General features: G+C 39.8%; 1 protein-coding gene across 1 annotated transcript; it reads right to left on the bottom strand.

Moving 5' to 3' along the window:
- Nucleotides 1-55,016: 55,016 nt before the first annotated feature.
- fstl4 (follistatin-like 4) lies at nucleotides 55,017-218,865 on the bottom strand (the record flags this gene model as incomplete). Its single annotated transcript, XM_080041240.1, has 15 exons — nucleotides 55,017-55,719; nucleotides 55,862-55,971; nucleotides 61,458-61,565; nucleotides 65,913-66,062; nucleotides 68,313-68,431; nucleotides 69,904-69,930; nucleotides 70,584-70,718; nucleotides 73,905-74,066; nucleotides 76,776-76,896; nucleotides 82,579-82,745; nucleotides 113,708-113,828; nucleotides 116,484-116,674; nucleotides 164,380-164,622; nucleotides 210,516-210,549; nucleotides 218,713-218,865. The coding sequence occupies 15 exons, from the start codon at nucleotides 218,863-218,865 to the stop codon at nucleotides 55,017-55,019; spliced, it is 2,544 nt and encodes an 847-aa protein (XP_079897366.1).
- Between the last annotated feature and the right edge of the window lie 69,493 nt (nucleotides 218,866-288,358).

Raw genomic sequence — 288,358 nt, 5'->3', positions numbered from 1 at the left:
TGTGGTCAAATGACCCTTGGCAGCTATATTGAATATCCTTAAGGAATCTATTTGATATGTGCTCAGAGTCCATATCTGTTACATCATCTTGACTGCTGTAGCGAGATATTAGAAATCCATACACTCAAAATATGATGTATGACTCGGCAGTGGTGGAATTGACTGGGGCTCTGGTGTGTTGCAAAGCTTTTTTTTCTGGTAGAGGAGAAAAGGAAAGAGAGAAAAAAATCACAGGTTTTAAAATCAAGAATAATTTGCCCATTCAGTATAGTAGAAAAGGTCAGACCCATAAGGCAGCTTAAGAAAGAGGCTATTACTCTTGATGAGGGCAGATAGCATGTATTCAGGTGTCGCATGTGGCAGGTAAGTGGCTCAAACGGCTGCGAAATTGCATGGCTGGAGTCAATTTGGCCACATTTTCACCATGTACTGTATGGTTCACCATACTTCCACAGCTGGAGGGATTTCTTTTCTTCATATAGCTAACGTCGTTAAAGTATATTATCGCCATTAGAATGCATAGCTGAGGGCCATGTATGGATATTGCATGCCATGGAAAGGGTAATTAAAGTGGGAGACACTTTGGTAAAGTTTGAATGTCCATATCTTAACCTATAATAAGCTATTCAGTTTTAAGTCTGTGTAATGAAAGACAATGTATTTAGTCTTAAATGACATGGATTTCCTTTCTAAAGAAAACAAATGAAGTATTCAACATAATAATATTCAATACTCCTGATATGCATTAAAAGTGTATAAAAAATAATGTTATTCTTTCTTTCTTTCTTTTTCTCCGAGAAACTATAGTATTATGATCCTGATATCAGCTTCTGCCAAGCCTCACAATCTGGTCTCTCTATAAACGCAGATCTTCCTGTTTAAATGCTCTGGGCAACTTTAGTGTGTAGCCGTTAACACCAACTGAGCAAACTTTGTATGCTTTTCACAAATATGCGGTAAAGTAGAAGAAGAAAGAGCTTTGGATGGCAGGTGAATGTGTGGAAGTCAGATAAAGATTATTGTGTGTGGAAGTATATTTGATCTTTGAAGTGTGCTCATGCTATCTTTCTTTACATTTTGAACTAGAATCTTTTGGTAGGTCTATCTATGGGCTGCTAGAATTGCACATATGCTGAAGTATAGCGCTGGCGCCTACCCCTCTGTATATTATGATGACATACCTGAAAATGTTGTAATTCGACGCAGGCTTATGCATGCACATAACTGAAGTGGATTGTACATTTTCCTATTGTGTGCCTACATCTACCCTGCCCTGGTGTGTGTGCGTGCAGTTTGTGCAAAGTGTGTGTAAAACAGTGTATAACTGGATTACCTCACTGTTTTATTGCCCTTCCCAAGACAGACATTTGTGGAGGCTGTCCAGTAACTGCTGCATATGCCATCCTAATCTGTTTCCCCTGCTGTGCCAGGTGTGCGGGCAGCAGGCACTTCTGCAAGGACACCCAACACGATGAAAACTCTGCACTCAAGGCAGAGCTGAGCGACAGTGGCGGCATAAATCCTCTGGTAATTATGTTGTAAACAGTGATGGAACAATAAAGCTTTGCTTTGATGTGTGAGTGGGAGGCTCAATCGCTTCATACCTGGCCATTGGCGGTCTTCTCTACACTCTTGTTGTCACTGAATGTGGAAGTGATTGAGCGCTGGTAATGTTGGTTGCCAAGTGACTGATGTCGATGCTGTCTAACCATCTGGTGCATAAGAGACTGTTAGTGCTGAGATAGTAACCCATTATTTAGAGAAATGTCACCAAAAAAGCAAAAGGCAGGAACCGAATGCTGTCCTGGTCATGTTTCTAAGTATGTAAATTATTAGAATACCTATCTGCTTTTTATTGAAGACCATCAGGTAGCACATGAATGACAGCACTGCTGCACTACTCACATACGATATCCTACAGAATTCTCTTTTGGAGCAGTTTAAATGTGTTTGATAGATGAAAGTAATTCATCCCACCTTTACATTGATTATTTCCCATAATCTTTTGTGCAATGCCTTATAGTGCATTGTATAATATCCATGGGAGTGGGGTCAATCTGAAAGTGTTGAGGCAGGAAGGATTTTGGACCGAAATTTAGGCAACGTCTCTTAATTTATTGTTTCAATACTAAAGTTGAAACACTTTTCAACAAGCTTTAGCACTTTTTGTACTAGAATGCTTCATGTATGTCTAAAAAAAATCCTACCGTAGCTTTCTCTTCACATGACCCCTTGTGTGGCATTAAACTGTAGAACGACCTGTCTGAATGAAAATCCTACTTCCACCTTTGCACTTCCTTGGAAGTGGCTAGTCCATATAGAATACTTTGTCATAATTCACCTTAACACCAGACAGAACTATCTTCAGACTTTTCAGAGGGACCAATCATCTTTTCGTTCCGTCTGCTTTCAGTAGCAGTGAGGCAGAGGGGCCATCTTGTTTGAGCTTTCTCCATGCTGACTTGTTGTCATATTACACATTACACAGAGGGAGATAAAGGCGTGAAATGTCTTCGGCCCTCGTTCTTCAGATCACCACTCATGTGCCTGTATTTCTTTGAGGTTGTGAAACACTGCAGGCTCTTTTGCTGATTATCTCACTGAGATTGTGTCTTTTCATTTTGCTTTCATGCCTTCTAAAGTGGTTTACCCAGTGTTAACAGCAGAACATGAATGCAGGGACACTGCATTCTGGGTTGCTGTTGTGTTCTTCAGGTTATCCGACACATCTGTATCAAATGGCCACACTCTTCTATGAAATAATTATTCTGTTTGATCTGGTCAAGCCTGTGTCTTTGGCTGGTGTGTGTGTGTGTGTGTGTGTGTGTGGTGTTGTTCACACACAAATGTGCATACAAACATTTTGTTCCTCTGGCAAAAATGTGTCTGTATGCCTGGTTCTTCATGCGTCTAACATTTAACGTTAGCTTCAAATTCCAGTTGTACTCGGTCTGAGTTTGTAGGCAGTGAGAAATTTCGCATCCATTTGTCAAGTTGTTTTTTGCTAAATGTAATCTTGATTTTATATTGGATATTCAACAATACAGATAAACTAATTTAACGTCACTGTGGATTATTCTTGATGAGTGAAGGGGGACCTGAAGAATTCATTTTGGGTGGAGAAATCGCAGTGGTTCAAGCCAGTGTGCACCACAAATAAACTGCAGTGACCATCAGAACCACTATGTTAATACTGAAGGTTTATAATAAAAAAGGAATCAAACGACTATCAGCAGACGCTTGAGTATGTTACCGCCATTTAGGTTACCTCATATACTCACAGCTGGAGTGTTGCTTCATAGCCCACTGTAACCACAATAACTAAAACCAGCTCAGGAGTTTGCATCTTGAATGAAAATATTTATCACAGGATAAATGCTATTTTTTCAATTGCCTCTGTGTGGATACCATGTAGGTAGAATGCACCAGAGTCCGACTCCTTTTTGATGGACATGTCTGAGAGGCATAACAGGAGTGGGAGATGAGCAAGAGAAAAAGACTAGTGAGAGAAGCGAGGACATAAGAAAGGGTGAGAAAAGGGAAAGAATATGTTTTCATGCCTCTCATCCCTATTTTGGGATGACAGTTTAATTTCCCCTCCCGATGCATTTTGAATGAAGGGAGATTTCTGAGAGCAGCTGTTAATTAAATAATAATCATCAGAGGTATCGGAGACCATCTGAGGTTTCTTCATGGGACCAGTGGCAGCCAGATGCTCAATTCCAGAGCAGATTTCTATAGCAGAAAGAGGCACGGTTTGTTGCTTTAGCTATACACTGCTGAATTATCTGGGACGTCACAAAATCACCATAACAGATTCTTCCCCAAAGAGGTCAACCTGACTCAACAAGCTCAAAAAGAAACCAGAAATGAGCGTGTCCACACAAGCTTTTTCTCCCCGTCATCTCAAACGAGTCGCTCTCAGAGAGTTATGTCACTACTTTAGAGGACATTAATACAGTATTATGCATATGTAGTGAATTGAATAATTTTGCCTAGCTATTCTGTGCTACATTAGCCACATTGTGTTCCTTATCTTTCCCTTTATACTGAATTAAATATCTGTCTGTTTCCCCAGTGGGCCTATATACACTAATTCTACTACACAGTGATTCTTTGTAAGAATTTTATTTTTAACATTTGAATTTGCCATTAAGATAACATATGTGGCATTCTACTTTATTATGATTTGGTTTTAATGAAAGTCTTCGCAGTAGGTGCAGAGGAGTTACAATTTCCCTCCCTGAACATTTATTATGGGAATGTAATTTAGTTGGCATTCAGCTTCCTGCTGCATGGCCAAAAACATAGAATTAATCTCATACCCAGCAGGGTCCAAGTCGGAATCCATGTAGCTACAGTGTATGTAAAAAAAAAGACTATATGCACTTAAAATAATGCAATTAGAAGAAAATAAAGTCAACAGCATAATTGATCGCACCGGTAAAGCCTCAACAGACCTATTTCTATTTGTGTTAGCATGTGCACACTTCTGTTTAAGTTCCAAGTTATTTTATAAGGCATATGCACAGCAATTACTGTAGCAGTAATTGGCGATGAGACTCTTGAATCTCCCTCTGCTCACGTGTCCTTAAGTAAAATGCATGATATGTGTCCAATAGTGTCTGGGTTCCATGCCACTTGGAGATGTAACATGTTTCACTGAATAAATGCATAACAACAGTAGTATTGGAATGATGGAAAATATGCTGAAATGTTATAACGTAGATGTCTGTAAATTTGAGTAAGGTCTATATTAATATGATATATGCTACATATTATTTAAATAGCTCAATTGAGTATTTCCAAATTCTTTGATTTAAGCCCAAAAGCTGAGGTCCTTCACTTCCTGCCCTAAATGTGGAACCCGTGTAGATGGAAGAAACAAATCCCCTCAAATTCTCTGTATGTCATAAGGTGATTCAATGCCTTTTCTCGCCTTTTATCGAGTTAGTGGAGGGAAGCTAATGGGCCCTATGCAAATTAGAGTTGGCATTTGGTTCTTCTCAATGGACCTGAAAGGTGAGGTGAAGGGGTCAAGAGGAAGGGACAGCCATTATCATGACTCACATGAAGGCCGCATCCATTTCCATGTTCTTCACATCTTTGGCCTTGTGTTGAGAGAGCGCATAGGGGTCAAGGAGTTACCGGAGCATAAGACTTTGAGAGAAACATGCACAGAAATTGAGGCAAAGAAGGAGAAAAAGCTAGCAGGAAAACGATAGAGAGAAAGGCATAAAGACAAGATGGAGTGAAGAAGAAAGAAGGGGGAGGCGTCACTCTGTCCTTGCTATTAGTCAGTCCGTCACAGCTCCCTGGCTTTATGGAGAGTTTCCTGTCATGGTGTTGCTTTTTAATTGACATAAAAATGCACTGACCAGTGTGTGTCAGTTCTCCTTCCCCCCTCTACCTTTCTCTCTATACCCTCACTCCTCTTTGCACTTATCACTTTAACCCTCCACGCTTGACTGACGTGGGCTGTCATTTACATACAGTATGATGTGACAGAAATTGCACCCTTACCTCCCATCTCCAGCCAGCGACAGAACGGTTTGGCTTGTAAAACCTTGTTCTGTATTCTGCCTATCTGTACAAGCTCCAGCTTCTGGTGTGTCAATGTTGTATGTCATGGCCTTGTCATATGTAGAGGAAAAAAGAATTGCTCTCTTGGCTGAACGTTAAATGAAGGGTTCCCATAGGAATGCAATGCCGGCTCCCACGGGTGCGGCGGAGCTTTCAGATGTTATGAAGGAGAGGAGATGGAGACTAATGCCGTTGAGGTCAAAGGAATGCAGATCTATGAAGCAGAGAAGTGTGCACTATCAAGGCAGAGATAACACTTGGCAAAGATTATTGGAGCACAGTCCGTGTAAATAGTGCATGTGTTGGCTTATGAATACTTATGAATAGTAAATGTTTTTCTCACTGTATACTGTATAGTGATAGTTGCCACATTTTCTAGTCCTTGGCTGTTTATTTATTTATCCAATACATAAACAGAATTTCAGACCAGATCAGAATCAGACTTGAGGAAAAAACCTGCCCAAACCATACATTAATTCCCAGAAAATGAGCTGAAAGGGAGCCAGGATTAGTCAAACCCTGTCCGAATTATTCCCAAATGTGGTAGGTCCAAACAAAATCAAATGGAAAGAGAACACCAAAACTGTCAGGAGCATGACGCTCCACTAGTAAATGAGCAGCCAGCACCTTCTCCTGTGATGATTTTGACGCCTAATCAGAGCTCGGAGCGAGTTCACTTGGATCCACTCGGATATTGGAGAGGCCTGAGTTGGAACAACAATCTATATGGACCTGATGGGACTTAATATATTCACAGTAACTAGGAACAGAGTGTACCAAGACCTCTCGTATGATGTCAGCTTTCTGGGGTATTTTCTTTTTTTAGGATAGTTGAGTTTCTGTGGCGCCCTAGTCGTTCTGCGTTTGCTCATGCTACTTTCAAGGTTCCCCGGTTTAATTAAGAAAACACTTCTGCTGCTTTTTAAAATGGAAATGCATCATCCAAGCAGTGGGGGCTGTCACTCTTCTCTCAATGTTTCATCATTTGAAAGTGAGAAAATCCTAAATATTTATTCTGTAATTGATTGTTTTAACCAAAATAAATCACAGTTCCAGCTCATAAATTAAATGAAGTCCCTTCTACAACATAGTTTACGGTTAGGCCTTGTATGGGTTCAGATACATTTGAAAAACATGTTAAGTTTGAACAAGATTTTTTTTAGTTACAAGGTGATTTCTTCTTAAAAAGGGGAACATTTATCGGTTGTAACATTTTGAAGTTGGTCACTAAATGTCTTGATTATGAGCGTTAGAATATGAGTGAATGCTATCATTGCATTGTTTAAATTTCTTATTTTTAATAGTTCAAATACTACACAAGCCTCTGTATAAAATGTGGCTCAGTGGGGAACAGTTTACCCTCTGAAGCACGTTCGGTAGTTTCAACAGTTTGAGCAGAGAATAGCCTCACCTCAGCATTTTACCTTCCCCTCCTCTGTGATCCACTCAATCAATGAAATAACAGACTGCTGCGAGAGCTCTGCCTTCCTCTGCTGTAGCAGAATAAGTGATTGTAAAATGATGCATTCCCTTATGTGAGAGCATGTGTCGAGGAATGATTTGTTCTTGTGTGGTTTTAGGCGTAAAGGTGAAGTAAGCGGTTTATTTATGTTAATATAAGTGTAAAATCGCTCTTTATTCATACAGTGATCACATACATAATGTGCACGTTTCATAAAGCCGATCTCTCTGTCAGCTGCTTGCATGTAATCGGCAAATAAACTTATTGGAGTATCCCGACATTTTTATCCAATCAGAAGAGAGATCGCTACAAACCGACACTCGTCTCACTCATATATAGTATATACTGTACACTCCATGGTCTCACTGCCGGTGCACGCCAGAGCAACAGATGGGTGAATGTGTATGTGCCTACAATGGCGGAGCAGGTAAAAATCCTTCCCAATGTCTGTTTTGATGATTTTTATCATGTTTTATCACACTTATGGATCTGAGATGATGCTAGATAACTTGCTGCCTGAAGACCGCAGTGCATTAATGGGGTGAGGTAGGGACGAGCGAGGGGACTGCTAACTGCAGTAACTGACAGAAAGTTAGCTAAAAGAACAAAAAAACTAAATATTGTGTTTCTTCAAAGATGATCAATGAACGTAGAACAGCACAGCTTAGAGCAATTAGAAGGTAAATGTGTTAGGGAGTGGTGTGCAGAGGTCATTTAGTGGAGTTACTTGATGGATTTACTAATAGACGGAGGGAGCGAATGGAGGATGGATAGGGGGAGGGACAGAGAGAGAGACATATGGGCTATTAGAGGGTGATAAAAGAGGAAAGATGGATAAATATAAAGTAATAGAGGAGACATTGAGTGTTGGAGGGTTGTATTGTGCAGCAAGCGTGTCAAAGCCATTTCAAGGACACGCGCCTCCTCATGGTCCTTACCTCCCAGTGGCAGAGAGATGTTTCTGGATCCGAAGTTCAGGGGTTCACGTCCTCTAAGACTGACTGTAGCCACGCTCTGCTTCACCTGCCCTCCTTTGTCCACTGTTGATGACACGTGTGAGCCGCATCCCCGTCCCAATCCAACAACAAACAGATACACCACTAAAATAAATATTTAAGATTGGTTTTTTTTGTCATATGCACACGAATTTACAGCAGCAGTCGTTGGCAATGCAAATCTTGAGTTGCAGGTTTCCTTTCAACAATGCAATATAAAAGAAGAAAATGTATAAGAGATACACACAAAGTGAAGAGAGCAACCAGTGACCTAAATAAACACAAAAGTAGTACACATGTAACTGTAGAGGTATGGTGTGCCATATAGATATAAAGTAGAAATAAAAATGACATGTGCACACAGATGCATTCATGCAGACACAAACATTATTATTATACATAGCAGCATTTAGGCTTGTTCACTTATCATTTTCATACACAAACAGGGTTCACAAACCCACCTCCATGTAAAATAGTTTTCCCCTATTTCAAGGTCTCATGGTGCTGCTGATTCTGCTGCAGCCTTAGCCAGATTCTGCCAATTAGCTCGCCTCGCTCTTAATGGTGATGATCACGACCGTCGCTGAGCATTAATTACGTAAAACTTTCTCTGCAGCTGTGCCCTGCAATGCACACGTGAGCTGGAAATGACTGATTTATTGCTTGGACAGTGTTCAAAAAAAGGGAAAAGGCTTTTACTTGGATGGCTAATCTTAACCCTTGTTGTAGTCGTAAGGATCAGAAGACACCTGCCAGTGTCTTTAACTTTAGAGAGAAAAAACCGATCATTCTTCTTTGATGACCGCAAGATAAAAAGTGTTGTTGATGAAGTTGTACCTCAACAGAGTACAAAGATGTTCTTAAGGTCATTTGGCACTGACACACACACGCGCACACACACACACACCAACCTGGTATCACGCCGAGGCGTCACTTCCAGACGCATGGACCGGCGGCTCTATTTCACGCCTTGCCTCACCAGGGCGGCTCTATTACACACGCGCACCTCCCGCCGTCCAAATGAACGGAGGAATAGTCTAAATTAACGGAGGAATAGCACCAACAGGGGCCGACATGTTCTCCCAGGAATAGCACGTACTATCTAGCTGCAGCCCCCTCGGTGGTTAGGGTTAGGGCAAGGGGACAGGGAGAGGTTATGATATAGATAAAACATTGACGGAAAACCGCGGCCGCCATTTTGACTACGGGCGGCCGCGATAGCGGCCGCCATCTTGACTACGGAGGTGCGCGTGTAAAAGAGCCGCCCTGGTCAGGCAAATCGTAAAATAGAGCCGCCGGTCCATGCGTCTGGAAGTGACGCCTCGGCGTGAGATCGGGTTGCACACACACACACACACACACACACACACACACATACACACATACACACAAGAGATAAAAGAACGTGCGCTAACGATTGATCTCTAGAAAATATTGTGCAGGTGCAGCATCTGCCCTATATGACCCCAAACATGACTCAAGTTCACACACATAACAAAAACAAATCCAGACAAAATTAAACTTTTCATCCAAGTAATGTTTACTAATGGTTGGACTTTTAAAAGTTGTTCAGACAAAATAAGTATTTTGCCTTTTGTATAGCTGGAACCAGATTATACCGCCGATGATGTCCCAATTTTGTTAAACATTCATTTGGATAATTATCTTCAGTGCATCTATTTTGGCTTGCAGACATTTTTTGTTAAACAGTATTTATATATTGAACACAGGATACATTTGAGGTCTGTCTTGCCTTTTGAAAACCGACTCCATTATTATTATTTTTTTTTTAACCTTTATTTATAACCTCCATTAGGTTTCTCGGCCTTGGTCTGGACTTATTTCAACCACATCTACATCAGACTTTCACCTCCAATCCTGGACTTGATGTGAACTTGACAAAACTAATCTTGACTGAAGCTTGGTTAGAGTGTGAGAGTCTCTGGAGACTGGAGACTGTTTTCATAGCGCTGCAGAAGCTGTTTTTTTTGTTGATGTCAGCACATAATTGGGTTTGTGCAACAATCTGTGTCACTTGATGGCACACATGCTTGCGCACACACACACACACACACACACACACACACACACACACACACGCACACACACACGCACTCACTCACTTTGACTGCTGCATTATATTTTGAGTTTGAGCAACCACACCTTTAAATGTAATATTTGTTGTCAATGTCACATTAATGGATTCTTCATTCATTTATTTCAGTTTTTCTCGCCCTCCAGAAAGTGGTTCATTTTAGGTTTCTGGAAGCAGCGCACTCATACTGTTCTTTCACCCAATTTTCCTCCCACATATCACTTTGACAAAATACAATACGTACTTCATATTCCAGACATCTATCTAGACTTTAATAGTTATGTGTAGTGTGACTGCTGAGGTATTCGACTCAACATTTCTGTTAAGAGCAGTGAAAGGCACCCACTCAAGTGGTCAAGCCTGTGGTTTGATAGAGGATTATCTCCTCTGAACTGCTCTATCATGTGCACTGAACAGGGGGAATGCCTTGGACTGGGACTTTTCATGTTTTAACACCTCTCCTCTTCAGTCCACATATCTCTGACTTTCTTCACACCTCCACTATCTAGCTTTCCCTTCCCTGTTTCATCTATCATCTCCCTTTGCCTTTAAATGTTAAAAGTTGTTGCATAAAAGATGATGCTGTTTGTTCCTCCTCTCTCTCCCCATGGTATTGCTTGACTTGTGTTTTGTTCTACAGAGTGAGGACAATGATAAGGACTGATAAAAGGCCTTCATAATGGGCTGACAATCTGAATTTTGTTGACTAAAGCCAAGGTGACATTGGGTCTTTGTATTTTCAGTTGTGGCACTAAGAGAAAATGCAATGTTTTTTTTGTTTTGTGATATAACAATGGTATGCACCGAATCTATGAAGGTGTAGTCCACCACGCTCAGCTATCCTTCAAATGCACAAGAGATTGACAGGATTTAAGCGTGTTTCTCATTCTCACGGTTGTACAGAGCGTTATTTATTTACTGCTAATGCAGTGTGTGCAAAACATTCTTTATTAATACAAGGTTGATCGGCTCTTAAGCGGACACATCAGTTGCTCTTATTTTTCTTTCTTTCAGAGCAGCTGCTCAAGTAAAGTTACCCCTATTATCTCATCATTTTCTTCTTTTCTTTCTCCTCTCAAGCTCTCTGTTTCATGGTCAACAGATACAGCCTTAAGAGGTGTTACATGCTAATGAGTCCCGCTTGCCCCTTCCTGCTCCACACCAGCCAACATTGTTTTCAGCTAAATAACCTCTATCATTGCATGCAACCCCCACCTCCGAACCCTTTTCTCCTTCCTATTTTGATAAGTGTGTGTAGTAAATTCATGGTGGTGGGGCTGATATAGGCTGAATAATTGTATTAACGATAGCCATGTTTTATTTCTACATGATCTAGTAGACTGTCACAGAAAGTTATAATAGGTCGGTAAAAGTACTAACAAGAAATCGCAAACTGTACAATTCTGTGTAAAAACGTGTTGCCTGATGACCTTTTAAAAAATACAGAACCAGCATCGAGTTCTCGCACGGAGCAAGGATTGTTGGGTGCTAATTGGTCTCAGTGGAATAATCATATGTATTCACATTGAAGAAAAGGTGAGAATGAACGTAACAACAAAGGCTTAAGGTTGGAACTCAGTGATATTGAGCTGTATCGGTTGCTCAAATCGTATCATTTTCATATTTTGATGGAAGTAATCAATTATTTCTCTCCGAAGTTTCTGACCAAACTCGTGTGGTTTCACCGAATGTTATGAGACAGCCCAGGCGATCTAATCACATTGAAGCCACATGGGATTAATTGCTCACACAGCCATAAACCCAACGGATGTGTGCCACAAAATGATTAGACCATCAGTATTTCTCGAATAGCAACTTGTGGGAGGAAGTGGGAGGACAGAAAATATGTTCTGTGTTGCAGGAAACAAAGATACTAAAGGGCACAGCTAATTGGCAAAGCAAAGTTTAGGAGTACAATTATCAGACAATATTATTTTAAGTCGAATATGATACACATGTTGAAATCACATCTTTGTTGGCCAGCAACATGGACATTATATATAATTATTTTGTCTCCACTGTTGCAAAGTCAGTCTGACAAGGCTTGACTTACAGGGAAGTGATCCTTTTCATAACTTTGTCCGTTAAACAGTGAGCCACACTGTAGCACATTGACATTAACATCACCCTATAATGCAAAGTATATTTCGAGTGAATCCCACGAACGCTATCGTGCTGTATACTCACTGGCGGGCAAATTGTGCATAAATCCACCAATGCAAATAGTCCGTATTCAATATCATCAAGTCAAGTCAATCTATTTATGGAGCAAATGAACAAAGATAAGCTGTTGACTAAAGTTCTTCAAAGAGAAGTGAAAATACAGCTTAATAAAATTTTAAAAATCAAATAGATTCATAGAATCAGGATTTAATAATGGTGATGGACACCTTCAAGCTAGTAGAATGGGATACACTGTTATCATGGCAGAAATGAAACATTATTTGAATTTTGACAGGAAAAGTGGAGCTAAGAGGTGTAATTTTGTAAAGTATAGGTACTTTGGATATAAAGCATGCCCTATGACCAAAGTACATCTCCCTTCCAATTACAGCAGGGCTTTATCGAAGCCAATTGAGCAATTTGACCTAATGACACTCCATATTGTCTATAAATACATGTACTAATGTTGCTGAGCAGAATGGGTAGCTAGCGGCATTTCCAGCTATTTTCCTGTTTTTTTAGTTGACCATATATTCAAATTGTCTGGCCTGGTACAGTACTTTAATGTTTTTTCTCAAACATATGAAAAAAAAAAGAACATGTGACATGGAAATCAAACACTTGCATGTCCATATCCTCAGGTATCCTCAAAGCTGACTCTAAATACACTGTGTATCTTATATTTTTTAAATCAACGCTTTCAAAGGGTGTTAATCCAAGTGCTGTCTGATGGCTTGATGTTGTACTAGTTAGGCTCAAATGTGTCTCATGATATGCCTTTCGACAATGTCAGCATAAAGGATCCTGATGAGGGTGCGCAAGCACGACCACATCACCCCCATCCTGAAATCACTGCACTGGCTCCCTGTCTCACTCAGAATTGAGTACAAGGTCTCCCTCCTCACCCACCAGTGCCTTCACGGTCATGCCCCCCTTTACCTTCAGGAACTCCTCACCCCCCCGACAACCTCACGTACACTCCGTTCAGGATCCACTCACACCCTCCAAACCCGACATACAAAGCTGTGCACCATGGGTGATCGGGCCTTTTCTGCTGCAGCCCCTAGACTATGGAACGCTCTCCCTGACCAACTGAGGGCCCCACAGACTACAGCTCTTTTTAAACGGAACCTCAAAACTCATCTCTTTAAAAGAGCATTTGGCTAAACTTTCTTTGAGGTTCCCCCCTTTTTAAGCACTTTGAGATTCTTGAATATAAAGTGCATTATAAATAAAATTTATTATTATATTATTATTATTAAAAAGGGGTTAACCTAAATCCCTTGTCAGATCCTCTAAGTGAAAATGATTTGTTTTAAGGGATATTGTTAAAAAAAAAGAAATACACACACACACACACACACTTGAGTATCATTCTCTCAGAGTTCGTCCTGGAGGCACAGGCACACACTCACTCATCATGACTTTCTAACTGAGGCGGTCCCGCAGGTATTCCCTAACTGTTGATATGGGTGAGCAGTTGTGTGCTGACCAAGCAGACCCCTGCAGCCTGCAGTTAGAAAATGTTTAGTCCACTGACCTGCCATACATCACTTTACGGCCGGTATCTGAGTAAGCAAGGACGTGACTGTGTGTTTTGTGTCTGAGTGGGAGTGAGTGGGTGTAGATATCTGTGTGGTTACTGGAATGGGAATGCAGTATGAGCAGGAAAGCATATACCTGTTTGTAAGTTTATGTGTGTGTACTGCTGTTTTTGTGACGAAGCATGAGTGTGGGCAGCTTTGCAGAACAGTTATTTGTCAGGTTTAAAAGTACAAATAGGAGAAAGGTATAGGTTGGGCAAATAAGTATGGGAAAATTGTGTGCTAAAACCCTTCCGTTTTATTTTGCCTATTTACCAGTAGGCTACACCTAAATTAAATGCAATGGTTGTTCCGCTAAAATATGCTGAAATGTGGAAAATTCACCATCATTGAAATATTTCACATTACTGTTACTACAAGCAACATATTCAAAGAGGTATAGCTTTCATGTTAGGATTCAAAAGAAATTGTTCAAAAGTCTCAATAGCCCAATTTAAAGAAGAAATATGGATGTCACTGAACAATTGAATAAATGTAGAGTCAGCGAGTAAAATACAGACAACATGAAGATACCTTCATCATAGTAGCAAACCAATCAACTGCAGAGGAACCAGGAGATTAATCTTGCCAGACCGAATTTTTCGTGTCAGAAAGAAATGTATCATGAGTTTGCTGTCCCAAGATGATTCAGTTATATTATTATGTTGAGATATCAAATATAAGGATTAAGAATTTTTTCAACAAATCTAATCCTTATCCTTCTTATTCCTCTGACAGTTTTAATTAAAGTACTGACGACATCATGACTTCAATAGACTATGGAGAATCAGTGTGGCAGTCAAACTGGCTCACGAAATCACGAATAATTATGTTTAGATCAAATATTGGCCTTTAAAAAAAAGTCTTAAAAATGTCACGAGCAACTGCTTCACTGGGATGAACTGCAAGCTTCGTTTGTGTGTCGTCTCAAATATGTCAGACATACGTCAAATTAATCCACCTAAATCTGTCCAGGGAAATATGTGAATTTTTTGGGATTAGTTCTTGTAAGTACAGAGAGAAGTACCTGAAAGAAAAAATCTCAACTTTTGCCGTCCTTACATCATTTTCCCTGAGACCGTCCGTGTGAAAGTTTGATAAAAAGAAAAAAGTGCGTTGATGAAAATGTTCAACTGGACGATACATTTGAATCATTCTTTTTATTCTTCCGAGGGGTTTAAATTAATGATCAATAACTGATTTGCTTTGGGATGGAGATTTGTGTGTTTTAAACATGAGGTTCTCCAAAGGGACCATGAGGCAATGTGTGGTAACTGCTGCAGGGTGAAAGTATGACTCTGTTGTGTCTGTATGAGTGTAGAAACCCCGTTGCTTTCTATTGAACTGACCTCACACATCAACCACACACACGTTCTCATTTTACTCAGTCAGTGTGATGTGTTACTAGTTTTGAAGTAGGACACACATTTTTGTATATTTTATATTCTGACTTTAGTTTCCAGATTTCAATTAAATGTTAACGGCATATTGATATTTATACTTTTTAACACATCAGACCAGGTTGAAACACAACTTGGTTGGTGCTATTGTTGCGTTGTGACAAACCACATTGACTACTAATATTCTTTAAATTCTGCTCCATTCATTTATGCTTTTTACTCCTTAATATTATGGTATGTGCTTTACAATACATGCCTTTTAGTGTCTGCGGTCACGTCAGCTAATGCTAAATGGATGCAACCTGTGTCCATGTTTTGAATCCTTGGATATGCCGTTAGAGTTTCATACATGTGTAACACAAAGCTTGATAAGGAAGAAGAGTTCCGAAAACTTTGAATAACTGATGTTGTATGAATGTCTCCACTTATAGTAAAGTTAAGCAGTTGTGCTTATAGGTGACAGCCAGAGTCATGTTAACTTGCAGAGGAAACATCGCAATGAGTTCCATGCATCAAGGAAGAGTTATAGATATAAAGCACTGCATTCTGGATCCTCAGATAACCAGTGTCTGGGTATTAGCATATGTAATGGGGCAAATGGTAAGTCAGATCAGTGCATCCCTAGTGAACACCAAAGTTGGACTTCTTCTAGCAGACTTTGTAAGGATAAGAGGGTTAGGGTTTCACTTACAGTAAAAGGAAAAAGATAGATAATGATTGTTGCTTTCTCATAGCGCCAAGTAACTATCTCAAACCTTCCTCAGCAGGGGTTGATTGTGCGTTGGATCAATACCAATCCCTGTGTGAATGCTTGACCAACGGATGGAACAGCTGGGGGTCTGTACCAGAGACGACCATGCTTTTTCTTATTCTGACCACTTTTCAGAGGGTAATTGAGGTGATATATTGAGCCTTTTACTGGCCTGTGAGAATTTGATGTTTAAGTTACACCAGAGAGACTGGGTTAGAAGGGAAAACACATGCTAGTACCAGTCGAATATGGATTTCTTTTCAGCATATTGTTTCAGACCTTTCCATTCACTTTTACCATCCCTGCCTTCCTTCTTTGTCTCTACTCCATCCAGACTGCTATATCTCCGGCCAGGCTGGTCTTTATGAATGTTGTGGAGAGGGAGGGAAAAAAGTGCTTGAGCGCTGCGGGGTGTGAGAGCCAAGATTGCTCAATACATCATAAACCCCATCATAGGGTTTGACCCATTAAATAGGCTGTTATTAGGTTTTCTAGGTTTTGTGTTTGCAGGGGGCATGGCATCAGTGTTTGATCTATATTTTTTTCTCTATAGCCTCTGCAGACTGGGAGAGTGTTTTCAAAACTAGCTGGGTTAAATCAAACTTGACCCAAAACAGGGGGGGATGCTGCATCAGAACTCCTCACATTGTACTTTTTTGAGGGGATTTCTAAGAACTTTTTCCGAGTGAAAATGAACGGCTTATATCTATAAAGAAAACTCTAGAATCTGTCAAGGGTCCGTTTACTGCAGCCTTTTCCTGGAAGTAAAAAGAGAAAAGAGATTGGAACAGCTCTGAGCTAGTCTGCACTATAATTACACTGTGTGGCGGTGCTGTAAGCTGCAGCACGCACCACACCACACATTTTCTACGCCGTCATTAGACATGCGTGTCTGACAGATGTCACCCTGATGTCACCACTCAAACCATACACTTTCTGTCACCGACAGTAGTAACAGCTGCAGCTAGAAGTACTATCACAACCTATCATTTGTGTGTGCGTATTCATATAGGTGCGCTTGCAGTGTGTCTTTCATGTGTGTGTGACTGCAGGAACAAGCAGGTGTTTGTCTTTGAATTGCATCTGTTCTTGAATATAGGTTACATACATGTCGTTGCTAGAGTGAGTGCATACAGTATATAAGGATCTTTTCTACTGTTAGGAAAATATGTTGAATAATCAATTCACTAAATGAATACACCTTTGATAAAACAATAAATGATGGAGATTCATGCATAAACACACATCTTTATTTGTTGTAATGTTATGTTTTATCTTTTTTTCACATTTCAGTTCAAAAGACATTGGTGGACGTTTGAGGTAGTCATTTAGAGTACATGTGATTAAAGTATCCCTTTTATAGAGGCTGCCTTTGTCCGTGCACACCTGAGCTTGAATGTGTGTAGCGAAATTCTGAAGCGGGAGATTGACTTCACTCCCAGAACTGCAGAGCAAAGCATCATGGTAGATTGGCTACGGATCCTTCCCGGCCTCGGCCGTGGCTCTCTGGCCCTTTCCCCAGTTCACCCATCTCTCTTAGTTTGCGTTGCCTGGATAAACCTGAAGAAGTCTTCCCAGAATGAAAACAATGACAGAGGAGGAGAACTTAGTGCACCACATAAGAGAAATGGAGATGCAAGTCAGGAGAGGGAGAATTGATTATGCAAAATGAATGTGCCATGTATGGATGGAGGACGGGAGGAAATGTGATATTTGAGATGATGCAATGTGAGAAGAGTGAAGTTATTTTTTTCATATTGTTTTTTTTTCTTTTTTTTTTTTACTGTGTTCGATACGTCTTAAACTGTCAATGTTGAACAAATCTTCTACAGAAACAGTGAGTGTGTAATCTATTGAACTCTGAAAGGTAAAAGGTGTGTTCATCATCCTCAGTGTGTTTGTGTGTTACCTTTATCACCGTTATCCTTTTGTGTAGAGTCAGATAGCTAAGTGACTGTAACAAGCAGGGTTACAAAATAAAAGATTCTCCAATCCCCCCTGTATGCATTTACATTAAGATAACTCTGGATAATGTTTATTTCAGCATACTGTGTGAAACGTATGTGTAATCTATTAATACTTATGCATATTAACCCTAGTTGTTTTTGTTCAATATTATTTGCTTACATTTTTCTTCTTATGCCCCCACTATCTGTGTTGGTAGCTAAACACACCTCCTAATCAATTTTTACTAGAAGCCATTTGTGAAACATTATTGGACAACAAATTTAATCATGGTGATTACAATTAGAGAATTGTATGAGATTCCATAAATAGGAGTTGAAGGTGATGTATTCCTCATGGCAGGAGGAGACAAAGTAACACCAGGGAAAGAGCTGCATTAAGTTCCCATAGGAGACGGCATGGTAATTAATTGAGCAAATATACACAGAGTCCGCAAAAGTAAAAATACATAGCATCAGCAAGCGTGGTTCAGTCGCAGTCTGTGGCCCCTCCCTAACCCAGCCTATCCAGCTGTGGTAGCATACGCCATGCCAGTTTAAATACTCAAGCACCCGCTAAGTATAATTTCTACTTGTGCAGTAGCGTTAGCAAGGTCAAAAAGTGCTGGTGGAGAGACACTGTCTATATTTAGTAAAGAAAAATAGATAATCACACAACAATTTGAATAAAATAATACTTAAAGACAATGCTCCAACATGGGTTTTGGGAGAGTAGATAAAACATGCTTGTCAATATGGTTTTGGTCTTAAATCTGTTAAAAGGGGTCGCTGTTATCAGCAACTGCTTGGCCACTGTCCCAAGAGGTGTTTCTATAGCAACTGAATATAACTGCTGGTGTCAGAGTAATCATGACAATAGTTAAGTTGTCTCTAGGCAACGGTTTCTGTTTGAAACTGGTAGCAGCGCTGGGATTAGGTTAGGGTTTTGAAAGGATTGGTTCAAGGGTTTTGCCCCTTCATAAAAGCAGTAAGACCTAAATGAAGTGTTACCAGTTTGAAATGAGCTGCCATTCTCTATACTACTGGTCCCAGTCCAATTAAGTTTGTAAATCCCTCCAAACTGCAATCAGTCCATCATCTACATATAATTCCACCCCCAACCAAGCTAAAATCTCCCTCAATGTCTTTCTATCTTTCCATCTCTCTCTCCCAGCTCCCCGTCCATCCGTCTCAATTCTCCCTTCATCCACTGGATCATGGGGTTGTGCAGCCTTATGTACCCTTCAAATAATTGGTGTCACTGTCTCTTGATGTTATATGAATGAATGGCACTGTGTCTGGGGGATACAAAGCACCCTGAGAGCCTGTGAAACGGCACACAGTAATGGAGGGACAGAGGTGGGGTGGGGAGAAAAATCTAAGTACAAAGCGGGAAAAAGATAAAAAGAAAGGAGTTTGTGTGTGAGCGTGTGTGTGTGTGTGTGTGTGTGTGTGTGTGTGTGTGTGTGTGTGTGTGTGTGTGTGTGTGTGTGTGTGTGTGTGTGTGTGTGTGTGTGTGTGTGTGTGTGTGTGTGTGTGTGTGTGTGTGAGAGAGAGAGAGATACAATGAGGGGGAGTGTTCAAGATAGAGGGAGAAAGACAAGCAGAAAGTGAGTGCAATATAATAGTAGGAAGCATGTCTGAATGAGATGGGATGATTCAGTGGGAGAGAATTTGAGGACCCACACGTTGTGGTGAGAGTGAGGCAGAGATGAAGGGAATTGGTTTGCCACACCAGGCTTTAAAGTATAGCCTCTGGGGCTGCTCGAGATCTCTAGATCTTTTGTTTTGCGTTTCCGACTGGCCCTCATTGTTACCGTAGAATAAAGATGTTTAAGTTCACACTGCCAGTCGGTGACAACTTAAACCTGTTATTGACATGTTCATTCTGCCTGGTGTGTAGACAGGGAAAACAATGTAGTCAACAGATAATGTAGCTGACTGACAGATGTATTGCTCTGTACTGCTGAAAATAGTATACACAAACATGTAGAGGATAGTGTGCAGCAGAGAAGAAATAACCAGTATCACTTTTTGAAGATCAATATACTTACTTTTTCAGGTCACTGTCAGTTCCTGAAAGATATGACAGGAAGTGAATCCCCAGACCTCTATTGTTTGCACATATAAAGGATTTAGACTATATGAATACCAATTCCTCCACTGAAAAAGATAATATTTTGTCATTTGTGTAATAAGTGACAACTTAAACACGTCATGTGTTACTCATATGTTCATTCTGCCTGACATGTAGACAGTGAACAATGTAGTCAACATACAATGTAACTCCCTGACATATGTGGCTGTATTTATCTGTACTTCTGAAAAGTATGCATGTCATGTCCTTTTTTCCTCATGGATATAATATATTTTAAATGTTTTTTTATTTAAGTGAAGATCTATACAGTTTTTGTTGCGCTGTTACTTTTCTAGGGCGACCAATGATTTCAAGCTCCCATGAACTCGCTAGGACAGTAGAGCAGAATGCATGTTTATCCATCAAAATTTAACTTATTTTCATGCCTGAACCCCTATAGAATAACACATCCACAAGCACTATAACATAATTCTTTATCAGATGATATAGTGATTTCCCCTGTATTTGACTGTGACCAGCAGGAGGAGCTGTAGTCCCCTTCGCCAACCCAACCTTCCAATGCTAATGTGCAGAAAACATCACTTTGTATTAGTTCAGTATGGACTTGAAGTCAGTTTTTATATCGGTTGCCATGAGGAAAAATGTCAAGTTGAAGGAACTGAATTAAAAAAAGAACACTGACTTAATACTTGTTAAGTTACAGTTTTTTTCGATTGCTAAACCACTGTGGGCACAACTGGAGCGACATGTGCAAAACTATAACAACAGTATGCAGAGCAGCGGTTCATTCGGGCCAAACTCTAGCTCGTTTTTCATTGATTAAACACAATTTTCAAAACTCCACACACCTATCTCATGGCTTAACCACAACCTGCACAACACTGTGGATTTCCAGCACTTTCTTTCAAACGCTAACACACTACTGCCACAACTGTAAACCACACATTCAAAACAGAATGAATGCCTAGTGCATTTCAAACACTGCAGATTGCAATTTCAACTGAAACACTAAGGTGTCTTGTTTTAGACTTGTTAGTGAACATATACAGTATAAAGGGAAAGCTCAACAATATATATTTTTTTGTAAATGGACCAATGAAGACGGGTTGTTAGAGGGAGAAGAGTGGCAGTGAGAGTGTGGATGTGTGGAGGAAGACCTAGAAGACATAGAGCTGTAATGTCTGATGAAATACAGTAAGGGCTACACTGATTGACCCTGTTGTGAATCATGGTCTCTCATTGAGAGAGGCAGGGTTGAGAGTGCAACCCAATCTGCAAAAAAGTTGCATCTGTAATACGAATTTTCCAGCAAACAAACAGATTAGAGTTGCATCCTTACAGTAAATGACAACATTACAGGATAGATTTCTGTATTACAATTATAGAATATTTACACAGATAAATACTACATTTGGAAATGTTTTCAATAAAATATACAAAATGTGTATCTATTGAAGCAAACTTCTGATATTCATTTTTTTTTGTTTTCCTAAAAAAAACTGGTATGTTATAAAATAAACAATTTCATGTGAAAGAATTTCACCCTTTCATCAAAGAAAATATTACGTAATTTGTGTGAAATAACTAAAATTATTCAAACTCCTCATATTGTACTTTTTTGAGGGGATTTCTAAGAACTTTTTCCGAGTGAAAATGAACGGCTTATATCTATAAAGAAAACTCTAGAATCTGTCAAGGGTCCGTTTACTGCAGCCTTTTCCTGGAAGTAAAACGAGAAAAGAGATTGGAACAGCTCTGAGCTAGTCTGCACTATAATTACACTGTGTGGCGGTGCTGTAAGCTGCAGCACGCACCACACCACACATTTTCTACGCCGTCATTAGACATGCGTGTCTGACAGATGTCACCCTGATGTCACCATTCAAACCATACACTTTCTGTCACCGACAGTAGTAACAGCTGCAGCTAGAAGTACTATCACAACCTATCATTTGTGTGTGCGTATTCATATAGGTGCGCTTGCAGTGTGTCTTTCATGTGTGTGTGACTGCATGAACAAGTAATTTATGTATTGGGGTTTGATGCTATAGTGTTTGTACTCTGAGCATATTCTGAGTGACAGTGTGTGTTATCTCAATGAGGCTGGTTCATGGTGTTTGCTGCACTGAGCCTATTTTGCAGGTGAAGTGAACTGTTCAGCTCCAGTGACTGTTGGTAGTGCAGACTGTAGTTAGAGTTGTTCACACTGAGCTACAGTTGTGCCCACTGTGGGTTAGCGATCAAAAAACTGTAAATTATCTCTGGTTTGACGTTTCAGCAATTTACACCTTTATCCTTTGACTTGCAATTTGCTGTTAAAATGTGTTTTATTTTTTAATCTTCACAAATCTCCCCTGTGTTTTTTTTCTCACCTTGTTCCCAGCTTGTATTGATTGAATACAACAAATAAATAAACCCCATTCCTATAATCATCTCCATCACCTTGAGAATACTTTACCTGCAATGATAAAGAAGAAAAACACACACACACACACACACACACACACACACACCCGCAGCAAATCAATAGTTTCATTATGAAATGTTTATTCTGGCATGCCTGTGCCTCTCCAAGGTGCTGAGGTGAAAAGTTTTACTCGCACACGAAGCGGGAGGCCGGAAAGATGGAGGGAGGGATGGAGGGATGTATCACAGTATTCAGCAAAGGAGGGAATACTTACTTTTTTTTTTTTTTCTTCCGTCTTGATTTTCGGTGCACTCATTAAGGGCAGAAACATTAGCTGGCTGTCTTGTAGAGTTTGCAGCTTCTGATTTTAAGGTCAGTTTTCAGTTGCAACTGACAGTGTAAAATCTTGAGCCAATTGACGTATGCTGAATTCATGTTTGTCGGTGAATGCATACAGACATATTAAGTATCAGGTGCTTAAGTAGGCTACATGTGTGCTTGTTTTTATGATTGAATATATAAGGACTGTCAAAACAAATATTTCCATACTAGGTTTAGCATTAGGTCTATAACGGACACATGTTTTTTTTCAACCTATAGTCCAAAATCCAAAGCTTTTCAATTTACTTTAACTAGTAAGGTAAAGGGAAATGAGACATAGAGCATCTTCACATTTCCATAAAGCTGGAACCATCAAAAGGTTTAGCACTTTTGCTTAAAACATGTGTTATGTTTATCACCTTCATATACTTATAAAAGTATTCATTCAATATTCATTCTGATAATCTAATAATATGCTTTTCTTACTAACTTAAATATTAACTTTTTTATTTAAGAGTGTGTGCACAGCCACTTTGGCAATCCCCTCATTCAATCCCTTGTTTCCTTGACTGGCCAAAATAAAATTCCATATTGACCACATTAGGCCTTTGTTAATCCAAAATGACATTTTGACAAAACAGTTTTATTTTTTTGCTGAAAAGCTGGATTACTTTCTTATTTCTAAGATGCCTTGTAGTTCTTTCTCCCGTTGGCTGCAGCTCTGTTTTCCTTGCATTCAGAGAACACCCCCTGGACTAAACTGTGCGCTCGGGGAGAGAGCATTAACATTTATATAGAAAACATGAGGCGGTTGTTTGACAGACGATAAATGGGGTGTTTTCCTAACTCTGCTTCAAATGGAACAATGCTGGACGGAACTCTGCAAAACATTGTCCATTGGCAACACAGTAACCCCGGCTAAGAGCTACATACATCAACACAATTGCCTTTTATTAGTCTGCCTCTTACAATTCATTGTTGGGTCGTTTGTATGTGTGGGTTGGCTTGAGGGGATCTCGTTGAGGGAGGCGGGGCTCTGGGTGTTTAGTGCAGTGTTGTGTTGCGGTTGAGGGCTTGGAAGTATATGTCGAGCCTGATTAAGAGGCTCAAATGCGATGGCAGCGGCAATTTCAAAGTCACACAAGATGTCATGACCGGGAACAAACACCAAATCCCAGAGCTGGGACAATGTAATAAATCATATGAATAAATCCGCCAGCCGAACACTGGGGAGCACCAATAATCTCAACCCGACTTGCCCCCTCTGCCTCTCTCTCTGTCTCGCTCTTGCTGTTTTTCCATATCACTCCAGCTTGTCTTTTTGTTTAATCTCTGCATGAGCTCTCTGTTGCCATCTTTCCCTTATTCTCTATCTCACTCCCTACTGTTTCTGAGACGCACATACACACACACACACACACACACACACACACACACACACACACACACACACACACACACACACACACACACACACACACAATGTGTATATTGCGCCTGGCCCTGTAATGAATTAATCAGAGCTGGGGCAGCAGTGTTTTTGAACAATGCCACCCTGAAAAGTTGTCTGGGGCTTTAAGTGAGTGTGTGTGTCAGTGGGGGGAAAGCAACTAGCAGCCACTGAGGCAGTGATATTGACTTCAAGCTTGTGTGTGTTGCTGCAGAGTTACAGTTTTTTTCGCTAAAACACAGTGGGCACAACTGTAGCTCAATGTGCAAAACTCTAACTACAGTCTGCACTACCAACAGTCACTGGAGCTGAACAGTTCACTTCACCTGCAAAATAGGCTCAGTGCAGCAAACACTATGAACAGTCCTGAACAGTGTGTGTTATTGAGATAACACACACTGTCACTCAGAACATGCTCAAAGTACAAACACTAGCATCAAACCCCAATACACAAATGACAAACTTTTAATCTTTACAGTTTGAATAATTTCAGTTACTTCACATGAATTGCGTTATATTTTCTTTGATGAATGAGTGAAATTCTTTCACATGAAATTGTTTATTTTATAACAAAACATTTTTTAGATAACAAAAAATAAATTAAAATCAGAAATTGCTTCAATAGATACATATTCTGTATATTTTATTGATAACATTTCCAAATGTAGTATGTATCTGTGTAAATATTCTATAATTGTAATACAGAAATCAATTCCTGTAATGTTGTCATTTACTGTAAGGGTGCAACTCTTATGTTTTTGTTTGCTTGAAAATTCGTATTACAGATGCAACTTCAGATCTTTGCAGATTGCGTTGCACCCTCAACCCTGCCTCTCTCAATGAGAGACCATGATTCACAACAGGGTCTATCAGTGTACTTACTGTACCCTTACTGTATTTCATCAGAAAATACAGCTCAATGTCTTCTAGGTCTTCCTCCACACATCCAGTCTCACTGCTTCTCTTCTCCCTCCAACAACTTGTCTTCCTATTTTTGAGCTGTATATACAGTATGTTCACTAACAAGTCTAAAACAAGACACCTTCTTAGTGTTTCAGTTGAAATTGCAATCAGCAGTGTTTGAAATGCACTATGCTGAAATCCATTATGTTTTAAATGTGTGATTTACAGTTGTGACAGCACTGTCTTAGCATTTGAACAAAGTGCTAGAAATCCACAGTGTTGTGCAGGATGTGGTTAAGCCATGAGATAAGTGTGTAATTTTTGAAAATTGTGTTTAATCAATGAAAAATGAACTAGAGTTTGGTCCACATGAACCGATGCTGTGCATAGTGTAGTTAGAGTTTTGCATTTGTCATTCCAGTTGTGCCCACTGTGGTTTAGCAATTGAAAAAAACTGTAAATTCTGCAGTAGTTGTACGCATGCCCGTGTGTGTGTTTGGTTGTGTGTTTGGTTGTGTGTGTGTGTGTGTGTGTGTGGGTGGGCTAAACTGAAAACACATGGCAGTAAAGGCCTCCAAAACTATGTTACATATTTTCCACCTTGTTTCCATGAAAGCAAGAACTGTTGTAACACTCTTAAACACCATCCACTGGTCATCTGCAGACACAGAGTCAAACAACAAAGCTTATTCGTCCTTCACTACTCTGCTTTTTCTATATTTGTAAATTGTAAATTATTCAGAGGCTGTAAATCAGCCAAGTGAAAAATTGCAGATATATTCGCTGACATATTGCCTAAAACAATAAACTATAGAAAGGTAGGAACAGTGACATTTTACACAAAAGAGCACTGACAAGTTTATATAAAGAGCAAAATATAATTGAGTGTCTGTCAAGCTATAGCTTAGCTTCAATTTAACTGTTGATCAAACCAATTGTTAATTACCTGTATAGTTATTCAAAGTTCTGTCAAATTGGTTATTTAGTTTAGGTGCAGTTACATGTTTGAAGCAATAGTATTATTTTATAAAACCAAACACAATCTGCATTAGAAAATACAGGAGGGAACAACAACCTGATAGCCTGGCTTTGGAGTCAGGGACCATCTGTCAAGCCTCACTGGCACTGAGACATCTGCTCTGTGTGAGCTCATCAACTCCACCGATTGTGTTTGCACACAAACACTTGAAGAAGAACTTCACTGGAACCGCTGGCTACTGTTTACTCTCCTGCTTCTCTACTGTTTGCTTTCTTACACTGTCCGTTGTGTAACTGGTGTTCAGCTGCACAGTGGCACAACTGGGTGTTTTTCTTTGTCAGAAGTAAATGAATGGTGTACACTGAACTGTAGCTACTAGATAGGGGGTAGTGGGATCTGCAAAATAACAAAAACATTTCATAATCCCTTCCCCTTTTTGGTTGGTCGTGAACAGACAGGGAATGGCTATACTTGTGTTGAGCAAGCAGGTAGTAGATGTATGGTGATGATGGAGGCTATATTGGTTATTTTTCAGTTGCCTCTTGTCTCTGCCCTTCATTGACCCAAGCTTCCCAACCTGAGCGCTGTATCAGGCCCCTGCATCTGATCTTTTCCCCTTGCCGGTGTTCTCTTTGTCAATGGCACGGTCTTTCCCGCATTTTATTGAACTAAACTCCAGGCAAGTGAGACGGATTCCACAGATAAGCTATCGGGCCCTGGCATCACACAGAGAAACTATCAAGCCATGAAATATGTGTCTGGCTGTGAGTCAGGATGGCTGCGCTGCATGAGGAGTGGGGACTAGAAGACGCACACGGACACACACAAGAACGTAATCACAAAAGCACACACTTGTACACACTCACACACAAGAACGTAATCACAAAAGCACACACTTGTACACACACAAACAACATGCAAAGCACAAGTAAATGCCCATTCAAACACACATTTACATACTCTACACCCACAGTTTTAAGCAACTAGGCTCTTGCCTGTACACCATTTTGGTCCAGACTAAAATATCTCAACAACTATTCAAGTGATTGGCTCATCTCTGAAATGGCCCAGGGTAGAGCCTCACTGCTATCACTTGACTCTGCGTTACGCTCGTCATATAGCTGCCTGTGCTGCTTTTTCAAGTACTGATGTGTTGGTGTTGCCTAGTGATGTGGACACTGTTCCATCTTTCAGCACCTTAAACAAATGTGTTCTTTGGGCTCCACATGTTCCTTATTGGTGGTCATACACAGTCACATTGGGCCACTTCAGATTGGTGAGCATGACTGTCATGCAAGGACACCATGACATTTGTAAGACTGTTGACATGTCAATTGGGTGGACTTGTTGCATAAAATATATCCTAAATCACAGCCTTTGTAATTTGACTCGTAACATTGTTTGAAGAAGTGATTTTGTAAATCATTCAGCCCTACCTACTAGTAGGGGAGAACGGGGGAATCTGAGGCATCGGGTAATGTGAGCCACCCCCTTTATCTAGGCAACGGAAAACATTTTTGGTCATGTGAGATATATGTTTTCAAGCCCCTCTCATTTCCCCATGGCCCTGAAAGAGAGGACCTCATGGTGCTGTGGTAAGCATGTTTTTTTCACCAAAATAGGTATTTTGCTTGTAAAAGTAAATTTTCTTGCTGTCAACTTAATCAACTGTGCAGTGCCAAAGCAAATGTATTCACGTAGAAAAACTTCTATCATATGTGTTGATGAACTACCAACATATAAAAACCATTTGATGATATTAGCTAAAGATTAGCCTGAAATGCTAAGAGAGGTAGTTTTTTCTCAAATTTTGGTAGTGGGGGAAAGTGAGCCAAATGCTGTGGGGGAAAGTGAGGCACTGTCTCACTTTCCCCCACCATGAGGCACAAGTTAAGTTTAGTCTTAAACATATTTTAATGTAATATTTAGAGGTGGGCATAGATTAATTTTTTTAATCTAGATTAATCTAGATTAATTTTGGAATTAATCTAGATTAATCTAGATTAAAATGTCTCATTTGAATTCATTCATAATATGTGTGTGCTCCCTAAATAATGACTCAAAGTAAGTCTGTGTGCTCCTAAATAATGACTCAAAGTAAGTCTGTGTGCTCCTAAATAATGACTCAAAGTAAGTCTGTGTGCTCCTAAATAATGACTCAAAGTAAGTCTTTGTGCTCCTAAATAATGACTCAAAGTAAGTCTGTGTGCTCCTAAATAATGACTCAAAGTAAGTCTGTGTGCTCCTAAATAATGACTCAAAGTAAGTCTTTGTGCTCCTAAATAATGACTCAAAGTAAGTCTGTGTGCTCCTAAATAATGACTCAAAGTAAGTCTGTGTGCTCCCTAAATAATGACTCAAAGTAAGTCTGTGTGCTCCTAAATAATGACTCAAAGTAAATCTGTGTGCTCCTAAATAATGACTCAAAGTAAGTCTGTGTGCTCCTAAATAATGACTCAAAGTAAGTCTGTGTGCTCCTAAATAATGACTCAAAGTAAATCTGTGTGCTCCTAAATAATGACTCAAAGTAAGTCTGTGTGCTCCTAAATAATGACTCAAAGTAAGTCTGTGTGCTCCCTAAATAATGACTCAAAGTAAGTCTGTGTGCTCCTAAATAATGACTCAAAGTAAGTCTGTGTGCTCCTAAATAATGACTCAAAGTAAGTCTGTGTGCTCCTAAATAATGACTCAAAGTAAGTCTTTGTGCTCCTAAATAATGACTCAAAGTAAGTCTGTGTGCTCCTAAATAATGACTCAAAGTAAGTCTGTGTGCTCCTAAATAATGACTCAAAGTAAGTCTGTGTGCTCCTAAATAATGACTCAAAGTAAGTCTTTGTGCTCCTAAATAATGACTCAAAGTAAGTCTTTGTGCTCCTAAATAATGACTCAAAGTAAGTCTTTGTGCTCCTAAATAATGACTCAAAGTAAGTCTGTGTGCTCCTAAATAATGACTCAAAGTAAGTCTGTGTGCTCCTAAATAATGACTCAAAGTAAGTCTTTGTGCTCCTAAATAATGACTCAAAGTAAGTCTTTGTGCTCCCTAAATAATGACTCAAAGTAAGTCTTTGAGAACGTGTTTCTCAAGCCAGGTGGCACATCAGACCAGGGGCTCATCTGCTTGAGGAAGCTGTTCTACTATGATAATTGGTGATGAAAATAAATAATGTTCAACAAGATGTTACTTAGTAACGCGTTACCGGCATCGGACCTCTTTTTTCAGTAACGAGTAATCTAACGTGTTACTATCTCCAAACCAGTAATCAGATTAAAGTTACTCATCAAAGTCACTGTGCGTTACTTTTTCTGTAATTTTCCTTAGTGAAACATTTTACATAACTGCACAAATGACTGCGATTGCGATTGTATGTAAATAAATGTGCACGCATGTGTCTCTAAACGCTCCAACTGCTCCAACCGCTCCTCTCGTCTTTTTGGTAGCGCCCCTCTCTGACATGCAGCGTGTGTGTGTGCGCCTGTGTCTGTGTCTGTGTGTGTGTGTGCAGCAGCATTACGGCCGAACTGTGGCGCAAAACAAAGTTTTCCCCCCGATGAAATATAGCGTCTGCTAAGGGGATATTTAGGATTCGGGTACGGTGACGTTGAAGAGATAGAAGTGTTTAAAACTTGGAAACTTATAGTCACGTGGCGACCGGTGGCCACACACACCCATCCTGCGTTCCAATACCCGATTGTGTCGTGGGCAAGTGATGGAGAGAGAGAGCGGCGGGTGTGTGAGAGAATAAAGGCTCCTCAAGTGTCAACAACGGCCCCCGGCTATTATTATCTCCCCTGAGCCGAACAGGAGGTGGAATAAGAGATTAACGGCGATATTTTTTTTATCGCCGATAAGAGTCTAGCGTTAACGCAGCACGTTAACGCCGATAACGGCCCACCACTAGTAATATTACATAACATATGTTTTATTTTAATGTCATACACATTGTAGAAAAGCCATCATGCCATGGAAATACACCAGGAAGACTACCTGGGGCAACCACACGGAAAGAGCACCTTCTCATCTTTCCCTGTAACCTTCAGGGCTGGAATGTAGAGTAGGCCTAGTTGTAGAGTATGACAGGCTGATGTTATAATCCAGTTGGGTATTCTCCTGTGTTCTGAGTCCCAGGCTGTTCTCGCTGGTTCTGATTTTCCTATGCTTTGACCCCCCAGACACAAGCTGGCTCTAAGGGTCCTGTGTTCTGACCCCCAGACTGTGTTCTAATCTTTCATTTGAATCTTATTAAAACCTTTTGAATTATAATATGTTGTATTTGATTTTGTTCAGAGTTACTTTCAAGTGTTTAGAAAATTTGCTTTGCTTAATTGACCAAACCCCATCATCATTTTACTTGTCTGACATTAGTTCTGGAATGTGTGGCTACCTTTCAGGATTCTAACTGTTACAATATGTGTTGTTATGGTAGTTTCATAGTGGAAAAAGTAAGTGGATCAGTTTACCCCCAGCTGGTTCACTTTACCCCCTTGATTTTTCTGGTCTGTCTCAGTTTACCCCACATTTACAGCTGAGGTAAAGTGAGCCACATGACAACTTTTTTTAAAACAATCATATTTTCACTGCCCATTGTCTTGAAAAAATTCTGCTAATGCCCATTTCTAGGAAACATCCTGAATTAATGGGAAATGTGTAAATTTGAGTGATAAATCATTTTAGCTCGTTAAGAGGGGAGCAAATGTAAAAAGTGGCTCAGATTACCCCATTTAACTACTTTTTAAAGGTTTGAAAAGAACAAAAATTACTTTAAGCTGTGAAAAATCCAACTCCTTGCTCCCATTTTATGACCGTTTTGTGTTGTGTCCACTACACAACACACACACTCTTCCCTCCGTCTTCCCCTCACACCATCACTAGCTCCCCCTTTTTTTATCTGCCTCTCTTCCTCCCTTTGCAGGACATGTGTGAAACTGTTGAAAGCAGGCCCGCCAGGCCTTTAGGACTGAGAAAAACAAATAGCATAATTCAGGAGAAAGACCCACAACTCCAGGCTGTTGGACCTCACCAGGCTATTTTTTTTCTTCTTCTGTAATTTGGTTATATTTAAAAGTACAGCAGCGTGGCCATAAAAAGGACAGATGGAGGGAGAGAGAGAGAGAGAGAGAAAGAGAGAGCAAAAAAGAGGCGAAAAGACAGAAGATATGCAGGCATGAAGATGGAGAGAGTAGCAGTATAGGGGAAGGGGAGAAGGGGGGGAAACAAACACAGACATTGGTATGATTGAATGAGTTTTAGCGTGGCTGTTGGACCAACAGCACTTTCCTTTCCCTCGCTCTCTGTAATATACATTTCTCCTTCAAGGCTCCTTATGATAAATGAAAGACTGTTGAAGAAGTGCTGTTGCTTTTCTCTCTCTCTCTTTCATGCAAGGCTGTATTCAGGTCAACATAAAAGAATACAAGGGAACAGGATGCTACAGGGCTGGCTGCAGACTTGCAAAGCATTATTGGTGGTGGTGGTGGAAGAAGAAAGTAAAAGCAATAACATCTTGTTATGAAAGGAGTCTATTGAATACAATGTGCACACCTTTAAATCTGCAACTGAAGTGCAAGCAATGCCAAACAAAAAAATATTACACTTGAGAAATCAGAATATATACTCTGTATTATTGGTGTTTGACTTGAAAATGTAGGTGTTATTATTTTCATTTATTTTTTGCACAGTTCTCCCTGAATTTTTGTTTTTTTAAAGTTCTTTGCAGAATTTAATGTGAAATCATTTAACTTTTTCTTTGAGTAGTCGAAGTCCTTTCCAGAGCTACCTTGGTGACATTTTCTCGATCCTATTATAGGCTGATTTGATTCAGAATGTTTCCCACTATCATCTCCTCAGTCCAAAACCAATTCAGAGAATCAGTGGCAGACTAAATGATGGACGATGGACGGTGTTTGTGTTGTGTAGTGAACCAGCAGGGTCTCTTGTTCTGTCCTGCGTGAAGTGATGCCCCATCATCTGCTCTCGTCTTGACCTTATCTTACGTGCTCATTTGACATTTCCTCTTAAAAGGCCACAGATAGATCATGTGCAGGAGGACTCCGCTGTATAAAGAGTAATGAGCCTTGTTACTGGGAGGCAAGCTGCAGCAGAACTGTTTGTGTTCAAGTGGAGGAGCAAGCTGATTTAATGTGACGGGGCTAAATATTACCGGATGTTACTAATATTACACACATCACACAAGATAACCGTTTACAAAAACTATCATGGTAGGGAGGAAATACACAAGACATTACATTGGCATGTTTACAGTATCTCCTTCATTTATTGTGTCATCGGATCATATACTAAGAAATACTCCACATTAAAATGAATGAATTTGCAATATAGGAAGTGCTCAGAATATATTTAAAATTTCTGCTCATATACAGTCATATGAAAAAGTTTGGGAACCCCTCTCAGCCGGCATTATAATTGACTCTGCTTTCACAAAAAAAATATAAAAGTGGTATGTCTTTAATTTACCAGGAACAGCTAAGTACTGGGATGTTTTCCAAACAAAGATTTTTTGAAAAGCAGTATTTGGTTGTATGAAATAAAATAAAATGTGAAAAATTGGCTGTGCAAAAATATGGGTACCCTTGTGGTTTTGTTGATTTTAATGCCTGTAACAGCATGTAAAACTGATGATTTTAAACACAAAGTTGGTTGGATTATGTTGTTAAGCCTTGAACCTCATAGAAGTGTCTGTTTAATCATGAGAAAATCTATTTTAGGTGCCTAAATGCAAGTTGCACTTCTCTTTGACTCTCTGCTGAAGTGAGACAGAATGGGATCATCAAAACAGCTCCCAAAAGATCTTAAAAACAAAGACTATTCATTGTCATGGTTTAGGGGAAGGCTACAAGAAGCTTTCCCAAAGGTTTCAATTGTCAATTTCTACTGTAAGGAACGTTGTCAGGGAATGGAAGGACACAGGCACAGTTGCAGTTAAACCCAGGTCTAGCAGACCAAGAAAAGTACAAGAGCGGCATATGCGGCGGATTGTGAGAATGGTTGCACACAACCCAAAGATCACCTCTAAAGACCTGCAAGAACATCTGGCTGCAGATTGTGTATCTGTACATGGTTCTACAATTCAGTGCAATTTGCACCAAAACATCTGTATGGCCGGGTGATGAGAAGGAAGCCCTTTCTGCGCCCACGCCACAGATACAGTTGCATGGAGTATGCAAAAGTTCATTTAGACAAGCCAGCTTCATATTGGAAGAAAATGCTTTGGACTGATGAGACAAAAATTAAGTTATTTGGTCTTTATAAAAATCAGATGTTTTGGTGCAAATTGCGCTGCATTGTTGAATGATGTACAGATGCACCATCTGCAGCCAGATGTTCTTGCAGGTCTTTGGAGGTGATCTGTGGGTTGTGTGCAACCATTCTCACAATCCTCCACCTATGCCGCTCCTGTTTTTTTCTTGGTCTGCCATGCCTGGGTTTAACTGCCACTATGCCTGTGTCCTTCCATTTCCTGACAATGTTCCCTACTGTCGAAATTGACAATTGAAACCTTTGGGAAAGCTTCTTGTAGCCTTCCCCTAAACCATGACAATGAACAATCTTTGTTTTTCAGATCTTTTGGGAGCTGTTTTGATGATCCCATTCTGTCTCACTTCAGCAGAGAGTCAAAGAGAAGTGCAACTTGCATTTAGGCACCTAAAATACATTTTCTCATGATTAAACAGACAATTATATGAGGTTCAAGGCTTAACAACATAATCCAACCAACTTTGTGTTTAAAGTCATCAGTTTTACATGCTGTTACAGGCATTAAAATCAACAAAACCACAAGGGTACCCATATTTTTGCACAGCCAGTTTTTCACATTTTATTTTATTTCATACAACCAAATACTGCTTTTCAAAAAATCTTTGTTTGGAAAACATCCCAGTACTTAACTGTTCCTGGTAAATTAAAGACATACCACTTTTATATTTTTTTTGTGAAAGCAGAGTCAATTATAATGCCGGCTGAGAGGGGTTCCCAAACTTTTTCATATGACTGTATATCGAGACCTTATTTTTGTTCGCGTTAAACAGAACATTATTTTCAGCCTTTGTGTTAGAGTAATTTTAGGATCTGATAGATAACATTTCTATTACAGAATTAAAAAATAATTGATTTCTTCAAAACACTTTGCAGTAATTAACATCAGCAGTGGTTAATGATTGCCTTCTGAAGATAACCTGCACCACTCTGGGAAAAACACTGATTTTCCATGATATCGGAAGTCTTTTCAAGCACAGTCGGGAAGATATGTAAATGTAAAAACCCCACAGAGATTGCATTCAATTTTCCCAATTCTTTCAGCTCTTATCTCAGAGACGGCAGTTTCTTCTACGGGCCCCCAAATATGAAACAGCAAGACAGAACTCTGTGCAAGATCAAAGCAAAGATAAACCACTGCAGATTTGTTGATTTTCATAGCAGTAACCTCAAATCTCCTCCTGTGTACGGATGTGTTTTTCAAATCACCCACCGATGCAGATCTGTGAGTGTGTGTATGTTGACCTTGGCTCCTCTGGAGCTTGTTTGTACTCGTGGATTGGAGTGAGAGAGAGAGTAGAGTGGAGTGGAGGAGTAATGAGGGAGAAAGAGCAACTGTAAGAGAGTGGTGAAGCACAGTGTAACATGCAGGATGTAAGGCCAAATCGCCTCGTTTGCAAACAAAAAATCAATCCAGTGTTACTGTTTGTTTGGTTATTCATCTTTTAATCTACTTACTCTGCGTCCTGATCAAATAATCAACTGGGAATAGGTCAACTGAGCTACGCCAGCACCTAACTGGAACTAAATAACATACCATTGTGTTTTAAGTAGGGCTGTCAAATTAACGCGTTAATTTCGATTAATTAATCACAGAAAAATTAATGCGATTAAAAAAATTAACGCAGATTAATCGCACTTCTATAATGCCCTTTGACCCGGTGCAAAAGTGGTGCGCAGCTGCACCTGTAGCTTGCATACACAGCCCGCACGGGTGAAAGGGAGAAAAGTAAAGAGAGAAGCAGGGGAACGGGCGGGGCCGCGTGCTCTATGGACGTTTTATTGGATGCTTCGGGCAAATAAGCATGAAGGTAGACATCTTACTTTATTCTCCGCAGTGTCTGAGCATTATTGATTTAGTGGGTGCAATAATGTAATAATGTAATTAATTTAGATTAATTAATCACAGAGCCTGTAATTAATTTGATTAATTTTTTAAATCGCTGGACAGCCCTAGTTTTAAGTAAACAGGGCCCGTCCTTAATGATGGTTGAGAAACCTTTCTTGTGTCCCACAAACCTTTATCCAATCAGGAGAGAGAACTCCACAAAGGGGGCGTGTTGGACAGCTGAATGTTTACCCGGCTACAATAGAAGAGCAGGTAAAAATCATTCCTGATGGTGGTTTTATGGTTTTTATCATGTTGTATCGTACTTACGGATCTGAGGTGATGCTATATAACACGCTGCTCGAAGACCACTGTGCATTGATATATATATAGCCAACCAGGCCTTGACTGTGTAGCATGCTGTCTGTGAGTTGAGATCAGTCCCCTCCCTTTTTCATCCTCTCCAGATCGTTGCTCTCTTGGCCACACAGGTTTGCCACCTTTGGAGAAAGAGCGATAGAGTGGGAAAGACGAGCCTTAAGAAAAGTGAAAGATAGCTAACGCGTGAGACCGAGAGAGATCACACAAAGGGTCGAAAACAAAGAGAAGATGAATAAGGGAAAGATAGAGAAAGAGAGGGGTTGATGGAGTGAGTCAAAGTGACAGAGGGAAACCTGTCAGCTTCTGTGGCTTGATTTGAGGGGATGAGGGATTTTTTGTTTTGGGGGAAGTGCAGGGGAATGGAGACGTACAGATCTCTCAATCATCATGCTGCTGACAGATTTCGACTGACGCCTCTATTTAGAAGATGAACCGACCCAGAAAAATGTGCTTGGATTAGATTTTTTTGCCTGCTCACGATGCATACTTAAAATGCATGGTGGAAGGAGCTCTGTGCCTCACATACCTCAAGAGACCTGTGACTGGATTCATATCTAAATTTATACAGTGAAAATTCTGTCTGTCAGAGCGGCATGCCAATTATGGTTGAGTTTGGGAGAATGCCAGTGATAACAATCAGGAAGATAAGGTTATTTATTATAATTCAAGTCATTTTGTGCCGTTAAAGCTAGCATTATGTATGTCTCCCTTGTAACATAAATACAGCATTTTTGCCACATTTTGGTAAATGATATCCAACTTAATCTGTTCTGGTGAACTTACTTGAATTCAATTGGCACAGTTACATTCGTCCCTGTCTATGTTTGATAGAGTTTTCCACAATATTGACGACTTCCTCTCTGACGTGTGGTGAATTGCTTCTTCCCCACTGTATTTTTCTTTTGGTGACTACATTGCCTTCTCTTTACTTTGTAATTCTCACTTGCAAAGTACACATATTGACAAGATGCAATATGAACCCCTACTGGTATATTTACTTAAATTCTGTATTTTCAAGAAAATCTTTTAAACACAACACCTACCTTTTGTTACCATTGTTGGAAGATTATCGCCTTACTGTGTTGCTCTTATGGCAGCAACTCTCTTAAGTTTCACCTCAAAATAATAAATGCAGTGTTCAATTATGTAGCTTCCACCCTGAGATGAACATCTTGATTACTTAAATGGTGGGAAACATTCTTCACGTGTTCTATTGTCAACAGACAGTTCTGTGAATTATTTACCATAAATTTGTTGAGTTTGATAATAATGTGCTGACTTTTTTTTCCCAACTGAGTGCTAACTGCACAGCCGTTACAGCGGTTCCCTGTAATGTCTGTAATTTTGCCTAATTCTAATCTAATTCTACTGCTGCGCTCCATGTTAGTTGTTCTGTGGTAAATGTAAATTGTAAATGTATTCGTCGTTATGTCCTGGCACATGGAACTGCAGTGAAAACCTCAGAAGATCCTAATGGTGAACACTTCTGCAGAGCATCAGGCTAATCAATGAAAGTGATATCTTAGTGGATGTGGGATACTGACAAGCATGCCACAAAAAAGGTGATCATTCACATATAAAACAAACAGTAAGATGAACGTCAAAATATAAAGCACTGCCCCCAGTTATGAAGACGGGTAACATTTTATTCTATAATGTGTTTCAGTTTGGTGGGTTTTGCTCCATTAGAATTTGATTTCATAGTGCTGTCGCTCCATAAAGGAAGCTATTGCCCATGTCTGCCCTGTAGTCTCCTTCACCGTGTTTTTCACTCGTCATGTTGGACAAGGAAGCTTACTTAAGGAAGGTTTAGCTATTTCTGCAAAAGGATATGGAGCAGGGAAGGTTTTAATCAACTGAAAGTTTCCCCTCAGCGTTCAAATCACTTTGGATCAAGTCAAGAAGACCAAGAATTTAAATTGAGCTGCATTTTGCTGTGGCAGTTTACTATTTTTTTAATTTATTTTTTAAAATCCAGTCTTCAAGGGCTAACATGCAAACTTTTTCTGCCTGTGGTTTAGAATGACCATGATATGTCATTGTTTGATATTCGGGAATGTTCGCTAATGTTTTAATTATTTCCCTCATTAGGTATTTAAAGGCATGCTCAGCAATTGTAATCCAGAACACTTTTTGTTAAAATCAGCTAATATCTACTCACCATCACTACCTGTCCATTGTGTGTGCACGCTGGAAAAAAGCTGAGTGTTTATACACAGCCCATTGTCCGTTGACGGCGATCAGAGCAAGCAGCCGACCAGTTCAAACGTAACAAATGTTCTCTTGATATCGCTTACCCCGACTTTAAACAATTACCAAGAACATTTATGTGATCCTTAATGTTGTTCCCACCATACAAGCCCACACATACAGGGTGCATAGCAGGGTGCATAGCATTGTCTTTGAAAATGTGGTTGGGGGATATGTGATCTTGATTAAAACATCCATAAATGGCATATTGAAAAGGTGGCAAAGTAGGTGTGATAGTGTGAAGAAAGAGTGAAGAATTTTTGTCACATATTTTCTTCACACAACACATTTAACCTGCGCTTTGTGTTTTATATTTATTTTTTGAATTATTTAAGTTGTAGCTACTGAACTATAGTGAGATTCTATAGACACACATTTGACAGTGTTTGGATTAGCTCTGTAAAATCCTTTGTGGTTTGTGTCAAACATTTGCAGAATTTGGAGATTTCAAATTTAACCAAGGTCTGTATGTCTATATATTTTTTATTGTGTGTATGAGTGTGTGTGTGTGTGTTAGGTTATAATTGGATTAAGGTGTGTGTCACTGTGAGCAGATGTGCAGCCATTGTCCTGTTCACAGATGACTGCCTGTTTGTAGTTGTGTTCTGATGAGTTATTGACTGCTGCATTTAAACCCATATAAGCTGACACATCCTCTCTCTGGGAAGCTTTCAGGATCATAAGCCCCTGTAATTACAAGGCAGGCTACATGGATTGTCTTCGCTCTAATTAAATTACAGAGGTCAAATCTGAAGAAAAGGTGCCGTAAACATGGCCGACAGTCCTTTGTGGTCAACTCGATGCATTTATATCCGAGTGCTCTTGTTCGGTTGAGGTACACTGTCTTTTTTCTTTGTTTCATGGAGCATTTTGGCTGTCTGGCGGCCTCACATCAATAAACCAATAAGAGCAAATTGGGGTTTTCTTCTTCAACTTAGCTCTCCCATTTTCTCTCTGGGCATGGAACAGAGGTGACAGATGGGCTGATTGTTCTAAACACGCAGGGCTAGATTACTGTAGGTAATACAGGCTTCATGGTCAAGTTTGCATTTACAAATGTGATTTTGTTTGTTTGTCTGTTGTTTCAAACACTTCTGCATTCCTGGGAGAGAGTGTCAAAGCCTCTTGCCTTTTTAATTACCTGAAATAGGAATTGTTTTTCACTGCTAAAACTTTACGGTAAAACAAAATCGAAATAACTGTCTGACGACATGTTATGAAGTCATATCAGGCAGATAGTGAGCTGTCTCTCAGCTGAGGATAAAACCTGCATTGAAAGGCAAATTTGAATACAAACTTCTTGGCATATCTGTTTTATAATATATAACAGTACCTGTAAATAGATCACACTTTAAGTTACAAACACAATTCCCCTTCTTCAAACCATATGTCCCAACTTATATACTGTCAGTGGCACTGAATAGACAAAATGAGTGTCTAATTAATGAATATCAGCTGGCAGTGATATGCTGGACAAACCCATCATCCCTGTGCAATGTGAAAATGTGGCAGTCAATTTTAGAACGGTTATGCTTCCAATTTTGGTTCCTTTCATAATTTTTGCAAACATGAAACACCTGCCCATCTTCTGATACTAACACTACCCTTTTCAGCAACCTAGAAAAAGGATGTGTTTTCTATCCGTCAATCAGTTCCTCTTTTCAGCAAACTGTTAAGCCGTATATTATTAGATTTTTGCATTATAACAAATGCAATCTGTCGTAATTGTGAACAGGGTGATTCTCTCTGAGCAACTTTCAAACCTTTGAAAAGCTGCCAGAGCTGTTTGCGAGTAAGTGAGGGCAGATGAAGAGGTGTCCACTAAAGACAAAAAATTGTAAATTACAATCTATGTGCCTTGCCCACATATCTGTTTGTGTTCTATTGAAGAGTGTTAGATTCATTAGACTGAATAAAGATGAACCCAGTAACCCATCTGCGTCTTGTTATACTGATGCCTCCATACTATAGCTTTCACACCTTTGTTGTAAAAAGGAACAAATCAAGTGTAAGCAGTCGCCTCATTTGACATTTTTTTATTCTTTAAGCCTTACAGAACTATTAAGCCAGTGCTGAAAGTCATACTTTTCCACTTTCTTTTCCTAGCTCGCAAGTTCAAAGACTCAGAGGTGTTATTGCGGCAGGATTCACTTTGAAGATTACAATTGCTTATGTTGAGTTGTCTGAATAGAAACACGTGGATGACATGATTTTGACAAGGAGACGCTCCAAATCCTTTGGATCCCTTGGCTGCTACACAACTATCAACTAACAAGTGCAATTCTGCTGGGGAGATGGAACACGTTTTTTCTTTGTGGCAGATTTGAGTGCTTTTATTAGAGAGCGTCTGTCAAAATCGCAGGTGCTTAAGTGCCACTTTATCCTCACTTTCTTTAAAGACTTTTTAGTTGTTCCAGCTGCTGGGGATAGTTCATTTCTAGAGATGACATCATCATCAATTATCTACAGTGTTTCTTTTAGTCTAACTCTTTGAGAACTCCGCATATCTCTTTGAGAAGAAGTGCAAGGAAGGTCATTTTACACTTTATTATTTTCATTTCACCCAAGTAGCGGTTGAAATGTTATCTGAAAGTTGACCGTCATCTGCTCAGCATATTCCTTTGAGCATCTTTGTATTGATTGGGGCAGCACATAAGATGGTTTAGAATTGTTTGGGAGAAAAAAATTAAAGTGTCTCCAATTACTAAAAAGATACACCTCTTTACCTTCCATGCAACTTCAATAAATCCCTACATCCGGTCTGATATCCCTGATGCCTTGTGGAAAACCTCAAATTATCTTGCCTTATCCGAGAGCATGAGTAGGTAAAGTGTTTTTGTGCAGACCTTCTGAGCTGTCATGTATCATCCTGCTCAAGCCAAGCTCTTTGTGGATATTTAAGTGTTAAACCAGAGACGGGCCAAAATGCAATTATTTTCATAAAATACATACGAGGACACCACTCTCCCTTGCCTCCCCCTCCTGAGCTATCCAATCTTTTGCTTTTGTGCCTTGTTCCTCCATCAGAACTGTTGGGATTAGATTTGAACATGCCTTTTCTGATCCCCCCCTGACTGGGTGTCTTGCTATGTAGTAGAAGCAAAGGATTTGAGTGTTGATTGAAAACTTGCGTGACAATGATTAGTTCTGACATGTTTTCCTTATTTCTACATGCCCCTTATTCGGCTTCTTACACTGCATATCACATCTCGTTCCTTATCGTTCTGCCTCTGCCGTTTCTACATCTTCAACAGATCTTTTTCTATTTTAAATTGTATCACCACTTTAGTTCCTTCATTACCCGCCAGCACTTAAACCTATTTCATTATAGAGGCTTGTGTATCACCCAGTAACCATTTCTGTGCGATCACAAACATCAGTCTAATAGAGAGCTGGCTGTGTCCAAGGCTAAATACAGTGTATAACGAAAGCAGCAAAACGAAAAAAGACTGTTGGAATGAAATTATAGGTCAGATCATTCATCTAATATAAAGTCTGATGAAAACCTTAAGGGTATATACTGGTGGTCCCTTTGCTTACATGTCTAAGATCCAACAAACAACACATTTGTACTGACAGTCCTTCACACAGCTCTGTGAGGCTGTGGAATGGTCCATGAAATGAATGTACAAAATGTCATGGCAGTCCAACCAAGAGTTGTTGAGCTAAAGTGGTAGACCGATTGACTGACGTTTTGACTCCTCGAGCAGTTTTGACAGATCTAACCTTTGAGGGAAGGCTATAGCTTTCCCCTTTTCCCAAATTCGCTAGCCAACCACATTGGTTGCAACTGTACAACCCTGAGATAGTCCCTTCATCACCAAGCTTTTGAGCACCACTTATTTCATGAAGATGCACTTTTCTTTGTTGAAGAAACATTTAACACTACAAAAATCTTAAGGGAGGAGGTTGGCGTGAACTGTTGGGCTTGCAAAGCATCTGACTTTGCCTTCCAACAGTCAATGTTGGAGCCTTTGTTTTAACTACTAACACAAACTTTCTGTAACTTTTTTCGTTTTAGAATTAATTGCATAAACCGAATATTCTCTCCCTGTTAAAACAAAGGCTATTTTTGTGCAATATATATATATTCCCTGATCGGCCCACGTCTTCAGATCCTGCCCCCTTCTGTTTTCTCTTTCACTTATCCCACGAGGCGTAGTCAGAGGTACAGCTGGGAGAATACGATGCTGTCAGCACATCAGTGCAAACATCACTTTCATTAGGTCCCATTATATCAGCACAGACGTCCTTGTTAAAATGCAATTTGCTAATTCTTTTCAATACTCATTTCCGCCCCAGCAGTCCCAGCAGGATTTACACGTCGTAAATTGGGATGTGGAAGAAAATAAGATCCTAGTTGATTGGCAAAAGTAAACAGAGAATGAGAAATGGAAGGATTGATTTAGAGAGAGAAGTAGTAAGAGGAAGGTACAGTTTGTCCAATTATTACATATCCATGGAAGCCATATGTAGTTGAACTGTCAATACAGGAGATGTTAAAAATGCCATTCCCTCTGTTTAAAGTGTTTTTATTGGCATGTTTATGGTCACTGAATAACCATTTAGTTTTTCTACAACACTACGCATTGATTAAATCACTGTTCTACAGAAAACTAATCGTTGCACATATTAAAGTAATTCAAGGTTTATGTGTTAGATAAGATGAGCTTGTCAGACATATTTAACATTCCTCCTGGTCGACAAAAGTTGTGTTGTGCTTGGTAGGTAGATAAGTTGTGCTCGGTTCTGATAAACATGTGGTACCCGCTAGGAGCGTTGTAAGCCAAAAGTGTTTCTTCCACCAACTTAAGAGTGCTGGAAGTGCCAGGAAAAACAAACCACAACATTGCATTTTAAAATGCTTGATTTTCTGCTCTAAAAATATTGTTTTCCAAAAAGTTCACATCCCACTGCATCTTAAAGAACAGACGGAGACATTCTCAGAAATGATGCTGCTAGCAGTTCAATGAGGGAGTATCAAGGACCAGTTGTGCCAGCATGGCAACATGCTTTCAATGACAATGCTGATATTTAGCAGTTATCGTGCTAGCCATGTTAGTGTGCTGATAACGTTTTCCTATAATAGGTGACCTATTCGACCTAGTCGTCAGGCTCTTTTTTCTTTTCTTCTAATGCTACCTTTTCAGTCGTTTGTAATAAAAAACCTTCTCTGATATCAGTCTGTGCACTGCTAAAAAAATAAGAAAAAATTACTCATTGTGATTGGTTGGATAACTGATAAGCTACTATTCACCGGAAGTGGAATTGCCCTCATATTGTTGCTTTTATAGCAAAGAAGAGTTACAGGAGAACTTTTGAAATGTTTTAGACTCCTAGCTGCTTCAACAGAGTGCTGTTTTGAAACGCTGCACCCCAAAACCTGGGAAATCCGCATTTGTATGAAGAATAATTTATGATACATAAATCCTCAAAATTCAAATCATCACCTCTGTGAATTCCTTCCTTAAAATGATAGCGAACTAGATTTGTCTATTCTGGGTTTTTGCGTCAAACAGTTCTTCAAGTTGCTCTGTGTGTATTGATAAAACCCCAAGTTTCTGCTCTCTCCTGCCTACAAAGTACACAGTAGACTGCTGTGTATAAAGAAGCTCTCTTTCTGGATGGCTGCCTATTGAAGTGGGATAAGCCAGAAGACTCAGTAGTTCCAAAAAAGGTTGGAGCCAGCACCGCAGCAAAGCACATTTTCGTGTTACTGCTATTTCTGATTTTTACCTCAAACCGAAGGTTTTTCTTTCTATGGGACTGTGCAAAAATGAGACATCATAAGACTTTTTCCCAATAAGAAAATTACATCAAGACATTCCAATTGAAATGGCTAAAGAGCATTCGGCATTTTACTTATCAGCTTAGAAAAGTGCTGAGCTACATAGTCAGCGACTTGAATTTGAATCAGCAAAGGGATTTGTGATTTCCACCTCCAGTCTACCATAACAAAGCACCATAATGTTCATAATAAAACCTCATAATGTTTCAATTAAAACAGGGAGCACAATTCTGAGCGGTTGTGAACCTAATACTCTAGTACTGCTGTTATAGGAAACCAACCATAATGCTGATAATAATGATTGATTTATAATGTGTGCATGTATCCATGCCCCCTTCATCTAATTGTGAAGCGCAGTTTACTATTATATACCCAAACATTAAGCAAATGGGCAATAGTGTAATGCCTGTACTATACTTAAATTGTATCACTTAGATATTGTCTCACCACCTGTTGATATAATGGGAATGATTTCTCTGACCTGTAAGGCTGTGAGGGATAATGAGATACATTTAGTTTGCAGTTTCTGTAAATGGTTCTTGACAAGGAAAGTATGTAAATTCCTAAAAAGTAAAAGTAATGTTTTCATCATAACCCAACATCAGCTCCAAGTATTGAGATGTGCAATTTAATGGCCAGTGCCATTGTGAAACAGAGTCAAGGTACTGGATTTCACAAACAACCCCCTCCACCTCTACTACTAAAAGTAAATACAAGCTTGCTGTTTTCCTGTGATTTAACAGCCATTACTCATCCTTGCCTCCGAAGACACACTTAAACATAAACGTAACACTGCAATCACTAGTCCATAAAAACTGGTGTGATCATGTAGTCAAGAGAGATTGTTGAATACATTGTTGAACAGGTTTATTGGTGCAGATTGTATCCATATTCCCTTTAGTTGGTTGGGGTTGACTCCTCCCTGCTGCTGCTGAGGAGGTTACAACTTTCAAAAAATCAAAAAAACTGTATTTGGTCCAATATGTGTGTAGGTATGCACTAAGGGGGTTCATATGTGTCACTACTTTTCTAGGACATACAGGCTTTTTACCAGCTAGAGAGGCAACATTGTTAGCCTTTGTTTTTTTCTGTATCATATCCCTGAGTAAATTATGAAGTGCAGGGGTAACAAGACTTCTTGTTGCTGTGATTTTTTTACAAAAGCACCCCCTCTAAAAATCGATTTCTCTTCATCCGAGAATCAAATCCTTTGGTGGGTATATTTGCATGACTGATGTTAATAAGTGGAGTTAGTTTCATGAGCGTCAGGAAACTTACTCCACTTATTTACATCAGGCCATTTTTGTTTTGGGCCATTTGCATTGAATTCCATTCATTTTCTGTAGGGTTAGGGTTGGGCTAGGGTTGCTTGCTATCTCCTACAAGGAAAGTCTGACTCCCCTGAAACTTACTCCACTTACATCAGTCATACAAATTTAAACACCAAAGGATTTGATTCTCGGATGCAGAGAATTCAATTTTGAGAGGTGATCTTTTCACATCAAGCTAGTCCATTTTTGGGCTATTTAAATTGAATTCCATTCATTTTCTGTAGGATTAGGGTTGGGCTAGGGTTGCTATCAACCACAAGGAGCGTTAGACGTCTAACACTCAGGGGAGTCAGACTTTCCTTGTGGGAGAAAGCAACCCTAGCCCAATCCTAATCCTACAGAAAATTAATGGAATTCAATGTAAATGCTGTGAAAAGCACCCCCTCTCAAAATTGATTTTTCTTTATCCGAGAATCAAATCCTTTGGTGGGTATATTTTCATGACTGATGTTAATAAGTAGAGTAAGTTTCATGAGTCAGACTTTACTTGTGGGAGATAGCAACCCTAGCCCAACCCTAACCCTACAGAAAATGATGAATGGACAATACAGTAGAGTAAATATTTGAAAGCAATACAGAATGCCTGAGAGCCTTACTGCTTTATATTCCATTTTATTTAAATCACAGGGAGCCTGTTGTCTTGTCCTTAACAGAAATTAAGTCATGTCCACCATAAATAAATAAATACAGAAGGCATAAATTAGTTCATAACAATTCACCAGAATGCACAAAATGGTATGTTTGAAACATGTCCTAAATGTCCAATGTTGTAAACAGAATTGGCAACAATTAATTTCAAAGAAGCTTAAGCCTGCTTTTATGGTCACTGTTACTGTGACATCTGTGTTTCCTAAACTGTAAAGGCAGCAACATTTTAATTTGATTTGATTTGATAATAATAATGAAAAATTCAATTATAGATTCACACAAAAATAATCCCTCACAATGATCACATCTGCCCCACTAAAATGTGTGGTGGTTTGTTTACCATCAGCAACCAACAGAAACTGAATCTACAATTCTGATGTGCTGGAAGCTATTTATCCCCAACTACAATGAACACTACTGTATGGTCATCACAGACTCCAGAGCGAATATGAAAATGTTTGATTCCGTCTTGAGTTTGGCCCCAGAATACTGACTGAGTCTGTTATTGCTAAACCGTGCCCTGACAAGCCACTGTCAGCTTGGTCGCTTGTTCAAACAGATTAAAGAGACATAGAGTACAGTATGTTTTTGTTTACTTTCTGTAGCAAAGCATGTTCAAAAGTGGCTCCATGATTGCTGACTGTGTCTAATTTTAAAAAGTCACACTTCATGGAAAAATGGAGTATGCATTGCTGTTGTTTTGTCACATTTGTGACCTGGGTTTCCAATTAATTTATGGCAGGCTTTGAATTGAAGATACAGTACCTGAGAATTTGACAGGACAACCATTTGCAGAAGTGGATTCTAAGATATCATTCAATATGTCTGTTTATACTCCTCACTGGTTGTTTATTTTTGTAGATGCAATGCATGATGCGTTGATGACAAATCGTTGGCAGCACATACCAGGATTTCTGATAATTTGCTTTGTGAGAAGCACCGCTAATGATGAGAACATTGCTGTTGAGTTCCCTTCTGAACGTCTCCAATGTGTCCACATAACACAGCACCACTTACTTACTTACTTACTTACTTACTTACTTACTTACTTACTTACTTACTTACTTACTTACTTACTCCTCTTCGTCCCCTATGTGACATAAGGCTTCAATGAGCACTCTCCATTGCATTCGGTCCCTGGCAGCATGTTGGGCCTCTCCCCATGACAGGTTCATCTGTTCCAGCTCTTGTGTCACAGTTCTGCGCCAGGTGGTGTTTGGCCTCCCAGGTTTTCTTTTGCCTGGTGGTGTCCATCTTAAGGCGACTTTTGTGATGCGGTCCTGCTCCATCCTCAACACATGTCCTAGCCATCTCAGGCGTCTGTGCATTATCTCCTTGGTGATGCTCCGGCTTCCCGTTTTTGTGAAGGTCATTGTTGGAGATCTTATTAGGCCAAAAGATCTGGCATATACGTCGGAGGCATCAATTATGGAACACTTCCATTCTCCTCATGTCTGTTTTGACAACTCGCCAGCTCTCTGCACCATACAGAAGAACAGACTTTACATTGCCGTTGTATATGAGCATCTTTGTGTTAACACAGCACCAATGTACATAAATCGGACTGAAAAACAGCTCCAAATGTTTTTTTCAGTATGGCTGTAGAGCACACGCTCTCTGACTTTAACACACAACCAGTGGGTCTGCAGGCCGTTCACTATCAGACTGTGTGTGTGAATGCCTGGTGTTGTGTTAACTTTATATATCAGTAATTCTTGAGAACCGGGACAAAAGGCCGTCTTCCATATGTAACTGCTGTTATGTTTAAAAAAAATAAAAAATAAAAATGTTAGGGATTAAGAATAGAATGTCTGGAGCACAATTATCCCCTTCAATTAAATTTTATCATTATTATGTCAAATATATGACACTTGATATCTTCTCACGACGTCCAAAACTGTGTGTCCTCAGAGAAGGGTTCAATCTTTCATATGCAATTAAACCTATTAAAAATGTGTTTTAATGATTAAAAATAGATTTTTTCATCAATAGCAACACTAAATAATCTTTCATAACAACAAAAACAGTTTTTCTACAACACATTCATGTTTTATAAGGATTCTAAGTGGTGGTACCACTTTACTGTAAGTCAACACTGTCAGACATTTCATTATGTAAAATGTAATAAAATCAGGCAAAATAAGGGGCAGCTGTCACTTTGATGGACCTCTTGTCAAATTCTACCTCTGCAGAGTACATTAGAGTCAGACAGGCTCTGATAAGTGTTGTAGTTTTAGAATATTTTACATTCCGAATCTTGAAAGTCCTGTGTCACAACCATGATATGTCAACACCAACTTACAATTTCTGAAGAAGTTATTTGAAATTTTTTGATCATTTTATTTTCCTGAAGTAGTTCATACTAGCAACTAACATCAATAGAAAAACCAAATGGCTACTAGATAAATTACATTTGTTATGTTAAAGAAATGTTAAATATGTCAACAGCGTCAGACAGGAAATCTGACGGAGTTGACATCTGACGGTGGTGATAGGCCAATGACGGTAAAAAAATAAAAAGCTGGGAGGTTGTGTGAAAGCTATATGTTGGAGGTTGTGTGAAAGCTATATGTTGGATACATACATGTAATTTAATTGGCTGAAACATAGGGTTTGTATTTTGTCAACATTGCACCCTGTTTTGTCCCACTTCTCAAGAATCACTGATATATGTTAATTTAAACCTGACCTATGTCGTTTTGAAATGGAATAAACGCACAGTAGACTTTTAATCTGGTTCTGTAATGACAATTGTAAAGGGACATTTAGTCCTTTAGTCTATTTGCATATTCAGACTGAGAAAATCTTCTACGGTCTTGATAAAATCTAAACACTTATGTTTCTGTGCAGTGACAGAGTGATTCTCCCTCGCAAGTTGTGCTCTGGGCTAAAATAAGCATCTTTAAGCTTTTTTATTTAACCAAGACCAAATCCTTTCCATATAAATTGCCGAACGCTAATCCTAACATTAATCCTGTTTAAACCAAAACATTTATTTTGCCTAAACTTCTCTGAAATGTAATCTTTTAATGTGCCAAACAAGTGACACTGTGCAAGTCCAGTTATCACATTTCAACATGAAATGTAATAATCACTTAAACCACAACACATTTGATTTAATGTCTTTTGTGACAGTTGTGGTAACACTTTATAATACAGCCTGGAATTTACATCTTAATTTGGTTGTATGAATCATGTCCCCATAATGACTTACAGTTCCTGCTGGTACATTGGAAGAAAATTACGCCGTAGTAACAACAACAAACTAATAAACCATTTTTCCTTTCTCTAAAATTCCCTATTGTTAATACATTGTTTCCCATAGTCTCCCAATGTACTCTTAAGTACCCGTTGGCAGTGGTGAAAAGTATCCAAGTACATTTACTCTCAAGTATTTTGCTATTTATTTTGAAGCACTTCTATTTTACTTGAGCATTTCCATTTCCTGATACTTTATACTACTTTTCCACCACTAGTCGGAGGCACATATTGTACGTTTCACATGACTTCAATTATTTTTTTTTTTTTCTGATTCAGATTAATAATACAAAATGTTATCAAAAAATATATTATAATGTTTACCACAAGCTACCCATAGTAACATATTTACCAGCTGCAATATTAAAGTGGCACTTGCACTTTGCTTAAATAATTATCCTAATTCAGAAGGCTAATACAGTACAGTACAATATACAGTATAACATTCTGAAATTGACTGTACAACTTAATGAATTTGAATGTATGACTTTTACGTGTAGCAGAGTATTTCTAGATAAAGAAGATCTGACTATGATTACTTGTTTTTTGGTACCATAGGTACCTGTAAATCCAGACCTGCCGCTAGGTGCTGGCAAATTAAACTTGCGCCTGTTGGTCTGGACACTCTCCATTGAAGCTCATTCAATACGTCCAAAAATCCTGAGCTACCAATCAAATCGTTCTTTCAAATATGGGCGGGCCAGAGCCCTATGTATGGTGCTCTGGGGCCGACGTAACCGGATGACGACAGTGCATCATGCACCGCCGAAGCCGTGATAGTAAACAGAGATGGCTGTGGATATGTTGTTCGAGTTTGAGACGGCTTTTGCCTCGACACTTAGCGATTTGGAAGACGGCACTCAAATCTTCATTAGCAAGTAAGAGGAATGTTCTGTTTTGCCGACCGACCACGCCAAAAGTTTAATTTTACAGTTAACCCGCTGTTCGCTAAACGAATGGGGCTTAATATGTCACCTTGTTATAGTGCTATCCAATTGTGTGCAGTGGCATCTGAAATGCGCGCATAGGTGCCGCCCTTTGAGTTGGAAAGGTCTATTGATCGTGGCTGGACCCTATATCGTTAGATATGGGCCTGGATTTATGGCTATAACTTTTAAAATTACCGTTTAATTTATGGTCTGTATTATAAAGCTATAAAGCCTTCAGTATAAAATGAAAACATCATTGGTGTGTCTGTTTTAACTGGGCGGCCTTAGCTGCAGTCATGCTTCCACATAGATCTGGTTCATTAGAGGCTTATAGCAGCAAATACACAGCAGTATTCCAGCATGAAAGTTGACTTAGCTTTTTTGTGGGTGTCTGTTACCCTGATCTTTGTCTAATTTCCCTTTAGACCAGATCGTGAGTATCTTGATATTTCAGTGTTTTAACATTGAGTGTTTGATTGATTATGTCAGCTCATCCAAACTGAATATTCTAACATTTATTGGCTTTCTTTGACTTTTTAACAGTTGCTGTCAGAAAGAAAATTATGTTATCCCACCCTGGAGTAAGAAGAAAACAACAACAAAACACATTTGCAAGTAATATTTGACTCTGCTTTCCCTTGGGTTTTGCGCCTCGTTTTTCAGAATGAGATTAACCCGAAACGAGCCTGCCGAGACAATTTAAGCCTCACTGGCTGTCATATGCTGGTGAGGGCACACTTCGCGTTCACACGGAAGTCAAGCAGTCTTCCTCACTTGATTTTAATTCTCTTTTGGTTAAAGTATCAGCAAGGGGGAATTTCTTTTGGTGTCATGGCAATAATAAAAAAAATAAATCAGTATGGGGTTGGCAGGGTTGATACCACTTTAGCACGACATGTTAAAAAAAGGATTTCCCTCAGAGTTTAAGCGGAGTTGTTGAAAAGAAAAGCCGTGACAACTTGTCTTGTATTTATGGAGGTATGTTTTGATTTAGCTACAACTCATAAGAAGTAGATAATATCATGTGTGACGGTCTCAGTTAAATGCTGTCGTCTTCCTCTCTTCACTGAATCCTAGGAAATGGAAGCAGGTTGTGTGAACAGGATGTTAACTGTCTGTGTGATATATATTCTCCTAACCTCGCTGATGTCTGGCTCCTGGAAGTCACCCCTTCTTGTCACCATGACACTGATGGAGGGAGTATCGACGGTGTCCCTTGGTAGGGCCGTGTTGTAAGTAATAGTCATGGATTGTCGGGAGCGTGTTAATCAGAGAGACAATAGATCACATGAACTTCTTACACAGGAGTGAAGGCCAGCTCGATGCCAGCTCATCACTGGACTGAGACTATAAATGACAATGACTTGGACATGGGCAGGGCACAGGGTGGGGTGAGATTGCAGGTCTTGTTTGGAGAACATGATTCATTTGCCATGAACTCTAGCTTAGGGAACATTTCAAGTCAGCTTACAAAGTAATGATTTTCGCCTCGACTAATCTACTGGTCGTTTGGTCTACTGTCAGGGGAAAAAACAAATCATAGAATCAACTAGGAGTTTTAATTGTAATGTCAGAAAATGGTGAAAAATTACTAACTTTTACAATTCTTCAAACATTTGTCCAAATCCCATTCAGTGTACTGTTTTGTAAGATATAGTATAACAGCAAATCCTCCCAATTAGGCAGCTAGATCTGCTGAATACAAGGTTTTTTTTTTTTTTTTTTTTTAAGATTATTTTTTGGCATTTTCAAGCTCCATTAGACAGCACAGAGTTGAAATGGGGAGACAGAGAGAGAGGGGGGATGACCTGCAGTAAAGGTCCACGGGTCGGATTCGAACCCGCGACCACTGCAACGAAGGCCGGAGCCAATATGGTACGCGCTCTATCCACTACACCACCGGAGCGCCCCGACAAGGTATTTATTTTTTAAATATTGACTTTGATTAACTGATAGTCAGAACTGTTGCAGATTAGTTTTCTGAACATCTGCAAATTCGAATAATTTGGATTTGCGCCTGTTGGTCGCAATGAAATGAACAACCATGAAGACAATTCTGGACTCAGAATTGTGCAAATGAATGAATCGTCTCAGCATACATTTCACTCATATCAGAAATAATTTAATGTAAGTAATGCTGACATGATTAAGTGAAGGAATTGGTTAAATAAATCAGCCAATTCTTTTGTAAACAATGTATCGTGAGTTTTAGTTTTTTAAATCAAATATGCCAAGTATTCTCTACTTTGCTTTTTTGACATTTGAATTCCAAACTAGTAAGTCATTTGCAGACTTTTCAATATTGAAACAAGTTTCAGAGACTGAAAACAAACTGCAAAACAACTGATTTTTACAATATATTTAATTCGATTTTTTCTTACAAAACAATTCCCTCATAAACCAGAACACACAAAATGCATAAAGAAAACTGTACAGTCAGTTTTGTCATGTCCGAACGTGTTCTAAACATGAACAAGGTTATCTACAACAGTGGTTGCTATCAATGTCTATCACACCTAGCGGTTCAGCTCTGCAGGCCCTTACTTTGAAGGGTTAAAGGAGAGGTACGGAGATAGTCATATGACACTGTAGGTAGATCCAAACAAACAACATGAGCTAGCCAATAACGTCGTTACATCGTCAAGCACAGGTGTGGCCTAGTTCTTGCTTTCCTTGGCTTTAGCGATGTCATTTTGCTGAATTGACCTTTAAGAGATAAGCTGAGAGACGTAACAATGACAGGGAAGAAAAGTGACTTTTTCACAAGCAACTGAAAACCGAATGTGACTGTGAGAGATCAATGATAATCATGTTGAAGATCTATTTTCTTTACATGCATGTCTCGGGTAGATTTACTCATTGAGAGCCATTTAAGGAGTGAATTTGGGTGGGATAGTGACTTTTAAGAAGCATCAGAGGCTGGATGTGTTTGACAATAGCATTTCTTCATCTTTCATTGAAACAGTGAGAAAGCTGGGCAACCAATTCAACATAGTTCCATCGAATAATCATAAATATATGTCAGGTATTATATTTGTCTCCTCAGTGCAACAGTGGTCTAGGAAACATTCTCATTGAGTCAGCGCCTTCAAAGAGTTCCTCAAAACAGGCTTCCTTGCCAGGATGGGTTTTCAGGGCAGATTAGCAGCAAATACCTATATCACAAACAAGAACGACAAATCTTCTTCACTCCTGTGTTTACTTTTTTTCTTTCCTTACACAGCTTAGTTTCTAGCCTACACATTGCATCGCATTGGGGGAGCTACAGGCACGACTACATATTAGGAGAGGGTGATGAATATTTTATTCGGGCTGCTGTTTGTTTCTGAGGGGGGTAAAGCATGTTTGATATCCCCACTACTGAAAAAAAAATGGTCAACAACTGCAAAATCCTAAAGGCTGTGAGTATTTGTGCAGCGATAATGTCCAAACATGGGAACTTGCCAAGATCATTTCCTTTTTCCATGCAGGGTTTTTAACTAGTGTTACTGGTTCTGTAGTCCACACTTTAGTTTCTTTAATATAACAGCAATTTCTTGAGTTATGTCTTGGCACACTTTTTCGCTGGCTTGAAAGGCTCAATAATAAATAGTTTTTCATTAATTTTCTTTAGCTGTAGTTTGAGGCTGGGAGACACAGAGCAAAGCTATGCAGCATTAAGAGAAGAAAAGGAAAGAAAGAAAAAGATATTGCCCCCAAACTAGTGCCAACTCTAGCCCAATATCCACGAGCCATCCAGTGTGATAAAGGGACAATATGCTATTATCTGCAGAGAAGCAGAATCGCTGTCTTACTGCTAATGGATCATCATTACGATGACCGTTAGTGCAACTGGTAAAATAAAATGACGCAGAAGATGAGTCGACCACAGAGAGAAGATATCCGCACTGGACAAAGGAGTTGCTGGTGTGTATTTGGTTACTGCCTCATGAGATAATCCTGTTTTGTTTTTCAAAAGTAGGTATACAGTTTTGTTTTAACGACAAACCAACATGTGTTTTTATTTTAGTTATTTAATAATCCACAATTAATCCTGGAATTGGATTTTCACTTTTTTAAACGGTAGTTAATGCTAAAAACTGCAAAAACTGTATCCCTACTTTTGAAACAGGCTGAGATACAGCTCTGTGTATGTGGCTGTATTCATACGTGATCGATTTTGTGTTGATTAGACAGAAACAGATTTTTTGTTGTTGTAAAAGATACTGTCCTATAAGTAAAGCTGAAATAATAGCCACATGTCCCTGGAGTGATCTTGATGTACAAATGCTCACAGCCCGTCAGATAGTTGAGTTGATGTCACTTTGGCACTGCCTCAGCATGTGGGTCAGCGTAAAGCGGAGTCATTACCCTGAGGGATTTGGCTAAGTGGCATTTTTCAGGCTCTGCAGTACAGGATTTTGCTGCAGGTGTAGAATAAGTGTGAGGGACAAGCGGGGGACAGGTTATACCACAGCAAGAGACCACAAAGATGCACTGCTCATTTCTGGTTAGGCTTCCCCTGTGAGCGAAACATCCATTCCACGGCAAATGGACCAATCGGGCTCTTTGGATAGACAATGTAAATAGAGGGTAAAACACATGTGCATAAAGACAACCTCTGCCAGCGTACGGAGAATGAAAGCTTTATGAGGGAGGATACAGTACTATACCATGACAAAGGCGAATAAACAGATGGGTCGGTAGCTTTTTCAAAAGACTCAGAACACACAGACACTAAAGGCCGACAGACAGTTTGTGGTGATTATATGCAGCACTGGTGAGAACGACAAACGTTTTTGAGATAAACAAAATCGGAAAGCTTTTTACTCTAAAAAAAGTGAGCATTGTGCATAGTTCGTAGTTCGTTAATTACCCCTCTTCAGGTGCCTATTTGCTGTGATAACATGGAAGGAAGTGCAATAATGTACAATTCTGAATAGTTAAGTGCACATAGATCACTGTTGCACTGAACGGCATTGACACTTTCTCCCAATAGAAATATCACAACAGGGTTTCTTAATGTTTTCTCATTTTACTCTATTTTTAAGTGTAGTTTTGTTACAATAAACCCAGACGTGTGTCCCTCTTGCTCAGTCCCAGGGTTGAGTCCACAACTTATGTTCACATAAATCTTTATTTTCGGTAATTTGGCCTGATCTTTCCTTTATTTTTCAATTACGTCGGCCTAGACCTACATCTTTTTTTCTTCTTCCTTTACTCATACCTCGCCGACCCAGACCACTGTGTTCCCTCTCTTGATGTCTGACACCTCGCAGTGTGGCGTTCTCTGTTTGCCGTTGAGGACAAAGAGGGACTCGGCTGACGGAGTCACCAGGTATTGTCCGAACAAGCCGCTGGATACCACCACTCTGTTGGGGCCTCCCCAGGGCCAGGCTTGGGGGGCCAGGGGCTCCTTTAGGCTCTGGAGAACCTCAGTGTGGCCCGAGAGCAAATCGGCGAATAGCAGGTCCGTGCCTGAGCCTGAGGTGGCCACAACCACATGCTGGTTGGACTCTATGAAGGAAGGCTGGAAAGCCAAATCGGAAACATGTACCGGCTCGTCTAATTCCTGGTTCAGAAGCAGCTCCCCCTGGAACGACACTGTCTGTACTACCAGCCTGGAGCTCTGAGGGTCGGGTGTCACGATGTAGCGGCCGTCCGGCGACACAAATGGCTTCCCTGTGACGTTAAGGTTTGGGCCAATCACTGTGTCCGTCACGCTGTCGATGAGCAGCTGGGGCGGGGCTTGCAGGCGGCTCTTGCTCTGGCATTGGACGAAGTAGAAGCCACTCAGATGGGTGTAGGCCATGCTGACGGGGACGCAGCTGTAGTTCTTCAGGCTGATGGTCTTGACGCGATGAAAGGTCTCCAGGTCAATCTTGTGTATCGCCGGTTCGTTTCTCAGGAAGACAAAGGCAAACCTGAATGGAAACAGTTCAAAGGAAAGGTTAATAGCCTTTCTAGATTTTTGAGGAGGAAGTGATTAACACACATTGGGATTCTCATTAGAATTCTGATTTGCTCTTTCCTGCTTCACTTTAGAATGTGTGTGCGTCTCTTTACCTGACGTGAGTGATGATGAGGTTGGTTGGAGGAATGAAGAAGTCATTGACCCTCTGGAAAGTTGTGCGGATGGCGTGATGAACTTCTCCCACACTGGCTTGAGGAATTACCTGTAGACACAGAACAGCAGGGACATCAAATATTAACAAAAATATATGAAAAGATTGGAAACATTACGTAGACAGTTATATTGGTTGGCAGCAGCAAAAAAACAAGATGACACTGCTCAAAATATATGGAAAATAAATAAATACTTTTAAGAATCCAATCGCTGTCCAATATATGTCTTTGGCTTAATGTTATCCTTCCACTGCCATAAAGGCCATTACAAATACATCTGAGATATTCAAGCTAACAGGAACCCACACATCTGTATTCAATAGGAACATACAAAGTATTGTTCTGCCCTTTAGCTGCACTGAATGAAGTGCCTCTTATTATTGGTAACAAGACATAATACGTAGATTGGATTAATTGGGATATAGTGATTTTGGACCAAAAATATTAATTGTCAGAGTGCTACGGAACCCTGTCCTTCATTCTAAAATCGTTACTTGGTAGGTAAACTACATTTACATAAACTAATGGTACAATCAATACAATTTTATCCTCATTTCAGTGCAACATAAGAACCACTTCTACATAAAGATTTAGGTCTTTAGTGTAGAACTAGACCAATTAGTCGTCCTGGCTGACATTCCCAGATGAATCTGTATTGGTGAATATGCCAATAAGTAACAAGTAATTGCACTGCAGATTTTTATTTTTTTACAGAGCACTGACCAGCTAATGTTTCAACTGCAATAATTTCTATACTAATTATTAAAGGCGTCTTTATTAAAAAAATATTGTTAATGTAGACTGTTGTGAGCGTTAAACCTTTTAGTTTCTTCACAATGCTTGGTATAAATGAAATAAAGGCTCATATCTCAGGTCTTTACAGCCAGAGCTTGTAAAGTTGACATGCCCATATATCCTGGGACGGATAAACATCTACAGTATATGACTTGAACTGATTAAACGTGGCACCACCTCAGTTCTCTGATAAAGCATCGCATTCAGTGATTGTTGTCTTACCCACCACAATAAAAGCCCCATCTCTCATGTCATACTGAATCAGCATGTTTTTAAAGTGGATTCACTTTGTATTGGCTACCAGTGCTCCGCCTTTATCCATGACACATGCTTCATCATGGGTGCCTTCACGCTAAGGTCAAGTGATTGGATGAGCGGTTAACTAAACTTCTTCACTGTAGATTTCTGCTACTAGAGTAAAAACAGCTCCTCATCCACCCCGATTTTGAACAGACTCCACTTTATATTCTAGGAGAATCTTGGCCCATTGAAGAATTTCTAGCTTTAGACACCAAATGTTTCTGTGTAGAGTGCAGAGAGCGAATAGGATATTATTTTAAAAGGAAATAACTAAGTGTGAAACCTATTTTGATGTGAACACCTACGCCACTGAAGCTGAACGATCCACCTGATGCCCGATGGGGGGGCACACTCCTTCAGAACTATCAGATGTATAAGGAAATAAAAATAGCAGTAAAAGTTGCCAAGTTGTAACTTCTGCTAGGCGGCTGCAGTTAACCTCCAAAGCTTGCTCTCATACTCGATTCTCCTCACCATCTCATCCATTTTTAACAAAACAGATTTGCCAGATTCCTCACTGCTTGCGAGACATAAAAAGAATTCTCATTAAAAAAAAGTCATTACAACAGTTGCACAATACAATGACAGGAGTTAATGAGGTTCAATGTAGTGTTGCTCATGTATTATTAGGCGGCTCCTGTGGTCTCGGGGGCTGCAGGTGCACTCAACTTAATGCCACTGGCTTCCCTTTGTCATCGCTCATCCTTTGATTTCATATCCACACACACTCAGCAACAAGGCCCAATTGAGTTTTCCTCTGCCTGTGCCTCGCTAGCTGCCCTAATACCTGAGGGAGATTTGGTTCTGACTGAGTAGTTTTTGCCTTTCAACAAGATTCGCTCTCCAGAAGCCTTGAGTAGCTCTTTTTATGTACTTCCCCATAATACTGCACATCCAAATGAGATGGAGTTCCTCTTATGCTCCATTGTATTTGTGTCATTTAGGGAATTCAATAAATCTTACAGATACTTTAACACAGCCCTTTTCCTGAACGTGGTTACAGAAATTGTGCCTTTTTACATGCACTGTAAGGATGCTCCTGGGGAGCAATAAAGCACATTATGGATTCCTGGGAAGACTAAGAGGATTGTTGCTTAAGATCAATGCTCAATGCGGAATTTTAAAACTTAACTTCCTACTTTGTATTTACTCACTGAGGCATATGTCTCATAAGATCTATACATGCATGCGTACGAGAGAAAGAAAGGAGGAGACAGATGTTTGCTGGTATATGTATCAGATATTCAAGTCAAAGACTTGTAAGAACATGGCATCCAATGTCCTCAGAGTCCTCTAAACTTGTTCTTTCATTATATATTTATCGATTAAAGTCGTCTTTTAAAATATTATTTTATGTATTTTGTCTTTATTGGCCAACAGATGCTCCAGATTTAAATAATAAATTAGCAATTATCAGACAATTTTATTTAGGTAAAGTCTTGTAGAGCTGGGTGTAGAATACACTTTTGAAAACTTTGGCTTCTTTGTTTTGAAGAAAAACATGTTTGTTTTTACCCAATGTTTATAAAATGAAGAGCTTGGGTATCAGTGTCAACTCAAGTCAAAACATTTGAATGATACACAGCTCTGCTTGGAAAGACTGAGATTTTGGGTTGACAAACTTTTCTGTAAATAGTAATGTATCTTTAACCGGCACTTCAAACACAAACAAAAATGTCTTTCACACTTAAGAGAGATAAGACTTATGACGTAACATGACAATAAAATAGAAAATACTAACAAAACACAAGGATAAATTAAACCGATTAATAATTTTTAGGGTTTGGTTGCATATTGACATTAAGTGACTTAAAAGATGCCTTTCTTAACAGAACATACTGTATGTTTCCATATAGAATTTTTTTTTCTAAATAATAATTTAATTTATAATATCAATCAGTTTAAAACATATATTTGGCAAACCTCACAAAGACACAAATAGGGAGAAAATGGGAAATACTGTGTGTGTGCACAGAGTAAAGAAAAAGTGACTATACGAGTTAAACGTTTTCTTGGCACGTAGCCTTGAAACTGGACTGACAGTCTGAAAGGCCATGTCTCTCTCTGCCCGCCACAGATTCCTCCATTTGTCTTCTCTAATGAATTGACAATCACACCCCGTTTGATGTTTACACAGAGGTATTGAACCATCCTGAAACTTGGCTGTTTAAAAATACCACACGTATTGAGCTGAACGCACACTTCCACACCACTAGCACAGGAACACAGCCTCATACACATGTATGATCCACTGAAGCAAGGCGCTGCCTCCGGTAGTGACAGGCTGCTGCCGAACAGGTCAATTACTTTCAGTCCGAATGATAATGACATTATCAGACCATTTATTTGCGGTGTGATCTGCGTGAACTCCAATCTATTATGCAGTTTCCCCGCAATTGCATTTTTAAGTGATTCACGCTCTGCTCTCTAATTATTCATTACTCCTGAACGACTGCAGGGAGAGGAGAAATGCATAAAAAGAAAAATGCAAAAATGGTTTTATTGCAGTTCAGGAAGTACTCACAAAATGGAGAAATAACATGCAAAGCTGCTTTGTTAAATCTGATTGTTTCTTATTACACAAGGAGAAAATAATTTTCTCAGCGACAAAGAGCCTTATAGAATTTTCAGCTTAATTTAAGTATATACACTCTTGTCTTATTAGAGTATCTGATATAACACCTCCATCATAACACACCATGAGTATGTTCCCCTTAGACAACTGCGCGGAAAATAATGAAACGGTGCAACACTCCAAAAGAACTGGAAAATGTATTCACACACAAATACAGTCCCCATGGCTGTGGAGTTGTAAATCAGTAGAACTGAAACCCACACACACAGGTGGTTGTCTTTACATTACTTTTTGTTGCCTGTTCATAGGCATTAATGAAAAGTTTTAATTAAAAAAATCCGGTAAAACAAAACAAATGGAAACATTAAATCTCCTGAAGGAACGTTATTTGTAGGGCCATTTCACAAACTGGTGCCGGCTGGTTCAGAACCTCGACTGTGCTGCTTGCTTGCATCTTTTTTGATCAGTTTTTCACAGTTCTCTACAGAACCACTGATCCAAACAACTTCACACCCGGCACTGACCTCAACCTCAGACACACCCGGCAAGTGTGGAGGTAATGGGATACACAGATTTTTCGAATGAGTGACAGACACACTCCCATTAATTAAATTTTTTTTTCGACCACTAGCGTTCAAAACCCACAGTGTAAAGGCATAAAAAATAGGGATTTCTTTCAGAAAATTAAAGGAGCCATATCATTCTAAAGATCCTCTGAAGAATCATACATTTGAGAGTGTATCATCCCTGTGCCATCCCCATAATGAATAGACACAGCACCTCCCTAAACAGTAAAGACCAAACACAACACCTCACATGGATATAATGGGATCTCTCCCACCAAGGGGACCAAACCAGAACAATAAACATGTTTGTGTCTATTACAGAGATTACAATGGGATCCCTCGGTGGCTTTACTCGTGGCAGTGTCCTCCACCGCTGCACACACACACGCACACGCAAACGCACACGCAAACGCACACGCACACACACACACACACACACACACACACACACTGGACCCATAAAAAACAGCATCAAACCTCTCCCACCGGTAGCAGCTCCGTTCCCCTTCCCCTCCTCGACCCTGCATCCTCCACTCCTTTCCCTCTCCTCACCCAATCCCCCGAGGTGGATTAAATACAACCACACCTGTGATCATTTCTCATTTGTGAAGCCTGCAACACCAGTGGTCCGAAGGGACGCCAAAGCAGCAGCCAACAGAACCGCAGCTGTGAGTTGCTGTTTTGCTGGCTTAGTAAATGCTCTAAAACATACATAGATTAGATGTTGTCACGCATTACTAAAACCCATAAACAGGGACGGCGGGTACACATCGCAGATCAATTAGTCATGATGCGCCGCTTTCCTCGCTTCGTGAACTTTCCACAGTTTATACGGATTATATACTTCAAGGAAAATAATCGCTCATCGGAGGTCACAAATACAAACACAGCCGGAGAAGGGTGGCGTAGAAATGAGACAAAAATAGAGAGAGGCCATTTTGTACTTTTATAACTGCACTGGGCTGGTTTTTATGCGTACAATCACAGCAGTACGGATTCATTTTCTGTTCTTTAATAAAAAAGATTCATTACAACTTCCAAAATTGGATTCTAATGTCCGATACGTACAATAACAAAGTTTTACGTACAGAATGTACGTAATGAATGAAAAAAAACTAAAGACCATTAATACGGGCAAATAACAAGTCCAGTATCATGAAAGCCCTACACATCCAATATCCATTTATATCTTGTTGCTGTTTATTTATCTGTTTGCTATTTGACTTTGGCTGCATGGCTAAACTGCTATTACTCAAGTCTTTTTATAGCATGACGCACACATAGTCACAAACACACTTACCTGAAGTGTTGGATGTGTCCTGTCCATATCCCCCCATGTAAGCACCCACACTTGGTCATGTGACTTGTCATAGAGCATCTTCACTGGAAAAGCATCTGTTGCAACTGCCTAGAAAAGAAACAGAGAGGAGAAAAGATTGAATGAATTGTGTCCTTGAGGTAGTTAAAGCTCTGTCCGTGGTGCTGAAAAGTCACAAAACCCCAACCCCGTATTCATAAAAACTAAAGAAACGTGCTCATTACCTGCACACATGACACTGAACGGTCCTTAAAATGTTGAAGGAAGGTTGTCAAGAATTAATAAATTCAACGTTGATTTATCATCCATTTTTTTAAACCATGCTGGCCTCAAAAATAATGCTCATGGCTGGATTTTAATGTAGTTCTTGTTTTGTTTAGTGAAATCCATCAAAAGTATGAGGAAATGATCGGATATGGAAAGTCTCAGTTTTGCCTGTTGCAGATTTGGTGAAACATACTACCCAACCATGAAACACCAACAAGATTAAACTGTTATCACATATTGTACTCAGTAGTTGTAAATGCCTGAAAGAGAAGGAAAAAGAGTGTACGGCACTTTTCCAGTGTAACTGCTGTAGAGGTTTTGGTGAGGATATCTGACATCAGAGGGAATAACTAAAGAATAGAGCTTTAGTTGCAGAGATGGTGAGAGGGGGAAAAATAAAGAGAAAAAGGGAGGGCGAGAGATGTGGGAGCGGGGTGTACTCAACCCAAAGGTCTGCTGCAATGCCGACAACAAACAATAACACAATCCATTACCCTGCTTCTGGCTGGGTGGACAGGGAGCTGCTGACACCCTCACCAGTGGAGCACGACCACAGGCTTCTGTGTACAGTAATGTGAGGTCCAGCCCTGTGCTATGCGCCGGGCAGGCTCAAGAGCCAAGTCAGCATGCGTGGTTTGACAGCATGTGTACATGTGTGAAGATGCCTTTGCATGTCTTTAGCTTACATGATGCAAGCAGAGGTAAAGTTGAGGTCAGGCCACAACAATGGGAGGAAATTGACTTGATTTTTGTTTTGGAATGATTTTGTTTGTACAAAGTGAGGGTTAGTGATGTAAGACAATATGAGCAAACCTTTAGGTTCATGAAAGACTCAATATGTGCTGTTTCAGGAAGATTGGTCTTTACGTTGATGGAGTAAAAACAAGAAGAATTGAGCAATAAACACAGAACAGAATGAAGTTGTGATGGCTGGTTTCATTATTAGATGCATTTCCTGTTTGGAAAAATACCCATATTTGTTAAGCTCTGACGCAAATTAATTGGTTATCAAACTTGTTTTTCCATCGCTCTGTCTTATTATCCAAGACCAAGACGGAAAAAAACATTTAGGCAGCAGCTTCCTTGTTTTTAGCCGTCTGTCACTTTCACACATTAAAATGACTAGCTTCTCTTTGCAAGGTTAGTTCATCAGTTTGTCTGTGCTCAACCAAAGACCATTTGTGAAGGAAAAATAAACGTCTTTCCATAACACCTCTTTATGACCATGACTGGACAGTGTGTCTATGTCTCTTTTGGGCAGAGTGACTCAATAATTTGCCAATAAAATTATTGGCAGTAAAAAAATTCTCCCCTTAGAACTCAAAATTACAAATTTGGCATACATGTTATTCTTCTGACTTGCCAACTTGCAAATAAATATAGACTGAAAAACAAGCTCCAAGTTCAAAGTCCAAAAAAAAAAAAACATTCTAACTACTAAAGACAGGAAAAGCTGAGCAAATGTTGAAAGCTACATTAAATTCGATTTGCTATCAAAACCTCAACCACCATAGCTAAACTGATAGAGAAGCTCCAGCTGCAGAAACTGTACAGGAAAAAAACAAGGCATCTAAAGCCCAGTTCAGACCAAAGATTTGCCTTGCAACTGCTTGCGACGAGACGGTTTTAGAACGTCGCGGGGGATAAATCGCAGCAGTGTGAACTGCTCGTTGCAAGTCGTTGCAAGGCGTCGTAGAAGATTCAACATGTCAAATCGCAAGGTCCAGTTTTAGAATGTTTCGGCGGTCTCGTCGCAAGGAGTTGCAGTTGCAAGCAGTTGCAAGGCGAATCTTTGGTCTGAACTGGGCTTAAGTCAACAGATTACCAATTAATTACCGTTATTGTATTCCTTCAAAGAACATTAAGGATTTCTAAAATCAACAAGATGCTCTTGAGGACTCGAAGAAAAGAAAAAAAGAAAACAGAAACCTAGATGACAATTTCATGCCGTCTCTTACAGATTTCTGCAACACAAACTAGCACTATGCATTAAAATGACTATACATGAACAGAGGACTTTGCCATCTGGCTTACTTTTTAATTATCCTACGTGCCGTTTGTTTTCATACCCAGTGGGAGACTTATAGTCGTCATTGGACTAACACATCAGACTCAAGGTTAGATCCCTTTGTAGAGAAAAATAACAAAGATTCCCTCTTTGCAACAGCTTGAACAACTATAAAAGTCTTGATTGGTGCAGCTTTTCCACATTTCTACGACATTCATCTCTAATGTCTTCTGGAAGCCAAGGTTGCACGCGACAAATTAGGGTTTATTGCATTTTTAAAAAGGTAGCACAATACAACGTCTCACTTTATCGAGCAAATGCATGCGTTGATAAAGACCTTGAGAATATTAACAGATCAAAATTCTGGGATCTTAATTTCAGGTTTAACATTCTGTAAATTTCATCTTATTTTCTCCAGATGGAGCTACCACTTAGGAGACAAGAAAGGTTGCTGCTGTCTTGTCTGTCTCTTCTTTGAATATGAGAATCTGTGAAGATAATACCTGAAGCATTCAGACTTTACCATTAAAAAGAAATTGAATTAAGTGTTTGATCATGCAATCCCTTGGTTGGTGGATACAGAGCATCCATTGCAGTCTGAAATCTTTCTTGTTTTAAAGGCCATTCTTGAAGGGAAACTACAAGTGTGTTTTTTCTTAAATAAATAAAAAAGAGCTTGGAGATAACAAAGGAAAAAGAAAAAAAGAGAATAGGGAGGATCCATTAACCTCCTTCACCCAGAGGCCAGGCACTGGTCCTTAGAGGGTGAGGAAGGGAAGGAAAGCAGTTGTTACTGTGTTGGAGAAAAAGTGCCAGCGGAAGAGCCGCAATACACCTAGAGTCATGACCTGAACTTTACATTTTGTGGGAACATCATATGTGCCAGAAACACACCTCGGGTTCTCCTTTCATTGGATCACTTCTTTATTTTCTTTTTCTCCTGATTATATTTTTGACTGGCAAACGTACATTAGAACAATCAACGATCATTTTTTAAGCAGAACTTGAAGAAAGTGTTTAAATATCAAACTTTTTGTTGCGTTTTTCTTGAAACTGATAATAAGTTCAAGTTACAGGTTTATAATGACATTTTTGCTCGTCTACCCGCCCAGTTTCTTTCACTCTCCCTACACAGATGTTCACTTATCTCCCCTCTCCCGCCTCCTCTCCTTGAATTAGGCCTATTTCCTCTCATCTTGTGCCTTCAGTATAAATGATGTTGACCCTGGGAAGAACCCCTGAGGGATTTAGTCTCTAAACAGCCTTTACAGGCAAGATGAATGGATAGGCAGCCTGCACCAACCTGGGCACCATATTGTTTTGAACGCTTGAGGTGTATTTGATTTATTCTACCTTGCATGTGGTCTTCTTACATCAGTTTCAGTTCAATAGCATGGCGAGTTGAATATAATGCACCTCATGTTGGTGATGCTGTTTGACATGTTGCCAAATGTTGACTGCATGGATTTCTATAGTTTAAATGTAACACCCCCCTGCCCCCCCCACCAGACTTGAGCTCACATTTAGCTTTACCTAAATGAGTAAAAAGTAAGGCTTCATGAGATAATATGGGGTTTATCATCCTAAATCATGAAGTGGAACTGCAACAAATTAGATTTCAATGTAGATAGAGAGTGTTGCTGGGCTTGCAAGAGAATACACTTCCCAAAAATCCAATAAAGAGCATAAAGAGACACTAATGTTGCCCTAAACTGTGATTAAGTGGCATCCAGGAACATCGTCCACACAATGAGGGAATACAGTGAATGTGCCAAGTATAAGCCTTTTTTTTTGTTTCCCATACTTTAATAAAAAATAAAACTATGCAGTTAGTTAATGGTCCACTCCAGTTTTCTTTTGCCCATAAACCCAATCCAAGTCACTTTTTTGATTGTCTTCATTTAAGTGGGTATGGATTTATTATATAATAAAAAGATCGGCTTTGGAAATGTCTATAGAAAATTGAAATAGAAGTCTACTTCACAGCAGTAGATGTGCAGAGCAACCAGGACTTTCTCATTTTCTGAGTGTGTCATGTTCACATCACCATTTTGCAAAAGTTTACAACATAAGCTTTATTTAACTTTTAGATAAACCCTTTTTTAGATGTTCTGACGGTGTGCGACTGAACTCTTGATAGGTCTAATATCTGCTCCACTCACCTGCACCACCTTCTGCGTCTGAACGTCCACCAGCAGCAGTCTGTTGAGGAGGGGCTGGGTCACATAGATGTACTTGTCCCTGACGTTGACTGCAGAGGACCACACGCAGTGCTGAGGAGACACCCCTTCACCTTTGGGGCACATCTCCTCCTGGGAAGAACCAACAGAGAACAGAGAGGATCATGGGAGGAGGACGTAGGCAGTGTTTGCTGGTGCAGCATCATACAGTAGCTCAGCATTATTATGATGCATTCTGTTCATCCCTCTAAATTCGGAGCCATCTACTTTCACAGCAGTCGTATGGTGATATGATCAATTTACAAAAAAAACGTAGTTCAATGTATAATCCGAAGCAAACTAATTAAAAACAATGAAAGATGAGTTATTCACTTGTGGTCGTGCTCCACTGGTGAGGGTGTCAGAGAGAGAGAGACAGACAAGTCTCAGACAGACAAGTGCAACAAAGGTCCCTGTGCACTTTTCGAGTAGAGGAGTTTGAGGTTTGCAAATATGCGCCCCAAGACCGTTTTGACATCAGGTTTGATGTATTAATAAGCAGTGGAAGCATTGAACAGTAAGTTGATCATGTATGTGCCATATTGTAGTTTGAACAACTGCCAAGAAATTATTTAGCCCATACATTCCCCATTCCCAATAATGAAAAGTGCCAGGATTCGACAGCCAGAGGTAGCATGTTTAAATGAGTCCAAAAGCCAATAGAAACATATAATCTACAAATGCTTTGAGGACCTTTTTACCACTAGGTTATTTGACTTTTCACATGAGACAAATGTGCAGCATCAAAACTCTATTCCTGAGATCCTCAGAGATTTGTTTCCCTTTTAGCATGGCTGACCTGTATGGGTTCACTTTGGTGAGCCTAAACTGACCTGTTTTTATCTGTTTTATCTAGTGCCGCCAAATTTCTTCCCTAAAGATCTCTCATTACATTGGTCCATTTCATGACTCAATTTGGCCAAACTGATTGTGTTTACTTGCTCGATTTAAGCAATGCAGCTCAGGGTGCACAAACTTTTGCACATACAACAATTGTCAAATAATTTGTTTTTTCTGTTTTAACAATTGATTTCTGGAAAAGAAAAATGTTGAATTGATAAACAAACATCTGTTATTTCATATAAAAAATACTGGTATTGATAAAAATAAGATAGAAGCACAGGTGTTTCCACCTGCAAGACATTTCTGCCTGCTGAAAAAAAAAACGGTGATTCCATATTTCATAAAAAAAAATGTATACTACTACTGACCGAAGTATACATATCACCTCTGCAGGACCTGCTGTCTTTGCTGACAAGACATTCCTGCGCACGCTCCCAAGCACACTTTTTTGGAATTTGATCAGTTATACACATACACACACACACACACACACACACACACACACACACACACACACACACACACACACACACACACACACACACACACACACACACACACACACACACACACACACACACACACACACACACACACACACACACACACACACACACACAGGTTGTGCTTCAAGAGTTTCCACATCACTAAAGTGGAGAAACTGCCATTTACAGCAGGATCTGGCTAACACATGCTTATTGAGTTTGTATTGATCTCTAATACGATTACAGGCTCCTATAAAACCCAAATCCCTCACAGAAACAAGCAACTCTTACCATCCAAAGCCTATTGCTCTGGGAGAGGGATGTTCTCCACTGGATTAAAAGCCTTAGGGTGTGTAGTATAGACTCCATACCGTATACTCATGTGAGCTGTTGACTAATTGACACAAGTAATCCCATTACATTTAGTGAGGTGAGGACCCCACTCTGGCAACTGGACGGGAAGAAGAAGGAAGGATGGCCTTTAGTTTGGCAGCATTTTGCTTCCACACAGAAACTCTGTAGCTTAGAATGAGATCAATAGATTGACATTGAAGATTAAGATTCATTCCCTGTGTTAACAATGTGTATGTGAGCAGAGCTGGGATTTTGGGCACAAAAACTTAAGATTCTAAAAAGTATATTTTTGTCCCCCTGTTCAAGGACACCTTGTGCCTTGCATGTGCTGGTGTAGCAATGGTATAGCAATCTAATTAAGACCTAATACTGACTAGGAGTAAAATGCTCTTAGCGCAGTAGCTGATGCATTAGGCTTGTGGGAGTGCATGCTTTTTTAATCACAAGTAAATGTAAAGTGACATCTCTCCGCTTTGCACATGATTCGATTTCTTAAAGCATCAGGTCAGCAGTTAAAAATGCCACCGTAATGAAATCTATTTAGTGAAATATGGAGATAAGTACTCATTACCTGACATGGCCATTTTGTGATTGTACTTTGATATATTGCCTCTACTTTAACACTATGTAGTAATAGTAGAAAAAAAAGACATGCACTTACATATGTAGCAACAATCCTCTCAGTCCGCTTCATGTGTCTGCGTATCTCACATTCACTGGGCTGAAGAACAGTGATGCCCTCATCAGAAAACACATAGAACATGTTCCCCACACTCAAGCCTGGAAGAGAAGACAAGAAAGACATGTTGACAAAAGGGGCCTTTCAAAAGAAGCAACAAACACCAATTGAAGCCTGGAGTGCTGAAAACCTGCTGCTCCCATCTTATCTGACATTTGTGATGGGCATTTCAATTTCCCCTGCTGGAGAGAGGAGACACAGCAAGACCCCTGTTAGCATGCTCTCGTGTTAGGGGGAATGGGCAGTGCAGTGGTTTGTCTGCCAGCCATTCTGACAATGCCTACAAAGGGGCCCTGACAGCAGCATGTCCAAAACACACGGTTGTAGCAAGAGGCATCAAAATAAAGCCGCGGGTTCTAAGAGGAAAGATTTCCCTCCTCGCCCGCACTGTGTAAAAACAGCTGCTGATGAGTTAGCAAGGATCACAGTGAGATGTTGAGGCTTGTGGTTGAGCTATGGGCTATTACTGCTGTCAGGTACACATCACATGAGCAGAGATGATAGGCATAAGGCAGCACATGTGCACCCTTGGGCCATGCACCAAACATTTAGAAGTAGCATGTGTAGACTAAAACTATGATGATCTGTCAGGCTGTGGAGACATTCTTTTTTACACTAGAACGCTTTGAGAAACTGCACTAGAGAATGAGCACGCTTCGACAGTCCGAAACACTGTCAGAAAAATGCTAAATAAATGTACATGCATGCATTCCCTATGTATGAATACGGACACATAAAAATAACTTTCTCACACACAAGACACACACAAACGCACTCATACACGGACGCCAGACCCACACACACAGACACACACACTGTGGTAATGAGTTGAAATCAACTCTTAGTGCTGATGATCCCGAACATAAATCTTCCACTGTATTCAAAACCACACTGCTTACTTTTGGTTCTGTGGTTCACCTGATGCTGGGACAGTATATATATATATATATATATATATATATATATATATATATATATATATATATATATATATATATATATATATATATATATATATATATATATATATATATATACACACACACAGTATATATATAAACAGATTGTGTTTGTATTGCTCTATAAACCACAGTGGGCTTTCCAGTGCAGTAGTAAAGCTGTACTCGTGGGCATGCTGATGTGATATAAATATAAATAGTAACAGGATAAGATGGATTTGTATACAGTATGCTGGAAACCACAAAGTTGTTTTTATTGTAGCCTTTACACTGTGTCCGTAGCATAGTTTGTAAAATGGACAAAATGTATGCTTCAGCATAAATGTTTGCTACCCCTAGGTGATTTCAAAACCAGATCATAACGCACAATGCAAAATGGATGAAATATTTTGGACATGCAGAAAATAGCATTGTGATTCTTCTGGAAAGTTTTGCAAACACCTTGGGAAATGTAGATATTAAGTCGCAGGTGCCGCGGGGCCACAAAACATGCCCGCCATTTTTTTTCTTGTTGACAGAAATACAACAGCAATTTGAGAACCGTAATGTATTACCTTCTTCTCTCCACAGAATGTTTGCGACTGCAGAGTCAGGCGCCGAGCAGGACGGGAGAAATAAAAGACAGGAAAAATATTTAATCACCGTAAGAAAAATAGAGACAGATCTGGTGAGACACGGAGGAGGAGATTTCTCTCATGCCGAGACAAAACCAATTAGACAGCTGCTGAAAAATGTTCCTCACTGCCGGTGACAGGACCATATTTTTCTCCCCTGAATCAAGAGATCACTCAAGTCATTGAATATTCTGTTTAATTTCAACAAGCTCAATCTCTTCTCTTATGGTGCTGTTTGTTAACTCAATCTAATGAAAGACCACGTCAAAGAAATTTGAAAAAAAAAGCTATGTTTAATTAAGCTATCAAGATTTACGCCAGCATTCATATGACCTCCATTTCTGCAACAAAAAAAAAATTGACAGATTAAATTTTATATATTTTTTTTTAAAGATTTTTTTTGGTATTTTCAAGCTTTATTTGATAGTACAGAGAGAGAGAGGTGGGATGACCTGCAGTAAAGGTCCACGGGTCGGATTCGAATCCGCGACCACTGCAACGAAGGCCGGAGCCAATATGGTACACGCTCTATCCACTACGCCACCGGAGCGCCCCCATTAAATGTTATTTATTTATTTCCTTTTATAGAACAAGCTGACTTTTGATATTGTGTGACTCACGTGTCTTTTTAGCCGAATCTTCAACGAACAGAGATGAGATATCCTCGTCCACTCCCACCTCGTTCTTGGCGATGCAGGTGTAGGCTCCGGTGTCCTCGTACCGAACACTGCCTATGAGGAGCTCACTAGAATTTGCTATAAGAAGAGAATGAACAAAAGAAAAACAAACAAGTGTAACTAACACTTTGGTGTTTCTGCAGCATATTACACTTGCATTTGAAACCTTTAACTCGCATTCCTAAGTGATGATAAAAAAACTGTCTATATATCAAACAACTGTCCTTCTGAAATGTGACAAAAGCAAATGCATACCTTGTACACGTGCTATTGACAACTCAGCAGCAGTTAACAGTAATGCAAACCCATAACCAACTGTAAAAGGGCTGTTCTGTGTGGTTGATTAATGTGTTCTTCTAAGACTAAGCGTGTTTAAAAAAAAAAAAAAAAAGGTAATCTTGATATGTTTTCGACTTTCAGTAACTTCACTTCAATACACTGATATAACTCTGCTTTTGTTTCAATATGAAAAATGTATGCTTTACAATCGACTTCAATAGACCGCTTTGTCTTTCAGAACATGAGTGAAGTCTAGTCTAGATTCACATTTATTCTCTTTTACCCCTACATACTGTACAAAGCTGCAAAGACAGACTCTGATGGCTGGAGCTCTGTGATGTACAGCTGCACTCTGAACATCCCTGTATTGTATGCTACACTACATTGAATACAACACCACCACCACACAGTTTTCAGCATAGAGGGCAGTGGATGATGTGTCACAGTCAAAGTTGTACAAGAACATAACATAAGGCTTCGACTCCCATCCCTTTCTGCACCTTGTATTGAATCAATATTAAACATATACACTTCTATCTGTCATTGCCTTCACCCCTTCCTTTTCAGATGTATTTCTACCAGTTTAAACTTTAAGCTAGAGTGCACTGTATGTGTTTTGTCTTCCTAACGAACCAAATATTTGCACTATATTTTCCGAAAATTATATATTTTTCTTACATTGAGAAATGATCTCCACCTTCTCATTTATTCCTACTGCGTCGTAAGATAACGAGGCATTACTAAAGTTGACGCAAAGCTTTTCACATGAGTGAAATGTCTTATGGACTCTTGATGATAATTCTCTTTTATGAGGGGGAAAAAACGTGTTACGCTTTGAAGTGAAATCTGCCTTGAAGTGGGCCTTCATAGAACGAGACATCACTTTAAGTGCCTCTAATTCATAATTATGTTCTGATCAATTCTTATTGAATCAACCTCTCATTAATTCAGCCGTTCCATCGTTATTTTGCAAGCTTGTAGCAGTTGGTGATAGCAGGGATTTTGGAGGGGTTGTGTCTTAAAGTAAGACTCTCAAACTTCTTTAATACCTGAGGGTGTTATCTGGGTAGATGGGGCATGTGCAAGGGAACTGGGAGTTGAGGCAGCCCTTGCCTTTAAGTGACTATTATCAATAGGTTTATATTAACACATGATTAGTGTTTGTGTTCACTTTCTCTGTTGTCAAAATGCATGTTTTTCATCGAAAGCGAGCAGCTATTTTCAGCAAAAAAGCACAATGTACTTAAATTGCTCAGCCCCAAATGGCAGAGAGATGAATTTAGCGACTAGCTAGCTGGGGAACAAAGTGGAGCATTTAGCGGCTACAATACAGAGCAAGATATTTCCCAAAGGAGGTAAGCAGGAGGCAAATAAGAGATAAAAGGAAGGCCATTATTGGATGTACATTCATCAGGTGGACAGAACAAGACTCCAAAAGAATGTAAATCTCCCTCTGTATCCACTGGATGTCTATAACTTGGTTACTGTTGGGTAACAAGTTTGCAATGTCATCTTAAAAGGTGTTATCAGCTCACTCTGCCCCCAAAATGCAAAAAATATAAATAAAAGCTGTATATGAAGGTTTGAGGATTTTTCTCTTAAGGATCAAAAAGTGATTTCACTGTTATGCCTCTCTTCCTCTACCAAAAACCTCAACATTTATAAAGCCTTAAATATTAGATGGTGTGTGTGTAATGAACATTTGCTATTGTGCACCTAATTCCTATAGGCTTGGAGAGACTGCAGATGTGATTAGAGTACTATGAAAATAGTGTGTGTGGCCTTCTACCCCTAATGCACTTGGGTAAAAATATGTATAATGTCACACTCCATGGTATACCCTTTAGCTGTGTTAAGAGGTTGACTCTATAACAAAGTAAATCACAGTGTGTATATCAGGCAGAGAGCTACAGCAGGCTCGAGTGGTTTCAGCACTGTGGAACACGGTTGCATTCACTCGACAACACAAAGCAACTTCTCTCTTCACTGTACTGCTGTGGCTCCCAATCAATACGCCTCACTCTCAGCTGTCAGTGTGCGGTTCAGAATGTACACAGGCCGAATATGAGACTAGACAAATATGTTGACAGTTTTCCCGTTACACTCCGGATATTATGTGCTATATGTGGAAGTTAAATTGCAAATCACACCTCCTCTGTGCTTTGATCTCTTTCTAAATATGCCATTCCACAGTACTTTTACACCCTGTTCTTTTTGCTTCTTAATGATAAAAGCAAATAGTATTACTGTAAGTAAGAGTATGCCCCCTGCCATTACCCACACTAGTTGTCGAATCTGAAAGCGTAAAGCCACTGCGATGTTTATGTGTTGGTGAACCTTGCAGAACCTCCCTTGTTTGAGTATCTGAGGGTTGATAACAGGCTATTACCACAGGTAATGACCCACACATAGCCAATAAACTCTCCCATAATGAGAGCAAGGCTGTAAAAAGGAAAACAAGTCTTGCTCCATTCTGCTCCTTCTCTGTAATATTGAGAATGTGTCTTTGAAGGCAGGGAGACTTCTAACCTGGATAAGTACCATCTACCATCTCCTGACACACACTGTTACATTTTATTGTCTCTCTCTGTTAAATCGCCTTTTTCATTTGTTTAAAAAAAACCAAAGGTATGTTCCTTTGTTTTTAAAGAGCTGTAAAATGTAGACGGTTAAAGAGGTTGACCACAAGCTTTGTTTCATCACCTTGGTATGGAATGGAAATAATTGGAAAAAGAACACAATCAATATTACTGCTCCTGACAAGTGGCACCGCTGAGTTTTGTAATAAAAAAGGAGTTAGTTTGACAGAGCGCCATATTGATTCTCAAGCTTTGTTTTCACTGTGCACGCGTGCATTGTCTTGGTTATACCATGTTCTACTTACTGGAAATACATTTGGTATATCACTGCATCACCAAGGAGATGTGACGAACAGTATGTGCTGTTTGAGATTATTCTGAGCAATCGAAACCTCCTCCTCCTCACCTATGAGAGCGAGCTGTTTGGAGGATCTGGGCTGCAGTTCCATGCCATTCTTCAGCCACAGCAGCTTGGGGTTTGGGATGCCGTCAGCGTGGCAGTGCAGGCTGGCAGACACACCGGGCTCCTGGGCCTGAGTCTCTGGGTAGACCAGGATCACTGGAGGGACTGCACGCACAAAACAAACAAGAGAGGAGTGGAGCGAGTGAAAACACAATTACACCCAGTTTCATGGTAGACCGTAACTCCTGAGGGAACATAACACACACACACACACACACACACACACACACACACACACAGCCACCCACACATGCAGTGGGCAGAGAGGAATTGGTCTCACCACAGCATGGAATATATTCACACATAACAAGGATCCAACAGAGCTCTGGAGGCTGCTTTATTACAGCTCGACTCGTGCATGAAATAGATGTTGGGGCGTATCTACCACTTACCACCTCCTCCGGGGAGAAGATCACAATATGAATGTGGGGGAATTGAGGAGGGAAATGAAATGTGAGTTAATAGTTTACATGAACAGGTAAGATGTAGTTTTCCTGAGTGATGCTGGGCCCCATCATATCCTTAGGGCTGCTGCCATATCACCTCTCCAATACCACTTCAGAGCTTGCCCCCACACCCTAGTGCAATATTTATATCGCATCTGTTGCTTGCTGCTACTTCGTGGTGTTTGGAAGTTGTTATTTGTTTTTCTTTTCTTTCTTATTCTCTCTCTCTTGAGAATATGTATGCATCTACCGCCATATATACAGTACCGGTATATTGTGAATCTATTGGCTATGGTTTGCTTAACTGCTGAACTACATATAAGGTCAAACTAATGATTCATCCTCCACAGGCTACAACAGTAAAATGCTGCTGCCGAATCATTGCAATAGTATTATCATTCTAAGTATATCCTTCTTTTTGTCAATTTACAGATTGTATATATCTACATTTAGGCCTACCTCACATTAAGATATAAAATAACCATCTCCACACACCAAGGTTAATTCAAACACCTGCTTTAACAACATATTCAAGGACTCTTCACACTCAATTTCCTCAAATTCAAGGACCCAACACGGCACAGTCTGTGACATGGATCAAGGTCCATGTTACAACATGGATCATTTGTATAGTGAGAACTAGCAGGCTTAACGGAAGCTAAGGGACAACATCATTCAGCTTCAAAATGCTGCACGTGAGTGTTGCACTTCCTCATGGTGTGTCAGGTGGCGCGTGAAAATGGAGAGACAAGTGCAGATAGCAAAACATAGCCGTTTACTAACTAAAAAAAAACCTTTTCAAAACAACCCTATCCCTTTTCTATACTTGCACAATATATTTAAATTCATGCACTTTCAACGACCCATTGTCTAGTTTAAAAATGAACTTGTATTGAATTCAAGGGGATCCATTGTAACTCTGACACAAAGAAGAACTACGCCTACACAAGTGCATGTTCTTCTGCTTCACTTTCAGCCTGCATTGTTATCTGTGTCTGGGTCTAGCCTCGCTGTAACCCTTTTTCTGTTGTTCTATGAAAACAGTGCTCTGCAACAGAAACTCTTCCTATTTTTCCATTCTGGAAATACTGCATACCCATACTTGACATTGCAAACACTCTTCAGCAGCATTTGTTACTGTACTTGACGGTACTATAAACCCATAGGAAGAGTACTAGACTGTGACTATGAGTCCTTCACCGATATTGACACTGCGGAATTGTCGGTCCTCTCCTTCTCTCAGTGAAAAAGAGAAGTGTGGGGGCGTTATTGCTTCAATACAAACTGTCCACTTAGTTTAATGTGGAACTTGGCTCTGTTCCATTCTGCTCCTTATCTCACCTCATACTATCTCGCTTGAAAAATACCTTGAATCCCCCAAACAAACATTTGGTAATTTGCCTTCTCCCGATAAGTCACTCTACTCCAGTTAACCAGTTGGTTTCCATGACTTCCACTTCCCACCACACCCTCTCCCTCTTCAGTTCAAGGTCTAAAATGCAGCTGTGCTTCTTTTCAATTAGCATAGAAGAAAAAAACTAAAACTAAATCACACCCATTGTCTTTCTTAATTGAAAGAGATTTAATTTCCCTCCTTCAAACCCTGAGACAAAAGCACAGGAACAACCAGGGAACTGTATCGTTCATTTGTTGTGTTACAGGAGGGGGAGGGGGGGGGGCAATTAACAACTCTTCCTCCCTGGATTTTCTTTGGAGAGATGCCTAGTAATAACTCACCAGTATAAAAGGAAGGCAAGGGGGAGATAAATACCCTGATGAAGATGATTCATATGAGCTTGGGTATATTCAGCCTGCCAAAATCAGCGGGAGTGCACTGTGTCTGCAGGTTTTCTGTATTTTAACTAAAGTATAGCTTTATAGAATCAAGTGAATATGCTGCATGTACACTATACAGCCCCATGTAGTGTATACAGTGGTTTCCTTAATAAAGGCAGGGGATGTGATAGTGTGAGCTGTGTGTGTGGACAATGCAGTTTAATGGATACAAATATTTTTGAAAATGTGGCTCTGGGGAGAAATATGGATGTTTTCCTTTTTGTTTATTTTATTTTGTAGACAATGGTTTACATGCTAAACTTACGATTGTTTGTTTACTGCTTTTTGAACAAGCCTGGAAACCATTGTGTCGATAATGCTGCATTCCACGTATCTATGGTACCCTTTGTTTCCAGACATTTCAATCAGAGGCCCGTTAGTTTAATTACCTTTGAGACTATTGTAAACTGTTCTTCACTGTGAGAAGGGAAAGGCATAAGAACGTTTAGAAAGAAAGGACAGCACTAACAAAGTAAAGCATTTGGTCCCACACTTCCTCCATCATTATAAGTAAGAAATGAGCGCTACTGACCATTCACCTGCAGCACATGTGTCTGGTAGAGGTCTTCATAGCCGTAGGCATGGCAACTGTAGTTCCCCATGTGGATGGTTGTCACCTTGGTGATGTACAGGGAGCCGTCGTCCCCAAAGTCCTGGAAAGAGATGGAAGAGGAGAATAAAGTAAAGAAAGAGGAGGCGGGGGTGGTGGTGCTGAAAGCCAACAGAAACTGTGCCGTGTCAAAACAAACTGTGCTGCTTAATGGAATAGGCTTAATAGGTGCATCTCAGCTCACTTTTGACAGTGGATATAAAAACAAATGCATGCCTAGCCGCACCGATAAGTGGAAACAAGGCTTTTGAGATGGCTTGGTACAACAATGAAAGGGTGACAAAAATAGGTGTGGCTAGGCTCGCTTATTTTGGTACCTATTTGTTGCTTAACCACACTGTACCAAACTGCACTGCTCAGCATAAACGAGGCAAAAGAGAGGGGAGGAAGGAAGATGAGGAAAGAAGGGAATGGAAGAACAGTAGGATAGGGAATAGTGTTGAAGAATGGGGGCCAGGAAGGAGCCACAGGGAGATAGGGAGAAATGGAAGTAGAACTTGATAGGATACATGAGGATGCTCTTGAGCGCATAGAGAGGGGAGAGGAGGACCACAACAGCAGGGAGTGATGGGAAAAGACAAGAGAGGGAAAAGAGTGATGTGAAAAGGAAGAGGGACCATGAATCAAGCCTTTCCCCCGTTGAGCTGAAGCAGACGTTGGGGAATGTGATCCTCCTCTCTCCCCATCACCACGCTGCCTCCGCCTGATAAATGGCAAGGGTTAAAAATATAAAGCCCATTAGCTTGATGAATGGAGCGGGTTGTTGTTGGTGCAGCATGCAGCAGTCGCCAGGGGGTTCCAGCCACAGCTTAGGGCGGATTAAAGGCATTAAATAGTTTGCCGTCCCACCAAGTGGCTGCCTAGCAGATGTCGTGATGACGTTCCGTCGCAACTATGGAGACCACAAATGGGCTGTGTTTAAGAGGCTCCAGAAAATGAACTTGAACTGATTTAAATATATATATACTTTTCTATACCGTTTGGTTTCGTCATTCTTTTTTTCATTATTTAGAATTCATTTATTGCAAATATTACTTATCTTATTTCATCCCTCTGTAGTTATTGCACAGTGGGTCGGAGAGAAGCACATTTTTGATTCCTCTGTATGTCTGGAAGATATTGCAGAACTTGACATTAAACTTGACTCGACTTGACTTGAAAGATGGGGGAGTTAACCTCCCTTTAACATTTGAAATTATATATAATATTACAGTTAAGGTGAAATGTACAACTTCACCAGCGAAGGCAATTAAAACAGGCTGAAAAGTATCACTGTAGTATATCTGTCAGCTTATGTCAAATACATTTTACAGTAGTTTAAAATCTTACTGGTTAATTTTTTTTAAAGTGGGTTTGAGTATAGGGCAATCTCCTGGACTTCAATTATTCAAATGATCAATCAGGATTATTCTAACCTAATACTGTCAGTCACATCATTACAGGAAAAGGAAGATACTTTCTTCTGACAGATAGATGCAAACTTTAACTGATCACTGAGCCTTCATTGTGTCTGGATGGCCGCTGTCATTAGTGACTAAGAAGACATGCATATAAATGAGAGATTCTGGCCTGCCAAAAGGGAATAGCTGCTCATGAAATGCAGAAAAAGTTTTTAAAAAAAGAGGAAATTATAGGCTTTTATTTTCCTTCAAGTTAAATGATGCTTTTATAATGGAAATAGTGGCGCAAGGATTACACACGTAGGTGGCCAGTGGCCACATTAGAGTCACTGATTGAAGTTTGCTTTTGAGATGCAAAACTACATCAATGTCTCCCTTGACGTGTTCTCCAATTTATATCATAATTGCTTGTTCATAACACACAGAATAGTACTGGTCAAATAAACATCAGCATACATAATAAGCATACAATAAAGAGCCAAATCAATTTACCATGTAAGAGCTGGCAATGTGTACTAATTGTTTTAAATGTATGAAATATACATAAACCTGATCAAACAGGTCTTATCTCTCCAATATGCTAAGTGAAGTAACTTCTTGGAAAATGCCGATCCACTCAAAATGTAAAATACCCAGTTTTTGATAGACAGTGAAAGACAGTGAGAAAAGAAACAAAGTGAAAACAGTAGAGTAGAGAAGAAGGCGGGCAGAGGGAGAAAAAAGAGAGAGAAAGAGAGACGACAAATGAGATTGATTGTAATAGAGGCTCTCAGGTGGAGAGGCCAGATATGCCATGAGAGATATCAATCAGTAGTGAATGAAACTCCTGAAAACAAGCCTGTGTCCACCACAGTCCAACGGAGGAAAAGGGAAAGGATTTGACAGGAAAGTAAGGTCCTGTGATTGACAAGTGACTTTTATAGGGTGTGAGTCGCCTCTCGCCAAATGTCAGCAAGGACACACACACACACACACAAAAAAATAATGTTTTTCAAAGAACGTTGTTCGGGTCCTTCAAAGATTAGGAGCCTATTTTTTATTTTTTTTTGGAAATCGATTAAAATACAAATGATTTTGTTCAAGAGAAAGCTGTCCCAAATCGCTAAATTGACCAACTGGCCAATTCATTCCTATGTTTCTTTAACTACGCTGTAGTGTATACACAGAAATTGTTCGAAATTATAAAGAATTTCCAAACACAACAAAGTACTGAGGTTTTTTCTTCCATATAAATTAGGGATTTTTTATTTCATATTTAAATTTGACTGATAAAGGGAGTTAAACACAGACTGGGCTCCTCTCTCTCTCTCCTCCATATGGAATCACATGCTCTGTGAAAATGCATTATGCTCGGTCAACAACCGGAGTGGCCTCTGTTGCCATCACCTCTCGTCCAGGCTCCACCTTAACACTTGACATTGTTCACCGTCTCATCACCATCACAGCAGACCAACACGGCCGCTCATTAACATGCAATTAGTGAAAAGTGATGGGGCGGTGTGCAAAGCAAGGCCAGTGCCATGCTGTCACCTCAGCAGATGTGTCTAAACAGGAGCATGGCCACATAGTTCATTGAGCACTGAGAAAGCTAAGGTTCTGCTGTGTCACGGAGGGGCCTGGGGAGTGAAACTTTTATTTTTTGTTTTTATCTATTTTTTCATTGAAACTGTTTTATGGTCATCCTTTCTTTCTCATGTTCTCTCTGGTTTAAAAGTGGAGTCAGCGATTCTGGAGATTCACAAAATCACCTCATGATCCGCTCACTGTCCATACTGTGTGCGCGCTACGAACGAAAAAACAGTATTAATACATGGCCTAGACTCTGTAAACTGGCATGTAAACAAAGGGTATGTCAACAGAGGGGGCCCAACGTAGCTAGCAACATGACCATTTACAAAGCCTAGGCTGTGTATTACCGGTAACACTGGATTTGTGTTCACGGCACACACAGTACGGACAGGTAGCTAAGGGATATATTCACGGATTTTGACTAAGACAGGCTTTGACAACAAGCATTCTTAAAGCAGTTCGGATGGATTTGAGTTTGAGCATTTCAGCACAATCATAATATCCCGCCTTCCTCCAATGCAGCCCCACCCCCTCATTCCTATCCCTGTTTTTTTTGTTTTGTTTTTGAAGAAACTTAATTTAGGCTACACAAGCAGACTTACTTGCTTAATACTGTCTCCGTGCACAAAGTGAGTTATATTGTGGCTGAAGAAACTGGTGGCTGTAGTAGGCTACCGGTACCGCGCTGATCTGCTTGTATCACTGGTTTCACTTCAGATATGTCGGCCAGAACACCACTTATGCTTATAATGAGACTAGGAGAGGAGGAGTAGGGTTTTATCCGCTCTTTATTTTCCTTCTTTCACAGGCACAGCCGCATATAGATCGCGGAAAAAGAACAAAGGCTTAAACTCCGCTCGTGAGGAGACGTTTGAACAGCTGTTGCGACTCGCGAATCGCAGCCGCTAATAACATGCACAAACTATAACTTATAACAGCGATCGGGACTACATGTACATACTCACACACGGGTGATTCACATTTACACTCAGATAAACACGAATGATGGCTTACTGTGGCAACTTGCTCACACACATCTCACCGAGGGAGAAGCGAAAGGAAACTTACTGAACTGGCTCTCTGGCCGACTGACGTCACGGCCCAACACTAAAACACAGCTTAACACACTGTAAAAAATAACAAGAAATAACAACACTGTAACCTTTTCTACAATGGTCGCTACTCGCTAGGCTACTGTCTGCCGTGGAATCAAAACAAACCCTTTCGTTGAGGACGCGCGTGCACGAATGCGCGGTACACAAGCAGACGGCAAACAGACAGGTCTGTCGGCCAATTAAATCGTTCGGTCCGAACGATTTGATTGGTTGTAGTTTTCACCTAATATTATGAGACTGAAATAATTGTTTCTTTTTATTCCTGGTGGGTCTACCATGCATTTTAGAGTGTAAAAACCTTATTTATACCATTTTAAAGTCATTTAAAATAAGTGTAAAAACTCTACAAAGGTAAGAATAGCTTTAAGGCCAAATTATGGTTTTGACCAGGGTCCACATTACATACGGTACATTGTGTCATATGCTGAAGTCTGCAAAGGTGTCCCTGTGCAAGGTGTGTTATCAGAATGCATGAAGTAAAAGTTTTTGAAAGTTTTTATCACGGAAATAGGATGTTCAACAAAGCTCCCAATCTCTCTAATCTCAACAGAATTGTATTAGTTCTGAAGTGGAATAAAATACAATAAAAATGTGTTTGATGATAATAAATAAACTGAAAAGCTCTCAGACCACCTAAAAACTTTTAACCCAAACTGCTGTCCATTGCTGCTGAGGTTAAAACATATTAAATCAAGGTGTCCAATTGAATTTCTTTAAAAAACGAATTCTCACACCTTAGGACGCAAGTGTGCACACGGTCTCCTTCATTTGTCATGGGTTCACACATTTTTTTAAAAATAAAGTAATTCCCTAATAAATAGGTTTATAAATAATAGTAATAATAAATAGTATGAGTGTTGTACGGGGTCACTCATAGCAACACACTAGTTTCTTTTAGCTCACTGTTTTGCGATTCAGAAAATGTACTTTACGGCTCAGTCAGCCACATCGCTCTCATCATCCTCTGTTCAAGCAGCAGCAGCAGCCAGCTGTTTTCAGTAAAACAAGCTCTGAGAAGAAATCTAGCAACATCTAGATTTACATTCATCTGGTGAACACAAACACAATCCTGATGGGAATAAACGTTGCTGCTCTCTGTCTACTGATGTGTAAATGGGTAATTGTTTTCCACTTCTGCTATGAAGGATACATATTTCATGGTTTTGTGTCTGACAAGTTGTTTTGGAGTTATTCCGCTGCCCCTTGTGACGAAAAACATATAAATAGCGATTCATTAGTATTCATAATGCTCTGACTAGATGGTGCAAAGGCATGTATTCATAGCCTGAAGGATAAAGTCTAACACCATTTACATGTGTAATTCCATCGATATGAACAATTATTTATTTATTTATTTTTTATTTTTTTTTGTATTCTAATGCTTTATTAGACAGGTTGGAGGGACAGAAAAGGGAATGACATGCAGAGAACAACCACGGGCCGGATTTGAACCCGTGATCTGCTGCTTCTGACCACTGAGCCTCTATGTGCGGACGCACTAAAAACTACACCACGAGCGCCCCGGGGATGTTTTTAAACCAAGGAATATGGGTTATTCCTTGTAGGCATTGCACCTTTTTTTTTTTTTTTTTTACAAAATAAGGCACACACATGATGAAGTAAACAACAACATGCTCTCACATTGATATCCTCCAGGTCCAAGAAGTTAAGTATGATTCCATTTCTCTTCCAGATGATTGGCGGGCGCAGCGTTCCCTGGATAGCACAGGTAAGGACAGCACTGAGGCCCACCGTTACCGTGGAGACGCTGATCCGCTGCTCCTCCGACAGGCTCAACTGCACAACCTCTGTTAGAAGGGAAATGATTGGTGTCGGAGAGAAAGAATGGAGGCCAGAGAGAAGAGGTAGAGAGGAGAGGAAAAAGATTTAGAAAAATGAAAAGAGAGAGAGAGAGAGCAAAAAGGGAGGGGGAGAAGCAGGAGAAATCACAAATCAGAATGAGTGTGCTGATATAGTGGAACGGTAGCCAAGCTTAATACATTCCTAAGCATCCATCTCATTACTGGTGGACCGGCGAGGATAAACAGCTGTCTCGGGGAGTGAAGGATATCCCAGTATGGAAAAAAGGACCACAGTGTATCAAGAGGACACACTGCTTTAGCTAAATATCATTATTCTCATTAAAGGGAAATTTATGGTCATTGAAATGGCCATCCAATTCAATTCACCTTTACGGCAAATTTAAGAATTACTTCTTGGCACCATAAATAGTGTCTGTCGCCAAGTTGTGTGGCCAGGCAGGGAATCTACAGTCACAGTTACAGTCTGGAAACTTTGTCAGTTTTAAACTTACATTGAGTCCAATGTTTTAACTAGACATAAAATATTGTCTTTGCAGCAAAATTGGCTATGTAAGATTTCTTACGGTATGGGCCAAGTTTTCTCACTATGAAATCTACCTCATGAACTTGCATTAAATCATTACACTAGATCACTATTAGTCTTTTTTAGGCCCTTTTCTTTACGTTTTCTCTACACATACTCCATGCTGATGAAATGTTTTCATTGTGTATTTTTATAAAACATAAATGGGTATATCATTGGAAGAGCAGCATAAGTATGATGTGTGCATGTGGAGTTCAGGCCCGCCGGCACATGATATATGACAGTGTGTGTGACCCTGGGTCAATATTGACTGGGGACCGGATATAGTTGGTTCAATAAATAAAGGGACACGGACACCTGATGGAAATCTAACTGGAGCCACCCATGTGTTACACTGATGCAAATCACACCCACATATACACACAGGGCCATTAATCGACCGATACCACCATGCTTTATGACTTTTCAGTACTGGAATATTTATAAGAAATGATACACCGTTATTGATCTAATAAAAGAAAAAGTTTGAAATTGAGATTAAAAACAATATATCCATACAAATACAAATGCTGTGACTTACAATATGTATGTCTGTATGTATGAAGAAAAAAAACATTCAACAGAAAAAGAACTAGCCAAACAAAAGAGTAATGGAAACTGATTATTTCAGGTTTGTGAACAGGTCCCTGAGAAACATGAATGAAAAGAAACTCACATCTCGAATGGAGTTGCAAATCTGTTTTCAGAGTATGACAAACAGTATATATATATGTAACGTACATCAATCCACCATTGTTTACCATGTTTCTGCGCATTCCTGACTTTAGGCTTGTACTCCCTCTCTAGGCGCTACAACCTTATCAAATCTATCACAACCTCATAGTGGAACACAAATCTATTTGAAAAAAAGACCCAAAAATAAACATTGGCTTTTAAGATATGAGGTTGATGACTGAACCGACAGTGATGAGGTCAGTATCACTCACAAACGTTTTTTTTTCTCCCATTTCAACACCACTTGGGACAATATTTCAGTGTCAAAACCCCGACTTGGAGTAGACGGCTAACAGACAGACTATGAAATGTTTATGGAGAGAACTTCCAGTCCGGATCGTGGCTTTGACAAACACTGTAGTAAAAGAACCTCTGGATATTTAGCTGTCTGTTTCACGAGGCTCTCCAGGTGATGGATATATCTGGGCTGACAGCTCCGTCCGTCAGTGGTATTCCAGAATGCCTTGGGTACAGTACGCTGCCAGATCCAACAAAGTTATAATTCAGAGGAGCAGTGATTTTGGGTGGCAGAACAGGCTTTGGAGTGCCATGTGAACAGATGAGGGATGAAGTGCATTGATCTGACATGGCTGGGAGGGCTAGGTCTCAGGGTGCTACTGTGAATGTCAACCAGACCAAGGCTCACATTAAATCTAATCCAGTGCACGGGGAAGCTAAAGTTTTATGGTCTGCTGCAGTGTCTTGCAGTTGACTATTCGGATGCACATCTCTGCTGTTACTTAATATTGATTCTTTTAAGGTATAGGGACGAGATATACGGCTTCAAAAAATCTGCACAAAAAGGATTGTGTCTTTAAAAGTTCGGAGAAGAACAGAAGAAGGAACTGCAATTAATGGGCTATGGCAGATAAAACACTGGCTACTGTGAATGATTGCTTTCCTTATTAACAGCTACAGTGTAAGTGCTGGCTCAATGAAGTAGGGATGCTTAGCTTTAGTCATTGATTGCACACTTGCAAGAGAAGCAACTGGAGGTCTATCATTTGAAATTCTGTCAAATAAATGAAAACCTAGAAAGAGATTGCTAGTAAGGTTATATGTCATGTTGACATGTGTGTGTGCTTTATGGTTGTGCATTTGAGAACTGACTGGCCTATGGTTTTGAAATATTGACTGATGACTTTCATATATCACTGTACTTTTCTGGTTTGGGTATGAATCCCTTCAATTTACTCTGTTGAGAAGCAGCACTGTCAGCGGCAAAAAGATAACCTTCAGCTCAAAGCCCCCTCCACATGAAGGGGCGGTAACACAGCTGTCTACATAGCAAATCAAATTGGATATGTCCAATCAATTAAAAATGGGAAGTTCTGTTTAAATATTTACAGCAACTATCTGACAACATTTCATATCAGTTCATTTCAAAACTTTCCTAAACTTTTCTGTATTAGTCATCACTTCTAATCACGGATAAGCCCACAGCAAGAAAAAAAAGAAGAACATCTATCTTTGTGAAAAACTGACCCGTAGTGAAATTAATCCTGACACCATTGAATTAATCCTGATGCCATCCAAACTCACCCCACTGATATTACAGTTATCAGACCAAAGAAAAATGTCCTGCCATTTTTATGTGATGGAAAAAAGCAGTGAGATATTAGTTAGATGATTGCCGTTGATGGCACTTTTCGAGGCAAACTGGGTATACCAGAGATCTACCTGTTGTACAATTAAAATAATCAAATAATACTTAATGCTACAGACACATTTTTGGTGGTTGTCAAAAGGTAAAGGCATTTGATCCCAGCCCTAACATCTACACCATCATTTCACTCAACCAACAGCATGACTCACACTTTAAGAGCCACTCAATACAATTATTAATAAATATCCTCCCGTGGATTCTCTCCCACTCTCCGATGACCAAGACAAATTGTATACCCATAAAGCAGCACCTGTTCTGCCCTGGCGTGTAGAGGAAGGTTGCCATGGCATTATATAGCTAATGATGTCTAAAGCCCCCTGCACCCCCACCTTTCCAAAAATAGCTCCAATGTGTAAGTTGGTAATTGACTGATGGATCAGCCCTCGGAGCGAGCTGACAGGGTCAACAGGGAAGTTTCTGTTTCCAACTCTGGAGAGATATACAGTACAGTACAGTGAGAATACAGATAGGTAGGAAAACAGAAAGGAGGGAGAGCAAAGCTAAATATTGGAAGAAAGTGAAGGAAGAAGAGGAGTAGAGGACTCAAACAACCCAAAATTAATGGCAGATAAAACAATTGAAAGTCAGCTTAATTCACGAGAAAAAACAATTGTTGTAGAGGATGAGCAAACGAAAGAAAGAGAGACGACGAAGGGGCCCCATGAGAATGATTGAAAATGTGTGTACGTGTGAGACAGGAGGAGAGACAAATCTGATGCAGAGCACGTAGTACATCTCCCAGGGATAACTAATAGCCAGCTCAAGACTGCAGCTCAGAGAGTTGTCCGTTTCCAATTGTATTAGACCAGCTCCTAGTGAGCAGGAGCAAGACATCAAAACCACATGGCAGAGGAGCAGAAAGCCATGATTATTTAGGGTAAGACTGGAGACTACAGAGGTGGAGAGGGGCAGAGAGCAACACAGAGATAAGGACAACAGAAGGCAGGAGGAGGGTTAAAGGTGAAGTGAGTGGAATGTGAGGATGTGAGGAGTCAAGTTAGCGAGGCCAGAAATCAAGAAAGAACCCAGCAAACAACTTTGTTGATTTGTGGGTCAATAAATCATATATCTAGAGTCAAAATGGGCAAGATTTAGGTGAGAAGTGAAATTGTTAGCTGTTAGGTAAAGGTTTGAAAGTAACTGCATTTCAATGGGTAGACAGTTGATGAAATTTGTATCAAACTAAAGGATCTATAGAATTTCCGGTTTTTAATCCAATATCACCCAGTTTTAAACAGATGTCTTCATCGCCTGCTACTTAATCCACATTAAATGACTGTATGTCAATTGATTATTATGCCTTTAGATAATATTAAGTATGAGAATATATCCAAGAAATTTAAATATAAAAATACACCTGAATGTCAACAATGTTCTTCTACAGTGATTTATTGGGTGAGTTTTTCCAGAGCAGAGAATAAACAAGCTCAGTTCACTTCAATCAATTCTAGTCCAATATAAAAAAAGTTTTCAAGTTTCGATAGTTCCATTATTATTTTTTTCACACCCAAGGGTAGCTGAGAATCACCGTCTAGCTGTTGCGGAGGAAGGCGGATGTAACATTTCTTGGGCTGTATTTGTGTTGCTTGTTATATCTATACATAGGTGGGGACACAATCAGGCATTATGACAAGTTGGGAGAGAAAATCTGACAAAATGTCCCAAATCTACCTCAAAAAAAGAAAGCAGCAGTAGTGATGATACAGTACTAGAAATATGTGTTTGCGTTAAGCTGCAAATCTGCAGATTTCACATTGTTACAACTCAGATACGCCTTGAAAATATAGATTGGAACGATTTAAGAAAATGATTAGCTCAGCATAAATAGGTTGGAATGTCTCCATTTAATAATTCACAAAAATAATTGTAGCCTTTCTGTATTTAAGCTTAATATTGTATAGTTTTAGATCAGTATCTGAAGTGCATACAAATGTGCTACGTTTTCAACTAGCCCCCTTTCTAAGTATAGCAAATTCTCCTTTAGCAGTAAACTCTGTAGAGATCTATCAGGGTAAAATAACACTTTGCATGTTAAACTGCCTGTCCTCAGCTCTTCTCAGATATCCCTCTCTCTAGACTTATCCACTAGCTGATGTATGTGTTGTGCTCTCTAGTGACAGTACCATTACTGTGATGGCATGACTGTACTGAAGTCAGTTTGACTGACAGTGGGGAAAGTTCAAGTTTGGATTGATTACGATGGGCAGTTTTCCCTTCTGACAGATGACGGTATAGTCATAGTTAATAAAAATCTGAAACATACAATTGTAAAAGACTCATTAAACCTATGTAGGATATTGTTTCAGACACATAGTCAGGATACCATGGATCATAAATACAGTATATCTCCTTTTGAATCTCTGCAAAGCCTAAAGAACCTCTACGTAGCATAGCTCTTTTAAGGAATAGATCAACAACACAGTGAGTGCGTGGGTGAGCAATAGAGAAAGCAGCAGAAAAGTGCCGGTGAATGGAGCGGAACAGGGGGAAAGGTTAGTAATAAGTTGTCAATCGGGCAGTAAATGTACATCAAAGGCTACAGTGTGTCGGCAAATAAACTCAGCAGCTTCTAAAGACCAAGAGAAGTGGGTGGTGTGTGTCACTCGCTCGACAAGTACACCGTCCTCCCTTCATGTGTTATGGAAGCAAATAGATGCACAGCACACACTGGATTATTCATATTTGACCCTGATTTAAAAGATAGCGTCACTCAAGAGTCATTTAGTAGATTAAGATTTGGGTTTGAATCATTACTAAGGGAAAAGCAGCTGCTACAGTAAGTGGGCTGGATTTTTCTTTCCTCTGCATTTCCTACATGTTTCTGCAACACTGTCAAACTACTGATCAATGGAGACTTGTAGGATTCAAAGAGATCACATGCTTGAAGTGAGTCACAGTTGCACTTGGGTTAGCCCTCAACTAAATCCTTGTTTTTTTTACCAAGCAACAAAATGGATTTTGTATTTGATTGTTGCTATGGAACCATCAAAAAAGTCAAGAAAACTGGCAGACTTAGTCTACAGGGCAATGCAACAATATAACAACAACAACAACAACAACCCACGATATTGCTGTGTGTCAGACTGTGGTTAAATACAGCTTCATGCCCACTGGGTGCACCTTCAAAAGGGACACATGCGAATGAGTTGTCACCTGTCATCACCTTGTATTGTGTTGCACATTGGGGAAAAACTAAGAAGCCATGAGAAAAAAGATGTATGTGCTCACTGATATGGATAAGACCTGTGATTAATGGAGGACCATTCCTACGTCTTTGACAAGCCTGCCATACTCTATCAAGGTATACAAACACCGGTATGTGATAATATATTAAGAGATCATTATATGCACCAGAACATACAGTCTGAGCTGGTTGAAGTCTTGAAATCTCACATATTTATTGTAATTTTCCCAGGCTGGCATTGAATAACAACACACCATTCTTTATTAATACAACTGATTTATACTGAGAATATAAGATCTCTTTGAAAGCGTGGAATTGCATGAACTACTAGATGATTGCATGTGATCATCAGTGGTGGCCATGACACTGGCATGGTTTGAACATGTAAAGCTGACAGGACTTCCACTGGGAGCATACAGTGTCTACACATGATCTAACAGTGCGCCACTGTGCATTCACTATGAGGGCCGCTCTCTAAAGGTGAGCTGCAGCCATTACTAAATATTTAATTCATGTTACAAGCACACATAATTACTGTAATATTATACTGGACATGCTCATCCATTTTCTCAGCCAATCAATAGGTATGCACTCTCAGACAGTTCATTATTATGCACACACGGTATATCACATCACTCTCACATATTACACATGCATACTGTTCATTGACTCTCCCTCTCATACTGTTATCTCTTATGTACACACAAGCCCTTTTTTTCTCTTTCTCTTCACACACACACACACACACACACACACACACACACACACACACACACACACACACACACACACACACACACACACACACACACACACACACACACACACACACACAGACACACACACACACACACACACACACACACACACACACACACACACACACACACACACACACAGAGAGAACACACACGCAAGCTCTCAGTGAGAGTGCTGTGGTGGTGGTGATTATTCATAGGAGGGAGATGAGGATGAGCAATCAGTGGCCAGCTCATTCATCACTCTGGATGCAGAACCCTTAATCTCCTCCACAGGTACAGAGGAATCCTCCGCTGCCACATTTCGTAACTTCACTTTGCTCCTTCCCTCACTCTGCCTCTTTCTATCTTCCAGCTACTGCCTCATTTCCTCTCTGATTCTTTATTTTTTGCGGTTCCTGCCTGTACTTCTCTTTTTCCACACCTATAGTTTGTTTTCGTTTGATCTTAAAAGAGAGACCAATTTTTTACTATGTGTCACAATGCTTGGAGTTTGGTTGGTGTTCACTTGGCAGCGTTCACAAGCGTAACCAAAATGTATAATGCGCAAGGAAACCGCTTTCTAATTGGTCAGAATGTTTCTCATGCAAGAAAGCCCCCGAAAGTAAACAAAGAGTAAAAAGAGATCAGACTCCTCTCCTGTCTTGTAAATTGCCCCTCGCCAATCTCACAAAGTAAGGACAACTACGTGGGTTTATCTTGGGCCTGGTCAATTTAATCATATATTTTTTTGCATTTATCACTTTAAGCAAATAATAAAGCTTAGAAAATTATGCCCGCTGAGAAAATATTATGTTATAGAAGGCGCATCAAGACAGTTCAGGAGGAGGTGTGCATAAATCAGCTGGTTTGCGGGAGCTGGTTTAATGAAATAAAAAATAAGGTGCAATGCTTCCGGCAGTTGGTTTGGTTGAAGATCTGATGCTCTCACCACAAACAAACTGTACCATTCATTTCTAACCAGACAGAGACCACCTCTTAAACAACATACCGGTGGGGTTGTTTCGGTCCAAACCCCAGTGTGATTGCTGTGTTCACACCAGACCCAAACGAAACGCACCAAGGAGGTTAAAACTCCAGGATTTGATTGATCTGAACTTAACAAGGCAGGTCTTAAAACGCCAAACCTCTTGATATCTGGTGAAAGCCACAGTATTGCTTATTTTCCAGGGCCCCTTAATAACTGGATAATGAACAAGCCTTGTGAGAATCTGAAAGAGAAGACAGGGATCAAGTAAGTGTGTAGGTATGTGTGTTTGTTTGTGGGGGGGGGGGGGTGTGGGTGTGTGTGTGTGTGTGTGTGTGTGTGTGTGTGTGTGTGTGTGTGTGTGTGTGTGTGTGTGTGTGTGTGTGTGTGTGTGTGCGTGTGCGTGTGTGTGTGTGTGAAGGTAAGAGTATCTTCAAACAATCTGTTCCCTGCTTTTTTATCAAACCATGAAAAGCAATTTGGCAGGAGATCTGCTACTGCTGTCTGTCCTTCTACTGCTGCTTACAAAACTCATGTTGAGAACACCTCACAGCAGCTGGATCCTTACTTTTGAACTCCTGGGTGTTTTGTGTTGATTAGAAGTTGATGAAGAGTTGTGATGGTCTGCCACTACATTAATATCAAATAATAAGAAACTAGCTCATGGTGGGCGAATTAAACTTTGACAAATTGCTACCTTTGTAGCATTTCCACAGAGCGGAACACAGTGTTGTACGACAGACATTACAATTGCATTCCTGTCTTTCATAAAAACTACAGGTTTGAAAAGCCAAGAAAAATATAGCGCTTGAAATAACAAGGTACTCCTACACTGCACTAACTGATGTAAGTAGCACTCACACTGCTGTTGTCAACAATGTGTGTGACTCAACCCGGAACAGCAGCCTTCCCATTTAGATGGAACAACTGTCTCCCACACATTACTTAATGACCAATTTCGCAGGAGCAGGCTGCTAACAACAGAGCCCATTCCTGAGGTAGGTGTCACTGCTAAGCACCACAGTGCATTGCAAGGCGACAGTGGATTTACAGAGGACTAGGCTCAAAAATAAACCAGCATCAGTTGGCTAATGACAAGGCAGGATACCGTGTCATTTAATCCCTAAGGACATGAGTAAGCTGTTAAGGAAAATTATTAAATGAATTGCCTGCCTTGGAGGGTTTACAGACATGTTTACTTTATCAAACTCCACAGGTTCTCACTTTTATCTATTTGCTATACGTTCGGTTTGTAGCTTATAGGGTCCGTTGAATTTGAATCAGAATCCTTTGCTGCAGAGCCCCTTTCATGCCAAGCTTGTAAATTGCTGCGTGCTTATACAGTTAAAAGGAACGTTACGGCGTTTAAGCTCTTACACCTCAAGTCGTTTCTGCAAAGCTTTTCCGATATTTCTCGTTATGACTCGTGCAGGTCAAAAATACTGCGTCACCCCCTGCCATTATCAAATTACATTGACTGAGATGAAAGAGAGTTTGTGGGATGTCACACTTCGTGACATTATGAGTTATTATATAATAGTGTGTGTGTGTGTGGGGGGGGGGGGGGATATTATTTGAAACTATATTAGCTTGTAGCAACAAGGTTGAAACTATCTGAATAATCGATCTGACTGTGAGCTATTTGGGAATTTGGTGTTAAAGCTGTATGTACATGGGTCGAAGTAATACATATTGTTGTACGAGCAATTTAATGTACCCAGACTGTTTTCTAAAAGACTAAACATTATTAATTAAGCAATGGTAATCTATTTATATTTGCTTGATGGCAAAAAAGTGTCTTGTTCAATTTCAATGTTTGTTTCACGATTACATTTAGAAGTATACAGTCTTGAAAATGGCAAAGGAATACGAGTACATTTGCAGCATTTAGATTTTCTTTTTGCAGATGCAGCTTGTACATTTTCTTTTTTATCTTCACACCCTATGGTTTGATAAAGCTGACATTTTAAGTCTTAGGCCAAAAAAGTAATCCTACTCCGAGGGGCTTACTGGAAACAAGCTGACAGTCTCAAGCTAATCTCCCATACTTCATTTGGCCGGATGAGAACCAATTCATTAAAGTGATACTCTCATCCGATAGCAACATAAGATCTCTGGCAATCTGGATAATCTTTCATCTTTATGGAAACAAAGACAGAGACCCCTAACCCTAAACCTACCCCCCACTCTCTCTCTCTCTATCTCTCTCTCTCTCTCTCTCTCTCTCTCTCTCTGTCTCCCCACCCATGCCTCCAATGGTAAACTGTGAAGGCATCTTCTGACAGCGTTGGCTAAGTGCTCTCTCTGGTTGTAAAGGCCTTTCAGCCTTGGGGAGGAGAAGGGTAAGAGAGATTAGTGGCCTGCAGCAGAACTCTGCACTGCAGGAGACACAGCTTGACCTGACCTGAGGGTCTGCCTCGATAGAGACAGAATACACAATGAGATGCACTGAGAATTGTATGTGTGTGTCTTTGGATGGCTGCGTATATGTGTTTTTAAAAGTACAAGCATGCATCTTGACTTACGTACAAGAAGGAATAAAATATATGCAGAGTTTTTGGACAAATGCTGAAAAGCTACACAGAAGGCCCTGTATGTGTGTGTTTTTCCAAAAGCATAACACTCCAAGGTTAAGGATGTACACTATATAGACTCTTGAGTTCAGACTGCTAAAAAGGTGAGAGTACTCGGGACTGTTATTTGAATTTGAAGTTGACAATTGAGAGAGGTCATGTTTAAAACAGACGCTAATAGGAATACATCTGCATAGAAAGAAGGAAACAGAGCAATGCTTCTCTTTCTTTTAGTCTTCAATGAAGTGCCGGAATGAAAGTTATATGCTCTGTTTTTCACTTTGACAAAACACACTATTATTCTGGCAGAACTAATGAGTGAGGTTTTACAGTGTAGTAAATTGAAAACACTTGTGTAGCGTTACGCTTCTACTAGATTCATTTAAATCGCTAAGTAGCTTTTCTATAAAGTAGATGAGCTGGACCTTCAATGTGTTTAAGCAATCCATTGTCTACACAAGTATCCTGACGGTTCTTATTAAAGCAGAGGCCATGTAAAAATGCTGCTCATCCATCCTGCTTGGGTGCTGAAGGGGGGGGGGGGGGGGTGTCACTGATGAACAAAGTACAGGAGGGTATAAGTGCACTGATTAATATCACCACTTTTGTTATTAGTTAAATACATTGTAAGCGGGTTAATAATTTGCAGTGGAATTAGTTAACAACACCTCTGGGGTTTCTCACCACTTTCAAAAAAATTATAAATGAACTATAGCTCCAGCACAGTGCACAAAGTAGGACAGCCTTAGACCCAGTTCAGCATCAGTTCTCAGACATCACACAAAATGGATCATTACTCGAGTCGTAGAACTGAAATTCACTAGAAGCACACAGATAGTACTAGAAGTGCTCAGGTAACAATGAACAAAATCAATGCAGATGTCGGCTTAACTGAAGAAAAGAGACCTTAAATATATACAAAGGTGTTGGGTTGTTCCTGTGAGAGTAAAAACATGCATCAAGTGTGAGAAGTGGCAAGGTCGGGCTAGGTAGCTGTATTGATTAAAGTAAAATCAGATAGAGGAAAGATGAAAAAATGCATCTGCAACACATCTTTTGTTAAGAGCCTGTTAGGAGAAAAAGGGTTGAGGCAGTGTGAGGGCTGATATGATGACTGTACTTCAGGGGGGGAAAAATCCTATTTGAGAAAAAGTTTTAAGTGAAGAACAGGCTGTATATTCCTGCTCTTGCTCCAGTGGCAAAAAAGGACTTGTTAAACTCTATCTGAGAATAACCTGTAATGTCAGGATGATGATGTTCTCCTTTTAATCAGCTAAAAATAAAGTAACGTTGTGATGTATAAAAGTATGAAATACCACAATTAAAAGCGCCGTAAATGTATTTTAATAGATTTTTTATTTTATTTTTTTAAATAAGAGAATGCCCTTCACAGTGTGTCTCTGATAGAAATAATAATGGGAGATTTCTTGGCTCAGAGCAGAGGAGTCTTTATCATGTTATGACAAGGGCGACACTTTGTAGAATTATGAATGGACATGTGTAGATTAATATGGTTGAGTGTAGGTTGATTTATCTCCATCAAGACAATTCCGGCGAATTCCTTTGAGTTCCAGGAATAAAGTCTAATTTTACTTTACAGCAGTTACTTAGTTAGTTAGGAAATGGAAATGGATTATTAATTGTATCGTTAGAACCGATTACAGTCAGTACGCTGACTACATAATATGTATGTCTGATGTGAAGTTCATGTCCTTTCTTTTAAATGCCAGCCCACATAGGTTGATAAACTTTCTTTCTGTAAACAACTGTCTCAGATTTAATAACACAGATGCCATCACAACAGACACCTTCAATAATACATCTAAGGACAATTTTATTTGATCAATATCAGTCTGTTGAAACAATTTGATTTTGAACAACACATATTATTTTGGTCGAGAAGAAGGAGTCCATACTTTCAAAATAAACATTTAACTAGTTTAAAACTTTTTTCTCTCTTTTACACCTCGGTAAAATGTGTGTTGATAAATTAGAAGCGAAGTAAGCAGGCATTGTAATATGGCAACGTTATAACCACTAATAGGGTTTTTAAAAAGCTGCTGATGAGTTGATGAAGTGGATTAATTGCTCTATATTTTCTCCTCGAGTACTCTCTCTCTCATTCTCCTCTGTAATGTGTAATGGGAAAATACAGCTTGTCTGCACCATGCATGCACCACACTACCAAATGATTAGGAGTCCTTGAAGCTTGACACAAGTTTTGAAAATAATAATTAAAGTTGTGGGCTAAATTCCTGCATGCATTATGATTAATGATTGCGTGTGGGCAGCATGGGGGGTAGAATGGTTGCCTCACAGTAAAAAGGACGCTGTTGTGATCCCCAACTTGACCCTTTCCATACAGTTCTGAGCCTATGTAACAAGTGATCTGAGTGTTTACAGAAAAGAATATGTGCAATGTTTGTCTCACACTAACATGCAGGTGTGAGCAATCTGACCAAAGGTGTATTCTATACCCAACAACTCATCATGCTGCAATAAGGGGACACTATAGGAAATAAAAGTTCCACATAGGAGGTTTCAAGTGACTTGTTAGTCACATATATTGAAATTTGGATGGAAAAAACCCAGACTGTTTCAATTTCAGAGTCAAAAAGAGGAATCAAATTCAAAAGCTTTAGGATTTCTTCTGTGTAAGGCAAGGCAAGGCAAGGCAATTTTATTTATAGAGCACATTTCAGGCACAGGGCCACTCAAGGTGCTTCACAGGGTTAAAATCAAATAAAGAATACAAATACAAAAAAAAAAAAAAAAAAAAATGAACAAATTTAAAACATGGATAAAAATACAACATTTAAATAAAAGAATTAAAACATTTTACCAAAAAAAAAAAAAAAAAAAAAAAAAAAAAATTACAGGTTAAAAGGGAAACAAGAACGTTTTGAGACCCGATTTAAAAGAGCTGAGAGTCTCAGCGGACCTCAGACTCTCTGGCAGTCCGTTCCAGACATTGGGCGCATAAACGCTGAATGCCGCCTCTCCCTGTTTAGTCCTAGCTCTGGGGACTTTTAAAAGACCTGTCCCAGACGACCTAAGGGCTCTGGGCGGCTCATAACGTATCAGCAGATCAGTAATGTATTTTGGCCCTAAACCATTTAAGGCTTTGTAGACCATCATCGATATTTTAAAATCAATTCTTTGAGTGACAGGAAGCCAGTGTAAAGACCTAAGAACTGGGGTAATGTGATCTACTTTTTTGGTCCTAGTGAGGACTCGAGCAGCAGCATTCTGAATTAGCTGAAGCTGTCTGATTGATTTTTTAGGAAGGCCTGCAAAGACACTATTACAGTAGTCAAGTCTACTAAAAATAAATGCATGGACAAGTTTTTCTAAGTCCTGCTGAGATATTAGCCCTTTAATTCTCGATATATTTTTAAGGTGGTAGTAGGCTGACTTAGTAATTGATTTAATGTGTTTTTTGAAATTCAAGTCGGAATCTATCACTACTCCAAGATTTCTAGCTTGGTGTGTGCTTTCTAACATAACAGATTTAAGCTGTGCGCTGACTTTTGATTGTTCATCCCTGGCACCAAAGACAATTACTTCAGTTTTGTCGCTGTTTAATTGAAGAAAGTTTTGGCACATCCAGTCATTGATTTGTTCAATGCATTTACTTAGTGCTTGAATCGGACCATAGTCTCCTGGTGATATGGTTATGTAAATTTGTGTGTCGTCTGCATAATTATGGTAGCATAATTTGTTTTTGTTCATAATCTGAGCTAGCGGTAGCATGTATATGTTAAACAGAAGAGGCCCAAGAATGGAACCTTGGGGGACCCCGCATGTAATATTTGTTCGCTCGGATGTGAAATTGCCTATTGACACATAGTAGTCTCTTTCCTTTAAGTATGATTCAAACCAGTTTAGCACAGTTCCAGAAAGTCCAACCCAGTTTGCAAGTCGATCTAGCAATATGCTGTGGTCAACTGTGTCGAACGCAGCACTGAGATCCAATAAAACTAATACAGAGCTTTTGCCACTGTCTGTGTTTAAGTGGATGTCATTGAGGACCTTAACCAGAGCAGTCTCAGTGCTGTGGTGTTGTCGAAAACCTGACTGAAAGACATCAAAGCAGTTATTCATTGCTAAGTAGTTATTTAGCTGATGATGAACAGCTTTTTCAATGATCTTGCTTAAAAATGGTAGGTTGGATATCGGCCTATAATTGTTCATGAGTGATGTATCTAGATTTTTCTTTTTTAGGAGTGGCTTGATGACAGCTGTTTTCAGGGCCTGTGGGAATACACCAGTGCGAAGGGACATATTGACAATTTCTAGGACATCTGAGGCCATACAGCTAAAAACAGTTTTAAAGAAGCCTGTGGGCAGAATGTCAAGGCAACAGGAGGAGGAGTTCAGGTGTTGTATAATGTCATCCAGGTTTTTCTTGATTATCAGAAAAAACTCTGTCATGGCATCTGAATTTGTTTTAAATGGGTACAGAGATAAAACATATCTTGAACCTGGTATTGATGCAGTGACAGCTTGTCTTATTTTATGAATTTTCTCAGTAAAGAAGGAGGCAAATTCATTGCAGGCCCTCGTGGAAAGATGCTCAGACGCTACTGACACAGGAGGGTTTGTTAGCCTGTCAACAGCAGCAAACAGGGCATGTGCATTGTTGCTGTTTTTGGTGATGATGTCAGAGAAGAAAGACTGTCTTGCATTTCTTAGTTCTAGATTAAACGTGCGTAGTTTCTCTTTGAAGATGTTATAGTGAACATTTAGATTTGTTTTTCGCCACCTGCGTTCTGCTTTACGGCACTCTCTTTTTTCAATTCTGACCTGAGGGGTATTTCTCCAGGGGGACCTTTTTTTACCAGAGATGATTTTCACCTTGGTGGGTGCAATAGCATCGATAACATTTGTAATTTTTGAGTTGAAGTTACATACAAGCTCATTAACTGAGATACAGGGGAGGAGCGGGGACAGAGAAAATGCCTGGATAAATTGTTCACTCGTGTTTTCAGTAAAACACGAGCGGAAGTAGTTTTCGTGTAGTACAACATCACATCAAGGAGTTCCACATGTGTGTAGTTTGTAACTAGGATTAAGCCCAGCCAGTCCCCCACCAAAAAACAAACAAACAAACAAACAAACAAACAAACAAACAAACAAACACTGCATCATCTTAGTACAACAATAGCCTCTGAGCTTTAACCCTCAAGCCAGTTCAGTGCATGTCGTTTTAGAAGACGGGATTGAATAGGAGCTTGAGAGTTACTCAGAACTAACAATCTGCTGGGAGCCTGAAACATTAAACTGACAATACAGCGTGTGGGAGACTGGAGTTTTGGGATTACCGGCTCCTCTATCATCACCTTTTTTCCCCTCTCTCTCTCTATTCTTCTCATACACACTACACATTATATGATGATTTCAGCCTTCCGAAGCCGGCAAAGCTGCACTTTCAAGGTCTGCTGGACAAAAAAACTTTGAAAGACACTAAATGATAATGGCTTCTAGTGTGAGTGCTCATACAGGAGTGATGTAATCTACAAGATCAGGAAGGCTTAGGATCACTGTATGAAGAGACTCAATCTAAACCTCTCCCTACAATCATAATCTGATCCCTCAGGTATTATTTTAGTTTGGTTTTTCAATAAATCACCTCAACTGCAGACATCACACAGACACAGACACACAGACACACACAGACACACAGACACACACACACACACACACACACACACACACACACACACACACACACACACACACGCGCGCACACACACAGCCCTCCACTGATCTTGACTTTCATTATTGCAATTCTGATGCATTTGGTGTTGTTTGTACATGTTTGTGCTATTGCAAACAAAGCAAAATGAATATGGAAATAAGGTTGCAATCAACTACAGTTGCTGTCACTGTCATTACTGTAATAACACTGTTATTTCACTGCGTTCTGATGGAATACTGCATGACAAACAAAGACATGTTTTGCAACTGCACAAAGCCTGACACTGCCAAACTCTTCTACTTTTTCAAGTGTTGCCGAGGTACAATCTGACACTCCTTTCCTCAGGAAGTGTAGAGAGAGTATGACTCATTCCACTTCTTCACTCTTCCCTCGAAGGTGTGCAAAGACTGTAAGAAGGTGTGTATCTCATCGTCTGTCCACCCTATACCTTTCTTCCTTACCCTCTCAGCTCTTCATCTGCACATCTACCTTCCTCTATTCACCCTTTCACTTCATTTTACTTGTCCTTTCTAATGTCTCATATCCTCAACTTCCCCCATAGTCTTTATGGCCCCAGGCTCCTTTAAACATTATAATTGTGTATTATACACACTTTTTTCTTCTCTCGTTTTGCTCCATCCCTCTTTTCCACGAGGTCAGTTATTCCTCCTCACCCTCTCCCGGATCTTCTTGACTTATTTTTTTAACAAACATGTGTAAACTTGAAATGATGCACCACACACTCTTTTTAAATGCTTCCTCTTCCTCTATCCATCTCCTTTCTCTACACAAGTGGCATCCTCCTAAATCCCAATTCTCTCCTTCCACATTGGTACACAAATGCTCTCTGCAATTCTAAGTCATTTTACTCTGATCAAAACACAGTCTGATCCCTTTGAATGTGAAAACCAAAATGAATAGAGCCTCAGGTATTCATCCTGGTTTTGGATCTGTGCAATTTGGCGACATACAGTATGTTTTTCAGCTGGAAAGCCACAACATCTTGTCACTATTATACGCTCGTTCTTTCCCTCTCCGATGGCCCATTCCGCTCTCTCTTTCATCCCTTTATAAAGATCTGGGTGTTATAGTTGTCTTGTTTTTTCGAGCACGGCTTGATGACGTCATCGCTGGCCTCTGTTCATTTCCACCGTACTAACAGAGGAGAAAAACAACTCTTACCAAAACATAACCTTATCACTGCAACCGAGCCATCTGGACCAGCGTGCCGACGAACAGATGTTGGCACAAAGAAAAAACAACACTCTCCCTCCTGTGTGAATCCGTGGGAAATATTTCTTACATTTTCACACAGAAATATTGTAGCAGCAGAGAACCTACAAGCTGAGGTTATCCCGATAATACTGATAGTAAGGATGTAGTCAAATTCAAATTCTTTACTTTAAAAGGGGACAGTGTACATTAAGTAACCTTCTTTAGAGAAAAACAAAAAAATGCACCCGAGTTAGCTTAAAAGCTAGTTTACATAGGCAGTCCCTTTGCCTTTTGCTAATAGACATTATTGTCTTATAAAAGCACATTACAGTCTTATGTACTCTAACCATGTTGGGTTGTTTTGTTTTCTATGAATATGCTAATCATTTTTTCTCTTTCTATCTCCCTATCTCTGTAAAAATACACTTTTTTTCTTTTTTCTTTCCCCCTTTTCAGCGGTGTTTATCTCCTTTGTATTGCGAGAACAATTTCAAAGCTGATGAAGGTTAATGCTGGAGGGGATTTCGTTGAAGAGATTAGTCGGGGGAGAAATAGGGAGGAAGAGTACCGCTCTAGTGTTAGCACACACAAACGTAGAGGCCAACACTCACCCATTTGGACACACACTTGTTTGAAATTGCAGGGGTGGGTTTTACAATAAGAAGAAAACAATGGGGGGAAAGGGGGGGATTGTTCCACCAAAAATGCAAGAGAAAGAGAAAAAAATCACTAAAGGCATGATAATGAATTATTTCCTTCGCCAGACAGGGAGTTAAAGAAGAGAGATAAAAGCAGACCACATGCTGCGCCGCTAACAGCCAGGGGACTTGCTGCCTGTGAATTATGGCGGCTTGGAACGCACTAGACGCCCTGGGGACCTTTTGGTTGCAGAGGAAAAGAGAAAGAGAAAGGAGGAAGAGAAGGAATAAGAAATCCACTAAGAGATGGGGCGGGGGGACCCAAGGAAAGAAATGTCGGGAAGGGTAATAGGTCAAAGCAAAGCCCCCCGGAGTCCCTGCAAAGCATGGATTTACATCTCCATTGCTAATTAGAGACATAAGGATGAAATTTAAGCGTTGGAAATGAAAGAAGGATAGATAGAAGGGCGGAAATGAAGATAAAGGGATGGAGGGAGGGGTGGGGGGGTGGGTTGTTAGCAGTGTTGGATGCGATTATTCTGCATGTGTAATTATGAGAGATATTAGATGGGTGGTAGAACAGGGAGAGTGTCACCAATGATAAGTCATGTCTTAAGGATCTACATGATGTTCCAGAGCGTGAGAAGTCTGTTACAACATGATCTGCCCACTAGTCAGCCACTGTGAGTGAGCCATAGAGTTGAATGAATTGCAAGTGCAATTTGTACTTCATTGCACCATGTTTAGCATAACTGAGGCAGACTGTCTTCCTCCTCTTTGTTCTTTCAACAAAGAAATCCTGCTGAGAGTTTCCCCAATGTAAGGGGTTTGATTTGGATTAAGCCTTTACCACAACTAAAATGACTTGAGGAAAGTGTTTCAAAAATATTCATGACATACCCAAATATCCCATTGGTGATTACATAATGATTCAAATATGAATCATATTTTGCAGTCAGTACAATAGTTACCTCAACTAAACGTATGATTTAATTGATGGGGCGGGGCTTGTTCGTAACTCTTTCAGTGTTATACATCATCCATCTGCGATGCTAAATACTTTTTGCTCTACTCACTGCTCTAATTAAGATTTTGGGAATACTGACTTTCCTTCAACTTGCCTCATCTACTCCATTTATTAATGCACTATATTTCCAAAAATATGTTTCAATATCCCTCGGAGAACACGTCTGAATTTGATAAATCCAGGTGGAGAGAGCAAACGCAATGGTGTAGAGCAGGGGTGTCAAACTTATTTTCACAAAGGGCCAGTCTACGATATGATAATCACACTAAGGGCTAGACTGACATACCTTCCTTTTAATCGAAAAATAAAAAGAACATATCTAAGTAAGTATATAAACGGCATACAATGGCTAGTTTTCGCTTCAACATTTTCGGGGGACAAATTATAGGTGGGGGGTATGGGGGTGCTCCCCCCGAAATTTTTGAATGTCAAACACTTAATTTCCTGTATTCTGGTGGAATTTTATCCACCGATCTGTGCCTTTTCGGCATCAATTTATGGTGGAAATGTCTTAATTTGTGTAAAGGAAAAGACAACATTCAGGTTCCTGGTGAAACAATTATAAAGGACTATAATGCAGTAAGGCTCTCAGGCATTCTGGATTGAGCCACAATATTTATTCTCCTGGATTTTTCAAAACTTTCTGCACATTCAAAACATATCACATGTTTTGTTTTTTTAGGAATCATGACGCAGCACCATTGTTAGCTATTTATGACACTTTACATTGGTAATGAAATGCCAAGCCACCATTGGAAACGAAAGGGGTGGGCTATCAGCAGCTAGCTAACGTTAACTAGTTGGCTAAATTGTAACTTAAAGCAAAAGTTAGAAACCAGATAATTTTGGCATTAATCCTTAGACACTTGACACAATCAATCATCAATATTAGCATGCTATTTAGCCACATACACTCAACAAAAATATAAACGCAACACTTTTGTTTTTGCTCCCATTTTTCATGAGATGGACTTAAAGATCTAAAATTCATTACAGATACACAATTGTACCATTTCTCTCAAACATTGTTCACAAATCTGTCTAAATGTGTGATAGTGAGCACTTCTGCTTTGCTGAGATAATCCAAGATGCTGATCTGACATCATGATTAGTGCACAGGTGTGCCTTAGACTGTCCACAATAAAAGGCCACTCTGAAATGTGCATTTTTTTGCTTTATTGGGGGTCTGGGGACTCAGAACCAGTCAGTATCTGGTGTGACCACCATTTGCCTCATGCAGTGCAACACATCTTCTTCACATAGAGTTTATCAGATTGTCAATTGTGGCCTGTGGAATGTTGGTCCACTCCTCTTCAATGGCTGTGCGAAGTTGCTGGAGACGGCTTATGGTGGAGAAATGAACATTCAATGCACGAGCAACAGATCTGGTTGACATTCCTGCTGTCAGCATGCCAATTGCACGCTCCCTCAATGCTTGTGGCATCTGTGGCATTTTGCTGTGAGACAAAACTGCACATTTCAGGGTGGCCTTTTATTGTGGACAGTCTAAGGTACACCTGTGCACTAATCATGATGTCAGATCAGCATCTTGATGTGGCACACCTGTGAGGTGGGATGGATTATCTCAGCAAAGCAGAAGGGCTCACTATCACACATTTAGACAGATTTGTGAACAATGTTTGAGAGAAATGGTACAATTGTGTATCTGGAATGAATTTTAGATCTGTAAGTCCATCTCATGAAAAATGGGAGCAAAAACAAAAGTGTTGCATTTATATTTTTGTTGAGTGTATATTAGTCTATTTACAGCCCTGAGAAAACTGACAGCTCTTCTTAGATGCAACTTCATCAATTCATGGCTTAAAATCCTGAGCTGTGGAACTTTCAGCAGATTCCTAGCTGTAAGCCACGTACATTTCCTAACAGTTTTTATTTTTTTTCAGAATTGATTCAAATCGGCCGAATTGATTCGCGGGCCAGATCAAAACGTGTCGCGGGCCTTGAGTTTGACACATGTGGTGTAGAGCAACAGAGCGAGTTTTGTCAGTCGCTAATTACCAAACTGCTTGCAAACATAAAACATTTAAACTGACTAAGAACGCATCAGCTAAATAGTGTAACATAAATGCAAAGGTATCTAGGGACAAATGCAAGAATGTTAATTCCTTCTGGTTTTGAATGCATCATTACTGCAACAAAAAAAAATACAGTAACGTATCAGTGTAATACTCTTTACTGACATGCAGTAAAGGGTATAACTAATACAGAGGTCAGTCTCCTTTCAAAATTAATATTATTAGGTGTATTGTCCAAGTAAGAATTGAAGCGGTGCTGCCATAGAAGATGTCTTCTTTCTACACACAAGGGGTTTAAATACCGCCTCTTATTGACGGTGACCTCCGGTTTGATGTTGATGACCTAACCGTTCTAGATTTCTCGGAACTTAATAATAATAAGAAAAGTGTCAGTGAAGGTTAAAGGAAAATTAATGAAGCAATACCATTTTCTAAAATCTGTTTATTTACTTTCTTGAGGGATTTGGATGAGAAGATTGATATCACTGGGAAATACGAGAAGGAGCAGGCGGGGATCAGATCAAATCTGGAGTGTCTGGTGGTTGCCGTGCTCTGCCTAGCTGCTGTTCACCCAAAAGAAAATGACAGCACGTATAACTTCCCCCTTGCTTCCACTTTTTAGTGGCTAAACTAAGCTAATTGCCTTCTGGCTCCGGCTCCATACGGAACTCCCAGACATGAGATTGGTATTGATCGACTCCTCCAAATCTCAGAAAGTAAGCGAATAAACCTATTTCCCAAAATGTCAAACTATTTGTTTTTAAGTATGCATTGGGGGCATTTTAGCTTTATTTTGATAGCAGGCAAAGGTGACAGGAAATGAGACAGGAAACCAAAAGGTCCCCAGCTAGACATTGTAATTACATGGAAAAGCCCACCGTCTCTAGATATCCTTTGTGCATCTGAATGAAAAAAGTAAGTGCTGCCCAGACAGTTAATTGTTGTTGCTGTATGTATGACTGGCCGTAACAGACACTGCCTGAATGTTGTCTTTTATTTCTAATTTAATAAAATATTACACATTTAAAGAGACAGACAATGTTGCCATGACAACTCGGTAGGCATCTTCTCACTATTTTACTTTTGTGGAAACAGACTGATTGATGACAACTCACAAGTTATGTGAGTATTTTGCGTGACTGTATACCGTATGAATGTATACGCATGTGTACATAACGTACATGAGTATGCTCACGAATGCTGCTAATATATTCGATGCTTTCAACAGACCATCTCAGCAAGGGTTTGCCTAATCACTTTAACTAATGTTGTGTAGTGTTGATATGCAATGTGTACATGTGTGGAATGTAGACTAATTAAAAACAATGAAAACAATGCTGCCCCTCTGACCCAATGAAATAAAACTGCCTTCTTCTCCATAACTGGTACACCATTGGTTTACACTTTGCTTTATGTGCCATCAATATACTGTATCTAATTTCCACAGGAAAAAAATACATCTCATTAAAGACGCAGGGTGTCGTTAAAAGGTTGTTTCATTAGCACTGGGTTGTGCAACCAAATTTAATTTAAATTAACATTAACGACCATCTTATTCCAGAAGCAAACCAACCATCGATAAAATACAACATGGATCACTATATTAAACAAGAAAAAAACAGATAGACAACATTTGAAAGAAAATCAATCAATCTCTCTCTGTCTCTCTCTCTCTCTCTTTCTGTGCAGCCCTGGAAGAAGAGCCACCAAGAGCCTCAACAGTCCCTCACCTGTTACTGCAGCAGCGCTACCTGACACTGGGGTAATTACCCTAGAATAGAGACGGCACTTGGAAGGTGCAAGAAAGCCCCTTATACACACTGGCAATTAGCTGTGAGGGTCCATTGAGCGGTAATGAGGCAGCAGAGACTAGCTAGGGGAGAGTGGGCAAAGGAAGAAAGGAAAGGAAGAGAGAGAGAAGCAAAAGGAACAGTTAAAAGGGAGATAAGTGCAAAGTGGTATGATAAAAAATAGAGAAAGAGAGGTGGGGATGGAGAGAATGTTATTGTGTGGGCGCATGAGGAAACTTCCAAGATCTCCATCATTTCAAAGTCACTTTGTTGTTACGAGCCTAGCTGGAGGTCTCTCACCCACTTGGCTGTCAGAGAACAACAGGCCCCCGCTGTAAAAAAGTGATATCTGATCTCAGGAAGATCATTTGTGCTGACTAAGGGCAAACTTGAGAAACATAAAAGAGCAAACCTCGACGGTAGCTGCTGCCAGGCATTATCTTACTTTCTGTGAGCTTCATCGGAGACATACGGCGTAGGTGTAAAATCAACAATTACAACACTTAATGCTGTTATTTTATGTTTTAATTGAATTAAAACATTTTCTACAAAGTATTCGCATTTGTCATCCATTACTTACTCATTGCAAGGACAGTTCTATTAGACTTCGTCAAGCTCACATTAAGGCACTTAAAACACTTGGTTATGGTTAAGGAGATGTCCTGCCTAGGTTAAATGCAGGAAAAGTCTATAGTTAATAAACAAACCAGATAAGATATGTTTAATTAGTTAACATTGAAATGAAAACCAGTCTTTACCTAAACTTAACCAAAGTGCCATTAAGAGAAACATACAGTTCAGTACTCATGCGCACACACACACACACACACACACACACACACACACACACACGTAAATGAAGACACCTTGCCCAAATATAGACAAACACTTTCAGATCGATACATACACAATCACATTAACCAATACAAATAAACACACTCTCATGCTTCAACACACAGCGAAGACACAGAGACAGAGACACAGACAGACACAGAGATAGACACACACACACACACACACACACACACACACACACACACACACAGTATACATCCCTTTTTCCAACCTACAGCAGTATACATCCCTTTTTCCAACCTACAGCCGTGCTGACCTTTCTTTCTTTCCCTGGCTGCTCTTTTTCAAATTTTTCCACTCCTTTTTTGCTGCCGGCGATTCCCCTCCAGAGAGAGAGAAAGAGAGAAAGAGAGAGGCTATTCTTCTACCACCACCAGCTCTTATCTCCCCCCCCCCCCTCAGCCCTTCACTGAATCTCCACATGATATTCTCCTCTTCCTCCATTCCATTCCCTCTGTTCCTCCTCTTCATAGCATTCACTCGCCTTCCCATCTCAATCTTTACTACTTCACTCTCCTGATTAATTAGCCGAGTGGCCCTGGCACTGCCGCACAGCATCTCCATATCATTTGACTATTAACAGCAGCCATGGAAAACAAATGGTCTCACAATGGAGGAAGAATGTTGAGAGAAACGAAGACGACAAGCTTGCAGGGGACACACTCCATGTGGGAGAAACATGGAGGAACAATAATATGGTCATAATTAGATATCCCTCGCTGTGTGAAACAGGACCACTGGATCATTCCACTGCTACTAATGGTTCTCTTAACAAACACTTACAAGGTCCACAACGTTATTGTTGCACACTCTAGTAAATCTCTATTATTCCAATTTACTTTAGAGGAAATTGGGAAACAAAAAGCTAAGTTGTATTAAAAATGCCATTGGATTGCTGTTCAAATATCAATAACTACAAGGAAGAAAATAAAGGTAAGAAACACATTTTTAAGTATTGTTTATTCAAATCTTTAAAAAATAAATAAGAATTGTGGTGGATTAAATAGCTATTGATAACGAAATGAATCAAAGAGAGGACTGAAAGTTAAGAATATTAATTAATGTAAAGTTATTGTTTCTTCTTCACGTTTCTCCTCACCTTTCTTTTAAACTTCCCACCATCTTCCTGCTGCCCCGCTGCTGTACTGAAGCTTAAAGAATTATTGTTTAACTTTGCTCTGCTGTTTTTATGCTGTTCTCCGCAGGTGTTGGTGGCTCCAGACATGTATGCATGAGTGAAAACGTTTAAGTTTTACACTGTAATCACAAACTGAGTAAAAAGGGTAAATTGAAGGGTAACAGCCACTAATGCTGTAGCGGTATGTACCTGGCGTGGGTGTGTAATGAATCCTACTTACAGCGTTCAGCATTGACTAATGTTGACTAAAAGTCGCACCTGTGTTGCTCACCAAGCAAACTATTCTCTCCTCCATTCATCTGCATACCACCCAAAATCTACCAGTTCCTATATGACACTATATATCACAAACAAACTTTTGAGTAGCTACAGTCTGTAACACCATGCTGTAAGTCCATGTGGGCCGGGCATATTGGTGTGTAACACATTAATTATAGTCAACAAAAGCATTAATTCAATTCTCAATTACAGTTAACCTTTACATAACACCTTCAATAAGAGACTATTCTACCTTGAAATCTCAGACTTGGAAAAATTTGAGTAAAAAAAGATTAATTTAGTAAACTGATAGGAATATATTTACGCAATACAATACCACTGAGAGTCGATGAATAAAACTGAAGTATTACCATACTCTATGTTCAACTGAGTTGCTTTCCAGTGGAACCTGGATCATCTACCTTGCAGCTACAAGGACAAATGGTTTAACAGTTTATTCAGTGAATATATATATATAAATATATAATGTATAAGCTGTGCTGAACTCCACAAACGGTGTGAAAGCCAATAATATGAAGTCTAGCACAGCATATCTCTGACGGCACGTTTACAAAAAGGTTAGTTACCATACATAATGCACATGCAGTCTATGTATCACCGCGGAGCAGCTTTATATACTACACGTGTATCCACAAAGGAGCGCTGACCTTGTGTAACCATATATATTACATCTGCAGGCTGCTGATATCTCTCAACAAGCCTGCTCACCTATCAGCTCCAGCGCCAAAGCACTGTTGTAATATACCGAACAGTTAATGTTAAATTATCTCGGCTCCGGTGCCAACGTCTGCGAGGCAAATTCCAGCACATTTATTATGATTTAATTACAGTGGTTCAAATCCCGATACAAAGGTCACTTGTACAGGCCACTCCTGCACAGCATTGACACTATTATAAATGTTAGGAAATCTCTGAAACCATACACCATAAGGCATCTACAGAGCTGATTTAGAGCCATTGTGTATATATCTCTTATGATCTATTATGGCAAAGGCAGTGTTGATTACTCATTCCTGCTGTAATAGAAGAAAAAGCTCTTTATTTGTATGTAATCGATTTAAACCTCAGAATGAATGGGGTCCAATGTGGTGAGAGAAACAATGATTTGTAATATGGGCAACAGTATAGAAATTAGAGTTTGGGAGTGTGTTTTAGAAGATGTCAAGACGTGACTGATTAAAATGCATTGTGATTGGCTGAAATACATGCTGGGAAGGTGAAATGCATTCTGCTTTTTTTAAAGGTTTTTCATAATATGTCCACTTTAAAACTTTTAGAAGTGCAGTTTTTTTTTATTGTGAATTCAAAAAATCAAACTGAAACTTTTCAAAGTGAGTAGACATGCATAAGGGATATTAACTGAGAATATATACCACTTTCTCCAGTACGATATTTAATATAGTAAAAGATTATAAGGAAACGTCAAGATCAGATATATTTTCAGTAGGGGGTGAACAACAGCAGATTTAATAATGTAAGTAATGACTCCTGGAGAGAAAAACTTGTGAAGAACAGCTTAAATATTTTCGAAAGATAAAAAGGCAGAAACCTCTATTAAAACTTGAGGGTGAAACAGCTAAAGGAGAGGAGGAGGATTTCATTTAAATCTCTGTAGAGCTGACTGGAATACCCAATGAAGGTAATTAACAGTCTGATACAACTCACTGTGTGGTAAAATAAACAGAGACTGTTCGACAAAAAAAAGACGAAAATACCTCACACCTATCAATAGAAGGGCGTTCATTTTATCGGGATGGGACTGGCTAAGGTTGGTGTATCTATATGTACACTAGTTTATAGATTCTACGAGGCTGTCTGAGTGAGAAAGTCAACAGGAATTAGTTTGGATTCTTTCTGCAACAGGCAGCATTGATTCCAAGATGTCCCATTTGGGTTCTGGGACTATGTGATGGGAATTGACCACATATTTTCTAAAAATCAATAATAGATTAAATATTAAACTTATCAATGATTGAAAAATCATTGGTTAGGTTTGATTTTCAAATTGTAGGTTTATATTCTGTCAATACAAATGGGCAATCCCTCAAGACCTCTGATAAGCAGTGTGAATAAGAACATTTTGAAATCAATAAATAAGCCTGATAGAAATGTGTCCCAAAATGGCCTCCAGACCTGATCTGACAGTGCTAATATTTATTGAATTAAAATGGGACAGTGTGGATGAAATGAGTGGCGTTATTCCCCAACAGTACTCTTTATCATACATACTGTTGGTTCCTTATACAACTGATCATTTAGGATTTAAGGATCATTCCATGTCTATACTGATTAGAATGAAAAACCTTCTGTCGGAGTCACAAATGCTGTCTGCCTGTCTCCCAGTAAGTTATGTTTGTGTAATATTAAGTTAGCAATATACTTTGATTGTAATTATAAATCCATACTCTTGGAGAAAGGAATAGGTGTTTACGTAGAATCTATTTTTTTTATTTTTTTTTTAAATCTTTATTTAAAAGGGACAATGTACAGTTAGAACATAAATGTTGCCATTTGATGCACTATACCAGATTATAGCTTTAAGCTAATTTGCATCTGTAGTCCCTTGGCAGGTCACAAAAATACAACACAGTAACAAGACAGATTATTAGTATACAGGGATAAAACACCACAACAACATGGCTACACACGTCTGCGTGCAACTCCCCCCACCTTCCTCATCCCACCCACGCCCACACACAAAAAAACAAGTCTAAGGACCAAATTAGTGGTTGCAGAGCTGAGCAGCTTTTAACAGATTTTTTAGGTTAGATTTGAAGACTCTGAGAGAGCTACTGCCCCTTACGGCGTCAGGTAAGGTATTCCACTGGTTTGTGGCTCTTACAGAAAAAGCAGATTGCCCCGCTACAGTGCGGCGTAATGGTATGGTACAATCTCGTATGGAGGATATTCTAGTGGATCTGATGGAATTTGACGAGCGAGCGTGGACAAAAACACATAATGACTGTGGGGCCAAACCATTTAAAATTGTATAGACCATACACAAATTGACGAATAACCTAAAATTCTCAAAGCTCAATAACTCATGTTTCTCAAGTATCCTACAATGATGATAACGAATTGGCTTTTTGTCCAGTGTTTTTAAGGTTTGTTTGTATAAAGACTCCAGAGGTCTCAAAGTAGATTCACCAGCCTGCCCCCAGCAGGTGATACAATATGACATGCGGGACAAAATCATGGCGTGCATAAATATCTTGGCTGCATCCAGAGAGAGACAATTTCTGATGTGTTTAAAATTAACTAAATTGTATTTTATGGTTTTAACCATTTTTTTGACATGTTTCTTAAATTTTAAATTTGGATCCAGAAACAGGCCAAGATATTTAAATTCAGTAACTATATCAATTTGTTCACCTTTAATGAGAATCTCAACATCAGGGATTTGTACCATGGTTTTAGAAAAAAACATACATTTTGTTTTGTTTACATTTAAACTCAAACATGATTGATCAAGCCAAAGAGTGATTCTCTCCAGTGCAGTTGTTAACTTAGCAGCTGCTAAGTCAGCTGTTTTAGCATGTACATGAACAACAGTGTCATCTGCATACATCTGCAGATCGACGTCAGCACACTGTTCAGCAAGATCATTAATATAAAGACTAAATAATAAAGGACCTAATACCGAGCCTTGTGGGACTCCCATAGTACATGTCCTGTAACTGGACTGTGCATCACAGACTTTAACACATTGCCTCCTGTTTGATAAATATGACGACATCCAAGCCAGAGCTCTAGGCGAAAAATTAAATTTAGAAAGTTTTGATATTAAGACACTGTGGTTAACTGTATCAAATGCTTTACGCAGGTCTAAACATACAGCACCAACTACTCCGCCTTTATCGAGCCGTGATTTAATTTGCTCTATTAAATGTAAGGAGGCAGTCTCGGTTGAATGGTTCGCTCTAAAACCAAATTGCATACAATGTAGACCAAAATTGCTGGTGTTAAGAAATGAGGTCAGTTGTTCAATGACAACCTTTTCAGCAATTTTTGAAAATACTGGCAGTATGCTTATAGGTCGATAGTTACTAGCTTCAAGGCGGTCTCCAGATTTAAAAACAGGTGTGACAATGGCACATTTCCAGTCATCAGGAAAAAGACTACGTTTAAAAGAGAGATTAATTAGGTGAGTGACAGGACAGGATAAAATATCCTTATGTGACTTAACAAACTTGTTTATGTACGTGCCGAGGAGGGCAGTGGAGAAAAGTAAAATTAAGTACATACTGTAAAAACAACCGGCCCGACTTGTAAAAGGTAGAATAACGGTGAAAATCAATAAAAATTAAATCATCTCCGGAGTATTCTCTAAGCTTTTTCTCCTCTATGCAATTTGTGGTGAAACAAATAATGATAAAAACAGGTTTGGAAGGCAACAGAACTGGTCTTTGTGGATTGTGTACTTGTCAAGATTTATACAGTAAATAAAGCAAAGGCAACACAGGGGCCAAGACTACACAATTAGAGTTCGGTAACACCTAAAGTTCAATGACTGGGAGAGCAACAATGAAGCTGGAGTTCTCTTTCTGGGAAAAGGCCACAAGGGTTTGATTCTAACATCAAAGTTGAAGTCAGAAGGTATCAACTGAGGAGAGCCATGGAAACTAAAGATATATTGCTGGGTACATATAGCCCTTTGCTTTGAGCTATAGGGTCTCCCAAACATGAATAAACCTTGTGTTTCAAATGTTTTGCCTGAGATCAAACCACTGAGTTGACCATGGAATACCAAACAGGGCAAAATGTATTTTCACATCATTTAGGTCAGAAATTGCTAATCTACTGTCCAAGTGTGTGACCATATTGAAAATTTCCACCCAGCTAAACACACCTGTGATTCCTGGCTGCTCTGCCTCCCAAACCACTCACTGGGCAGAGCACTGACTGCATCCCAGGAAATTGCACACACATCCACACTTACATTAAAACTTGCAAATTTCAACACAATCAACATTATCTAGATAAAAGACCAGATGCGCCCCTTCAAACTAATGACTCCCCATTGGATTTGCCTTTCAGTGGCCAAACAGTTAACCTTGAGCTTCATCTAATCAATGGCTTGTTTCATTGGTCCCACACCATTCCTTCATCTGCTTGTCAAACATAAAATGCATTGACAAACACGGTCTGGAATCCTATACAGGCAGGCCTGTAGGTGTATAGTACAAATGCCATGTCTACCCACTTCCCATCTGGAAGGTAAGGGGGGGGTATAACAGAATGATGGCAAGATGGTGTCCACTAAAATCAGTCATTAAGATAGTAAATTAGTGGTGAGGTTTAATGGACCTACACAAGCTGAAGGTAGAGCCTTAGAAATGGCCACCTGCCACTAGCTAACTGCTGGATTCATCACCTTTATCGGCCATGTTGGATGCCGATTTTGCAACTTGAAGTAAAATAGGGAAGAGTAAAAGACAAAAAAGGACATTGGAAAGTTGGAAAGTTGGAAAATGTGAGTTTCAGCAGGTTGCTATGGCATCCGGCAATTTTTATGCTGATGCTTGGAAGCATTGGTGGTGGAATTATGATTGTTGGTCCTAATAAGGTGGAACCTGGCTCTCAGCTGCCGCTCAGCCTAGAGCCCAAAGGCTATTATGGCTGCTGCAGATGCTATAATCAGTGCTGGGTCTGGGCACATGGGCTAGTGCGCAATTATCAATTTATCTGTGGCTGGAACACTTTCACCATGATGGCCACTGTGAAGAGAGGCTGACAGGATGGGAGGAGTACGAACTAAGTGAAGTGCTAGCAACAAATGCACAGCAGAAAAAACAGCAACATTTTGACGGACTAAAGACTCACGGAAAGCTGTGTAGAACTCGTGGAGGCTCAGGTGTCCATCGTTGTTGTAGTCGTCATAGCGCAGCAGGTCCTGCATGGTGCACTCCAGTAGGCTGTCCTCCAGGTGCTCCTTCATAGAGATCTAACCCACACAAAGACACATGGCATTTTTTATTATATTGCAGAAAAAGAAAACCTTCATGGTAAAATTGTAGAAAGGCAGGTGATGAAGGAAACTATCATTCACAGCTAAAAAATGCTGACACCTTATCATAACCTTTACTATGGTTTCTCTCTGGCTTTTATATTTTGTATTCAACGCTATCTGCTGTTATATAGAACCACATTATACACATTCAGTTATATACATGTGAACATGACATTTCTAAGGTGAGATACCACTCACATTTACCATTTCAGTATTCCTCTAATAGGGTAGCCTTGGTGACATTTTTTCATATGACCAGCTGCTCTTAAAGTACTGAAGTGTAGAATTGTAAAATTCTTCATGTCATTAGAACTGTACATTTGCCTATTCTGTTTGCACGTTTGAATGAATGTTTATTGTGTGACATTTACAGCTCTCACTTATAAAAAGGATACAACATAATAGTGATTGAATCCAAAGTGCAGCGTTCTCATGAAAGCTTTTTAAATGTTGCTGTTCCAAGTGCTTCAAGAATGAGTCATTGCCAAACCGGAATATAGTTTGCCATTTTTATTCCACCAATAATAACAATAATATTTCTGCCACAAGGAAAACGCCTATATGTACATATACGCCTGAATCATAGAAACCAAGTCATTCGGAGAGTACTTTCATTCTGTTTCAATGGGATAAACATGTCATCCGTCATGTATTTGATGTTTCCTGTATGCTTGCCATTTTAGGAATCTGTCTGCTTTACTTGCACGCTGCACCTAGGTTCCGTCAAAGATGTTCCACCTCGAAAAGATGCACCACTCTCCCCAACTGTGTTTGTCATTCATGAGCCCTCCCTTCCACGTTAGCAGTGTGTATTTTCCAAGGGAACTACCTTTGAATAGGTGAAGTTTAAGGGAGATGAACAGAAGAATCACCTCATCGTTATTATAACCTAAGAAAGTAACAACTGGGAAGCTACCTTCTATGTCCACTGAATTTCGCACTACAAAGCTGCTATTATTTCTTTATTACAGTTACACAATTTGAAGACAATTTGATTGTTTTCATTTAAGTTTTTTTGCCGCTACTATTATGAGCTACTGTAGGTCCCAAGCTTAATTCCATCAACTATGAATTCCAAGTGTAAAAATATAGACCCCAGGCTTGTTCATTGCCTTTGATTTCTATATGGAGCTGCTTAAGTGACATGGCGGATTAAGGGATGTGACAAACTTTTTACCCCCTTGTTGCTGCCTTCGTCGGACTGCAACCATGTGTGTCCACTGACTCAGACTGATCTGGCCTGGGGCGTTTAAATAGAATATTTTCAAGCCCAAAGTACACTACTTAAGCCTCTAAGAACATCTGTGACAATAGATATATGGAGAGAGAGAGAGAGAGAGAAAGAGAGAGAGAGATAGAGAGAGAGAGAGAGAGAGAGAGAGAGTTTGGATGGAGGACTGGAATTCATCTTTGAATTCTTTTGATCCCTAAAAGCATTATCTCTGTGAAACTGGATTTATGAATTCCTAAAGGATTATAATGTCTTATCTAATGATTTCCTGGCCAACATGGCAGCATTGGTAATTGCCAGCTGTGATTGATCAAAATCTTATGCCGGATCTTTTTGAGTGCAGCTCTGCCAGAAAGAGCTTTTTTCATTATTCCCGTCTGCTGCTAGAATTAGGCCAAAAATCACTTTGTCTTTTTTTGATTTGAAAAGGGGACAAAGCATGTTTTTTTATGTACAAATGCAGTGCGACGACAAAAGATGAATTAGCAGGATTTCCGAGACTATATTCAATTGCCCATATTCATTTTCAAATTCAATTAAATGTGTTTTTCTTTTGCATCATACAGCCATTCCATATCCATATCACCATTTAATTGTTCATTGTTGCAGCCTGGATTCAGCAGTGACTCAAAGCATGGCGGACTGCATTCTGGCAGAAGTCACAGAGATCATTGGAATGGTTGGGAGGAGGAGTCTAATTAACATCCCTCTTCAATGGCCATTTCGTGATACCAGATGATGCCTGCGATAATTTCATTTCCTTCCTGTTACAAATGTCAATGCCAATCCTCTCTATTGTTTCCCCCCACCGTTCCCCCATTAGAACCTGTGGGGAAAATAACCTCTGTAAACATTTTTTATTGTTAAACAACAACAATAAATCCTCCAGCCACATGTCACTTACTCAGTAATTATACCTGTGGGGAGACACACAATGAAGACATTTTTTTTTCGAATGTTTCCCAATGTGAGCCCATTCCATAAAATATTCAATACAATAAAAATTATATTGGAAACATTTTTTTTTTAAATATTGTCCCCAATTGTATTGCCATCATTTCCCCCAAAAATGCGTTCAAATCATATTATTTTCCCCTTGAACTGAAAATGTCTTGGATGAGCTTCTAAATCTATGATTTTGTGGATTTCACATTCTCACATACTCTAACCATGTTTAAAAGTGCTCTTCAAGTTCAGGAAAACAGCTCCAAAACATGGACGGTACTCAGATAACGCATCCAACAACCCTTCCAAGACCTTTGCAAGGAGGTGTATGTTTCCTCAAATCAACCCATACCTTTTGTCCGACCAACCACACAGCTATCTTATTACTCAGCCTATCTCCTCTTGATACCCACCTTTTCCAACTCATCGCTGACCAGCCGGCCGTCCATATCCACGTCCAGGTATTTAAACATGGCGTCCACCAGCGCTCTCTTCTTCTCCATGTCTCTCTGCTGGCTCTGCTCTCCAGTCTTCAGCACTTTGGGTTGCATATCCAGCAGCATGCTCTTCAGCTTGTTGTACTCTGACATGGTGCACGCATTGCCTACGAGAGCAAAACACACAAGATATGGAAGAAAATTACATTTCAATTAACCTCATTTATATTGTATAAGCCAAGGCCTTAGGAGTGTGGCTGCAAATTGGATTATATGTCTTTGTACGTTCTATAGAGTGACGAGAGGAGAAAGAGCAAGCAGGATAGATAGTGTGTGCATGTGTGTATGGATGTGTGTGTCCTTGGGTGTTTACATTTAAAACAAAATTACGTTGTTTTTTTCCTTTGCATAATTTGTCTGACAGCTTTTCGTCGCAGGGGCCTAATTAATTACAAGTAATCCTTGCAAACAACATGAAAACAAAAAGGTAAACATCCTCATTTAGACCCTTGCTAGCCTCTTCTCTCTCCTGCTTTGCTAGTGGATCAGGGCTCATGATTCAAACCAAACTGGGTCTCTCTCTCTAGCTCCCCATTCTCTATCTGCCGAGACAAGGATGTGCAGAGGAAATGAGACAGACCACAAATTAATCACGGGCAGCACAGTTTTTTTCTTCTTCTTCTTTGCACTCAAAATCAATAATTATGCAAGACACGTCTGTCCCAGCATGCTGTGAGGGACTTTATTCCAAATGGAGAGCACAGGCAAATAGGTGCCAGATACAGAGAGGGAGAAAAAAGACAAAGTTTTCCTTTGAACTTTTTCTCTTGCATTTCTGCCTATGTTTCACCTGAGCCTGATGACAGCATATGGGGTGATGGGAGGGCGGGAGGGAGGAGGGGGCTAAGTACAAGGCCGTGGCATGGTTATTATAGAACAAAATATTTGAAGAAAAGACCTCTCTGATATGAATAAATCATTAGCTGAACGTCCTCCTGTCTGATCACTGCAGTGCCCCCCTCTGAGAGTACATGAGAATGGATCTCAATGCCTGAGCTCCTCAGACAACTAGAAAACTATTAAAAGCTAATTCATTCACAATCAGTAGACATGATGGACCTAAAAAAAAAAGACTCAATAAAATGTGCTCCCATTTTTGGTTACAAACTTGTAGCAGTGGGGGAAGTACTGCAACAGCAGATATCTACAGTTGTTAGGACAACTGACAAAGACAATATCCCCTGCAGTGATACTCGATGTTTAAGTCCAGATTAAAGATGCACATATTTTCATCCTTATGCTTATGTACACACAAATAAACAAACAAAGGGTTTCCCGGTGTGCAATATGTTTCCACATGTCAAATACAAGCTCAAGGTGACCCATGATTAGGTCCTCAATGAAAGTAATATACACTGACTCTTCCCAAGTGCTTGACCAGACACTGAAGGAGTTACATTGGTATTTAATGACTTTGATAGGCACTATTTAGAGCTGTGGATTAATACATGGGAGGTTATTTGATTTACAAGTTGTGAATTTCTTCAGGATGGAAGAATAGACAATTTCATTGCTGTTGGAAAAACTATTTTGGGGTCGTCATCACTTGCTTTGATGAATTGCGTACAGGAGTGAGAGAGAGCATGCACAAACCTATGTAGCTCATTGGGTTTAGGTTCGGAGGACCTCTACTTTATAGAACTCAGATTCTGTAATCAAATACATAGTGGTGAACAGTCTTTCTTTCACTGTGTAGGTCAACACAGAAAATACAAAGTTATTGAAGGACGTCGTCAATCCAATAAATCCCTTGTTCATTTCAGGGAGGATTGCAATGCAGTATGTCTGACCCCTTCTACTTATTATAACATGAAGACCTACACACCCACACAACATAGACAATGTGTTTCTACACTACAGGCCGGCAGTTAAGTCAAGGTCTTGTCTAAATCCCTGTTCAAAGTTATTCCTGCGAGCGGAATGAAGCGTGAGATGGATCAGACATGAGGGATCATCACCTATAGCAGTCACTCTGTCCCCTGCCTCCAGAAGGACAGAAACAAATTAACACTCCCACGCGGATTTACATCTTGTCATATATACGGAGGGAACAATCCTCTCTTTGCCACTCCACAATGTATCTATACAGAGGTAAGAAATACTATGGAAAAAATATTTAATAAGATAAGATAAGATGGTACCATCACTTCCTGATATATATTAAAGGTTGCATTAAAGATGTGTTTGAGGAAAATAAATATATCAATGACAAGAGGTACTGTTTTAAGTGTACATTTTTTTGACTGTCTTTGTTACAGAGGTTAAGTTGTTGTTGGTTTTATTTGAATTTAATCTAATATTTTTTTCCTTTTTTATTATTATTATTATTATCATTATTATTTGTAATTATTTAATTTGGTGTGTATGGCTGTTTCTGGATGTAATTTTTATTTTATTGTGAAAAAAGGATACTTAGTGAAGACATTTGATTGAATGTGTGTTAAAATAAATTGATAAAAACTTAACTGAGATAAAAAAGAGGAACGGCTACCGTTTTAAATGTAAATTAGATATCTTGAAGGCACTTGAAAGACTTCCGGAATGTTCAGGCCAATCTTGCTACACTAACAAAGGTTGTATTGAGGTCATGACTTTACTATAATGCCCCTATGACCTCCTTCCTTTCCTCTCCAGACACAACACCTGTCCTCTGGCCATGGTGGAAAGTGAATGTTACACCTGGTGTTTCTTTTGAATCAAAGTGTCTTTTCTCTACTGGAGTAAATGTCCTTTGAATCAATCTCTCTCTCTCATTCTGCTGAGCACATCAGCTACAGCGGTGGCAGAGAAATATCTGTCTGTATTACAGTGCATCCACCCCTGACTCTAGCTCTGTTTTATTGTCCTAGAGGGACCGGGACTCCCCTATTATTGGCGGTTTGAAATGTTAGCTGCCTAAGTGAGTGATCCCAAAGCTGCTCGCACCATGAACGCCCAATGTCCCAAAGACGGAGCCCCCACCCCCGAGCTCACACACTAGAAATGTCAGGCAGGGAAAAAACAAAAACAGAGAGAAAGAACTAGAGAAGAAAGTCCCTGTCACGCTAAAGAGAATGGGCCAAAGTGTCTCCAGTGCTGACAGGAAATGCTGCAATGCTGGTGAACAACAGCTAACATGTCTGTGCCTGTGAAAAACCCTCCTAGAAATCTGTGTAGAAGTCTTATTATAAAATCTAAATAAATACAAAATTATTTATTTAGTACTTTTCAAGGATGTTTCTTTCCAGAGTTAAGAACAGAAATTTGACTTTTTATCATTACTATTATTATTATTATTATTATTATTATTATTATTATTATTATTATTATTATTATTATTCTTATTATTATTATTATTATTATTTTGACAACTATTAATTACGAAATTACTAGTAATTAATACTAGTAATTAAGCGCCGCACCTCCACTCTCTTCGGCTATTCCCAACAGCAGTCCCGTGATTAAGCACTCCCTTCGAATTTGGACCCAATTTAGGAAGAATTTTGGAATGCAGAATTTTTCACTTTTCAGCCCAATTGCAGCTAATCATTTGTTTACTCCCTCGACAGTGGATGGTGCATTCAAGATCTGGCATAAAAAAGGCTTAAAATGCATCGGTGATTTATTTATTAATGATCTATTTGCTAGTTTTTCTCAATTGACAAAACATTTTGGTATCGAAAAGACTAATTTTTTCCGATTTCTGCAAATCAGGCATTTTACGCAGAAGTTAATTCCCCAATTCCCTCACAAACCACCAGCCAATCATGTCGATTTGTTTCTTTCGGTAAACCCCACATTAAAAGGCTCAATGTCTGTGTTTTTCAATCTTATTTCGAAGTTGCCTAGCCCCTCATTAGCAGCTATAAGAACCCTGTGGGACCAGGACCTAGGTTCTGCCTTCACAGATCACATGTGGGATTTAGTCCTGGATCGGATACACTCTACCTCCATGTGCGCCCGACATGCTCTTGTGCAATTTAAAGTAGTACATCGTATCCACATGTCTAAAACTAAATTAGCTCGTATGTTCCCCGATGTAGACCCGAAGTTGGCCTTCACCTCATTACTTGCTCGTAGGGCTATCTTACTCAAGTGGAAAGATCCTGCTCCTTCCCACTCACATTGGATTAGAGACATTATGTCATGTATGAATTTAGAGAAAATACGTTATACTACCCAGGGATCCGAGAATACATTTGACAGAATTTGGCACCCCTTCCTAAATTATTTAAAAAAACCAACAACAACAATACAAGAGTAGCTACCCCCTCCCCTCTCTTATCTGATTTAATTTTTTAATTATTTTTTTTTCATATCGATTGTTTATTTGTTTCTTGTAGCGTGTATTTCGTTTATGTAATTTTTTAACATTGTATATTGTTTTTTTTTTTTTTTTATGCAGGATTGTTTGTGGTTGGGTGGGGGGGGGGGTGGGATATGGGCGGGGTGTGTTCGGGGGGCTTCGCAAATCTTTTGATGAATAAAAAAACCTTTGAAAGAAGAAATTACTAGTAGCTCATTTACATTTCGACCACATTTTTCTCTGAACTTTCCGGTACGCAAAGCAAGTTCGTACCTGTGCAATACACTGCATCACACACTGTAAAAAAAAAAAAAAAAAGCAAAAACAATGATCCTTGAAAACTTAAAGAATAGTCTGGGAAGTGCATGCAGTTTATTTTCAATGCATACAGAATTTAAACATGAGGTGAATCATTTTTCCATACAGGAAATAATCCAGGTCTGACTCAAAAAGTTATTTGTTACACGCCAGAACAATTTGTTCAGAAATCCAGAAGAGGATTTTCAAAAGATAGAAAAACAGTCCTATGAAACGGCTGTAATTCAGACGTGTATGAATCAGAAAAAGCTCAAACTTTCTTCTGTACTTATTGGATGAGTTCTTTGCTATAGCTTAAAGACGGAGGGACGGAAGGGAAATCCCAGGAATCAATCCTCAGATGATGGAACCTACAAAGGCCTCCAGGGTGTAAAAGTGTTCTGTGTTAGATTTATGTCTACCTGACCTCCCCTGGCTGAAATGACGGGATTATTTACTGCCATGCTGTCTGTGTGCTGCTAATACGCAATGGTGATGGAACTCCCTTCATGATAATTAGGAATATGATGGACAGGCTTTGCTCCTGAGGGCAGCAAGGTCTAAAAGAGCTTAGACAATTTAGAGGCACAAGTCACAGGAGGACCCCCTATCGCATTACCACTGCTGGCAGCTGTTTGAATGGGCTAACTGTGAGGTTGATAGTCAATCCAGCATTTTTTATTTTTATGAGATTGCTTTAGCTGCAAACACGTAACCCTGTAACTTTCTCCATTTAAAATACAGGTACTCTAGGGCTGCCCAATTATTCCAATTTCAATTTCAATTATAATTTTTGCTTTCAACGTCGACAAAAACAACATAATCGAGACGAAACGATTGTTTTGCTTCGTTCCGCCAACACAACGCTTCTATAATTTAAATGAAATTACACATTGAACTGCAAATACATACATACATAAATTTATTCTGAACCTATTGTATAGTGCATCTTTAGTTGCATCCTACAATTCGTGAGAGATGTAGAAGAATGCACAAGCATTTATTACAACAGATTATGTTCAACAAACATGATTCTGCTCTTCAGGGTGCTCCGAAGAAGAATCTAACCATCATGTGACACATGCTGCGGGCAATAAAAAGCCCCATAGACATGTTTTCCATAAATATGAAACCATGGCACAAAAAAAACAGACATTATTCATAACCAGCTTGCACAGCATCCATCTACAAAGAGCAGGAGGAGATTGGGGGAAGGTGGGGGGAATTAGCAGCAAACCTAGGTCAACAGCAGCAGCAGCATCAAAAATGATCACTAGAGAATGAGCTGTCAAGTTATAAAGAGCTCACTGGCTGATTGCATGTGATTGGATGTTGGAGGAGTCAGGATGTGTGCTGTCTAGGCTAGACATTGATAACATACTATAGTGAGTGACGGATTGAACAACAATCTTACTTTCTTTGTTACAATCTAAATTAATTTTGCCCGTGACGTGAGACTGTTCTTGGGAACTTGTTATTGATAGTGTGAGCAAATATCCCATATGAAAAGCAGGGGAGGAAAAAGTGATGATTCATAGTTTAAAGTGACTTGCACATTTCTGGGCTAATACATAACTCCCAGTGATATGAAATGACGCCTCTACATTTCCTGAGTACAGGCAAAGCTGTCTGCCAGCTTGCCTCATTCAGCAGAGTGGATCAGTTTGAGCTCGAGCAAGTCTTATCAGAGTCTGTGCAGCTTGGCACTGACTAAATGAGAACGCCATTGCAACACATTATTGGCAAAGCAGTGAAGGAGTAGAGCACAGTCGCATTCACTTCCCCGCTGGTCTGTGTGTCTGTCTGTCTGCAAGTCTATCAGCTAGATCTGGTTTCTCAAACTGCACATCCGCACTATACACATAATCTTGCTCAGTCTCTCTCACAGAGGCACACTCAGTCTGAGGAAGAGTATAACTGCCCAGTTGCCTCGTATGAACAAGCTTCCCTATCTGAAACCAGTAACAACTTTAACTTTACTACTACAAAAATGACAGGTAACACTGTTATTGTTGTCACTGCTGCTGATGTTACTTTGATGAGCACCACTCTCACAAAGAATGACATAGTCCACAGTAGGGCTGCAACTAACGATTATTTTGATAATCGATTAATCTGTCGATTATTTTTTCTATTAATCGATTAGTGTTTTGGCCCGTAAAATGTCAGAAAATGGTGAAAAATGTTGATCAATTTTCCAAAGCCCATGTTGACGTCCTCAAATGTATTTTTATGTCCAAAACACACTGATATTTCAGTTTACTGTCATAATAGGATAAAAGAAACCAGAAAATATTCACATTTGAGAAGCTGAAATCAGAGAATTGAGATTTTTTATTAAAAAATTACTCAAAACGATTAATCGATTATCAAAATAGTTGGCAATTATTTTAATAATCGATTAATAATCGATTCGTCGATTAATCGTTGCAGCTCTAGTCCACAGTATCAATTCTGTTAACAACTTGCCACAGGTACAAGTTGGTCTTAGTCAGTTCTGAGTAACCACCGAATGACCTGAAAGTGCACTTGTGTGTTTCTTTTATGTGTTAAATGAGCTGTGGCTAGGATTGGGTATCGTTCACATTACGATACTATTATTGGTACTATTACCTGGAATTCCATACCAGTGTCTCGGTTCTTTTCTCTTTCACATAACAGAACTGTAATTTGAGAATAGAAGTGAATCCACACTTGGGATTGCTTTGCGGTTCGCCATTGCCCTGACTGTTAAATTGAACAAACTGCAGGGCTGATGTACTCTCGCTATCGCATTCTCTCTCTTACTACTCTCTCACCCAGATGTTATATTGGATACTGAAATTTGACACCAATTGATTTTTACAACGTATGATTTTATGTCCAAATGGTTTCCTTAAAAGTAACCAACACTGTTGAAGCTGATATTCTGTAAAGAATTTCAGTTATCAATGTGACTGTTCCTGCCCACACCATAGACATACTTTATTACTGGTTTTCTAGCCGTTGCATTAGATATCTTGGAGCTCATAAATAAGGCTTCACAATGGGTATTTCACATTGTTCACAGTGACAGCTGCATCTAAAAGGAGGCTGCAGAGGCAGAGGCAGAAAGAGCTGAGAGAGTGGCGTTCAAAGCAGCAGGCAACTAACAGCTGAATCATTAGGATTAAAACATAAGCAAAACACTTTCTCTTCAGGAACTATTTTAGTCTCCTCACATCGGGTGGTTCTTCTCTATTAGGCTGAATAAACAGCTTGGTGGGTGTTCCAACGGTGGATGCATTTTGTACTGTATGGGTGTGTGTGTGTGTGTGTGTGTGTCTTTTTCTTTTTAATGAGCCAGTGCCTGTCAAAAAAGTTGGCTGTCTGAAACTGGTCACGTAAAACCATTATGAGAAACATCTGAGATTGGCGTTCGAAATCAAAGGTGTACTGTACAGTATATCTGAAACAACTTTATTGATATCATTGTACAAAGTGATGTTACCTGGACTCACAAGTTTGGTGTACTTAACAAATTGGTGTTATACCCTATGATGAGATAAGAGATTTTGGTGATGTGCATGTGGGGAAGTCGCTATAATGTGAGACAGGAAGTAAAACGTGAAGAGTTTGAACAAACCCCAAATAATTACTTGCACCATGGTGTTAAATCATTTCCACACTGACTTCCTCGTCCACTTTCCCTATCACACTCACAGTAGTTGTGTGCACCTTTAATAATATGAATACACAGCAGTTTTGTGTAGTTGGTATCAATCAAACAAACTGATAATTTGACAACTTATAATGCATAAAAATGTGATAACTAAATAATAAATGCACCTTAAGTCAAGTGAGGTCAAGTCAATTTCATTTATGTAGCCCAGTATCATAAATCACCCTCTTGGGGCTTCACAATCTTGACAATACAAGACCCTCCTTTTATATATAAAAAAATTAAAAGAAAAATCAAAGTAATAATAATAAAAATAATAATGGATAGGATTTATATAGCGCTTTATTCCCTAAGGACTCAAAGTGCTTACAGGGTTCCAGGTTCCATTCATTCACACACAGTCATACCGGTGGTGGTAAACTACAATAGTAGCCACAGCTGCCCTGGGGCAAACAACAAAGATAATTCCCCTATTTTCCACCATGCTTTTTTATATCATTACTTGAGAACAAAGAACATATTGAGTCCAATCCAACAGCCTCCATTACTTTGATTCTCCAGAGAACTTGTGCGAGCTATTTCCTTCCGAAATGTACTTTACCATAATCACAGTCATTGCAATGTATTGTTTTCATCTCTACATTGCTCAATAACACAATATGTGGTTTCTCAGAAATTGCAGTCCAGTCCAAATCGCCTCCCGTCTGCGTGCCGTTCTGACTGTAATAGCAGCAGAGTTTCGGACTAATGGAGACTAAAGTGGCTTTCATAGTCATGAACTGTCAGACCTCAAAGTTGGACCCATAAAGCGAAATACAACAGAGGTCGTTCAATACGGGGTCAACAACAACAACAACACACCACCACAAAAAGGAATGATCCAATTCTAAATGCCACAGACAGAATATAAATACAGTTGGAATTGCCCACTCAGCCCTGGGTGAAAGCGGATTTAGTGAGAGAAAAATAATTACCAAGCCCTTGCTCCCGCTAATAGATTGTGAGTTGGAACAAGCTCAGGTGTTGATTACATTTTTAGCCTCCATTCTCCTCTCTCCGGTTCACCTGCAGTGTAAGTTACAGTAATCTCAAAGAACTTTCACAAGCCTTTGCTGAGGCCTGCAAGCTGCTAGCCCCAGTGATCCCACGAGAATACACTTTTAAATTGCCTGGGTGTTGGGGACTGGGGGAGACAGCCTGCCTTGGGCTGTATGAGGCCCTCACTGAATGCTCACTGACAAACAGAGAACCCTGGAGCAGCATCCAGCATTAGCCTGCCCAAATACCTCAGTCACCTTGGGAGGAATGTTTCAAGAGACACAGAAAGAATGAATGATTACAAGTACCTTAAAGTGGAAGGTTTGCCCTCTAACAAAATGTTTGTTTAGTACACCTGCTGCAACCACACCCAACAGATGACACGCTTTTCAGAGGGGTCGTAAGTTTCACTCTTTAAGGTGTCATTCACTTCTTCTGTTTTTTTGCCGAGATTGCCAACTGGCACCCAAGGGCAGTTGAATACTCATCCCCAGTTGGTAATCCATCCATTGGAATATATACTGAAGTGACTGAATGGTATGCTAATCAACAATAACACAAAGTATAAGGACTAGACAATGGCTTATTCGTTATAGTCAGCTCCAATCTTTATATCATTCCTACAACCCAGCCAAACCATCAAGCATTTGCAAATGAGACCAATTTAACACAAGTCACGGCAAGCATGTGATATAGCAAGCAAGTCAAATTTGCAAAGCTACTAACAATGACGACTAGGACATTGATACCAATTGAAGTCATTACAACATGGAGTCATCACAATTAAAAGAGCTGAAAACTTTCCCCTGGCAATTCATCAAGTGACAAATTTGATATTAGATAAAACAAGAGGTTGGAATAAAGTACAGTAAGCGGTGAATGCAAGTGAAACTGCAAGAAACTTTACTTTTTAACTGACAACCAGAGAGTTGCAGCGATTTTAAAGTCGAAAATTGCTTCACTGATCAGGATCATTTAGTTGGCAGGTGTGAATATTTTCCCCCACATATGTACAGTATGTGCACATCAATGCTGCAGAATGCCAAAAGAACAAGAGGGAGACAGGGATGTACGCAGAGAACGCAGCTTTCATTTATTCTTCTTCGTCAAAGAGAAAAAAAAGTTCTTCCCTTTTATCTGAGAGTTTTCTCTTTCATCTAAATCCTGTCTGCACACGTCGTGTGCCTTAAGAAGACTCTTCATCTTTTATTCTTTAAGTTTTTTTTCATCATAGGTCACAACTTTGCTTCAGTGGCAAAGGCTGAAGTATTTTATGTAGGAGTCTCTTTTGACAGAGTTTCTTCTTTTTGTGAGCGTCAACACCTAGATACAAATGATGTAACCTTTTCTTTTGTCAAAAACAAGGAAAACTTCACAGTCAAAATCATTATTTAAATATTCATTTGATTTGAAAACAAAAATTAAAGAACAAATGCAAAGTGAGGAATGATGACACAAATAACAAAAAAAGAATAATAGTAATATTAATAGTTAATTCACCTTTTCTATCTGAATCATGGGTAGGAGAGATAGTATATGTTCACCGTTCTGTGTAAAATGGGACTTTTGTAATACTAATACTACATTTATTCAAATATATAAAGCTGATAATTTGCTGCATACAGGAAGTGTGTGACTTGATTTAATTTTAAATCACATTCCCATTGAATTGGCAATCATTTGGTTATTAACCCCACTGCATTAAAGCAACATTTATTTAGTCATCGGTTTTTTTCCCCAGGAGGCAAGATGACTGGGTCAGCAATATTTGAGTATCAACAATCATGCAATAGCCATGGTGTTTAAATTACTATCAGCTGAAGCAAACATAGAGAGCTAATTTCAAATGTGATGAAAGCCCACAATTATAATGAGTATGTGTTACCCGGCCTCAGCTAACAGGGGACAATGCAATCAGGTCATAATGTGGTCATTTATTTCCTTCCCAATCATTACAGCTCAGTCATTTGCTTGTTGGTACATAAAGGGTTAAGATAGTTTTTCTTTTTTAATTCTTAGAATGCATTACCAGGTCATTGGGGAGAGCTGATTTCACCTCAAATTGAGAAAGAAATGTTGTTGTTGGTTAGTCATTGTACTGTCATCTGTTCCGTCAGTGTCAGAAAATATAAGCTATATAATGCTTGTGTTTATACACATAGTCAAATGAAATGAAGTATGATGGTCTGGTTGGACCAGGCTAGGATCTTGGTTGCCAGTGAATGTAATCCAGACATTCACATTCCCTTGAAAAGATATTTGACTAAGTACATGTGTTGCATGGAAACAACATTTGTATGAGATATTGATTTGCGGAAAGAAATAACGCAAAAGGAAACAGTGTTTTAGAAGTGAATCAAACATTTTATTATTGTGTTTGGGATGTGTGAAAGAGAAATAAAAAAAGGTATAGAGAAGATGCAGATTCCTTTGTGAGGATTGTATGGCTTCCTATACAAAACCTAAAGGTAATTGCGGCAATTGGAGCTGCATTGCATACACATAGATTGTTGTCCCCCACAGTGTTTTCCTTATTTCAAAACTATCAATGGCATTTACTATACCAACACTACCTGCAATTGTTGAGATATGTAATTCAAATTTTCAAAATCATGATGCATTACTGTTCTGAGCAGATTTCGTTCCATGTCCTATGTGTGGGGGCTGAAGAAGAGAAGCAATAAATCAAACAATAAATCAATCTATAAGAAGTCATAGTGCATTTTGACAGGGGTGCGTACCAAATTGTTTCCCCAAGGTGCACTGGCCACAGTGGACTGATATTGACTCATTAGAGGGTTACAACCGGAGTCTCTGTCAACAGCTACAAATAGCAGCGGAGCAGGCCATTAACCGGAAAAACAGAACTAATGAAGGGGGAAATTAACAAAACACAAACAAAATAACACATGTATTTCTGAATTCCCATGCCTGGCTTCTGTTGATATGGCTTTTCCTGTTGCACGCAGCCACCTCCTCAGTTCATTATGAGAAGCTATCTGGGTCACACACATCTGACTGCCACCGTCGGGGGAAGTCGTCAAACCAAATGGGGGGAAAAAAAAAAATGTGTGTGTACAATAAATGTGTTTTGTCAAAGTTGTGGTTTACCATTAATAATGAGGTGACCTGGATGGACTATGAGTTATTCAGACCTCTCCGCCTACCAGACTATTTATAAAAATGACCACAGTGTATAAACCTAGAACATGTGCATTTATCATTGGGGTTGGGTAGTTAAAAAAAAAAAAACATGCACCCCATTTCAACGTTGTGCCACCTTGGAGAATTGCTTGAAAAAAAAATAGATATGTGACTTTTAGCGTGGTTGAGATATCAATTTTTTCCCCCCATTGAACGCTGACAGAACAGTGCCCTTCGAGAATTCATACACTATCTCTATCAGGGAAGAAGATTTTTTTTTTTTTTATATTACAATTTCATAACAATGGGAGCAGGGGTGTTTCTGTCTTCAGCTTGTCAGCCGGAATGCCATGTTTTAAAGCCTCCGATCTACAGCTATTTAAATACCCATTGGCTTCCTGGCCCCTCAGGATCCGGGGCCAAGCATCAACAACGCTGCGCTCATGCCAACATCTGTCACTCAACACAAGGAAATCGAAAGACAAACCCGTCTCTGAGCTCCGATGCCTTGATTTATTATATGGCATGTCATTCAGTCCTTCAATACATTAATACCCTAGTCCAGTGTATTTTGGTTTGAGATAGAGAAAATTATAGACAGAAAGTAAGTATGTGTTTAGCCTTTGACTTCACTGCTACTGCCAATGTTATTCTAATATCAGACTGAAATAATAACACCGATTAGGAAATAAACAGATTTTTCTGATGACATTTTCAATGCCACCAGGGGAGTTCATTGGTTTAGTAATGGGTGAATAACATGCTCTCAATGGCCACTATACAACAGAAGATTAAACCTGTATTGTGGGAACTGACTGAATGAATATGTTCATGTTTATGCATGAGTGACTTATTTTCAGAATCCGTGCGTGTGAATTGAATTATTGTGTTCAGGTACATTTTGAACAAAGGCTAGAGAGACTGAAAGAGAAAAGGGGGCAGGGGGGTGAACTGGCAGACTATATTAATATTTGGAGAGGCAGTGGAACAGATTTAGGCCAATCGGTCACATGTACAGTGTAACACAGTGTATACCCTGGAGTATTACTGCTGCTGCTTGTAGCGGTGAGAGTCATTTGAGAGCATTAGGGAAACACGGTTCATCACTGTACATTCTTTAATTAACAGAGCGGCTTTGTGCGATGACTTATGCTGGGTAAGCTCAGCCTCTCTGGAATAATGTCAGTGCAAAGCCAATGTTGAAGAGACACGTAATAATTCAGTGTTAGTCAGTCACATATGTTGAGGAATTACTTGAGAGACATCGTAGAGAGGTGAGGGCACAGTAAAGCGGGAGTAAAGGAGCAATATATTTTTTTCTATCATTCACAAACAACTACATTCTAGACAGCTACATTTTCTAAGATCAGACATTTTTGTAAGCACAATCACTGTTTTGAGTTAGATAGCCTGTATGAAATAAGAAGCTACCGTCATTTTGGGTTTTAGTATGACCGAACAAAACATTTGAAGACTTTTGAAACTCTGAACAATTGGGGATAAAAATACAACAGACTTTTTTAAACAACTTCAAAGTGATTGAAACAGATATTGATTAATTGATTTATAATGAAAAAATAATATTAGCTGCATTCTTGGTTTACTTTTTTTATCCTGTTCTTTACTTTAACTTTTCTAAAAAAGCATTACAATACTACCAATTCATATTTTTACTTTGGTTCATTTTGTACATTTCGCTCATAACTCTAACATTTTACATTTGCTAGATTAAAACTCTGCTTGCAGGGACATTTCGTGCATCATTTTTCCAACACTGTATTTATCCTTAACCCTCCTGTTATGTTCCGGGTCAAATTGACCCGTTTCAAAGTTTGAAGATCTAGGAAAAATAGTTAAAATAATTTTTTCAGTATGAAACTTCTTCTGCTTGCCTTAATTAGGGTAATCAACATATAATATGAAAATATTTCATCTCACACATTTGCAACCACCCCCTGCATGTTTATATCACATAGATACTGTTCGGGTCAATTTGACCCGGCAGTAAAACTGGAGGTAAAAGGGTGTCAGAAATGTAAGACTATTTCTTTCTTTACACCTGTGAGACATATTTCACCCAAATCTCACACAAGCACACACATACGCACGCCCACACACGCACACACACACACCCACACACACACAAACACACACACACACCCACACACACACACACAGTTGCAAGTGTTATGACTTTTGACAGGAACCATTTATGTTCCCTTTGGAAAACTCCACCCACATTCAGTGGACACTCAACAGGGGAGGGGCAAAACATATGAAATATTCTCTGCATGGGAGTCCTACCAACATTACACTCTGTCAGGCAGACCTTTACAAAATGAGTAGCAGAAACAAAAGGATGACAGTCCAGGAGGCTCTGGAAGTCATCATTGATCATGACAGTGAAATAGAGGAGGATGTATCTTGAGCTAAATTCTGATTCTAATGATTCTGAATTTGAACCAGATGAGGGAATTGCTATTCCTATTCCTCCAAGCAAGACATTCATGTCAACAAATTGTGAAATTCATCCCCAAATATGCGTCTGCAGAAAACATACAGGTGTAACTCATATAATTAGAATATCATTGAAAATGAATTGGAATTAAGGCAAAAAGTCATGCAGAATGGACCCAAACCAAGTACTGAGTACACATGCATGATTATACTTTATAGAGGGCTGATATTTCTGTATTAAAAATCCCTTTTTTTATTGATTTCATGTAATAATCAAATGTTCTGAGATTTTAAATTTGGGGTTTTCATAAGCTGTGTAAACCATAATAATCTAAATTATAACACATAAAGGCTTTAAATATCTCACCTTTCATGTAATGGGTCTATTTACTATATTAGTTTCACCTTTTGAGTCAAATTACTGAAATAAATGAACTTTTGCATATTCTAATTTTTCGAGTTTCACCTTAAAGACAGTGCCAGGGCCCACTAGGATGGCACTGACTCGTGTGACTGACATCAAGTCAGCTTTTGAGCTGGTCATGCCAGATTCAATACAGAAAATCATTCTGGAAATGACTAATCTAGAAGGGAGGTGTGTTTTTGGGGAAAAGTGGAAGGAGCTGGAGAAAACACATTTAGATGCGTATTTGGGGCTCCTCATCCTGGGTGGGGTCAAAGGGTGAATCAACAGCCAGTCTGTGGGATGCAGAGACAGGCAGGGCTATATTTCAAGCCACAATGTCTCTGGAGACTTTTCACATTGTCTCCAGTGTTCCAAAAGTAATAAAGTGGTGAAACATTACAAAAAAAGTTTGAACATGTATTATCTTAATGAAAAACGAGTGAATTATCCTTATTGAACCATTACCTGTTAGAGGTAAGGAACACCACATTGCACTAAATATTGATAGAATAGTTAGTAATGGAGTTGGTAATGACATGTGCACACTGCTTGTTAGGATTATTTTTGGTTTAGGATATCTTTTGGAGATTTAAACATGCACCGGGTCAAATTGACCCGGGAACACCATTGCTGTTCCTGACAAATGAACATAACAGGAGGGTTAAGCACAGGATCTGACTAAGTCCCCACACCACTGTGTGCAGGATTTCAGGGAAACAGTTATTTCAGCGTTTATTTTTGCAATACTATACCACCAGACACACTAATAGTAATTATATCATAAATTCAACTCTCCATGAACCTACAGTGAGACTACAGGCACAGAGAGAGAGAAAGACTATGAAAAGAGGTCTCATTAGAATGGTTAGTGGCATCCTGGCACTTACACTGCAGCAGGGAGCTGTCTTTGTTTAGGGAGCTGCTTTGGTGTCCATATACACAGGCTTGAAGTGCGTTTTACAGACAAACAGTGTATACAGTGGTCTCTGGAGCTACTTTTTTTTTACCGCCTGGGATAATTAATCGACGGGGAGCAATTAGTGAATAATGAAGCAAAGAAAATCAGAGCAATTATTATCCCAAACATCGGATTAACTATATCATCTCAAGGGGAGGAGGACGGAGGCACATATCAATAGTTATCTGTTCATAAGCCTCATTAAGAAATAGTATTATCTGAAATTAGAAAGCTTTGCACTTTTGGAAAGGATTGCTACAAAATTTCAAGTGAAATGTACAGGTTTATTTATTCATCTACCGTATCACATCCATGGTGAAAACAGTCTAAAAACATGGCAGCATGAACAAGTACATTAGAATAAAAACACTTGTGAAACAGTACACGTTGCTACATTTAATTTTCCTTCAAATCCTTGTCAGCTTTCTTTCCTCTGAGGCATCCATCTTCTAATTAAGTAGCTAAAATTGCATTATAAAGCGCCGCTCTAAATTTGATCTAGTTTTCCAATGTTTCCTGCACAGACAAGATATTTATGGATTATGTTAATGTGACACTCACTGCCGATACTTTGGTGTTCTTCTCGGCAACTTTAATGAATTTAGTCTTAATCAGACAAGTGTCCGTGGCAGATGTAAATAAAAATTAAAAGTCTACTTACCTTATCTTTGTATTGATGATATTCTCGCGCAGATGAAATGGTATTCATTTATACATGCACTCAATTAAATGAACAGATTAACTTAATGATAGCTTGAAGACGTAATGTATTTGTTCTACCCTGTTTGATTATGTTAACGCTGTGTAAGGTATTATAAAACCCTACACTTTCTTTCTCACATCTAACATGCCTTAGCAACTGAGTGTCAGGTATTCTACCGTGCTACGTAAACCAATGAAGGGACGTTCACAGTTGGACAGATTTAATATTTTAAGATTCGGAGTAAAAGATGAAGAACAAGATGATGTTAGATGAGGCAAAGGAAGTCAGAAGTTGTTCAATTCAACAAAGTGAGAAAATCTGATTTCCCGAGATCACAGGAAATCTTGCTAACACTAGTTAAGACCTAATTGGCAGCGCTATGCCTCTTGAACCACATTTTACATGAGATGTGAAGTCAAATGTGTAATTTTGCTGCATATCAATTAAGCTTCCCTGCTGAGAGGCTCTTCATGATGGAAAGCATAGTTACAACAAATATACAAGATGTACTGTAGTTCTAACCTCATTAGAATTGAAAGACACCGCCTTATAACACGCACGCACGCACACACGCACACACACACACACACACACACACAGCGTTAGTGATGCATTGGATTGCGTTCTCTGCAGCATTTTCTTTGGAATAAAAAACAAGAACCGGTTGCTAGCAGAAGCAAAGAGAGACATCATGTATACAAGACACTTGAGAGTGGTGAGCTCCATAACAAGGAGAGAAAAAAACGCCTCATAATAATGCATGAGCAACATATTAAAGAAGTAATGTGGACTGTTGAGAGCAACAATGTAGTGGTAACTCTGGGTTATTCAGTACTGCTCCCCATCTCTACTGAGGCTTGAGTGTAAACGGTATTAGTAACATATGAAGATAAACAATGACAGAATCAGGTTATGTATGCAAATCTAAAGTTGAAGATTGACCTTCTGCATCTTTTGAATTGATAAAAGGACCCTACCTTGTTTTAGATAAAGTGGTCTGACAAAAGCTCCTTAGAAAACAGATGGGACAGACCGTGACCAGATCAAATGGATTTCATTATAAAAACACACGTCACTTATTTTCTATAATTCCCATACTGTGCCCTCAATCTGGTTTTATCAAGCCTTAGAGAACTCTCTGTTTTTGTGCCCATGTAGCACATTAACTCTTATTATGTTTTAAGGCATTCCATTAGTTTATATGATTGATTTCCTACTTACAAGGCAGCTGTTATTTCATTTTGTGACGGTAGAGTACAATACCGTCATTTGGTTTTGATTTTTCCCCCAAAGTTACATCATTATTGTCTAGTAATGCTGCTGCATGCGGGGACTGTTGGAAAACTCACACAATGACTGCATTTAAGGAAACAGAGAAACCGACACATGAAACATCAAACAGAAAAGACAAACTTTCAGGGACCGGAATGTTAAACACCAGCTCCCTGTCGGTGATGAAGTAAAGGGGCCATATGATGCATTGAAGTGATGGAAAGTGACATAAGCGGAGTGGAGTAAATCAGCCTGAAATTCACCTTGGTTTTTATAAATAAAAAACTTAAACATCACGGACAAAGTAACAGGGGCATTAAGGTTATAGAAATAAGGCTGCTGGTGCTCTGGGGCAGGACAATGAAGGAAAAAAACAAGATGTGATGTAAAGAGAAGTTGTTGTTTTTTTTCCACTTCAAATTCCCTGGACGGAGCAGGGAAAGATTGGTTGGTTTACAGGACATAATGAGTAATACTCCCCCCTTTTTCTTCACCCATGTGCTGTCAAGGTGTCCTTGCGCAAGGTGTTTACCCACCCACCTGTTCCTCTGACGAAGTTCAGGTGGAATGGACTGAGATTGCACAGAGCATTTCCCCAGGGGGAGTGTAATGATAAATAAAGGTTAAAAATAAAAAAATAAATGACGTGTTCAAGGGGCCACAACGTCCAGAGATGTGAGCTGTTAGAGGAGCATACATCACATTAGCAGTGCATCCTCCCTATTCTCTGACACTATTATTCCTCAGAATATAGTTTTGAACGACTAAAAACCGCCAGATAAAAAGGTGTCCTTCAATGAAATCAACGGAGGACGAAATACACAAAACAGAACAGAATATTAATAAACGTGTAGTCAAATTAGATATGTACAATAGTGTTTTCAGGCTTCGCGATGCGTATGAGATGAGATGGATGATGGATCACCGTTCGTTTGTTTGCTTTTGATGGAGAGCCACTTTAACAGATGAGAGTCAGTGAAGATGGTAAAAATCAAACCTACCCGCACGCACGCACGCACGCACGCACGCACGCACGCACGCACGCACGCACGCACGCACGCACGCACGCACGCACGCACGCACGCACGCACGCACGCACGCACGCACGCACGCACGCACGCACGCACGCACGCACGCACGCACGCACACACACACACACACACACACACACACACACACACACACACACACACACACACACACACACACACACACACACACACACACCACAGCATCCCCTTATTTATCTGTCTCCCTCCCACCTCTAATTTCCATTGCCAAGGCGTGTGTGATTTCTTTTCCCTCAGAGTGCTGCAGTGCCTATCCATGATTGGGCATATGCCTGTGACTGCCGCTGTTGCAGCCACTTCATAATTTAATCAGGATGAGACAAGCTCTGACACTTTCATTGTTTATTTGTGCGGTCCTCTCGAGCTGCTTTCCCTCCCTCCTTCATTCCTTTCCATCGACCCCTTTACTTTGCTATTTCTAAGTCATGTCGCCCCTTCCCCAAATTCCATCTGTGTGCGTCAGTAACAAGGCTGCTGGCAGAGCGGTTCACAGTGGCTTCTTGTAAATAATGCAAGTCACTCACATATGCTCTAACCCTTGAGGGAACACAGATGTCTAAGCACCTGGTGATCCATTGTAAATGCTGCCAGTTGTCATGCCCAGGGTCTAATTTACAGCCCAGGTAAACAGTTTCAATCCAACTTTGTTAGGCAAACTGACATCAATCCTGGGTTAATTGTTTGCATTTAGCGACATGTTTAGTGACCGTACGTGCAGGGCCGCTGCTAAGCTTTTGGGTGCCCTAAGCTGAAATTGTCAGTGATGCCCCCGCCCCCCCCCCCCCCCCCCACCCCCCCAAAAAAAAAAAAACATGACGAAGCTCGCGTCCGTAGGGCGCGAGCGTACATTTTTTGCCCTTGCAAGATCTCTGCGACTGCTTTTTGGCACATTTGCCAGCATTTACTAACAGAAAGAACAGCTTAACTTGTGGAAAAACTGCCTTTGCAAAGGAATTGAGTGATAGGATCATAGACTGATTATGAGATAATGGGCCCCTGGGCTTACACTCTTAAAGGGCCCCCCACTTGTCCCTATCCAGTCAGGTACACTGAATTTTCTACACGGATACATACAATTAATGGCAAAAACATATTAAGGAAGTCAGTGTTTCCCACAGGATTTTGGGGTATTGTTGGAGGGACCCTGTACCTTGTTGGGGGGTCCGGGGGTATGCCCCCCCGGAATTTTTTTTACCTTTTTAAAGTAAAATGCATCAATCTGGTGCACTTTGTGAGGAAATTTTAGAGACTAGAGAGATATCAAATCCTGAGATGCAGAAGGAACATTATTATTTTTCAGACTTTTCTTAAACAGGTAGCACTCTTTACTCTGCAACTGTAAAAACAGTAGATTGGTCGGAAGACCCATGTTCTATGATGGAGGGGCCCATTTCAACAGATAAAGGGTGGATATGAACAATTTAGAATTCACACATATAAAGCTTATTTGTGTATGTGTGAGGGGGCCTTCAACCCCCTTAGACAGAGCTACTAATGCTGTTGTTTTTAACTTGCTTTTGTATTTCTCCCCTACCAGTTGAGGGGACCATGATGATTTCTATCTTGTTACATTTTAATGAGTACTTATATTTAGGCTATTCCTTTTTGGACCCTGTTATTGACATCAGTGTCTGAGCTCTTTGACTATGCAACATGAAAAGTTACTATCAGTATCTCTGGCTAAGGGCCCCCCTGAGCCCTTGGCCCCTGGGCCTGTGCCCGGTGTGCCTGTGCAGTAATCCACCCCTGGATAGGTTACACAATTAAGAAAAAACAACGATGGGCCTGTTCATAACTAATTTATATATTTTTTGTAATGTAATGATTATCATGAACTTTTAAAAAAAATAAACTATTTTTGGGGGCCCCCGGACCATCTCTTTTTCCTTTTTAATTAAAAAAAATAAATAAAAAAAAATAAAACAAATATAAAAAAAAATGTTTTGGGGTGCCCCCCCCCCAGGAACTTGGTGCCCTACGCAGTCGGCGTATGCTGCGTATAGGGAGCGGCGGCCCTGCGTACGTGTGACCATTGTTGAGTGCTCGTACAGAAAATTCTATCTCTGTTTTTCTCAAAATGATTTGAACTTGTCCATGCAAAGTTTTTAGCAGGTGATGTGAAATGTATGTTGTTATCTTGTTCTTCTTCATTTACCTCGTCAAAGTAGTAAGGAAATGGGTGATAGAAATTGCATGCGTCGTCAGCAATCATCCTACAGCTTTCAAAGCTGCAACAACAGATATACTTGAGAAATGGTTGGCATTAGAGGATTGATATACATGTTCATGTTACAAGCTATCCATCACTGATTTCTGCTGCTGTGTGTCTCTTTTCTCTATGGGATTCAATGTGTCGTCTCTGAGAGGGTGGGGGGAGACGGAGAGGAGTGAGTACCTGCGATGTATCTATGATATATGTGATTTAAAGATTGTGATTACACCTTGAGAACGACAATAAAAAAGTATAAAGAAAATTCAAATAATAAACAATAAAAGAAAAGAGGTAAGGAAAAACAAACAGTAAAAGTGGTGAGATGGAGTCATAAACAGTATATCTGTCTTTAGCCGAGCTAACTCTTGCCAGTCTTATAGTTCAATCCATGCTGGTGTTGTGTAATGCACTTTGGAAGTAGGCCATCTGCATAACATGTTCTTCTACAGTGCGAGAATCTGAATTTTAAGAGCAGCATTGTGATTGATGAGCAGTATTCATGAGTGTCAGGCTTCCCTCTTAAATCAGCATATAATTGGCATTAATATATGCAGATTGATCTGTCCGAGAATCGCAGATCTGACATCTTCCAAGGAAACATTAATACTAAATGTCATCAAATGGTGCTTTCAAGCTCTTTTTCCATGCGCAATTCAGGCTCAAGACAGTCAGCTATTAAAGTAAAGGGGTACGTCTTGGCTCAGGGAGGAACAGAACTATGAAAAGGAGGCAGTGATAATAAGAGGGTCCCGACTCCCACATTAAGATTTTTCAATAATTAATTCCTTTTCTGTAAAGATAATCGATGCCAGCATGTGGTCACAGTCCTAATGTATTCTGCAAAAGTATTTTCTAGAAACCAAGAGAGCATTTTCAGGGTTCAGAGTTCACAATGTGTGGTTATTTTGCATTGCCTTAATATGGATTTCATTGCTTTGATCTTATTTTTCCAGTTTTTCAAATATTTATGTTTTACATTTTGGGCAACAATCTGAGCAATAGTAAATTCAGCTAACTCTTTCGGCCACACAATTTCTAATTAATAAAACAGAAAAAAGTGATAGATTTGAAGCAATACAGAAATCCGATGGAAAAAGGTAATGTATCTCATGGTTGGTGATGGTGATATGAGCGTTTTTTGGAAAACTTTTCACTAACAGTGGTGGGTGGGGTTTGAGTGAATCAGTTAATCATAGGGGCCAGTGTGGCATTACAATGGGCCTCTATACTGATGGCTGGGCTGAGCTGTCCGCGGTGGCACAGCTATTATTAGACAGATGGCAACACATTACCAAAAACTATTAACAAACTAGGCTACTTACATGTACAGACTAACTTAAAGGGATCATTTTATGGTCCAATTTGAACTGGTTCATTTAAGCAAGTGAAAGCGACCACTTTCAAATTTGCACAACAGCAAATGATTATTGAGTCGACAAAAGATTTTCTCTTGTTCAAAGCATAGTCAAATTATCCCAGGATGATAGTTCATCATGCTGGGCTTAAATTACAGGTGTGTCTTGTCAATGGTAAAGTTTGCTCATATTTCTTTCACTGCAACAGGGACCAAGAATGATACAGTATTTTGAGAAGGACAAAGTGAATTAGACTGGTCACAGCTGCCATCCTTCTTTGATTTCAGCCAGCACTCGATGAGTAAGGACACATTTGCCAAAGTACCTCCAAATCACACTCCAGAATAAATATGACTCTAAGGGCCGGTTTCGCAGACATGGATTAAGCCTAGTTCTGGACTAAATTGTACTTTCAATGGACATCCCCCATTCAAAATTCCATTTAGTCCAGGACTAGGCTTAATCCATGTCTGTGAAACTGGCCCTAAAAGTAACATTAAATAAATACAAATACTGTGCCCTGTCACTGCATAATGACCTTCCTCAAACAGTAATTATAATGGAAGTCTTTCAAATGTCACATTGGCTCCACTCTGGGAATCAACACTTCAGACAGTCGGGCTGGTAAGAAGATAGATGCTTACTCAACTTGAAAAGAAATGATCTCTGATATAAAAGTTAGTCATTTTCTAAAGAGAAAGCAACAACATGATCAGATGAAAAAGGAACATATTTAAATTAGGGCTGTCAAATTAACGCGTTAATTTCGATTAATTAATCACAGAAAAATTAACGCGATTAAAAAAATTAACGCAGATTAATCGCACTTCTAGATTGCCCTTTGACCCGGTGCAAAAGAGGTGTGACGATAGCGGAGCTGCATCTGTAGCTTGCTGACACGGCCCGCACGGGATTAAAGAGTAAAGAAAGAAGCAGGGGAAAGAGGCCAAGGGCTTTATGGATGTGTTATGGCTGCTCGGGGCAAATACGCATGAAGGTAGGAATACGTCTTTTGTTATTCTCCGCAGTGTCTGTGCATTATTGATTTAGTGGGTGCCTAATTAACAATGTAGGTTCAAAACAGTATCTCTCAATCTTCCTCCGTGTCTCTGTTCGCTAGCTGCGATCGTCTCCCACAAATGGACACCCGCCCCCTCTCACTCTTCCTAGCTGGCATATGCCTGTCTTTTTTCCTCCTTTGTGTGTGTGTGTGTGTGTGTGTGTGTGTGTGTGTGTGTGTGTGTGTGTGTGTGTGTGTCTCAATATTTTTGGCTATGAGTAGGACGGTGAATGAGGGCGCACTCACACTAGTGCCGTTTGCCTGTTCCGTGCTCAGCACGATTCAGCACGATTCCCCCCCCTCCCCACTCCCCCCGCAGGCCCGTGCTCACACTGCTCGTGGCCTGGGCACACTTGCACCTTGCCTACATCACCGTGCGCGTTTAGGATTTGGAGCGTAGTCTACTTGTAGGCTATACGACTGTTTGTGAATATTTTCATCCGGCCAAATTTGCATCAAATATTCCACTTCCACATTAGAGCAACGAGAATCCTTAAGCTATTGTTTTTTTTTAAATGTAGCCTTGACGTAATAGGTCGCGGTGGACAGTCTCATATTTGTGCAGCACGCTGTTTATTATTAATATAACGGCCCGTCATCAGACCATATGTATCCGGATGGTTTTGTACACATCGATCGCTCCATCAAATCCAAGTCAGAACTTTTTGTATGGGCAGAGATCGTTTTTTTTAAGTGTCTTTATAAAGTTTCTTGTTAAACCTTAGTGTAGGCTACTGTTTCCTTATCACCGGGCCGCGGTGTGTTGTTTTGGGTGCGTCTCCACCGCCATGCGTAAATGCAGTTATGACAGCTGACGGGAGGAAAAAGAAAAAAAATCATCTGACGAACGTGAGTAAACACAAAAACCTTTTTTCTGTGCTTTCTGAGCCGACCTAATTAGCTCTCTCCCTCTTTTATTAGCCCACACCTAGGCTTACACACACGTTAATTCGCACACATTATAGCTACAAGTCCAAGTGGTGGGCAATTCTGGTGCCGACTAGGCAGCGGACGTTAACGGACAATGCATCCTTAATAAATTCACGTCAGGAACGCCGCCTGTGCGCTTGCTTGTGCGCGTGTCATCTCATTAGCATCTGTACTTTGGCTATGGCACACCTCTCCCAGGTGTGCCGTGGCCAAGGGGCTGTTCCGTGCTGGAATACGGATGGCGTGGTCACACTAGCCAAACGTTCTAGACTTTAGTATGCTAATGAGCTTTGGCACGGGGCCGCGGCCCTAGTGTGAGTGGCCCCTGAGTCGGCATAGGCTATGCGCACCGCACCTGTGGCAGTGCAGCGCTGTCTGTTGTGTGGAAGATAGACAGTCGTCATTTAGCAAGAAGCAGAAGTTACGAGAGACGGGGGGAGAGAAGAGAGAGAGAGAGAGAGAGAGAGAGAGAGTAGCCTATACAGTTGTTTATAAACAGGCATACAAGTGTCATATAAGTATGAGATTAATTTAGATTGATTAATCACAGAGCCTGTAATTAATTAGATTATTTTTTTTAATCGCTTGACAGCCCTAATTTAAATACCTAGTGAATGCACAAACACTCAAAAGGCTTACAACATCAAAGACAAGTCTATGTGTTCATCATGTGCAGAAAGGCTGCTATCGTATTATCACCACCACTGTTCTTTTTTATTGAGAACATAGTGTTGACATAGAGAAGAAACTGGCAGGAATATTAATATGGCAGTATCTTTCAGAACATATCCATCAGAACAGGTTATTTTTGATGCAATGTCCAGAAAGAAGTGAATGTGTTAGAGCCCTTTCCTTAAAAAGAAATATATATTGTTTCCCTGCTGACCAATGATGTAATCCTCCCACAGTTTTGTGTTGTTGCGTATTCTCTACTGTCTGAATAAATAATAGCAATGAAAAAAAAAATGACCAATAAAGCAAAATAACAACTAATATAAAAATGTATTGTGTTTTGATGCTATCATTTCTGCTGGCAAAATGTTTATATATATTCATAAAAAACTGAGAAGTGTAGAGCCATTGTCATGAATCAGGTTATACTGTAACTACAGCTACAACGTTTCCACTGAGCATGAGCTATCAACCAAAGTCCAGCATAAACACACACACACACACACACAGCCAAGGAGCAGCCCTTTGGAAAACAGGCGCACACAAACAAGCACTCTCTCTATCTCTCTTTTGCACACACACTCACACAAAGCACAAACTAACCAGAATAATGCTTTCCAAATATTGTTGCAGTGCTCTATCAGCTTGCCAGCAGGTGTATCATGATGAACAGTGTTTGCCTAGTTGGAGGCGATCAGCAGCCACCAGGGGAAGTGTTCAGAACAGAGAGGCTGTGTCCTGGAGTCCCACCTGCTCTTTGGGAAGGAACATCCTCAGGCGGACACACCACCACCGACTCCTCTTCTAACCATGCGGAAATCTATTCATCAGCTGCTGTAATGAGCTCACAGTGCTGCCCTGCCTACTGCACATGTGGAGTGGACCAGAGAGTACACGCATGCACGCGCCCGCACACACACACACACAAACACACACACACACACACACACACACACACACACACACACACACACACACACACACACACACACACACACACACACACACACACACACACACACACACACACACACACACACACACACACACACACACACACACACACACACACACACACACACACACACACACACACACACACACACACACACACACACACAGAGGCCGCACAGAGGCTGCACAGTATAGGACATGGCTAACACAATATTATATACACTGTTCGGCTGCATTCAATTGAAATAATGCACAACAGAACGAATAGGGAACTTTTCTTTTCCACACTGGATGGACAATCAACATTACGCACAGTAAGATCAGCCATATATGAGCTTTTTGCGGTTAGCAGCCGTGCTTCCTGGTTTCTTTAAAACGTTTGTCTTGTGGAAAATGACATGAGAAACTTCCCGTGCCTAAAGCAGCATGGCTGATTTGAGGTATAGGATATGTGTGATGAAAAAGCTATATTTCTAATCAGTGTGAAAATCTTTTATTTAGAATTCAAAATTGAGTATGACAGTATTTTGAGTATGAATTGGATTATCCAAATGGTTGGACTTCATTCATCCTTTTTGGGGTTAATTCTAGTTGCATACAAGGGACATGCATGTCACACGTCCTTAAGTATGCTTTAAGCTCTGTTGTGTGTATGTGTGTCAAAACAGAACTTTCATATTTGAGTAAGGGGATTTTCTTAAATTTGATGTGACAAAATATGTGACATTTAGCTTCAGTCTTACACTTTTCAGCCTGTATAGCATTCCGTTCTACAATAAACAACACTATACATGAATAATATTAATAATGAATAGACCTACAACTCTTCTTGGATGATGAAAATATCAACCAGAATAATGGCAATCCGTCCAGTAGCTCAAAGTGGTGGTTGGAGAGCTGATGGACCCACTGACAGACCCTGTCATGCATATACATCCATTAAGAGCTCCTGATGCACGATCAAGTATTTCATATTTCCCTTTTCCAAAACCAATTTAGAGCCAAAGGAGAGGAAAAAAAGATGTAGTGAAGTGAAGAAGACACTTTATTTTTTCAATAAATGAAAAAAGACTAGAAATGCAAGATCAAAGGAATGTCAAGGGAAGTGTTTTCATGACCGGGGCTGTCTCATTGGACTCTTGTTAACCTATAGTACAACTCCCTTACAGAGGTTTGTAGAGCTGAAGACTAAAGACAGGGCCGTTTATTTTGCAACAGAAACCTACATTTTTCACAATGTTTTAATGATGATGGTCTGGGAGTACAGAATGAGAAAGGCAGGCATCAAAAGCCTTCTTAACAGACACATACATAAAGAATCAAGGGATGGTCAGGTTTAAGGAAAGAAAAACTGAAAATATGAGTAAACTCAGGGAGATAAATACTGCCAAAGGAGTTTCAAAAAAGGCCGACCAGGAAAGGACCTCATGAGAAAGTCATAGAGAAGATAAGTATCTTCCAGGAACTTCACATTCAGTCTGGACATTGGTCTTCAAAGAGTGTCCCTCCATGCTATGAAACCTCAGGTCACCATTCTTTCATATGTTTGCTTGTGTCTTGCCTGAGTCCACATGTGGTGCTCTGGGGTTTTGTGCAGTAGGTCATACCCCTCTCTTTTATGAGACTACCTCAGTCAGATAGGGGACAGTGAGACATTAGCCCGGAAAGGCTAATGGAAAGACGTTGTTCTTTTTATGAGGCAGTAACCTCAGGGCACTAACATTTTGAGAGACATTTTGTTGTCAATAGCCTCAAATTTTAAATGTTGAGTGTGTTGTTGTTGTTGTTCCTATTTTTTCTTTGTATCTTCTCTGAAATGGACTCAATCTTTAAAAAGTTTTCCGATAGATAAAGATTTTAGAAAATTAAGGATTATAGAAAGTAATGGGTGGTATCTAAGATTTCTGTTTATTTATTTGGCACTCATTGTAAACCCTACACAGGGGTCTTGTATGGCAGGCTGCAAATAGGCTGAATGAACAGATAAACCCCAAATCTCAGGACTCCTGTAGAGATGTATTGAACAAGAGAATGCTGATGCCATATTTGAAAAAGTCTTGGCCCAAAGTCAACCCAGGACGTTGACAAAAAACTAAGAACTGCAAAGTGCATCTGTGATAAATGCTCAATTTCTCTTTCACCCACCAGACTTTTTTTTTCTATTCTTAATTTCAAGTACCTCTAGAAATGTCCTACGTTGCAGAGCTTGAATGAAATCTATTTGATGTACGGCGCAGCAATGGGTTGGAGCTTTTTGACAAGTCTTAAATTTGCAGCACACTTACTCTGCTCCCGTCTTCCTCTTCCTCCAGTGGCCTTGATAAATCAGCATTTTAAATGCAATGTTTCATACAATAATTTGCCATTTCAAGGGGGAAATTAACATTCCTTACGTAATGACAAGCTTGCCCTTTTGCACTAATTGAGGCTTAAGGGAGGGTAATGGAGAAATAAAGTAATGTAAGGAAGTCTCCGTAGACGTTCAGCAAGAACATTGGAAAAATGTAAATATATATTATTCCACAACATTATTAGAAGGTTATATACTGCACATCAGAGTATCCTAGAACTGGAAATGACCGACTAGTATTTACATCGTGAAATACAGTATACTATACCTTTAGAACAGGTAAAAACTGTTCTCATATTCAAGGTTAAGTATAGCGTCCTTTCATGATGTCATGATGGTGACTATAAGAAAATATGCGATATTAACAAGCTTTTTTTTGGAGAGATGTCTATTTTTGCAAATGAAAAGGTAATTTGCAACAATCTTTTTGAAAGTGTTTTTTCTTATAAAAAATGTTTTGCATTCAGTAAACGCTGATATTTCCGCATGCTTTTCAGGCAGTTGAAGTCGACGTCACTTATTTATAATTTAAGCCTACTTGTTGGCCCCCCAAAACAATAGTAGAGGAGAACACTGAAGTACTTAAGTGAACATGGATGTAATTGATGCAATTTTCATGAACAGATAACTTATTTGTAAAGTGCTTCAAGGAAAATTAAAAGTATTCTTTCCTTTTATTGCATCTGTTTCCATGGTAACAAACGAGTGGCAAAGGAGCATGTTAGCTGTTAGATACAGTATCTTCCCAGCAGGGAACCATTTTACCATTGCTTTTAAACTCTGTGTCTACATAAAACAGAAATATTAATTCTACACAATTACTGTCATGACCCCTCTGACTTAAGGTTAATGGGCAGTGAAGTACTATGCAGTTTTGTCTTCTTCTCAACCATATCTTCCAGCTCTTTCTAGGGGAATCTGATGTATTTCAAGACCATATAGGATATGTAAGTACGCCATGTAGAATGCACCCTGATCAAAGAACTGCACCACCTCAATTGGCTGCTTTCACTGCAGTGAACTGAAGTTATATAGCCCTGAGGGTGAGCCCTGACATGCAGTGAGGGAAACTCATTTGGCAGCTTGTATCCACAATCCCATCCTTTAGGTACTACCTAGAGCTCACGGCCAGTAGTGATTGACAGAACTTATATCAACTAGTAAAGCACGCCTTCAGGCTCAGTTCCTATGGCAGTCCATAGTGCAATACCTGTAAGAGTCTTGTTCAATACCACACACTATACTCTATTCTGACTTAACCCTTTCTCAATACGAAGACCCAGTCAATGCTCCAGTCAATGCTCTCACTCGCGCCATCACTTGCCCATTAAAAAGGGAAACGTTTGCTGTCTTAGTATATACAAAGTATGTATATAGAAAAGGAACAACAATGGAAAAGCAACATAAGGCTGCATGCTTTATTTGCAATAACTCATAATTATTATCACATTGTGTTATAATAACAGGTAACGGTATTTGTGGGTATGGAGTCATTTTTTCTGCTACGGAAAAAATGCATTGTTTTGCATTCCTTGTTAAATGGTTGTCACAGAGCTGTCAGTGAGCTGAACTCAGGTTCTCATTACTATCCACTTTTATCTCATGAGGTGAGGGACCTGGTTCTTCCAGCCAAACTGATCTACAGTTCACACCAGCGGGGGAGCCACACCCTGAGGCAAGGCCTCTCCGGAAGGGGGTCTAACGGCAGTCAGAGGCGGGGCTTTAGGATGCTTGACTTGGCTTAGCCAATCAAAGATGTGGAGCCAAAGGGGCTCTACAGGCCCTCCACAGGGGCTTTTGATGGGTTAGGAGGAGATTGCATTTTTACGGAGGCTTCAAGGATTTCATTTGTGAAGAAAATCTGCAGGGAAATGTCTATCTCAGGAAATTTCTGTTTGAACACTCAAGAGATATTTTAATTTGGTTTGTCAAAATACCATAATTTCAATAATTTAAAAGATCATTTGGAAAAAGATCAGGGGAGGATTTTGAAACGTGTATAGTTTTCAGTTTACTCGTCTTATTCTTCTTTCAAACTGCGTATGTACTGTATAGTTTGTTCAACTCATTAACTTGTTATTATTTTTAATATGCTAATATTTCATATTACAAACCATACTAACATGTGCATATGGACTATAGTGGAATCATACAAAAACCCAAGAGAGCACATAAGTTGAATTATGACAACAGAAGTTGCATAGGAACAACATAGGAATCTACTGCTTTGAGGTATGAGTTATACAAGATTAACTTTATCTAATGAGCCAAGTGCTGTCCCACAGTGTATCACATTGGCTAGTTACAGATATGGAACCTGGAGAGTGCTTGGCTTTACTTTTATTAGTTGTTTATCCTTATACTGACTGGACGCTGTCAGGCAGAGCTGCACTACCAACACACACACGGGGATAGGCTTACCAGGATTTTGTATATCTCGGTTAGATTTCATAAAGGAAAAAGGTTGTTCAATGTTTGCTTCTGTATTTTATCTCCTTCCAGAGTAATTGGTTCAGAAAATGAGTTTGTCCACAGCCCGGGTTTAATTGGAATTAAACACAAATATATGAAACGGTGCGCCGCTCTCGCTGTTAGATTAACTGGGTCTATTAATGTCCGGCGAGGTAATCGCATTACGAACATTTGTGTGGAAGCAGTGATGTGTAGATGTGTGTGTTTATGCTGTGCTGTGGGTTCCCATGTGTGCACAAACAGTATGTTAAAGCGGCTACGAGTAACATTTAAATATCTTTTAAACAGCCTCATGTTTCCTCTGATAATCATAAATTACCTTTAACAGCAAACGAGACCATCAGTGCAAAGAAATACGTTTTTAAATAGTTTTTATTACTGCTTTTGGTCTGGTCGCACACCCAGTCCGATTTTCGGTTCGCTCGTGCAGGCTCTATGGTCACATATCCGTATTGGTCGCAGATTTCAGTGTGGCGCAGAAACGCGATTTGAGAAGCCTATCCCTCCAGGTGAGGGAAGGGGAACGGGAGCCTTGTTTGACTGATAACGGGGCTGAACCATCAAAGAAAAAAAAGAGAATGCAATGAAGAAAAGCTAAAAGGGAGAGTGATATAGGCTACGGGCGGGACGAGGACGTTGCCAAGCAACGTGTATACAATTTCACAAGAGCGAAACTAGACTGCAGTGTTTACTCCTAAATTAATGAGCGGTTGGTACTAACACAAAGTTTGCTTTGCTTCACCATCATCAGAACCATTATCTGAAATAGTCATTATTTACATCAACAACACAAACACATTACCGCATCGTGATCCATACTAACTGCCGTCTCTCGTTCATTCGCTTTCTGTGAGGACACGTAATCTTTCAGCTCCGTGAGAGAGAGTAGTTAGGTGACACTGCTGCATCAACTCATTGCAATCAGGTGTGTGTAGCACTGACTGGCATTAGTTGATGCAGTGTCAAAACCACTCTCACGGAGCCGAAAAGAGTCCTCACACTTTCAACACACAGACATAGACTATATTGCGCCCTTCTCAGTTCACACTCGCACGCCTGGCACGAGCTAGAAAACAGCTTTGCGACAGCAGGCGTCGTAAAAATACTACCGCTTTTGTCCAAAGGGGACGCCAACGTGCCATGTTACTCGTAGTGGCTTTAAGGTTAACCCATTCCGTGCAAGGTCAGTGCAAGCATGTAATTAGCTTTAGGACAGGGAACATCCACACCTCATTTTTCTTGGTACCTGCTAATGTCTAGTCATGACCATCATGTGTGTAATCTCTCAAGAGAGCCATGAAATATATTACCTGTTAATGAGATATGAATAGCTCATTTAGACCTCGTACCAGGACGTGAGTTAGAGCGGATGGAGTCCGCCTGATAAATGAATCACACCAGATGCTCGCATTCATTTTTCTGATGCCCCTACATTCCTGTGAATCTCTAATTAACACTGTTGATCCTTGTGTGTGTTGCTAAATTAAATCAGAGAAGATCTAAGGGATGAATCCCAGCCTGTTATTGACAATGGACTTCAATTAGTTGAGTGCTCCTGAAGCGTCTATCCATGCCACAGTGGCAAGCACCTGTTTGTATACACAATATGCTCAATTACTCAGTCAGTAGCTCCCCTTATACACTCTATGGAACTCTAGAAAATGCACAATACAGCTTTAATTTAAATACTATGGTTTAACTTTTCACATATTAACATAGGAAACAGAAACAACAGTAGGATATATGCAACATTTCAAAACCACAGATCCAATCCAAATTTGGTGTGCATTTTTTGGGGTTGGTGGAAGCTATCTGCCCCTCTCTTGCGAGCTAGCTACGTTATTCATTGACATGCCTATCTGAGCAATCATACTTTTAAAACCAAAATTGGCACACTGAAAAATAAAGACTGTGAACCTGCCATGTGCAATAGCTGAGGCACTGGTACACTCAAAGTTAAATCACCAAAAGGAACAATCAACCCCCCAGAGGTTTAGTAACCTTTCCAGAAAACCACTGAATACAAAATAATTCTACTATTCAAAGTGTTTGATGCTTTTGAGTTTTAGACACCATTATGCAGGCACACAGGCATATTCACATCGAGTATAATAACTTTGTAAAATTACTTTTCAAAGATGTATTTTTGAGGTTAATGTCAATTATCTGCAGCTGTGAACCATTTGGGGAGGCAAAGCAGTGGCCTGAATCACTGTTACAAAGCTCTGGAGACGGAGAGTGTCTCTTTGTGTTAGGCAGGTTCACTGTGGGTTGACTAGAGGACGCATTGGGATGTAACAGAGGGACTGTCATAATGAGTTGGGTTGGAACGCAGGGGATATGAAGGACTATGCAGGGTTCGCCTTCCGGGTATCAGAAAAAAAAAGAAAAAAAAGGGGAAGTAAAATAACTACCTCAGTTAAGAGAAAAAAGGTTGAGGCCTATGGAAGAGAGTGGATGCAAAACTGGAAACGGAAAATCAAATGCAGAAATATTTCTCGAGGCAGATTAAATTTTTTTGAGAAATACAAACATCTCTCGGAGACAGAGGTGCTCTGAACGCAGAAAGAATCTCAAAGGGTGCAACGATATATATTTTTTTTATATTAATAATGTAAGACTGCACCTGATTAAGTTTCAAGGTGTTGCCATTTGCCCATAGTTCCTACTATACCATTTAAGTCGGACTGTTAGCTAACTTGTTATCCAAGAGACCGGCAAGCAAGGTACAGCTCTGCCTAATAAAACAGAAACTAAGGGACTACGTATTGAGATCGGGAGGCTATAATTAAAGAGGAGGAGAGAAGAAGACACACCAAAAAAGTTGAACATGGACATGCTGGATGGGGCCTTAAGGGTGTGGGGAGTGAAGTGGATGAGTGAATAACTAGTGAGGACAGAAGGAGGGAGTGGGAGAGAGGGGGACCAGAGTTGGAATAAAAGAAAAGAGCAGAGGGGAAAAAGGAGAGGAATGAGTGGAGGGCTCGGAGAGCTAGGTTGGGGCTCTGGGGAGACATGAGTGAAGAGAGGCTGAGAGAGAGACACAAGTGTAGCTGCAGGGATGGTTGCTCCATTGCTCCGTTTGTGCTAGAAAAGAAGGCAGAGATGGAAGTCACTGCGAGCTCAGGGGCGTATACACTCCAGTGTGTGTGTGTGTGTGAGTGTGGTTTCAGTGTGTGTGATTGTGTGTGTGTGTCAGTCAGTCAGTCAGGGGAGGAAAGTATATTTGCCCTGTCATTGAAGCTCCCAGGCCAACCACTAGTGCAGCGTTCCATAGCAAATGACCCTGCGGGAAAGAGCTGCGTTTGGGATTTTATTTTTTTGTCCATGTGTGTTTTGTGCGTGTGCAAGCGCTTTTGCATTTTATTTTTGTATTTGCATCTTTTTTTTTTACAGGATATACTGTCGTAGCCGCTCTCCAAAAGCAATTACCGAAGCTAAAGTATATGCAGTGTTTGTTTACTATGAAAGTGACCTGCCACTCAGGATTTCAATTATCATCCTCTCTGCCTGTGAACCCAGCGCTTACACACGGAACGCAAGAAAGACACAGAGAGGAATAACACCCTGCGTCCCCGCACTGATAACGTATAGCAAACATCGGCTCAAGCCAAAGCAGATATGACTTAATCCAACTGGATGACAGGACCATTAGGACATGTTGAAGTGTTCATGTAGAGTTGCCGTTGTTATCATCTGTCAGGGGAGATGTCATTGTTGTCTGAAGTAAAAACAAGCAGTGGAAAAAAAGTGGATTGGATGACATTTTTAAATGCAGTGCTCAACGTTCTGTGTGGTTCTTATCTAAGTGTATGCCAGACAGAACAGTGACCAATTTCTATAATTATAACTTTTATCATAATAGAAAAGATAAGTGCGTTGCTAAGTGCATACCAGTCACATTTTGCCAGACATCTTTGAAACCTAAAATCAGTTGTTGCACTATGAGTTTTTATTTATCAATATTGTGATTCTGTTTATTTTTATAATGTAATTCTACTGCCAGTCCTGTCACATAGGATGTGGCACGTACTGAATGTCAGTCTTTCCTGGAGGAGAGGCCCTGTCTTTGTTGATTTTAATGACATTTATAGCGTTTTTATTTTATTTTTTCTTTATTCTGAATTTTTTTAAATCAAAAACAAGGATCTTAGCATAGAGTTTCTCCACTTAGAGATCATCCCTGAGACACAGAGAGATATACCTTTTAATGTGATTTAATTATAAAGTGTGTATTTCAGATTTAGTCTACTACATATTCCAAAATTAAAAGTAATTTTCCTTGACATGGTTTGTGAATACCAGCATTCTTCATTATTACCAGGGACTGAACGACTTCTTGCACTAGAAGTAGGCCACGTTTTCAATATATGTTAATGATGCCAATAAGCAGTTTAGCTATTAATTAAACGCATGCCTGCACGCGCACACACACACACACACACACACACACACACACACACACACACACACACACACACACACACTTGTTTTATGTCACTGACTAAGGGTCTGCTGCAAACAGATTGTTTTTCGGTGAGTTGTGTGGAACAGCAGAATTCATTTAGTGTTTAGTCATTTGTCACAGTGGGGTCACGGGTTTGACCACTTGAGCGTACAAATGTTCAATAAAGTAAGCGATTAGTGAGAAACAAAGCCTCTCATCACTCGGACAGACAAATGCTTAAAATGGATCAAATGATCGCAGATGGGTAAGCAGCCAAGCAAACACAATGCAGCATTAGTATCATGACTTATAAACATCCCTCACCTTCCACCCGGCTGTAAGTAATTCACTTGAAGTGCAGTGAGTAATTCATATGAAATCCACTAGTATCCATCACTGAATGGATCTCAGATTGCGATCCAGCACACTTGAATAATGCAATGTATAGCATTGTAACGAGCGAGGCCAGGGATCACACTGGCATCCCAGCAACACGGAATATATAATGTTGCATAAAGAATGTACAATATTCACACTGTACGGCCAGAAAGAGCGAGTGTTGTTTTTATTTTTCCATCACTGCAAGACACTAGAAATATAAAAGCACCAATGAAATACTGTATTTAACAGCCTTAGACAATAAAACGCAGCCCTCAGGTACAAACACTCAATCTAATTAGAGAGTGAATGATACATTGCAGTTTACTGAATTGCCAGCATTGTTGTGTATCACGCCAGCAGGCATAGGAACAGCGGAGGGACCGTGACCAGATGGATTGTCATCTCAAGAGGAAGCCATTGGTCCCTGCTAGCGTCAGTGACACCTGTAACTTAGGCGCTGAAACAAAAAGGTCAGCAGCATTCATCCATACTGCTCCTGCTCTCTGTGGAAACCATGTGGGATGAGCTTGAAAACAATAACACGGACTGATAACTTCCCCGAGGCAGATTTTGGGGTTGTCACTCCCTTTGGGTCTTAGAATTACAGCATTCTCTATAGTCAGTGACTGACATGCTGCGCTGGCTAATATTGAGCATCAAGGGCACAGTGTCAGCCTGTTTATATAGTTTAGTTAAAGATGGTATGAAATGACCGTAATGTCTTCATGTAAAGTCATTCTGCTTTTCTTAAAAATATGTATATATTTTTTTTACCATAGCTGTAAAACTCAGCTCTGTTGCTCATATACACAAGTGACGTGTCAGCAATTCATAACTGCCGTTTATTGGGCACAGCAGAAAGCCACATAAAGACTGACTCATTACAGATGGCCTCTAATATTGCTCTCAGGCGTCATGTTCTATTAAATCAACCATTTGCATCAGGTCACGGACCTTTGTCAAATACAAAGATTTGGTGCCCACATTTTTTAACTTCATTCTTTGGTGAACATAGTGTTGGGTGTAGGTAGCTCAACTGCCTTGGTCAAATAAAAGGCTATGTGAGCAGCTGGGCAGCCCACTGTAGTGATCATTCAGGCAGCTGGAGTTGGCAAATCAGCTGCTACAGCACATTGAGCCGGGCTAGTTGTCAATCTGTGCTGGTTTCTCTGCCCTCTGGTCAAACCGTTCAGCTAGCAGAGTGGAAATATAGAATCTGACAGCTCACATTACACAGGACAGAGGAGGGACCGTACAGCTTTACCATTAAGGGGAGAATGAGAGGCAGGGGGAAACAGAGGGAGAAAAGTGACTGTGTGAGCCCAGCAGTGCACCATTTAACTTGACTCCCCACTGTGATAACCTACGAAGGCATGAGAGCAAATAACACACGCTTTGCAATAAAATGTGCAAACTCTGATTTCCGATCTGTATTATTAAGAAATGATTAGTAAGTGGATAACTATAGTTGAAAGTCTAATCTTTGGGATAGTTTTGATTTGTTTAATGCTTTGTGTTATAATCATTTTCATATGGCTCTTGTTAGGAAAATATTTCATGTTCTTTTAACCAGAGTTGAAGAAGGAAAAACAAATAGAAGATTTATTTCAAAGCTTAAAGGTTTATTATCTAAATTGAGTGAGCGGAAACATGTAGGCCTACATGGAGCTTACTGGTTCTCAAAAAGCGTCCTCAGTAAGACTGAAGATAAAATGGTGGGACAAAGTGTTATATGGATTTCTGATTGGCTGACTATGTGTTAGAGGCTGGCCGATGACGTCTTCTTGCTGGTCTTCATAAGATACATTTCCTGTTTTACACTACCCTGCTCATAAGAGAGGTGAAGGGAGGGTGCGGGGTCGTTGCTAGTCCGGTTGTCATGTGCAGGCACATCCCACACAAATAGTTCTCCCCTGACCTTGGGCAAGGGCAAAGTATGTACTGAAACTGCCTGCCTCTGTATATACAGTGTGTGTTGTTATGTGCACTTAAAAATGGTGAATGAATGTGAAGTTACTAAACATACAAAAGTGTTTAAGTTTAAAAAGCACAAGAGTACAAAATTAATCTTTGCATCCAGTGGTTCTGTAAAAAAAAAATCAAACGAGAATAGAAGTTATTTTGGCAGTCTACTTTGGATCTGTTGTGTTTACTTGTCAATTACATTCAAATAGTTTTTTTTTCTTTTTGTGAAATTTTTCATTATGAACATACTTTGAATGCGATAAAAACAATCTGAACCCCATTTTATTACTTACTTCAGATGTTACTGTATTTAAATTAGAATAGGAGCATCATTGTACGGCAATATATATATAGTTAGACTGAGCTTTCTTAGTTGGGACCCCATGTGTAGTTCCCAACCTTGCCCAATGTTTTACTCAGCCCATGTGATTTGTGTCATTCCTGTTTCCACTCTCACTGTGTACATGTATTATGTTCATACCGCAGTGCACCAATGTCAAAATCCAAGTTGTCTTATGAATAGGTTTGTCTATGCACCAGTTGGAAAGGAAATACTGCATAACACAATGCCGAAAAACTATTGTTGAAATGAAAAGGTGCATCACCTTCACATACTTTAATGTGAAAGAAAAAATCTCTAAAGACGCCGCATAGGATTAGTAGTGAAGACAGCCACTGACTGTTTAGACTCTGAGCCGTGTGTGTGTGTGTGTGTGTGTGTGTGTGAGAGAGAGTGTAAGTGTGTGTGTGAGAGAGAGAGTGTAAGTGAGTGTGTGAGAGAGAGAGTGTAAGTGAGTGTGTGAGAGAGAAAGTTTGTCCCTGTCGAATGCAGATGTGTTTTCATACCCAGGGTCACTTTGCCTTGGAGGTGATGCTTGTATATATATTTTTTTTCAGGCTCACATTCTACTTAAGCTCTGAAGCAATTTAACACAGAGCGGGGAATGTAGAGAGAAGCTTGACAGAGTCACTCAAATCCCCGTCTGCACCATATCGGGCGCACAGTGAGGGAAGCATGAGGGCAAAAGATATTGCGAAAGGAAAGTGCTCTATAAGGGGGGAGTGAAAATGGGGAAAGAAATAGATCTGCAATGCGTTTCCATCTTGTATAAAACACAGTTAACTACTGACCAAGAGTTGTCTGGAAAACAGCAAATGCATTACTTGATCGCTGTCCAAATGCTATTGCACAGAAAGAGGATAATTATAAAATGTTTTAGTACTTGGATCCCAACTTTGAAAACATTTAAAAATAATAAAACATCTGATAAGTAAAGTTGTGTCCAGATGCACTGGCAGACATATGTATTTCCATTTTATTTGCCTATTAATACTAATTGATAAGATTTATATACAGCTATTCAGGACACGGAGAAACGCTTAAACTGATGAAAGAATTGTGAAATAAAGGGAGTGGGCCAACTTTACTCATTTGTTACTTTCTAATCACTCAGTTGTTCAGATGTGTTTGCCAGCAGCATTAATAAAGTAGCTTTATGAATGGTAATAAAAGCAGACCATGTAGACGAAGTGCTTCTAAAATGTTGCAGTGCCACCTGTTAATTCAACAAGAGACAAGACAGAATGCCAAAATGGCTTCCCCCAAACAAAATAAACATAAGGGATCTGTTAATTACTGCTACGGAAACAAAGAGGGCCTGTGTTGGTGAGTGTTTGTTTGTTTGAGAAATACAGAGAGAAATAATGAAACATCTTTTTAAATAATAGGGTCATTTCAATACATTCACTCATGTCTAACTTTTTCAATTTCAACATGAATCAACAGCCAAAGCTATGCAGTTGATCCTAGGGGTCCATTGAGGTTCTGCAGCGTACAGCTCACAACTGGAGTGGCAAAGTGACAGGCAATGCCATTGTTGTGTCAAGCATGTCAAAATCTCATAGGCATGAATAAACATTCCCTTTCAAAAGAGATTATTTTGTTTTTGTCAAGACAGATGTGTGCATTCATTGCTCTGCGAGTATGTCTCTATGTGCAATTGGCTGTTTGTGTTGGCGTGTTTGTTGTGTGTGTGTGTGTGTGTATGTCTGTGTGTGTCTGCGTGCGTACGTGCGTGTGTGTGTGTGCATGGACCAAAAAAAGGATGAGTAGGCAGTGGGTGTTAGAGGTGAAGAATAATAGAACAAAAAGCGGGCTGTGCAGTAAGAGAAGAAAGCTTCTGGGATGAGAATGAGGATTGAGAAAAAAAACTTAAAGCTTCTGCAGTTTCAATTATATGAATCATAAAAGATGCAGCTCATAAAATGTGAAAAGGTCTTTAAAAAGACAGGGCGTTTTAAAGTCATCTTCAAGTGCTCTGTAACTATAGAAACTCAGAGAATTGGCTGTATTGATCAGAGAAGACTATACACTAATACATTAGTTTGCTAGTCTACAAGAGTAATCAGTTAATTGACTTTGTTTGCTGACCAAAGGATAAAGGATTGCGGCGAGAAAGATTTGATTCTGATGTCTTCAGTAGTCATTTCGGTTCATCCTTTTTTTGTGTGAAAGCCTGAGGGGAACCAGACAAAATTATACTTGTATTCATCGGTGACAATATGTTTTTACTGTGAAGATTAATTAATCAGTGGAAAGAAGATTGTTGCTTTTTGTTTGTAAGCTTTTCATACAATTATTGGTTATCATAAAAATGTTCAGGCGTCTCTATTCTAAATCCAAAAAAGACATCCGTCTGAAAAAGTGACACTATATAAGGTCATTAAACTACTCTCTCTCTCTCTCTCACACGGACTCTTGCACACCAGGGTACGACTATAGGACCAACAATGCCAGACACACTTAAAAATCTTGTGTAAATTTACTATTAGACTAAGTATTACTCTCTGAGCTTGAATAAAGTGTGTCCCTCCAGTATTGATTGAGTGAAGAGATGTCCCTATAGCCCAACAAATATTGGTGCTGTTGTGTGTGCAAGAACTATATATTTCTTCCCCTCATCAACAAGGCCCACAACCCCCACTGTGTCTGACTCTGATCCCCATTATCTCTGCACATTTGATTCGATCTCTATACTTCCTACTGTGAACCTTGCATATTCGTTGGCCAATATTCTGCACACTATCTTGATCTATCTTATTGTGAGTTGGGTTCTTTTGGTGCAGTATCCTTGAAGATTCCACACAACCACAACAGTAGGGGAGGACATATGTGGCCGAAGAGAGCTTTGCATTTCCATAGGGGGATACTGATGCTTATGAGGCAGGGGACCAGAGCCGGACCAGGGGACATCTCTATCTGGGACAGGGCATCCATTTTATACAGCTAATACTTCTGCCGTAATGACTCTACGGGGAGGAAATGGACTTAATGAGTTAAGACCATGTTATTGTTGGGAAGGTGTTGGGAATGGGAGGGGATTGGAAAGAAAGATGGGGATAGTTGGTGTGCTCGTTAATAAGCCGACTGTAACAAATACAGGCCTGTCAGGGGAGCTGGGTGTGTTTGTGTGTGAGTGCCACACCTGGTAAAGCCAGTCCGGATTTAGTCCTTGTTAACCCAACAGAGAGTTGGAAGACGACTTCTGATCCAATGCTGCGTTATGTGAGCTACACAACTTTAAACCCCTGCTAAAACAGTTAAGTTTAATTGTGAGCAACTATACAACATGTCATTGGGATGTAGCGCTTAAATTAGGTCACATAACTGGACTAAAAAATAAACAAAGGTCATTTTACAGGAATTGGAGAGTCTGTTCAACTCAAGCTGATCATGCTTTAATCATATAGTCCAAGCATGTTATGTGAACCAATCCAAATCAGTTCATTATACACCAAAGATACTGTTAAGAGGTTTAACAAAAGGCGACTGTAGAGTTCAACTCATTGTGAAAAGATGATTCACTGGTCAGGTTGTATGTGTAATCAACTTGTTTCAAGAATGTTCTAGTAGTGTCTTTAAGACAGGAGCTAGACCTCTGCACCAGAATCAGGCAAATGTACTATCATTTCTAAAAAAGTTCAGTTTATCTGTTGAGTTTAAAGTGTACCGCAATGTTGATTTAAGTTTTCTGGCTTCTTTAAATAACAGCACACACACTTTTTTGCACAACATTTAAAACAGTGTACTTTATAGCAGATCTTGCATCAGAGTTAGGAGAAATTCAGATTTGAAAAAAGACCAAAAACCAGCAGAGCATGAAACCAAAAAAGTGGATCATGAGCATCCTGCAAGCGAACACACCCGGTTGGTAAAAGCATTTCGCTGTGACCCTATCTAGCCCTATGTAATCACAACCCAAGCTGCCGGGCTGGAGCTCACTGCAAAGTTGATCGTCCCTGTGAGGGCTGTGTGTTTGTGTGACCGAATTAATGGCCTCAGTCACAGGACGGGGCGGGGGGTTAGTGAGCAATAAGATGGACGGCTGAGGCAGAACACTGCCACGGGCTGCAGAGAGAGAGAGAGAGAGAGAGAGAGAGAGAGAGGAAGACTAGTGGGGGGCAGCTTTGATGGCTAATGCAATGAGCACAGCTGCTGTCAAATGAGGTGGGATGATACAGAGGAATCAGAAAAGTGACAGTGAAACACACGGCCAACATGGATAGATGATGGAACATTTTCTTAGATCTCAAGGAGACAATGATGACATCATTCAACCTGGACCCCGATTGGCTTGTTAATTTACTGGGGCTTAGTTATAATCTGGAAATTATTTGATCAACAAAACAATTAATCAATGAATCATTTTGTTGATAAAAAGTCAGAGAATATTGACAAAAATGTCCTCTAGTAGTCAAGAGTCCAAGATGACATCATGAAAATCTGTATTATCCAGTTAAAAAAAACTGAATTACTATTTTATGATTGCCTGTGATTTTTTATTATTCAAAAAACCACAACAAACAAAAACAAACAGTGATGTGGAAGCGGAACCAATATTTTTTTCAAGGAGGGACAAGGCAAAATGGATGGATTGATGAATGGATCAATGCCCTATCCCAAGCCAAACATTACTCACTGTGACCCTCGGGAGACTTGTGTCTAATTCCGGTCTGGCAGATGGCAACACGTTACCCATCTGATCTGAAAGTCAACTGCATCACGGCCTAGTATCAGCAGTACAATACTCCCCGAATTAAGTGGGCATTGCGGGTTACATTAAAGGGCCCCCTGCTGGGTGCCTTACCCCGACCTAGTAGATCTCTTTGGTATGCTTTTTTTCTGGAACTTCCTACTCATCAGGAAGATGAAAGCGAATAATCCGCTGTGGTAGTACTTTTTCAAATGATTTCAGAAGGATGGGGTTACTATCAAAGCCAGGGCCAGAAGGGGGGCGAAAACCCAGAGAAAAGCCTCAGCTTTTGATGCTAGATTCATAAATTAGCAGAGTGCTTGGCTGTGGACTTAACTGATTGTCTATGACTTGCTAATAAGTCGACTGGTTGCACACTGCCATGACACAATATGTGTGTGTTTGCATTGTAGATTAATTTACAGTACTCAGTTTCAGGGTCTGAATCAACAGAAATGTATAGTTTTAGCAACTAAAATTACTTTAATAAAATCACAAAAAGACGGCTGTCCAAATGGAAGGCTACACAGTGATGGGTGGTAAACAAGTGATGAAACGTAGGCATTCAGTGTTAAGATAACGCAGGTTATCCAACACCTCAATCTTCAAATACTGTTTTTTACAATGTTTTGACAAAAGCCTAATACTGTAAAAAACTTGGTCTCTGTGATACACACATTTTTATGCTTGGTTTACTCTGAAATAAATTCAAGTGGTGGCATTGCCTCTCAATGAAAATATATAATTGTATGGCATGAATTATTAGGCACCATTTTTCACCTGGTAAAAAATAAAATAGACATCCTCAAGGAAAATCCTTCTTTATGACTTTGCCAATTACAATCTGAATGGGTTATTAGGTTCGAGTGCAGCCGGCATATCACTCTTCTTTATTGATAATGTGCCCTTTCTCAAGCAATTTAGGGTTGAATAACTTTATACCTTCCGAGCTCTTTATCAAACTTCCATCCAGGAGAAGACGTGATGACTTTCACCTGTGTGGGCTAGCCATTTGTAGCCTGGCACCGCCCGCCTACTACTTCCGCTCAATTTTAATTTCCCTTCAGTAGTCAGTCTGGGTGCGCGGTATATTCTTATGTTTTCTCCGGACAGATTTCTGCCGGTCCAATCAGCGAACAGAAGGAGTGGCTCAGAAGCCGGCGCATGACATGGTTGGTTGGCAGATCCAGAGTGGGACTGGGCAGATCCAATAGTTTTAAACTTCAACAGACACCCGCCTTCAAGTGAGTTAACGTTTGTCAATTGAGCGATTCCAGACCTTCTGTACAAATGAAATGAAGTACGATGGTCTGGTAGAACCAGGCTAAGCCATTTGTAGTTTATGCCTATTCTTTAGGTCTTCAGAAAGTGGAAAGCTTAAGCCTGCTCACAGTAATCTTATATGTGCAGAATTCTGCTTATTGAAAAATTGCTAAAAATTAAAATCCCTTTCTTCTGTTTGGTTTCCTATGTACCAGTGAATATGGCATTGTATAAGACTTTTTCACTTTTTTCATTGTTATTCTAATGTAATTCTTCTCTTGTGCAGTCATGGTTGAGTCAATATGGATTGGAGCTAAACAGACTGTGTGCAAATATAAAAGAGTCAGAGACAGGGCAGAACAAAGAGCCCCATGCAGAGGTTCAGAGTCATCCTCTCCCTCCCTGTATGCAATCACCTCTCCTGCCTGTCAAATACATCAAATCCACAAACACTTATTGTACACTTGAGTGACACAGACTCTTCCAAGCTGCATTTAATAGAATATTTGCATACCTACATACCTATTTGCTTCACCCTGTTCCCACCGACCAAGACACAAATGAAAGAAAACTCTTTCCTGTGAGTGGTACATTTGTCCAACCAGGTGTTTGTTAAAAGTTCATGTTGCCAAAGCCAGTCATCCCTTGTGCGTTCTACTTGAAGGGATACTTGTCTCCATGAAAAGTCTGCAGAAGTACTCGCAATGTTCAAGACTGCAACTTTGACTGTAGCCCTGAGCTGAAGGGAATTGGCTTTCACACCAAAGCTTTTAGGTTTATCAAATTCGAAAGCAAGATTACAGGGGAAAATAGAAGGAAAAAGAGCCTCAAAGATGTTTGCATGTGGCAAAATGCATAACTGCAGGCGCCAAAGACATCAATTTTCCCCTGTGAGGGTCTTGTTCTCAGACTACAGAGTAAGATTTTTTTTTTTTTTCATCTAGCCTTTAATGAGCTCCAGGCTTTCAAAAATGGGATCCACAACATATAATCAAAACAAACAAACAAATAAAAGAAATACAGGGGAAAAAATACCGATGTTCGAAAGGTAGGACACAATGCCATTCCATCTAATCTCAACAATACAACACTTGGTGAGTCACACAGGTGTCTGTACAAAACTGTTCTGATGTTCCAGTGCAATTATTGAGGCGGATAGATTTTCTAATTTCTTTATGCAGATGTTTTTTATACCTATATGCCTGACAACTAAAGCAAATGTTAAGCAGCACAAGCTCCATCCATGGGGCAACGAGGTAAAGGCGTCACGATGGCACATACACAAACACACACACAAAAACAATAATTGTGAACAATGACTATCAGAGCACTCTGAGACATAATTTAAAAAGATGCCTTTGTACGTCAGGTGCAATAATTACTTCCCAATTACACACGCACACACACGCACACACACACACACACACACACACACACACACACACACACACACACACACACACACACACACACACACACACACACACACACACACACACACACACACACACACACACACACACACACACACACACACACACACACACACACACACACACACACCACGATTCCCGTGACGTCTGAATGATTTCCAACATTTTTCATATCCTGCTGGTTTGCATTCAGACATCCGGAGTTTAAGCCTAATGTGCCGACTGAACATCCCTAATGTGGATTAGCTATGCATGGTGCTGTCTGCCAGGAATCCTCCCCTCCCTAATGTGAAATGACTGAAAGTGCTTCCATGTTTGTGTGTGCCAGTGTGTTTTTGCACTGCCTTGACATGATGCCCTGCACACTAAATAACCACAGCCTTACTTACTATTTTAACATTCGCACCCGGAGGGATTATACAGATATATTTAATACTGGTCTGACCTGGAAAACTACATTTAAAGAGGAGTCAACAGGTGTACTGTACTTACGCGTGCATGCACATGCCAGCAGTAAATGCCAGCAGTAAATGCCACCCACTCCCAGACAGTTCTCATATACGCTGAAAAAATTATTTTGCGTTTGTAAAAATTAGTAGAAGTCCCATCCGGCTCTTTCACCTTCAAAATCGAAGTCATGATCAAGCGACTTGGCACTTTGTTGAAGTGATAATGCTTAATGTTGGTGCTGAGCGTGCACTTGTGCTAATGAGTGAAAGTCAAGAAGTGAAGATTCTAACGATTTGCAATTGAGAACAGGTGATCCACATTAAATCTAGCGGTGATTTGTGAGTGCTAAGGTATTGATGCGATACAGTTTGTAGACGGGAGGAGACTATGTGTTAGGCATTTTTGTGGACACACCATATGGATTTATATGCACAAATGTTTCCCTGAGCACTGACTAAAGATCTGGTTTATGACATAAATTTAGTTTTTTTGAATTATTTAATTAGAATTACCCTTAAATACCTGTGTATGACATAAATACACTGCTCTAACATTGTTCACCTTCTGAATGAAAACTCCCCATTGAAAGTCCACAGTTAGATTAAACATTAAATCAACTTTAAAGGGATCTTCTGTTAATGATTAAATATTTTTGATCAGGGCCAAGTGCCAAATAAATATGCTGACTTGAATTGTAACTACAGCGGCAGGGCACACAATAGAGATAAATAAAGCACCTGATGAAAAACGCTAACTTTCTGAGTGCCAGTGTCAGCGCTATCGTTTCCCTGGAAAAAAAATAAAAAGACTTGACCCTGAGCCACAGCCTTCAGCTCCCAAACTACAAATGATTTCCTTCTTTCATCTTGATTGAATAGGTGTCTGACAGCAAACAGCGTGGTTGCAAAAAGTGACTGATACTGGTGACAAGGCTTTGACGGCGGCATCGCGTAACAAAACAATCGTTTTGTTTGTCTGTACGTCTCTGTTTCGGTTTAAATGTTTAAACATCGAACTGAAGTCAAAGCCCCCGCTGCAGCCTTCAAGTTGCTCAGAAGTCTGCCTCACACAGGTTTAAAATTCTCACTTACAAAAAGCATCAAATGTGTTCACATGTGCCACGCGTAGTGAGGCACACCATAGACAAACAGCCTCTGCAAATCACTGTGTTCTTTTTGTATGGTAACAAATATACTAGCCTAAATGATGTGTGCGAACGCTTATCGTCTTATGTCTGGAGATTAAACAAGTTCCTGAGATTTAAAATCAACTATTTTTCCTAGATCATTTAATCAATCATCAAATGCATTAGATTTTTTGTTAGAATATTTTTGTAGCAAAAAAATGCATAAATATGAACTAATTAATCGAAAGTCCACTTTTGAATAAAAATTATGTAACACAAGATTAAAACTGCTATATGCAACACTTCAATCAATAAGCCCCTCACATTCATTTTGAGATAACAGCATAACTAAAAATAAATTAACAATGCAATGATGGAATTGAATGTTGAGAGACATATTTTGAAGAGAACTGTTCAATGGCACAGTCAAGGGGGTTACCTTTGAAGAAGCAGTCCTTGCTGTGCACCACGTAGATGCGCCTCCGCTCCAGGCAGGCGGTGCGGTAAACCTCGCAGTGGTTCTCGTAGAACCGGCCGTCGGAGCCGCACACCGGCACGAAGGAGGGCCGGCATTTCTCCTGACACACGCACTCTGCCCGGCCCGTCTCTGCCATCAGCACACACTGTCTGCCCCGGCCACAGTAGGTCCTCCGACAGGGGTCTCCATCTGGGTCAGAGAGGGCTGGGGGAGAGAACACAAAGAGGTTTATTCAAGGAGGCAAGAAATGAAATGGAAGAAAGAAAAAGAAAATTTATTTCTCCACAGTTTTACTTTTGTGCTAAGAATGTATCTCTCTCTCTCTCTCTCTCTCTCTCTCTCTCTCTCTCTTTCTCTCTCTCTCTCTCTCTCTCTCTCTTCATGAGCCAGGTAGGAGATAGACATCAGCGGCATTTGCATAATGCATGAATACATTTCCACTGTCTGTATTGCATCATTGTTGATTTATATCAAGCATATTTCCCCTATTTGATACCTGCAGTATATTTTTACATTCACTGTACCCGATTAAAACAAATACTGGATGACATATGCGAGTACAATAAAGCAAAAGCAAAGAGTTCTTATCTGTCTGTCTGGGACTGTCAGTCTATCCATCTAATTAAAACCCTGTATACAACACCAGGTGTGCAGGATGCTTCAGGAATAGAAAAAGTGTAAACCTCCAGACGAACACCTTCAATCCAACAATAACAATGAGTTATAAGACGGTGCTAACAAGGAGACACTTTTTTTTTTCAAAAACAATATGAAGTCATATAAATCAAACAGCCAGGTGTCCTAATTAACTCAGCACCCATTCTCACAAACATGTCAACCCAAACATGTCAACCCAAATATATGCATAGCTGAGCGTGAAGGTACACTCAAAGCACACAGAAGTAGAGCTACTTTTTCTTTGGACTGTACTCTAGCCCTGGACAACGCACATGTGCGCGCACACACACACACACACACACACATACAGCAAACACAGCAAACACACAGGCACTAATGCACACGCAGGCATTCCCATCATCACCACTCGCTGCATAGGACACTCTGCTGGCTAATCTATTTGCACTTTAAGCAAGTCAAAAAGCTGCTGATCCAGCCAGACGCTCCACCTTGGATTGATCTTTCCTGACTCGCTGAGCTTGACCAGGGACCCCCGTCTCTTGTTGTGATCTGAGGGCTGGATTTATAGGCCCAAGTGCCTCGGGGGGTTATCACACTAAAAGCTATGCTCAAGCAGGTACAAGCAGGCAATTTGGTTCCTCTCGAGCCCGTCTGGCAAATGCCAACGGTAATAACCTAGACATAAAAAATTGAAATGAAAACCTTTGTGGAGTTTACAGCATCGTATAAAAGTTAAATAAATATGAGCAAACAGGAAAAACTTGTACATGGGGTGAATTCATTGTCAGAGTGGCAGCTCCAGTTCAGACTGTATTTGATTATGATTTAAGGTAGCATGCACATTAAAACATTTAATTTTCTTTAGACCTTTCATTAGACCCATACATTCACCCATTAAAGTCCTTATCCTTCTTAACCCCCTGAGCTCCCTAACAATGTGTATGCTGTTACAGAATACGTCATTTGTATAATAAAAATAAAAATAATAAAACATTGTATTACACTTTGAGGACTACAGCAATCAAAGGACATTAGCTTGGTGTTTATTCTTCATAATGTACAGTTCTGATATCAAACAAAAATAACTTACAGTTTTGTTATTAAAGCGAGCTTGGCCGCTGACTGACCCAGTAGAGTTTTAGCACAGTTTCTTCTTTTTTTAAATGTTGTTACCTTTGATGTTTACAGGCTCACTTATTTACCACAGAAACCAGAGTGAATAAAGAGGGTTAGACTGATGGCTGCAGCAATGTGAGAAACAAATTGCTCTATGTGAATAAACTTGATTTCAAGGTAGAGGCAACATGACACTATTGATGGTGAAAATTAAATCATTGTTCAGCAAACTGCTAAACTAAGGAAGTAAGCACATACAACAGCCTCCTAAGTTACTGGACACTGTAAAGGCCATTTCACCAGTACAAGGGAATGAGTACCCATCCCAACGGGACTTTTAAGCCATTGTGTTGATGCTGTTTTATGGCTGAGTCAGGTTAAGATGCTGAGAAGGGGTCAGTTCCATTATCCCTCTTTGGGATAACAGCTAAAACCGCATTGGCTTAACTTAAAATAGCCCAGTACAGGCACTTATAATCAAACTGTTGAAAACAGAAATTTAATTTTCCTCGAGTATAATCATATCTCTACTCTCAGCATATTGAATAATAGAGGTAATGCGCTGTTATCGGAATACAAAAGTCCCTTAATTACATCAAGGAGTTTTCAGGGCGATTAGAAGACACACATACACACACACACACACACACACACACACACACACACACACACACACACACACACACACACACACACACACACACACACACACACACACACACACACACACACACACACACACACACACACACACACACACACACACACACACACACACACTATATACTGGCACCCTCCTACTCACTTTGAGGTGTCAGTATGCAGGCAAGCATACACTCTTGTGATCAGTCACTGTCTAATACACAACATTTGTGCTTGCGAACATGTGCACATTGTCAAAAACAACTGCAGACAGTGCTTACAGAATGACCACCTATCAACTGGCCGATCAATGATTGACTGACAACCATATTACAAGTGTTTAAGTCATTTATCAAGCAAAAAAGCCAAACAGTTTCTGGATCAGGCTTCAGAAGCTACATTTCTGTCGTTAAAGTGTCATATCGTTGTAAAATGGATATCTTTGGGTTTTTGAACTGTTAGTCGGACAAGACAAGACTTTTGAAGACAAATGAGCACTATTCACTATTAAAAAGATTTTACAGAAAAAAGTTTAATGCATTCAAAGAAAATAAATCAAGAGACTAGTCAATCAATAGTTGCAGCCATACACTTGGGGGGAAAAAACACACAGCACAGGTATGCGTTGTCTAACTTGACTTGATAGCACTGTCTTCCACTTTATCATTATTACGTATCAGGACTCTGCTAGAGGAGGAGGTGTGTGCCAGGTGCCTATACCACGAGGGGGAGAGGAGGGGCGGGGAGAAGAAGTAAAGTGAAGACGGACTCAATTCCTTTTTAGTTTACTAATTGTTCTACATGTCTCGGCCAAACATCGGTGGGAAATGCAAAGTAGGCCCGGCTCCCCCGCGACCTTGCTGCTCATGTCAAGGTCAGGGGACGATTACAAGATGGTTTGTATTCTCTCAGCGTCGGAGATTAAACGCTTAGCATCAACCGTCCGACAGCCGTTATACCCGCTGGTGGTTGTTTCTCTTGTTTTTTCTCTCTCTCCCTCCCTCCCTGCCCTCTCTCCTTTCACTCCATCAGCCCTACTCGCCCTCTCACCATTCTGCTCAGAGAAAAGAGTACATGAACGGCTGGGCGCTCAAACAACGGAAAACAATAGCAGCGTGAAAGTTGCGTCGACAATGCGAAAACTAGTCTGACATTTAGCTAAGTCCTAGCGCTCGCTGTAAGCCCTTTGTCCGGCGTTCTCTTGGACCATGTTAGCTTCAGTTGTGGCATGGCTAAGAGGCTAAAAGTGTCATTTGATAATCCGGGCCCGTCTAAACTGCGGGCGCAGTGCTTAGAAAACGCCTCTTACAAGATCAGACGCTCAGCTGTGCCAACACAATGCCACGCTGGCCATCCGGTTTCCAGGCTATTCCTTTTATTCTTCATTGCATCCTCTGTTTTTTTCTCTCTTTTCTTTTTGCTGGACATGTGTAGACTCTACTCCGTCTTTGGTTGCTAAGCTCTGCTGGGCAACCAAAGGGAATTAACTGGGCATTGTCCACTGTAATAATCAGATTTTGCAGGACATTTTTTGCCAGGAACACTGTTGACAATTGCACAGGGAAACATGAGGGGATTGTGTTTGTACCATTTCGCCTTTATCTTGCTGACACTTTTCGACACACAAAGATAACAATACCCCCCCCTTTCATTTCCTTTCTATGCAAGTGTGAGTGGATGAAAGCATACTGTCTGCCTGCTCTTCATTTGACGGGAGACGCTGCAATCTTGTCAGTCTAAAGCCCTCACTGTATCATTGTGTTGAGGCCATTGGTAATAGGAATTGAGAGGGAGGCATACAATCTGTTTGCAAGCTATCGGATATGCATTGTACACCACCGATCGCATAAAGGACTCTGCGCGCGCGCGCACACACACACACACACACACACACACACACACACGCACACACGCACACACGCACACACAGGCAGACAGGAAAAGAGAGTCAATATGTGTCACTTCACTTTGGCAGCAAAGCACTAATGTCTAAACCCTCTCTCTATTGAGCAACTAACATAGGCCGTAATATATTAATACCTGAGGCTAGACTCTCAAGCTCTTTAAATCCCTTTAACATTTAAAAGCCGATCGCAACAAACTTTTATTTATTTTGTGTTTAATCCAGCTCATCAGAGGGGGAGCTTGTTGTTTTTAATACATTCTCCTCAGAGAGAGAGAGAGACAGAAGGACACTGCCGAGCCTCTTACTAATTAGACTGGAAGAACATTTGCACTGCTGATGTGGGACTCTCTGCCTACAGCCCAACCATATTATAAACCGTCCTGATCCACCAAGAGCACAGAAAGCTCTAGTCCCAAACCCTTCAGGATAAAAGTGTATGACATTTACAGAAACAAAGAGTGGCCATTCTTTGCCAGAAGACAGCTTTTTGTAAGATGTAAGTTCAGCCCCCAAAAGTGCCTTTGTGTCAACTTTTAATTTCGCTCGTGGGATAATAGTTATATAGTGTCCATGTGTATGAAGTACATGGGCTTATGTATATGTGTTTTTTTTCCCAGCGCAGGAAACAGCTTTTGTCACATCTGCTGAGCCTACAGATCCTTCTATTTGCTCTGAAGCAGCTGTAGATAATTAAATTCAGAGACGCGCCGTCAAACACTGTCTCCCCTGTGCCGCGCAGTCGGACAAAGCGCTTCTGACATGCACGCTGAGCCGGAATATCAATGGACAACAGCAGCCCTTGGTGGTAGGTGAAATATGCTGTGGCATACACAAAGATAAGGACAAACTCTGTCCATTTTGCTGCATTGTACCCAAACTGATTTTGAGCAAATCAAAATTGTAATACAAATAACCAAAGATAGAATGTATTGCAGATATATATTGTGAGCCGCATGTTTTGAGCTCTATTTTTGTATGACAAGAATTGACGATAGATCCAATCGAACAAAAAAATCCATCAAAGTCAACTGTCTGCAAGTTTTTCTTAGGGCAAAAACTATAAGGCGATGTCACGTTCACCCACCACCACAAGAAAACAAATATAATAATATAAAATGAAATAGATAAATTGATTGAAATATCTTTCGTTTTGGGGTTTTTAGTTTTTGTCATGAACCAAAACAACAAGGTGAAATGTTCACCTGAGGATGGCACTAGAGAAACAGTGATGTGATCGTGGAAGTTATTATCTCTAAATGTGTTGCAATCAAACCAACTGTTGTCAAGACATTCCCCCCAAAACTATCTACAGTACCTGATGGTGGCACTGGCGCTAGAAGAAGACTCAGTGTAGCACCACATTATTTAGGATTCATCATCTGACATTTGAGATATTTTGGTCCAGAGTAAAAGTAGGACCCAACACCAAATGAGCCAACCAGACACTAGACCGGACTTTGAAACATTCTGTCTCTTTCTGACTCACCCTGGACACGGAAGACAACTACAGCGACACCACTACATTAGATAACTTTGGAAGATAATTACATTTTATATAAAGTAAGAGCCATTTTTCTCCATTAAGTGCCGCAAATTACCAATTAGCCCCATGACCTCTTTATTAATGGCAGGTTAGCCAGTACCTTGGTGTTCACTGCATTGAGTGGATGAGCTCTGAAGCCATTTCAGTCAGCCAACTCGCGTAGGTCTTTAAATGATAAATGCATGGTGATAATGTACTGTAATGACTACCATAAAGGCTCTGACCTACTCAGTCCCAACAGCAAAAATAAGCCTTTACGCATACAGACATGTACACACAAGATGATTGCTTACAACTTAACTGTGCTAGCCGTGATGACACACACACCATTTGAACTTTTCCAGTCAACAGTATACAGCCCAATATCACCTTAATTAACTTGCTTCAAATTACTGTCACATAGAAGTAGTAGCTCAAAGTTATCTAGGAGTTTTACTGATCATGCCAAATCCATTGATTTTTGATCTATTATTTTCGCACAGTAAGGGACTAACACACGTGAAAATGATTGATGATCACTGACCTTCACTCATTTCTGAAGCGACACAGATAATGATCAAAGGAAGCAGTCATAGCTGATTAGATACACCTGTCAGGTCCCTTATTAACACATGGGGACTCTGTTTTCCTTCTCGTGTCTTGATATTTCTCTTGCCCTTGCCCCGCCCCTCCCAGATTATTGATTAAGAAGGATGCAAATGGTGGAAGCAATCAAGCAAAATGAAGTGCTGGTCCCGGCTGCCATTTATGAGGTCCTACTGTGTGTTTGAACACATGTAATGTGGTTACTTCCTCGATAATGAGGAGAGTGGAGGGAAGGAATTTACTTTGCATCGACATTGCTCCTGCATGACAAGGCACCCCGCTGGCAGACGCTCGGTAATTTATTTCTTCAGCAGTGTACAACTCATTTGCTCATGTGTGCCTGTTTAATTTAAAGACACCGCTGAGTTAAGATTTAGAAAGTAGCTAGATACATCTGTTTAAGTGAAGTATAGGCTGGTCAGCTAGAATATAAAGGAAAACAATGATGTGAGTGTTATAAGGCACCAAGAAAATGGGAAGTAAATTAAAGGCGGAGTCAGCGATTCTGAAGGAAGCTTGCTGTCAAAGTCACGTTTTGTCAAACTCAGTAAATATCTCCTCATGACCGGCCACCTGTCCGTATTGTGTGTGCCATGAAAAAAATCAGGTTTTAATACACAGCCTGGGCTATGGGTATGTTGCAAGCTACGGTGGGCCCCTTTTGTTTATGTACCCCTTAAAACGATGCTGTGGATTAACACCACAAACATTCAGTGCACACACAGTACAGATAGGTACAGGTACAAGACCGTCAAAAGTGATTTTGGCAACAAGCGTTCTCCAGAACTGCTGACTCCACCTTTACTTGAGGAAAAAGGCAAAGATAATAAACAGAGAGGGACCAAAGCAGGATTGAGAGAGGTGAAAGACAGAAAAATAAAAACCAAAAAATGTGTGAACAGAAATCCCATTTGCACTTAATATGGAATTTCTTCGAGAGATGGACCAAGATTCCCTTCGAGACACGATGTAATGGTGCAAGGCAAAGAGAAAGGCTGACTGGGCCTCCACAGAGCGGGGATATTGGGCCTGGGCCTCACACTAAATGTCAGTGGGCCCATCTGGGCTGGTGCAGCTGATAGGCCTGTATTGATCTTCTGATCCCTGAGTATCTGTGAGGCTCAGCTCTCTTGAAAGGGAGACCTGGGAGAGCCAGCCTGCTGCTGTTATCTGGGGGCTCCCACATGATCCACCACAAACCAGATATATGGGGATTTCTTTAGGGGGTTTATGGGTAATTTTTCTGTTTGTGATTGGCAAGAAGCTAAGTCACAATGCAGGGTAGGCTCAGAAGAGAAAACATGTGCTTCTGCAATGATTCATGCTGGCCATGAAATATTTTATACACATTTTCACTCATTTGTTTCTATCCACCAAAAAGTTTTCAGGTTCGGCAAAAAACACTTAAATCCAAGAACTTGCTGAAAAGAATGTAGAAAAAAATAGTTTTTGTGAACTACAAGACTAGCACAGACAGATCAACTATTTTCATGAAATTAAGGAGGGGGAATTTTTTGGATGTTGTTATGATGCACAATGTTTGCTTTTGGGCAACTTGAGAGCATGACAGGGTACGAAAATTAAACTGAAAGCAGCAATCAAACTTAATTTAAGGACGCATAAAGGCTAAAAGAGCTGGTGAATCATCTGGGAATACAACACTTTGACAACGAGGGGAAACTACTGTGAGACCAGAGTGATCTGGCATTAGCACTAGGCAGCAGTCAGTCACATGGTCACATTGGTTCAGGTATCCGTTTCACACTGTGGGGTGCCCTACCCATGGGGACTCAACATGATCCTGAAAGGGGTGGCAGGGCTTGCAGTCAATGGGCCTTTCCCTACTAATTAAGTATAAGAATACAAGCTGGAAACAATTATTGTTTGGTATAACAATATGAAAGCCCAGCTAAGCCTAAATCAAGGGTGCCCGCAAGATTGGCATTTGATCAATTACAATTATTTTAATTGTGACATCGGACCACATGGCCTACGACGTGGTCGGCATTCTACAGATTAGGTTATACATTTTTCAATATTAAAGTGACTTTAAAAACGTACATTTTACCTACTCACTAATTTCACTGACTGCTTATTTCATCCCATCATAACTTTTTGTATACGTTTTAATTGTATTCAGGACTTAACTAACTACATGCTATGCTAGTAGTATGATGCATGTTAGATTATGTTTTTGCATCCATATTCATAGATCCAAACATTTGTACAACAGTCACCCACACTCACACTGAATACAAACTAACCAGAGTGTCATGCTTTGTTCATTAAAACAACTGACAAGTATACACAAGTGTTAGTTGCACACCATCTGCTCCAATTCCAGAGGGATCAAAGTTCTAGTTTACTTTTCAGTGCCTTAAGTGGCTTTGTGTCGGTGTGCATGCTAGGGTGTATGCTACGTGTTTACATGAAGTGCACTTAATAAAAAGGCACCTATAGCAGCCTGCCATTTATTTCTCAGACTCAGAGAAGCAGGTCCACATCGTCTGCTGTGTTATTTGTTGCAGTTTCACTGCTGCTGCAGCAGCTACAACTAAGGCTACAGCAATGTAGGGCCTGAGAATCCGTCCTATTCAGCTGCCACACTCATATTTTCACATTAATGCCAGCAGGGCCGAGGACGAAATAAGCTCTCAAATGTATTTTTTGGCTGTAGATTTCAGCAAAGCGTGTGTGTGTGTGTGTGTGTGTGTGTGTGTTTGTTTGTGTGTGTGTGTTTGAGAGAGTGTGGGGAAAGGGGAATATAATCTCTCCTGGGGAAAAAAATACAATCCCTTCAATCTGCAGCATACAAATAGAAACTGTTTCAAACAGGGGGGGGATCCCTCCTGTGTCCTATACACAAGTCTTTGGAGCTATATGATATTCAAGACATTAGTTAAATTTTCATCCAAGTTGTTTGTCTGCAAAAGTATTTATGGGTTTGGGACAAAGGAAATAAGCTGTGCTCCAGTCCGTGCAATTTTCTTTTGTTTTCTACTATAAAAAAACCCATTTCTTTTCAATACTGTAGCTGTAAAACCTTCCCATGTTATCGTCCCTCTGAGCTTGTCCCTATTTACACGACATCTAAATCCCTTGGATTTATCCTCAGCCTCATCTTGCTCTCACCTCGCACTATTTTCCTCTCTATTTATACACCTCTCCACAGTATAGAGTGTGTTTCTGCTGACACCAAACCTGCACCTCCCCTCACTGCAGGGCTGTGGGAGAACACAGACCAAGCGCCCCCGATGGCCTTGCTCCCACAGCCAGGATGACTAATGGCCCCCGCAGGGTGAGAGGCCACTGAGGTGAGGAGCGAAGGTGAGAGAGAGAGAGAGAAGATCAAGAAGCAACATCTCGCCTTGTATAAAAGCTACCTCCTCTATTAGGGGAAGGCTTCCGCTGTTAATGCTCTGTTGTTCACACAGAAATGCTGTTGCGAATTAAATCCTCTGAGTTCATTTAGAGCGGCAAGATATTGAGATAAGATAACATAAACCTGTATTGATCCCCAGTGGAGGAAGTTGCAGCAGCACAAGGACGCACATAAGAGCAAATAAGTGAAAGAGGAAGTTAAATAAAGGAATAACGTGGGGTGTATTTATTTATTTATTTATTTATTTATTTATTTATTTATTTATTTATTTATTTATTTATTTATTTATTTATTTATTTATTTATTATTATTTCGGACAATTCCACCAATACACAATGTTCTCTTTCATATCTTCATACATCTTACTTTGTGTTGTCCGAAGGGTGATGGAAGAAGCCAAAGGCTTATCAGGTCCCGCCCCCATTTTCATCAGATTCGGATTTAGATACACAGTTATTGTTTCAGAAAATTATAAAAATAAAAAATAAAACAAACAATAAAAAAAAGAAGAAAAAAACAAACAAACAGACGTGTGTTGAAAACACGCGGTCAATGGCATTTAGAGACCAACTTAGCAGTTCTCAGCTCAGTTCAGTTTGTCTGTGTCAATGCAAAGTGTGAAGTGGCCTTGTATGTGGCCTGTTCAATTTCTTATCTGGTAGTCTAAACACATCTGCAAAAGTATTCAAAAACATACAAGTCTGTCTGCTGGCCTCTATTATTCGTTACAATATTGTTATGATAGTGACATTCATTCGTATGAGAATAGAATAAAGGATAGAAGAATATAAACTTCACAAGACAGTGGTTTGTTTAACAGCAGCAGAGTCAACAAGTCTACGTTACTGTAACAGTGCACATCAGACATTATAAGACATGATAGAATTTGGTACTTTACTATGATGTCAAATATGGTGCAAAAAATAATATTGTTTAATATGGTAAATTAAGAAAGATAGTATGGAGCATGATATAGCTTAAGGTGTGACAAGTAGTCATTTAGTAAAGCAATAGACATCAGTTAAAAAAATAGGAAATAGAATATGCAAACATGTAGGTAGCAAAGGTTTAATATCAGTCTCACAGTGAGTGGATGGAGAGGAAGAGTAGGCTAGTCTATTAGTTTAGACTAGAGTGTACCAGACACTGTGGAGAATGGAATGGGGGTGTGTGTGTGTGTGTGTGTGTGTGTGTGTGTGTGTGTGTGTGTGCGTGTGTTACTAGCCACAACAGGATTCTCATCAATGGAGCTCTTTAGCACAGCTGTAAGCTATTTCAGGCTTTTATCTAATAGTTCTGCAATATCCGCACATCACAGCAACAGAATGGTTCAGTTACAAAACTACAACTACGTGGTTCGGGTTCGAGATGGATCATTGTGGTTTAATAATTTCAAAGCAATCAATTTTTAGTCAGACACGGCCTTCATAGTAGAACACATTACACGCTCCACCACCCAGATGTCCACACTTTTAAAAAGCCTTCGTTTCAAATCATGTCTTGCCAAGTTTGATGTCTCCCCACAGTGACTGTCCAATAGAAGGCTCACAATGATCTTAAAGATCTCCTATTATACTACTTTTCTGGTCTTAATTTCTTGTTAAAAACTGCTATAGAGCAACCTGACACAAATCACACCACAAAAAACCATGTAGATTTTCGGGAAACTCTTCCTCTCATCTGAGCGCGCACTGCAGTCTCTCTCAACACTCAGCTTTTGCTTCTCCGCTCCCTCCCCCCCCCCCTGCAAACCCCACTCCGTTGTGATTGGTTACCTTCCTTCCGGAACACTTTCAGTGGTGCGAGGCGCGATGGAAACATCCGCTTTTCGTGATGACAAGAATATCAGGAAATTCTGAAACGATTTGATCACGTGACTTCTCGACCGGCTGCCCTAGTGTTTAGTGCTCTGCAAAGACACCCCAGACGGTCAGCAGGGAATACGTCTTAATGCATGTACGTCATTATTTGATACGCAAGTATGGTTAAACATGACTATAAATCATTATAACAACGTTTATAGGTCATCAAATTCAAAAACTATAATAGGTACTCTTTAAACAGGGCTGTGGCATATCCTGGCAGTGCAGCACACCAACATGCAATGACACACTTGCCATCACTGCCAAAGTGCAGGCTTGAACAGGAAACACTAACGTCAGCTGTTTTGATGCACACCGTATGCCATAGATACTTTTACCCTTTATTTTATATCATCTGCATATATATCATTCTGCATCGGCTTGATCATTGGTACAGGACATCAAGAACCTCAGGATTTCCTGGGGACATGGGTCTGGGAGTTTTCACTGAAGGCATTCTCAAAGCTTCTATGGCAGAATAAAGTATACTCTAGATACATTTCACATCTATATTATGAAATAGATAGGAATCTGTGGTTAAAAAATACATCATGTTTGAGACCAAACCATTTGCATAAGATTAGTATAGTCAACGGGACTTCCATCTTGGAAGACACGGGAGATTTACACAAGATCCAAAAATGAGACGATCCGTGTTTTTATTTCAAAATCACTGGTCGTCCACCAGGTAATATTAGTCACATTTCTTTTCACTTCACCTCATCTCAAGCTTTGCACTCCGATAGGCTGTTTAAGGAGTGGAGGATATACTGTATGCACGCTGAATTACTTTGTGCGAGATGAGTGAAGATATAGATAGCAGTGCATCCCCTATTGATTTTTGCCTTTGTGCTCGCAAGAGTGAACTATGAATATTATTTTAACTACACCTGCCAACTGCTTGCCACAATCGTATTAATTTATTCAAACATTTATCAATTTTTCTGCCAATATGTTTGCAGATCAAACTGAGCCTACCCTATTCAGGCGGTAATGGTATTGGATTGAAGTCCATATATACTTGACGTTATATAAACAAGAAGTAGTATTGCACTTACCTTGCTAGTGTTTTGTTACAAATATATACTCCTTGATGTGACACAGAACACTAAATTCCCTGCAGCTTTACACACTTAAGACTGAAGGACCCTTAAGCAGAAACAGCTTTTTTAGCCTAATACAAATCTCTATCCGCACTAAAAATGCCGTAACCTTCGATTTTGCAATCACACAATGTTTAAGCCCAAACACATTATAAAGAGCGTGGATCGTAAGGATTGTGTCGTACATACACCAATACGCCTTGGTATATTTAACCGACTTTGCTTAAGTTACACAGATTGTTCTACATCTGTCTGCTCCGTATGCCTGTTTTAATGTTGAAGGAGGAGAAGAAGAAAAAAATCCAATTACATGAACGATGAGTCAGCCCCAATACCACAAGGGGAGTTAATCAGACTAATCCCATTAAGCAGGGAGGAATTTTGCTCTCTTTAAACTGAGGTGAGGATGTTGCAGTGATGCAAAGAGAAAACAATGACTAATTTAAGAGGGAAGAAGTATAGGTAAAAAGTAACTTTCCATTGCCTTTTCACAAAGCCAACTATGGTGTGAGGATTTTATGAAATTCAGTGGGGTTATGAAAGAGCTCACAGAGAGAGTGTTCCCTCGAAAATAAATAAAGAGATGTGAGATGTGTATTGAGGTTGTGAGATTCCAGAGTTGGTACACAGACTATTTCCATTGAGATAAATAAGAAAAAGAAAAAATAATGCATTGCCGACCGAGATGGAGAGATAGAGAGGGAGAAAGATGATGACAACTACAGGATGAAGCAGAGAGTGAGGTTTCGACTCGAAAAAATGAAAAATCCTTTTAAAAGATTGCGGAAGGATGGAGAAAGATCTGGAGGGCTGCAGGTCTTTATGGACCACCACTAAGAAATATAAGATAAGGTTAAAAAAATACAGGGCAGCCCACAGTGCTAAAAGCTAAAAGCCACACAGCTCTCTGTTTTAAGAAGCAGTGTTCGCCGAGCCTTTCAACACAGTGACCCGAGCGAGGGCACTATAGCACTGGCTCCTGCTAACATGTAGTTTGTTCTGGAACGACATCATCGCGATATGCAACCAAGAGTGTTCCCAGACTGTTAAACTGAGCCCAAATTATTAAGATGGAGGAATAACAGAAAAACAATTAGGAAATGGCAAATTCCTGAACATATCGTACTTTAAGTCAGTATCTAAATAGCTTGGACTGAGACCACATTTCTCTTTTTTTAACTCTACTACTACAACACATAGTATACTACAGCGGTAGCATTACATGCTTAAACACAGTGGCGTTTCTATATTGGTGTATCTCAGCACAAATAACATAATAAAAAAAAAATTAAAGTTTTCTGACCCATTTTTCTTTTTTTTTGGCATTTTCAAGATTTATTAGACAGTACAGAGTTGAAATGGGGAGACAGAGAGAGAGGGGGGATGCCCTGCAGTAAAGGTCCACGGGTCGGATTCAAACCCGCGACCACTGCAACGAAGGCCGGAGCTGATATGGTACGCACTCTATCCACTATGCCACCGGAGCACCTTTTCTGAACCATTATTAATGCTATTTAAGGTAAAGTCAATTTCACATGTTGTGCACTCATCTATCTATCTAGTTATAGTTATGTTTATTTTTTTTAAGATGGTGGCCTTTTGACTGATTCAGGAGCAGCAGAAACCCCAGCAGACACCTGATAGAGACAATGCTGAGCCAGACAGGTAAAGACGGAGCCATAAAAGGAACAGCCCAGAATTAGAAATACTGAATAATACATTCCCCCCCTTTCGCTCTCTTATACAACTGACAGGTCTTATGTTTAAATGATGATTTGCCTAAAAGTACCCAAGAAAAATCAAACAGTGAGATAGATCTTTTTCTTCTTCTTGGATTTAAATATTCAGAAAAATACAAAAACAAGAAAGAGTCAGGCACGCACCCATTAAAAAACACACCAGACACATAACGTGGACCAAAAGAAGGAGGCTAATGAATAAATGAAACAGAACAACTGCCATCTGAAATAGCTCTGACCGCGCTCTGCCCTGAGAGAGACACTCGGTGAGTGATCTCATCAGTGCCGCTGTCCACTCCGCTCAGAGCTCACCAGAGCCGGTTGCGGTGTTGACAGCCGGCTGTCATTTCTCCAGGAGTCAGGGACAACAGATGGACAGGAGGTAGAAAGAGAGAGAGTAAAAGGAAAGAAAGTAAGGAGGTGAAGAGGAGATGGACAAGATAGAGGGCCAGGGGAAGAAGCAGGGAAGAAAAAGAAGAATAAAAAGAGGTAGAATAGGAGCGAAAGTGACCTCTTGATCTTGGGTTAGAGGTGGACTTGTGTGCCAGCAGTCGAATTTCATGGCGCTTGACAAGGGTTGTGTTTTTATTTTGTCTGTGTAGCTTTTCATTCCTCATTTTGTTTCTCTGCAAGTAAATTTGTTTTCATTAACACTGCTCCAGAATTTATTTTTACAAATCTGATCGTCTATAATTGTCACTGATCCCTGTGTGTATTTGCATGTAGATCTTAATTGAGATGCAGAATAAGTTATATAATGACATGTTTTGACATTATAATAATATGCATAGAGGATTGTGGATCCTTTCCGGAGGTATACTCTCGAGTGTGTTCTAGTTAGCACCTTTTTATGTGCAATTTGTTGCATTTCATTTACACAGTTTTTCCTAACACCTTTACAGTACCTGTTTCAATCGCACACAAACTTATACAGTACATATGCAAATCGATTTTACTTGTAAATTACGTGCGATAAAGTGCTTCCTTTGAGGCACTTTAGATTTATTATATATTATATATTATACTTAACTTTTTCTTCTGAAGAAAACACCATGTTGAACTTGCAATGTTACAGAAAAAGAAGAAGAAAATAGAGTGCAAAGAGATGAAGATGACAGACAGGAACATGGGAGGCATGAGAGATGAGAGAGGAGGATGAAGGATGAAAAGAAGATGGAGCAAGGGAAATCAGACAGAGATAGATGGACACCAATCATCTGAGGGACCACCACTGAGCGGGCAGTGCGTGCATTTGCGTGGGTGTTTCGACCACTTTTCTTTCCGTGAACACGAGGCATAATGTGCTGACAGAAAGTTAAAGTGAGTGGGGACAAGAGAGTTTGAGAGCGGGAGAGAGGGAGAGGAAAGAGAAAAGTTTGAAAAGATAGAGAGAGGTGAGGAGAGAGAGAGAGAGACAGGAGAGAGGTGGATCTGGCCCAATGTGTTGAGGATTAGGGATTTAGGGGGCTTGTTGGAACAGCCAGTGTGTTTATATGTGGCCAGAAAATATGCTTCTCTTGCCTGGAGATGCAGGCATTCTCTGAATCCAAGTTGGATTTAGATATAGTTGTTAAATGGGGAGTGAGGCTATACAGTTAACATAAGCAGCAAAAATTCAGATGACTTGTAGTTGGTGGAAATGCCGATGGCATAGCTTTTGCTGACTTTAAACTCTGCACACCAGAGTGCGACCACCATAAAATGAAGCATTCAATAATTGTTTTGACAATTTCTTTTGCCTTTCTTACGTTTCCCCATATTCAGCAAAGGAGGCACTATGTCAAAAACAACACAGGAGGCACTAAACAATTTCAGAATTTTAAAAAGAAAGTATAAGACACCATAGTCTTCACCAGTGCTTTGTTTTGCTTTGGACACAGAAATGAGGCTGAATCCGGTTCCTTTCAAAAACTTGGTGCTCGTGTGTGGTGAGTTCACAGAGGGGGCATGATGGGACCACTCAGCTTCAATCAGATCACAATCCATAATATATGTCTGTGTAAATATCTTATGAGGGAGAGCCATGGAGAAAATGACTCTTACTCTGGGTAACACACACACATACACACAAAGAACCCACAAATGCAGAGAGCAGAACCACAAAGAGCAGATGTCCCTCTCTGTCTTTCAAGGGGGAAAATAGTGTAATACAGTGTTTGTATCTAATATTCATGCACTATCCTAATGGAGCTTTTGTATGAATGCTTTCTTGTTTTTGATGTTGTCTATGCAAAGTCAGAAAAGGAAAAAGAAAAAAAAACAAGAATGCTTGTAAAAGACCTAAGGTAGCTTCTAAATGTGATTTTCATGTCAAAATGAAAAAATAACATAAATAACAAATGTTCCATGGATCTTACTTATATACAAGTGCTGGTATTAAAAAGTAAATATAGTTGCAACAAAGAAATAAAACATACTCGTGTGAACTCAGCAAACTGTGTAACACTTTTGATGGATGCTGGAAATGGGAGAAGACATGCATGTATGCTCACACAAAGGAACTGCATGAATACTTGAGGTTTGCTAGTATTCTTAAGGTGCCATCAATAATACTGTATCTGCTGTTTGGAAGTTTGCATTAAAAACTTATTTTGTTGGAAAACCTGGGGAAATATTAGAAAAACCTTTCCTTGTGAAAATGATTAACTCAAATTGCTATAAACCCATCAGATAGTTTTGAAATGATGATGTACCTTTAGCATCCAGCCTTAAGAGCAATTTAATATATTTTTGACACATTTTCAATTGATTTTTTTCTAATCTGCTTCAGTGTGATTTCATAATTTACTAGTTTTAACCGTTAACAGCCACAATGTTTTGAAGATTGTGCTTTTTCCCATAAAACACATTCATTTTATAAGAAAAAACAAAATAATAAAGTTCAGTTAAATATGAATTAGTCAAAACACCAATTACTATAAAATTAGTATTTAAAAAAAACTAGGAAACGTTAAGGTATGAATTCCCAATGAAATGCAACCATATAAACCCAAGAGGCCCAAACCCTGATAATTTGTCTTGTTGGAATAATGAAATAGTCAAAAGAGCAACTTTATTTTCCAGGAATTAGTGGATATAAAAGGGCAGGGGAAGGATTTCGTTGAGAGTTGATGGTCACAGTCATAAAGAACAGTTTCAACCTTTTGCACAACTTTGACAGACATATAGTTCCTGTCATGCTCATGTGGTTCTAAGGGCAGAATCATTAATAAAGTTCCATATTCAAGTTGAAATTGAGGCACACTCAATCATAAAGAGTGTTATCAATAGTGAAGGACATTAGTTAACTTTGGACCTGAACAAACCACTGGCCTGCTGTGGTAGGAAATATATATTTTTAGCATGGACATGGTGGAAGTCAATACCTAGAAGGATTGTTAAAAAGTTTTTGAACTGGAAATTGCATGCAGAATTTATCTCTTTGCCAATTAGACACAGCTGTCTAAATAAACTAATTGCCTCTCAACAGTAGTCAACACGATTTTAATTTGTTGTTCATATGCATAATTGAAAAGGGTACGGTTGGCACGGATTGTCAGGTGTGAGCAGTCTTCACTTCAATTACAAAATTAACTGATTGGCTTGACTTCATGCTTGCACATTTTATTCATCCATTATTTCCCCCTGCTCTGTTTGTTGTTCCCGTCTTCTCATTAAAGTCGTTTGTGCATTTTTCTGGAGCAAGCTCTCACTAAAATAAATATGTAAAAATGGCGACTAGAGAGACACGGGCGCACCCTCGCACTATGTCCACCTATTCACTTACAAGCCCATTACTTCAAAACATGGAAGTTTGGCTGCTCTGAGAGTCCATTCTGTGCCGTCTGGGTGGTGATGATATTATGAATGCAGATGTAGCTTAAAGCCCTGCAAAAGCCCCACATGGGAGCACTAAAAGCAAACCCTGACCCTGTTGATCATCAATAATTCAGTATATATCGGGGTTAGCGTAAGTGCAGAACCGAGCGACACATTTTTACAGCATGCCAAAGAGACGGCGGTCTCCACCCTCATAAAGTTTGCATAAGGCCCAAGCCGCACTGTTAGCTGTCCACAAGGTTGAACATTAGCTCCATTACGTTTTGAAAAGAAGGGAGGCTGACGGGGGGACAATGGTGGGGGAAGCGGTGGTGAGTCATCCACCATTTTGGGTGTTTTCTGAGCACCGCCTGGCAGGGAGAAAAGTGGAGCTGGACGCCACCATTGTGGGAATATGAGGCCATCAGTGGCTGAGTGGCCAGCTGGACTGCTGGTAACACAGTCAGCCATGTCACCATGGAGCCAAACTGAAGACCCAGGAATAGAGGGAGGGTGTTAGGGACGGATGTGGCTAAGAATGATGGACAGATGAAAAGGCAAAAAAAAGGACAAGGATGGGAGAAAACTAAATACCCAACGGAGAAGCCATTAACCCACACACACACTGACAGCAGTGGGATAATACGCACATGCCCGGTGCTTGACAATCATTTGGGGCAATATGTGGTTCAACAAGGGTTTGTTGACATGTCGGCAGGAGAAATAAACATAACATTATAGATCAAATATCACATTGTTATACCATGTTCAAAGACTGGTAGAATTCCACATACTTATTATAACTCCAATATATACAGTATCAAGTAGGATTATAAAACCATATGGCTGTAGTGCTCCTTCAAGTATTATGATCATGCTTACAGAGCTTGTTAGCATGTTAATGAGCACTTCAACTGGGGACACATGCAATGGTTAGCTGAATATGATAAGAAAATGCTTTATGTAACATATCATTAAATATGTTCAGCCACTGTCTGTCTGCATTTTTCATCTATGCAAACATGAATGACATTTATTTTAACAAAGCAAATTATATGAGCAAAATGGAGAAAAAAAAGTTGCCGATAGCGGGTGAGAAAGTTTAAATTAAACTGGATTTAAGTTGACCTCTGCGATATTTGCATTAAGCAGGTGACTGAGATTTGCATTTTTATGGAGTTCCCATGGCCTTCTTTTGCCCTTAATTCTCTTTGAACAGGCAAGGCAGGAGATAGGGATGTTAATTATAGTCCACAATGGGAATGATCTCAATGGCTTCATTGCGCTATCCCAGAATGGTTTTAATTGAATTATGGACATGATGGAGGGAACCACTGTGGAGGGAAATGCTAACACATGGCTCCCATATTATAACAACCAAATTACACCAATCAATTACACTAACAAAGTTAAAGGAAAAAAATTCCGAGCAATGCTATCATTTCGGATTTCATGTAATGAATAAAATGTTATTATGGCAGGAGAAATATAATGAGGTCTCCATTCAAGGTCATGGGTGTTTTTGCGTCATAATACAGAGACTGGAGGTAGGTAAATGGAAAATGATTCAAGCAAAGTAAACTGCCCCAAATAATGCAGCTTTAACGGCATGGAAATGGTGAACAAATAATGATTAAAGATAATGAGTGTTTTTAGGAGCCAATCATTCAGCTTCTGACATCAGACTAGTAATAAAGGAAACAACTTTATCTACAAAAAATCTATTTCTCAATGTATTTAATCTTGTTTTTGTCTATCAATAAACAACCAATTTACATTCATTGAAAGTGTTATACAAGTAACAGTTTACTTTTACTGCCAACTGCTGAGTGCTTTGAAAAGTAAATTGAAAAAATATGTAACACTTCGATCATATTAAAGTGATATACAGCGTCAAAACGTCTTAAGTTAAAATTCTATTTTCTGACATATGCAATCCGATAACTGTTATTAATATTCATGAATGCAACTTTGTAGCCAGCAGGGCTTCAAAACTGACAGCAGTGCACAGATCCACTTCCATGCTTCAATTTTATTCCATACTTCAGATGATGTCCGTGTCTATATTCTGCTTTAACTCAAATTTTAAAAAAGACCGAAGGGAGTATAGAAAAAACTATTTCCCCATCACTTTACTGTGTACGTACTGTATATAAAGCATATAGGGAAGATATGCACATACCCACACACCATTATACATTTATGTATGTAAACAAGCATACAGTAAACAAAGCAAAACAGACATGCAGGAAAACAATGACACATATTAAGGCTAGAAAACAAGACAGTTGCACACCATAGCTGTAGACACACACACACACATTAACTTATAGAACATGCAGAAACACTGGGCCTCTGGCAGAGAGAGAGAGACAGGGGTCCCAGAGGACACCAGTGGGAGGAATACAGGGGTAAACAACACGATCATATGACACTTTTAATAATGTCCTTTTTGCTCTCCCCACCTCCGCCTACATATTTTTCTACTCATTCTCAATACAGACTATATGCCCCTTCGCTTCTAGGGCTTTTTTCTCTGTCTTTCAGCCTTTTTCATTGGCCCTTACTGAAAAAGACACCCCATCCTTACCACAGGAATACAGTGAGAAATACTCACGTGTGCATAAACATTAATTAATCGTTTCCACTTTCTTAATCGTTAGTTGACAACACAAACAGCATGAGAGAGAGAGATAGCTCACGGAGTTGGAAAATGACTCAGAGCTTTTCAACGAAGTCAAAATGACAAGACACTCAATTGGAGTCGGGGGGGGGGGGTAAAATAATGATGGCTGTTAATTGATGTCGACAGTTTTATTCACTCTCTTGCAGGGAGTGAAACGAATGAAAACATTGTGGCACCTCAGGAATCGAATCAAAACTACCTTCCAGTCCCTACCCATCCACTTACCTTCCATCATATTTTATATTCCCTTTTTGGCTTTTTCCTCACGTGCCTGCATAACAATAAGACACTAAAGTCCTTGATCACACTTCGGTACGGATACAGATGCAGACTTGCCTATTGGGAGTGGACACGTTTCTATACATAGTACAATCTGGAATCTGCATACACATACAAATTCCACACATGTGCTCTAGAAAAAAAGAAAAAAAAACTACTGCAATATCTTTGTTCAGCAAGATAGTATTTCATTACCAGGAATGTACCTTGGGCAAATCACTGACAAGATGTATTATCCCTTCAGCACCGAGGGTGTCTGGCATGTTTGAGATTAAACATTCGACCTCTAGTTATAGATCTTATAGTTGCATTGTATCTGCTTATAACAGAATTTTGAAGGTTAGCTGAATGTATTAAATATCATATAAATCTTATATTTAGCACATTGCAAGATTTTTTTAGACAACAAAGGGGCTGTCCAAGATTACAGCAGTGTATTGATGCCACTAGAGAAATAAAGAAAATCAGTATCAAAACGCATTAACACACATGTGCTAGAAACTGATATAGTTTTGTCAAAATGAGAAATGTGAAGAGATGAATATCTGTGTTGTTTGCCATGTTCTTTCCTGTTTCCTTGCGAAACGCCAAGTGCAACTCCGTTTAAGACTTTTGAAGTGAGGGCCAACAGGCAGCTAGCTGTCACTCAAGAGACCGCGCCCCTAATTTTTCATACATTTTAACCTCCAATAGAATAAAAACTAGTCTGCTAGAAAAAAATCACCCCCCTTCAGTGTTGTCATGAAGGGACACAATCCATAACCTTTCAGTTATGATGGCAATCACTGCATTAGGCCAACCTGCCATGGCTTTCATCAAAAGGGCCTACATATAGGAAGACAGACATATATGAGCCGGCCCCTAAGACTACAGACACACCCGCCATTTAAAATATCGATGAATGAGTGTGAGAAGTAAATTGTACTTTACAGCAATTCACATATCCACAGACTCACAGGCAAATCCATTGAGCATCTGCTCGCTCTCTCGGAATATATATCTGTCTACTCAGCAAAGCTGCACACATATACGGTATGATGTACATCATTTGAATACAGAACTCATTTACACCATTGCGGAAAATTCATAAATTCATAGACGCTCAACATGCAAAACTTTCTTATCTCTTCAACATTATGAAAGCGTAGGTGAAGACACAATTTCATTACCTATAACTGCATCAGGACACCTACACATAAATCTTTCTCTGCAGTTTTATATTAACCTGCAAAGATGCACACACACAGGAACGTATTATTTGAATGTTCAATTACAAAATATGCGGTACACACACACACACACACACACACACACACACACACACACACACACACACACACACACACACACACACACACACACACACACACACACACACACACACACACACACACACACACACACACACACACACACACACACACACACACACTTGTATTTTGTGATACAATGGCCCAGAGATCCATGACGAATAATTAAGTGACTCCCAGCACTTTTGCTCCTCATAATGACTAATCTAAAGACCATTAGCAACAGTGTACGCTTGACTTGTGTTATCTATTATGCCGTATTCTGTTTCCTATTAAAAATTCCGGCTGTATTGTGATTGATGCGGAGGTGCCTCCATGCATGTACTGTATGTGTCCATGCAGGTTTGGTGTTAACAGGCGACGTGTTTGATTTCCGCCAGTCAAGGATCTCTCTCACAGAGGAAATTGCTTTGAAGTTGTGGTTAGCTCTCATCATTGGCACATTATGAAACCTCAAGGTTTGAGTTCCAGCCATAGGGAGGAAAACAATGACTCTTCTCGCAGCAGGGAAACATTTATCTAGAGTAATTTTTTTTTGGTTTATAATATTATCTGATATATTGTTGTTCTAGCTCAATTTTGCTCCTCAGTCTAAATTATAAATTCATATCTTCAAAGCATCACTGACTTCTTATAAAGCTGTCCCATCTCTTTCAGTGACGCCTTTTAAATTCAGCTGGATTGTGTGTCAAAGAGTTTTGAGTGCCAGAAAAGTGGTATACAGTGAGTGCAGCGTTGGTCTAGTCATTTCTCCGCGGAAGATGCTATCAGACAAAAGCAGTTTCCAAAGAAAATTATGAGGTGCGAGGTCTCCCATCACAAGAAATAAAAAAAAAGTACATTTGCTAAAGTAGTGCCAAATTGGCTACTATTTCAAAAAAGAAGCTCACGCAAACTCTCTTTTTGACACAGCTCTTTGGTGCAAAGTTTTATTCCCCACTATCACAAAAAATGTCTCTGTAGAAAGCTTCACCTTTGCTTTTTAAGCAATTTCATTGGAGAAGAGGTGGCATGGCAGGAGAATAAAAAAAGTGTACGATAACAGCAGCAATTCTCAATAAGGTAAGTGGCCAACCAAATCCCACATGAGATGACGTGCCGATACTCTTTTCCCTGATCCACAGAGCCACATGCTGCATGAAAGCCAATGGAGATGGATGAGGCTTGTCAGGTCCCTGAACAACATAGGATGCAGTCAACCACACATCTAGTGATAAAAGCCAACGTTATCACCATCCAGTCTTGTCCCCATGGGGTGGTGCTTCACAGTGCTGCTGACTTCCCTTACGCGGACAACTTCAATCCGCTTTAAATACACCTCCCCCCTAAGAATCCACCACTCTTTACCAGCAATTTGGTCTTGAACGATGAAGATATGGGTAAAATGTCAGACTAAGGTCAGTTTGTCACTTTCAAAATGTCACATGCACTTTTCACTCTAACTATATCCAGAAAAGAATTATGCCGCAAATATGTCTCACATCATTTGACCTAATGCTATACTGTTTATGCAGTTAAAAACTATCTATAGTATGTAACACATTGTTAAGCATACAGCCCTTGAAAATCTGACCTTTATTATTTCATATGAAGAATGGCCCATAACATTTTTTTCTGTTCATCTATTGCAAGTTATTTACCTTTTTCCGTATGCAAAATGAATGTCACCTTGAAAATGAAGAGAATATTGCACCATTCAGTGAATGGTGCTCTATTCTCTAAAATTGTAATACAGTTGGGGAACAAAGCATACTGTATGTGGATCTGCAAATGAGAGGACATTGTTGGTGTTGTATGTGAGATGAACTCTCAGGATTCAATGTGTTTATCAGAATACAGATGAGATAACAGGAAAAGTAGAGGATAAAGCTCTGCTAAAAAGTATATTGTGCATACACAGTCTAATTAGGTTTTGGGAGATATATGTGATTTCCACACCTTTCCATAAACACATGTTACCGGAGTTGTTAAAGAACTGAAGGCATGCAGTAGCAGTACGCCTTAGGCTGGTACGCCTATGTGATGCTCAAGGACACCTTTATAAGTGTTGACAACTAGCTTCTGCATAGTCTTTTTCACATTTAGTCAACATTTGAACCTATCTTTTCTTTCATATAATGATGTGAATCATATAAACTCAACCAAGATGGTTTATTCTGTTTTTGTTACTTTTTTTTCCAGTAAAGGAAGTGACACCAGGTTTAAAAATAACATATCTGTAAAAAATAGAACAATAATCTGTCAGATGAAAGGAAAGCACAGAGTACCAAACATAATCTTTCTCTGGGCCTGAATAATAATATTTGGGTCAGTTATAGAGTGTTTTCTTTTTTCCTTTTGTGTGTTGTTAAACTATTTAACACTAGACAAGGGGCAGACAAGGTCAAGCAATAAACACTGGCTGCTTACATACCGGCAGTATTGCCATTGGTAGGAACATCATTATGCACATGAATGCTTTTGTTGTAGGAAGATGCAGTGTCTAAATAGCTCTATAGTTTTGATAATAATAATATAATAATATTCACTATTATAAAATGGAAAAACTATATTGTAACTTGTTTAGCAGCAATCCTATTAAGGGCAACAGAGCTAATGTCTCTGGAGCACTGACTTCAAATGCCAAGGCTGGCTTGGGGCCCTCGGGTAAAATCTTTCACAGCACATCTCTCAGTACAGTATCTACTAACATAACCAATTAAAATGCACAGTGGGGAGTTGTGCTGTATCAAGCTGTAACCCTCACAGGCCTAACCAATAACTTTTAACTGTGGGTATTGGTTAATAAAACATCTCAATGTGTTATACAATTGCAGCAGTACTCTGGATGATCGTTTGTCTAAAGTGTGTGAAAAGTGAAAGGTCATCCAGTTGATCATCAGGTATCACACATCTGAGTCCAACATTTAAGTAAAGGAATACCACGTGCTGTGTAATTCATTCATTTTTTTTTCTTTCACTCTTGCCCTGCTATACCATTTAGAACAAATGCATTCATAAATCATCTTAAATATGTATTTTTCTGATTTAAATGTTCCTTTTTCTCAGCAAGTATACCAACCGGAAAAAAAAATCAATGCTCAGTGAGGCTGGGGGCATACTTTGCAAGTAGAATTGGAGTGTGTCAAGTGTTCATTCCAAGTGTTTGTTTAAGCCAAGCCTTCTCCTCTCATTCTCCTGCCATGGTTAGCTGCGCACCTGATAATGAAACCCAGCAATAAGTAATGCTGTGTAAGCAGATAGAGAAGAGCTGGAAATACAAATAGGATCAGCAGTGGGATTGATTACGAATGGGAAGCGGGCCACTCACAGGCGCCAGTGAAGCCAAACATTGCCAACATTATTAGGGTAAATTATTGACCGAGTTAGAGACTGAGATGGAAAAAAAAAACCTTGATAGTGTGGGACACGGGACAAAAAAAGTTAGAATAGAAAATTATGCTTAAATGAAGGCGCACAGCAACGACTTAGACACTGTTAAACTACTACTACTGCTGCTACTTAAAATGTACAATATCAATCATTAGTTCAAAATCTACAAATTGCTTATTGAAAATGTTACAATCTGGTCAATTTTGATTTAAGTAAGAATTATGTATATATTTCTAAAGAAAACGAGACCATGTAGACCAGCAGCATACATGGTTTAAAATGGTGGTTCTTTCATTTTTGAATAAAAAAAATATAAATGTTTCACTCTTATATAGATACCTTAATAACAAGACCTAATAAATCACATGTAGTTCACACAATCTACTTCACATTTTTTCTTTTGACCCAAGCAGTTGGCGCCGCTCTAAAATACAGTTCTCTTTGAAAAACACCCAATTTCTTCGGCTTCTAGGTCAATTGGCTGCACTGATACAAGTAAAAACAGCTCTAGCCGATTGTTTCCTCCAGGCATTTCAGGTGATCAAAGGTGAGCCAACAGAGCTGCATCACCACGGGAACACAGGCCATCACCATTATAAGACCCTCTATCATCAGGGTCTGACCGTCATCACAGGTGATCTATTATCTTCAATCAAGTCTCATGATTGCTGCTGATTAGGGGTGAAGCCGACCAATCAATTGTTCTCCCAAATCAAGGTAGCTAGATGGATTTGGCCTCCCTTGACCTTAAACATGTCCACCATCTTAACTCCAATAGAGGATACCACACACATATATATTTAAAGAAAAAAAAAAGTTCTTCTAATCTTTTTCCCAGATAGGATGTTACAGAGAAACACGATAACAGCAGTCATATTTGTCCTTCAAGCCAGAATTGAGGAGAGCAGTTAGTCGTATGAGAGAGAGAGAGATAGTGGCATAATGAGTGAGGGAGAGAGACAGCGACGACTACAGCAATTAATGAAAACAAAGCCCCAATCCCCAGATGCCTTTGAATTGTCCACTCTCCTGATATGCACCTGCCTTGCTATGCCGTGCATACTCTCCCCAGCTGCCATCACGGCTATAAATATCACTTATCGCACTAACTAAGAGAGAGAGAGAGAGAGAGAGAGAGAGAGAGAGAGAGAGAGAGAAAGAGAAAATAGAGGGGACCAAAAAATACTGGCCTAGGTATGATTGCTTGCCAAGACAAATGGCATCCATCAACTTTAGCTGAGCTCCATATTCATCTGTGATTGGAAACCAGCCATGCATAAACAGGGAGGGAGGGAGGGAGAGAGAAGATAGCAGGTCAGGCGTGGTCATTTCTACTCCGCAAGCTCCCAACCACTTTCTCTGATTCCATAGAAAAAAAAAAGTTTTCCACCATTAGTAAGTGTTGATTTTAATATCACAATCACTTATGGCTGAGTCGAGTGCTAAGGCAACTTTCCACTCAACTCATGGAGCTCATACGGTTGACGTTTTTCTTAAACACGTCAAAAAGCATTTAAATAGCTGTGACAGATGTGGAATGATATAAACCCTGGCAGGGTGTTGATTCTAACACTCTCAGAAGTTAAATTAACATTGATTACTTTTGGTGTGTAGTAGAGCACTTGCTGTTCTGATCAATGCAAGTGATGAGAGCCAGAGGCATGGTGAGTGTGTGTGTGAGTGCATGTGCGCGAATGTGTGGGTGCATAGGCATATTTTGCACATGTTAATGTGGGCGAGTGAAGCTTTGGCCTTCAACACACACACACACACGGAGGCAGCATGAGTTTGCTAGCACAAACGCACAGCACGGGTTGTGAAGGTTTTTTTTCTTTTTCATTCAGTGCTGTGTGTGTCACTGTTCATTAACTGTAGCTATAGAGCAGTGCCTGGTCTATGGCTCATCTCCCAGTGTGAACAAAGTCTGTCCGCACACAGACACCCTTCCTGGCCTACCCAGCATGCCTCAATATGGCACAGCAGGACCTGGCAACGCTGCTGCACCCTGAAGGTAAGCACATGCCTCTGCACACGGCCACTGCTAAGACCAGTACATCTAGCTTCAGCATCAGAGTCTCAGGGGGCCATCAGTGGGTGTATTGAGATCCACTCATCATAGTCCTTCCCAAGTTATATAGCGGTTCACCCACCCTTTGTACCACGGCAATATTCAAGACTGCTATTCAGTCGTGTTCTGTAGCTTCACTGCACTCTACTCTGTTTGTATATGGCTACAGTCAGACAGCAAGATGAAAGGTAAATAATAAATATACGTGTATGCAAAGCTACCTCCCCGCCGCCTTGTCAATTAACTTTGTTCTCGACAAAGTCAGCGGAGGAAGCGGGGAATGAAAATACTGGCTTTGTTTAGTTCACAGCAGGGGGTCATGAATGGTACAACGAAACACCAAGGAACATATGCAGCTAAAGATGAAACAGCATTGACAAATAATCCTGCAACGTTACTGCAAATGGTAAATCAGGACTGCACACTCAAATACTACCGCCTGTCTGATCCATATGGAAAGCAATGCTGACAACAATATGTTCATATTTTACTTAAAGTAAAGTGGTTATGGTGTTAAGATCCCTCATGTGATTGTTAAACAGTTAAGACAAAGATATTGGACTTACATTTTGTATGAGTTAATGTATTCAAAATCAAATCAATAGTCTTCACCTAAGACAGTTGCTTGTGGTATGATTGGTTTATTTTTGTCTAAGTCACTGACATTACTGTAAGGATTGCTCTTTCTCTAACTTTGAAAATGACATCAAGCCCAGTATCTCTGCTTTCTAAGGGTTGTATTACTTCTAAACTCTACATTGAAGAAGTCTCAGGAATACCAATGGAAAAATAGTAGTAGTATCGTACTGCCGCACTTTGGAAGTACTGCACTGGGATTTAGCTTGGCTGAAGCTACCTTTGGGCAATGAACGACTGAATGACCCATACCTCATTCATTCTCCCTGCCTGACAGAGTCACTATGAACTTCAGAGAGTCTTTCAAAGGTGCCTTTGGGGGTTAACCTCAGAGTTGGGTGAGAGTATGTTGTGGACTAAATCCAATAGAGATCGATACAGCTTGGCAATGGGGCTGAAGCAAGCAGTGAGTTGCTGCACTTTTCTCATCTGTGGTCCGGCCACCACAATCATCACTGGATCCAGGGAGCATTCTTCAAGTGGAGGCACTTAAGCAATCATAGTCAAGGGGCGAAAAAAAAAAACCTGACCTCAACCTCACTCTGTGCCTTTGAGAGGAAGTGACTGATCACAGGCCGTCATCAAGACTGTTTTACCCAGCATCAATGCCCAACCTCACTGATCCGGTTGTATCACAGAGAATTATTGCACCAAGTTTTCAACAATGGTGTAGAAGTCCTACCTGAAGGCTGTCATAGCAGAATTTACTAAATGTTTAACAAGATGTGAGATGTTAAGGTATCTTCATTGCTTTGTGCCACATTAGCTTTAGTGGTAGCTCCTCGGTTAGTACAATAATAAAATATAGAAATACTTATGGAAGTTCCTGATCCACATACATTAACAAGAGTGCAGACAGAGCAGAAAACAAACATCAAAGTGGCTGGGGGAAAACCTGCATGACAGGTAAGCGGCGTAATCCAGTTTCAATGCTCCTCTTCTATTGATCCCCGGGCAGCAATGAAAAGCTTTCTTCTAAATATTTTTGCAAGGGAGGTGTTCCAATAGTCTTTTTGTTGTTTTCTCCTGAGCCTCTTTGGAAGCACACACTTCCACTCCATTTGATGAGTATAATACAGAAAATGAAACATGTTGGTATACATAGTTTACGCTTCGCCAAATGAAACATACATTTTTTTAATGAGTGGTACGCTATAGTTTTGAATATGACTCATGCTCTGTATGAAAATAGATCTTCTGTTTGGCCCCATATACCAGCAGGGTTTCTTATTAATAATCCAACTCAGATATTTCTCAAAAATTATCCATCTTAAAAAATGTGAGGAGCACAGAGAGACAATTAAAAAGCATATTTTAAAAAGTGCTTCTTCATTGGCATTCCAAAGAGAAAACTAATGAAAAGCCATAATGGAGACAGCAGACATGTTTTAGGCAGACTTTATTCCAAACTAACGATTGCCGGGTACTTCTTGCGCAGTGATTTGCAAATCTATGAAAAACAGAAATTGGCCAAAATCCTTATGAATACTAAGTATGAGGACAGCATACAGTAGATCTGAATACAGACCTATCCCATAATCCTCGATACAAATGGCTCTGCTAGAATAATACAACGCCTTCTCTTCCTCTTAAATGCAAAAAAGGGGAAATGACAAATGTTATTACATTGTCTCCACAGCTTATGACATCACCGCGTTCCTCCTCTCGGGAAATAATTTAAATTAGGTATAACTTTATTGAAAGATTATGTGACTGAGTCATGCACAATCTTTGAGCGAGACACACTGTGGGGCACAAGTCCATAATTCTCTCTTACCCATCTAAATAACACAAAGATATGCTATTAATGATACATGGATATAATTACATTTCTTAGAGCCTTTTGCCTAACGTGCCAAATGAGTGGGGAAGGAGACTGATGAGAACACAGCAGGAGTTAATTAGTCTCATCCATGCGCATAAGAGCTACTATTTTGCAGCGACGCAATGTTATTGCTTCAAGTTGATACGAGTTCAGACTGGTGCAAATAAATTACTTCAAATGCATGTTGGCTCCCTGATTTAATAGAGGTCAGGATTTGAACGTTTCTTTCCAATGCGGGGAAAAGGGGGAAGATTCATTAAGTAATTTAACTCCCTGTCACACTGTTTGATTGGAGAGTAGCCTGCAGAAACTAGTGCTTCTTTTGAACTGAAGGGTTTTTTCTCATGAGTCTGTAATGACTGCAGGTTTTTCAGATTCAACAATCACCTCATGCGATGTACAAGGCTGTTCATTTGTCCCAGGAGGGATTACTGTTACAAAGGCAAGGACAGAAGCCAAAAAATCCAGACGTCTGTGAGTACACCATCATTGCCAAAAGGATGGAGGAACACACTGTAACTCAAACTGCCACTGTGATGGCTACCAACTGCTCTGATGAGGTAAATACCTGCGATGGCTATCTTGCTATTAAAGTCAGCGCTCTGTTTCCTCTATAATAATTAATAAAAACACAATGACCAGTGAAGTGGAACTTCATTTTCCAAATTTCAAACATTCTAAATGAATGGGCATAGTTAATCTAATGGGCTTTATGGAATGACATTGAATAACTGCAACAGTGCTTTAATATTAATTGTCAAGGGTTTTCTTCGTGTCTGCACCTGGAACCCTCTGCTGCACAAGTCTCCAATCTCCAACTAATCCAGTCCACAGATTTCAAAGCAAAGGGCTGATACAAAACTATCAGACACAACCCTGCAGATAGAATTGAGATGTTCTTCCAGTAAGTTCTTAATCAATCATTTTAAGAGCAAGATAATTAAGATTAGGCTTTGGCTATCTTCTCGGAAAAATTACGACACAGTGATAATCGCAGCATGGTCAATGCATAGTAAAGCAGAAGGTAGTTTCTACGTAAAAAAAAAATTGCCCAGCAGTGGACAATACCCTCACTGCTGCATAATTGTACCAGAGAAATTCCGCATTATCTATAAAACTGTGCAGCTACATTTTATATTATTTAAGCATATAGTGTGATTGTTTTGGTTAGTCGATTCTCTTCACGCATCTATTGCATGCCTGTCCATCCTGTAAGAAGGATTCCTCATCTGCTGCTCTTCCTGATGTTTCTTCCATGTTGTTTTGGTTGAGTTGTTCCTTATTCAAACCAAGAGATTAGGGACAGAAGGTGTTTCATGCTGTATATATTGATAAGCCTCCTGAGCGAAATTGTGATTTAGTGATATTGTTCTATACAAATACAATTGACTTGACTATGTACCAAGCACTGTGCATTGGTAGTTCACTCTTTTGCTCATGCTAAAGTTGTGTGCTCCACATCGCTAATGTCTCTGGACAACAAAGTGTGGATAACAAATCAATCTTTTTTTCTTTCCCCACCCATTTTTTCCCCTAAAAATCTATTGATAATACTATGCATGACCTTGGAAAGTTAGGGGACTAGCCAACTAGCTTATAAACAAAGCTATAAACCTTTTAAAATAGTGACAAATATACCTTGAATCTTTTTAGTCACTAGCAATAGAAAATGGCTTCTGATGGCTATGTCGACATTTGTGCCATCCTCTCTTTGCCCTTTGTCTTTTCCAGACGTCTTATGTCACATAGTCAAAAAAACTGCTTCTTAGGCTCCATTCACTGATTTCAGATCTAAAGATGACAATCATGTTTGGCCCCACAGATGAAAATGAAATACAGTAGTGCAAGCTTTAAATGGGGGCGTTTACATAAATGCACCTTAAGGAAAAAGAGGGAAAAAAAACTAAGTGCGGTATCATATAATATGTATCAGATACTATTGGGTCACAGTTTTCCATCCTAATCTTTCATTCATCACTTGAAATCATTCTTGATACAGTCGGTCATATCTCAGGGGAGGACTTAAAGAGAGATTCATATATTTTTCAACAGTTTCGACTGCGCGTCTTCTTACTAGAACACACTAAGGAACACATGACACAATAAAGCTTAATTTCCATGCATGAATAATCATACCTTACACAAAAGGCAGACATTACAAGATTGCAAACCCTAAACCTATTCAGTCTGAACTAACTGAACTGAACCAAGCACCGCGCCCCAGATTAAAGATATATCACAGCAGCCCAAACAGCAGCTTCGCCTTAGCCAAGAGACCATTAAATCAGGGTGGAAAGGCTTCACATTACCAGGAATGAGATGGACATGAGTTGTGTGATGTGACCCTGCAAGCCATTCTCCATACACACTGCATCACTATCGGTGGATATTAAACGCTGGGCGCTTTGGGCATCTGTTAAACTCAGCACATTTTAAAGCATTCATTGCCATGCACACTTTCATCAGCATTTATTTTTAAAGGGGGGAAAAAAATCACTTTTTCTGACAGGACAATTGTTATCCAAATAAAAAAATAGAAAACATTCAGCTTCTGCACTGGCGAAACAAGCTTGAGTGTAAATCCGCCTGGGTTCAAATAAGTGCACACACACAAAACTAGTTGAGAGTTAGAAATACAAAGAGAAACAGACAAAGAAATATAGAAGGTAGTTGTAAAAAGGCAACTAAGGCACACTAGGAGGGTGGATAAAACAACAATACATTGTCTGCAGTTGCTGGTGCTACTATAAATGCATATGCTATCATCAAAGCCATCTGAAAATGATGGCAAACTGTGATTAAGGTCAGGACTCTGGAACACCTACTCTGAATAATAAACACCTGTGTGTAATATGGGTTTTTTTCTCCACTGTACAGGCGAAGTGGGTTGTCTTGTGTGGGTACACACCTTTAGTATATGACCTCCATTCCTACAACTGGTCCTTATGCTCTCCATTTATAATACATGCTAATTACATTGTCTGCCTGTACCAAAGTCTTGGAGGCAAAGTATGGATGTAACATGCAGCAGATGAGAAAGATGAACATTTTAAAAGAACCATTTAATCAAGTGCATAACAAGTATTTTGTTTACTTAACTTTAATGCGCTAATGAGCTTTCCAAGGTATTGAGTGCCAAATAAAAAAAATTGAAGAAAATCTAGATCAATAAAATAATTAAGATAGCTAGAGCAAAATCCTGGCATAGCTTGAAAGAAATAATATGTCAGGCGAGGCTTGCATATCTCAATGCATTGACATTTTTAAAAAATGTAGTATTAAAAATAGAATGTTAAAAGTTTGCGTCAGTCTATTATTTTTAAAACACTTGCAATTTGCTCACAAATGCTAGCATTTTGTCTTGGTAGTTTTAGAAGGGTAATTTAAAGCCTAAAATAAGGCTCTATTTTTCTTCCTTTAAAATGTGATTCCTTTCCAGGCCGACGACAGAATTTTAATTAGACAGAGGTGCTTTGAGGAACAACAAAACATGTAAAGAGGTGGCCTGCAGGTGTGAGTCTGACGTTAATTATTCTTTAATTAGTCTTATCAGAAAATGAGGTTGGATTGATTGCTCTGATCCCTGCGCCCTTTTTTAACCTTCTGAGGAATGTGGTATTTATCTGGTCCCCGTCAGGATGACAGCTGAATTATCACTGAGCTCACCGAGAGACAGCTCATTCCAGCACGTCAAAATAACTGTGCTAGCCACCGCCAGCTCGATCTGATTTCACACTTTACTTGCTGCTCCTGCTTAGTATGGCAAGTAGCAATTTCATTACAGATCTCTCTCACACAGTCTCCCTCTCTTTTTCCCCTTCAATTTTGTCCTTAACCAATGACACCCTAACTCATTCACTGCCCTATTTCTATGTGCTTGGGGCATTCGTTGCTGATGCATTTAGGGTGAAGAGCCTCTGTCCTCCAGGGCCACGGCTGTCGGGCACACACCTGGGAGTGCGGCCCTACTATTACGCATGCTATTTGCACAAATTGCTCCATTTGTGTTTGAATATGAAATGCATTTCCAGAATATGAATGGAGAGCTCATCTCTCCCCTAAGAGAGCAGCTGAGAAGTGGGGGGATATTTTACTCTGAGGTGATATTGGCCCTTCATCTCCTCTCTGTCATTAACTGTGAGGGAAGTTTTTTGAGGAATTTCACACGTGAAATTGCATGGAACAATCCAAATCCATTTGCAGAACCCAAATTGCTATCATTCGATGGATGAGAATTGGTACTGTGCAAGTGAAAGGGAAAAAGTAAATCCCTAAACACTATGAAAGAGCACACAGAGCATTTCATTTAATGAGATGACTGGAGTACTAAAAAACTGTTCATTTTTGGGCGCATTAAATTTGAGCCATTGAGGTCAGATTATAAATATTTATTTTGCTGAATCTATTTGTATCAGCTATGATGTTCTAGAGCACATTGCCAACATGCTCAACCCATCAGTGAAATGAAACATTTTGACTGTGGCTATTAGTTTGAAACATTACTAATATGATAAGCTCTGTACAGTTCTTTGAGCCCATGGGCAATCATCCCAAAACATAAACTTTATCATATCCTCTTCTACAGATATCCCAACTGCACCCAAGTCAGTAAACACTCTGTTTACGTGTATCACTTTGCGCATAAAACCAAACCACCTTATGCATAAAACGGAGCGTAGCGCTGGCACAGCATCAGAGCGCATTGCCGTATAGCCTAGAGCTGTTATTTTCTCTACAATTTGGCGGCCAGTAGTGACTTTAACCATTAATAGATTGTGATTAACTTGTGATTTCATGTGTTTTTAAGTTCTTTCTTGCTACATAAATGGTTCCTTTTGAGCCTCCAGCCGTTGCTCCAAAACACACCTGGGTTAACGTGACTGCATAACCAAGTCATGCACTCTTGTGGAGTGTATTGTCCGTAAGATCCGATACAAACAATACAAATACAGTTATGATGACATTTGATTCTGCTGGGTTTTAACTTTATTTCAACTCATAGGATTGTACTGTTTATAATTATAACTTGGTCATGAATTAAACTGTAAACTTCTAATTAACCATATGAGAAATTAGAAAATAAGTATTTCCGGGCAAAAGCAAATCAATGCACAGCCTGACCTGAAGGCCTCAGACGTTCCTTGTAAACTTAAAGTCCAAACAGCATAACCTTGTCATCAGGGGCAAACACCTGGTCTGGAGACTCTTAATTATCTGCTTAATAATGTATCTGCCCAACAGCACTTATCTGCAAAGCAGGAGAACTCAAGCTATAGACCTTTGAGAAGAAATACGACCTCTCCAGCCGGGTGGGACTTTTAATTATGAGGAAAAAAACTTGATAACGCGAGGTGATTGCAATTTAGACAATTTGACACCATAATTAATCTTGTGATACTGATCATATACCATAAATGACCTACCAAATTTAACCTGTCTTCCATTTCATCAGATCCCCATGACCTTATCACATTACATATTCATCATTCTAGTCACCTTTCTGGACACTGCAGCAATCCTTTGCTCACTATGAGAATAGAAAAATGCCCAAGAAAAAAAAAACAGCTAACCGCTATATTTGCTAGAATTGCAGCTGCTGTACTGGTCCCTGGCCCGTTAGCTAGCTGCCAGGGCCATTTTATATTTACATTTGTTGGATGATAAATTATTCAGTGATTTAATTCCAAAGAAAAGGGGCAAATATTTCTAAGAACAAGCAACGCACTTGCCTAGCCATGGGTGCCATTCCTTCACTGGCTTGTTTTTTAAAATAACATCCACCGTAGGATTCTCATTAATCTTCATGTATTTCAAAAGGCTTCAGGGATCATAACACATTTTTAAAATAGATTTCCGTATATACGCTATGACAGCAATCACACAGTCCTGCATGTCTACGAGGCTATTTCTAGAGACTAATCCGTGGGATACTGGTATACAGAAATTTGTCAAGATCAAAATGCCTTGTCACAGGAACTACAGCTCTTTTATGTGCTGTCTTGTCGCTGGAAAGAAGAGGAGTGAATATGGACAAAGAGCTTGTGAAAAAATCGCAAATTGCATATTGAATTCTAAAAGCAAACCCTCAAAGGCAGGATGCTGGCAGGGCCCGCTCGCTCATCATGCCAAAAAAACGCACAATGGTAATTGCTTGTCATATTTAGGAAGATTATGTAGGAAATACAAATGCCATATGAAAACCTTTTTTTTTTTTTTAAACCACACTCAAAACCCATTTGATACAATTTCATCTCACTGTCCTGGCGAGGGGCATAGTGATCACCATCTGGGTTCTTTATGGACTCACTGTTTTTAATATTGTCTCATTTACTTCTTCTAAACCCTAATCCCTGAGTATGGCAAATTACATTTTTGTAATTTTCTTTGAATTTGACGGTTTATCAATTTCAAAACACCAATACCTACTCATACAAACTGCTCAAAAGCACAATATAAAATGGATTATTTTCCCCCCCCAATGGCTATACACAGTAATCCGAAGTATAAACAGATCTTGATGATGAGGCTGCACACCAGTACATAATATGATCTCCATATCAGGGAGAATAAAGTTGACCATAACCGGGTTAATTAAATACATATAGATTTAATACAAATATACAGGTTTGAAATACAGTACTATGTTTAAACATAAAACAACTACAAAGTAATGCATGTGTAGTTGTAGTTACTGTTGCCATTTAGTTGCCCAATCAATCTCTCATTTACTTTCTGCCTGGTAGCAAAGTTCTCCTCAGATGACCCAAATGCAAATTATTTTAGTCCACTGCATGGTTGCCACATCGGCATGCAGTGCATATTTACTGTTAGCTGACTCTGATTCAATTTGAGTTTCTAGGACAGAGGGCGAACTACTATGCTGGTCTAAGTTGCTGGCATTAACACCCCTTTTGCTAAAATTGCAAACCATCTCAGCCAGTCTGCAGCAATAAAATATCATAAATAAAATAATAAAATAACTATATTAGGGAATAAATCAGGAATACCTGACAAATGAGCAGCATTCTCTTATATACATGTATGTTGTGATTGATAAAATCATGTAAACCTAAGGGAGGCGTTGATTACATCTGAGGTGTATGAAATAGGAATGTGACCTGACACCGGCTTTTTAAGATTTCCACTTCCCTGGGGGTAAACAAATACACCTTGTCCTCTGCAAAGTGCTACCAAAGACATTGCTGCTTGAGATCCAAATCACAATAACTCATCCCCAAACTTCTGCATGTGTGTTTATGTTTGTGTGTGTGTGTGTGTGTGTGTGTGTGTGTGTGTGTGTGTGTGTGTGTGTGTGTGTGTGTGTGTGTGTGTGTGTGTGTGTGTGTGTTTGTGTCTGTGTGTGTATGCGTATCTGTGTCAGTGTGTTCGTATATATGAACCCGTGCTTTTGCATGCATGTGTGTGTTGGAGGTGGGAAAGAGGTCGACAAGGAAAAGACAGACCTGAGTGCAGATGCATATAATCTGAATTCAAAAGCAATCATTTTTCTTCTCAGCTCATAAAGTTGTCTGCTGATGATGGGTTAGGCTGTAAAAATCAAGGCAGGGAAGGTAAAGAATTGATCTGAAGGTTTGCAGTGATGTTTGCACTGACACAGCAGATGCTGGTAACATCCAGAAGTTGACCTCCAGTGAGTTCAGCATAAAGCATAATGTGTAGGACTCAAAATACAAGTTGATTAATATAAAATGAAATGAAAAAAAATGAATCAGTTGGACAGAACAAGCAATAGATTATGTTACCTTGGGCTGTCGGAACTGGAAAAAAAACTGCCCTCACATTTTAGAGACCTAAGAAATAATCACTTAATAATAAAAAAAAAAAATTATGAAGTGTTTATGAAAATAATTGTCAGTTAAAGCCCTAAAACTGGCCCTATAATAATAATAATAATAATAATAATAATAATAATAATAATAATAATAATAATAATAATAATAATAATAATAATAATAATAATAATAATAATAATAATAATAATAATAATAATAATAATAATAATAATAATAATAATATATTGTATATTAAATAGCGTTTTTTTTTAAAGTCGCTTCAGCAAATGCTAGGGGCTCCATGGTTCTAAATGGGCAGACAACAACTAAGTGAGAAACAGCACTATTCTTTTTCAGGGCACCATGCGTCAAACACCTGAAAGGCTTGAAAAATATCCCTGCAGGTTAAAGATAGAAAAGTCTAAGTGGGTCAAAATATTTAAAATCAACCTGTGGAACAACATGTGCTATCTTTTGTGTTCTCTCTCTTTGGAGGTATGCAAATAGCTGTCACATCAGCTGTGTTTTTCTGTGCCAAATAGGAAGGCATGATAATGCAGTGATATATAACAAGCTCATTAAAGATTCAAAGGAGCTATATGAGGGTGCTCTCATCCATCCAAATAGATGTCTACCTTTGACTGCTGATGCTTATGGTATGGCAATCTCCACACAACCTCTGTCTGATGTCATTCCAGTCTGTGCGTGTGTGTGTGTGTGCGCGTGTATGTGTGCGTATGCGTGTGTGTGTGTGCTTCTGTGCATGTGTGAGTGTGTGTGTGTCCATCCAAGAGGCCCACTGGTGCAGCTTGCCCCAGTCAGTGTAAAGTGTTATTCCGAGTGCTATACTGGCAGTCCCTCTTAAGTCCCTGGAGAAGGCTGTGTGTCCTCCTTAAGCCCTTCAGCGGTGTCTGCAGGCACGCTCAACACGGAGCTTACACTGCCGTTACAAACCCCTTTCGTCTTTGACTTTCAGTTTTTTGGCAAAAAAATGATCATAATTATCACAGCGTGAAACGTTGGCTCCATGCACGTGAATTAAATAAGAAAATAAATGAGCCATAACTCCCTGGCCCCCGATGACATTAAAGTTCATGACGTGATGTTAAATATTGTGAGATTTATGGAGCGAATCTTCACTTTTTACTAGAGGATATTCTAATGTTGTCACCACGTCTATATAAAAGGCGGGTCTGATTTGAGCACAGCCGGTTTGGTTTTACTATTTTGATTAAGTCCTCAGTGAACTTTTCGCTCGCTGATCATTATTGCGCCACAGCTCAATGGCACCGTCACATTGCACAGATTTACGGCGCGACTGAGATTGTGACCTACAACTTTTAGCTGTGAAAATGTATTCTGTTTTGCACGTTCTAAATTAGGCAGGATTACTATGGGAGATTCATGTAAAACAGTACTGTATGTCAGACATGAGAGTTCCTTAAAACGGTTGTTAACCAAGACCTTGTATGTATGAAGTGTGAACATATCCAGCAGGGAACAGTGTTCTTTGATATACACCATGCATTACTGATGGAAGACTAAGAGAAATAAATGAAGAGATTAAAGTTAATATTTAGACCTACACCGTACAGTAGAATAATTAACATTCTAGCGTTTTAATTTGCGTTGCTTGTGGAAGTGAGAGATCCGTGACTGAGAAAATGTAGATGTGGGAGTATTTTGTTTCTCCCACCCAGCGATTTAATGATTTCCCTTCTCAACCTTGAATACAGTTATAGGTGAAAGCGTTCCACCTCCCCCATGCATCGAACACTATCATCCCTCACAACTCCTTCCCTTCTCCAACTACACACATCTGTTCTACAATCTTGTTTCCTCATCAGATCTTCCCCCTACGCTTTCTGAAAACCTGCAAACCTTCTAAAAAATGATAAAGTGCTACCTTGAGAGGCACAAGACCCCCTTTTCAGCTCATTTATACAGCATGGGCAAAAGAAAAAAAAACCTGGGGTATACAATGCATTTTGGATCTGTAATGTATTCACTCATAAATGATGCCAAAAGTTTGACTTAAATAAATGAATTTATGCATTACCAAAAAGGTTTCATAAATTCCTTTAAAAAATGTCAGTAGAAAGTCAAAAAGACTTTGAGTTCAAGTTGTCTTTAGTTTGAACAACTCCTAGCGCCGCTGTTTAAGACCATCTGGATACTTGCCAACTCAGCAAGAACACCATTAAATGTTCTCAAAAGCAACTAAAGAAAACTGTTTCAGTCCAAAGGGAACACTATTAGTACATTTCTCTCTCAGTATTTGGCTATAAATGAGTTCATCTGATTCAAAGGCCACAATTGAACTTCACTGTATTGGATACGATGTATTTTCTTCAATCATGGACAACAGGTCAAAGCGGGGTTTCTTCCTTGACTGTGCGAGCCATTAACTTGTTTTTAATGAATGTGTGTTTTGTGTGGTGAGGTCATAAGGCGTACATTTATGGATAGATTTTTTTAATCCATAAAATATTTTGTGGAGTTTTCTTTCCTCCAAGGTTTTTTTCTATACAGAATAAATATAGGATACAGCATTCTCATAGTTTTTTGGACAACATGAAATACAGTATATCTAAGCTTCTGTTTTTACCTTCTATTTTATTTTAGCCTTTACCTATTTATTTCCGTATCATCTTTTCTTTCTTTGGTATCTTCTATGCATGCATTTTTATTTCTTACATCAGCCCTATGGATTTCCTTGTTTTGGAAAGTGTCTACTATGCAAACAGCTCTTCATATATTTCTTACTGAGACTGCCTGGCTGGTTGTAACACATGTAACTCCAGTTCCATTAGCTTAACACAACTAAATGCACTACAATCACATTTACATCAGGAGCTGTAATAGAAAAACACCTGCCGTACACTGTTGAACACATTAGCAGTTCTCTTTTATTAGTGACTGGCCGACAGCCATCTTTTCCTCACGCAAGCTTCACCAGCTGTCTTCATCACACCTGTGCTTTCTCTCTCTCTTTGTTTTAATCCAAACCTAACAGTTGTCTGCTGCTATCCCCCTGTTCCCTCTCTCCCTCCCTGTCTGTCTTCTATGATATGTCAGGTTGGCTATCAGGCTTGACTGTTGAGGCATCAGCAATTTCTGGGCAGGATGTTATAAGTTAGCGTGCGCACACAGTTGAAGCAACTCTTTGTGACTGGTCAAGGACAATACAGATGCTGTATAGGTGGGGGAAAATCCAACTACAATTGCTCCAGGTCATAACACCTTCAAATAATTGTCCCTAAGGCAATCGTGTGAGTCTTAAGTTGGGTATCTTGAACCTCCGAATATTAAAACAAATGAACATGGGGGCTAAAGCTAAATGTTACTTATCCTTCCTTCCCATGTTTTCCATTGGACCCTGTTTTTTTCTTGTTTTCTTTTTATCATCTAGTCCTGTTCTCTCTTCCTCATGTCTACTTATTTGTTCATGTGTGAAGTGGTTCCCTTCTGATTACCCTTGCCAATGTCTGTCCAAATGGTAATTTTTTTAATTTTTGCGATAGAATAAAATACATAGGCCTATATGCCATGACCACGTTTTGATTTCAGTTAGCATTACAGAGCTAAACACAGTCTCAAAGCATTATGTGTCTGAAGTGACGACAGGCACAATATGTAAAAGTCAAGATGGTAATAGGTCCTAGCACGATACAAAAAAATACAATTAAAAGACTTGAGTCATTAAGCCAGGAGATGACTTTCAGGCTAACACGTTTCCCTGCCCCCTCCCCCCCCCCCCCCCTTTTCCTGCTTCTTTGAGCTTCCTCCACTATCTTCTGGCCTCATCTTTTCCTCCTCGCGGCTTCCTCCCCAGTCATTTGCTGCTTATTAGAAAGTCTCTCTCTGTCAACCTTGTCCCATTTAATTCTCAGCCAATTACAATCTAAATGAACCACAAGACTGCTTAACTTTGCTTTGCCTCTTCCCATTGTTCAATTTGTGACGGTAACAAACCCCCGATTAGGTCTCCGCAAAGGTTCGTAAATTAAACACCCCAGGTCAAATTAATCGCCAATCCCAGGGAAGATAAATTGTTAATATAACATTTTTAACGTATGGATCCCACCGACAACAATAGCATGCTGTAAACATTTTTTTTAAAAGAACCCTTTATGACAATGACTGCATATTTTGACCAAGGATCGTTGTTCATCATCAGGCAGTAAAATGTCACCTATAGAGATGTTCTATCTCAGCTAGCATACAACCTTCATTGTATGCACTTAAGCAGTTTCCACAAGTAGCATCTAGGTTCCAAAGGTAAGACGAGTGGGCAGATTTGATTAAAGGAGAAGTTACATTTTTTGGTAAATATATGTAATTGGATTGTAGACACCACAATAAAATGTAAGCCAAAGAGTCAAGAGAAAAATAAGAGGAAAAAATGGAAAGCGATTGACTTGAGAACGAGCAAAAGATAAACACATAACGTAGACATAAAGAAAAAAAAGGGGAGACTAGAGAATATGCAAACATCAAAAAATTGGGAGAAGAAACCAGTCGATGGTGGTGAAAACAAACAGACCCTAAAGAAATACACTGATCCTCATCCAAAGAAAATGGAGAGCACAACAAGAAATGGTTGGCTGACAGGGGATCTAGTTTAGCATACAAACTCAGGCAGCAGATAATTAGTCTCAAGAGGTAAATTAGCACACACTTAGCAGGGGGGGGGGGGGAACTCACATTATTATTAAAGCAGCTGTCCTCAGATGATAGAGTAGACATATCAAAGGCCTAACTGTCAGCTTGTTAGAGAGTTTTACCCTTCTCTCACTTTACTACTAAATCACTTTATCTCCGCTCATTAAATATAATTTTTTTAAAATAAATATATAATGAAATCATTCAAGTAGCTTACATCATTTTGTTGATACCAATAAGAGTCTAGGCTTATTTGATCCTGTAGCAGTATAGCTGTGCAATAGACTACTGACTAATGGGAGGTGGTGCCATGTGTCTCGTTGACTGTATGTTCTTATATCTTTTACCCGAGAACTGGGAGGCCTCCAGCTCCAAAATATATCAAACTATATAGCTATGCATTAAGAGAGAGAGAGCAATAGTGCATATACATATATAGTCACTATAAAGGTACATTTGACAGTGCTGCAGAACCTTCCACTAGGCAATGCATCTCGTCTAGGTACCTGTGCTGTCTTCCAGGCACAGATATATGCAGACATGCAGAGAATAAAATGATATGCCAAACAAGCACGACAAATCCTACATATTCATAGATACTGTCACATGCTATATACTGTACTGTTCATTCTTATAACAATGTAAACCAGGGCCTAGAAAGCAACAGTAGACAGTTTAGACAGTATACATTGCAGCAATATAAATGTTTTTGTATTGTGATTGATTATTTTTGGGACCAAGCAAAGTAAGATAATGTCTTTAGATGTTTTGACATATTTTATTGGCCTATTGATCTTTATATGTAGTAAGAGACTGTGATCCCACTGGCATCCAAAAGTGGTCGTGGTTGATATCAATAACATAACGTTATCTTCTAAACCTGACAAAGGCTCCTGTATACTAGTATACATGCCTTATAGCTTAGAATATTACAGCCTAGTCAATTAGTCTGCAAGTGTTTCCAAATTCAATAATAAGAATAACACCTTTGCCATTTCTAGCAGATCTCAAAGTCACAGTATGGCAAAAAAAAGCCTTAGTTGCCTTTTCAATGCAGATGCCTCTAACACATTCACCATATGTGTAACCAATACAGTAGAACGGTGCTGATGTAAAGCCAGCCACAATAATGCCATGTTATCACTTTATCTTTTTTTGAAATGTAAAGCCCACTGAGACAAATGTATTTGTGATTTTGGGCTATACAAATAAAACTGATTTGATTTTGATTTGATTATCCATTGTTATCACTTCCTGCTCTCTAATGTGAGTTACTTAGTTCTCAGTGAGTGAATAGTGAATTTTCTCTGGCCTGGGTTCTTAACAATCAGGGGGCTCTCAAAGAATGGTACCTGATTAGTATTGTTCAATGGGTATTAGATGAAATATGCATTGCATTGCCCACATATGGACACAGCTTCATATCCACAGAACAGAAGAAAGATCCCTTACACACAAAAGCACAGAAAAACGGCAGTAGACTGCAGGGCGTTGCAACTGTAAATTCAGGACAAACTTACTTTGTCACTTGGACCTTAAGCCCCAGAGACAAATATTAAAATGTCCTGTGCCCAGACAGTGTATGTAAATCCCAATCCATGACCTTCAATCCATTGTTTTCCTCTTCTAGTGTTCCCACTAATTTACCCCGTGACTGCATACTAAATACTTTTTTCTGCTAAACATTTTTGTGTGCTACCGTACAACAAAAGAGTGTGCGCCTTTACTGAGCAACTGAATTTTTTTTGCAGCTCACGTGTTGGCTATTATTCTGATTCATTTTATCTTTTCTTGTCTTTTTGTACTTTGCAACTGGATACCAAGTTTTCTGTTAGCTTGTATCCATTTTCTTTTCCTATACTACATATACAGTATAGTAGAGTACAATGTAGACACGTGTCTCAAGAAAGACCTTACAGTGTTTCTCTCGTCATCAGTATGTGTGTTACTGCAGCAGAACTGTAAGAGGCAGGTGCAGGAAACACACACACATACACACACAAACAGTTATAGAAAAAGCAATTATGATTTAGATACATTGCCTGCGCATAACACAGTCGTAAAAGAAATCAACTAACAAACGAACAGAGGTAGAACTAATAAAAGAAACATATGCTGCACTTGACGTCGAATAATAAACCCGAAAGATATAATGTCCTCTGGGTCATGTTTAGGTTTAACAGAAGCAGACACAAAGAAAAACCTCTCCACTGCAAACAAATAAACAGTGTGTTACTGTGGAGATGTAGACAATGCATCATAATGGGCCTAATGCTCACAGAGGAAGTCACTTGTCAGAAAGCAGTCAGCCCTGGAGATATTGCTGTTGCAGTAACTTACACACAAAATGCTGCAGCTCACAAAACAGCAAGCTTAGCAGAAGGGAACGTATGTGAACGCCCAGGCTATAAACAGCATAGTGTAAAATAAAAAGAAAAGAAAAAAGAATCTCATATACATGCCAATGCAGATATATAACTTTAGTTTTAATATAACAACTCAGCCAGCCACTCAAAACTGATGTTTAACAATGCCAAATGCCAAATGAAAAAGCCACCAGGAGAGAATAACCCAAGGCAATTACACAAACATCGCCGGTTGCCAGTAATGAAGTGTAACACTCAAGATTGTCTTCTCTGATGCAACGTGCACCTGTAGCAACCAAGGACTAGATCTCTCTACTGACGTTTGATTGCATTGACAACAGTAGTTTTATGCTTGGTTAAAGATTGCATTTAGACATGAACTGAAAGTCTGCATCATGACTGCCTGTAGTGAGCATAAGATGAGAGACATTATTGTCGTTGCACAAATTGTGTCAGAAATGTTACATCTGAATGCTTTGGAGCACTTCCCCTGAGCATAGCAGAGAAACAGAGCAATCCGATGCAGTAACAAGTAGGATTTTTTCGGCTTGTCAGTTATATCACCATCAGAGGTCTATTCCATAACTGGCTGCATGGTTTGGTTTTATGGGAGCCGTTTAGATTGGAATTACTTCCCCGCAGCATTTTTTCCGAGCAATCAGGAAAGCAACGTCTATGCCAGAATAATAGCACAAGAAACAAAACAGACTTTTTCATGGGGCAACAACGTGGCATATTTTGAAAAATGCAGTTTGGTTTTGAACACCGTAAAGTGTACTCACATTGATCGATGTTCCCGTCTGCTTTCCCCTTCTCCTGCAAACACAGAGCACACACACACAAAAGTGGTTATTACAGGCTCGGAGGAGGGAGGCAAAAAAACAGCCCTTTCCGCAGCTTTTTCGCACACAACATTCGTTACTGTGCGGTTTTTCTCTTTCCCAGGTTGAGAGAAAGGCGATGACAGGAACACAAAGGTGAAAAGACGGAAACAGAATGACAAAGAAAAGAAAAGAGAGTGACAGAGAGAAAGAGAAAGAGAGACAGAGAGAGATAGGCAGACAGGGAGTGACAGAGAATATATATTGTGAATGACAGCACAGGAACGAGACCTTTACAAAGGCAGAATCAATGCAATTACTCCAATTGGAAATACACTTGCGAACAGGCTGCGAGATGGCAGGTGTCACCATATCATATAGTGGAATGTGTATGAGGATGTCAAACAATTGATACCGCAAGGATAACAAATGGCGCAATTGTCACTCGTCACTGTGAGCGCGATGTCGATTTGCAGTTTGAATTTGTCAAAATAAATGTCACTTTCAGTCATGGCTTCTCCAAATGTCACATAGTGATCGGATGAACAAATAGAGGACAGCCATGTCCAACTGTATTAAAAAAGGTGCAGTACAGAAACTTGTCAGACTTTTATGCAGCCAAAAATAATAATAAGGAATATATCATCATTGCCCAATAATTGGTTTCATTACTAAAAAAAAGTCCACTCTTAACCAACCACTGGTTTGTTTTACACATCAGATGTCATCAATACAAAATTGATAATTGTAAACAGTAGATTCAAAAGCTTTAGAAAAACTTTACTAATAGTACCTAACATTATATTAAAGGTTTTGTGGCCAATATACACTTGCAAGGTTAGAAAAGAGAGGCACAATTGTAGCCCTGCATCGAATAAAAAATATATATAGATAGATCCTCATGTGATAAACAACAGGAGCCTGGATATAAATAAGTCGCTATTTATATCTTTTTGAAAGCAGAAGGTGAATGTCTGGCAGTATAAATCTATAATGCAAGTGGAAAAAATGTTGGTTTGTGAAAGCTTGTAATGGTTGGAGCCAACAGCTGTGTAGTGCAATCCACTGCAACTCAAATGTTATATTTGTTGTTATGCCGGAGTCCAGCTAACCTGTGTGTGTGTGTGTGTGTGTGTGTGTGTGTGTGTGTGTGTGTGTGTGTGTGTGTGTGTGTGTGTGTGTGTGTGTGTGTGTGTGTGTGTGTGTGCGTGTGAGTGTGTGCGCGCGTGCGTGCGTGCTCGCAAATTGTCAGCATTTTGGTGTGCATTGTGTGCTTGTTAGCTTCTGATCATTTGCGCTTGTTAGAGCACCAGGAAAGTCGCTTTGCATAAACTTTATCTGAACTTGAGATGCAATTTAACGAACACTGGCAAAACAAAGGATCGACATGCCGTTTAAAAATAGAACACAAGCAGGTGTTCCAACGCAGCGCCGCTTGTGAAGAAGCCAATATGTGGCAGCTATTGAAGTGTTGTGACAATTTGCATTGTTGTCCCTCAGTGTAGATGTCAACGGTAATGAGGCTCCAGTGATAAAAAGTGTGTTTGTTTCTGCGAAGGCCCCGCAAAGACGCCCCAGGAGACTCTGAGCCTCATACAAAAACCCCAGCAGTTTTAGTGCCTCTTGTCAGTGCCTCCTTCTTTTGTCTCTACATCGCTATCCTTCTCTTTCTGCCATCTGTCCATCTTAATTGTAGACGTGCTTCCTCATGACGGCAGGATAGAATTTGGTGTGCTCATCAGCACAGCCTTCCATCATCTCGAGTGGCGCTGTTTGATCAGTTGATTAGAGAATCAAACCAAGCAGAGAGGTGAAAGAAAGGCTATGTGCTTCTTAACTAAATATACTGTCCTTTCTTTCCATACTCCTATCTGTCATTTTCCCTTAAAGATCCAGCCTTAGGGGATTTTCATGGCGGAAAATAATAGTTTAGTAATATTTGAAGGCTACAACAGCCGTCAGTGCAATGTCACATGATACGGTCATAAAACAGTTGATGAGGAGGCAGTAGCTGTAACTGCCCAGTGCAGTTAGGATTATGAAGCTTTTTTGAATGACGTACAACTCCATGTTATAAATGTTCAACTCATTTTGACATCACGAAAAGTATTTTTTAAAGGTAATTTACCAACCACAGGAATACAAGACAGGCGGTGCTAAAATTTAAATCTGTTTTTCGATGTTTTGTTTGGATTAACTCCAAATTAGAACTGTATCAAGTAATCGCGCCGCAGTACTGTTACTATGGTAACCTGCTGCAGATTTACATTGTGTAATAAAAATGTGTTACAGTTATTGAGTTGAATTGTGTCCTGCTACACAATTCTAACATTAGAGATTAATCATTTCTGTGGCGGCAGAATAGCGTGGAAAGCTATAAATATGTGCCCTTAACTACAGCTCAACAAACTAAATAAGCTGTCATGATCACTGTGAGCTGAATCAAAATAAAAACACCCTCTAAATGTTATTGTGGTGAAGTGTTATTGATGTCAAAGTCTGTTCCATGTTTGCCTACTTTATTGGGTTTTGTGGTGGCAACAGGAATTAAGTGTACATCTCAATGGGATTGTTATAGCCTCTCAAAACAAAAAAGTGCAATCAAATCTCTGAGTGCTCCATGCCTCCATCTTGGATGCCATTTTAAACACTCACACATAACAAGAATCTGACATAGCCGCCGCTCAGGCTTACATATAGGAATGCAATTTGAACGGAAGGGCAATTCAAGCCAAGCTGGTTTTCCGTTACGTAGTCTGCTGCTTGAATATGTCTTTTCGTTGCACCCTTAAATGTGTTGCTATAAAGGCACTCTTCATTCAAGGACCCATATGTATAGTGTGTGCCCACTTACTCACTCTTTCCATCTCTATATACGACTCTTTAATTCCAGTCAACTCTCTGCTTGAATTGACTGCCACTGCCGACACAGCGTTGCAGCAGAAGTTATTGTCTGGTATGTGGAGCGTATATTGATACTTTGACCTTTCTGAGATACTGCCTGATAAGGACAAACAGACAGCCAGCCAGAAGAGGAGAGAGGAGAAGCCAAGCTAAATCTATGCGCTTGTGTTTTTACAAGAGTTCATCTATCTACATTCAATACAGTTGTTCCCTGATGTCTGTTGCTTAGAGAGAAGAGACCTGTCTTATCTAACAGTAATTCATCATTGCACCAACAAGCTACCTAATGAGCTACATGAAAAGGAGACAAAAAAATAAAAATAAAAAAATGGGCATGGAAATACCTTTGCAGGTGCAAATTTGATGTATCTTAAAATAGGGCTAAAGCCTGACAAATTTCAGCTTTTTAGGAACTGCATAATTAGCTGGAGTGATGTATCTGTCCTCTGCGTTTTTAATTTATTCAAATTAGTCATAGCTTCTAGAGACAAAGTCATTGTCAACACAACAGTGTAACTTCAACACTCTTTATACCCTGCCAGATAGCACTTGGTCATTTGCTGATCACCTCGCCTGCATTAAAAGTGTTGAGTTGTCATAGAGATGGTTCAGTAACAAGAGACGTAGGAACGCATTGTAATATCAAGGACGCCAATGACCTACACACACTGAACTTCAAGAGCAAATAATACACTGCTATATCCAGGCCTGTGTGCACAAAGCTAGGGGGGGGGGGAATCCACTTTTATTCAGCAGGCTTGCTCTCCTCAAACAAAGTCCAGACAACATGATAATCACAGTAGGCGTCTAGGGGGGTGGAGGGGTTGCCGCTGCCTTAATGTTGACACGTCACCTTTATTCATCAGCATCCCTCTCATCTTTTCTTTTCCCTCACTGCCATTGCCCAATTTCACAATGTTTTCTTTCTCAATAAAGTCCCCGTTAGTATGACTCATTTCATTGCGACTACTCTACCTACTCCTAGTATTTTCTCAGTTTTTCTTCCCTAAAATATCTGTTGGGAAAAAAACAAGATCAAATAAGGTGACTATATTTGAACACTATGGTTGTTTTATTTATGAATTAAGGATTTTACAACAGCATATGATCATATACAAGCATCTGACAGTGTACTTGTTCTACAAATATGCAAATAACTAATTCAGCAAACATTACTTCCCACCTTTATTAAGTTAGACAACACTCCTGGCCCCAATGACTGATGTTCCTTGTGTATCCCATTGCATAGCTCAGTACACAAAACAGGTGCTGAAAAACATACCTGGGGGTTGTACTGTGCACAGAGAAGAATCACCTTCCACTATAATTGTAGTAGAGAAGAGTATTATTGCCTCACATAATGGCAAACATTGCACTTGTTCTGGCTGCCTGAAAGGCTTTCTTCTGCTTTGAGTACAAATTCACCCAAGACAGGCAAAGAAAACTGTGAACTCCCTCTGGGACTGCACACAAAATGAAAACTCAACCTTTATGGGTTCCAAGTCATAATCAAAATGTTAATGTAGTGCGGGATAGCCCCGCCAGTGAAAGTTCAAAAACACAACAAAGAAACCCGCTCTCACAGAGGAAAGGCTGTTTTCTTTTATTATTTCCCATTGTCCCCACATTACCCTCTTATTCAATGCACAATCCTTTTACTGCTGAATTTTTCATCCAATAAGCACAATTTCCTTTTTCTCTGTAGTTACTGGAAAATCATTCTCCTCCATTATTTAGCCTATTCATAGAGGCCACTCACAAACAGAATTACAACATCACACTATATTAAAAACCCTACACACTGTGTAGTGTTATCAAAACTCTGTTTATTGCAACACTTCTCAAAGCCAAGACAATAATCCAGGACCAAGACCACTGCATCATCCACACTACATCATCCCAGCTACTCCTTCAACATCGCACAGTTAAATGTTAAGATATTTTTTCAGCATTCATCTCTATAGAAAAATGTGGGACTGCATATAGTATAAAAGGCCTCTTATATGCATATTTTGATTCGCAATAATTTAATTTGATTCAATTGTATATATATATATATTGTTTTGCATGTCCAATGAAATGTTCTGTATATTTTGACAAGCCTTGGAACACTTTATTAAACATAACATCTATATCTACAACTGTGTACGAATACGTGCTTAAGGTTTATTCTCGTATCAGTCGACTAAATGCGTTATGGACTAAGTATCTTCCGGTGGAAGAAATAAACTGCACTTCAGCACGGATGCTGGAAAAAAAATCCTAGGGGAAACACTGATATCATATCAATAATTTAAGGTTATCAGCTCAATAGTTCTGAATTGGGAAAGCTAAGGCAGGTCCAAGTCAGTTGGCTGCATTTTTTGTTTTGGTGTGCCAGATGAATATTTAATCAACACTATACTGCATGTCCTCTGTCCCCTGCTACTATGAACATTTATTTTACTATGTATAAAAAGCATCTTTGGCCCAAATATGTCTTCTACCTTATTTGTATGTTCAGTTTGAAGCTGTGAACATTAATTAAACTGCAAGCCAAAACTGTTTCTGTCCTCCCAGCCTACAGATTTCAGCTGGATCTAATGAGTTGCAGTTGTTTACTTTAGTTTCTTCAAAAGTTGACTGCCGAATCCAAATGAAATCAACGAAGGATTCAAATGGTGAATTAAAACGGTAGCTCTGTAGGTAGTCATGGGGAAGACAAAATTAAAAATGTTTTCTTTTTGGACTTTTTAACTCCATTTCTTTCACCGCTCCTAAGAGATATACGTGGCATATGTGGCAGTGTTTACACATTTTGCATTGTTTTGACGGGATCTTAGTCATCAAGAAAAAAACTTGCAGTGCATCTGCATTCCCGAAAGGCTTGGAGAATGCATCCTGCATAATCATTAGAATCCACTGATCCACATGATTTCACCCCCAGGGTCGACTTTAAATTGTGGCACCAGTTTGACAGTTATTTTAAGTTCCAGTTCTGGCCAGATAGACAGAGTGGGGGGGAAATGCCTGGGAGTTTGTTTTTGTTTTTTAGTCAAGAGATTTCAAAAGGGAAGGAACCACCGGGCAAAATTATATTTCACAGCCGGCTGCCAACTTGGCAAAGCCCAAAGTGAGTTTGAGTTAGAACAGTCCAGGGGGTTTATATATGCTTCATATCACACAAAAATGAAGATGACTGCAGGGCTGTGTGGTATGTGTCTGTATTTTCTTTAAGGAAACTGGTAGGGCTGTATGTATTTTGTTATGCACAGAGTGTTTGTTAAAGAAGGGTTCATTCTCACTGGCATGGCCCCCTTGGCTCACAGGGTCTAGTCTTTTTATTCGCCTTTCTTTAGCCAGCGAACCCGTTATGTGCCATCATGATAGACAGAGCCACTGGAAACTTGAGCTTTTAAGCAATTACTGGTCTGCTATTGTAAATCAATGAACAAACAAAAGCTGGGTTTGAAAATAAAGTAACCACAGTTACGGTAATAGAATGCAGAAGCAAGGTCATTCAAATGTTGTTAGCTGTAACCATTAAAAAAGTGCAATAAAAAAAACAAATTAAATAGAGAAGAGCTAGGTGTAGGATGTTAATTATTTCCACAGCACACATAGCAGGGAGTGAAAACACAGAATTCAATTCTGCACTTTTAACTTTCCAGAATTTTGGCTCTTGACGATGTTTGGAAGACCTTTAGATCTAAGTTAATGTAGCCAGGCACATTAATGTCGACAAACTTTTTACAGACACCAGCAGAAAGATGACTGCTATAGCAGTAGTTGACAATAACTTCTGCTGTCACCCACCATGCACACCACTCTCACAATGCCTTTCTAGTGGAGACAGAGCTAAACAGTGATGGCTAAGGGTTTCTTCCTGACTAAAAGCACTGTAGGCTCAGAGGTAATGATCCACACTTGCAGAGTGCATACTGTCAGTCAGTGTCCCTCATATCACCACACCCCTCCTCACAAGGTCATTCTTCATAGCCACGAGGCACACCCTCACAAAGGGCTTATTCCCCATGAAAACCCCAATGCCCTATTAGATCTATTATAAGTGATGTAGGGATAACACGTAGAGTGTATAAATGTAGGCTATGTAGGCCAATGCCTGCCTTTGATTTGTTTGAAATTGTTTGGTTAAGGTTAAATAAACAGTATTCAGACTTTGATTTGACCTGCTACTTAATGTTCAACTTTCCTTTCCTCTGTTATTGCTCTTCCCAGTTATTACACTTTTACACTCAAAACTATTTTAAGTGTTCAGCTTGAAAGTCAGATTTGTATAAATACAATGGAGATCACTTGAGTTCAATGTTTCAATGTGTATGACTTAAGCTAGAAATCACACAATAAACAAGAAAACAGCAACAAATCTGTTTCAACACAAGTAGCTCTGTCAATTACCGCCTAACCCATTACCTGCCTTCTTTTTAATTTGACAATCTCTGGTTACCATAGGTACGAGAAACAACAAACACACTTAATAGCAGCCTGTTGTAAAGAGCAAAGCTTTAATGTCCCAAACGGGCACTTTGGAATAAACAAACAAACACAAGAGCAAATGTTAAAACGTAATTGTCAGAAAAAGAAATCAGTTGAAGCAGCCACGAATAAAAAGCCAGAAATAAGTGGGCACAACATCACATCCACAGCTAGTAACAGGCCCCAAAAAGTGTGGGGACACAGACAGAGACTATTAAATTCCATGTCCCATTAGTTTCTCTCTTTAGAATGACCTAACAGTGTTGTCGGGATTTTCACGGAGTAATGTAGTCCTTTCATCCTCACTGTCTGTCCATTTGTTCTGTTAATGTCTTCTTCTCTTCCAGGGTGAGCAGACAGACAGACAGACAGACAGACAGACAGACAGACAGACAGACAGACAGACAGACAGACAGACACACAGACATGAAGTGATAAGGAATACTGATTTCTGTTTCACACAATAAGGTAACTAAGCAACCCAGTGTCCCTATTATTCTCTCAATTTATTCACTTTGTTTTTCTTTCCAAGCCTCTATGATTGATTTGTACCACGGTAAGTGTTTCTCTTGCTTGACAGTGAAGGTGCTGGCCTCGATGGGTCACAGGGCAATGTGTGTGTGTGTGTGTGTGTGTGTGTGTGTGTGTGTGTGTGTGTGTGTGTGTGTGTGTGTGTGTGTGTGTGTGTGTGTGTGTGTGTGTGTGTGTGTGTGTGTGTGTGTGTGTGTGTGTGTGTGTGTGTGTGTGTGTGCGTGTCTGAGTTGTACAGAATATTTACCATGGAGTGATGTGGTTCCTGCGAGGAGGTACGTGAGACGCTGGCTGTGTCCACTCTTTCTCTCCTGCTGCTCTTGAGCCCGTCAGCCAGCCAGCACCCTGAGGTGCCCAGCAGAGCCGCCACGGCCACAGCCCAAACACCAAGGCTGCCCATCACTCTCTACCTGTGTGGAAAAGGTAAAAAAAACAACGATAAAAACAAATTCCTTAGACTCACTTTGTTGTTCACAAAAAACATGTCGCACAATTTCTCATTATCATTTGGGCCAAATGGTAACACAATGATTAAATGGACGATGTCAGAGGTGTGTTGCGGTGTATTATTATTACAACACTTTAAGTGTAAATCCTTATGCTCCCGTAATCCTATTTGTATGCAAATTGATTGCGGGTCTAAGAGTTCAGTCATTTCCAATCAAGCATGATGACAAAACACTGTGTTCATCGGTGGCCCCTCAACGCAATGCAACTTAAGTAAATGCAAATGCAAATAGAGAAAATGTAACCACATACAGAAATGCTGCAAGTAGCAACGACAAAACAGTTTCCAGGGAACACTTGGTTACATAGTGTTGAGCTCTTGGGGCCACTGTGGTGTGAAGAAGATAAAGACGGAAAAGAGCTGGAATAACACTAAAGAAAACGTGTAATGTGTTCAGAGGGGCATACAATTGTTGACATTGTAATGTACAGAATTGGTTTCAAAACATATGCCGCATAATTAAGACAGAGGAGAGTACATTTTGACAGTGTCCAGAGAACCTTTTGTCAGTTAAGACAGGATATGCTTTGGAAGAAGAAAGTAAGCAAATACGTATAGGCTAAAAATGATATCAATAACTTAAAAACTGCACAATGAATGTGTTTATAGCAATCTGAACGGGCACTATGTCATTTTCCAACAATTGTAATTAGGCAACAATAACAACAAATCCTATATTGTTAATGAAGATGTGATGTGAAAGGACGACAACGGAACACATACTGTACACTCCCTTGCATTCATTGGGCGCACATATGCACACAAACACACAGCATAATACGGTTATGTAAACATCAAAGGGCACACTGATGGGGATAATTATCTGTATTACAAAGGACACTGAAAATCTTTTGATGTCAACAAAGAGACAACCCTCTGTAGTCGCAAATGGCGGAGGGCTGGCATGGAGGCTTAAAATAAAAACTCGGAAGATTAATTTCACCGTTGTGACACATTCATTCACACACGCGGATACACAACACACACTGGAACACAAAAAAACATATATAAGCTTTCCAACCACTCACGCATCGCATTTACAATAGCAGAGGACAACACTCAACTGCCACGTTACCATTATGCCCCTTTTGGATGCAGGTACAGGTCCCTGTTATGCAGGAGGGCTCGCTATGGCGAAAGCCTGGTGCCTGCAGCCATAGCAGCACTTAACAAAAGGCCAAGATTAAACACCCCAGTCCCACTCTGTGTATATATTCTGTCTGCATGTTATTTTGTTGTGTTTGTTGTCTGTATATTGTCTGTCGGCGTGCGGCCCATAAATGTACTTATGATGTGAAGAAGAATTTCCCCTTAGGGACAATAATGTCTAAAGTCTTAAGTCTGTTGTGTTGTTGTTTCTGTTATTGTGTCCACCCCCTGTTGTGTCTAATTCCCTTTCAGGAGAACAGCATTTTGCACTGATAAGAAGTATTTATTGGTCTTCATCAAAGCACTGACATCTATCCTGGTCTCTTCAGCTGATGCGGGTCTTTATGGTTGTACTGCGTGACATGGCACTTTGTTATTGTGCTTTCAGGTAATGTGTTTATTGTTTATACTGCCAGTCTTATACTTTATTATGTGACTTTATATTGTGTGTTTTACTGCCGAACCACTCTGAAAACAAATTTCCCTCAGGGGGCCATAAAGTTCCCAATTGAACTGAAACAAGGGCACGAACGGCACATGATGCATTTCAATCAGTGCACGCGTTTACGGTGTTAAATGTCTGTCTGCCGCAGCGCTTCACCGGAATATTGAGTATCGAGTATTACAAAGCTGCCGTGAATCACCTTGACCTGTAATTCTCTGCTGCTCCTGCTAGCTGAAAATGTATTCTCCGCTTTGCATACATATTTTTTGCAATAAACAAATCTTTATTCTTACTTTGACTTTTAAAACCAATAGGATTCAGATCCTTGTCTTAAGAAAAAGTAGCAACACTGCCTGCAATTTTAAAAAAACACTCCTGCAGTGACAATTTCTCTGTTTCAAAATAATTGATAATAATGTCATAATGAATTGATGTTTTTATGGGGCAGTGGTACAGGCTCAGCAACACATCATCATATAGAGGGTTAGGGTTATAATATGATATGTGAACAATATAGCTTAGCAAAAGTGCTTGCAGTAAGAGTTGCCCTTGTCAATGTTGCTCTAGTGAGTTGGGATTATTTACAGTAGTCCTCTGTGCCTAGAGATGCTCAACATAGGTTTTAAAAAATCATGATCTTCAATGAAAACTAAAGTCAATAGTAGAGGTATGTAATGTAATGTGTTAAAAAGTACAACATTTGCCTCTGACTTATATTGTATAATAAAGCATAACATTGAAATACTCAAGCAACCCAGAAATGTACATCATCATTGTATTCCCTGTGAATTTGCTTTCCACTGCAAACCACTGACAGAACCACAGAAGAACCTGCCATTGTAAACATCAGTCGACAAGGTAGCGCCGGCATCACTCAGTTGGCTAGCCCGAGGCTAATGGGCCCTCACAGATAGTCCGCAGTGTAGTGAAATTAAACACCAAATGAGATCTGCCAGTCACTGTCTTAATGTGCTGCCTGGCCCCCTGGCATTGGCCCACACACAGCTACACACATGTATAGTTGAGTGAATGTGCACACTCACACACAGAGAGAGAGAGAGAGAGAGAGAGAGAGAGAGAGAGAGAGAGAGAGAGAGAGAGAGAGAGAGAGAGAGAGAGAGAGAGAGAGAGAGAGAGAGAGCCCTGTTGGTGTGGAATGAATGGTCCATTTTGAAATTCATCAGGAGGTAAGAAAATCTATGAGGGAGCCATTATTTGACCAGCATATTAAAAAGCTTAAAGAGACAGACTCTTCATAACCAATGCACCTATTTGGGCGGTATGCTTCGGATCAGACTAGTTCAGCGAGGGAGCTGCATTATAAACAGCCTCAATGCGGCGAAAGGTAAATACTATCTATCTATACCAAGCTCTGTGACCAAAAAAGTCTTAATAAGGTCCCAAAGCGCAATGTACAGGCCCCCATGCAGCAGGCGTGTTTTGTTTTTTCAGACACTTACTTTCTGGAAGGATATTTCCTACTCATTCTTTATTCCTTTAAAGTAAAATATTGGAGCCATGGCTTTTTAAATTATAAACACAAGTAGCCAGTTATTAGTTGAATCCTGAGCTTGTAATAAAAGCTAGAGAAAGGAGAAACATAAAACGTTTTGAGAATATGAGACAAGAGGAAATTAACTACTCGTATTACACAGCACGGAATTATACAGCCAAGGAATCTTTGTTCTTGCACTGGAGGTTTGTTTGAAAGGGAATCATGGACGTTAAGATCAATTACAACAACCAAATAAATGTATCAATATGTTTTTTTTTTCTTGTGAAATAAAAAAAGGAAAAAAAGATTTTGTGTTCCATTACTTTCTTGGCATGTTGCCACTGCAGGGAACAGAAGAAGCCCATTTGGATAGTCAGTCAGCTACTGTATATGTCTATAAAGGGCAGTACTGCGCCACAGTTACAAGGCATCTGCTAGCCATTTTAAAATAACACATTCAGCGGAATGTCACGTTACATGTGCCTTTGAGACACATCAGCTTCGTTCAGACAGGAGCTCCTTTTTTGTCGAGGCTTTGGTGAATATCGTTATTATTATTGAAGACAAGTTAACGTTTGGCATAAAGTTCATCGTGATAGAGTAGGTCCCTTCAATAGTGTTTGTTTCAGATTAAATGTTGTGTCTCAGTGGGAGAAATAGAGATGCAAATAGCTCAAAGGCACCTTGTTATGTGATAATAATATACACCAAGGAAAGCTTAATGTTTGACTTTATATTGCTATTGTTTTAAATGACTTATTTTGACTCCAAACTCATGCGGTAGTGACCCCCTGGACTGCTTCATCCTGCCTAGAAAACCATCCTAAAAAAGAAACTGCATCCAGCATTTTCTTAGAATGAAAAACTCAGAAGCAAAATTGGTGTTTCAATTATAGGCTGACAGATTAATTTAACTAGACTTTATATCTTAAATCTGCAGCTTGGGGAAAATAAGATATGATTACAGACATGGAAAACAAGACATCAAAAAACCAATTTAGACAAAATTAGACGCAATTTGGACCCGGGGCCAGGGAGAGTTAGTCTGTTTTTCGGTACAAAATGAAAATTGGACGATTATGTGTCTAATTCTGATTCTTCATTTCATTTCATTTATTGTTTATTTAGCAGGGACAGTGCACAATATACAATTGAGCCAGATTATAGCCACATGGCTAATTTTCGTCTGTAGTCCCTGGACAGGACTACAGACTTCTAAGCATTCAAGTCAAAGCCACTCTCTTACTCAGTGGGAAAAACTACAAAACATCTGTCTCAGCTCTGAAGCGCAGAAAGAAGCTGTCAGGCTGTCGCTAATGGTGATCTGTGTCAGCAATATCATGTATAGATCCAAGAGAGCATACGGCCGAAATGTAGACTAATGTGTCTTGCTCTTTTTGTGGCAAGCATTTTTTCATTTACAATGTTCAGTGTTTTCCTAGTGTGTAGATCCAATTATCTATTGATTAAACTGATGCTAGTGTCAGGGCTCCTCTCAGCCAGACACTATAAGAACAGGTGCCATGGTATAGGCTTAGAACACACTTTTCATATTGAAAAGCCTCTCCTTTCTAAGGTATACACTTTATACTCAAACAATGGTTAAAATAGCATTTTAAAATGACATAATTGCATTGCCTTGGAGGACAATCGTCCATTACCAACACATCATGCAAATATACTATGCAGACCATATAGCATAGCATACCATGCATACCAGTCTTTGAGTATACTAACTAGTCAAAGGATTAGTATGTAGTACGATAGTAGCACACAGTAAATGTTTCTAATAACTTTGGTAAAGCCTTTTTTTTATCTCTGCATGTCTGAAATTTGAACTAAGGTCTGTGGAGAGAAAAAAATAATGACAGCATTCCAAGCCAAGTTTTTAAATTGAGGAATATTTCCATACATAGAAGTTTAAATACAGACATATGCCAATAAATGGTCAAATTTAGTGTTTGTTGTTTACATGTAGTAATGTGGGACCTGTCATCCCAAGAATGAAAAAATCTGCCATTTTGTCAAGTGACCCAAATTCAAGTTTGATTGACAGCCAAACTAATTATGACCAGTTGAAAGCAGGAAGTAAGGTGATGTTAAAGTTCCAGTGGAGAGGTCTGGGTGGAGAGAGAGGTCAACAAAACATTGGACTTCAACACTGTCTGTTTCCTGTTCAAAATAAACATGTGCACAAATTCCACAACCATAAACAAGTGTTCTTCATTGTAACCCTGCGGATTGTGCTCCCCTCATACTAACAAAGTATTTCACCCAAACTAGGGTCTTTCCTGAACCTGACCAAGCCTTAACCATAGTCATGAAACTGATTCACACCATTGATTCAATATAACTAAATAAGCCTGACAACAAAGCCTTTATTTTTGCTGTCACTAAACCAAGTCTACACCTTAAAGCTGGCATGTAAATGAACCCTGCATGCAGTCCTACAGTCTCTCTGTGTCTCTCTCTGTAATGGCAGCAGAGGGACGGCCTCTGGCTGAGCTCTGAGACTCCCTGATGAGGCTGAGCTCTCCGTGGTCCCAGCTCTGCGCTCCAGGTAGGTTTGCTGTCACATTTACAAATGACACATTCGTCAGCAGCCCGACAATCAGTCCCCACTCAGCAGGCTTCCCCCCTGCAAGTTGCTGAGTGTTTAAAAAGATTAGAAAGAGGGGAAAAAAATAACATCTGTGAACACCAACCCCCCGTGCTGAATCTGTAAGGATTGTGGTTCACCATCTTAAAAGGTGAATTCCCTATACTATGTATGGAGCTACTTCTGCTACCACGCTGCATACATATTTAATTCTGAAATCTACGTATTTGTACGTGTTGTAAAAATAAATCTCAATTGATAAAACAGAGTTTCGCATTTCGCCATTGGTTACCCCGCTTCCCTTTAAAAGTAGCAAGTCTGGATTTCTAGGCAGTCAATCATTTTGTAACAAGGTGTCACTTTCTTTCCCCCAAATGGTGCATGCCCCATTTTGGAACAAACATCTCTACATGCTGTTACTCTTGAGTGCTGCCTTAAAACCATTGCTCCTCTTCAGTAAAATCGCTGCTGCCATCCTGTTCGCCTGCACTCAGGTTTCAAACAGGCCCCTTCCTCACTCACATGTCTATGTAGCAAGAAATGGAGCCACTGAGGGGGATTGCCTTGGCCCGAAAGGTTTTTGTTCACAATTCTTGCATGCGGCAGTGTCTACATTCTAGTTCCTGTGTGGTTGGGGGGGGGGGGAAGACACTGAAGAGACCAGGGGTGTCAATCTGTCTGTCATACAAGCACTAGGATCACACAGTCTAACCCTAGCTATCTCCCAGGCACTCCAGGTGACTGGGATACATATCTTTCCAGGGGGTTTTCTTCCCTTTTATTTATTTATTTTTTATGACAAAATGTGATAAATCTCAGGACACCCTGGAGTGGTGTTTTTCCAGAGAGGATTTATAGAGCGCGGTAGCCCAGAAAGATAAGGTTATGAACTGTCATTCACTTTAATGTTAAAGGCTCATAAACGTTTGCCCCTTTGGAAAGGAGACAGGGTGTTGACAGCAGTTGAAAGCTGACGGGTCTTATCAGCTCAGGATCCACACAGCTCACACTCATGAAGAATTTATTCACAAGTTGGAACCAATTAAGAAAGACAATATGTAATTAATAATGACTTTCACACCTGGAACTAGAAAATCAATGTCCAGATGCATGTGACATAACCTTAAACCTGTGTTTCTGTCACAAGCCCGTTGTGTTGGCCGAACAGCTCAGATGAAAAAACAATGCAACTAGCCAAATAAAAAACAACATTCCATTGATTTATCTAATGCAATTCTTAAAAGGGCCATACTTCAAAGCTCCTCAAAGCTGCACCACTCAATTCAACTTTGACTGTTGTAGAGAGGGACCCACTGTAAGTTTTGCCCCAATCACAGATGGCAGTTTTTCAGGAGTTGGCATAGTAAATATTGGATTAATAAGCCATGTCAATAGAAATGCAACTCCAAACGCGATGCTAATGTGTTTCCATATCTGCACAATGCATTGCATAGATAAATGTTTTCCTCACTCAATAAAATGATAATATGAAGTGCTATGTTTTTAACTTGTTCAGGTGGCTCAATCGGTCACATGCAGCACTATGTGTGTGAATCATTGTATTTGAATTGTTGCCAAACATCTCTCCCCCATTGTTCCAAGCTGCCACTGGTTTCCATTCATTACTCATACGACAATCAGATAACAGGCTCTTGTAATCTCTCCAATGTCAAAAAGTATGTATTTAATATGTTTTGGACAACAATCAAGCATTAACTTATGGCACAGAGGAATAAGCTATATCAGCTAGCCAACATCATGCAAAATAACATATAAATTCTAACCATTTTTACAGTTAAACAGACTAAATAAAGCTCTAGTAGCAGGCATAAGCCAGACAGACACACACAAAGACAAGGGAACGGGGGAACAACAGAGCAAATAATGTGAGCAACAACAAAGACGCCATTAAAGCAATTAAAGCGTGTGAGCAAAAACATATGGCAGCATTGATAGAAAAGTTCATGTATTCATTCCGCGGAGAAACGACTGCACATGTGCCTTTTTCAGATTGTGGTATAATTGTACCCTTAGAGCCAATAAGTGTGGGGCTCCTATAAAAAGCATAGGGGCCTACGAAAGGACATACTGTTGGTTGTGGTGCCTTAGTAAGTACAAAGATACTTATTGTCTTATCTTCTTCTGCGTTGCCTCGGAATGAACTATCGCCTGACATTCTCTCTTTGCCACTCTCCATCTCCATGGAAGATAAAGAGCGTCTAGCTGTTAGGTCGCAATAAGACCCTATCTACAGGCTGGAGAAAAGAACGAGAACAGATACAATTATTGTCAATTGAACTGTCTGTTGACTGACTTTGTGAGCTACTGGATAACTCAATTTCCCCAAAGGGATAAATAAAGTATCTATCTATCTATCTATCTATCTATCTATCTATCTATCTATCTATCTATCTATCTATCTAAGCTTTTTTATTTTGGTGTAATACTCTCTTCTCTTCCTCTCCCTGTTTACCTTTCTAACTCATCAACACTGATATTGACTTTTGGCTTTTGCAAGTTTCCGCGACCGGATCGGCAGCCCTTTGGGTGTTAAAGCCTGTATCCTGCTTGTCAGGTGTATAGCTGGAAGACACACAAACAGCAAGTGACTTGTTAAATCCAGAAAATCCCCACGCAGGCCATATGACACGGCTTCGAGAGCAAAGAGGAGAATACCGCAGTGCCAAAAACAGGGTGGTCTGTCCCTCTTGGGCTGCTAATTACAGAGCGGGTGACAAAGTGTGGCTATACAAGATGAGCGAGGTGTGCTTCAGTCACTAAGAGAAAAACTATTTTTTTAAAGCGCTCTTTACGGGGCTCTTTAGAGGCACTTTGTGGAGAATGATTTGGTTTGTATATATAATCATCACCGTCTGAAGAACCACTACAACACGTAAACAGTTGTGTGTTGACGTTTGAAGCATCATTCATGACAGCCGCAGCCAGAAATCAATGCGTGTGCCAAGGCAAACGATTCATCCGTAGTATCACATTGTGAAATATCAATAATTCTCAACAAAACATTGTCACATGTGTCCTCTAAATGATCACTGGATAAACAGGAAAAACTCAGACGGTTGCTATTATGATATTAATGATTTAACAAAGGGTTCTTGCTGTGTTTGTCTGGCTGACAGGCTGACTCATTCTCAGCCCTGGATATTAACAAGTCTGTTCTACTCCAAAACCATCACGTTGATTGAAAGCAGTGATGAGGTCTGCAAAGGGGAAGACCCCAATAAGTTCAGCAAAAAAAATGAATATTTCAAAGCCTGCTTTAAAAATGCTATACTTGTTACATCATTGGTCAAAACTATTGACAACTTTGCTATGACAGAACAGTTGTTTTTCTGTCTCTCACCAAACAATCAACAGAGTGGCAAAGAGTTCAAATGCAGCCCGGAAAAACAGCATTGGTTTACTGACAAATAAATGCAGTATTGATCGTTTACATCGCCAACGCATTTGATCATTGGGGTCAGAATAAGCCCTGAAGGTCATGTGATCAAGACGCCTTAATTAAATATTGCTTAAAATACCAACTCAGACGTGAGCATGGAAGTTCATTATTGGCCCTGGGAAAAGTATGTGTGACAAAATAATCTTAACTCACTAGCATTTTCAGAGTATTCAACCACTTCACACTTACTTTACAGTCCAGGTAGTGAGAGGTCTTTATATAATGTTGTTTATTCCTCTATATTCACTGCCTTTCATTGACAACTTACTTCTCATTTAGCCTTAGCAGCAACAAGCGATTTTCATCACAAGTCGATCACTAATGGCCGGTACTTAACTTCAGACTTTTTCCACTCAACATATTGAATACTTTGGGTGAAATGGAGAAATTAGACAATGGCTTATGGACTAAAATGTGTTAAGTAACATGTCGAGACAACCTTGAATCACAGCACCTTTTTAAAATGTGACATGACAAAACAACTCTCAGCAAAAGAACCAGCAGAGGAGCGAGGTATTGACTGCTTAAAATGGACAGGCAGATGGATGCTAAAATTCACTGCAGAACAAACAGATATGCCAGATGACCTTTCCGCGACCCCTTTACGAATTCATCCCTCTCTCTCTCTCTGCTGACTCTTTCTGCAGTTCCTTCATTCAGTCAGAGTAGACAGCGATCACTATTTACCCAGAGATGGGCTTCTGGTGCTCTGAGCTCAGCCCGCTGTGTTCATATGGGACGCAGCGGTAAAGGTCATTTCTGGAAGTTCAATATAAGTGATCAGAATTTTAAGTTTCCAAACCGCGTCGCCCACATCTTGTGTGTGCCCTACACTCTACAGGGGAATACAAAGGACCTATCAGGAGACAGCAGTGCGTCTCTGAAATGAGAAGGATACGGAATTAAACGGAGCAAGTAACTGGTCCTCCCCACTTTCTGTGTCATTCATATTAAGTGCTCCCCATTGTCATAAGCCTCGTGTTAATCATGTTAAATTTCTCTGGGTATGAGTGTGTGCGTGTGTCAGTGCGCCCCGGCTAAACCCATGAAAAAGAGTTTCATCAGTTTCAATTTAAAACCAATCTTGTCCGCCCCATCAGAATGGGAGTGTGCGGTGAAAGAGCCGACCCATAAGAGCGTGACTCGCCATTGGTAATGCATTTTTACCTATGTTTTGGAGAATATGCCAGATTATATTTCATCGCAAAATTTTAAAAGCCAAACAAATCAAAGTCACCGGGCGTAAGGAAAACAAAATTGCAAAAAGAAAGGGGAGGAAGGGGGTTTGGTTTACCCGAGGGGATAGCTTTGTTGTGTGGAAATAAATCCTGCTCATGATTAGACAAGCTCTGCATGGGGTTCAGAAGATGGGATGCCAAGGATTTAAACTGTGCATGAGTGGGGCATTATAATTGATATGAAAAATGTAATTTATTCTACTTAAACGTTACATGGGATTGTCATCCAGGGCACTTTACGCTTCGATTATTCAGAGCCTGACGCGCCACCTTGAATTCAAGATTTTAAAGGATTGGGTCATGTCTGCTCTGGGAATAGGAGGAAGGGAAAGAAAGCATACATATATTCACACATATTTGACTATTTCCATGTGTATTCTCCACCTGAAAGTCCCAAGAATACCACACTAATAATAATGCATGTCTTCTGGAAGTTTTAAGTACACCTTGTTCTAACCACTCTTGAATTAAAGATTTTCAGTTTTAACAAGCACTTTTTGGTTTGACATCTGACCTGTGTTTGCAAAACACAAGAAGATTCACTTGAAACCGGCAGAAGAAACTGTTTGTCCAGACACTACTCGCTATGAAGCATCAGCGCCTGCAGTTGGAACCATCCAAATAATCTCTCTCTCTCTCTCCCCCTCTCGCTCTCCTCTGTTTCTCTCCTCTCTCTCTCTCTCCCCCTCTCGCTCTCCTCTCTGTTTCTCTCCTCTCTCTCTCAGCCTATTTACTCTCTAATAGGCCTTAATTAACATACTGTAAAACACATCTTTAATCTTCTTAATATACCTGCTGTGCCTGTGTTAGCAAGCTACAGGAATGCCTTTGAACAAATACTACAGCAGTAATGCAGAAAGAGGAGAGTGATGGGCAGTAAACCTCTCTGAATCTTTCTGCACACCGCACATGCTTCCTCCTCTTTTTCAGTATTAAGCATCTGTGAACAGCAGGGAAGTCAAGTGGGTTGGGATTTTACCAAACGAGCTGCTTTGAGCACCCTGTGCCAGCAAACACTCACTCAGCTGAAATGCTTTGGAGCAAGACCCTTAACTAAGTCTGACCTTTGAACTTACAAAAGTTATGTCCGGAGAAGTTCTCTACTAAGAGCATTCAAGTCTCACATTCATCACATTAATACAATATTCACGCTTACTTTGAATGTGCAATGCATACGTTATTATCTGCACTTTGGTTACTTCATGTACAAAGTATTTCAGTCCAAGAGTAAGCATCAATACTGTAAGCATATCCAACAGAAACGACTAGAAGCTTAAAAATCCAATCCCTTTTGAACTGAACCACAAAATGACAGCATGCAGCATGGGCTCTGTGTAACTGAGTATCGGAGAGGGAAAGCTGATGACAGATTTTATTTTTCTGGTTTTAAGTCAAAAAGTCAAGTACATGTTTATGTTGAACGTGATGTGTCTAAACCCTGTCTGGAGACATGGTTGAATAAGCCTGTACACTAAGAATAGCTTAACATTGAAGACCTGTAGAAGCGTGTGAAAACTCTTCCTCAGCCTGGCTACACAACAGAGGATTAGACCTTTATTGTCATCTTTGAAATGTTAGCTCTATCCAACTAACATGCATGACATACTGCACACATGCATTAATGCACAAATGCTGATTCTAGCTCATTCTGACTGCTGCGGGGTTTAAGAAGCTCAGCAGGGAGATAGCACTCCAGATGCCTTTCTCAACTCTAATGACGGGATTTTTACAGTAAGGAATTTTAGTGTGTGTGTGTGTGTGTGTGTGTGTGTGTGTGTGTGTGTGTGTGTGTGTGTGTGCATATATGTGTGCGTGCATATATGTGTGCGTGCATATTTGTGTGCGTGCATATCTGTGTGTGTGTGTGTGTGTGTGTGTGTGTGTGTGTGTGTGTGTGTGTGTGTGTGTGTGTGTGTGTGTGTGTGTGTGTGTGTGTGTGTGCAATGTGCATACACATATGAGCCTGTATACTAGTGTGTCTTCAATGTCTGTCTGTCTGTGAATGTGTGAGTCATCCCGCTATTAGGCTGTCTGCAAGGCACAACAAGCAGCCATAATCTGCTGGACAGCCGCGCTGTAATGGCTCTGCGCGAGACAGCTAATAAGTTACACACCAGATTGCCAACTGCAATAAGCTCAACTGAGTCACTACATCATTATTTTTCTAGGCGCATTGACTGTGACCCCGGGGTGCACTGCAGAACTGCTCTGACATGATCTGGTGCCCGAAAAAAAATAAACACTGCAAGAGTCATTTGGCAAAGCCTAAAAACTGACGCTTTGTTTTGTATCAGACCCCTTAATAGATTTGTTGTGCTGTGCTAATGAAATGCTTTATCCTTTGTTTAACCATAATTGTAATCAAGTTAACTCGGTGGGGACTAAATGTAGCCTCAACCTTTGTTCTCTTGCCACAATTATTCCAACTATTGAACCCAAGAAATCAATGGACACAAAATGTCAGAGGTCCACATTAGGTCAACATGCTTTCTTGTGTCCCCCCTGCAAAGAAAAACTGATGTCTGACGGTTGTATGTTACTATAACTTGCCTGAGAGCAAACAGATCCAGCTGCGAACCGCTGCCATTTATATTCTCATTCAGGGGCTGAGGGCAAGATATCGATCCAGCAGGCTCTGCATGTGTGCCTGCCTGGCCTGCGAGATGTGTGTTTGCATGTGAGACTACTACGTGCCAGAGTTGAGAGTTGGAGGGGCTGTTGGCTTTGTATGGAGCTGAATGGCTGGGATTTACTACCAGTTTGTCCACAGATAGCAGTAGTGATGAATGGCCATAATTCTGTTACTGGATGTTGGCCTCCCGTATCTGGTTCCAGGTAGAGAGGAAATCCAACAAAACCCCATTAGAAAGAGGCTAGAGTGAGAGGGGAAAGCAAGAGGCTGGAGCGTTTCCAGCACCATGGAGAGCTCCGGCGCAGGCTAGGCTGTATCACAGCTGTGTGCGCGCCGACCAACGCTCATTTCCCCCTCCGCTGGCAGTCACGGAGGCTTTGCTGCCGCTGCGCCGGCTCTCTCTCTCTCTGGTGACACTGATAGAATTCTCCCATGAGAGAGTGGACTGAGGCAGCTCATTTAACACAATCACACAAGAAAATCTTGCTTTGTTTAGGAGTGCCCCACATCACCACCTCCCGCATTCATTCTTGTGAGTTTTTGCCTGCTGGTAAGTATAATTAAGGCTGTACGTGTTTGATTAGGACACTGGTCGTTAAAAGATGAAGTCTTTCAAGCGTCCGGACAAATAATTGGAGAAGCGGTGGTAAGTGGGCACGTGCATCCAATGTCACAGAGCGCGGAGAGGGATGTGCGTGTCTCACTATGTTTTCTTATCAGTCCCTCTGCTTCTCAAGCAAAACCTGGCGCATCCGGGCAGAGGAGTCCTATGGTGAAGCCATTTATCAAACACTGCCCTGTTGTTTTCGTGCAGGTATAGAGCCGTTGAAACGCTTGTTTACGCACTCACAAAAATTGGCATCTAGTCGTATTGAATGATTAATCGCAACCCATGTGACGCCAGACAATAGGCGACATACCAGGCAGTGTAGTTAAAGACTGTCAGAGATTGTCATTGACATCGCCCCATGTGCTATAAGGCTGCACCTCACACATATCCTCCTGAAGCTCTCCTCCTTCTCTCTCTCTCTCTCTCTCTATTATTGATGCATTTCTCCTCAGCTACTCACAAACTAATTTAAAATTAAAGCACGCCACTGGCATCCTCAACACAGTTTTCATTCACTCACACACACTCTTGATGCAAATAGTGATGGATGAAGCAGCGTCATGCATGCACCCAAAACAACCAAACTTGTTCAAAGAAACCAGACCCAAATATACGCCTTCAAGCAACATTGGAGCCCCTTATCCCCGCGTTAGTAAAAACAGCGTCTATCTTACCTGTGTTATTTGGAGGCAGGAAATAACGGAAATTTTAGCAAATATGCCGTATGCGTCCAAACTGCGCTCTTTTAGTTCCAGTCCTCTCCGGCCGCACTACAGGGCTTAAAGGGTTCAGATGAACTGCGGGCGGCTGTATCAGAAGCAGTAGCGTAAGTAGCGACGTGTAGCTCGTCCCAAACACTCAGCAGCAGCTTCCCATCCTCCGGCTCGTGTTCCTCTCAGCACTGCGCTCCTGCTCTGCCCTATTTCAACTCCTCTCACTCCGCTCTCCTCCTGACGTCAGCCGCTGCACGCCGAATGCGGTGGGGAGGCTGCACCTACAGATTGGAAAGCGACACCTGTGTGTGTGTGTGTGTGTGTGTGTGTGTGTGTGTGTGTGTGTGTGTGTGTGTGTGTGTGTGTGTGTGTGTGTGTGTGTGTGTGTGTGTGTGTGTGTGTGTGCGTGCGTGCGTGTGTGTGTGTGTGTCTAACTGTGTGCGTGTGGACATTCGAATTGTGGAGAAACACCAACTGCAGTGTTTAGAAGTGCCTTTAGTTTTTTTCAGGATGATAATTTTTAGGACAAAAAAGGATTTGTTTAAAAAATGTTTTAGAGACTAGATTTAGGTTAAGGTTTTGTATGAATTCTAGACAGTTTTTAAGAAAAAAGTACAAGTGTAGTAGATTTAATATCTGTGTAATATAATAAGTAGCTATAATATATGCAACCATGTCTCATCATCATTGGAAGCACAGTAATCATCTGAATGAAATCCTGTGACACAATGACAAATGGTGCATGCTCACATGTTACATCCTTCTTTTTATTTGAAAAAATAAATTCAAAATAAAGATGAAAATTCAGTGATGATGTGCATGGACTGGAGGCATAGCCATGTGAAGGACAGGCAGGTATAATGTCCCTATCATTAGTTTACAGTGAAACACCTGGTTGTGTTAGTGCTGCACATGTACAAAACCATTACAATAGAGCCATGCCGCAGCAACAGTGTATTTATAGGAAATATACACATATGCTTGTAACTCCAACTTCTTACTCCTGACCAGAAATGGTCTTCCAAACTAATCTTTCTCTCTTTCTATATATAGCCTTCTCTTTACCCCTCACTATCAACGAGGGAAGATGTATAACTCTGCATACACACCGTCTTAAAAAGACACAAGAATGGTGGCGGCGTCCCCATCAAACTTGCATGTGGCACTAAAACATTTATGCTCAATGTAACATTTAGAGAAAGGAGAAGAGAAAAAAGTAAAGTAAGGAACTTTAGTCATGAAGTTGCAATACTTGATTCCCTACAATGCTCCAGGCTGCAATAAGAAAGCATATAAATGTTAATGTTTTTTTTTTTGTTGCTTTATTTTAATTTCTGCCTTTAATTTAAATGATGAAGCATGTGTATCGAAGACAGCCCTATACAACAAAATGTTTTAATACTGTAGGTACGAAACGACTATCAAATCCGCCATGCAAATGTATGTGTCTTATTGGTATATTGTGAAAGGGTGAATGTGTTGTTTATTCTGTAGGTGTTATGATTCTGGGGCATTGATAGGTAATTACAAGGGTGTGTTTGGTGTTGTTGCTATAGGGCATTTACTAGTACGTTGTAAATCAAGTTTGATAGATTGATTGATTGATGTTGCTCATTTTCACAATGCTTCTTTCTTTATTTACAGCTGTCAGCTCCTCACATTAGACTGTAAGGTGAGCATAAAGTGATCAGTCATAAAGGTCGACCAAATGCTCTATTAAAATCCCACTACTGGACCACTGAGGAAAAAGTCAAATTTGATCTAATGATTTTTTTCCTTCCTTATTTGAAACACAACATTTGTATTTTCTTTTAGAACATACCCTTAATGTTTCTTTAGAACACCATGCAAATTTGATCCCACCCCAAATTCTCTTTAGAGCACCTGAAACATGAAGACGACAATAACTCAAAAACACGTGAGCCAACTATTTTTCAATCTTTGTTGTGACATACTGTACTACTGTATATTGAAACGGCATGTAGCTGTTGATCTCATAAACAATTTCTCCTCCTTCCTGAAGTCTACTTACCAGATGAACACAAACAATAATCTTATGTGAGCTGAAGGACAACTTAACAATATACTTATTTAATACATATTAACACACTTTTCACAAGAACACCTCATTACACCTTCTTACTTTTGCACAAGGACAACATATGAACGCACACACACACATACACGGTTCTCACCATCACACACGCCTTAAACCGTCTCTGGGCCACCACAGTGGAAAAGCTCAGATCCACACTATTGACATATGCATATCAAATCTATTCACAAAACCAACAGCTCCCTGGGCAATGCAGAGACGATCTCAGACTGCCGTAGGCGTACCCTGAGCGGTAAATCAATCACACCTAAATGGCGCAGATATGAATCGACCCTCGAGGGGCTCATGTAGACGACACACCGTGTATTGCATCGCAAGAGGAACATCACGTGCATTTCACCCACAGCTACACCCGTGGCTGTGAAGAAAAAAAACAGTTTCAGAATAGAGCAGCTACGGCATTGTTCATTATCCTCTCTGTCATTTGCTCAGGAGTGTTTGTGTACAAGGAGTCATACGTCGGAAACAAAACGTCTTCTCCTCCTCAACCTTAAAAGGCACTCGGGCATGTGTCGGCACTAAAAGGTCTGTTACGTAGCTGCCCCCTCCGCGACAGAAGCACCAGGAGATAGAGCCATAACTCTTCTTTATGTCCTATTCCTCCAACTCACTCACCACTGCAAGTACTGCTGTGATTCACACACACACACGTTCATCATTTACAGTACACGGGAGTCCCGTGATACTGGACTAATCTAAACTAAATATAAACATTGTGTTTATGTTCATTGTGTATAAAAAGTAATGCAGATATATTTTTAAAGCTATGGAGCGTACATTTCTCTTATGAATGAATGTGCATTCAATTCAAGCCATTGCCAATGAGTTGACAGACAGTTGATTAAGGCTAGCAGGTGCACAACACACTCAGTATCTCAATGTTTACAAACTGTTGTAGTGGGGCGACATTGGCTCAGCAGCTCAGGCGGACAGGAAGTGATGTGTTTGACATCACCTATGAGAAAGGACAACAGCAGTGTTTATCTTTGGAGATGAAGAAGTCTGTGCCCGATCGCATAATGCTTACGTCATGTAGATATGCAGACAGTGTTGTTGTTATTACTCAGAATTCCTCAAGGGGGCAACAGAAGTTACGCACTATGACTTTAATGTTTATGAAAGATATCCAAGATGGGTCTCAATTAACAAAGCACTCTAACTGAACTAGTGCCAGACCAGAATGTTGATTATGCATGTTTCTGTTAAACCTCAGATTATGTTCAACGGCCTTTATACAATTCTTGTTTTCTACAATACTAGCGCATCACAACTACAACGTGGTTGAGGTTGGGGAATGGTCGTGGTTATGATAAAAACAAAACTATGGCTAAGGTATGGTTATGGGGATTGGAACAACATCTAAACATTTATTTTGTTACCTCTTATTTTGCTTAAGATTTCTTTAATTGCTATAACCACCAGTGGGGATTCAAAGACGCACAAAATGTTCTTTTCCAGCATTCCTCTCCACATAAGAATTGTATCTCCCATAGCGTCAGCCTGCCCGCCCAGGCGTGAATCCCCATTGGACGTCCATGTGAAGATCAGCGTATTACGGGTCAAAGGTCAGTTTAGCTGAGCTTGCTGTTATGGATCATGCTGCAGAAGCCTCAACTTATGGGGGTTTCTCACCCTACACCGCTTCATTAACTGAAAACTGTATTTAGCATTTCTTTTTATTTCTAAGTTTATTTTCAATGTCACACAAACACTAACAAGCAGCCACACAATTTAAGACCACTTTGTGCACCCACATACTACAGTATATTCTGCCACCGTTGACCAACACTGCTGTTACTAAGTGGCACACATTCACAAGCATGCACTTACATCCTGCACTTTATTGAATAGAGCTGTCAGAGAAGTCGGTACTGTATCAGTTGCAGTAGTGTTGTTCAATGAAACAACCTGCCAACAGAAGGGGAGAGAGAGGCAGTGCAGACAAAGTGTAGTGCTAGCTTTTCTTTGTAGCCTCCAGCCACAAGGTTTCTCATGGACAAACCAGGGCTTTTGATTTGCTATGCAGCCTCCCTCCTCTCTCTCCCTTTATTTCTCTCTCTCGCATTTCTCTTAACTCGCTAACATTATTTGTGAAGATGAAACTATATGATGATAGTATCTAATGTTTTTGTATGTGAGCACACACACACACACACACACACACACACACACACACCAATGCGTGCCTGCCCTGCACCCACATACGAACAGAAGTTCATTTCTCACTCTTAGTCCCACGCCTACACATCACACACCTTATTTAATGGTCTTTGTTTCCTCCTCCTGCCCAGCTCAAAATGTGATGGCAGAGCGGGCCGACCGGGTTCCCCAGATGACCATTGAGATAGAGCAAACAGATGAAAGCAGCAGTAAGACGCTGGCGGTAATGGCGCTACAGCTCCGGCTTACAGCCCATATTTCTCCCTGATGACTCCGCTGCCCTGCCTCACTCTGACACCTGCAGGAGTTGTTAGTATTATAGACGCAGGGATACTTATAGAAGAAACCAGAGCTGGACACACATACACACAAGCTTTTTGAGACATTAAAAAAAGGTTTATAGGTCGGTGCCCTTTCGGTTTAGTATGCAGTTTCACATTTTCATTATCTGTGCAATGAAGCAAACACACAGCTGTGCATGTACTATTATATAGGATATGTGGCCTTGAAAGGAATATGTAAATGATGCTAATGACATACCATTTACAATCTCAGTGAAGCTGTGGAACATGGATTTATTAGTGATTGCTAACATAATCTCATCAGTGATAATCATGCAATTTGTCACTAAACCTGAAGTGGCTCTCAAATAATAAAAGATTTGAGTGCCTTCTTTTCTTAATTCTTTAAAGAAGAAGCAGAGTCCAAATCGTTAAGTGTCCAGGCCAAAGCCGTTTCAAACGACGTATCCGCAGCCATCTTTGTTGTTTACTGTCACGACTTTGAAAACGCAGCACTGTTGTGATCACATTATGCTCGCCCATTTCAGATAGTACGATTTGATTGGTGACTTGGAATGTTCTGACATAGTTAATGAGCTCCAATTGTTTGTGCCCAGAGCAAATTGAAATGTGCTTGCGGCAAGTCTGGATTTCCAGGGTAGAGACAAAGCTCTCTGGTGGGCAAAGGAATTCTGACTTCTGCAACAAGCAGTTCTGTGCAAGACAGGAAGATATATTAGCAATAAAAGTCCACAGAAAAGGGTAATCATGGGGTGAATGGATGAGTCAAATAAAGCCTTTGACACTGAAGAATGCTGTCTGATTCTCATTTTCTACTGTCAGTCAATGTTGGCTTCTTTCATCATTGATCAATGACTTCATCTTAAAGGCGATTACAAACAATGTATTTTAGTGTTATATTTCACATTGGTGAGCAGTTAATCATTGACTGCATGTGACTCAATTGTGATTTTAACAATGCAATCTGAGCCTTTAGGAGATCTTGGTTAAAGAACTGAATTTGTAATAAACAGCATACATTTGGCACTGCTTATTTCACCTCTAGTTTGTTATATGAGGGCTATGTGAACATTATCGACCCATTAATACATTTTGGTTAAAAAAGAAGGCCAACATTTTAAATTCTTTATATGCTTTCAGTTATTAATGGACCAATGATTTCAACTAAATTATGTTCCCTTCCCCCTTCCAAAAAAGAAAGAAACTGAATAATGCTTGGAGGGCTGTTGTACTTTTAAAAAGAAAAACATACGTTTCTGCCTCCAAAGGCATGCCGATTACAATCAGTGCCTAAAGCAGGTTAATATGCTTCAGCTTGCAGAGTACTGTGAGCTTGCAAGCTTGAATGTGCAACCCAGACACATTTATGGATCATTTAGACAGCCTTGCAGTAACAAATCTCAAACACTGAGGTTAGTTATGATGTAACTGTCACAATTCATCAGTACTGTATGTGCCACTTTTATTTCCAATAATTTCCATCTCTTACCAACTATTTCTGGGAATTCCTTACAGTATTTCCTCCTTTTTCTGATGTATGACAGAGATTGAACTTGTGTTTTTGCTCCTTTCACTTTGCCGTTGATGAAATCGAATGTAAGCGGAAACTAGATGATATCACATCACTCAAAAAATATTTGAAACATGTTGTAATATCAGGCGTTAACTACGATCCCTTACATGGAACTAGAATCAGCCTTAATTCATTGGTTGGTCTGAGAGAGTGTGTGTGTGTGTGTGTGTGTGTGTGTGTGTGTGTGTGTGTGTGTGTGTGTGTGTGTGTGTGTGTGTGTGTGTGTGTGTGTGTGTGTGTGTGTGTGTGTGTGTGCTCACATACAAAAACATTAGATACTATCCTCATATAGTTTCATCTTCACAAATAATGTTAGCGAGTTAAGTATCAGGACGGCAGCCCATTTCTCCTTTCATCGGACAGCTGGCACACTCTTCCCATCACCACCATTCCCCACACATTATCCTGTATTTTGGTGTGCACAGCCCCCATTAACCTAGAAAGGCAGTAAATCCTCTTGTTTAACAGTTGTTTTGGGGTTGGTTCCTCTCTGAACACAAATCACCCCCAGTGGTTGTTCATAAAATTTGATTTTCGTTAAGATTTCACATTTTGGTGCAATGCATTAGCACTATTTAACACTCAAGTAATATAATGAAAATCGGGCATGTTTTGTTCAGTTTCATCTGCTTTACCTTGAAGGGTTGAAAAACACACAGCCATGGGGCCAACGGGCCTAAATTGTGCACAATATGACCATCACTTTTCTGTAATAGAAATTCATTGCAATGTACTTTGCTTCTTCATTGCACCTCAGAATTGCCACTTGTCTTTTTGCTAAAACCAGAACAATCAGTTGCCTGACTTTTATGCCTAGTCATCATCAGGGGAATACAATTGGACTCAAAATTCATTCTATTTTGATTTCCTTCATTACTTACTTACTTAGGCCTTTAAGTTCCCTTAAATTTCCTTCATGGTTATTGTTAAATTGACTACTACTATACTGGAATAAGATTATAATGACAGAACCTATGACTCATCGCACAATTTCTTTAAGCAGAAAAAAGTTTTAGAATGCTCTAATAAATTACCACCCCAAACTGAGTAAATAAAATGGATTTTCCAGTAAATATATACATATCAAAACATAGCACACACAGCTGCAATAACATCGTCACTATGATTATAATGTGGCCCAGGGGTGTCTGACTGCATCCCCGTCACTTAGCAACATTATTCCCATAAAAGGGATGGGCTGTCTGAGGGGATTTGGCCCGTTAAAAAAAGTTAGAGCATAATCCCAGACAGTGAGGGCAGAGCATGGCAGGGGATGAAAACATAATAATGGACAGAGGGGGAGGAGGGAGGGAGATGGGGAGGAAGTATCGGGGAGATCAATGTGCAGTGTCACTGTGGGGGTTTGGAAGAATAAGCTTTGTTTAAAGCTGGATGTTTACTAAATATTTAAAAAGGTGTATCTAAAAACGTTTCATTCCGGAAGCACATACTGTACACTGCAGTGTTTATGTGTGAAAGCTCTTTGTGTTGTGTTTTTTGAAAAGCTGTATGGCCTTACAGAGAATGTATCACAAAGAGCACGGACCTCTACATATTTATCATGATGGCATTTTGTTGGATATTCAAATATCATACATCAATAACATACACATCTGGGTACATGTATTTTCCATATTTTCCACATGAAATATAAGACATTACATGTGAAAACTTTGAAGTCTTCTGTCATCAGCACCCGCACCACAGAATTGTTAAAGCAAGTGCCACAAAACAACACAATTTAACGTTCAAGTGACAGAGCAGCCCCGTAGCCATAGTAACTCTGATGGGAACAAAGCTTGAGGTCAGGGGAAGCTATTAAAGTGATGAAGTTTGAATAAGGAGGAGATGGGGGTGGACAGGGTCACCAAAACATCTGACAAAAGCATTTAATGTTACTGTAACCATGACAACGAAGCTCTCAAAGAGTTGACAAAGTAAGGGATTTAACCCAAACCACAATCTTTTCCCTTTACCCAACAGAGCCTAAAACTAACCAAACCTTAACCATAGCATTTGTCAATTCATAAAAACTGATTGAATTTGAGTTGTAGTCATTTTAGCACCGACAGACGCTGTCATCCTGCCAATGTGGGCTTCAGAAAATACATCTATGTGTCATTCTAGAGGGCAAACACTCTGTAAATTGTTGTTTAATTTGTGTAATATGATTGAAAGCTCCACAACAGAAACTAAATAGACCTTGAAGTGTCCTCAATTGCCGTTTCGGAGGTAAAAAATAAATATTAAACCTTACTTACATATGTTGTTCGAATGGTAACTTCATTGTAACTGTGTATGCATCTGTGTTATATTCTCAAATATGTTTAAATGTCAGCTACTATGTGTTTGTGAATCTTGTGGCCTCGTCTTATATACAGTCATATGAAAAAGTTTGGGAACCCCTCTCAGCCGGCAACATTGCAATGATTTGTTGAACCATGTACAGATACACAATCTGCAGCCAGATGTTCTTGCAGGTCTTTGGAGGTGATCTTTGGGTTGTGTGCAACCATTCTCACAATCCGCCGCATATGCCGCTCTTGTACTTTTCTTGGTCTGCTAGACCTGGGTTTAACTGCAACTGTGCCTGTGTCCTTCCATTCCCTGACAACGTTCCTTACAGTAGAAATTGACAATTGAAACCTTTGGGAAAGCTTCTTGTAGCCTTCCCCTAAACCATGATAATGAATAATCTTTGTTTTTAAGATATTTTGGGAGCAGTTTTGATGGTCCCATTCTGTCTCACTTCAGCAGAGAGTCAAAGAGAAGTGCAACTTGCATTTAGGCACCTAAAATACATTTTCTCATGATTAAACAGACATTTCTATGAGGTTCAAGGCTTAACAACATAATCCAACCAACTTTGTGTTTAAAGTCATCAGTTTTACATGCTGTTACAGGCATTAAAATCAACAAAACCACAAGGGTACCCATATTTTTGCACAGCCAGTTTTTCACATTTTATTTTATTTCACACAACCAAATACTGCTTTTCAAAAAATCTTTGTTTGGAAAACATCCCAGTAGTTAGCTGTTCCTGGTAAATTAAAGACATACCACTTTTATCTTTTTTTTGTGAAAGCAGAGTCAATTATAATGCCGGCTGAGAGGGGTTCCCAAACTTTTTCATATGACTGTATCATTTCACCCAATGCATCAGTTGCATGGTGTCACTGTCGTTATTGGAAGGCTTACTATAAAAAAAAGTGGGTCAACCGGGACATCTCATCTCTATCTGTTTCAAAAATGTTCCCTACTCTAAAATGATAAAATTCTACTATATAAATATTTGAATCCTGCTATTTTAATGTACATTTTGGATTCCAATTCAGTATTCAAAATACACCAGGATGTGCTTCTAATTTGAAGTGGGAATTAGTAGCAATTCCATATCAAAATATACATTTTTATTGTTTCTCATTGATGTGAGTCCACAAATCACTGGGTACAACCACTTCTGTTCAGTGAAGCCACATGACATTTAAACTTCAAACCAGAATGGAATGCTTCTTGATCTCTGAAGCAGCGGATGAAAAAAACTGTCCCGAGTGGCCTCACTGTCTGTCACCCGTCTGACTTCACTGGGTTTGTGTCAGATCAAGATCAGTTCTAATTAGATCTGACCGGAACACACACAGACACACAGACACACACAGACACACACAGACACACACACACACACACACACAGACACACACACACACACACACACACACACACACACACACACACACACACACACACACACACACACACACACACACACACACACACACACACACACACACACACACACACACACACACACACACACACACGTGTTAGATATGATCTATTAATAATTTCACTTATCATATCTTCGGCATTTATAATGGGAAGCCTGTATTGAAGGTCAGGAAAGGGGGTTTAACTCATAAGATAACTCATTGGTGCTTTGGAATTTCAGTAGTCAGCAGTGAAAATGAAAAGGGACTAATGATCAATGCGATAAAAGAGTTATGAAAGAGTAAAATAATAATCCCCGCCACAGGCAAAGAAAACAAAGAATAAAGAGCCGGCAGTACAACAAGGATTACAATGAGGGAAAGGCCAAGAGTCAAAAAGACCAAGTAGGCTCATGAGGGAACAAAAGTTCAGACAGATAACTGGAGGCCAGCCCATGCAAGAGCTGTAGGAAATCAATACAATGCTAAAACCCATTCTCAAACTGACAGTGAAGCAGTTTTGCATGCTCTGCTGCCTCTTCTCGTTTCACTCCCAAAGGAGAAGTTTATTTTTTTTCAAATGACGATTTTTATTTGATTTTTATATGACGTTAAAGGTGGAGTCAGCGATTCTGGAGAGAACGCTCCTCGTCAAAATCAGTGAATATCTCCTCCTGTACCTGTTCACATTGTGTGTGTGCAGCAAGAAAATCCATTGTTAATACACAGCCAAGGCTCTGTAAACAGGCATGGTGGTAGTTATGATGGGCCCCTTTGTGTACATACCAGATTACAGAGCCTTGGCCTTGTATTCACACCTAAACAAAATCAGCGCGCACAAAGTAAGTACAGGTAGAGGATCACGAGGAGTTATTCACTGATTTTCCCAAAAAGTGATTTTGACCACGAGTGTTGTCCAGAATCACTGACTACACCTTTAATGTAATACCTTATTGACGTTCTGCAGCAACTGGAAGTTGAGGCTTAGCTTAAAGCCAAAACTTTCTTGCCAACACCCATCCTAAAGCCAGGTGCTCCAGCTGCATCACACACACAGGTGTCGACATAAGCTTTTGAGAACTGAAACAAAACCCAACTCATGATACTCCCTTAGAAGTAGCAAATATTTACACATTAAATCCCCTTAACTTTCCCTTTGAAGGCTAGGAATAAAGAGTCAACTGCTACCTCATCTGCATTAGCAGATTGCAGGAACAGCTGTGGTTTAATCTTTTATAACTTATTTGGCATGAAACAAAAGTACAAAAGTTCTGTTAAGAATGTACTCTTTATAATTCAGCTCTTGGAAGAACACTGCAAGACATAGTTTTTTCCGCCTAGTTTTTTGTTATACTCCTCTACTTTACATCATTTTTAATAGATAATGTAGCTGAGGCTTTTATACAGAGCACATTTACAATATGAGCAAACAGCACAACAAATTCAAATGCTAATATTTTCATCTAAGGCAGAAAACTGGTAATTAAGCACAATCTTTAATACAACAGAGATGGGTGAGTGTTCTAAACACTGTGATCTATGCCGATGCAGTGGCCAGTGCGAGAGTAGTATTATTGGTATTTTGGTAAAACATAAAATTCCCCCATTGTATCACATTAAACAACAGAATAATAAAAGAGAAAAGAAGAAGTGGGTGATTTGTTCTTCCACAAGTACACATTACTGTAAGTAGACTTGTTTTTTTTTACTCTTCTATATTCCCTTCCTGATCCTTTGAATAATGTAACAGTTCTATTTCATCTTTTCTTTGCAATGAATATGCAAATAAATGCGTATTAACTGCAGTCACAATGGCATACTGTTCACAGTATAACTATACAACCCTGTTTAGTTTTTTGTTCTTCATCTTGGAGTGCCCCGGAGCAGCGGAGGCAAGGGATTATAAACGACTTGTGGCCCTGCCAAAGCCGGAGCCCGATCAATACTGTAGATGTGAATCTTAGTCATTATGGTTGACCGATAGCCGGCTTTGCACAGAGGGATTGGGTTTAGTCTCTCCCTCGGTGTAATTAATATGCTTAAACGAAAAGCAACTGCTACCGCTCACTTGTCATTTTAATATCCAAATTACCAAATTACATCAGATTGCTGTGATGTTGTGGCGCACTCAAACACCTCCGTCATGCATCAGTGGTGTGTTCTACTGAAGTCACATCGATGAGATGGATTTGACACTTGTCGCTTATGGATCAGAGCTCATAACCATCAGAGGGTCTTGTTTTTTTTAGGTTAAGATAGGTGATGAAAAGTGTAAAGTGGATACAATATAATATGTTCATATCACAAGTTTGATGTCACTCTTCTGCATGGATCTCCTGGCTGTCGAGCTATAGGAAGCTATCTATTTGCTATCAGCTACTCAAAGCGAGTCTGTGCTTTTCACAGGCTATCTGTGGTTCAGGGAGCTGCGCTGCTGATAAAATTCAAGTCACGGCAAGGTCACAGTCTACAAGTGTCCATTTCCATGACTGGAGGCTGTGCCTTCGGTGCAGTTTTGATTTGGAGGGTAAGCCTTTTTCATTGGAGAAATTTTTGACATGTCACAGTGGGAAAATCCCAGGTTTAAATAATAAAATGAATGATAAAGTTATAAAACCTGAGCATTTCCTGCTAGAAGTCAAAATGTTTGCATAGAACAAAACCTATTAGACGTCTCTAAGTTTCTACAGGGTAAGTTGTAAGACAGTGTTCCAAATAGAACAAGATTACTTTGAGTCTCAAACTAGTTTTATTTTATGCTAGGAAGAAAAATTGTGAGATCTTTATCCACTGCTGAACAATTGTACCCATTCAAATTAACTTGTAAATGTCATATCACAGCTGCATAATTTTGAAAAATATCAAATGAAAAATGCACATTTAAGACAAGATAATGAGGCTTGACACATCCTTTACAGTTTACGACTTTCATGATGTGCAAGTACTTTTCTTTGTTTATAAAATCCGGAATAATGAATAATGTTGTTGTGCGTTTTTGCTGTTTGTAAGACAAAAAAAAAAAGACACAAACAACTATTTTGGAAAAGCACCTTAACAGATATTTACTTCTATCTGTGAAATGTTGTGCAGGTAGAAGAAAAAAAAATGTCATCATCTCTGTCAGTTTCTCAGATTATGGATTGGCGTCACAACGTCTATTTTCTGTCGCTATTTGAGGAAAATATACAGACTGACAGACCTCAGGGAGAGAGGTAGAGGAGGAGAGAGTGTGACGTAGAAAATGAAAGCCAGAAAGACAGAGATAGTGAGTGCATATGTGCGTCAGGCTCTTGTGTCCCCGATCGCACATGTATATGTTTGCATTTGTATGCGTTGTGAATTTTTGAACAAGGTTATGCAGTGGTCACTGCTCTGCTACGCTTGCACGCACGAGCCTCGAAAAAAGGCCTTCAGCACTTTCAACCGTCAAATTCGGATATAATGTCACAAGAGCTGTCCCCTCTCATCTATCATGCTTGCAGCTTCGCCTTGAAACATTCTTAGCAACCGCCGAAAAACTGCCATACACCCTCAAAAACCGTTCGCAAAGATCATTTCACTCTTTTGACTTTTGACAAGCAATGATATCAGGATTCAGGAAGTTTTGAAGAATGTGTTCTGCAAGATTGATGAGCATTTAAAGATCCCCTGCCATTAACGTCATGTTGACACGTTCAGCCCCTGCAGCAATCAGTAAATCTAACGTTACATATCATGTCAAAAGTGTCCTTGAGTTTCTGAGCCTCAAACTAAATGCAAAAAAACTTGAGAATTCCTTTAATAGTAAGAATCAGAACCACACCATCGTATAAAAAAAATCAATTTCCGTCGTCTCGGTCAAAAAGTCCCCTCTTTAATAGCGTCGTCCTACGCTTCATTTCTACCCCTCCCTTCATTAACGAAGCACATTTAATAGGTTAATTTAATAAAGGCTCAGCACTTTCACTCATATTGAAATGGTCAGTCTATTATGGGGCCGCAGCGTGTGTGCAGTCAGTGTGTTATTCACTGTGCTGTAAAATGAAGGATTTCATCCAACAGTCGCGGTTGATCGTTCTCTGAAAATGACCCTTCCTCTGTCCATGGTTGGTCACACGTCTGTATGTATTTGGGTTTTTATTTCTCAAGAACTATTACTAGTTTTTGTTAGATGAAAAATATGAATTCTCCCATAAATACATCAATAGAAGCCGAGAACGGCAGCGCTTGCAATCTTTTTTTTATTGCCATTATCAAGTGATGACCAGGTAATATTCTCGTGATCTCAAGAGATCAAGGAATGTTTCTATTTTATGATAAAACAATGAACGTATTTAAAATAAAAAATGCCATTATCTCGAGATCACACGTTATCTTGTTATCTTATGAAAACGACAATAACCCGTCATCACAAAAGGTCATACCCTCTTAAATTACTTTATCTTTTATTACCTCTTGATCTCGAGAAAAACAAGCTTGTTTGGTCATGGCAACGAGTTAGTTATCTCCTGGCATTTTAAAAAATTGCAAGCATGGCTGTTCTAGGCTTCCGTAGACATTCTATATTATTACTATAGTCTTAACATTATTGTCATTAATGGCTCATACAGTTTACACAGCCTCTACGTGGTTTACCGGTAGTTGTTGACAAACTTGTATCTGCTTATTGTACTGCTACACTTCAGTATCCTATCATTGATTTAGTGTATATATATTTAATGCTAAAAAGGTTGTCCAATACTTCATTAGTTTAAATGTTGTGAAATTAGATACAACTTTGCTCCATTCCCATGCTTAGGTATTGATTAAAAAAACAAAGCTAGCATGCATACCTACACAGAGACCTCCCCATCCCACAACTTCCTTACCACACAAGCACACACAGACACACACTGCTGTTGCACTGCCCAGCAAAAACAGACTGGAGTTTAATCACAGTGGTGAGGCAGATGTGAAGCCATCCATTGCGTGTTGTCCCCCTACATCATTGAAAGTGTACAATCCCATCAAGAGTTGGATGGGTGGGGGGGCTAGGGTAGGGTGGTGGCAGAGTCAGCAGCAGTGCCTGTATTTCAGCTTCATGTCTCACTTCTTTCCCTGTATCTGGGGAGTAAAGGAGAGCAGAGGGCAACGGAAGGCAAGGCAGCTCTTTAAATCTAACACTGGATATTCCGGCTTTAATGGAGATTGGACAAAGGCCTGTGTGAGAGGATTTTCGATCACCTGTCCTGCCCTTGCCTCAGCCCCGTGTTTAAGGATTATACCATATGTGCAGCAGAATGCTAGGTCTGTCTCATATAAAAGGCGCAGGCATGAGAGTGTTATAAAATGCAGGTGCTGATGAGGACATGGTCTTTTGTAACTAGGACAGATAATTCTAGAACTTTTTGAGGGGGCAGTGATATAAGTATGTATTATTACTCTCACAAAGATACAGGGAAAGAAAATGAGAGGGAACATTTCTTTCAGAAAAAGCAGAACGCACACATGCACCGGATTTCTAACAAGGTACATTGCACCATCAGGGGAGACAGACTACCTGGATTGCCCTTTCCTCAACATTTCACTACAATGAGATGCATAATTAAGTAACAATTCCTCATATTCTTCTATTAAGGCTCATCTGGGATCACACAAAAGATTTGCAAAGTCATGGTTAGGATTTTACAACAAACTTAACTAATTAAATTGAACCTCTGCAGCTTCATTTTCGTCATGATAGTTTGTCATAACAAAAACACACACAGTCACACTTCTCTTTGATTGACTTAAAGCTGTACTGATACATTTGTTGGGGCTTAAACATAGCTAAATAATTACATACGTGAAGATAGGGTTGAAAGCTCCATCTAAAACTCTAGCAAAAACTAGTAAGTGGACATTATGATTTTTTGGGACAAAGTTCTGTTTACATTTTTAAGGATGAACTTGCAAATGCCTAAGACATATTAGTCAAGACATTTTAATTGGTGAAGATATAAAGTGCTTGTGCATAACAGTTATTAGAACTTTATGAAGCTGTCCCTTCCAAACTAATAAAAACACATATGGCTGTGTTCTTTGTTAACACGTGGAGATGCATTCTTTACAATTCAATACAGATAATCGATTTAATTGCTTTTTGTTCAAAGTAAAATAAAATTAAAATTAAAAAGCCAACTCATACCAATCTCTCTCTTTAAGACGGTCATGAATCATGATTGCTTTATACAAAATGATATGACAGCAATCAATGTCACTGTGCTGATGGATAGGCTGAGTGAAAGAGGAAACTCTCATCTCCAGAAGGCAATAACATTAAAACTAAAGTCGTTACGTTGTGATAAATGACAGGACAGCGTAGAGCTCGGGGGAAGGAGCTCACGTGCTGCCAGCTCTCGGGGCGTCTCACACACTGATTCCCCCCCCCCCAGTAGTTTGGGGGTTTATTTGCGTGAGTAAAGCAGCCAGCTGGCTCTCTCAATACCGCTCTAAACCTGTGTCAGCTGCAGAGTCCGACATAAATCTCTACGGCCACACTTTGAGGTAATGGGAGAGCGCAGACAAGTCCAACAGGTGAAGCATTACCAGTGAGAGACTGGTCAATAGGGAGTTGTTTTTCAGCCGGCAGTAAACATTGACACACCGGGGATGAGAGGAGGAGAGGAGAAGATAACAAACCCCCTTCATGACCCTCAGGTATAGAGTGAAGATGAGGAGGGATGGGTGGAGATAAAGGACACAATTGTGTTAGTGTGAAAGTAGAGACTGAAAAGCTGAAAGTGACAAAAAAAGAAGGAAGGCAGGGGCAAAAAGACAGAGAATAGAGTTTGAGTTGTATCCATTTTCAAAGAAAAGTTAAAGAAGAGGAAAAAGTTAAAGAGAGAGTTACAGAGGTAGACCTTGAGAGAACAGGTGGCGCGTGTGGTTTCTCGAAGAGACATGGAAAATGACAGATAAGAGTGCAAGGAGAGAAAACTAAGATATTCAGGATAAAAACTCTGAAATATACACAACGTGCAGTAAATTGAGCCTTACACTGCCACAAACCATTTTATGAAACCCTGCCAATTAATTAACTTTACGCTACAACTTCAGCCCCAGTCTATGTTTGTTTTTCATCTTCTATATACTCTGGCAAATTGGCATCATTTAAAGTGTGAATAATAAGCTATTAGCAGTTGAAAACTAGTGTTGGATTTAGTTTAAGGTGATGGAAAACTTCCAAAGGTGGTTCATCCATTATCGACAACAGAGATAATAATATACATGAATGTGTGAATCACACTGAATCTAAAAATATATATGCATCATATCTTTGTGTTCAGGGGTTGGGTTGTTCAGGCCTCAAAATGGAATTATACACCTACACTTTTTGGTTACATTTAGGAGAAATAAAGTCACCACACAAGAGGCTCGTTGTTGCTACTGATCGCACATACATTCCTTGTGAAAAAACTATTTCTTCCATGGTCTCCTAAATTGAATAACCAAAAAGTGGGAGCAAAAAGGAAAGTAAAATACAGACACAAATACCTGCCGTCACTGTAGACATTTCAAAGCACTGATGTAGCTACAAAGATAAAGAGAAGTGAAGTGCATAATAGCCCTTCTGATAGATGTCATCCTATAAAAGGTAAATATAGATGAGACGTAAAGAGGGCAGATAGGACTTCTAGGCAGGTTTACTGAAACCCTGACACTTCACAGCTCACATTAAAATGAATCTCCGGTGTGCGCACGGAAATCTGAAATCCCATTCCCTCGACCATCACGCACATTACCGTCTCATAATATTTACATCCTTCAGAATTGACAGTTAACATCTCGTCTCGCTTGTTCCCCATCCGCCAGCACTCTGTTAATACAGACAGCGTGCAGCCTGTTTGAGGTGTGAGCTCACTGTTAGAGGGAAGAAAAAAAAACTCCATGTTTACGTTGCTCCTATATGTCGATTGGACATACAGAACGCTTTATACTTTGTTGTTGAATAGGCAAAATGCATCAGTGAACACCTCAAGAGCATCAGTAAACACCTCAATAGATTACATACATAATAGGATCTTCACTGTGTCAGTGGTTCATTTAAGTTGTTGAGTGACCATGCATCTGTACCGAATCTTACTGGCAATCCATTCAATAGTTGTGTTTCAGTCTGAACATAAGTTTTGGACCGCCCGCTAGCGAGAGAAAATACATTTAATTGGTTTACAGCAAGTATAGGACAATTTTTATTTATTTTTGCAAACGAGGGAGGCAAAAAGGGAAAAGAAGTTCCCACTCATATAACATCTAACTTCATTAGTCACTGGCCTGAGACTGTGTTTGTGTGTGTAGAAGAGCATTAATAAGTTTTCTAGGGAATCTTCAGCCCACAGTGAGACTCAGCTGCTGGTTTTAGGGCTACTGACTTGTCGGGGGTGAATTCTGATTAAGTGACAATCCCGTATTGATTAGTTGAAGGAGACATGTAACAAAAGGGAATGAGTGGGATTAAGGAATGTCTGAGGTATGTAAAAAAACATACTATGATAAATGAACAGCTGTGTACAGTATCTTCTGGACTGGTAATAAAAAACAGGAGCCGAGTTCAGCTAGAAAGTCATTTACCTAGAGAGTAATTTAACATTGCAATGAGTGATTTTTTCCAGCATCCAAACGTATCACCCCAGATGACTTCCTTCAACCACAAAATGATGGAATTATTGCCCGAGATTGCCACCGCTTGGCCCTGAAATCAACCCAGGTGAATGCAGCAGGGTATTTCTGATGCAGGAAACTGTTTGTGGGAATCACTGTAGCATGGGATGACCTTGGGATGGGAAGTATCGCATCATTTCCTCTGCACCGATGAGATTGAGATGGTGCCCACCTAAGCTCAGCTGGTGTCCTCAAGCACCCCCTACGCTACCATAAGAAACTCCCCCCCTAAAACCACTTGATATTTGGTGGTCCAAACTCCAAAGTGACCTTACAGCCATCTTTTTCACAGCACAATATCGTTGCGGCACCAAAAACAATCAGTGAGTTCTTTCAGGCTCCAGCTGCTACAATAAAAAACTCCCTTCACCTGAATATTTATGTGCTGGTAGTTAGAGCACTTCATGTTTACACAGCCACAGGGGTCAGGCCAAAGTGACCTATGTTAGTGTGTTGAAGAAGAAGACGCACCAATTTCTTAACCTTGTGTTTTTGATCCATTTTCTTAAAATGTCTGGAGCGATTTGGGCGAATTCAGCAGAATTATTATGCTTTGATAAGACTAGATCAGGCCGTAAATAGTCTTGTAATAAGAAGTACCGGACATCAAAATAAATAAGTCAAATAAATACACAGCAAATGTTCTGATGGACTGATTTACAAGCACAAACAGTATGTGTATCACTAACTGCAGCTTGTATTTACTGCATCAGATGAATAGATGGGAGATCAGAAAAGGAATGACAAGTGCTTTAAAATCAATCTGAAATCACATTTAATCATCCCTTTTTTTGTAGTAAAAAATAATGTCACATGGTCTTTGAATATGACCTTTTTAAATTAGATTCAAAATTGTAATAGTTTATTATTATAATAAAAGGGTCAATTTTTGCATAAACATCAGAGATGCTCTTTTTGCCTCAGCTTATTAGACAGGCATGTCAGTGTTTAATTAACAGCAAATGGCTGACAGCCACAGCGCTGAACGACAGTCAAAGTGAATGAACTGCTTGTGTCAGACAGAGCAAGTTGCATGCATTACTTCAGCCAAAAAACTAGACCCTTTGCAGCTACGTTCACTTTATGAAAGTTATGCACATGCATCTGCAGATTGTGGAATACAGTGCAGATAGCACGGTCTAATGCACATTGATCGTGTGCAGCCCTCAGGCAGCACTGCATGTGTTTTGAATCTTTTTTCAATTTTCGAGAGCCCACTTCCATCAATTGCAGTCCAGGGGTTTGGATAATATTAAATAACTCTCTGGCTGACTCTCTAATGCAGAACTTTGAACAAAACAGCTACACTTGTAGCTCCCTCCGACAAAGGATCAATATTTGAATCAGATGAAGAATCTCTCTACACACAGAGTGCAGGGAAGCTTGATGGATTTGTCTTCATAGGAACGAGCGCGGGGAGATAAATACGCATCGACAAGCAAGATATGAGGGGGCATGCTCATATTAAGAGCAAAAGTAGCAAAACATTGACATATAGGCAATTGGGAATGTAGAGCTATATGAAAATATATGTTCCATTCAGTATTTCCACATGCATTCAAGTCAGTAGCGGAAGAAGCTGAAGTGGTTAATTGCTCTTCAGAAAAATTAAGTAGACCCAAAGTCCCGAGCAAAAAAACAACGGTGTTACAGAGCTTGAAAGATGTCTTGAAAGATGTCAAGATGAATGAAGCCTGAGGTCACACAGACCTGCACAGCCGCTGAGAGTGGGACTCTTCCCTGTGCAGTGAGCCTTTCCTATTACTTCAGTCTGGTCTCAGGGCCACTTAGCTCTAATTACTGCACCCTAACGGCAGGGCCAATCACTAGCAGGTTAATTGCTTGATCTCTGCCATATGTACAGCCTGCCGTCATGTTAATCCACCTCTCTCCACACATCCACCGGCCAACCATGGAGCATCCCCACACGCCTCGGCTGGATCAACACAAATAAAGAGCAGGGAATTGTGCCAAGGTGAAATTTGACCCAAGTTTCAAAGTATCAAACAGTAAAGAAATGAGTCTCTTGCAGGGGGGAAAATTGTGGCAGCTGGATTTTTTCCAAAGGGGTGTAAAATGTGTCAACCGCCGTTGGTTAGAAAAAGTATGGTACTGGGATGTTGTGTTGCCTACCGAGTGCAATCAGAGGGAATTAGTTTAATTTACAGAAAATAATCAGCTTCTTGTTTTTAGACTTTACCAGTTAGTTACCAGTGTAGCCATGTTCAAAAATGAAGCTCCATTGTATTGGTGTTGTAATCCAGTGCATTCAGAACACCTTTTTAAGTGGAATGATTATACATTATTATCACAGGTATTATATATAACAGTACTGTGTTGTACACTCTACTGGTATGACAGCTCCATCGCCTTTGTACCGAGGCTAAAATTAGCTTCCAACCCATGCCCCCTTCCCTTCCATTTCAATCTGCCACACATTACAGTTTACACAAATCTAATACTTGAACACAGAATCACAGTTTTCACTGTTGTGTCTTACAAGGTATTACAAAAAAGCACATGAATAAATCCACCAACCAATCGTGGCCTTCCACAGTGTTCACTTGAACTGTTGCCACATGTCGACAAAAACAATTCAAATGTATTCAAGCCTGTGAGGATTTTGCTCTGTGCCAAGCAAAGAGATTATGTCCTTGTGTCCCTGCCTGTGTCCCAAGATGGCGTTCTTGTTTGAAGGGGTCATTCATATCATTTGAAACACACACACACACACACACACACACACACACACACACACACACACACACACACACACACACACACACACACACACACACACACACACACACACACACACACACACACACACACTTCCAAATAGCCTTGCTTTGATGGAAAACAGCACATCCGGGGGGGAAAGGACAGATATTACACGGATCATTAGCCTCAAATATAAAAGGGAGCATCACAGCGGCCTAATGACGCTTTGATAAGCTCTGTTCTGGAAGTAAACATAATCTGTTGACTTTCAATTCTTTTGTCACACCACCAATGACAGTTGAAGCAGAATGAAGCATTGTGCTGTGAATGGGCTGCTGTCGTGCGAAGCAAGGCAATACGGGAGCCTTTTGCAGAAAATAAGAGCTGGTGGGGAGGACAGGTTCCGACATGTAAATACTTTTTTTAAGTAACCTTTTCTAGATGACGAGCCGAGCATACAGCTGCTTCTCATCTCGCGTGACATAAGTGCCTGCTGTCTCCCAGCCTTTCCATTACTGCTGATCACTGAGTCATTGTGACTCATAACACCGTCTGGCAGGACCAACAGTGTTTACCACTCGCAATATACAGACACCTGCGAATTAATGCCGCATTACACAGATGCCGGTAGAAATGGCATCTTAATGGGCCTTTCTGTTTTTGATGAAAGATGGCAAGCCCAAGACAGTGCCTGCATGATGCAGTTATCTGAGGACATGTCAGTAGAAAAACACCACCAAGCTATACTATGTTTACATCTTAATAGCGACCATATATCCTACGTTTGCTTTACACTTCCATAAATAAAAACAACAGAAACCATGGCCTCAGGGCCAATCACATTGAGAGAGTAAAGACTAGAGTACAGAGAGTAAAATATTTAATAAAACACTGTACAATTTACAACTTTGTGGACTGTTGTAGTGGACTGTTGTTAGCCCACTAGCCATGCTAGCTCCTGTAGGCTATGTATACAATCCCTCCATGCTTCTTTACAGACCAAAAAGTATATTTTGACTGGTATACTTATAATTATTGTCTGATTGCAGCTTCAGCAGGACAAAAACAAGGTTTTTCTCTGATTGGCAAGTAGCCAGGTTAGCAAGGGCAAGTAAGTAAAACGCACAAAGGCAGCCAGGCATACTGGAAATGCCATGGGTATGAGGCTCAATAATATGCACAAAAACAAAGCTGTTGGGCAGTTATATGTGATCTGGGAGTAAGTGGGTAATGTGGAGCAGGTGGAGGGTCAGGTGAATGTCAAGGACAATTAGTGGACAAAAGAGGAATGACAGGTCTGAAAAGACAAGCCATTTATTAAAAAAAAAAAAAAAAAAAGATTAAACTCAAGGCCCAGAATGAAAACTTACTTCAAGGTTCTAAGGACACACATGCACAAGCACATGAACGGCGTGACACACAGTCTTATACTATTGAACTCTCCAACAGGTGTCTGCAGCACTGTGGGACATACTGCAATGTGCCAACAAAAGCATGGAAGAAGAAGTCTGCAGGTTGGTAGACAGGGATGTAAACAATGCTGGATTGTAAATACTTGGTGAAATATTGGTGATGTTGTGTTGGATACTGTACACACGACAGCCATTGCATGTCTTATCAAACTGTGGCCTCCCAAAACAAACATCCACCTGAATAGAAGTCACACTATTTCTACCAAAAGTAATAGTCTACAGTCTGCTAGAGGCCTTTGTCACTGACGCAAACATATGTCATTTTTTAGCCTTTTCTGAAACAACAAGTCATGCTCTTGTTGTTTTCCTTGGGAGGACAGTCTCCAGGTTAAATACACTTTGGTTTGTCCCTGGTGCCGAAGGCATTTCAGATGAGGTGCCATTGAGCAAGACATATACCCAGCTGATACTTAGTGACCGGCAGTAAAACATAGCAGCTACAATGCCCGTTCCTGCTCCATACCTTTAGGACTGTGCAACAGAGTGTTGCCTGCAGGAGCATAATGCTTAGTCAATCTACCCTGAATAAATAAATGGGGACGTTATTGGAAAATAAGTAGTTTGTTTACGGAGAATTGAGGTCATAATGCACTCGCCACAGTACTTGTAGGACAGATGGTTATAATAATTTGTTCCTCTCTGCAATCATTATATGAGTCATAAAATGTAAAACTTTTGCAGACGTTCGCCTCAGGAAGCTGGGCATTCTTTGTTGTGCCTCTCCATCATGTCACATATTACTGGATCCAGCCTAAGTCTCATTACTCAAAATGCAAATCATCATCCTCAGAATAATTTGAAATTCATCAGGGAAACTGCCTCATGGCTGAGAGGATGCTTTCAATAGGAGAGGGTCAACTAAGGCCCTGGTTAATCTCCGCTTCCTTTATATTCATTTTCGTTATAAAAGCTCCAATCCTTAACAGCATTTAGAAAGCAATCCTAGCCCAGAGCACTGTTTACTTTGCACACAATCCGGTAAGTGTGGCGAGCAGGCACAAGCATACTGACGGCCCTGCTTCATATTCACTCCCCTCGCCTGCCTTTGGTGGGGCCCTGTGAATCCTAATATACCAGTAAAAGGTCTATGCACATGGAGAGTGGGGTCAGTAAGGGGTCTGTATTGATTAACGCAACAGCTAATAAAGTCTACATGGTGTTATAAGCTCTCATTGGTTGAGAAGTGCATAATTTAAGGTAATTAAATACTGCTGAGAATCACCTACAGAAATGTGTTAGGTGGTGAGCCATGCTCCACATGCCTATGATTCATCGATGGGTTTGGTCCTGGTCAAATTCAGATGTTTCCTTTATAATCTACTCTGAATTGCTTGTCTTGGGTTCTTTATGGATTGGATACCTTTAAGTAAAAAGAGTTTGACCTGGGGCCTGTTTTACCAAATTTGTAATACCCTAGTAGTTTCCTCTTGGGTTAATATGACACATTCCAGTAATTAATAAATGCCATAGACGCAAACCATGCACAAAGCCCAATGCAAAAATGTACCTGCAATTTGCAACTGACAACTATTTGTTAAAAGCCATGGCGGCACTATTTTTTTGATCTGCAAATTAAATGGGCCCCCATGGACATTGTGTCTGGAAACAAAGTCCTTTTGTGGCTATATTTTAGTTTTTATTTATTCAAAACGCTTTTAGCACTTTCACTGAAATCCCATTCCCCTCTACTTTATTACATGGAGGCATTAATCTCAGAGAGAAACACACAAGATAAAGCTAAATTAAAACTATCTGCATAGATACAACTTAACTGAAGTCAGAAAATGTGTGATTTTATATTACGAACTGACCCTTTAGAACATGACTGCCATCAATAATAGATAATAAAGTATTTGTATTACTATTTGTGCATTTTTAGTACGCGCTGTCATGCAAAGTAGGACACCTTTCATTCCCTGTGTCTCTGTCCAAAGTCAAAGCAGTAGCTCATTGCCGCCTTGCTGCTCAGTGTACGCCTCAGTTAACCTGCACTGTGTTCAACACGCCCTGAGGCATGCTGTCAAAAAACCTCGCCTGACGACAACCTGACAACTCCATCCATCTTATTTACCCGCTGGACAGCGCAGATCTGCCGTGGCAATCAATAACGCTCACAATTAGTTTCCCTCCTGGGTGTGGAGGCAGGGGGGGCGGGGGGGGAGTTGGCCAGCAGTCCCTAACACAGCTGGACCGAGTGTTTGTGTGGCCCGGGTCCATGCCAGCCACATGTCCTGACATTAGCGAACATCTCTTGGGAGGCACTGACATTTCCATATGTCCACTAGAAAGGAGGGAGAGAGTGTGTGGTACGGTTAGTTCACAGGCATGGATGTATGTTGGCGTGTATATGAGAGTGTGTTTTTCTCCGTCATGTGTGAGCACTCATGTGCATTGTTTTGTTTTTCACCTTGGCTCGATGACCTGGAAAATCTCCTCCAAAAGGGCAGCGAGATGCCTTGGAGGACCCTCCAGAGGAAGCTGATGGATTTATATCAAGCCGTAAAAATAGATAACTGTCATTCATCATCGGGGCGTCCTGGAAGTTAACCCTGAACAACAAGACTTAGCCACACAGGGCATACAAGTCCCAGCATGCTTTGGTGTCATCTGGATGTCCTTAGCCACCTGGCATGACTGCAGACAGGTGATTGATACCAGGTTTCCTCTTTGCAGTTATCATTTTATGCGGTAAAATAGATTAGATCAGGAACAATATAAGGAGAAAAAAATTCTGATAAGGAAGACATATTGCCTGAATTCAAGTGATTTATTTATCTAGACAGGTGATATAAAATACTTATGCTAAATATGCCCTGCTGTTATTCAGGAATGACTGAAATGAGATGACTGAAACATTATATTTTTGTCTTTCCTATACCCTTATGGATAATGGTTTAGCACTGCTACAAAGAAAAATAATTTAAATACATTTTAAAAATTGTTAAATACATGAAATGTGTGACTTTATCTCAAATTTGCTACAATGTTTGGAACTAAAATGAGCATCCGGATCATTTGGATGATATAGAGTTGTCATCTGATAGCTCTGATTGAAATACATGGCCTATATCCGTATTTGACGTACAACAAGTATTCAGGTGAAAGCTAGATCGCAAAACTTTTATAGAAAGAGATTTTGTGAAATGTTTTTTTGAAATAGGAACCTTTGCTGATTGGCATTCAAATAAGAACTTTGCCTGTGAATAAAGTACAAACACCTTGGCTCGGCTCAGTTTTCAGTATCACAAACTTGGCTCAGGTTGCCGTCGTGATGTCTCCACTGAAAATCAATTACCTTACTACAACCTTTTCCAGTGAGCACTCACACTTCTTAACTCATCCAAATGCTTATCCGGCAGAATAACGACACATCAAAAAAGCCACATTTCCTCTTTTATGTTTTTAGAAATTATTAATGTTGCTAAACCCTTTACAAATCCTAAGAGAATGGCATATACATATTCCATTTCCCTAGAGGGCAGCGAAAAAAAAGTCTGCATAAGCGAGTGAGAAAATGTATTAACTCAGCATTACAAAAACGCTAAACAAATAAGAGACGTACCCTTCTTTAATAAATGAGGCTTTAGCAATGAAAAACCTGAGGAAAATGTCACGGGCAGTACTTCAGGCAGGAGCAAAAATGTGCTGTTTAGTAGTATTTAAGAAAAAAGAAGACTAATTTAATCATGTATAAAAAATCTGTTAACCGTTATTAAGAACGCATTTCCTTTCCACTGCCCCACTAACGAAGAATAAAGAAAAAGTACAAAGACCCATGACAATAGCTGAAGGACATAATCTAAGAAACTGTGTCAGTTTACCTGAAGAACTTGTATACCTCATCAACCTGGAGGTCCTTGAAGGTTAAAGACAGGGCTCTCAGCAGCCTGTGGCGCCATTAAATCACTGTGTGTCAGCGTTAAACTTTGATCATGACAAATAATGGTGTTTTCATGAGAGCCCACGCATCGGACATCAATAAAGCCTAATGGCGTGTCAGCCCTATTAATGGATTACTGCACAAAGCTCATAAAAACACAATATCCCATCAAGTCTAAAGGCCCTAATGATCCCACAGTGTCTTAAAAGTCACAGTAGGTCCCATCTCCTGATGGATATCGGCTCTTAGTCCATTTTATCTCACTGCTTTTTAAGAGAACGGGGAATGGAAAGGGGAGGACGAGCCCATACTACCAGAGCTATATTACCTGCAGTGGTATGCAAGATAGGAGGCTCCCAATGTAGTCTTAAAGGTGGTTAGAAAATGGACTGAATATTAAGCAGGTAGTAAAGGTGAAGAAAAATGTGTTGGTTAATGCCATGTGAAGGAAAAGTTAAGGTTTTAATGCCACAATATATTCCCATCATACCTATAGTTTTATTTTTTATTTTTAAGTTAAATATGTTTGCAAATACGCTTATTCGCTGTCTTGCTGGTGGTTATATTGGAGGATTAACACCACTGTCAAGTCATGTTAAATAAATACGAAGCTACAGCCGGCAGGCAAAATGTTTAGCTGAGATTTAGGGGGTAAACGTGGAGAAAAAGCTAACCTGGCTCAGTCTAAAGCTTACAGTTATTTCGATTTTAACTGAAGACAAACACATATAGAGATGAAAACCTGTGGTTGTATAGGGAGTCATGGGCTATAACTATGGAGTAGAATGTTTGCAGAAGTCTTTGTTGAATGGTGTACCATGTAAAATAAGCAGATAAATGAGTATTTCTTCAACATGCTTAGCCTTGTCTTGACTGTCCACTGTTTCAACAAAGAGCGGAAACTGATAGTAAGCACAAGCAGCCTAGGCTTAGTACGTCATAAGCAGTTCCCTCATACCTCTGTAGCCAGTATGGACGAGTAGTTGCATATTTTGAGTATGCGTATACAGTTACTACAAATCCACCTATTCAACCTTTATTTAAAGTCAAGGCAACAGTGAAGTTGGCAGGGAGAAAATGAAAGAAAGAAAATCTACTTGGTGCCAGTATTTAGGTTTTTAGATGCGTAGACTCATATGCAGTGTCTCTATGTGTGTGTGTGTGTGTGTGTGTGTGTGTGTGTGTGTGTGTGTGTGTGTGTGTGTGTGTGTGTGTGTGTGTGTGTGTGTTTGTGTTCAGACATTTATCCTGACAGTAGCATAAGTGCGCTGTTCAAACCATCTTAAGCTGTGCTGGGGGAGCTCGATGCTCTTAGAAGTCTGATCAGAAATTAACTGACTTATCCATGAGGACAGGGACATCTCTATTTTGGGAAAATGTTGTATGCCCTCTGTCCAAAGCTTTATTTGTGTGTGTGTGTGTGTGTGTGTGTGTGTGTGTGTGTGTGTGTGTGTGTGTGTGTGTGTGTGTGTGTGTGTGTGTGTGTGTGTGTGTGTGTGTGTGTGTGTGTGTGTGTGTGTGTGTGGCATAGTGTGCGACTGTGCGTCACCTTTTTAAAGTAAGAGAGTGTGAAAAATCCCCGGGTAAACCTCGTTAGTACATCCAACAGATTAATTTCACGCTCCCCAGTGGATCTTTGCAGCCCAGAAATGAATGATGATTACTGTTCAAATATCTGTTCCAGGTGTGATTAACGCTCACCTTGTTGCATGTATTTCCATTATAGGTGAGAGCTTATTTGATTATGGTTGCTCTGCCATCCCCCATAGTGTTCCACGTTCAACTTTCCTGTTTTATATTTTGAATTGTATGCTCCTTTAAAACATGGGTCATGCTTTGACATTCAACTTCTACTTGAATCCCACTCTCACTGTAAAAACGGCAGGTTACCGGCATCTATGGGTGCTGAGGGGGCTGCAGAACCTACTCAAATAAGACATAATAATGAATATCATCACTTCATAAAAGAGTTCAAACTTATTTATTTCCCTATTAACTATAGGGAATAAACTAAGTGTAGTAATAAAAGTCACACAGGGTGTGTCGGTATCCACGTATGAGCATGTCTCTTGGCTGTATCTGCAATACTAAGCATTATTAAAATATTGTATTATAAACAAATCATGGCCTCTCTCATGCACATCAGCTTTCTTAGGAAGAATCACCACTTTGAACTAACCAACCGAAACTCACTCACAGAGACAATAATCCCCTAGAATGTTTCCCCTTTACACATGGTATCAAATAACAGGCAAACATAATATTAATATCAACTACGCCAGGCTGGTAATTGGCGAGGGTTCACCTGAGAAAAACTGAAACAGCAATGCACAGCGTAGCTCAGCAACAACACACTCATTCCAAGTCCCTGTCCTGGGCTCATCTGCCTCCCCAGCTAGGGTGCAGAGTAACTGTGCTCCAGGTGGCTACCACACCTGACAGCACACAGCTTATTATCCAGCAGGAGCTATGAAAGGAAAACATTCTCATGCTTCTATGAATAAACATAATGTCCATATTATGCTCTGTTCGACCACACGGCATCGATGTGCATTCATTACACACACACACACAAAATATAGTATTTCCTTTATGTTCAGGGCATGCAAACTATCTTAAGACAAGACATCAATACTGGGGCAACTGTGGCTCAGGTGTTAGAGCGGGTCGGCCAATGATCAAAGGGTTGGCGGTTCGATCCCTGTCCTGCCACTTGTGTCATAGTTGTTGTGTCCCTGGGCAAGACACTTCAGCCATCTTGCCTCGTGTGAATGTGTATGACTGCTGTATGTTTGAGGTGGTGGTCGGAGGGGCCGTTGGCGCTGAATGGCAGCCACGATTCCGTCAGTCTGCCCCAGGGCAGCTGTGGCTACTACTGTAGTTTACCACCACTGGTATGACTGTGTGTGAATGAATGGAACCTGGAACCCTGTAAAGCGCTTTGAGTGTGATTAAAAGCACTATATAAATCAGATCCATTATTATACTGGCTCTCTTTGATAGATGTAAGATATGGAAGGGCACACAATTTATGGAAATGTTTTCAGTTTTCTTTTTCTTTACAACCTAAAAATACAGGTGGAATTATGTTCTTTTAACAATGGAAACTTTAAAAAACGCTTGTTTTCCAGATGTTAACAGTGTTTAGATGAAATTTCAAATTAACCATCACTACACCTGGAACTTTTTTAATGATTATTAATAAAACAGATTCTTGACAAGTTCTACAAGATTGAGAAAAATGTTTTGAATTGGTGAGGACAAAGATATGAACTCAAAATAGCAGAAAATGTCTATTCCCCCCCCCCCCCTTCCCACCTCGGTTTACCAACTCGATTGGTGGAATTCAGCATGCATAGCTTCACCTTCCAGATACCATCAAATCATTTCATCACTGATTACAGACTCATTTGATCATAATAAATGTATCCAGAAACACCTCACCTCACCGCCCCTCCCCTCATGGTCCTTCCACTCTCACTGCACTACTGTTACTGCCGTAACCCTGTCATCGTGTCTGACAGTATAGAGATCCCTACCAGGTATTTCAACTGATGTTGCTAAATGTTAGCCTAAATGACAATTAGCATCTGTCCCAATGGCATCTGTAGTCTCCATACACATAGCCAGAGTGGTAAACATGTGTTATGGCATCTTCTCCTTGTGCGTGTTTCTCAAGGCTGGCGCAGAGGAGGCTGCTTCACTTAGCCACTACTGTCAGCTAATTATTTCTGGCCCCCTGTTGTTCAACACACTCAGTCTCTCCCAGATACACCCCCCCCCCCCCCACACACACACACACACACACACACACACACATCCTGTGGTGTTGCACTCCTAGTTTTCCTTGACTCATTCTCATTAGAAAGGGTGGTTACTCTCTCCATAGTGTGTATCTTTTTATCTCTCTCTCTCGCTCCCGTTCTTCCTTTATATTTCTCTGTTTGTTTCTGTCTCTGCATTCTTAGAGTGCCTCTCCAAACACTTAAGTAAAGATTCCACTCAAGGCAGAATAAACCCCCCAAAATTCAATCAGAGACGTACATACACAAGCCCTGACTAATGCCTGCACCACCACACAGTCCACACGCACACAATATGTTTGCAAAACCCATGCAGGTACACACACTTAAGCAGGCCCTCATTAAAGCGCACACAAATGCAAACACACTTGTGGAAAAGGTTGGGATGCCACATGAGTGATTCTGGTTGTATTTCACAGTGTGTGTTGTATTTCACAAGCATACTCCCCACAGCGGCGTAATGAAAGATAGAACATGTTAACAATGTTTTTGTTTCACTAAATAATCCAGTGATTCTTCTTGTTTTAACATCAATAACGCTAATTAAAAAAGCTCATTTCCGTTTTGGTTTTAAGGTGAAGTACTGTCTATCATTTCCCTTCTCACAACTCATCAATCAAAAAATATAAATGTATTTAATTCATTAATGAAGATTTCAAATGACCAAGCAATTCATACTACAATTTTTTTTAAATAACTTTTGGCGATGTCAGAATTCTTTGCAATAATGAAATTATAATTGGACTATTTAATAAATATTGAAATGCTGCCTACGGCTGATTACCTGGACCCCTGCCTGGTTTGATAAGAGACACAAACCTGTGCTAAGTGATCATACCTGGCAAAATCTGCTGTATGTCTGTTCAAGTAGACTAGAGATATAAGGTGGTTTAAATTAAAGAGCTTTAGAGTTGTGTTGTTTAACTGAGGACTGAGCCAAGCTAGCTGTTAGCCTCCACTTCATGCTAAGCTATGCTTAACTCTTCATGAAACACAAAGATATAATCAATAAAAACAAAGCAAATAAGCATATTTCTGACAATGTTCTCATGAATGTGAATATCTGAAATGCAAATGGGACATTCTAATTATGAAACATGCAAGGTCAAGAGAGCAGCAGAATGTGCTTATAATAGAGTGTAAGCAGAAAGTGGGATGGTGTGAGAGGCAGATGACTCATTCAGAAGCCACAGAGACTTCTTTGAACTCAGTAAAAGTCACTGGCTGTGGAAACTCCTGCAGACTTTTCCATGGAGACGAACAGAGAACATAAAAGCTTTTGTTTTCTTCTCACTTGAAGCTCCGGGGACAGTCAGAAGAAGAATATACTGTATGTATTATAAGACTTTAAATCAGGGGTGTCAAACATACGGCCCGCGGGCCGGATCCGGCCCGCGAGATGATTTGATCAGGCCCGCGACCTGTAGAGCATACATTTCTGAGTATGTCAAAAAAAAAAGTAAGTCTCTAGCCCATTCCTGTGAGGAGTTATGAATTTTTAAAGAAATAACCGAAATGCTCACTCCTGCCGCTAGGGGGCAGCCTAAATAAAAAAAGCACATTTTAGCAACGTGGGAAATGGTAAATGGCAATCCTGCTTCACCTCTATTAATGTTTCCTACAGTGCTTTATGGCAAAGTAAAAACCAAAAAAAAAAAAAAAAAATTATTTTTAGTACATTTATTTTATTACTTTTTTATAAAAATAAAACTATTTTTATTTTTAGTGCTGAACAATTAATGTACTAGCAAGCGTGGTGTGTCTGCGGCTCTGTGTGCGCAAAACGAGCAGGAGCATGCTAGTGTAGGCCTACAAGATTTATTTCCTAATTTTCAATGCTGCTTTATTTTTATGTTTTAAATTGGGAAAAACGAATTCCAAAACAACCAATAACCTCTGTATTTAAAAATAAATCAAAACAGTAGAAGTTGCACTTTTATTTAATTGTATTTTGTACAGTCTGCATGTTTGCACAAAATGTGTCCCTGTACATATAGTAAACAAAATTGGACAACTGTAAGGTCAGTGCCTGTTGTATTTGTGTATTCAAATAAACAGTTGTTTATTTCATTAGTGCACATTGGCATCTTTGAGCAAAATACCCCCAAAATTTTTGCTGCGGCGCTACGCGCCGCACCTCCTATTCCCATGGCCGGCAGCAACCTTTACTAAGACATCTCCTGGGGGGTACAGAGATCCCTTGTGATCTGTGATAATGTAGGTTACAAATGTAGGCTGAGTGATAAAGCATATTACTGAAAAACAAAGTTAGGGATTTGGAGTTATTTTGCCATTATTTTACTAGTCCGGCCCACCTGAGATCAGAGAGGCTGTATGTGGCCCTCGAACCAAAATGAGTTTGACACCCCTGCTTTAAATGGTTTGTCTTCATTTGTGTTGTTCGGTCGTATCTAAAACAAACAGTTGTTTTAAACTGCTCAGGGCGTAATATTTTCTTTTTCTTAAAACATTTTATAACATTAAAATACACTTTTTTAATACGTTTTTTTTTTTGTCAAACGTATAAGTGTTATCATATTTTTTAAGTATTTTCATATTTTACATTGAGTTGAAGATTACAATGTGGACCATAACCTTTTGATGGAAATGCTACATGTCAGTCTTTGTCTGTTTCCAAGGGGATGGTAAATGTAAGGAAGGAGTGAGGGATGATAACAAGAAGGAAAATGTCAGCTGTCAGACGCCATGCTAACTAAAAAATGTTTGCATTCCATGCAGCTAGCTCGCTCTCGACACCCAGTGTGACATATATACAACCTCTGGCATTATAAATTCTCAACGTTAGCTTTGAACAGGCTGTATAATTCATAAACATCTACGATGTCTATGAAAGAGTCTCTAGAATGGATAATATTGCATTTCCAGAATATCAGGTTCCGCTTCACACCAAGGAATAAGTAGATATGAAGATAGGTTTAATATCTTTAATCTTTTTTTGTAATAATGCACCTACAATATCTACTTCAGCAAGTAGGGGAGAGTGGCCTAAGTTGTGTGGTTTGGGAAGTGTGCCATCCCTTGTTTCTAGAAAACCATAGAAGAAATTGGAAATGTGACCACATATTTAAGAAGAGCCATCCATTTGACTCATCCTGTAAAGAAGGGAGAAACATGGAAAAAGATATAAGCACATTTAAGCTCAAAAAACTGTTTTTTGCCTTTCAAAGTAAAATTTCCATGATCATGGTTTTTTGATTATTGTGTCTGAACAATTATAGACACGTTTGAAAACATTTGACACATGTTTTAGTGCTTTAGTATGCTACACTTTGTGTCTATATAGTTAGCACGATGTCAGCCCTAAACTGCTGCATCATGCCTATTATCCAAAATTCTGGGGTTGGGGTGATTTGTACCAAAGGGCCTATGAGAGTTATAAGTAAGTAAGTAAGAAAAATATATTTATAAAAGCACATTTATGACGGTTTGCACTGTCCAAAGTGCTGTACATAGTGCATTCAGTAGATAAACAATTAAGGTAAAATAACAATAACAAAAATAAAAGAAAGCCCATACATCCACAAATATAAACAAACATAGTAGTGCAGAGGTAAGGTAGTTAATGGGGAGGAAAAACCAGGGTGTAAAGATGGGTTTTGAGCCTTGATTTAAAGGCAGAAATGGAGGGGGGATCACATTTGTCACAAGCACGGAGCAACTAGTGCGAAGTACATTTCTGAGAGTTGTGCTGGTCACCAAAAAGAAAGTGATTGTCTACAGTAGCTCAGAAGAGACTGACCTCTCCATTCCACTTAACGACACCACTGATGAGAGTTCAGATGGCCAGAAAGATGATGATGGTGACTTTGTCATTGTGAGCTTTGCAGGCAAAACCACCTAGATCTGCTAGGCCTTGTTTAAGAAAATTGACCTTCAATCTTTGTAAAATATTTACTTTATTTACTTTAAATACACCTTAAATAAGTAATTGTCTTATGGATTTGTCTTGCATTACAGTTTATGAGATATATATATCAATGGCACAATTTACCCCATGGTATTCTCTCTTGTGGCACAACTTACACCACACCGGGGGCAAGTTGTGCCACAAGACAACTTTTTTTCCGAAAGCTATATTTCTCAAACAGTTTATTCCAGATCCAAAGTTTTTATTGCCAGGGATGCACAACATCCTGAAATATATGTACATATTTGAGTTGGAGACATAACTGTCAAGGCCTCACTTTAAAAACACTTTGAGTAAAAAGTTGCACAACTTAGGCCACTCTCCCCTAACTTACAGCTGGACAGGTGTATTTTATCACAGAGATGATGCAGCTCTTCAACCAAACACACTTTATTATTTTCATACGATTTTTAAAAGAAGGTCAAACTTTCGATGGACAGGCGTCCAAGAGTTGCTTAACTTTTAGGCCAATGCGATGATTGATACAATGCCCCATATTTATTCTTAAGTCGTTTTTAATTAATATTATATATACAATTAATTACCTAATGTTTTTAAAATAAAAACAATATGTCAGTTGTCCACTTTGTATCTGTCCCAATAGCCCAATTGTATTCTTACTGCATGCAAACTTATTCTTTTTATGGCACATATCCAGTATGTAGAAAACATAATAGGAAATAGTATGCCATGTGAATTGCAGGTATGGTTGTGATTGAAAGAAGCAGATTTCTCTGATGGCACTCACAGGCCATCTGGGACATGTAGTCTCTTCAACATGTCCTGGTCACCTTCCAGCCGCTCATGCTTGAGTAGCTGTCTTAGTTGGGAGGTATACAAGGTTCACCACACTGAACCCTGTTTTCTTCTTAATACAGAGTACTGGCCACCCTGCAGAGAAAGCTCATTTCTGCCACTTGTATCCCCAAAGTCATTCTTTAATTCATTACCAGGAGCTCACGGCCTTACTAGTGATGAGGAAGGGGCAGGACTATGATTGACCTGCTCTGTATGAGCTGTGTGTGTGTGTGTGTGTGTGTGTGTGTGTGTGTGTGTGTGTGTGTGTGTGTGTGTGTGTGTGTGTGTGTGTGTGTGTGTGTGTGTGTGTGTGTGTGTGTGTGTGTGTGTGTGTGTGTGTGTGTGTGTGTGTGTGTGTGTGTGTGTGTGTGTGTGTGTGTGTGTGTGTGTGTGTGTGTGTGTGTGATCTCATGAAGGTGAGGCTGCAGGCACCCAGAGGTTTGCTCTGATTAGCTGCTTTTTGTTCATAGAGATTGCTTCAGGTATACACCACCTGTGATTCACATTCACACACACAAACGGTCTCTCTCTCCATGTTATGAGAGCCATAGGGGTCTGTGCCATAATTCATGTGAATAAATGTAATGTTTAAACGGGGCGATATTTGATTTAGTGTAGATGGAGGTTTCTGCAGCACAGATAAAGCCGTCTGCAGGCACACACCGGCTCTCATCATTCATCATTACATGGCTGTTATCTTGAAAACGTTCTCTATAGGTAAAGATTCAGATTTTCATCTGTGGGAAATGAAATGCCTGTATTCGCCAATTTTGTTTACGGCTTCCGCACCTCGAAACAGCAGACAGACAGATATGATATGATAATATGGTGTTTTAACACAGACAATAAAGGGTTATGACAATATATGAAATCAATTTCTTCTTTGAAGAATAATCAAGCTGGTGTGAATAACTTATTTAACAGATAATAGATTTTAAGCCACAACATCTCAAATTTAGAAAGATTTTTCAGGATGACTTGTCACTAGTACTTCCTGTTCAAGAGTAACTGAGTTGTTCACAAATGATAAATCATGAGCAAGATAAAAAGAAAAAAAACACGTTAACATATGATTGATACTATGATGTTGATCTCATATAGGTAAAGCTAATCAACGGGCCTGTTTTATAGATTGTAAATGCTAAGAAATGGCTTCCAACGTAAAATGACTCACCTTACTGTAGTTGTAATTAAGTCACTGGTTACATCAAATGGTTACATTATGTTGTTACCACTTTTATCTTTTGTTATTATGTACTCATGCAACATATGCTGTTAAATGTATGTGCATTGATGAGGACTCGGAGCCACATTAACTTAGTCATAATGAGCTTCCATTATACTTTACTACCATCACAAGAGAAGGCAACTTTGCTGCCTTATGTGCGCCATGAATCACAGGTTGAGTTAGCATGCAACCTGGTGTTTCCTTCTACATAGAGGTCGATGCAAACAGATGAAATTAACCAGTCACATGCACATACACACATGGAGGCACAATTTGTGATAAAATGAAAATACAGTCTGAAATATTGTGTATCCCCCAATAACTTTTGCTAGGAAAGTGTGAGGCCGATATACTGTATAAGAATGGTTTGTCAATGTGTTCGAAAAGAGTGCTATGATTAGGAACATGTTCACAATGTGCATCCATGTGCTCGCGATGGAAGCATTCCTGTTATGAAAATCTTAATTGTGTAATTATTGTCTTATTGTGAATACAACAATTCTAATAACTTCCCCTTGGGGTAGTTAAACATTACACGGCAAAGGAAATCATGATGTAAATCAGAAAGATATGAGGCACTTCAGTAGGTTCTAATGCTTTGTAGTGCAACAAAATAAATTACAGTATAGAACCACAGGGTGGATTTTTTTCCCCCTCACAAGCCCTTGCTCATACTTTAAAAACTTCCCTAAAGTCGCAGAATGAATCTTTAAGTATAGCATTGGTGCATAATACATGATACATGCATTTTCATCTTGGCATTGTAGAGGGTAAAATCACATAGAGAAGACACTGGTAGTGTAGAGCATGACAGCCAATGTGTGAAAAGGCATCTGAAAGCCTCGGAGCAGAGAAAGAGCGCATTGCCTGACATACAGTAAGTGCATTATAGTCTGTAATGACATGCATCCCTAACTCTCTTCTTTCCCAGTACCATCTGTGTGTTCAGATACTTGAAACGCAATATGTGAAACACACACAAGCACATGCAGAAAAATGCACAGGAAACCCCCAAAACACAGAGACAGATAGCGACAGTTCAAAACAACTCACACACGCAGAAGCACATTAGGACACAAGTACACACACACACAAAAGGGAAAGACAGTCAGAGGCAGTTTGGATCAAACTGCACACATACACATGCTCTTCAAGTGCTAACTGACTCAGACAGTCTGTGTAACAGCCTGCCTGCTTCCAGCCAGAGCTCATCTTGCCCGGGCTGCTCGCTCACCTCTAAATGAGGGCTGTCAAGCGGAGCCATAGTGACGCCTGCCACCTCTAATTGGCAGTGCATTAACAATCAAATCAGTCTAATTAGCCAGAGCATGGCGACCAGGAATAATATTCTCACTCCGTGTGATTGTGGCACATAGATACTCTGCCATCCACTTCCTATTTGCATATTCTAATTTCCCCCAGAACAATAGAAGCAAAATCAGAAGACTAGCAAAGTCTAGAGAAGAATAGATCTGACACAGAGAGAGAGAGAGAGAGAGAGAGAGAGAGAGAGAGAGAGAGAGAGAGAGAGAGAGAGAGAAAACGAGACGAGCCAAGACCGGCTATTACCACAGAGGTTGGTGGTTTGCTCGCTTTCAATTTGTATTTCAATTATACGGTTTAGAACAGCAATGGTATTTTCGTCCAAAAACAGCATGAAAACATCAAAAATACTAGAATAAATCGTTCACATAATACAGTCTAACTCCATCTTTAATTTCCACATTTGACCCCGCCATGGGCTCATCGTAATAGAATACAAATGAAATAATAAGACTAGCTTGCAATAAAAGGCTGTTTAGTTGAAGAAAATGAGCACAATGTAGCAAACAGCAGTCTCATAATGAATCAGAGATAAGGCCGCTAGGCTAGAGTGAGTGTTTGCATAAGGGTCAAGAAGTGTCTCTTCACTGTCTTCTTCGTGTTTTGCTGATGTAGGACTGTGACACCTCAGGAAGACTCACAGCATATTTCAGAATACTGGAATCTTCCAACTCAGTGCCAAGCTCAGGCTTCACAGCACTGCCATCACCTCGTCATACAGCTACATAGTACATACATGAGTGAGTGACTTGAATGTTCTGCACAAATTATGGTTGATTTGACCTACCTCTACACATGATGAGCTCATGTCACATAGGATAGATGGTAGAGAGACAGTAAAGGAAGTCACTTATGTGAGGGTAAAAATCCACTACAGTGTGTCCATTAAACATGGATTTATTAGCATCCTTTTCTATTTGCTTTTTCAGGCACATCATTTATCCCTATTTCACAGCAGACACGGGCATTGTTTGAGGCGCACAGGTGTTACTAACATCATTAATAATGGCTCACATCTATTCAGGTTTGTGGTCCAACAGGAATAATACCAGGGTGCTTCTGCTTTGACAAAGGAAAAATCCCTTTGGATTTGTTTATCCAGTCATAATTACCACTTGGGTATTGACATGAATGGTATTTACACCCGTCTACAAGAGTGGGCTCTAACAGTTTGATTTTAACCTCAATAACCATTTGTATCTAAATTACACAATTACACAGATGCTCCATTGTCCAGATTTAAGCTGTTACCAAAATATATTCCACTAATATCCTGATAGATTTAGGATCAGTTTAAAATACAATACAAATACAGTTATAGAGAGCTACCAAACAAACAAATAAATACATTTCATGTTTGGCATTCTGGTTGGAATGAAGCACAACCTGACAAAACTGTCTTTGATTATGTGAAACCAAATTACATGCCACTTCTCATTATCCTCATGACAAATGATACACTGGCAGGCCATATCATAAAGAGATAAAGGCCTGTTTATCCCAGTGCTGTATTAATTCCACCCACAATCATAACATCGGCTAGTTTAGAGTGCCTTACATAACTTCAGTTGAAATCAGTTGAAAGATGAATTGATTGGCCACAACAGATTAAAAATAAGGTCAGTGAGAGTCACCACAAGTAGAGCAATACTAATGTGTATGACATGTGTGCATCTTTACAGGGACTTTTACAGTGATGTAAATGCTGGTGCGGCTTTACATTCCCCCCACAAATTTCCCCTGTGCCAGCATGCATTAGTTATACTAGGTGAGTGAGTCGTATACACGCGCGCTCACACACACACAGGCAAATGGACACATCCGGTAAGCACACACACACACACACACACACACACACACACACACACACACACACACACACACACACACACACACACACACACACACACACACACACACACACACACACACACACACACAGCAAATCCAATACTTAGGCTCGCAGAGAAAAAAAACGCACAAATACAAACCCATTACTTATACCAGGCTTCTCACAGTGCTCAAGATGGATGTGATGTTTTCACTGATATTATGCAGGGCATTTCCTGCCCTCCATTTTATTTGCGTTTGGCCTGTAAACTGTGAGAGGCTGAGCTTTCAAATGAGTAATTAGAGAGCAGTAATGTAGTGCTTTGTTTATTTGTTTACCCCTAAAGAGGCTAATAAAGAACTGAAAGAAAAAGGGGACAGGGTAAAAGAGAGGGAGGGGTGAAGGAGAGGGATGGATGGATGGATGGATGCCTAATACTTTCTAAACATGAAGCAGATATGGAACAAATGTAGCATTCATTTGGTTCTTTGTTCCTTCATCTATGTTACGCAAGGAAGGTTGCTCGTCTTAGTGTCGGTTATTATATAATGTAGTTTGCATAAAAATAAGCAGTCAAAAAGGCTATTGTAACTTTTAAGTTTAAAGTGGCCATAATGAATAGTTTTATATCTATAAAGGATTACATGATTGCGTGTATGTAAAAGGTGTTGTCCGCGAGAATGGATGTGTGTGTACCAAATAAATGTAGCCTTAATGTTAAGTTAATGTTTAGAGTAAACAGTCTATCAACAATCTTTAACGGAACACCGGGATCATTTTCTTCTATTAGTCTGAACTAATAAGATAAATATCAAGGTAACATCTGAGAGACAAGGTCACATTACCGGGATTATTTACAGTCCCTTTAAGGAAGTGCAGGGGTTATATTATTCCAACTTGTTGTGCAACTGGCCCCAGCAATCTTCCAGTCACCAATCATCAATTTACATTACCATGTTCTGTTGCGAAACAGACCGCTGTTATTATTTTTTGCCGTTTCTAAATTGATGTCAAAATTTGACAAGGCTGTCCACGGTGGCTGCTTTACTTTACTTCTGTTACACACAACCACACACACACACACACACACACACACACACACACACACACACACACACACACACACACACACACACACACACACACACACACACACACACACACACACACACACACACACACACACACACACACACACACACACACACACACACACACTAAAGTTTAGCTTGATCTGCAATACTGAGGCTACATTCAATGACCTCCCTCTGTGTTTCTCTCCCACTTGTCTCATACAGAGTATTCAGAGTTGACAAAGCTTTACATAAGTGAATAGACTACAATTTGGCTGACTATCAGCATAAGATGAGCCTCACTGTGTGCACTGCTGTCTGAACTTAGGCGTTCCTGTTTCAACTGAAAGCATATGAGAAAAAATTGATTTGGCATCATTACAATTTCCTGAAGCTGATTGTGGCACGTCATTACTGGGCAGGGCTCCTATGGAAGGAGTAACTGTACACACAGAGGACACTGACCGCTCTGGGGTCTCAGAAATCTGGGGCCTTACAGGACATGAAACATTTCACACATGTAGATATAATTCCAAAGCATTGCCTAGAATAATGTCAACACAATTGGCTGGCAATCCTGGATGCAGCTCAACATCCACGTAAGGACCATGTAGTGTATAAACAGGCACACAGATGGAGACATAACAAGCCAAACTTTTAACCTATCTTTTATTTCTTGGCACCAGATAAGAATGTTGTTCAAATAAAAGAAGAAAATAGATAGAAGTCAGCGTGCACTAGGGAAGACACCCATACTTGATTGCCCCTCTGCAGATTTCTGTGCAACACTGTTCAGCTCAGCTCAGGTGTTTTGGTAGCTAGAGGGTGCTGTGGTTGGTCGTTCGACAATACGAAAACGGATGGGAAGTCTACAAGATAAAAAAAAAGGAAGTAGACAGTGCAGAGATAACAAAGGGTTAGAAAAAAAGAATAGGGGCTGATTTAGGAGGAAGCAAAAAGGCAGGAAAAAGAGGGGCGCATAAAAGAGGATAAGAGAGGAGTGAACCAAGGAAAGGTGAACAGGTAATGAGCAAGGAAGATAAGAACATCTGTGATTGAATGGAACAGGAGGAGATGGGTAAAGGGGATTGTAAAGGGTTTGGGCTAATGAGCTGCAGTCGTGAGGGCAGTTTTTTTTATAATCACCATCTAGAAGAGAGAGATGGATCTTTTCAATAGTTAAACTTTATTATTTCAAAGGTACATTTTGTGAATACCGCCAAGATTCACAGTATAAAATTCATATGTAGAAGAAAAATCACTTAAAGAACACCATTGTAAATGCAATACATTGAGATGTATTCAGGAAAAAAAAAGTTTTAAGCAAATGCTGCCCCTGCAAAACACACAGACATGCGCACACACACATAAACACAGACAAACACATTACTCTATGTTGTCATCATAATTTCTCTCAAAAGCAGAGAAAAATACAGGAAATACTATGAATCACCTCAACAAATAAATAATGAGTTGTCTAGAACACTGAGAACTTGTTACCGGAAGGGACAAATACAGTATATTTACTCATGTCACCAGATCTTGTTTGGGCTGAATGAATGTTTTTATTTTTTTTTTGCCACAAAGAAACAAAACAAATGTGATGGCGACAAAGAAAGAAAGAAAAAACCTAAGGAGTTCTCAAACACTTATTGGTCTACAACCTGCAGAGACGAGGTAACATATTTAAGTTTGTGTTTTTTTGCTTCTAGCTCTGTTTTGGTCCTCACCAATTACTGAAGAAAGATATCTGGCTTTTTTGTTGCTACTTGCTCCACTTCCTTTCCCAGCTCGTAGCGAACTTTGTCTTTTTGTGTCTGGTGCTAGGTCGGATCTTATCAAGCAGTTGAGCTACAAAGAGTGGAATTGCCAGTCAATGTGCTGTACACTAAAAACAATTCAAAAGAGGTTCAAATGATCAATGAAGCTACACAGTTGTCATTTCTGCCGGTCTTTTTTACAACATGACTCAGCCCACATCCGGTGTGTTTTTGTAGCAGGTAAAGCAAATAGTTCACCAGCACAGAACACTCCACAGGGTCTTAACATGGAAGAGTTGTTATCTGCATAATAGAAAAACCCCACTGATATGATATTATAAATTGTGGAGCAGCTCACTGACTTTTTAGCCTTTCTGCAGCTCAACAAGCCATGGAGATAATGTGGACAGCAGGAATCCACCCAGAGGGGGCAGCTGCCTCCCTGCAATAGCATGAAATACCAAACGCTTAATACAACCTTAATTAATACCCAATTTACCCCTGAAGACAAACCAAACATAAGTCAAGACATCCCTTTGTAAGACAAAATGCCTTTAACTCACCATGGTTTTATTTTAATTAAGAAGATTGTAATTAATTAATTCATTTAAATAAGGGGCTAATTAATATAGTTTACATAAAAATGGGGATTTTGGTTTGTATTCGGGGAATATTGCAATTCAAGTCAGCATTCGGGGATTAAAGTTTACACTAGCTCAATTAAATTGAAATAATTCAATAAATTAGGGCGTTCTTCTGTTTTCTATTTGAAAACGGTGTTGTAAGAGGTAAATAAATGATAAACAAAGTATTATTATTATTATTATAGTGTATGTAAATAATATCCAAGGTACCCCTTCAAAAGCAGCAAGTTTCCTTAGTTAAGGTGGAAAGTCAAGGGTTCATCCCACATTTGAGGTCAATTATTGGATGAATTAATGGATTATAATATATTAGGTTTTTTTTAATGGGTTATCTCTACAGTTTAAGGGGTTTTAGGGATAAAAAGCCATTCCCAAAGGTGTCCTTCCAATGAAAAACCCTTTAACTATTGGATAGCTTTCAGGTTTTTCAGTCATTTTAAGCAATGCAACTAAACCATGCAGACACTCATTGAATATACCTTAATCTATTACATTTACTTAATTTTTACATAAATCATCCCCATAAAAATACATTTCAATTAACTTTCACAAACTAAAAATTTGATTAATCAGAGGGGGATTAATGGTGGCTTGTGCCCTGCCATAGACGCCCTCCCAACAAACACACCAATGACATACAGACTCACAAATCATCTCACGCAACAATGTTACGCCAATGTTCTTCATCCTTCCATGCCCTAATAGCATTGTTATGGTTCATATTGTGCGTACACAGACAGTCTAATCTAATCCTTTTTATTCATTGGATATGGTAAATTGTTTATGTAGCATATCCCTATAGAAATGCAAGCTGTGGCCACTGGGATGCCAACAGACCTGTATCTCCATTCTCAGCTTTAGACTATGCTCTCTAATCACATTTCCAGAAGAGAGAAAAAAAAGAGGCTTGTATGGGAGAAGCATTTCTCTGCAGTATGTGTTTGATTAATGCTCCAGTCTGTTCCTTGTTGTTTTGAAAGGAAAGGATCTATATAAGAGGGTAAAGTCACATGCTGGACGTGGGTATGGGCAAGAGCAGAATTGGTGTTGTGTGCAATAAATCAAGCTATGAGGTATTGTCTCTTACTGAGGATACAGACCGCTCCAAATGACTTGTCCCGTCGCATGTTTTTACAGTGCAGTAAAACGATCTAAGGAGGACAGCAGAGTGTTTTACTTTTACATGAGACATCCTCTTCACTACCATCAACTGTCAATGTTTGGTTTCTTTCAACCATGACCAAGACAGATCCATGAACAAGTTGTTAAAGGACGCCATGCAAGATTACAAAATCCTACGTACTTGTTGCTTTCATAAAATAGTGCATGTGTTGTGCTTATTGTTTATAGATGTTTTACCATGACAGCATGGTAAGACACTCACCATGTCTCCTATAGAGGAACGGAGGAGAAGCTGGGAATTAAATTCACACCAAATAATGGTTTAAACACACATAATTAGCATGCAGCTGACTAAATCATTGTTTCTGTAGCATCAAGGTCAGAAGACTAATCAGTGTGTGTGTGTGTGTGTGTGTGTGTGTGTGTGTGTGTGTGTGTGTGTGTGTGTGTGTGTGTGTGTGTGTGTGTGTGTGTGTGTGTGTGCATGTGTGCGTGTCTGTGTCTGACCACGAGCATGTGTATGATAATGGCATTTATTTGGCGAATTTATAGGTTGTGCATTCTTGAATACAACTTGATTACTGTGTGTGTGTGTGTGTGTGTGTGTGTGTGTGTGTGTGTGTGTGTGTGTGTGTGTGTGTGTGTGTGTGTGTGTGTGTGTGTGTGTGTGTGTGTGTGTGTGTGTGTGTGTGTGTGTGTGTGTGTGTGTGTGTGTGTGTGTGTGTGTGTGTGTGTGTGTGTGCAAGAGAGAGAGGTAATTACAGTTAAAAAGGGGGAACAATGGCAGCAAGCTAGTAATAGGGCAATAGAGTGAGAGAATGAGGAAAAACACTGAAAACAGACCAACAAAATGAGAGCGGGTGGGGGATGTACTAGTCAAAGGAGAATAGCAGCGGGCGTCTAATGGCACTGCATGTCTGTTATGTGATATAATGGCCAGCTAGTGGGCCAGAGAGGGAGGAAAGGCAGTGAACAGATGTAGATAAAAATTTAACCCGGACCTAACAGTTTACCTCCTCAGCACTGCCCAGCATGAGGTCTGAGGAGAGGTAGACACCAAGATAACCAGAAATTTAAGAAAAGGAAAGGCTTGGGAAAAAACGAGCAGGGGATTGTGGGTAGGAAGAGAAACAGAAAATAGGGAAGGAAAAAAAACTGCAAAGTGTAATGAGGCATGAATGAAAGTCAAGTGGTAGCCCTCTTCCTCAGTAATGCTAAATGAAGATTTAGCAGCACCAGGCCCTCGGGCAGTTCAACAATCCCTCTTCACTCTGTTTTGCCAAATGTGGGGTCAATTAAGTCTACATTCATTCAGTACGGGAATCCTCCAACAGGAACTAAAAGTGTCCATGTAGAATATATCTGGGCTTGTGTCACCCACCGAATGAAGACCATGAGATTAAATTTAAATCCCTGAAAAATGTTTGTGTACATGCATTTAAAGAAAAATAATTGTTGAAAGAGATGTTGTTTTCATGCAGTTGTGTAAATAGTTATTATAAATACACAGTATTTTTGCATTTTTCTTTTTCTTGTTGCGTGTCAGAATGAAATTAATTACAAACTTAATCAGGATTGCTGTTGAACAGATTTTTATTTTATGTATGTATACATTAATTATGTATAAATTGTCATCATTTATTATGAATGGTGCGTAGTTCAAAACCAGACTTAAGACTATAAAGGTATGATTTATTTATGCATGCCTGTGCCTCTTGGGTAAAGAATGGGAATTGAGTTAATAACAATGAAGATGTCTTACTTAATCTAAATGAAAATAAGAGCTTCCATTGTAAATCTAAATCAGTTGTTTCTTTTTGACCAGACTAACCATGACAGGTTTTGACACTTCAGTTTTTTTTTAATAAATGTAATTGTAACAAAATGTAAATAATTGTTTTTCTAACTGGTAGGAACAGCAAAATGTAACAACTTTTATATATAATGCATTGGATAAAAACCACTGTACCTTTTTTTTCTGCCAGCATGTCAAAAATCTGCACACAATCTATAATTTAGAATGCAGACACACATCTGTGAAGCCGTTTTCTTTCCGCACGCTTTGTCTTTCATTTTCTCATAAAACACATCAAATATGTTTACTTTCACTAAGTCCCTCCGCACTTGTCCTACAGTGGGAAGCAACAACAACAAAAAAGTGACGCACAGGGAACATTTTGTCTCTCTTTCTTTGTGGAAAAGCTGAATTGCAATCACGAAGTGAAGCACAAGTCAGGGACAGTTGTGTGGCTTGTAATACCAAATGTCTTTCTGTGTCAGCTCAGGTAGACCCATGGGGACAAAGCAGTAGACAAACAGAACCTTAAAGCACACTTCAGTATTTTTTTATTTTGTCATCGAATTGAATATTGCCCTTTGTGAGGTACCGTAATTCGGTATGCCCTTGCTCAGGGTAGCACCATAGATGTGCTATTAGAACATGAATTCCAAAGTATAGCATTGTCCAGTATAATCAGTGTCAGTTTAACAATGTCAGGATAACCAAACACTGAAAACGAACAGGCTCTAAAAAATTAAACAAGAAATCTTGACTGATGCAGCACTTGTAAGTAAGATGTGCCTGTGAAAAACATTCTTATCAGTATGATGGATACATAATACGTATGATAATACATTCCACTATTGGTAGCTTGGTATCCTCATAGTTCTTACAGGGCTCCTTGTAATCACACCTGCATAAGGCTTTCTTCATTGATCTTATCAGAGGGGAATCCTTGTTTAGATCTAAGGACACGAGGGATGAAGGATATGAGCCAGGGGGTATTAGACCGGCATGATAAGATTGTATTTGGATAACCAACTCAATGTAAATCAGCTCTGCTACTGCTATCGAGCTCAAGAGGGATGTTATCACTTTAACATATAGACCTCAACTTTTCATATGACCAGTGTGTAAGCTCCACAATAACTTAACTTTTAAATTGTGCCCACTGCACCCAAACTAGGGAGCATTCGCACAAAAACAACATTAAACACATGACAAAATACATTAAATATTTATGTTCTACCCAATGGGTACAATAGCTTCAAAGGGTGGGATACAATGGATTTCACGCTTAATTGCACTTACTGGCCGGTTAGTTAGTTAACTTATCTCTTCTGGTTGAACAATAAAACTAGCCTTCCACCCTTACTGACTACTAGTACTGTACAAACTGAAATGTTTAACTCTGCAAGCTAAGTGTGGCATAGCAATATTATTTGTCTATACACAGTCTCGAACACACAGAACACTGTTCAAAAGTCACAGTGAAAATGTGCCTACAAAATAACACCACATGAATTGCGTGGCTTATTTTCACATACAGTATGTAAACATTTTGATGGAGATTGACTGACCCTAAATAATCATAAATGTTAACTGTAACCCTATTTTTTATTGTGTAAACTGCTTATTTTTTATTACTGATGTAAATAAGTTATGCTTCTAGCAATACTAGACTGTAAACTTTAAGTGCTAAACTATGCAGCCCATGGTGTTGAAGCATCCTATTGTTGAGAAGACTCGGGTTGGTGGGAGTTGTCTGCTTAAGTTCAGCCTCACTGCAAATTTACAATCGATTGAGATTTTAGTGCTGGAGCGACTCTTGAATCGAAAGCCATTCTGCTAATCATTTAACACTCAGAACCTGGTGAACAATGTGAGATTTGCTGCTTTTGTTTGTTCACAAACGTTCTATCTGTAACTGAGGAAATATGTCCTTAATCATGTCAATAATAGTTAAGTGTCTAGAGGAATAATAGTCGTTACCTGTGCAACTAAATCTTGTGTGATGTACAAACACAATGGTGTTGTTGTTATGTTCCTCATTTGGTCAAATGAACTGGGTATCTGCTGTAAAATAAAAATTAAAACTTTTGTTATAGAAGTTGAAAATGAACCGAAGATATTCTGAAACGTGCAAATATCAAACCTAAATGACCGACATCTAGAGGTCAATTGACAAAATGAAAAAGCCTATAATCGATTTGACTTCAGCAGACTTTATTCAACACAAGTCTGCAGCTGGAGGTTTTCAATTTCGAACTGTGGAAAAAAAATATTTGTATTTGCCTTACAGCTCCAGACCTGAGCTGTAGCCCTCCTCACACGATTTCATGGTCAATGAATATCCCTCAAAAACAGCCCCATACCTTTTTAATATTTCATACTTACTTGACCTTTTAATTTGAAGTTTCCTACAGCAGCCACAGGCCTAATACTTGTCTACACTGCAAAACAAGTTATAATCGTTTTGGAAAATTGTCAAATATAGATCTCTGGCAAAAAAACGAATTGTAAATGTTTTTGGTTGAGCAGATTTAGTCGTAGAAAGATGAAAGGGCGGACAGGAAATCGTAGCCAATATATCTTTCCTATTTACGTTATGATTCCAGCAGAAATTTGTTTTTTTAGAGAAAAGAGTGGCCCTGTGCCTGAAATGTGCTTTATAAATAAAATTGCCTTGCCTTGCCTTGCCTTTCTTTACTTTTTCCATGGCCAGGCGGATTGAAAGTGACACTTGAAAAAGGAAATGTGTGAAAAACTGTTTTGGAGAGTAGAATGGCCAGACTCAAGAAAAAAAACTGGGTCACACCTTTATCTTTGTCCATGTGGAATAGAACACTTCATGAATCATGTAGATACTGTGGAGTCAGGCTATAAAGTACATACGGTGAACGAGTGGAAGTTATTGTTTGAGTGTGCATGTGTGTGTCTGGAGCGAGTCTCTGTTGTACTTTGGCCCATGTCTGTGTTCATTCATGTGCGGCCGACATTTTCACGCAGGGGCCATTATCTCTTGTATTCCTAAAAACAGGTTTCGCTACAACTTTACTGGCAACACCTGTGTCATTGGTGTGAATGCTGAAAGCATTCACAGCTTTAATATTCTGCGTATTTATTCTTATTATTATTATTATTATTATTGGTGTGAATGCTGAAAGCATTCACAGCTTTAATATTCTGCGTATTTATTGGTGTGAATGCTGAAAGCATTCACAGCTTTAATATTCTGCGTATTTATTGGTGTGAATGCTGAAAGCATTCACAGCTTTAATATTCTGCGTATTTATTCTTATTATTATTATTATTATTCCGTACGTTCTTTGGCCTTCAATAACTTCAACATACTTCAACCTTCATACAACTTCCACATATCAATATTTTCAGCTCTTCAAGGGCTTTCATGGGCCATTTCAACATTTTCAAAAAAATTCATAATTTCATATTTATTCAACGTTTTATGAAAAATATTCAGATCCCAGCCACTCATTCATACTTATTCCCACAAACTTCATATACACCTTCAATTGTTCAGCTATTTCAGGACATTAATCTGTATGATTCAGAATTTTTTGCTACACTGCAAAATTTCAAATAAATTCAACTTTTATGAATTTTAATATTTCATGCAAAATTATGATGGTCCCTACTCATTCATACTTCATCGTAGAAACTCGATTTCAAGTTCTTCCTGTTTGTCTTGCACAGTTACACACTTTCATAATTCACTATTTCTTCATAAAATGTATAACTTCAGAGATATTAAAGGTTTATTAAACATAAAAGTCTCTCCATGCAAATGAATAGGGAAGGATCCAAACTCGAAGAGTTTGGACATGACGCCAAACCTATCTGCTCATTCATACTTCATCCTAGAAACATAATTCTAACATATAAATATTCAGCTGACTTCCCTCTTTCATAGCTCATGAACAATTTTTTCAACAAATGTATAGTTTTCTCATGAGACAGCCTTGTTTGAAGGCACGCATTATCAAAATCAAACAGTGAGTGGATTGAGCAAGATCCCTAGAAAAGAGGCCAAATTTACTCCATTTTCAACTTGCTGGCCTAGCCAAATTGTTTACACTACAGACCCAAATGTCACACTGAATATTAATTGGAATCTTCCTGTTCTCACGGTATACTTATTTTTTCTGTCAGACAAACGGTTTGCGAGATAGGGGGAGCAGTTTGGGCTTATGCGTTCATTTAAAACCTCTGTGTGTGATCCTTTGGGGAGACAAGTGTCTGCACGTGTGTAGATTAGCAGCTGTTTACAATTGACACTGATTAGCTCTCTGTAACCATGGTAACACCATTGGCACGTGCACCTGTCTATGACTCAACGATGACATCATTGGCTAATGTAGGTCAAACTCCATAGAGAGCACAGAGAGAGAGACACACACACACACACACACACACACACACAGAGAGAGACACACACACACACACACACACACACACACACACACACACAGACACACACACACACACACACACACACACACAGAGACACACACACACACACACACACACACACACACATAGACACCCACACACACACACACACAGACACACACACACACACACAGACACACACACACACACACACACACAGAGACACACACAGAGACAAACACACACACACACACAGAGACACACACACACACACACAGACACACACACACACACAGACACACACACACACACAGACACACACACACACACACACACACACCCTACATATACCACAGAGACAGACACACACACACACACACACAGACACAGACACAGACACACACACACACACACACACACACAGACACACACACACACAGACACCCCCACACAGACACACACACACACACACACAGACACACAAACACACACAGAGACACACACACACACACACAGACACACACACACACACACACACACAGAGAGACACACACACATACACACACACACACACACACACCCTACATATACCACAGAGACAGACAGACACACACGCACACACACACATACATACACACACGCATACACACACACACACACAAAGACACACACACACACACACACACCACAGTGAGACACACTCACACACACACGCACACACACACACACACACCCTACACATACCACAGAGACACACACACACACACACACACACACACACACACACACACACACACACACACACACACACACAAAATTCAAGTTGCCTTTACTCAGTCAGTTTTCATCCGATAAACTTCATACCACATTCTACATGTTCAGCTCCTTCAGGACATTACATGGTAGTATCCTGATTGAGCTGAACACAGGGTTGGGGGTTCAATTCCCCGTTCCAACACCAAATTTTAGACTTCACCGGATTTTCTTAAAATTTTGCACAGATGTTGATTATGACTCAGAGATGACATCACAAGAGTTTAGAGGTCAAATGTCAAATTTTAAGGTCACTTTGGCGTTGCCTTTTGTGACTGCATTCTCATGAACGCTTCCACGGTTTTTCTTCAAATTTTGCACAAATGTTGATTCTGACTCAATGATGACCTCATACGATTGTAGAGGTCAAAGGTCAAATGTCAAAGTCACTGTGACCTTGATTATTATGAACGCATTATCTCGTGAATGCTTTTGGGGATTTTGTTGTGCACAAATATACATGTCACTTCACTATCTTTATCAGCGATTGTACTGCAACGTTCCCGTGTCTTGGACAGCTACGTACACATTCTTTTAATGTTGCTCCAGTTAATGATCAAATTTGGTTTCCCCAAACCTTCAAAATAAAAGAAGACATCATTGAAATATGGAAAAGAGATAGGGGTCCAATTTAGGGTCAGGTGATGGTGTGTGGTGAACGGAAAATGGAAGTGTGTGTGTGTGTGTGTGTGTGAGTGACATCACTTCCTGTCTGTTGATTGACAGCACAATCATCTGTAGATGCGTTGTGTGTTTGAACCAACATGGTGCTCTTTCAAGAGAACAACTGCTGAACACACACACACACACACACACACACACACACACAGCGGACTGCAATCAAGTTGTATTCAGGAATGCCAAACCTATGGATTAACCAAATAAATGCCATTCTATATAGCCTACATCCAGTGGTGTAGTCTATCTTTTTGTAGTGGGTATACTGTGATGAATCCCTCCTAGCCTCTTCTTGAATATGCAGCATAGCATTTGTATAAACATATGGCTTACACCGTGGTTAGTTTAACAATTTTGTTGTTTCTGCATTAGGTGCAGCAAAGGCAAAAACATTTTACACCTTAGCCTGCCTTTAGAAACAGAGTTTAGGATTTCTATTCCCAGATGAAATTGGGGGGGATTTTTTTTATAGTAAAATACATTGTTACCCACCTTCTGGTGACTCTACAATAGAAAAACACTTGTATGTTCTAGATCGCGGCCCTTCTAGGAGGGTCCCGTTGTATGCCCCCCCGGGAGATTTTTTTTTTACCTTTTTTAAGTAAAATGCATGAATCTGGTGCACTTTGAGAGGAAAATTAAGAGGCTAAATCTGAAGAATTGTGTGAACAAATAATTTGGAGACACTAGGTCGGGTGAATTAGAAGCTATTGAAGAAAGACACTTGGATTTTCCATGAAAATATTAATTTAAATAAAATATTATGCAGGGTCCTCTGGGTTGGGCTTGGTGCTCTTTTTCTTTTATGGGACATATTTCTCTGTAATAGAGTGAATGCATCTAAATGCAGTGAGAGGAACGAAGCAGAAGATCTCTGTTGTCCAGCTATTTTTTTTTCCACAGACGAGGCTGAAAAAGGCTGTATAGACTATACACAGTGCATGGGCAACTGAGGGCAGCCCCATTTTAAAAAAAAATAAACTCAATACACACTGTGCATGGACGTGAACGTGACGTGATCAATTAACCTCGGATTACCTCCCAGATGAACTGATTAAATTATTAGGCAATTAACTATCTAGACCAACACATTGTATTCCACATTTTTCTGTATGATACATTAAATTTGCATAATATGATGTTAATATCAAACACACAAACTCAAAAAAATAAACAAAAAATAAAATGGGGGTGAGGGGGGCTGGCGGTCGGGGGTCCTAGGCAACTGCTTAGTTCTGGTTAGCTCTGGTTTTCTTTCATGTTACTCAGTGCATGAGTTGACGGGGTGAATCAATCGCCACCTAAGCCTATGAAAACTGCACTGATGATCCGATCTTGAAGTGCTGGCAAAAGTTATGCAAACTGAGAATATTACTTTTTACTCATTGGGAGAAAAGAAGTCCCTGCGCGCTGGTGAGCTCCGACAGCACCATGCACGTCTCCCGAGGGGACCATACTGAGCTGAATGTTGCGTCGCGCTGCCAGTATTTTCGGGTGGGACATCGCCCTTTCTTTTACCCAACAGTCCGCAATGAAACGGGCCGTGGGGTACCACGGCCCGTTTCATTGCTACCCTGTGATTAATCTGATTAAAAATGTCAATCGTTTGACAGCCCTAATATTTTTAGCTAGAAATGACGGGCCAATCTCTGTTAATTTGCTGCAGTAACTAAGGATGCTGCAGGCAAACAGTCAACGGGAGAGATAATAATTTTGGATTTCTACAAACTAAGAACTTCAACTTCAACTGCCGGTAAGTGGGTTTTACATTTAACTTGTCTCTCATATAGTGTATGAAAATGTTTTAATAAAATAATTTTAAAAACACTTTATACTATTATATACACTTTTATGTCAGTGTTTTCAATGGTTGCATGAGTTGCAGTTGAAATAAAAATGTGTCTGAAACAGAACATAAACGTAAACCAAATGTGATCAATACAATAATACTACATGGCCTTATCAAAAACGTTTCTTGTTAAACGGCCGCCATCTTGGAAATCCCGCAGTCGCCTAGGCAACGCACGTCAGCGTCCTCACCCCCGCCCCCTCCTAAAGTTCCCCGTGAGCACACACACACACAAAATCCGTGGGTCAGCGTCCCTGTAACTGAATTTAATTCCAACACGTAATCAGTATCATGATTCATTGTTCTATCTTCATAACAAACAACATTTCATGAAAATCGGTTCAGAATTGAGCGAGTTACAGTCTGTTTTTAGTGCAGTCTGTGGCTCTGTGCAGCGAGCTGTCACACGCGCACCTCGAGAGAGATAGAGAGAGAGAGAGAGAGAGAGAGAGAGAGAGAGAGAGAGAGAGAGAGAGAGAGAGATGAGAGAGCGCGATCCAAACAAACTGTACAGCTGTTTATAATAATCATATAAATGCATCTAACCTATATATACATATTGATATAGATAGATAGATAGATAGATAGATAGATAGATAGATAGATAGATAGATAGATAGATAGATAGATAGATAGATAATTTTTATTACAGACTCTAAGTCCAGATACAAAAGAACATAAAACAATACAAACAGCGACGACAATATGTGCGTGAAAACGTTATTGTAGCCTATCCATGCAGTTCAGTACATTACTGGATGGAGTTAGCTGCTAATCTTTGGCCTGAACTGGGCTTGAGAAACAATCTTGTGTTTAGTGTTCGGAATTACAACGGTCCTTGAATGCGTCCCGTATCAGTATCCCGCACGCGCAGCTGCCAAGCTACAGTTCTTCGCTCTGTCTGAGGTGAGTGATTAACGTCCAACTCTTTCACCATAAAACACGAAGGCTGAGTTGTTTAAAATAATGTTTTATCAGTTATTGTCTTGATAACTATGGGGGTTACACATTGCAGGAAATACACCCTCTCAGCAGCATAACTTGTGTTGTTTTCATGCCAACGGCTTTACAGCCCCTGATAACATTGTTAGCACTCGACGGACATTTAGCCGCTAATGTCAACTTTAGCTTTCTAAATTAACAAAGTCAGCCCCCGAACTAAAAAAGAAACGTCTTCTTGTTCACTCTCTAACACTAAGACACCAAAGTTAAGCTGGAAATTCAAAAATTTAAGCTGTCAGTATGTTTAGAGTATCATACATACCAGTAAATCCTCATATCCCCCTAATAAAAATGTTGTTTGCTGTTTTTGGTATATGTTAGCATGACAATGGGTTTTAAAGCTAATGCTATAATGCTAATACTCTGTTTGCGTACAGTAGGCCTTCACAGGGCATTTTTTATATAACTTCTAG

The sequence above is a fragment of the Ammodytes marinus genome (genome assembly GCF_949987685.1).
Source record: "Ammodytes marinus genome assembly, chromosome: 14".
Lineage (NCBI taxonomy): Eukaryota > Metazoa > Chordata > Actinopteri > Uranoscopiformes > Ammodytidae > Ammodytes > Ammodytes marinus.
Note: the sequence above shows the minus strand (reverse complement) of the source record. Positions and strands in the feature narration are given on the sequence as shown.